General features: G+C 38.0%; 1 protein-coding gene across 1 annotated transcript; it reads right to left on the bottom strand.

Annotated features, from left to right (window-relative positions):
• Nucleotides 1-2,589: 2,589 nt before the first annotated feature.
• LOC149075138 (neurexin 1-like) lies at nucleotides 2,590-184,496 on the bottom strand. The gene is made up of 18 exons (XM_089245718.1): nucleotides 184,293-184,496; nucleotides 125,038-126,516; nucleotides 103,267-103,577; nucleotides 77,545-77,571; nucleotides 70,746-70,904; nucleotides 63,167-63,319; nucleotides 49,270-49,567; nucleotides 46,915-47,250; nucleotides 45,687-45,925; nucleotides 41,691-41,799; nucleotides 41,395-41,591; nucleotides 40,718-41,291; nucleotides 40,502-40,621; nucleotides 31,905-32,083; nucleotides 31,618-31,789; nucleotides 21,645-21,889; nucleotides 20,390-20,501; nucleotides 2,590-3,410 (listed from the first exon to the last, which is right to left on the bottom strand). Exons 2-18 carry the CDS (start codon nucleotides 125,786-125,788, stop codon nucleotides 2,719-2,721), a joined length of 4,674 nt encoding a protein of 1,557 aa, XP_089101844.1. The 5' UTR covers nucleotides 125,789-126,516; nucleotides 184,293-184,496; the 3' UTR covers nucleotides 2,590-2,718.
• Between the last annotated feature and the right edge of the window lie 47,383 nt (nucleotides 184,497-231,879).

Below are 231,879 nucleotides of genomic sequence, written 5' to 3'. Positions count from 1 at the left end.
TGATTTCATAAACAAAACATTATGGCTTTAGACCACTTTCCGTATTCACTATCCGTAGAATCGATGATTTTTCTTCTTTTCCATTGAAACGAAACCAAATGTACATTAGATGTATCACATATTTATCTAACAATATAATTATTATTCAACAGTTTTCTTCAAAGTGATATCCAGTTTGTCTCAGATCTTTTAACATCTGAAGGTATAATAATGAGAAAAAATAACAAACTCGCGCACAATATCGATAACGGGAATGAGTTTTTTTGGGGGAACCTCATGCAAATGCATGCAGGGTACATACGTGTCTACAGTATCTATCGCATGTCCGTCTCATGGATTTGAACTTTCTGTTTGGAAGATTCATCACTTAAAAATCGATGACTAATCTCCAACTACCCGTAGTAGGGGGAAATAAAAGGGGTGAGTGGACTCGAATTGGCAGCGGACCTTATGCGAATAGCCTATAGCAAACATCACTGTACTGCTCGTATTCGAGGATGACGACTAGTTTTCGGGGGTTCTGTTCATAATCAGTCGAAATCCAGAAAATTCCGAAATGCCGACTGTACCGAGATTTCAAGCCAAAACCCCTAAAAGCCGAATGTTAGGAATCAGACTGGGCCCACACCGGTTGTACACGATAAGGGTGCGCGCACAGCGCACGCCCATTTCCGATCCAGGTAGTGGGTGTGGTTCACTCGCGCCGGGAGGGTTCACGTAGTGCATACCGGTTTTCAGCTGCTGTACTTTATATTGTATATAGTTTTCACTCGTTAGCCGGCGTCAAAAAGCGAAAAAAAAATGTTGACGCAAAGAAAAAAAAACATTTTCGATTCCAGCGTTGCTGCACCATCATGTATGATAGCTGCACCAGTGAGTGCGAGTGCAATGTGTGCTAGAGACTCGCACATTTGTACACGTCATAAGTACGTACTTATAATATATAATATAGCAAAACACACGGGCAATTCAGTCGCTAAATTTTTACACTGTGGGCATTGCATTTCCTTTCATCTCCAAAAGCATATTCATTGTTTATTCGGTTGCATTCTCAGCCACATGTAATGCATCAACTGTTAGTTTCTTCTGCACATTATTTCATCAAATCTATACATAATTTGAATTTCTCTCACAAAAAACATTCTTTCCAATTTTTTTGCAATTATTATCTGATGAGGTAGTCAGTTTTCCAAAACATGTGGCAGAAAATATAGGAAAACAAATTGCCCATGCGTCAAGTTTTATTAGCAATTTGTGTGTTTGAAAAGGAAAGGAGTATGATGATAACCAATACCCGGATGTTGACGGCATTTGCATTTGCAAAAAAAGTGTGGTGGATATTGTCATCTTTTCTTCTAACTACTTACTGATCGTGGACGATTCTCTCAATATTTTAAAATTTACTAGAGTACCAAATTTGAGTTTTCAAAGGAAAATTCACAAATATCAATTTATGTTAATCAAAAAATCAATATCTTCTATCGCTCCCACAATCTAGTTCAAACACTGATTCTCGACACGCGAGGAAAAAAAATCTGTAACTTCCGGAGAATTTTCTGCTTCTCACAGCTGGTTTGCGAAAAGCAGCGACACATTATGCAAATGAATGGAGCGTTTCTTCATTCCCATTGTTCCGATCGCTACCGATTACCAGAATCGGAAATACCAAGAATTTTCCCGTAAGTCGTTCGAAACCTGAAAACTAAAAAAGTTGAAATTCAGGTTTTTGACCAATCAGAGACGACGCGGGTTTCCAGAATCGGAAACACGCACGCAATATGTGTGTAACCTAAGAGACAAGACAGCTTTATACATGCTTAGTCATTTTCTTGTTCTCATTGATTTGATATATTATTTTATATTAATTATATCAAATAATTTTTCCTCAGGCCATCACATTGGCTGTTTAATAAGTGCGGCAAAACGGCTAACGTGCCGCGGTACCGCCAAAAAATATTTTATTCAGTTTAGGTCAAGTCTCATTGATTTGTATGACGTCGCGTTTCAATTTATCTGACTAACCGCTGTGCATTGCGCCATAGAAATCAACGTGAACAACAATGTCTAAAGCTGTCTTGTATAACCGGTGTGCGCCCATCTTTAGACTGTTGGGGTAACGGCTGCCCGAACTTTGGCTTGTTCTAATTTTAGGCTTGTTGGGGATCGTTTAAATTTCGGGTTGTTGGGATTTTGGCTGTTGGGAGGACGAGGGGGATGGGATTCTAACCCATCTCGTTGTTACTGGGCTATCGAGAGTGTCCTGGAAGTTATCGTGATGTAACAGCTTGGGCTTATACCATCTGGTGAATATCTCTAGTTCTCATTGCCTTTGAACTGAAATGATGAGCACGTGATGTTCCTGTCACAGCAACCCCAATTTTTTTTTCAGTAATACGACGACGTGGCCGGCTTTGACTCGGCACGATGTTCATTATCAACGGCGTCTATGTCATTAAAATCACTTCTGTTCCACTTATACACTGTCTTCATATGACTTACGAATCCGATAATTATCTCCGACCACGAAAATTGGTGATGAAGGACTTTTTGGGGAGGAGTTAACTTCCTTTTTGGTCTGGGAATGTTGCTCGAGAAGTCCCATAATGGTCACCATAGAGAGTCCCATAAAGTCACCATATATACTTCAACATTCCGTTCAGTAAAAAGGAAAAGGAAAGGAGGGAGGAGGCAATCAATAATTTTGCAATTTATTTTCTCTTAGACGTACCATTCTTTCAGGTTCTTGCTATCTTTTTTCTTGGGTTTTGGCAACTTCTCTGGACAGCCTCCGCCGCCACCCATCTTATTACTCATCATTAGTCCGTTCAGATGATGAGCCTGTTGTCCATTGAGCAGCAAGGGATTGGCAGTCAAAGCACCGAACTGATAGTTTTTGCTCTCGTCTACTTTGTAAGAGCCTTCGGTCCTGTTCCTGAGCTTGTACACGATCAGCGCTATCAAAACGATAGCTATCAGGACGCCTGCAATAACGCCTATGACAAGGGCTGTGTTGTCCGCGGAACTGCGTGACCTCTGGGTTGGTTTCTGATGTCCAACACCGCGTCCCGTGTCCGGTATAGGTACTTCGTACACCACTGCCGGTATACGGGTCGTTTTTGGGAAAGTGTGCTCGGGTGACCCGACTATCACTGGGAATGACGTCGTCGTTGTCGTCGACGGCAGCGGTTTTTGAGGGAAAACTCTTCCTGCATCGGACGAGGTCTCAATATTGTCCAGATGAGTGTCCTCGGATGGCAGAACGATTATTTCGGACGCTGCACCCTCTGAGCCACCGGAGCCGATGTCGATGCAATCGTCATCATCGCAGTTGTCGACTCTGTCTTCTGTCTCTGACACGTCCGGGATGCGAGGTGTCGGGGACACGAACTCTGGCGTAATCAGTTCCTCTCCTGAAAAACACAGACGTGACTTGAAAGTCGGAAATTCAAATCATTTCTCATATTCAAAATAAAAAAAATGAGTCATGGCTTGAGGGAGGAGGAAACACCCCTAATGGTAGATTTGTGGCATCCGACTCATTAATGTGCAAAGCAGGTTTCAGTCGCGTCAGCCGATTTGCCTGTACAATTGAGCGAGTAGGGTTTTTTTTTCGAGCAATGTGGCTGAAACAACAGTGGCAGGTCGCTCCATATTTTTTAACTCGGCATTTGTTTTTTGTTTGTGTCATAAGGTAAACACTCAAATCATAGGCACCGGGACCTGGGGGCTGAGGCCACTTGAGCTCCCCCCCCAATAAATTTTGTGAATGGAGCTGAGTCCCCTCCACCCCCTCACTCAGGAAGTGCGTGAATATACTTGTACAATGGAGCGCATCATTTCGCCTCCTGTGTACGGGCTTCAGCAACACCCTCATAAGTAAGATCTTTTTCTTTTTTTTTCAAACCGAGCACAACTCAGGTCTATTGCCATAGGCAATTTACTACCTAGTGAGCTGTGCCGGAATTGTAAGTGTGTGTACCTAACAGTCTGAGTGCGTATCTAGTGTTGTGTATGATTTTTCGGTGCTGCCATCTATATCTCAGAAGTGAAGTGAGTGATGTGTAGTGACTGAATATTTGTACTGTTTGTAGGCCTGTTGCTCTCTGTGGCGAGACTTTTTAACGGGGAGATCAGCTCGCATTTGCGCCTCGAAGTTGGGAACCACAGAAAACCAACTTCAGCCGACCACCACTGTGGCGACGGTGGGACTCGAACCCGGGTCCCCGCGATGCGAGTCCGTCACTATGACCACTCGACCACCACAGCGGCCATAAGTAAGATCTATCTATAGGGCGGGGTTTTGGCTTGAGTCTAGTATATACTGACGAATGGCGATTTTCAGCCCTCTCAATGTTTCCTTTATGTCGGCGTCTCTGGTCCAAGTAAATATTTTATTATGTTCGCGAATGTCTCAATCTATTTATCTTAAATTGTGTTCCTCTCTTCCGCGACATTCTCTGACTCCCTAAAGTTGCGAATTCAGATCACGTCCAGGTCACCAATGTCGCGGAAGGGGGAGCCAATATTATTGTAGATTGAAGCATTCGCAAATATAATGAAATATTTATTTGAACGATTGCTTTATGACACAAGCAAAAAACATAGGTGATACATATGGAGCAAGCAAGCTGTCGTTTTCTATTCGGATCTTGTTGCTCCGTGTGTCAAAATTAAATACGTGTCGCTCGGCTTTTATAAAACATGGTTGAGGGACAATCCGGATCTAAATAACGTTTTGAGTGTTTTTTCAATCTGTTCCAGGATTCTCATTTCGCAAACAACTACATAGCTCAGGGGTTCTCAAACTTTTTCCACCCGCGGCGCCCGTTCCCTATTCAATGCTTATCCTCGAGCTCTACCGGCTCCCCAGAGCTATTTAACAAAGAATATTTTCGAACTTTGTCAGAGGCACCGCGGAGCGGTCACCCTGACAAAGGTTGGAGGCACACAGTTTGAGAACCCCCGACATAGCTTATAAAGTTCTTTGTTTTGAGGGCTGATGAAGGGAAAGAATGATATCCAGTCGAAGAAGTAATAATCATCCTGATGTATTTTGCTACATACGGGGTGAGTACGCACTAAAAGAGAACGCGCACGGAGAAGCCATTTCTGATTTTTTTAAAAGAGCTTACCTTGGGTACTTCGGCGTTAGGCTTATTAACCAAGATAAAGTTTGGACTCCATCAACAGTGTGTAAAACTTGTACAGAACATCTACGACAGTGGACTAATGGGAAGAGAAGGGGTCTAAAGGGGTGAATACCCATTGCTCAATCAACCAAAATGGAAGAGGAATACGATACTATCGGCTTTGATCATGGAGTAGATTATTTCACGAACATCAATCAGTAATTTGTGTGGACTTGAAAATGGTTAACTTTCTCCTTGGTCAGCAAGGGGCTACACGAAATATCCTTGCTTTTTGTGCTCATGGGATATCAAAGCCAAACCATACCACTGGACAGAAAAAAAGTTTCTTACGAGAGAGCACGTATTTGCTCAAAAACGTTGAACTTGACAAATAGGCGAGATGAACATTTATAGTGATAATTTGAAATAAGTATTGTTGAACAAACGAGACAACTGTAGAAAAAAAGTCGGAACAACCAAAAATCCAGGAATGTTCCCTAATACGGGACACCAATGGTCCTTCGAATTGTTTCAGACATTTTGCTGATCCCAGAGTTTAGAAAGGTTGAGAAACGCTGCTGTATACCCAAAAATGTGATGAAAACAACAGCTAGACGCGTTTCAGAACAATATGAAATTCCTTTCTTCAATAGCTTAGAAAAAGGCGAAAATACAACAAAGGGCAGAAAGAAAAAGACAAAATGAGTCCGTTTTTTGTCTTTTTCCTAATGAGACTGAAAAAAGGAACTTCACATAGTTCCGAAACGCGTCAAGTTGTTGTTTTCATCACATTTCAGGTATACTTACGTTGTTGTTGTTGTTCTTGTATCTATTGTTTAGGATGACGAGGTAATTTTCGTAAATGTTGATAATTCGGTAACGTTGATTATGTGTTTTCACAGGATAATAAATATGAAGAAAGCCAACATTAACAGATAAAAAAATTTTCTTAATGAAAATTATACTTTCTAATTTTACCTTCTTCACATTATTATTATGATTTAATTAAATTTTTATGACAAAATAGTTGCAGTGCACGCATCACATACGGGAGAAACGTACCATATTTATCAAATTTCCCTAATTCATTGGAGAATTTCACTTCAGCACTGGTAAAACTGATAAATGCAATAAAATCTATCAAACTTACCGAGACGATTAGTGAATATGTATAATTACCGATTTATCACATTCACCGCAAAATATGAGGCGGGGGGGGGGGGGGTTAAAGTGAGGGTACTGGAAGTCACATTTCAACACTTCTGAATGAAGTCCAAAAATGCAATCTAGAAGTGCTGAAGTATTGAAGGAAAAAATGAACATAAGTCTCAGCTTCAATAGCTCGCCATTAGATTGTGAAATCACATCTATTAGCTCTATGAAAACAATGCTAGTAAAACATTTTTTTTTCTCAAAATATGAATCAATCGACGTACACCAATCCGTGACGTCAACCCCTCCTCATATATACAGTATACTGTATTGTATGAATAAATAGATCTGAAGGGTTTTTTTAACCTTTCATGCTGGAAACATGAGAAAAACTCGATAAAGAAATTACTCAAAATTCTAAAAAAACCATTTATAGAAATAGCATAGTGATCGATGGAAACGGGGGCCACGTGTTTATGTTGCGTCTTCTTTAGATGGATTCCACACCAATGATATCAAGCCGAAATCCACTCGATCCTCGGCAGACCTATCTTTTCTGTTTAGAGTGCTGATCGACATATTTGACCAAGCAAGCCTTTTTCGGAATTTCGACTTAAGCTTACAAAGAAAGGTTCTCAAGGTGACGTCTTCAAAAAGTTTTGAGGAAATTACAACTGCTTCTACTCATTTTAAATGTGCACAAAAATATAAAAAAAATCTGGTGGAATTATTACGGATCACTCAAAATAAATTTTATACAATAATATTTTGAACGCCAATAAAGGCCGAGAGTGAGTTTTTAAATCCCGCAACCCAGACTGACATATAGTAGTTTCCTAGCACACAGCGAAAGCTGAAAGAAAAAAAAGAAAAGAAAGTGAAAATAAGTTTTTTTACAGATATCGCCAAGAAGCGTAAGAGGCGATGAGTAGCGAACTGTTAGAATTTTCAATCCTTTTTTGCGATATCAATAATTCCGCCGCTAGTTGTTCTTTTGTTTTTATGTGTTTCTGGGTGAGATGAATGTACATAAATTTTCTCATAATTTTTTGAGGAAGACACCTTCGGTCCCTTTCCTTGTCAGACAAAATAACTCATCTCCTCATTAGCGGGGAAAACTCACAAACTGCCCAAGAATCATTAATCGAAGAAACTCAACCAAGTTTTAGATGGAAAAAAGAAATAAACACCGACTTTATATTCTTTTGTCGCTCAATATTAGACTATAATTCTTTTGCCGGATAAGAAGTTGCTTTTCAGAATAATTCCAAATTCTGTAGAGCAAATCGTCATCCTCGAAGATCGAGTTCGACCTCAACCACGTGGGTGCTCGAAAAAAAAAACCACTCCATAGCAATGTGAAGCGTAAGTAAAAACCTGCTGCTCGCCACTAGAAGATTATCATTGTCATTATTATATTATAAAGATTCTCGCGTATTTTGTCATACTTTTCATTCGGCAGCACAGACGTATTTCGGGAGATGTGTCGAAAGTTGGTGGAGCAAGAGGGAGAGATGGTGTATAACAACTGGAATTTTTTCGTATCACGATCCGTGTTGTTTGGAGACGAAATCCGAACATGTAATGATGTTATTTTACGTGACTGAAATCTGTTTAAAAAAAAGAGAGAAGCAAACTCTACGTTTTGAATCGGAATTTTCAAAATCAGTTGAGGGTTGGACTTTTTTGCACCTGCGGAAGGCGTGGTTGAAGCATTTGTCATGAGAGTACTTATACTACACGGCCTCAATTTTCATGTTCGGTATTCGCTTTTCGTGGGGTATAGCGAAGTGAAGAAGCAAAAACAAAAATTATTCGGTGAGAGGCACTCGAATGAAATCGCACCGGAAAATTGCGTTAAGGGATGAATTTCTTCACTGCCGTCGATAAAGTTTTGGAACATGGAGGCAGAGAGAAGATTGCGGAGAGAATGCGTAAAAGGTGGAAATCGTTCGAGAAGATATTCGTGCCATATTATACAGCAGCTTGGTTGCGTGAGTTTCAGCTTCTCTTCGCTTCTTTTTTCAACTCATTCTCTGCAAGACTCGTACGTGTCGATTTTTAAGGAGGTACGTTCATAAAAAAAGTTGTAAGCGGATAAACGCTTTAAACGGGAAATCTCGATGAGTATTGGTAAGAATATATGTAGTGAATATAAGACCGTGAATATATGTAGTACTACGCGGGAACGTTATAAGCGGGATCCACTGTACTGCAAATACTATTGATGCTGGGAAAATACCGAAACAAATGGATTTTTGCATGTAACAGTCGAAAGATATTGTTGAGCATCAACAGCATAAGATATCGGAATATCGAATCTTGCAACAAATGCGTATCAATAGTCATTTCTCCCTCATATGGCGAGGACTGCGGAAGCCATGGGACGTTGCGCTTTTTCGGCAAGTACTGAATACTTCTTCAACTTAGAGATTTAACGCCAGAAGCTTCCGCAGAGGTCCCATCAGCTCCTCAACCAAACACCGTTGGCGGTTTTGAGTAGTAGACCCACTCGACACGTTTAATCTCAGTGAAGCTTCCATCCGCCAAGGCATAATTCCATCTTGTGAAATGGATGGTAGAGGGGTGAGGTGGTGAAATGGAACTATTCGATTGGCCCCGATTCGGATCTGGCACGTTCCAGGTACTTCCGAGGATAGAGCGGCACATCCGCCGGTATCCTGCGCGTTATTCACGAATCAAGCTTAACACATTCACTGTGGGGCTTAATTTGCTTTCCGAGTTTATCCGGTTGATTTTTCTAGTTCCATAGCAAAACGCATTGACCGTAACGCCACGTTGGCGTCAACCGCAGGCGGGAACAAGACAATGGTGACGCAACCGTGGCGTCACCAGCAGTAAATGTGTTAAACGTTACTTCTAGATAGAGATTATTAGAAGAGTGGTAACCGAGAGTACATCCTCCAAACTTTGAATAAAACCTTCGATCTCCGTAGACTGGTCTGAAAACGTCACTAGGAGGCCGAGGGGTGGTGAAGGTGCCATGGATAATCGACTGTCATTTTGCGGGTCTCGAACTCTTGAAAGAATATAAGTAGCTTCGTGCATGTGAAAATATTCGGTATCATGTTTAATATTAATTACCTAATAATATTAGTCCTATAATCCAATAAAAATATTATTAATATTTGACATTAATGGCGTTTTATAGCCATTTTCACATTTACGAAAATTGTAATGAGTAGGGCTGGGTTTCTTATTACCTAAAAGCCGGTTGAATATGCTTCATAACAAATGCATTTATGCCCTAAAAGAACTTAGAATATACAGCAAAAATCTAAAAATATGCCTTTGTATACAAACTGATCCTAGCGCAAATTATAGGAAACCGCCAATCATTGCGTAAAATGATGCCAAAGGTACACAATTACATTGCCAATTGTTGCTAATATCGTCGAAAAATCGCAATCACTGCCAAAAAACGATGCCAAGGGTTCGGAAAATTGCCAATTGTGGGAAAAGAAGTTCCTCTTTATTGTGCAAAATAATGCTTTAAAATATGAAAATATACCTTAATTTCTGAAATTCATGAAAAGACGCTCTATCACATAGAAATTGTGAAACATGCAGAATCATTAAAAAAGATATGCAAGGACATAGAAATCTGAGCCCTAGTGGTGAGTCACCAAGTGAGGAAACGTACGGCCAGTCATACCCAAAAACATGTTTTTCTCGAATGCCGCGGTTGGAGTCTGGCACGTGAGGCTCGGAAACGGATGTGAATCTCCGGCTGATGCCCTCTCAAATATCATTTTATAGTTTCATGTCATTAGATGATTAGTATGAGCGCGTGTACTCACACACAAAACGTCACCTTCTACATTAAATAGAACGCCAAAATGCCTACTTGCCCCGACTGACAAAGTACGGGGCGTCCATAATTAAAAGACCGTATTTTAAAGTAGCCTACAGGCGAAAGAGGTCATCAGAAAAGTGTGAAATTTTGTAACTTCAAACGTCTGGTAATTTTGTACTTCATAAAGTAATGGGAATTTGTTTCAGGGGAAAAATTAGTTGCACATTTCTCCACCAGAGGGCGTTTCACGTTGAATACCTGTAGTAAACATGTAAATTTATGTGATGTCACGCAGCAGCTGTTATAAAACCTAGAAACATTCGCGGAGATATTGTTTCTCAATGTGCTTGCTGCTCACAATGACGATAAGTTTAGAGATCGCGCTTTCTTGGTGAAATTGTTTTACCAAAACAGCAATTCCGCAGTAACTGTTCTACGGAAATATCGAACTTGGAAGAGGACTCGAAACGGTCCAATGAATGTTAAAAACCTTCGGAGTATGAGATAACAAAATTAGAAACTGCAGGATCGTTGGCTGTTCGTCCTGGAAGAGAATGAAAACCCGTTTCTACAGACGCCGTACAGGAGGTTTCGCTTCTGGTGGAAGAGGACAGATCTTCAAATTCTCGTGGTGTCAGGCGTGTAACACCGGCGTTGGATAGGCCACGTTCAACTGTTCATAAGATCATGCGGAATATCCTCCGGTATTATCCGTATAAACTTTCACTTGTGCAGCACAGAGCGGGGGCCATGGTCGGTTTCGGGTTTCTGGGTTGCTTCCACATGCTCGACTCCGGTTCTCACTGCAGTTTCTAGCTCACGTTGAGGTCGATTCAGAATGGCCTCGGAATATCCTCTGGACAGACGAAGCGCATTTTCACTTGAGTTTTGCAGTTAATACTCACAACTGCCGAATTCGGGAACCGAAAATCCGCTCGCTATCTTAGAGGTTCCGTTGCATTCACCAAAAGTGACGGACGGTATGGTGTGGATTTACTGCATCATTTATTCTCGGTCCCTTCTTCTACGAGAAGTTACGTTATACATGTCCAGTGACATGTTCGATCACCGGGAAGAGATATGCATTGCTGTTACAAAACGAAATTGTTCTGGCTTTGCAAGCACGTTTCTGCCTTGTAGAAACAATTTTTATGCAAGATGGAGCTCCTCTACACATTGCAGTGTGTATTATTTATTTATTTATTTATTTATACAATATTGTTGGCCCTTGGGCCTATACAAGAGGATGCGATTGAGAATGGCAAAGATATTGTTTGATGTTGGATAAAAAAACTAGCGATAGAGGGAGATTCAACAATAAAGCTTGGGAGTTTGTTCCATTCACCAATGGTATGAGGAAAGAAGCTGTATTTAAAGCAGTCAGTGGAAGCAAAAATAGGTTTTATTTTAAGGGAATGGTCGAGTCTTCTAGAGATGTAGGATGGTTTGGCTAAGATACCAGAAATATCCATGAACTGACCATGGAAAATTTTATAAAGCAATGTTAATCGAGAGATGAGACGAAGAGTAGAGAGAGGGAGGAGATGAAGTTCATTTTTAAGTTCGGACACAGAAATGAAAGATGACCAGCAGTCGTGAACAAATCGGGCGGATTTATTTTGAATAGATTCAAGTTTGTCTATATTACTGGAGGTGTAAGGGTCTCAGATTTCAGCGGCGTAGGAGAGGACGGGGGATATATAAGTTTGGTAACAGAGAAGTCTGATATCCCGAGTAGAGTGTTTAAGATTGCGGCGGAGGAAGAAAAGTTTGTTAAGACACTTCTGGTAAATGTAGTCGATGTGTTTGTTCCAACGTAGGTCGGCTGAAATAATGACACCAAGGTATTTGATATGAGAAACTTGGGATAACGGTAAATGATTGATGGAGTAGGAGTATTCAAGAGGAAGAAGTTTACGGGTAACTTTCATGTGAACCGTTTTTGAGATATTCATTGGCATTTGCCATAGGGAACACCAGTCGGCGATGGAAGCCAGGTTATGTTGGAGAAGTTCTTGATCAGATTGATGGTGAATGATACGGTAAATTACACAGTCATCAGCAAAAAGTCTAGTGGTGCAGTTGAGGGATTGAGGAAGGTCATTGATATAAATTAGGAAAAGTAACGGGGAGAGGACCGATCCTTGAGGGGTCCCAGACTTTACGGAGGCAGATGACGAGTTATGATCATTAAAATGAACAAACTGTTTACGGTGTTTTAGGAAAGCCTCCACCCAATTAAGTAATTGAACGTTAAGGCCAAGGCGGGAGAGTTTGAGAAGAAGTTTATCGTGGGGAACTTTATCAAAGGCTTTAGAGAAATCTAGGAATACGATATCAGTTTGTAGGTTTTTATCAATGGCTTCAGAGAGGTCGTGGATGAAGAGGGCCAGTTGAGAGGTAGTAGAGAGAGATTGTCTAAAGCCGTGTTGGTTGGGGAAAAAGAAGCTGATGGAGTCTAAGTGGATACGGATTTCTTTTGCTACAATATGCTCGAAGATTTTACAGCAGGAGGAAGTGATTGCTATTGGCCTGAAGTTAAGGGGATTGGAAAGTGAACCCGTTTTGTGGATAGGAATAATTTTATTGATTTTCCAGTCGTTCGGGAGGGTAGCAGAATTTAGTGAAACATTGAACAGGATTAAAAGATAGTCGGCGACTTCATCAGCACAGAATTTAAGAATAGAATTTGGGATGTCATCAGGGCCGACGGAATGGGGTTTCAGTTTTTTCAAAAGTTTTAGGATACCTTGTTTGGAGAAGGATATAGGGGGTGAGTTGTGGATAGAATCAAAAAAAGAGTATTGGGGAGGAGAGGGGTCTATTGAGAAAACCGAGCAGAAAGCTAAATTGAATTCGGTAGCCATCTCTGAAGGAGAAAATGTATATTTATTTGAACTTCTTAGGGAAGTGGGACCAACAGATTTAGGTCTAAGGTAACTCCAGAATTTTGTTGGATTGGTTTTTAAGTAATGGGGTAGAGAATGAGAGAGGTATCTGGACTTTTGGACGGAAATGAGGTTTCTGAGGTCTCGGGTGGAGGCTGAAATTATGGATTTGAGTGAATTGGATTTGTTAGTTTTATATTTGAAGGCGATTCGGCGGATTTTCCTCTTTAAATGAATAATATCTCTGGTGATCCATGGATTAAAAAAAGACTTAGGAGAAACATTTTTAATTGGAACTGTAGTTAAGCATTTGTCTATAATACATTTAAAAGAGGTCCAGAGGGTGTGGATATTGTTAGAAGAGGATATGGATAAGAAATCATTGAAGTGAGAGCGAAAAATATTTTGCATAAGTGGATAATTTGCCTTGTTGAAATTACGTTTAGGGGCGAGTTTGTAGGATGGGATAGAGTGGCGGAGGGAAAAGTTAATGACTGGGATATTATGGTCGGAGCAACCCTCAAAGATGGAGGTGGAAAGGACTGAAATTCGATTGGAGGTAGCAATGAGATCTAAGGTAGAGCTGGAGTAGAGGGTGGTTCTTGTGGGTTCAAAAATGGATTGGACCAAGTTAAATTTAAGGAAGATATCTAGGACTTTGTTATTAATTCCGTGATTGCCGGACAGGGATTCCATATTTTTCCAGTCAATGCCGGGAAGATTCCAGTCTCCGGAGATAAGAATAGAATGTGTGTTATAAAATTTTTCAAGAATAATTTCCAGTTGTTCAAAAAGGTGGAAATCAGGAGAGGGAGGGAAATAGACAGAAAAGATGGCAAGTGGGGGACAGTTGGGTTGAAGCCATTCGGCTCCAACAATTTCGAGTTCGGAATCTAATAGAATTTCAGTTAAAGGGATAGATTTTTTGAAAATAAGTAAGACCCCGCCCCCCCGAGAGTTTCTATCCTTTCGAAAAGCATTGTAATCGGGTGGCAAAATTTCGGAATTAGAGATTGTATTATTTAGCCATGACTCTGTAACACCAAGAAAATGGGGATTATGGATGAGTAAGAATGATTCTAGAAAATCAGTTTTGTTTTTCAGGCTGCGAGTGTTAATAGTTCCCAACTGGAAGGTATTTTTTAATTTGGAGGTTGTGTAGACGGAAGGGTTGCTCGGGGGGAGTAGCCTAAAGGGGGTACCGAGGAAATATGGGAGGAGAGGGAGGGCATAGAAAGGTTCGAAGCAGCATGAGCGGGGAAGATGGGGCGGATATCATTAATATCGGGATCCCAGACATATTTGGTATTATTTATGAGTGCAGTGTTAAGAATGTTCTTAAAACACGTTTTACAGAAGAACGTGTCATCAGCCGGCACTTCCCTAATCTATGGCCTCCCCGATCCCCGGACCTTAATCCATGCGTTTTTTGGCTTTGGGGGCATTTGAAACGTCTGTTAAGTCGTGACAATCCTTTACCTGACCCTAAACGCAGCATTTCACGCCAAATGCTAAACATTTCCCCGCACACACTTCGGTCAGTTGTGGAACACGCCATATTGCGATTTCACATGGTACGTGAAAATGATGGCCATCATGTGGAACATGTTTTGTTGCAGTAACAATTGTAAAAGTGTTTAACAATTGTTAAAATTGTAAACGTTTGCCTAAATGTGCCATTTCTTAATAAAATTCCCTCTGGTGGCGACATGTGAAACATTTTTTTTCCGACTGAAACAAATTCCCATCACTTCATGAAGCCCTCCACAAAATTTCAAAATTTTCTGATGACTGGTTTCACCTGCAGACTACTTTAAAATAGGGTCTTTTAATTATGGACGCCCTGTATCTAGGTGCGGCCCTGTGTATATACAATATAATGATTATGTGATTAATTAACCCTCTGTGACGATGCTGGAAGGCAGAAGTGGATGGAAAGTCATTGGTTTCATCGCCGGAGGGCTTGATAAATGTTTCTTTTCCTCTTCCAGCGGGGAGACATGAAAAAAATCGCTTTGAAAAAACCAACAATGTGACGATTGGTGAGGTGTATACGAAGCGACGAACATGAAGCATTCCTTTATTTTGCATTAACCTGCGAAACATACAACCCTTCGTGATGAAGGTTAAAATCGAACTCTCGAGAATGTCTTCGTCTCTCGATACAACTTAAATCTCACGTGTCTCGTGAATAAAAGTATTGCTGTACATCCTTGTTAACAGCTTGCCTGTTACAACAACTAATTATTAGCGATGACGCGAATGTGAAGCAACTTTCAAAGATAGTCTGATAGACCAGTGGTTCTCAACCTTTAGAAGTCCGCGGCCTGGTTGATTTTTTTTTTGCGAGTGGAAGGCCCGGTCAAAGGGCCGCATCTAGGCTGAAGCAGGTGGGTCCGGTGTCCTCGGCGCGAGACCAGAGGAGACGCTGAGTTCAGGCCCTTTAACTCAGGTGTTCTTAACGTTTTTCAGCCGTGACCCAAAATCAGCAACAAGATCAGCTTCACGACCCACGAAACTGTTTTTCAAAATTAGTGAGACCAGTAACGCAATAAGTGAATTTATAACAGGACGGTAAGAGGATTTTAGGACCCATTTCGAAGAACCATGCGAATCAAGTTTTCGTCGAGACCCATTACTTAAGAATTACTGGCTGTAATTGGTTTTGTACTGCCCATCTAGGAAGCAACTGTTAATCAAGTTCGGGTCGTGACCCATAACTTCAAGAATCCCGGCTGCAAGTAAATTCGTACGACCCATCTCGGAGATCCATGTGAATATAGTTTTTGTCGTGACCCATAGCTCGAGAATCCTTGGCTGCAAGTGGATTTATACGAGACATCTCGGAAGCCCCAGTGAATCATGTTTGACAAATGACCAATAGCTCAAGATTCCCTGGCTATAGGTCGATTCGTACGACCCATTGCTTGCTTTAATTGCTCGTTCTACATTACACGGGATGCCTAAATGCGTGCTTGCCCCGGCTTACAACGTATCGAGTTGCGACCCTGGCCGGTCATACACTCGACTCTATACTCATACATAATGACTAAGAAAATGAAACGGAGGGAATCACACATGGCCCAGTTTGACTAATGTCAGATCCCGGCGGTTGAGGAAAAACTGCGATAGACAACAGAGAGCCGATGAAAAGATGATATTTCCACTGGATCAAGGGGTACAAAACAACAATATAACCATTTCAGCTCCGAACAAGCCTCTGATGAGATCTGCACATGAATCCATAAACAAATAATAATTGTACCAATAACAATCAGACACTATAAACGTTAAGAAATATCACAGATGTATATGTTGCGGTGAATGTGATAAATCCGGTTATTATGCATAATCGCCGAGCATTTTGGTAAGTTTGATAAATTTCTCTATATTTATCATTTTTACCGGCGAGTATGCATGGTACCCAGCGTCGCACAGTGGTGCATTTTGCGAAAATCGTGGCCAAAACCCCAAAAAAAGGTTTTGCCGTTCGACCCTGATTTTTTCACAGATGAAGAGTGAATAGCCCCCGGCTTCTCGACGTACGTTTTTTTACGTTCATCACCTCTTAGTTTTCGTCCAGAAGGAGCTCCAATGTGGTTATTCAAGTAGCAATGTACCGCACATCAATCTTAACCTTTTACAAAGCTACTCTCGTTCAGAAATTTCGTAGCAACCCAGGGAATTTTAGGAAGTTATTTCTTTTCTTTCAAGTGTGTTAGCAATTTAGAAATACATTTTGAATTTCGTTTTTGATATTTTTATTAAAAAATAAATTATTCTTAATACTAAGTCATTTTTTAAAAAAGTTCATTTTTGTGAGTGGCGGAAGAAAAAAGTGACCTGATGTGACCTCCTGAAATTCATTTCTCAACATACTTTATCATGTTTAGTTTATGAAAAAGGTGAAATTAGCTGCTAATATCTGCTACTCCGCTGACCCCAGCGACTTTTCTTCAACATGCCATAGCTGAGGCTTGCCTATACAAAGGCGGAATAGATTTGAATTTGAGAAAATTTCTTTAAAAATGGCAGATTATTACTCTGATAACTGCAGATTATTTGAGCTTTAACACTGAAAAATGAAAAACATGCCTCAGAGTTTTTTTTTGTCTTTTTTAGTTTCCAACTCAGGGTGCTCCACTATGAAAAAAATTTAGATTTTTAACGAAATACTTATAACGGATCATAGCTCAAATTTTAGGCAGCAATGCACCGATTTAGAAAATCGCGTAAAGAAATGAACACAGAATGACGTTTTAAATGCTTAAATTAAGTAAAATTTAGAAGGTGTACAGAAATCGTAAAAAAATGAATTGCAAATCTTGACTGATCTTAACAAACGTTCTCATTTTCTGCGAAGTACTGTACACACAAAGAATCGGTGGTGAACACATATCAGAATTTGCTGAGACTAATAAGAAAACAAAAAGGAAAATAACTGATTCATTAAGGAAACAGCGCATATACATCAGGAACTTGAATAATTTCGAAAAAGTTTCTTGCAAAAACTCTCAAGATGTGATGCGCGAATTAATAACTTTTTCTCATCCATTCATATCTAACATGGGGGACACAATGAAAAAAAATTTAAGATTGCCGCAAAACGTCTTCAAAATAACCCAAAACTAGTTTTGACTATTTGAGCGATATCTATATATGTAAAATTGATTTTCTGTGTGTCTGTCTGTGTGTTGTATATGTTCTCTCTACTAATCCACAATTTTAGATCGATCGTTACCAAATTTTACGAAACAGGACCCGACTTGAACGATAAGCTACTGTAAAAGTTTGACAAAACAGGTCAAATGCCCAAAATTGTCAGGTAAGAATGGTTCTTGGGTTTTTCGGAATGTTTACTTTATTCACCGTGGCTCCCTAACAATGGGCCTCAGACATGTTTATTCCTTTACAATGGTTTGTCACTTCTTAAATGCTCGCAGTATATTGAGAAAACCTGGTCAACGCCAGCTGTTATAGCTAGTTGTTAATAAATCATAACTATGATTATAATATTATGATACTCAATTAATATAACGTTATAATAGTGACCATAAGAATTTACACCCAGACCACGACCAGAAACATTTTTCCGTCCATTACAAACTTTTATCTTAAATTTCTGTGTTTAAATTATTATAGGTTAAGTATTATACAAATACAAATACAACGCCACAACAGGCAAACTGCCCAACGAGGTGGCTGACCCAAGAACCGTTTTATGCTTATTTTAATTTCCTGTTTTTACTTCTTTTTGAATACTTAATTTTTTTATGCAGCATTTTTATGTTATTATAAGTTTTTTAATGCATCTCAGCAATATTCTTACATGTTACTGCAATTGAAATATCATATATATGATGATGAGATATCCTGAACAAATCCATGCTATGTTTTTTATCGCAATTCTATCAATAGCCATAATGCAAGCATATCATATTTTATCCATTTCATATCCTTAAAATCCCTTTAACCATATAATCTGCGCCCTGCCGTTAAAAAAGCATAATATTTATTGTTCCAAACAGTTTTCAAGAACATGCGACGAATTTCAAGGTGAGTAAATAGTTTTGACCGAATTTTTCGCAAAACGCTCCACTGTGCGTCGTTGGTAAATTTTATGAATTTCCCTAAATTTATCATTTTACCGGTGATTATGCATAGTACCCAAGCGTCTCGTCATTGGTGAACATGATAAATCGTACTATATGATATACTATACATGATAATTAATGTAAACATGTACTGTATCATTATATCGGGGTAAGATCGTGAAATTTGTTATCATTATATCGGGATCCGACTACATTCATCACACATGCTAGACTCATTTGGAATTTTTTCATACTTATCAAATTCACCGACAACCACAAGGGTTTTATGAATAATCACAAATAACGGCGAGGAATTTCAAGTACTAAATTTACCTACGTCACGTAGGTATTATGCATAATCACCGGTAAAAGTGATAATGCTTTCAGTATTTAGCAAATTTATGCATAGGTATTATGCGTATGCGTATTCACCGATAACCGTGACAATTTTTTTAGCATTTATCAAATTTATCGACGATTTTTGGGTATTACGCATATTCGCCAGTAAAAGTGATAAATTTATCAAACACACCAAGACGATTAGTAAGTATGCATGATGGCCGGTTATTATGTAAAATAACCGGATTTATCACATTTACCGTAAAATATACAAGATATACTGAAAAGCTGGGCTATTTTCATGACATTTTCGAATGCACAGTGGGGAGGGGGTTGCTGCAGCTTCACAATTATGCAGAATAAGAGCAAACACATCATTCAATAATTATTTTGTCTTTTCTAAGTAAACAGAGCGATTCAAAAATAATCATCCGATGCCAAAGCAATATGTTTCAAAAAGAAAATGAATAATACCTCGTAAGCAGCGGAGACATTCCAAGTTTTTTTTCCCCCCACTACTTGAATGGGGAAAAAAACTTGGAAGTGCCCTGCTTATGCGGCCCATATCTATACGGTAGTCCAATTCATCCCTGATACAGCATGTCAGTATTGTTGTTCGGGGTAACAATAGCGTAGCTTTTACAAAAAACAAATATGTAATAGCAAAAAGCAAATTATATGTAGCTCATACAAAGTAGCTGGCTATGGAGGCTCGTACACAGCGTCTTTAATGAAATTCCACAGGAAAAAGTCACAAACAGTAAAACATCAGTAGACCTTAATAGCCCGTCTGACGGGACGGCGACCGAATGAATGAACGCCAGAACTTTGACACTGAACTTATCCCGTTGCCGAGATCTCCTGCAAGTCAGCTTCGTGGAGGAGTACGGAACATTTTATTTTGGAGTAAAAAAAAGAAAGAAAATTAACAAACATATACAAAATTTTTACAATATATTTACCCCGGGCCGCTGGATACTGTCGCGATTCATAGATTCTGTGGTGATAACAGACGGGGGGGTTGAGAGTTAATGGTGAAAAGTTCCGGTGGTTTCGTTAAGAGAAATGAATGTACATTAATGAAGGTATACTTTATATAGAAGAAATTGTTGGCGGGGGAAGGGGGGGCATACCATCTCATCAGTTATCTTACACTTATTATGTTATATAAAAGGATACAACAAACAAACAATGATGGAACTGCGACTGTGCGCCACATTTTCTTCGGAACGCTCGTTGCAATGTGAACAAGCGATGAAGAGATGTCGCATATTCCAAAACAAAAACTACGTTTTGGAATATTGAATGTGTAGGTATAAGAATTTAATCTTTGCTTCTTTATAACCCCATTTACTGTTAAAAAGTACAATTTATATGTTTCAAGTTATATTTTTTAAAAACGCAATGATTATTTTTGAATCACCCTGTATTATGAAGGGAGTAGATTTGAAAGAGAACCAAGCAGTTTACTTTTATCGTTGTTGGATGAATCGCAGTCGTCTTCGTCGTCCCAGCATCCGGATCCTGCTCCGGAGAAAACCGTCTCTTCGGTAGGTTCGACTGTACTCGATGCGTCGACCTTCTGCAATAATATAAGCGTATGGAACATCAGAAAGAGCATATACGACTTTTCTATCTGAAAATAGCTTGTTAACGTAGAGATTATCTAACAAGGAAAGGGTTTCCAAAGGTGACGTCTTCAAAAAGTTTTGGCAAAAATTGCTGCCGATTCTATTCATTTAAGTATGCACAAAAATATATAAAAACATCCGGTCAAATGATATTATGGGTCACGATAAAAGAAAGTAAATATTAATGTTTTGAACGCCCATAGAAGACAAGAATTAATATAAAAATCCCGCCACCCCCCTAGAGTCTTGGCGTGACGTCATTCAAACAACACATTATTAGATACGGCACAGACAAAGAAAAAAAAAGAAGAACGAGAGAGGGTTAGAGAGTGTGTGTGTGGGGGGGGGGGGGAGAGTGAAAAGAAGTTTTTAATTGATAATTCTAATAAGGAGAGGGTCCCAAGGCGACGTCATCAAAATGTTTCGAAAAAATTGCCACTGGTTCTACTCATTTAAATATGCGCAAGAGTATAAAATATCCGGTGGAATTACTCAGTTACCTGAAAAACATTGTCAGTATTAATATTTTCAACACCAATAGAGATTATATAAGAATGACTTTAAAAATCCCTTAACCCTAGTGTTAGAGTGACGTCATCCAAACAACATACGATCAGATACAGTACAGACAAAGAAAGAGAGAAGAAAAAAAGAAATCGACAAAATCGGCTAGTTTTTTTTCCAGAACAGAGAAGCTAGAGGAAAGAAAGTGAAAAGAAGTTTCTTACAGATATCGTCAAGAAGCGCAAGAGGCGATGAGTAGCCAACTGTTACAATTTTTAATAATTTCAGTCCACCGCTAATTTTTTTTTGGTTTTATGTGTTTCTGAGTGAGATGAATGTACTTAAATTTTCTTATAATTTTTTGAGAAAAACATCTTGGAACCCTTTCCTTGCAAGTGAAATAATAGTATTGGGTACTAAAGAGGCCACGTATGATCAGATGCAGTTGATAACAGCGCCTTCTAGGGTCGACATCCGGAACAAAATGATTAAAAAGTGATTTTTCAAGAGATTTTTGAACTTTTACGAAAACTGAATAACCAATTCGAGATAAAAGCTGAATAGAGTTGACGACTGTGTGATATTCTCACCTGGCTATGCGTGGTTGACCCCTCACCGTGTGCGACTGTCGAAGGAATCGTCATCAACAGTTCGACGTCACCTTCGACTCTGACTCTGGGATCATCCTCCGCCGCCATGTCCAGGATTCGCAAACCGTTGAACACGAGGCCCGATATGACGCCTAGAAAAGGGCGATCGACTCTGTTCTTGACCGGGTTCGACTTGCCACCGACTTGTATCTTTGAGTGGCTGTTGAATATCGTGTGCTGACGACCTGCCATCAAAGAAAGATTAAAGAAAAAAACCTATTAAACCAGTATAACAAGATTCCGTTACGGTTTAAAGACGTTTAAATTTCGATGACATCTCCCTCGAGAGTGTTTTTCGTTTATAATCTCAGTCCAAGGTTTCCACGAACATGGAAGTTTTTGGGACTTTTTATTTGAGAGTGTATTGGGGGAAATGATCTGAAAAAATTTCGCCTTCGACATTTCACCCATATACAGTTCGTCCCCGGCACATTTCGCTCCTGCTACGGTTCGTCCCCGGTACATTTCGCCCCTGCTTTGGTTCGTCCCCTGTACATTTCACCCGGGTTCTGTTCACAATCCCGACAGACGAAATCCCGACAGGTCAAAATCCCGACAAGTCAAAATCCCAACACGGTCAGAATCCCGACAAGTCGAAATCCCGACATGGTCAAAATCCCGACACGGTCGAATTTAAAAATTCAGTTTTGGCGTATAAGCCGCTTCGCGATTTCTGTCGGGATTTGAATTTCTCTCGGCGAGGGGCGTTGGGATGCCGATGAGAATGATAAATTGCGATCAAATAAATTTTCAAGTTTTAATTTCAAATGTATTATGCAGGGGAGTGCGCGAGAGGTGCCGTTATGTCCTGTATACAAAGCAGAGAAACAAAGTTCATTTCGAACAAGAACTTTCGTTACTGCTCAGTTTTTGGATTGAAAAATTTTGTGCTCTATTTCCATAAAGTAAGCCCAGAGCTATCTCAACAGCATCATCCCCCCAGGTGAAACAAATTTTTCTGAGTCCCCTATCTAGCTACACAGGGTGTCCTGTACGTGCTAGTGCTGCCTTTTCTTATCAACCGTCCGTCGGAGAGGTTAGTTTCAATTTAAAAAATGCTCAAAATACTTTCAAAGATTACCCTTTACCAGTTTTGAGAGTGGAAATGGTGTTTTTTTTCAACTGTTAGCTGATGCGAAGATGAATTTAGGAAAGGAAGAACATTCAAAACTGTCTTTGCGGGGAATCGAATCCACGTTCTCTCACTTGCCGGGTGAGCGCCTTAGACTGCATTGGCAACGAATATCTCAATCTTTCGTTAGAGCTTGTGTGCGCTGAACGGGACCGTACATGGACCACCAGAGGCCTGAGTTAGGTCCGACCGTTCATCGCATACAAGTTTCAAGGAAAAATTGATATTCTTTGCCTTTGTAGTATAGTGTGCTCACCCAGAAAGCTCGAGAACGTGGGTTCAATTCCTAGCAAGAGCACAGTTGAATTTTTCTTTCCTAACTTCATCTCGCATCAGCCAACCGTTGAAACCTTCGTATGGATAGCGGAAAGTGATATCATCCTCGGAAAATACAGTGTGTGTCTCAAAATAAAAAATTTAAATTTTTCTTTGATTTCCCGTCCTTTAACTTCCAATTAGAAAGTTGTTGCATTGTCTCACATAAACTATCTGCTTATCAAAATTTTCATACTTATAGTAGAAAATTGTAAACAAATCTAATTATCACGGGGGAGGAGCATGCGTAGAAGTCAAAAATGGGGGGCACCAAAATCCCTTTAGTGCTTAGGGCCTTCATATGGGTTAATCCGACCATGCTAAGCTGCCTTTTACACATTTAACTTACTTATTTACATTTTTCTCCATAATTGCAAAAAGGAAATGCAGTAAAACCTGTCTTCTCAACGGAAAAATTTCGTACTTCCATGATTTCTTCACTGCCAAAATACACATTAAAAAACCTGCATACCCATTTGCATCATAAGCGCATATATGCGCGGAATTTTCCTGGCCATTATCACCAAAGCGCAGATGTGCGCTCCAGTTTTTTATGCATAAGAACAAAACACTAGAATACTATCGTATACTGTATCAAACTATTAAATTTAATTTTTCAAATTATTTTCAATGTATATCTTCATTGAACTAAGTAAAATTATAAATTCTTTGTGTACGCCATTTTGTTTTTCGGTTTTTATCATTTTTAAATATTTCTAACTTTATACAATAAAAAAATTTTGGTGATATGGACCAATTTTCCACTTTTTCGAATGATGCAAATGGGTTTAAACGGAACCTGTCTAAAGTGGAAACAGAAAGGAAAATTGTATCCTTTAACGGAAAATTTCACACACGGCGATCAATTGACGATAATCATCAGAATGATATAAAAATGGTATCGGAGGACAATTTACGAAGTAATAGTAAACATTTTTGGTAGGTAAAATTTTTCATCTCAATCTATGCTCGCAAATGAGAGTTATACATTATCAACACCTTAGATTAGCATAAATCTTTTCTGTACTTAATGCAGTGGTTTTGATAAGCCATAACCATAGTAAAACAGTTGCTTTCTGAAATTGTAACATAATTTTTTGGAAGCGCAGGCTTTTCAACAGCAAAAATCAGTGTAAGGATTGAATTTTCAAATGTTATGCAAGACTTACAAAATTTTATGCAAGCTGTGTGCATTCCATGGTCGCAAGGCTTAGCAGGGCCGGAATTACACTTATTGACAGTGTATTTAGAGAGAGGAAAGTGGGGGGGGGGGCTACTACACTGGAGGCAAGTTCAGGGGGTGATAAATTTTACGTGGGAACAAAAAGACCGCTCCAAAATCTTCGAATTTTACAGTGGTAGGGGCAGCAAGACCATGTTGCTCTTTCCCTAACAAAATTTCCTATTTAAGGTTCTGATGCTGAGGATTACATAAACATTGACGATAATAAACAACCTGAACCTGACACGACAGACAATGACACCCTGATCGAAAATTTTTGAGAAAGTTAAAAAGAACGTAAATGTGTCGTTATTTTAGAACACAGTGTAGGTCGGAACTTTATAGAGGTGTTGCCAGAACTCAAATACATTATTTAGTAATTATAGATACAAATACAAATACAAATACAAATACAACGCCACAACAGGCAAAATGCCCAACGAGGTGGCTGATAAAAAGATGCCCATAAAAATATGGTTGTCATATGTTTCAAAAATACAGCAACCCAATTAAAAATGCAATTAACACAAATTACAAACAATATATACACATGATAAAATATTATACAATGCCCATAAAGAATACTTATGGTTGTCTTATTCTAAGAATGGATAGCTTCTCGATTTACCCCAACATGTTTATCGTATTTCTTTTTAAACGTGTCAATTGTGTTACAATTTACTACCTCCGGGGGTAAGCTATTCCATTTATTAACAACCCTATTGGAGAAAAATTCCCTGCGACACCATAACCTTGCATTGTCCCTCACCAATCGATACTGGTGTCCCCTTGTAAAAGCAGTCGATTGGCGGTGTACTAAAAGTTCATGGTCCATCCTATCCATCCCATTGAAAATTTTGAACACTTCGATCATATCTCCTCGACACCTGCGTTCATCCAATGTAAACATATTCAAAAAATGAAGTCTTTCTTCATAACTCAAGCCCTGTGTGCCAATAAGGACACGCGTAGCTCTTCTCTGCACCCCTTCAACCAAGTCTATGTCCCTCTGTAGGTATGGTCTCCAAAACCTTACAGCATACTCCATTCCAGGACGAACTAAACCTCGAAAAAGCGGAAGAATGGCTTTAGGAGAACGCGAAGAGACCTTTTTGAAAATGAGACCAAGCATTCCATTCGCTTTTTTGACAACCGCTGAACAATGTTCAGAAAACTTAAGTCGCTCGTCAATGAGAATTCCCAAATCGGTGACTCTAGTTGCATCCGGGATAGTGACACCATTCAACTCGTAAGAGAACCGTGGGTTGTTCGAACCAAAATGAGCGACCATGCACTTATCTACGCTAAACGTCATGCTCCATTCATTTGCCCATGCTGCAATCTTGTTTAAGTTGGTCTGGAGCAACTCCCTATCGCTTTCATTTCCGATTACCCCCATTAGCTTCACATCATCTGCGAATTTGCTAGTAATTCCATCGATACCCTGATCGAGTTTGTCGATAAAAAGTGAAAAAAGTATGGGGCCAAGGACACTTCCCTGAGGAACTCCACTTGTGACGTCTGTCCAACCAGAGAATTCCCCGTTCACCATAACTCGTTGCGACCTATCTCTTAACCACGATTCTATCCAATTCAGCAAGTTGCCCCCTATTCCAATCTCGTGTAAACGCTTCAAGAGTTTGCCATGTTGGACCCGATCGAATGCCTTCTGGAAATCAAGGTAAACAACGTCGACATTTTTGCTCTTACCCAAAGCCTTAGTCACGTAATCATAGAAGCAAAGGAGGTTAGTTACACATGACTTCCCCTTCCTGAACCCATGCTGATTATCCGACAATACATTATTCTCGTCTATCCACTTCACAAACTGCCTTTTGATGATAATTTCCAAAATTTTCGAGAGGGAGCTCGTCAAACTCACTGGACGATAATTAGATACCACTTCTCTACTACCCTTCTTAAATATCGGAACAACGTTAGACAGTTTCCAATCTCTCGGGACGATACCCTCAGCAACACTACTCCTGTATATCTGTGCGACTGGCCCCAACAATTCATTAGCACCTTCCCTGAGAACCCTGGGATAGATATCATCTGGTCCTGGTGCTTTGCTTGCACATACATTTCTTAGAAGATTTAGGACCTCCACGTCTTCCACTTGAATATCGTTGAGCGTTTTATTACCCCATGCAACACCCGTATATCGAATATCATTATCTCCATTAAAAACCGACGCGAAAAAGTCATTGAAAGCACTACACATGCCTACATTGCTCTCTACTTTTGAGCCTCTGATAGGCAGCATAGACTGATTATTCATTTACATTCAATTATTTTAAATATAATTAATTTTATCATCTATTTTTTAAATTATTTATTTTCAATTAATTTATTTTTATATGTTATTTCAATTACCTAAGAGATCGTTACATAATTTCACACGTTATATCAATTGAACCTTTATTAAGCGGAAACCTGTGCGGAAAGGGATCCGGTCCCTTCGAAATGTGAGAAAATGATTTAAATAAGGTAAAATATGGCCAAATATCTTATTTGACCACTTTGTCCCCCCCCCCCCTCCGAATGAAATTTCTGGATACGGGCCTGACCTTCAGTGGTTGCGACTCGGCGATGAATCAGTGAATTAAGCTGTCAAGACATGTAATTTTATACATATGAATGAAAATATTTCTCTACTATTACATTGCTTTCGAAAAACCTTGAAGATTTTAAATTAAGATCTTCATGATACGGTCTAACTTTGTGCCTTATCATTTGACATTTTAAGTCTATTTGAAACTTGAGCGAGAAAGAATTTCGAAAAATTCTCAAAGAAAATAATAAGGAATCGCAGTATTCGTGGCGGATAGAAAAAGCGATAAATGCCAGAAAAAGACAACCCTGAATCCTTTGCTTTTCGCCAAGCTGGAAAATTAAATGAATTTCCAAATTATTGATCTCCATTCATCTTGGTATGCACCACAAACCACTTGCGGCGACAAACGGAAATCCGACAGAAATCGCGAAGTGTGGTTTATACGCGAAATTAAAATTTGAAAATTTATTTGATCGCAATTTATCATTCTCATCGTCACCCCAACGCCCCTCGCCTCGAGAAATTCAAATCCCGACAGAAATCGCGAAGTGCGGCTTATACGGCGAAATTAAAATTTGAAAATTCATTTGATGGCAATTTATCATTCTCATCGGCGCCCCAACGCCCCTCGCCGCGAGAAATTCAAATCCCGAGAGAAAGCGCGAAGTGCGGCTTATACGGCGAAAATGAATTTTTAAATTCGAGTGTCGGGATTTTGACTTGTCGGGATTTTGATCAGTCGGGATTTTGACCGTGTCGGGATTTTGATCAGTAGGGATTTTGACCGTGTCGGGATTTCGACGCTGTCGGGATTTTGACCTGTCGGTATTTCGTGTGTCACGCTCCTGCTACGGTTCGTCCCCGGTGCATTTCGCTCCTGCTTTGGTTCGTCCTCTGTACATTTCACCCATGTACGGTTCGTCCTCTGTACATTTCACCCATATACGGTTCGTCCTCTGTACATTTCACCCATATACGGTTCGTCCCCGGTGTATTTCACCCCTGCTTTGGTTAGTCCCCTGTACATTTCGCTCCTGCTACGGTTCGTCCCCGGTACATTTCGCCCCTGCTTTGGTTCGTGTTCTGTACATTTCGTCAATATACGGTTCGTCCCCGGTACATTTCGTCCATATACGGTTCGTCCCCGGTACATTTCGTCCATATACGGTTCGTGTTCTGTACATTTCGTCCATATACGGTTCGTGTTCTGTACATTTCGTCCATATACGGTTCGTCCCCGGTACATTTCGCTCCTGCTACGGTTCGTCCCCGGTACATTTCGCCCCTGCTACGGTTCATCTCTGGCACATTTTGCTCCTGCTACGGTTCGTCCCCTGTACATTTCGCTCCTGCTACGGTTCGTCCCCGGCACATTTTGCTCCTGCTACGGTTCGTCCCCTGTACATTTCGCCCCTGCTACGGTTCGTCCACGGTACATTTCGCCCTTGACGTTTCACTTGCTCTGAAAGATTGAGGGACCGAGTGAGTGACTGACTGTGTGAGTGTCAAAGTGGTTGGGTGAGTGACCGCATGAGTGACTATATAAGTGGTTGAGAAACCGTACGAGTGAATGACCATGTATGCGTGTGATTGACTGTATGAGTCTATGAGTGACCAAGTGAGTTAATATATGACTGACCATATAAGTGACAGTGGGTTGCCGAATGAGTGCCTATATGAGTAAATGAGTGAGAGTGACAGAGTGGTTGATTGAGTAAATGACCATATGAATGATGAAGTGAGTGAGTAATCGTCACGAACATGGTCACTCACTTGGTTATTCATACGGTCAGCGCAGGCGGACTGTCGGGGCGAAATATACCTCCTTCTCCTAGCCAGAACATGGCCCGCCGCTCTGTCTCAAGGAAGAGATATAAGTAAGTGGTCAAGGGAGCGAAATATCGGGGGAAAAAGTTTACGTAAAGCACGACGGGTGACCGTTTCGCCAATTTCAAAGGGGATGCGTGGTAAGAAGTAGGCGCGTCCTACACTCATGTCCATAAATTAAGGATAATTCAGAATCACACGGAAATCGAAATCTAAAGTAAAAAATTTCACCTGTAGAGTTATCACACACATCTGCAAGAATGATATGCAAATTTCAGGAAGCCACCAGATGATGCCGATAGTACGTCACAATGACGAGAGTGTAAGAGGGGGGTATATAAGGAATGGTGGCAAAGAAGTGAAATTGTTCACAAGAGTTCTGTAAGGCGCTCAGTGCCATAAGCGAATAGTTATGACACAGAGGATGCATGTGGATGATTTTTTACGTGGTAGAGTTATCGGCCGCCTGGAATGTGGGCGTACTTAGATGGAAGTATCCGAGGAACTTGGAATTGCCCAAAGTGTCACCTCTAGGCTTTGGCAACGATTCCAAGATAACGGAAATGTCAGTAGACGTTACAGTAGCAGACGGAGCACAGCATCCGACCTGTCTCGTCAGCTATCTGCAGCCACGGGTACCACAGTTTCAAGGCAAACCGTGTACAGACGTTTGGGAGATATTGGTGTATATGCTCGCAGGCCTGTCAGATGTATTCAGCTCACGGCAACTCACTGTCGGCAGCGATTAGCCTGGAGTAGAGAACATGCAATGTGGACATCGTCACAGTGGGCTTGTGTGATGTTTTCCGACGAGTCCAGGTTTAGCTTGCAGTCTGATTCACGTCGGACTTTCATATGGAGAACACCAGGTACCCGTTACCACCAAGACAACATCATTGAACGGCACCGTTACGGTGGTGCAGCATTGCTCGTTTGGGGTGGAATTATACTGGGTTCCACAACAGATCTGCATGTTCAAACCGGAACCATTAAAGCCCAGATTTATCGGGCCATCATTGTGGAACAACATGTACGTTTGTTTAGGGGTGCCATGGGCGCAGAATTTGTGTTTATGGATGACAACGCCCGTCCTCACCGAGCAAACATCGTAAACGAATGCCTTGAATCTGAGGATATAACCCATATGGAATGGCCGCCATTCTCACCTGACTTGAATCCGATAGAGCATGTGTGCGACATGCTTGGCCGACGAGTTGCAGCCCGTCAACCACCTCCTACATGTGTACCGGAACTTCGGAGAGCATTGGTTGCTGAGTGGAGTGATCTTCCCCAAGATCATATCGATAATTTGATACTCAGCATGCCTAGGCGTTGTACGGACTGCATTTCATCGCATGGGAGACATACAATGTATTGACCATCATACCAACCATGTAATAGTAAGTTTTTGTAAAGGAGATATTTTTTACAATTGCTCCAGGGAGCAAAAATCGTAGTTTTTATGAATGGTATCATACATACACCATCGTTTTTGTTCTTTATCTTTTGTTTAATAAATGGGCTTTATGAATAAGTAACGTTTGTTTTGTTTCTGAACTTTTATTTGCCGGAGCTGGCATTATCCTTAATTTATGGACATGAGTGTATATCTCACACAAGGACCTGGTGAGAAATGTTCATTTTATTGACAAAAAAAGATCTAAAAACCAATAAAATTGAAAAACCTTTCCACATTTTAAAGGAAGGGCACAATCCCATTCCATTTACGCAATATATTCAATTGCTGGCTTCCTCTTCATCCAACCCCCCCCCCCCCCCACGCCATCCCCACAAAGTCTAAATTATTTCACTCCTGATTAGAAAATGGTTCCATGCTAAAGATTAGAGCCAACGCGTCTCCCTCTCTCTCACACTACATGTGATGAATCCGGTTATTATACATAATCAACAGTTATCATGCATAATTACTTGGTTTGATAAATTAATCACGTTTATCGGCGAATATGCAAAACATCCAAGCGTCTTTGTTAAGTTTCACAATTACTAAAAAATTATCACTTTCACAGGAGATTATACATAATCTCCAAGCGCCGTTAGTGAAAAATGTATGCATAATAATCAAATGTCGTTGGTAAATTTGATAGATACTTGAAACTTATCGTATTTATCTGTGATTACGCATAATAGTCACGTGTGAGGTTATGCCTATTATGTATATTATAATTCATGCAGTATTATATCGTGCTATAGTATTATATCACTACAGTATTATATCAGCGTTTGTATGAATCATACGTATATTATATAGTATTATACGATTTTATCATTTTTACCAACGACGCGACGCTTGGGTGTTATGCATAATCACTGGTAAAAATAAATAATTTGGGGAAATTTATAAAATTTGCAACGAGACGCTTGGGCACCATGCTTAATCGCCAGTAAAGGTGATAAACTTGGAAAAATTTATCAAACTTACCAAAGTGTTTGGTGCATAATAACCGGTTATTACGTTAATGACCTCATTTATCACATTTACCGTAATGTGTTCACTGCGGAGGATATCTTGTGGTGGCATAAGTTGAGTAACTGTTACATTTTTGGCTGTTCAGAGTCTTTCTGTTTTATGTTTCTTTTCAACAAAAAACAGCTGCACCCCTCGGACTATCGTGTCCGGAGAACCAGCGACTGAGTTCTAGATGTGGACAAAAAGTCTGGTGGTTCAAGTTCCAACGTGCTTTTCAGCCCGAAGACATCTTCTCACTATGACAATGGGTGAAAAAGAATTCATTCTTCTCTCTCTGTCTCTCCTCTCTGTACATCCCTACAAAGTACAGCATACAGTGGTGTATATCAAAAGGACGCGAATAGGAAAGAAAGAATCGATTCGAGATCTCACCTGGAGGTTGCTTCGTCCTCACGTTGTGGTCGTCTATCTGTATCGTTGAGTTCGGCCCCGAGCGCGTGAACCGAACCACGTGATACTGATTGTCGTTGACGTTGACGCTGAGTTCACTGATTGGGTGGTCTTCGGTCCCCATGTTGTACACCATGAAGATGTTACCGTCGACCTTCGTTTGCAAGGGGGAAAAAAAGACGTGTTATTGTTGAGAAGAGTAAAGTGGATGTCATCTAATGATTATACGTTACGTCATAGAAGTAACATGACCGATGGCAAAAACTCACGATCTCTAGCTCCATGTAGTCGTTGCTGCTGCCGCTGTCGATGCGTATGAGGACGGCATTGTCGGTGGTCGCGATGAAGCCGAGAGCCAACAGGTCACTCTTCGTGTCCGGTCTCTTGTCCGAAGTGTACGTGAACTCTATTAGACCGGTCTTCGACCCGAATCTGTACGATATGCTTTCTGTAAGAACGATTATTATTTGATTATTAGGGCCGGTCAAATAAATTTGTTAAGATAGATAGAAATATGTATCCAGTATTTAACTTCTCTACTATCACGAGCGTAATATTGTGTCTAAACACCAGTGGAATAAATTCAAACAAGTTCTCTGTGTTTTCTTTCCTCTCGCTCTTCACCATCATGAAGCTTTATAGCAACCCTATTACCTAAGAAAGTTAATTTTTCTCTCTCGCTTTCCTTCCTTGTTTTATAATGTATCTTTTCCTGTATACGTAGAAGAGAACACGTAGGGTAAGGATAAAAGCGAGTTTTTTTTAATCTATATTATCATTTTTCCTTTTATATTTTTTTCACTCTCCCTCATTCCTTCTTCTAACGTGAGGTTAGGTTAGGACAAGATTACCAGATCTACCTCGGATTCGTTATGCAGAGACAATACAAATTTCTTGCCGAAACCTTATTCGTGAGGTGGTCAACAACGTCACCTATGAGGAAGTATGCAGAAGTATGAGGAAGATCAAAATGCACTTGCGATCGCCGTAAGAGGTCACTATGGTCATTCGGACATCTGTCGAAATTCGTGAGCAGAAAGAGGATACTGTTTGTGCGGAAGCACTTTGATTGGCCTGCTTTTATGACATACAGGGTGGGCAAATAGTCCGTAGAAACTTTAAAAATGAATAAAAACCGGGAAAATAACCGAAATAAAAAACGGTTTGCAGTGTTAGGAAAAAATTTTCTTTGCATCGGTAGGTCACGGGAATTTTTTTTAAGACAGGAAAAAAACAGCCGATAGGTAGCGCTGACGTACACAAGTCAAAGAAAAGATACGCAAATAACGAACAGAATGACTACAAATCGTTTATTACAGCAGTATGTGTTCCACATGACCACCACCACCACAGGGGGTAACACATTGCAAGCGAGTCACAAATCCAGCAACGACAGAGGCAGCAAGTTCACATATACACGGTGGTTTACAACGGGGGGGGGGGGTGAACTGGTTGTGGATTAGGGGAGCAAGTTCTTATAACCGTCTCATTTGCATTCCACCGAAGTCGCTCACACTAGTGACACCTATTAGCTGTTTTTGAGTTATTTTTTTCCTGTCTTAAAAAAATTCCCGTGACCTAGCGATGCTAATCCTGCAAACCGCTTTTATTTCGGTTTTTATTCATTTTTAAAGTTTATACGGACTTTTTGCCCACCCTGCATAAGGCCATCAAGAATAACCCAGTATGTATCTCGTTATCTCGTAATGGGCTTTTGTTGCTCGAAAGTTCCTTGGTCAGGGCCATATAACAAGGGCTGTCTCATAAGGCGCTGGAGTCGGTACCAGATGACGTCACGCGTAACGTCATTATTTCCCTGCAGGACCGAGTGCGGCCCCCTTTGATGCCTTGTTAATTGCGGTAGTTCACACAAACTCGCTGTACACTACCCGTTTTACTCTAAATTATTTCCAAAATTATCTTTCGATTATTGTCGATGGTATTAGTAGATTTATTAGCTTGCTCCGTTAAACCATTTAAAATAAGTAATTCTGCATTTGCTTATGAGGTAACTTCCAATAAGAAAATTTTCCTCAGATCTATTTCAGTTAAATCACGTACTTTTTTTTGGTTGAATTTTATTGAGCCAACTCAAGGCAGATATAACTTCAATTACCTTTTGAACACTTTCTAGAATTTTTTATTACCTTTTTGTTTTCATTTCAATTAGGTATAGCTTTTAGAAGCGTTGACTTCGGTATTACCAACACAACTGCAACATAAAAACATGGGTAGCCAGTGGCATCGGAGTCGGGCATGCCGTGGGGTGCTCGAGTAATTTATAACATGGGCCTGAGCACCCAACTAAATTGTTTCAGAAATCTAAATTTCCCATTTTTAGATCAAGACGAGCACCAACGAGTTCCAAACACTTCCTACGCCCTGTGGGAAGCAGATATAAAAAAAATTCCTAATATATAATGTTTATAGTTGATCATTATTATTTTGAATGTGCTAATATTAAAAGAAATTAAACCTCACCGGCTATTGCTTGGATTTATATAATCCATTTCTCAGCTTATACATTATAAATATGAACTACATACGCATAACCTGGGGCACTGAAACAACACCATAAACGAGAAATCTTTCTCAATCGTATGCTGATGTTATCTGCTATAAAAAAGTAGCATGATCGTGACGTCACAACAGCACAGGGGCGTAGCCAGAAATTTCGTTCGGGGGGGGGGGGGGCAAAGTGACAGAACAATGGATTTGGCCATTTTTTTCCCTTTTTTCGGTCATTTTCTCACATTTCGGGGGGGGGACCAGACCCCCAAGTCCCCCCCCCGCTACGCTTTTGCAACAGCACCTCCGAGACCACGCCCACTGAACCAAAGTGGCAAGTGCAACATCAGAGAGATGAAACAGTGTATAGCCCTTGCTTGAAATGCTCATCATAACCCTCACTCGAGTCACTTTAGAGCACAAGTTATCTTCAATCTCTTTGCTTGTGAACACCGATTCTCCATGAAGTGATCGAGAGGTAAAAAAACAAATTTTTAATGACCCCCCAAACTCTTAATCATTTCATTGAAATTGTGGTTGGAAAGTTGCATTGGTTTCAATTAATGAATATGACAGAGTCATCATATGGATGCCGACTGTGGGGTACACAAATTTTGCCGCCCTTCTTCCATTATTTTTTAGACTACATTTTTTCAATCAAATTTTACCGTCCTCACCCGTTGTTATTCTTTTAGTCATTCACTTGTTTGCATACTTTCTCAGTAATGTTGTAGGTAACTCTTGGTTTCTCACTGAACTGATCCATTGATCCACTGTCTAGGTCAGTGTTTGCCAAACTTTTTGATATCGCGGGCCCTTTGTAGCGTACGAAATTCTATTTCGATTCCCCTCATAAAACCCGAAATGTTTTGTTTTTTTTAAATTTGCATATAAAAAAATTTAAATAGTACAATTTCACAGCCCATAGCTACTCACGAACGCCCGGGATGGGGGAGGGGGGGGGTCCCCTGACCACAGGTTAGGAAACTGGTCTACATAATTCTTTTGCTCCCATGTTCTATAAATCTCTAGGTGCTCTTTTGGTTGCTCACTGACATGGTCCATCGCTCTCTTGGTCACTTTTTTGATCATACTCGTGCTTGCACATGCTCTAGATTCCTCTTTAGGTCACTCACCGACCTAGTCTCTCGCTCTCTGGGTAGCTGTATTGGTGGCTCACGTCAGAGCCGTATCTAGGATTTCTACAGCCTCCCTAACTTTAAAAGAGCAATTATGCCTTCCCCCCAGTTTCGGTCCTCACTCACGTGCTTGAACACTGTCTTAACCTTTCAGGAACTTGCACACCGTTTTAGTCACTCACTGACCTGGTCCCTTGCTCTTTGGGTCACTATTTTTCTTCATTCGCATGTTTATTAATTCTCTAGGTCACTCGTTTGGTCATTCACAGACCTAGGCAAAGGTGAATTAATGGTATTACCGATTGTGGCTACAAATCTCACCAAATTTCTCCCATTCTTTCTTAATTAATCATTCTTAAAATTTAATGCCCCTCCGAACTTCCCGCCCTGAAAATTTAGTTACAAATGCATTTAAGGGACTGACGAAAAACTGAATTAAAAAAAAAACAGTTTTTAATCAACCCTGTATCTTTCTCAGAAAAAGCTTCAAATGACTTGCAACTTTAAAAAATATTGTGCAATATGTCTGTGCATTTTCATAAAAATAGCGCGTATATTCACGAAAGTATAGATGTTTTTTATGAAAATTCCAATTTTTATTGTATATTTTTTTATTTTAACATGATGAGTTTTGAATAAATTTTTACGAAATTTACAGAAAATATGACACTATACATGAGACAATGTACAGAAATTTAATTTGTAGTAAATGATTATTAGTTATTATTATAGACCTATTTCTATTTTACCCTCCACATCTAAAGTTTTTGAGATGATCCTCAAAACTAGGATTTACTCTTTCTTAAACCACAGTGAATTCTTTTCCTCCAATCAGAATGGATTTCTACCAAAAAGAAACACTGAATCTGCACTTTTAAACTTTACTGAATATGTGTATAAAAATATCGATTTATCTCGAAAAACTATAGGAATTTTCTTAGATATTAGAAAAGCATTTGATAGAGTTGATCACAGAGTTCTGCTCTCTAAATTGCATTCTTGTGGTGTCAGAGGCAACGGTTTTAACATTCTCCACTCATATCTTACTAACAGAACTCAAAGAGTAAAATGTAATGCTCATTTCAGTAATTTTATGAATATTATCAGCGGAGTCCCACAAGGATCTGTATTAGGCCCGTTATTATTCATTATCTTTATTAATGACTTATGTAATCTGAAAATAAATGGTAAAATCATTACATTTGCTGACGATACTGTCATTCTCTACTCTGGAACAGATTATCAACCACTTATCACAACAATTAACAGTGATCTAATTACAATTCGAAACTGGTTGATTAATAATAATCTTAAGTTAAACATTTCTAAAAGTAAATTTATTAATTTCTCTTTACGTAATATTCCATCTCTTGAACATAACATAATACTCCATGAACCAAATTGTATCAATTATAATTCCTGTAATTGCCAACGTCTTGAACAAACCACTACGATAAAATACCTTGGTATTCATGTTGACCAGAATCTAAAATGGCTTTCTCATATTAACCATCTAAAAGATAGATTGCGTTTCATGCTATGCAAGTTTTATCATCTCAAACCTATCGTGAGTAAAACCTTTCTACTAACCTACTATTACTCAATGTTTCATTCTCATTTACTGTATGGTCTCTCAGTCTGGGGAAGCGATTATGCATCTAATGTTACTCCTATTTTGTCTCTACAAACAAAAATTATGAGGCTATTGACATCTGATTATAACACTCCATCTAACGAACTCTTCCATCAACTCCAGATCTTACCTCTACGTTACTTATATTTTTATAGATCAGTAATGATAATTAAGAAGAATCAATTTACTTTAACCTCAAATTCAGCCCGCACATCCGCTCGCCTCAATTCCACTTATTCACCACCTCTGGTTCACAAAACTATACTCAAAAAACATTTCAGTTTTCTCGTTCCAAAATTTTATAATACCCTCCCCATTGAGATTAAAGAGGCAACTACATTCTCGAGTTTCAAAACAAATCTTAAGATCCATCTTTTCCAAATTCCAGACATTGAGATCCACTTTTAATGTCATCCTCGGACTTTTTCGCTTAAACATAACTAATTTTCTCCCCTTTGCTTTATCAACTCGATGTACGAACAAATTTAAAAAAGTGAAAAAAAAAAAAAATTCTGTCAACATATCCAACCTTTTGCTCACAAAAACTTAAACACTTGCTAATGCATCGCATTGGCACAGATGTACAGTGCTGTATTCCGTATATGTTTAATTCATGTTCTCACATTGCATAAGTGTTTCAGCACCTTCAACCCCGTTACATATATATTATTCACACCAATTATATATATCTTGCCACGACCTATTGTTATGGTAAATTTAATTACATTTCTCTCTTTCCTTTCTCATATTTTATTTTGTTTCTGTTGTTTATTTTTCACGTATCATTATATTACATGTATCTAATTTTGTTTCATTAATTATAATTTTTTTATTTGTCAAGAATTTTAATTTATTGTACTAATCTTAACATACACAAACATTTTGACTGTAACAACCAGTATGGGACTAGTGTCTCCTTGGTTGTTTTGTGCTTCTATATGAATATTTATATTTCTTGTAAGGATTTGAAATAAATAAATAAATAAAAAAATAAATAAATAAAATAAAAAAATAAATAATTAAAATAAAAAGATAAATAAAAAAATAAATAAATAAAACAAAAAAATAAATAAATAAAATAAAAAAATAAATAAATAAAATAAAAAAATAAATAAATACTCATGCGCAAGAAGTATAAATTTTAGTTTTTATAATTTGACTGCCAGATATAAAGTGCAAATCATAAAAATTCCAGCTGAATGTCGTGAAAATTCAGAAAGATACACGTGATATATGGTGAGCTGTAATTTCGAAACTTGCTAAAAGTAGCTGAATAATAAGGGATTTTCCACAAATATATTATACGATTATTTACTGTTATTTAATTTTTGCCTTCAGTTTTTTATTATGACATCATGCACACGTCTTCGATTATGCTCATAATGCTGTGGGCTTATTCTCGAAATAATAAAATAACAGAAAATAATCGTTTACCAATTTGTGAAAAATCCCTTATTATTCAGCTACTTTCAACAAGTTTCGAAATTACAGCTCACCATATATCACGTGTATCTTTCTGAATTTTCACGACATTCAGCTGGAATTTTTATATAATTTGCATTTTATATCTGACAATCAAATTATAAAAACTAAAATTTATACTTCTTGCGCATGAGTAATTAATAATCATTTATTAAAAATTAAATTTCTGTACAGTATGACTCATGTATATTTATGTATGTTATTTTCTGTAAATTTCGTGAAAATTGGTTGAAAAATCGGCATGTTATAAGCAAAAATCATGTGATGGAATTTGGAAATGTTTATAGAAAATATTTATATTCTCGTGAATATACGCGCTATTTCCACGAAACTGCACAGACATATTGAGCAATATTTTTCAAAGTTGCAAGTCATTTGCAGATTTTTCTGATACAGGGTTGATCAAAAACTTTTTCTCATTCAATTTTTTGTCGGTCCCCTAAATGCACTCGTGACTAAATTTTCACTGGAAATGGTTCGTATCAATATAGGATATATATGACCGAAACATCAGAACGATTCTTCCAGTATTTTCCAGAAATTCGAGAATATGTCTAAAGTCCAAAAAAAAACCAGACTTTTGGAAACATAGTGTATAACTGATGAGGGAGAGGGATCGAGCGGCAATTCACTGGGAAAACAACACAAAGGGGGAATATGTATTTGATGCTGTTTTTATTCCGAAAACTGAGATGAAACGTGTAGCGTCAGCAGCAGCAGCAACGAAAAGGATCGATCGAAGCAAAAAAGATTAACGACCGGATTAGAACCGAGAAGCGTATCCACAGCAGCATCGGAATCTTCGATGATCGATTCTTGGGAAACGCTAAACCGCTGATTCTGAAAAGCCGGAAAATTGATAGATAAAAACGCTCGTAGGATGGATGGTGAGAGCTCCGATGGGGGAAGATGAGTTGAACCAACACTTCGAAATCGTTGATACGAACAAAGTGATGACGAACTGGATTTTTTGTTTTGATGTTTTTTCTAAAAGAAGAATGGACGACACGTCGCGTCAAGAATAGTAAAACGTTCCAAAACAACAACAGAAGCGATAACGTAAAAAATATTAGGGCCCGAGACAGATTAATGGGACAAGACAGGATAAACAGGAACTGAGCGGTCTTCGCCTCGTTTGGTCTGTTCAAACGAATTCTCATCTTGTGATAACATCGAGGTCTTGGTCACGGGGACCCGACTTCCTTTAAGCGCAAATCAGTCCGTGTCCGGAAAATGAATCAACAACAGTTCGACATAAGTGAATGAATCGATCGGGTGAGCAAGAGTGAACGAGTAAGTGAGCAAATGCGTGAACGAGGGTCACGAACGTACTTACTCATAAAGTCACCCATTCTCTCACTCGCTCACTCACACGCTAGATCACTCAGTATACCGCTGCGTCACTCACTATGAAACTCACTCACTAGGTCATTTACTCTACCTTTAGGCCGCTCACTGTCACTTGCCTCACTAGTTCGTTCACTTCCCAACACTAACCACTCTGTCCTCACACTCACTAACTACTGTTTCATTTACTGACACGGTCATTCCTCACTCACTTACTGGCTCACTGACTCATGTCGTCGGTGAATTTTTCGTAAACCAAATCAGTGAGGATGTGTGGAGATCTTCGGTAACTTGAGCCAGAGAGTTCGTGAATGACGATGTAAGGATCCTCTCGTGAAAGATACGAAGGCACTCAAGGCTAGCATTAGCTAGCACCCTCAGTTTATTCAAGTGGCCTGGACTCTGTACGCAGCTGCGTGACTTCAGAGGAAAATATACACAGAGGCGCCCCATCTCTTGGACCACCGTTCCACCAACTATCGAGTTCAACATCATAAGACGATACACGGCCCATTAGTTAAGTACTGTCGGGATTACGGCATTGGATCGTCAAAATAGTAAACACCTCACCAGTTTGGGTGGATGCACCGATTAAATTATGTCTCTTTTGTTTGAGCCACTAAAATTTCACTACTCATCGACACAGCTATTTAAACGGTTAATTTATAAGTATCGGGGTTTTTTTTATAGAAGTGTCGGAGGTGATTACGGCACATTACGCTGAAAATTGATAGCAAAGAGGTGGATTTGCATGTACCGTCGGAACAAGTCGGTCCGGTGTATGAGGTCATATCGCAGTCGCAAGTGTAGCTGTTCCACATCTGGACGCAAATTCCCCGGTTGCTGCAGGCCGACGTACTGCACTTGGTAACTGGACCTGCAAAGAAATAAAAGAATATAGCGTGAAGGAAAGAATTCACGTTAGGTCACACACACCAAAATCAGGTGTAAAGTAACATGGAGATGTTGTTACCTGAGCAACCGGGAGAGACGAGTGTGCTTGGAATGATGGCGTCTTTAATGGGATCGATCGTTTCCCCGTTAAGGTCCAGGGAAGCCAGGCATCCTTCGAAGCCATGTTTCGACTGGACCAGCTTCGGCAACGACAGGTAGGAAGATCGCCTAATGCCGCCTAGGTACAGAAGGCCGTCGAGATCGAGATGAACGTTGGAGCCGGTGCTGGCCACAGTCGCTATCATGTCGTCCACCATGAGTGTGTGCTGCCTGACCGACGGTCTCCCGATGGTCACGGCATGCCACTGGTTGTCGTTGAGAGTGGTCCTCGTATTCGACCGAACTTTTCGCGTGCCATCGCCGAGGTTGAAAATGTAATGCAGGTGCCCGTCGACGAGTTCAATGGCTATAAAGTCTTGACCTTTTCCTCCGTTGTAGAGCATCAAACCGTTCGGCTCCAGGCTCTTGAACTGGAAGTACAAGTTCATGGATGAGTAAGCCTTCAGCTGCGTTAGGCCGATAAAGGTGAACTTGGACTTGAACGTGACGGGGTGATGTACGATTTGGTCTTTCTTGCCAAACTTGGCCGTAACCTACGTTGAAGACAGTCGTAATTAAAGCCAATATTTTCCCTCCTCACAGAACAGCTTGTCAAAGAAGGGGTGGAGAGAGATTAAACTCATTGTGGTGACTCACCTTGAAATTGGTCATCTGGCCGCTCCTTGCCATGTCGAAGAAATGGTTCCCGTTAAAAATCAGGTGCTGCATATGGCCGACGAAGTTTGGCAAGTCTTTATTCGTACTAACAGATGTGAAAGAGACAGACCTATCTGGACTCATCGCTCCGACGTGCAGTGACTGAAACTCCAAGTTTATGTTCTGTCCGCTGAGTTCTGCGAAGAATACAGGGGTATAATGAGTGAAACACTCCAAAAATGACTGCGCGATTGAATTTTTGTCTTAACAGCAAATAGAAAAAGGGATCGACCAACCTCTCGAAGTCGATTCGGAGTCGACTTTGACTTCGATGCTTTGTCCTCGTCTCGTCACCTGCAACGTGTGCCACTGATCATCGTTGAGTCCTTGGCCGATGTAGAACACCTGCGAGACACGATGATCAGAACAGACATGCCAAAAGAATATGCACTATACAGGGTGAACGTGACATGTTCTGCCAAACGAAAGGGGGGTAATAGACGAGCCGAAGGGGGAAAAAAGAAACAACCTACACCCTGTCCTATGACGAACCATTGAAAATTCGGTAAACACTCTTATACTAGATACAATCGATCAAATTCACGAAAAACTTGTCCATGCCACTATTTTTTTAAAGAGCCTACAATAATTCATATCGGTGATCTGGTGCAGGAGAATCGGAATTGGTGGTTACAAATTTTGGCGACAATTTGATTTTGCATAAAAAATCCCATAAGGTGACATTACCTCTATCTACAGGATACTACGTATCTGTGTTTAATGGCGAGCTTCAAGCGCTGAGAGATCGGTGAAGTGAAAAATCGAATTGTCGCCAAGACCTACTAAAATTACTTCAACGAACGCAGATTTCAGTCATGTATTGTAAAAAAAAAAATCTTGTTAAAAAAAAAAATTATCTTGAACCGGAACACCGATATGGTTTATTGTAAGTTCTTTCCGAAGCTGGTGCAATGGATAAGTTTTTGGTAAATTTGACCTATTGGCAATAAGGGTCTTTGCGTAATTGATCAAAAAGTTTGGCAATAATTCGATTATGTACCCGCCAATCTTTCAGCGCTTGTGTGGTGTGTGTAGCTTGCCAGTATATCCAGATATTTCAATAAAATTGGTGTCTCCTTAGGATTTTTCTGTTCTTTCTAAATGTGTGATTAGCTAGCGTGTAGGGCTCTCAAAAAATTCACAAATTCGGGTTTTTTTCAGGCTTGACGCATTTTCCTCCCATAATTGATTATCCACCATAACCAGAAAACGGTTCGAGATAGGGCAGCGTTGGTGTTTCGTGTTCCTCTTGGCTCATCTATCACCCCCCCCCCACCCATTTCCGTTTGGCAAAACATATCATGTTTACCCTGTATATTGTTTTTCGGTAATTTTTGTCAACGCGTGGATGTCAGACCGAGGTGTCAAACGGCGGCTCTTTGAGCACACGGGTCTTTGCCATCCTGCCTTTGCAGATTCAGTAGATCGTCACATGATAAATGTACCTGTGGTACATTTGTCTTCACTAAGTGACAGATTGCCCGAAGACCCATCAATTCCATTTTGGCAAGGTGCAGCCGCAACAAGCTTATCCATGGAAAAGCAGAATATTGCGAAGCCACATGAATGCCCAGCGCTTAGCTTATTTGAATAAATATTTAGAAAGAAACCTGCCAGTTTTTCTGCGTAACAAATCACTACGAACGTAAAGAGACAAAAAGATGGAGATTCTGCATATTCACCACCAAAAACGCGTCGACGAACAGCGAGAGGCACGCATAGAGGAAGGACGCAAGTCACCGCCTGGGTCCAAGTCCGGAGCAAATGCAAATACCAATTCAAGGGCCACAACAGGCGAATTGCCCAACGACGTGGCTGAAAAAAGCTGAGGCGAGAGCGGCACGGGAATGAATATTATTATTTATTAAAACATATTTATATATATACACAGAAAGAGAAATGCGACGGCTTCGATGGCACATGGCAAACTCAACGGTTGAAGACAAACAACTATCAACGTTCGTAGATTACAAGTGGCGACAGATATATTGTGTCCTCACAGAAAGACTTTCTCATTCTGCCAGTATCCGTGCTGCCATCTGTCGGGTTTTTACTTGACGGCAAACCCCACAAAGCGATGCCCATAACAAATATGGATGTAGTGATGACGACAACGACCGATTTCTGAATATTAATTTCAGACTTCAACCATTTTACTAGGAGCGATAAAGAAATTTTATACACAGATGACATCATCTCAATTATATAGCACCAAGGAACACAGGATCATATGCGGCTGCACCAGAAGACCTACTCGATGCCAACGATGTGATCTAAGCATGCACTATGTGGATACCTGCGCATTATGATCCCTCGTGCGTAATGGACGTCATCTAATTTATTGTATACTGACTCGGCTTTTTATCATTATAGTAGTGATTGTAGAAAGAATCACAATAATAAAAATAATAATAATCACAGAATAAAAATGTCTATTTAAGTGCCATAATCTTGTATCATGCAAGTACATAAAGATTGAGCTAGGTGCACTTAACGATCGCAGACCTCTGGGAATGATCTGAAATCAGCATAAGATGGGGAGCACACACACACACACACACAATGTGTGTCTGGCCTTTCCCTCTCTCTCTCTCTAGTCTGATCATTTTTGCTGTTGTCTTTCTCAAAGGTTTTGCTAAAGAACCATTATGTTTTCGATGCAAATGGCATTGTGTGATTAATCGATTCTCAGAAAAAACCGATGCTTAGCGTGAAATCTATTGTTGAGCATCAGGAAAAACACTACGCCTTCAGGGCCACCTTGTAGCCAAGTGGGCTTGGCCAACAAGAGGTGTGTAATGTAAAAAAACCACTTATTGGTTGGATCCAATAGCCCATTAAGAAATCTTGAGGCATGAATAACGAGGTACCACGAGGCAAAAAGTAGTGTTGCTTTGGACTCAAGTGTCTCATAACGTCTTAGAAGGAGTCGTTCGGTTGTTTCAATGAGCTCTACAAGTACACGAGAACAGACTATGGTCACCTGACTGTATTTTCATAATCTCCGATTGTGGGTTGTGTATGAAGGGAAGAGGAGCTGACTCGCCATGACACTACTTCTCTTTTATCAGATGCAAATGCGATACCTGTTTTCTCTCGCAGCCTTGAGTGCTGCGTATCTCGTCACCTAAAATCAATGTATTAGTCACGTTCTAACCATTAATAATGCCAATTGAACCTCTGTTATTAGTTACCGTTATATCATTAGTTCTTCCGTAAATGTTTTGAGTCCGTATGTAAAATGGAGACACTTATTTCTGCCAAATATCGTGTCGAGGCACTGCCATCTCAACACATGGGGCCCATCCGCGCAAGGTCCTTGGGCCTCAAGTGTAGAGGCGCCTCATGATGATAGAATCTCGTGAAGATTTGCGCATGCAAATAGCTAAGCAATCACTTCTAATCTGATAGGGGGTGGGGCAGGACCGTCTTAAGAGTATCATGGGCCCCCGAGCCAATTGATTATTCTGAGGCCCTACCAAACAAATTCTCGAAAATTTCAACCAGATCTCATTTTTGTGAGGCCCCCTCTTCGTGTGAGGTCCCTGGACAGTGCTCGGGTGGGCCCATGCCTTAAGACGGCACTCAGAAAAACCCATTTTTGATTCTCGTGATGTTATGGGAGGGATGGCACTGTCTCGAGGAGGAGATTTAGTCATCACCTGTCTCCAACGAGATATCTGGCTCCATTGAGATGATACAAAAAAACGTTATACTCTCATTTGCTATGTGTCTCATTGGCGCTCAGCTATGACTAAAATAGCATTTGCCCTGCTCGTGGGCAGCTTATGGGTTCTTGTATTCTGGCAATTTCGACGGAGACTCACCAAAGCGTGTAAAAATGGGTGAAAAAAAGATGAAAGAACTAGAAACAAAAACTCTATGTATTTCAGAGTGAAAAAAACAAACAAACGCGCAAAAAAAAAAAACGAATTCCGGAAACCTGGAAAAAAAACCAAAAGGGCGAATTTTTTAAAACGTAAGGAGGACGCTTGAGATGACATAAAAAAAGGAGGACGTGTGGTAACCCAAAACTTAAATCAATGAAATGAGTGGAAGACAACCATCGAACTGCTGCTGCCATCTGCTGGCAAAGTTACAAATTGTAGATTCAAGCAACATCATTTCCTCAACTGTGCTATTCATATCGGAGTCTTATGAACTTTATCAAACCTATCACCATGTTCGGGTGGTTTATAAATCAATTAAATAATGATGATGATGAGTCTTACCTTGTTTCCATCTCCAAGATTGAGAACGAGTTTCACGCGGCCGGACTCGAGGGCCACGGCCAGGTGGGTCGAGCTCTTATCGTTCGGAGAGGACAAAGAGCCCGCCGTCATTAGGAGCAGGCCGCTTGGCCTCGTGCTTCGAAATCTCAACCGAATGTCTTCGGCTTGCGTCACGGAACTGCTATCGGCCATGCTTATCTTCATGTACTGAGCACCGTCAAAACTCAGGGTGGTGGCATCTGTACTCGAAAAAAAGAAGAAAAAAAGGATAAGTAAGAAAAGAGAGGTGTGTTAAGCGTTCACACACCTACAAATATCTTTCCTATCAATTTAGTATCGGTTCGAATTAAGTGAGGAACTACAGTATGATATTGAGTAAAAAGAAAGATGCCTCCTCACTGGCAGCAGTTGCCTATCCCGTTATATTATGTGCGTACCTTTGCGCTTCCGGCATCACACGTCAAAGTCATCCTTTGGAAGGATTTACGCGTACTGAATAAACAGCGGCAGACGTGGGGATGACAACACAGATCCCAGTTGATCAATCCATATCATCCTGCAACTGTAGCACCTCGGAACCATAAGTAGTCACGTGACATGACAACGGGTCACAGTCCGTTTCTGGCCAAATTTCATAGATTTAAATCAATCCCATTGATAAATTCGCATGCTCGGTCATTGGCACGCCTCTTCGCTACGCAACACTTTGCCCCAAGACAACAGCCTTCCACTTTAGAGAGCAAGCAGAACATCTGCGAATGCCTTGGTTTGAGTACATCTTGAAGCGGAAGGACTCAAAATGTAAAATACGTAGACTGGTTTGCTTCCTGGAGCAGCCCCCTGAGGATATTAGAGCCACAGTCTCGGAACCAGAACCAGATAGAAAGCCACCCATGCCTGTTAGGAGATCTATTAGAATAAGACGTCAAGTATACACCCAGACGGTGACCTCATACATCTGTTTAGAGAGGAGGGCCTCCTGAGGGCTTACCGAGAATCCATGAGGGCTTACCGAGAAGCTGATACCAGAAAGCTATCGTTGTCTTACGAGTGACTTCATGGACTGAATCAAACGATGCGGTGCATCGATTAAAGCAGTGCAGATTGATTAGATCCAACGAGTGTGAACCGATCTCCCCGTTGAAAAGTCTCGCCAACAGGGCTACAACGATACAATCATTCAATCATTTCATTACACTCCACTTCGTTTCCCATCACTATCGCTTACCTTTGGCGCATACCGTTCCTGAAAAACTGGTGTGAGAGCAGTCGCACGAGAAATGATTCCATCCTTCGACGCATGCGCCACCGTTCATGCAGGGTTGGCTCTCGCACTGAGGAGGAGACGTGTGGCAAGCGGGCCTGATGCTGCCCGAATCCTGTTTCTGGGACACGCCGGCGATATCCACAGCCCTTCCGTTGATGACCAGGTCCCTCATGCAGCCGACGTAACCGTAGCGGAGGGTACCTGACCACAGTTCTGGAGGGATCAGGGTTCCCTGGGCGCTGGTGCCGACGCCCCCGACGTATAGAGGACCCTCGAGGTCCAGTTGATTGGAGTTCCCTGTCGGAAAAGAGAATGGAGGTATCAATTAGATAATTACAGCAGCAAACGTCCTTTTTATTTTCAAATTAAACCACAGGAAAGAGACAAAAACCAATTCTAATTGGAATCTAGTCTTACAGAAAAGAAAACCAAGTTTATTTTTAGTTACTACAGTGAAGCCTCGATACAACGATACTCTGTGCACCAAGAAAAAAATATCGTTGCAGAGGGATTATCGTTATATCGAGAAGTAGCATTATCTCATCAGGTGCCGCCAAATTTATTCTGATGTTGGCATCTATCTCTTCTGATGGCCGCTGTGGTGGTCGAGTGGTCATAATGACGGACTCGCATCGCGGGGACCCGAAACCGACCATGGCCCCCGCTCTGTCCCCATAGGGGATATAAGCTGGTCACCCAGAGAGTTTGGGCCATGGTGGAAGAGCGATGCAATATCTGGCGCCCTAAGCACCCAAAGACCACCAGTGGATAAGAAGACAAAAAGTTGAGGTTACATGGGCAGGTGCATACGCACGTCGCCAGCAGGCCACGAAGGGGGCCCACAAATAACTATAGACACACATATATAAGATACATAAACATATATATACAAGCATATAAACACTCATATATATATATATAATATATACAAGACAGGCGACATTGTCCATTGACAGCAACGGGAATCAAGGAACTTCATTGTCTATCAGAAGTCGCGCACAAAGACACCTTGAGACAATCCCAAAATATCGCATTTCATGCCAGAGGATCATAGTCTGAGTCTGATGAAGGGTTGTTATCAGCTTGTGACGGAGCTGAAACATTCGTACTTTGGCACTGTTTCGTGACTGTTAATTTGTCTTCGTTTGAAATGACGTATCTAATAAGGCCCCGGGTTCGAGCCCCACCGTCATCACAGTGGTGGTCGGCTGAAGTTGATTTTCTGTGGTTCCCAACTTCGAGGCGCAAAATGCGAGCCGATCTCCCCGTTAAAAAGTCTCGCCACAGAGAGCAACAGTCCTACAAACAGTACAAATATTTAGTCACTACACATCACTCACTTCACTTCTGAGATATAGATGGCAGCACTGAAAAATCATACACAACACTAGATACGCACTCAGACTGTTAGGTACACGCACTTACACTTCCGGCACAACTCACTAGGTAGTAAATTGCCTATGGCAATAGACCTGAGTTGTGCTCGGTTTGAAAAAAAAAAAATCTCTTCTGATGTTGGGATCTATCTCTTCTAAATTGGCGTTGTTAAAATGCATTTATAGCATTTATTCGGCAGTAAAAAATTCTCACATTGGTGGTCGGATGAAGTTTGTTTTCTGTGGTTCCCAAAGTCGAGGCACGAATGCGAATCGATCGCCCCGTTCAAAAGTCTCGAAACAAAGAGCAACCTCCCTACAACGATTAAATTATTCAATCATTACACTTCGCTCATAGTTAGACAAATTTAAGGCATATGATGGCACTACATATAACAAGCACTACAAACAGACTTCACGTTAAGTTCGCAAACATACATGCGAAGCTTCCAGCATGGACCGGGTTGTCTTTGACCAACTGATAAAATCTTTTCATTGAGACAGAGCAGCGGACTATTAGTTGATGAATAAAATTGAGTTGGTTGTTTCCCCCTGTAAAAAAGCTTCTCTGGCAACACTTTGGTGTACTATATATACAGAAAGAACTTCAGTATAACTTTTCGGAGGGTAGAATTGTGCAAAATACTCATGTCATCATGTCATTTGTTTTTTATCACCGTCGAAACAACAAAAACTGGCGAGGAATTTAAAAATATATTGAAAGTGATTTTGAGTGAAATTTAAAAATTACCGTTGTGTAACTCCTCAAAAAACATCGTTATAGAGGGAAGTTATCGTAGTAAAGTACATCGTTGTATGGAGAAGAATTTAACATTAGACTATATGCAATTCCAAACAAGATTCGAAAAATTTTTGTGAGGGATTTATCATTATATCGAGTATCGTGGTATCGAGGTTTCGTTGTATTCTTTTTTTTTACCGGGCGTGATGAAGTCGACCGCAGACTCATCCACCGTGACTCTACCAGTCTTTCCCGTCCTCCTGAGCGACACGGGATGCCATTGTCCATCTTCGACTCTCCTCGTCGTGGCCTTCACCTTCACCGCACCCGAACCCAAATTGAGCAAGAGGAAAACATGTCCGTCCAGTAGCTCGAAGGCAAAAAAGTCGCCCTGGGCCGTACCACCCGTGTTGTACATGAGCACGCCGTTCGGTTCGTTTGTGCGAATCTTGAAAGATATGCTGCCACTTCTAGCTGCTTCCCAACTTGGAAGAGCCTGCAAAAAAAAAACAAGAGAAGATTCTTGTGTTACGTACGACGCCAACCAAGCGAAAATAAGCACACACTATAATTGGACTTGACTCTTTCGTCGAAAGTAGCCTCGAAGCAAAATTAATGTTCACAGAAATAAATATTTTTAAAGTGAAACTTCTTTGGCCACAGATCAGTGAATTTTCAAATCCGTCAGAGAAAGTTTAATGGAAATGACGTAAGCTGAAGTGAACCCTTAAGATACGACTATTTGAAAAGAGTTTTCTTTGTTCACCTCTATTTCACCTTTATACAGTGGTTCTCAAAGTTTTGGTGACGACCCTCTTACGGAGGGGGACGGGGGGGGGGAGTTGGGCTGTAGTAACATTGATGATTTAAGATGTCGCGAGAGAATTTCCTAAATAAATATGTATTGATGAGAACATATACATGATGTTCTGTAAGTGGTAGCATGGCGTTTCTCTCATCATCCGTCCGCCGTAGAGATGATTGCAAACTAAAAAACAGGCATTCAAAAATTACCCTGTACCAGTTTTGAGAGTGAAAATACAGTGTGAAACAACATTAAAAATCTAAATTTTTATAGCCCCCCCCCCCGGCTCTAACTTACAAAGTTGTTGCACTGTCTCTCCTGATGCCAACAAAAAGATTCCATGTTTCCAAGTGCAATATTCACAGAGATATTGTGGAATTCGTAAAAACGGTGGAAATTTGAAAAAGAACAGCGTTAAATGTGTGTAAAACGGTTTTTCTCTGCATTTAGAACTGTTTTTTCCCCCAAATTTCCTCAGTTTTTCGAATTCGAATATCTCAGTGAATATTGCACTTAGGAACGTGGAATTTTTTTGTTGGCACCAGGAGAGATGGAGCAATAACTTCGTAATTGGAAGTTAGAGCACAAAAGGACCATATATAAAAAATTTAACTTTTTTTTGTTACACACTATTTTCACTCTCAAAACTGATACAGAATGCGAAGTACGAAAGCCTGAATAACTAAGCGGAGATCGAGATGTAGTTCAGAAAGAAAAATTCACATTCCTGTGCAGGGAATCGAACCACCAATCACTCACTGTCCGGGCGAGTGTTCTAACCATTGAACTGCAGAGGACAGACATTTCCAATCCTTAGAGCATATGTATAAATGCTAAACGGGACTGCGCATGGACAGCCTCAGCTCAGCTAATAGCTCTCACGAAGTTATCCCCAGATGGCGACATGTAGAGAGTACAATGTCACTCTCCGCTTTTCATACGAAGTACGAAAGCCTGGATAACCAAGCGGAGATCGAGATGCAGTTCGGAAAGAAGGATTGAAAATGCCTGTCCTCTGTAATTCAATGGTTAGAACACTCGCCCGGACAGTGAGAGATTGAAGGTTCGATTCCCCACAGAGGAATGTTAATTCTTCTTTCCGAACTACATCTCGATCTCCGCTTGGTTATCCAGGCTTTCCTACTTCGTATGAAAAGCGCAGAGTAACATCGTACTCTCTATATGATACAGAATGGTTTCTGAACATATGTTGAGCGTTTTTTTAAATTGCAAGTCATACTTCTGCGACGGACAGCTGATGAGAAAAACGCCGTGCTAGCACTTTCAAGACCCCCTGTATATCAAATCAATGTAATCAATATAATAACTCTTCTTTCAAAGAGAAGGATGGTCCTATAACGGGTGCACCTGTTTACATTTTTTCCTATGAACTTTGGAAATATGTCTGCCCTTCAAAGGATCAATAGAGCTATTTAGTACATATGCAGGGTGTATGGAATTTACTGGTGAACCGTTGATCCTAGAGGTGCACTTCCGATTAGAAAAAAGTATCCAAATAACGCGTAGTACTCAGATATGCCATTCACGTTGCCAAGGAGTTTTACAATTATTAAAATAAAAATATTAACTTTTTATACTGACATCCTGTGCTCAACAACCCTATTACAACGTTTTGTTTTGTCTCCTGATGCCAACAAAAAAAAATTCCACGTTTTCAAGTTTAATATTCCTATTATAAAAACGGAGGAAAATTGGGGAAAAAACATCGTTAAACGCGAAAAAGTTGTTTAACTCGCATTTAATGCTGTTCTTTCCAACTTTCCTCCGTTTTTCGAATTCGAATATCTCAGTGAATGTTGCACTTGGAAATGCGGATTTTTTTGCTCGCATCAGGAGAGACAGGGCAACAACTTCTAATTGGGTTGTCGAACACAGGGTGTCAATATAAAAAATTATTATTCGCTTCATTATGCAGTACTTAATTAATGTCGATTGGTATCGGTCTTTTGAATGTATTCCGTGTACCTTTATTGAACTTCTCTTTTCCCGGCATGCTCTGAATGGACCAGACAACAACGTTCAAGAAGCTGGTGTCCTCGGTTTTCATGGCATGCTGGCTAATGCGGAGGAGGGGGAATATACGGTGGGCACATAAGATATACAGTATCAGTATAACATACATTTTTTTTTTCAAGGGCATAGAATAAACTAAGAACGGAAAATTCTGAAACTTCTACATCCCGTATTTTTTCTTCTGTTATCGTCCCAGTTTTTCTTTCTCCCGAATTTCATTCGTTTGGCCTTTTTCCGTGCGTACGCAATGTGCGTGTGCACCCGAACCATAAAAAGAAAAAGAAAAAATTAATGGAATTCTTTCCTGTAAAACTATTGCACACGTTTTCCACCTTCTTTAGGCGTTCCTTCTCCTAAAGGTGCAGCTTCCTCTTCTGTAAGTGTTTATTCCTCGAGGAGAAAATCGGAATTATTTACAACCACCGAAAAAAAGCAGAAAAGCTCCAGAGAAACTGTTTTTCCTTCTGATATATTTATTCTTCTTATTTCTTGTTGAAAAATAGAATAAGAAGGACAAAGAGAGAGAGAAAATGGTTCTCATCCCGATTCTTAGACGAGGAAGAAAAATGGAGGCCATTTCTCAGGTCCTTATTTCATTTCGTATTTTCATTCGGTGAGGAAAGAGCAAATATATGTTTCTCCATACACATATTTATATGCATATGCAGTGAACATTTGTTTTTGTTGCAGCCTTTGAGGTGTCATTTCCTGTTGAAATACCGAATCCTTAACTCAGCACGGAAGTATCCACGAGAGGCGACTTTCCGCGACCTTCCATTTCAACGGGCTTCATTCAGTACGTCCCAAAAAGAAAAGAACATTTTTTTTTTTTTCGAAACATAATTTAATGTAAAGGGCAAAATATCTCGTACGAAATAGAGGAACAAATGAGGCGTTTTGAAACGATTCCCGACGCGACGATTCAAATAGTTCTATTTTTCTTGGGATTTTCAAAAATTTGTTTTTCACGAGGTTCCTGTTTCTGTGGAACATTTAAGAAATGAATTGAATTTCGACGCTCTTTCTTCTTCGATTCATTTCTAGCTCATTTCGATAATACATTTTCTTTGTATTGAGGTGAAAAAAGAGACGCTTATGTTTTCGCATATTGATCTAGAAAAACTCTTTCCCTGCGATGATCTTTCTTTGTATACACTTTGCTTTCGGTTTACAGGTTTGCGATAAAATCGTAAAATGTTTCAACGCATCCTGAGAATATTTAATATCACTTCAAATGAAATTCTTCGGCGTTACCTAGTCCTAGAACGCGGTTCGACGACTTATATATCTATATATATAAAATCGATTTTCTGTGTGTGTGTATGTTCTCTATACAAATCTACAATTTTAGATTGATCGACACCAAATTTTGCATTTATAACAAATGGTACCCAACTTAAACGATAGGCTACTTTAAAATTTCGTGAGAGCAGGGCAAATGCCCCAAAAAACTGTCAGGCAAGAATGGTTTTTGGGCCTCAACAATCGCCTTCGGAACGTTGAATTTGGTTACCGTGGTTCCCTAGCAATGCGTTTCAGACATGTATATGCTTTTACAATGGTTTGTCACTTCTTTAATCCTGTTAGTATATGTATAATAGTTTATGCCTTTATAATAGTTTGCCACATTTTCAATACTCTCAGTAATAAGGCTGTTTGAATAGACGTCATAATCAACATCAGCATCGCTTTGAGGGTTAGGAAAAGGGTGATCCTCATAGAAATCAGTGTTAAATTTGCTGATTTTACTATAGAAATGCTGAAATTTAGTGGGGTTTTCCGCCACATCAATAATTTTAAACATTGTATTGAATTCTCGATTTCTGAAACATTGAGTTTGCTTAGAGATAGATATACGAAACCCAGGAGAATAAATATGAAGTAATTAGTCAGACCTATACTTTTGAGTTGGATATCTATGTAATAACATTGATTTAAACGTTTTATTTATATCTTCTCAAGCATGAAAATTAATGTCTCCGTATTGTCTTTTAATATTCAACTGCATGAATGCATGTGGGTTAGGTTGTTTTAAAATTAATTATGGGTCCGTAAAAAGTGCATCGAAAAAATTTCACAGCTTTAATTAAGCATTTTTGGAAGCTGAAACAGGCAGAGATGGATAACTTGAAGTTCGGGGGAGGGATAATCGAAATACCTAGCGTCCCCTTAAAAAAAGAAAAATATATATATTCATTTCACGTTTCTTTAAATCTGGATTTTTTTATTTCCTGAGTCGTGCAGGAAGTCGCCATATTGGTTAACTTAGACACGGTTTGCATGTCCCTCAAAAAAAGAGATATAACGTGATCCAAAAAGCCTCATTGAAGAAAACCCGGGCAGCACCGGGTATTATAGCTAGTCTATATACATAAATTGGTTTTCTGTGTGTGTGTGTGTGTATGTTCTCTATACAAATCTACAATTTTAGATCGATCGTCGACAAATTTTGCATACATACCAAAATGTAACCCGACTTGAACGATAGGCTACTTTAAAATTTTCTCAGAGCAGGGCAAATGCCCCAAATGGGCAAAAAACTATCGGGCAAGAATGGTTTTTGGGCCTCAACAATCACTTTCGATACGTTTACTTTGGTTATCGTGGTTTCCTAGAAATTCAGACGTGTATAAATACCTTTACAATGGTTTGTTACTTCTTTAATGCTGCCAGTATATATTTACAATAATTTATGCCTTTATAATGGTTTGCCACTTTTTCAATAGTCGTCAGAATCATCATCAGCATCACTTTGAGGTTCAGTCAAAGGAGGATCCTCATAGAAATCCGTGTTAAAATTGCTGATTTAACTTTGACCTTTGAAAACCAAACACACCCTGCTTCCCATCTCATTGAGATAGCGAAGCATTCCCGGAGGATGGGTGTGTCTGGAAATTTTATTAAATATCTTCAGAATAATAAATAAAAATATTACGTATAGATTGCACGTATAAATTCACATATAATCAATGTTCGTCAATGGACGTATCATAATATACGGAGGGAGAAATTAAAAATCAACTGTAAAATCTACATCATAATCTTCCGAAAGTTCTTGATTCCATCCGAAGATGAACATTCTAGCATCCATGCGCTCTAAACAGTGTCCCTTGACACTGTGGCCATAGCTTTGTTGAGGTACATTCTTGATCTTGAAGAGTCCGTTGGTTCGTAAAATCTCAACGAGATAGTGGGTGATCCTGGAGTACACAGGACAGAAGCCCTGTAATACTTGTTGTATACAAGACGAGTATAAATCGTCTCTCTGCAACGCCGGCCCGTCTTGTTGTTATGCGTTGCTTAATAGTCCTATACAGGAAGATATAATGACTCCTGATGTTTCTCCAAATAAGGTGTATTAATAAGTCTTAGACAAGTAGCACAGATATCCATGAAAACCGGTAACCGACGGGCCATATAATTGAAGTGTACGCATTACATAGTTCATCTACGGATGGTAAATAAAATTGTGGAATCGCGACTTTGACGTGATGAATTATCGCTAATATAATTCATCTGTCGGTGGTTTATACGTTCTTACGTACTGATCTTTGATTCGGATCTGAAAGGCATAATTGTTAGATCACGCTCATCTTATAGTAAAGAGTTGATTTGAATAATCGTAATATCGCCAAGACTAATTAAGATTGATTGTCTCTGGAATAAACTCTCAATTTACAAGTTGATTAGACAATCGACATTATCCATGCAATAACACACATTGATTTAAACTTTTTATTTATATCTTCTCAAGCATGAAAATTAATGTCTCCGTATTGTCTTTTAATATTCAACTGCATAAAGTCATATATTTAGAATGTTTTATAATTAATTATGGACCCGTAAAGTACATCAAAGAAATTTCACAGCTTTAACTAAGCATTTTTGGAAGCAGAAACAGACAAATGGATAACTTGAGCCTCATTGATAAAAACCCGGGCATCGCCAGGTATTATAGCTAGTGTATATATAAAAAGGCAATGGTATCAAAAATTATGCTAATATTCGTAATCGTTGAACGTTATACAGAGCTCAAAAGAACCCTATTCTCCTTTATCATGGAGTAATACAATATTACATTGGTATAAAATATGGCCTAAAATGATAATATTTGCAGGGGAAAAGAAAAAAAAGAAAATAACATTTTGTTGCGGAAAATCGTCTTATCCATCAGTTTGTCACACATTTGACGTCTTCGTTCATGAGACTGTCTTAAACATCGCCTTAAAAGATGAACTATTCGATGTTTGAATATTTACAAAATATATAATAAAATGCGCACAATGCATTTTTCAAAATTCGGATACATATTTTGCATGGAGGATGTTTTTAGGCCTTAGATGTTTCAAAAGACTCGCGAGCATCATAATTGCAGATCTTAATTCGGATCCATTATGCCACTATTTGGTGAAGAAAGTTTACTATATATATGTAAATCCTGTAAAAATACAAATAACGGAATAAAATGACGCATTTCAAAAAAGCTACAAAAAATAAATTAATTTTTATATAAAAAATGTTTTCTCTTAGAAATATTTATCATAGCCGAAAATTTTCTCTCGAAAAAATAAATATAATATAGTTCAAAATTTCACACATAGGTGACGCTTTACCACACGCAAACAAAACAACAAAAATTTAAAATAGAATTCAAAACAAACACAGTAACAACAGAACGAGCACGACCGGGCTCTGTCGCTTTCGCGATAAAAGCTTGCCTCGGAAAGCGTGATCGTGCAGGAGAAAATTCTGCGTTACCAGGAGAAAAATAAGATAATTGGGGTTCCTATCACATGGGATCTAAATGACCCCTAGAAATGTATGTGCATTCATATACAGTACAAAAAAACCATGCGAGGTCAGACATATAACGAAAAAGAATTTCGGGGAGGGGGTCCTTATTTTAGTGTACCTAGAGGACCGTTCAAGTATTACGTCATCGTCGATGGGGGGGGGAGGGTTTCCGATTTGCTGACTTTTGATGACAGGGGGGAGGGGTGGGTTTGGATAATGCTTACGTCATCAACCACCCTTTATGAAAATATGAGTTAGGATTCAGAGGGGCAGAGCTGATGACGACATTTTGCTGACAAAGGGGAGGGGGTCAAAAATGACTAAAAATTTGCTTACGTAATACTTAAACGGTCCCTTAGGCAATATGCATTCAAATGCGAGATTCAAAGTAACGTGTACTAGTATATAATATGCACTAAAAATGCGATACCGTACAAAAACAAATGAGTAAAAATAAAAAAAGTAGATCGTGGTCCCCCTGGTGTGAGACATATATAGGACTCCGAGTCATGTACCGGGGAAAAATATAGATAACAAGATATTTTTTTTCTTAACGAGCTTGATTCGACCACCAATATATGACACTTTCATTTTCAACTCAATTCGTTAATGGCAGTAAATTGCAGTATAGCGATATGGCCGGAGTTGGTGTTTGGTGAAATAGTGACACGGCACAACAAAAGAATCCAGCTTAAACAGTCGGAATCTTCCAACCAGTTACTGTACATAATAGAGTTTTGACATCTCCTCTCCCTCCCTCTTTTACGCACCACTGGCACATTTCAATGTGCACATAGGTGTAGCTTCGATCCACAACTAAACAATACTTAGTTTCTATCCATGACTTTCGGTAGAGTCTTGTTTATTTGTGTCTTCAAATACTCAATAATAATAATAACCACTGATATAAAGCACTATTACGTGAGTGAAAATTTACTGCTATAGGGGTCAAGTGGTCATAGTGACGGACTCGCATCGTGAGGACCGAAGTTCAACGCCCCCGGTGTCACAGTGATGGTCAGCTGATTGGTTTTCTGTAGTTCCAAACTTCGAGACTATCTCTCCGTTGAAAAGTCTCGCCACAGAGAGCAACAGGCCTACAACGGTACAAATATTCAATGATTACACTTCACTCATAGATAGCAGCAAACGAAAATTTAAAATTAAGGAAAAAAACGTCACAAGATACTGTCAGATTGTGTATATAAAGTACCTATACATACTCACACTTCCGGCACAAGTGAATCAGTAATAAATTTCCCATGTCGATAGACCGGAGTTGTGCTCAGTTTGAATGAATGAAGAAAAAAATTGAGCTGCTTATTTCATTTTTTAACCCTTTAAGCGGTACAGCAGAAATCACTAAACCTCTTCAAAATGCCATGTATGTGCTCGTTTGCTAAAACTTTTTCGCTCTTCACGATTCATTTCTTACTCATTTCGATGATACATTTTCTTTGCACTGTATGAGACCCTTACGTTTTCGTATATTGATCCAGGGGAACTCTTCCCGTGCTGTGGTCATCTTTATACAGGGTGTCCTACAAAAGGACTCGATTTTTTTAAAATGAAATAACTCGGAAACGGTGATCGATAAAAGAATAAAACCAGTGGTATTTTTATTTTGAAAGCCGTACAAGTCCGATACAGAACTTTCAAAATTAGTTACAAATGTTGCTGACAAGTGGCGTTGCACACTGAAGTCACAGTACTGGGTACCAGAGATGGGGCTTATAAAATGTTCTTTGCAAGCAGTCGTCGTAAACACATAACAACGGATTCAAAATGTGCACCTTTCTGCAGCACAGAGAGGGCGCAAATGAAAAATGAAACTTTCAGTGACCATTTGTAGCAAGAGTTCTTAACCAATGAGTCGCGAACCAAACTTGAATCGCTGGAGCTTTTGATATGGATCTTTTTCAAATCCAATAGCAGTCAAGGATTCTTGAGTTACAGGTCACGACCCATACTTGATACGCAGGGGCTTTCGAGATTGATTGTACAACCCCACTTACAGCTAGGGATTCTTGAGAAAGAGGTCACAACATAAACTCGATTCACAGATAACTTACTAAATGAGTCGGACAAATCCACTTACGGTCCTGTTATAAATGAACTTATTGCATTCCTGGTTTCAGTAATTCCAAAAAACAAACAGTCCCGTGGGTCGTGAAGCTGATCTTGTTGTTGATTTCATATCACGGCTGAAAAGGAACCCTTGCTCTGTAGTGTCTCAACGGAAATAGACGCACGTGCTTCGCAGATAAAATCTGGATGATGGTCTATTCTGGAAAACAGTATCCTTCAATTCACTCCATAAAAAGTAATCGCAGAGAGTAAGATCGGGGGAGAGAGTATGTGAGGAGCCAATCTCCATGCCTGTTCCAATAAATGTGGAATAGTTCAACGCAATGACTCTATTCCCGAAGCGTTCCTTAAGAAAGGCAAAAACCGTCTTGGTACTGTGTGATTGGACCCAATTTCGCACAATCCACGGAGAGTCCCGTCGATCCTCCAACCTGGGCGAAAAATTGTTCCAAAACTGCAACACGTACCGTTCAGTAGTGATCGTTTGTGTCATCACTATGCTGCGTAAGGTGCACATTTTGAATCCATTGTCGATGCGATTGCAACGACGGTTTGCACACGAAGGGTAGTTTATTGCAAGGGGGCTCTCAACCTTTAAGGGAGTGCGGGCCACTTTATTGATATAAAAACGGGTCGTCATTTAAATAAATACTTCATGACGAATTTCAAAATGTTACAAAAATTAATTAATGTGCGTATAAAAAATGTTTTCACTGCGAAATGTTTATGATAGTTAAGAATTTTTCAGACATTTCATACATAGATGTACTGCAGTTAAACATTTCATACATAGATGACGCTGCATCATAAGCAACAATGACGGAAGATTAAAACAAAATTCAAAATAAATGGTGTTATTCACCAACTTGGTTTAAACCAGGGGCGTCGGAAGTGTTTCGAACCTGTGGGTGCCCGTCTTGAGATTCATGTAGGAAATTTCGATTTTTGAATCTTTTCTGTGGGTGCTCGAGCACCCACAGCACCCCCGGCTCCGACGCCAATGGTTTAAACTATAGTCACATAATTTTTAGACCGGAGATCGACACGGGGATTTGTTAAATTCAGGTTCTTGACCAATCCGTGTCGATCTTTTATCCAAAAATTGCAGCTATTTTTTAGCCAGGGGGTGTCAAATACGCGGCCGCCGAAGGATCTTTGACTGCCCTGACGTTCCAACAAGATCCAAAAGTTGTTTTTTTAATTAAAAAAAATTCAAACCATTATTATTTTCAAATAAAAAGTCGAAAACATTTACGTCAAAAAAATTTTATATCCGAATGAGTCGACAGCGAGAGCTGCTACATGCAGTATATGAAATCAATTAGATATTCGCGAAAAATTTCAAGCTACAGTTGATTGGTAAAGAAATGGATGCTAAATGCTGCAGAAAATGTCTGTCTTAAATATGTGCGAACATTTCTCGCGTGTTATTTCCGGCGTGTGACAAAAATGTATCAAATTATACACTTTTAGGAAAAATATCAACTTCCTATGAACAAACTCGCAGAGGTGAGAAATAGCAATGGCTGACAAAAATGGAAATTTTGCTTCAAGACTTATAGAAAAAGTGTATTTCAAAATGCATTCAGAAAATTCTCGAACTGCAATTTTTCCATTGCGTCGAATTGCTCAACATGTCCTTTCCTGCAAGGAGTTGGAAATAAGCAGCACAGCGTTGTCAAGCCTGCGACGAACACTTTGAACACTTCAGAGGCCTCAAGCTGCGCTTATTCTCGCGATTTCTTTAAAACTTGGAGAACAAATTTGATGCGCTACCTCATTGCAAAGAAATGCGTTGGTTGTCGGCCACAAAGTTCTAAAAAAAACATTTGCGTCTACTTTTAAACGAAGTAAAATGTTTCTAGAAATGAAACATTAAATACAAATACAAGGTCACAACAGGCAAAATGTCCAACGAGGTGGCTGAGAAAAAGATGCCCGTACAAATATGGATGTCAAAGTTTATAAAATACAGCAACCCCCTAGTCAAAATGTAATCATAAAAACTAAAGAGTATATATGCATGATGAAATATTATACAATGCCCATAAAGAATACTTGTGGTTGTCTTATTCTAAGTATGGATAGAGCTCCTCGATTTACTCCAACGTGCTTATCGTATTTCTTTTTAAACGTGTCAATTGCGTTACAATTTACTACCCCCGGGGATAAGCTATTCCATTTACTAAAAACCCTATTAGAAAAAAATTAAAATGCTACACATCATTCGTCGGCTGAAAGTGCTTTTCTGCGGTTCCAACATCAATGCGTGAATGAGAGCTGATCTCTCCGTTGCGAAGTCTCGCCACAGAGAAGGAGCAATAGGCCAACACCCTCTGTAGCAGAAGGCCTCCACGTGAAGCTCCTGACGTCAGAGAAGTTATTTCACCTATAGCCATTGGATATACTGCAAAAAAAGGTAAAGATATCGTTGCCTGCTGTATTCACTTTCTTTCTTTCTTTCGAACCGAGGACAACTCAGGTCTATCGCCATCTATGGGCGATTTACTACCTAGTGAGTTGTGCCGGAAGTGTAACTGTGTGTGTGTACCTAACAGTCTTTTGAGTGCGTATGTAGTGTTGTGTTTGATTTTTCAGTGCTGCCAGCTATATTTCACAAATGGAGTGAGTGATGCGTTATGAATGAATTACATTTGTACCATTGTAGGCCTGTTGCTCTCAGTGGCGAAACTTTTTAAAGGGGAGATCGGTTCACATTCGCGCCTTGAAGTTGGGAACCACAGAAAACCAACTTCAGCCGACCACCACTGTGGCGACGGTTGCTATATTCACTGGCTACATTTGAAATGAATTCTTCAGTGAAGTCACGAGCTTCGCGCTGAAGCCTTCTATTATAGATGGTGTTCAACAGGCCGAAAACGGTGCAATTATTCAATCATTACACTTCACCACAGTTAGAAAAATCGATGGCAGAACTACACATAACCAGAATTACACAGAAACAAACTTCACGTTTGTATACATCAATTGGTATCATCATCATGCCCCTCAGCCTTCACAATCGTGTCGTCGTCCCCACCCCCAGTCTTTAATGTCTATCTCCGCTTCTGAATTGTCGGTGATGCATTTTGCGAACATGGGAAAAGGAGTATCAGTGTGTTTAAATGGGGAAACATCCCAACACCGGTATTTCATCACGAGACCATTTGTTGTCATTTTAGCCCTACAGAAGTCGTTCCCAAACTTTTTGAAGCGTGACCCCTTATTGTCACGAATTTTATTGGAGACACCCCTTACACATTATGACCATACGTCCCGTTTTCCAGGATATGCTTATATTTTTGGCTAATGAATGCTTCAATTTCCATAATCAATAATGAATGAAAACTCAAAAATCATTGTTCAATATTTACAGTAGCTGGCAGAATTGTTTTATTATGAGATTTCGAACTACTGTACTCACATGTTTTGTAGCTTTGAATCCTGCGGAGCGTGCCGTCAAGAGACGCACATTACGACGAAATGCCTATCTTGCACGTCGTAAGGGTGCATGCAGAGTTTGTAACCATACTCAGGACCCAGTGCAAGAATATTTTCGGATTCCATTTTGTAGGAAGAATAATTTCAATTGATTTGTTATACTACTATTTGAATATTCATAACATTTTGTTGGTAGTGGCACAGCCATCCTTTCTTTATTATACAAAATTATTTTTCAACAACAGGCGTATTTTATATTATAACGAGTAAACCAAAGAAAACCACTTAGCCGACTAGTACTTTGTGATCAAATAGGGTCGAACACTGGTCCTACGGCATGCGAAGGCATTATGATACCAACGCAGGCACACGGGCAAGCCTGTGTATATGCAAGGAGGAGAGATAGGAACGAAAGCACGCACGCACAAACGTCGTTAAACTTTATTAACGCAGAGAAATACGGTACAGACAGTAATTACTTTCAGGACCACGATCGATCGGCAGTGTTTTCTGTGAAGCGACGATTTTTTGCTTAAATGGGCCTAAAAGAGCCAAACGGATCAAATGTTGGACGTCCTCGAAGGGAATATGCTTGCTATTCGTCTCGTGTTAATCACGTCGCGTTAAATTTCGTATCATGTCACAGACTTTTTTTCTTACAAGCGCAAATAAAATTACATATCACACTATACACAAGGCTGTCCTTATCGGATGCGGTGAGAGAATAATTTCGAGTCTCCTTAGCCCCGATAGTATATATTTTATTAGGAAAGGGGAATCCAAAGATTTGTGCATTATCACAGAAGAATATATGGGAGAATGCTGAAAAATATCTACTCACCGATGCATGAGAGTTACTGGATACTTTCCAGAAATACGATATATCATAATGTAGTCAAGAGAGGAGTTAAGAGATAAGAAAAAAATTCTCACCAGGAAAGATTCGCGGTTGGTGAAAGTGATGGGATCGGCTGCCTCGACTTCTTGGCACAAGTACTGGACGTTGCCTTTCTGTTGAATGAGCTTATTTCCCGTCCTCGCCAATTCGATCACCTCCAGGGTCAAACTGTCCGCGACGAACTCCACCTGAACAAACGCAATTCAATATCATGCAAATCGTCAGCAATATCATACATTATGTATACAGCACACTGTGGCACCAAAGGTTTCGTTGGAATTCAGTTTTGAAAATAAGGTAAAGTTGTATGAACGGGATTTTTTTTACCGGTAGCTTCTCGAATATTCCATCTTTATTTTGTTGTATTTCTTTTTCCGCTTCAAAGTGAAGAAAAAGCGTAACTAAAGCACCAACGAAAGTGTTTCTCAGTGAAATTATAAGAATTTATGTGTGTGATGCGTCTCGTAATTTTTTTTCTTCCAATTTCCAATTTATTCCTTTTCAATATATATTATAAATTACAATATGCAATATATTATTAGTCGACAAGAGGCCAGGGCCTGTACAGTCGACCGTAGACAATTTTTTTCTGATCAACTAAGTAAAAGGAAAGAGTAAATGCAAAAGGGTTAAACAATCCACATACATCAAACACTATAAATCATAATTATAAATATACACACATTGGAATTTATATACAATTATAAATACATTTATTTTATTGAGATACAATTCTCATATAATACATTTAAATTCCATATCTGATGCTAAGTTATATAGAATTATGGCACACGCAAGCATAACAGTAATAAGAATTTCGCAATTGGATATGAAAATATATGTTAATATCGTCTATAGATAAGATTAATTTGAAAATGGTCCCCTTTTTTGAATCTTATGTAAGTAGGTAAATATTGAATTTCTAAAGGTAATGCATTGTAAAATTTAGGAGCTAAGTAGTAAAAATTTTTCTGGAAAATTTCTTTTCGACAGCGTGGTCTAGTAAAAATTTCAGTTGGTCGTCGCGATGGTATATTATTATTTACTACACATATTGTAATGTTTTATCATTGTGTAGAGTGAGGAGAATTCGGTATATAGCATTGTATTTCTAAAAGGTAATAAGTTTAAGGTTCTGTGTATTGGAGTATCAAGAGGACTAACACTATTCATGGTTCTAAAACATCTGTTTTGAATTGACACTATTGATTGCAAATTTGTTTTATAGTCCCCACCCCCATATTATTATACCATAGTTTTAGCAGAATAAAACAGTGCATAATATAAATAATTCGAGAACTTGGTTGCAACTTTGTGATTTAGATAAAAAAGTTTATATACAATGAAATGGAGTTTCTTTGAAATTTCATCAGTATGTGTTTTCCATTTTAAATTCTGACTGATATGAAGACCCGGGTATGTAATTACTCCGACTTTAAGAATTTTCCTACAAGAACAATCAGTTTTTATAGAACAGGATGGACTGTAGAATTTTAAGTTTAGATTAATTTTAGTGTTAACTAAATTAAAATGAGTATATTTAGTTTTAGCAAGATTTAGGGTTAGATCATTCGCAACAAACCATTTTCTAATTAAACGAAAGTCTTGGTTGATCCCACCTGTTGATGTATTAATGTCGTTTGAAGAATACAATAGTACCGAATCATCTGCATACGCTATCATGGTTCCGAAAATGTTTAATTTGCAGAAATCATTTATAAAAATTATGAAAAGTAATGGGACCAAATTTGATCCCCGAGGGACTCCTGTGTTTATTGTAGTATAATTACTTATTTGATTCTGTACTTTAATTCTATGCTGACGATTGTAAAGGTAGAAGATGAACCAATTCAGTGTATTTCGTCTAATTCCACTGGAATCAAGTTTATTAATTAATATGGAATGGTTCACATTATCAAATGCTTTGGAATTACCTAAAAAAAAGCAACAGTGTATCTATTCTTATCAATACTACTGTATATAAATTTTTGTTGTCTGCGAAAAAGTTTGTATATTGTAGAAATTTATAGGTTCGGAATGATAAGATTTTTTCAATGATTGTGGAAAAAATCGGTAAAATTGAAATTGGACAGTAATTTGAGAGAGTAATTTTCACGCCAGATTTATAAATAGACGTGATTGCTGCTCGTTTTAGAGGTTCGGGAAAATTTGCTGTCTGATATGATGTCTTTATAAATTTAATCAGGAAATTCCTATTATTTTTGGCGAATTCTTTGAGTAGAAAAATAGAGTTTCCATCGTAATCAGATTTAAATTTATTAGGAAATGACATCAAGGTATTTATGACTTCATTACTATCCACATCATACAAAGCAAAAGAATTACAAATAATTTTTATATTCGTTATCGCTAGAGTGCTCGGAATTACACTCATGTCCATAAATTAAGGATAATGCCAGCTCCGGCAAATAAAAGTTCAGAAACAAAACAAACGTTACTTATTCATAAAGCCCATTTATTAAACAAAAGATAAAGAACAAAAACGATGGTGTATGTATGATACCATTCATAAAAACTACGATTTTTGCTCCCTGGAGCAATTGTAAAAAATATCTCCTTTACAAAAACTTACTATTACATGGTTGGTATGATGGTCAATACATTGTATGTCTCCCATGCGATGAAATGCAGTCCGTACAACGCCTAGGCATGCTGAGTATCAAATTATCGATATGATCTTGGGGAAGATCACTCCACTCAGCAACCAATGCTCTCCGAAGTTCCGGTACACATGTAGGAGGTGGTTGACGGGCTGCAACTCGTCGGCCAAGCATGTCCCACACATGCTCTATCGGATTCAAGTCAGGTGAGAATGGCGGCCATTCCATATGGGTTATATCCTCAGATTCAAGGCATTCGTTTACGATGTTTGCGTTGTCATCCATAAACACAAATTCTGCGCCCATGGCACCCCTAAACAAACGTACATGTTGTTCCACAATGATGGCCCGATAAATTTTGGCTTTCATGGTTCCGGTTTGAACATGCAGATCTGTTCTGGTATAATTCCACCCCAAACGAGCAATACTGCACCGCCGTAACGGTGCCGTTCAATGATGTTGTCTTGGTGGTAACGGGTACCTGGTGTTCTTCATATGAAAGTCCGACGTGAATCAGACTGCAAGCTAAACCTGGACTCGTCGGAAAACATCACACAAGCCCACTGTGACGATGTCCACATTGCATGTTCTCTACTCCAGGCTAATCGCTGCCGACAGTGAGTTGCCGTGAGCGGAATACATCTGACAGGCCTGCGAGCATATACACCAATATCTCCCAAACGTCTGTACACGGTTTGCCTTCAAACTGTGGTACCCGTGGCTGCAGATAGCTGACGAGACAGGTCAGATGCTGTGCCCCGTCTTCTCCTTTTGGCAGTTACTGCCAAATACCGGTCTTCATTCGGCGTTGTAACTCGGGAGCGACCTGTACTGTAACGTCTACTGACATTTCCGTTATCTTGGAATCGTTGCCAAAGCCTAGAGATGACACTTTTGGCAATTCCAAGTTCCTCGGATACTTCTATCTGAGTACGCCCACATTCTAGGCAGCCGATAATTCTACCACGTAAAAAATCATCCACATGCGTCCTCTGTGTCATAACTATTCGCTTATGGCACTGAGCGCCTTACAGAACTCTTGTGAACAATTTTACTTCTTTGCCACCATTCCTTACATACCCACCTCTTACACTCTCGTCATTGTGACGTACTATCGGCATCATCTGGTGGCTTCCTGAAATTTGTATATCATTCTTGCTGATGTGTGTGATAATTCTACGGGTGACATTTTTATTTTAGATTTCGATTTCCGTGTGATTCTGAATTATCATAAATTTATGGACATGAGTGTATTACAGTTAACTTATTAAATGTAAATTGAATGGATTTGCCAAGATCTGAGCATCGGAGAAAGTTGGCAATACTTGAACTTGATTTTTTGATTAATAATTTTATTCACAAACGACCATTTTTTCCGGTTTGTATTACATTCCAAAAATCTATTTTTGTAGTATTCATTTTTGGTATTTCTGATTTTCCATTTCAAAGTACTAGCTTAGCAGTGGTAGGTTGTTTTATATACTCGGTCATGTGGATATATCTTTTCAATCTCTTATATATTTTTTCTTTTCTCTTGATCAATATGAAAATTTCTCATTTGTCATCCAATTTATTTTTAGATTTTTTATTCTGTGTGTAACGTACGTGAAGCTATTTTGAATTGAGTTTTGAGCTAATGTAAGACATTTATATTGTACATCTAAATCGGTGTTATTCAGCCATTTATATTTGTAATTAGATAAATAGGATGACAATTTATTTCTGTTTAGTCGTATTATAGACGGGAATTCTGGGGGTTTACAGATAGAACCGTGATCAAAATTTAATTTCAAAAGGGTAGGATAGTGATCAGTTATATCATTAAAAAATATTCCTTAAACAAATGATAATCTGTAATTTTGATTTTTAGTAAAAATGTAGTCGATATACATGTAGGGGTGTTTCTAATTCCAGTGGGTTCATTGATCAAACATTGGAATTGAGCATTGATTTTTTTTTTTTATACAGTAGGGAAGACCGTGGCTAGTTGGCATAAGGGGCTAGTTAACATACAGCTTCTCTTTTCAACTGCAGTGAGCACTGAGTGCTGCCACTGTCAAACTACCTTGAAGTGTTGCATCATCCATTGTAGTTTCAGTGTGATGCGAACTCCCAGAGTGGAAGAACAGCAAGTTTGCTGAATTTCTGCCAGGTAAGAAATTTCTTTTTCACTCAAAGTTTTTATTCTGCGAAGCACATGAATATGTTGAAACGTTTCTCTAACAGTTGTGATGGGTAGAGTGGTCAATAACATTTTGCAGTCAAGTGCTGAAATGCTTCACAAATCTTTTGTGGAACAGTGAAACAACCCTCTTGTATAAAAAATACATATTGGGGCAAGTTGACATCCCAGCTGATGGGCATGTTGGTATAGAGCAGAGGTCTTCAACCTTTTTTCCAGTCGTGAGCACTGCGTGCACCCATTATCAAAACAGCACCCTTGCGGCAAGTTTGACATACGAATGCATGAAACAAGAATGATTTCAATCCTTGAATGTAATTTGTACAAGTGTTTAATTGGAACGTTTATCAAGCGCTCGTGAGCAGGAAATCGGACACGAGCATCGGGCACTTTAGGGTACTACGGGATCACCATGGCGCTTGCGAGCAACGGGGTGAAGATGCCTATCATAGAGCATGTGTCATATACCAATTTACCGATTTGCTATAACCACAGCAAAATTGCGCGGAAATTACAACCACCAGTTCAAGTGAACAATAAAAAAAAACCACCTTTTGTTTCCAATGACTGTTTTAAATACAGCTTCTTTCCTTATACCACTGGTTAATGGAACAAGCTCCCTAGTTCTATGTTGTCAACTCCCCCACTATCACTAGTTTTTTTGGCACAATATCTATGTCTCATTCAACCGCATTTTCTTGTATAGGCCTAGGGCCAACAATATTGTATAAATAAATAAATAACGATCGACCAACTTTCTTGGTGGACATGAAGCGGTGAATGATGACTTCTTTTGTTTTCTGCAACTTTTCTTTTTACATCCGTTTTCTTCTTCAAAATATTGAGCGCTTAACATGCACATAATTTTTTTTCTGCATTTTTGTATTGAAATAAAATTTTGTAGTCATCAACTTGTGTTACTCCTTGCCCCATATCTGGGGTGATAGTGATAGGAACTGAGAGACACCCAGGCTCTGTCACACTCGGTGATATAAGCACATTGTCCCTGAGGAGTCGGGTGCCTCCGGGGAACCTAACCAAAAAGCTTGAGAAAGACGTATTACATACATGGGCAGGTGCCATTACGCACATCGCCAATAAACAAGTTATTACTTATGACCGAAAAATGGTGATTCATGTAAATAAATCACAATTACATATGAATCACAGGTTATAAATCACGAAATTGTCAGAATAATCGTCATAATCGAGAAAAGTTCTTTGATAAAATTTGTTCCGCTTCTCTTCAGGAATTTTCATTGAATCAATTACTATCACATCAATGAAAACTGTCAATCTGCTGGTGGTTTGATCTAATCGCTGCACCGTGTGGTTTGATTTGGTCCAAAGACATTCGTCAGCAACTGCTGCCTGTATCCAGCTTTTCAATAAGCCCGCGTAGATCATACTATGCTCGGCTATATTCTGGCTACTCTTATTCTTCCTCTTTTCAAACAAATGTATGAGATCGCTGTTTGGGTGTAGTTGGCGTCTTATTCTAGTAGATCTCCTAACAGGCATAAGTGGCTCTCTATCTGGTTCTGGTTCCATATTTGGGGTAAGTTGGCATAATTTTTAACTATTTTTTTTAAAATAGATTTGAAATGAGCATACAACTTTTAAGTGATATTTTCATTATTAATTTGTAGCCAAACACTACCGCTATATGCAACATCGCTCACATTTGCTGTAAGTATTACAGAATTAAAATAGGAAAATCACAAAAAGTAAAAACTATGCCAACCAGGCCCGGTCTCTCCCATATAATAGTTCGGCTTACGAATTGTTTTGGCTAACGAAGATTTTTGTCGTGAATTTTCTGCCTCAGCTAACAAATACGGATTCGACCAACGAAGATTTCCGTTGATATGGATGCACACGCTAATATAAAATAGCCTGAATTTTTGAGCCAATCATCAGCAGAATTAGCCTACTATCAATCGATCCTGATTAACTCGTGTCCCCTTCGAAATAATTTTCCATGTGTACTTCCACTTCTCCTTCTGAAACTTTTTTAACCATTTCATGTAAAATGAAAAATTCATCTAAAGTGCATTTTCATACAAAATGCATTCAAAAAAGAAAAAGAAAAAGGAGTGGTGTGTGTTTTCAGAGCACTCGTTTTTTCAGTGCAACACTCTTAGCATTAAATTCGACATTCTAGGAGATTGTCTCTTCCATCTGCATGTATCAGACACATAAATGAGCTGACAAAATCACAAATGGATGGAGACACCTACGAACTCGACACTAGGTTGTTCTATCCAGCTACAACTACAACCTTTAGTAGAATAAAGACAGTGACGTCTTAACGCACGGGCACGGCTCGGGGGTCTCAAGAGAAGGGGGGGGGGCTCACAAAAATGAGATTTGGTTGAAATTTTGGAAAGTAAGCATGCAAGTTTGCCAAGTAGGGCCTCAGAAAAATCACTTGGCCGGGGGTGCCCCCATGATGCTCTTAAGACGACCATGACTAATGCTGGTGTTGGTTATGTACACGATGGTGTAAAATAAGTGATCTTCGGTTTCTCATCTTCCTGTATATTCTCATTTATCCAATTTTGAAGCTGTTCATTTTAATTTTTGTCATGTTTTATAGTGCCCTTTGGTGTTTCAAAAAATCTTATCTTTAAATTTTGGGCAGCATTGGAACGAATTTGACGAGTTCTATATCGTCTAATTCGAAATATAGAAACACATGAGAAATCACTTTTCGACTGACAAAGATATCGGCTTACGAACGTGATTTCGGAACGAATTATTTTCGTTAGCCGAGGTATCACTGTATAATACGTATAAATCTTCAGGTACCTTTTTGATGCATCCCATGAAGTTGGGCTGCGTCCTGGCGCCCGGGTGTCCAGCTGTGTGGTCAGTCCCTCCCACAAAAAGCACGCTACTCGTGAGTAGCGAGAACATTCCGTTCGTCGAACCTCTCTCCGTGTACACGCCATCAACCGTTATCGAGAACTGAAAGAAAAACACAACAAGAACCAAAATTACTTGTGAATTCTCTTCATTCCACACAATAATCACGTAAATCCGCGATACGGAAGGTGCATTCTAACAACACGAGCGGAAATGGAAACCTACGCGAAAGCATTTTTAGTATACATTAGCTCCTTCTCTATTTTTATGACGTAAATCTGCTCATTTGATTCGCATACTGTTCGCATTTCGTCTTATTTTCAGCACGTTATGGCAGAGAAAAAAAAACCCGTGAAAGCCCTTTTCCGCCTTTTGGTCAAAAAATACGAATAGAATATTCTTCTGTTTAATACTTGAAAAACGTCTCTTCATTTCCTCCTAAATTTTTCCTTCCACTTTTCCTAGGCTTAGTTTGTCCTGGCCTAGAGCAATGATGGGAAAACCTTTTTTCAGGTGCGGGCCAAGAAACAAAAAGGTAACATTTTTGGACCTGTTATGGAAAAAATGGAAGGTGTAATGTTATTATTTTTGTGATTATTATTTATTATACTCATTCGTCATATACACACACACGTAAATACTCCCTGTTCATATGTGGCCCCACACGTAAAAACAAACACTACACAGTCACTAATTACTCTTATTAATTATTATATGTTTCAGCGAGGCTGAAAATTGTATTATTTTTTTATATATTTTAAAATTGTTAAATCCCTCATTTGTGGACATTTTCTCTGTTGCCCATGCTCATGAGATACCATTCGGCGGCAAATAAAATCAAGAAATCAAATTCCAGATTTCTATCATGATCGTGTTTCGACATGAAACTTTGCTTGCTCTCCCTTCCCTAGTCCCTCCTCCTCTTCTCCCCCCCCTCCAGGGGTGAGTCACCATTTTCGCGCGCTTTCATCGAGAGGAGCATGACGTGGTCATCCCGTGACCCCTCCGCGTCCAATCGGAAGTGAGACAAAATTCAATATCTGGAGAAAAATAGAGAAAAACGGGGCTTTTTGCTGGATGAGGGGATGCAGTTCGAATAGACTCTCCTCTGTCTCTGTGGGTCTCTCGCCCCGACTCCCCCCTTGAATTCTCGTTGTCTATCAAGGCAATGGGGATCCCGTTTCCTGAGCTTTCCTAAATAAAAGATCCTCAGGACTTTCCATGGTGCTACGACTTCTTCGTATGACGCTGGTCAACCGCTACCCGAGTACCATCGCGATGTCAGCCGCCTCCAGAATGCTACGTCTCCGATATCATAAACACCACGCTGGTCAACTTCCATAATGAATACCTCACTGTCTTCCTCGGTTACGCAGCTTCCACCTCATCGCGACTAGAACTGTCTTCCTCCGATATGCCGTGTCCATGATGATGAACCCCGATCAACCCGAGTACCATCGCGATGTCAGCCGCCTCCAGAATGCTACGTCTCCGATATCATAAACACCACGCTGGTCAGCTTCCGTAATGAATACCTCACTGTCTTCCTCGGTTACGCAGCTTCCACCTCATCGCGACTAGAACTGTCTTCCTCCGATATGCCGTGTCCATTATGATGAACCCCGATGAACCCGAGTATCATCGCGATGTCAGCCGCCTCCAGAATGCTACGTCTCCGATATCATAAACACCACGCTGGTCAGCTTCCGTAATGAGTGTTTTCACTGTCTTCCTCGGTTACGCAGCTTCCACCTCATCGCGACTAGAACTGTCTTCCTCCGATATGCCGTGTCCATTATGATGAACCCCGATGAACCCGAGTATCATCGCGATGTCAGCCGCCTCCAGAATGCTACGTCTCCGATATCATAAACACCACGCTGGTCAGCTTCCGTAATGAATACCTCACTGTCTTCCTCGGTTACGCAGCTTCCACCTCATCGCGACTAGAACTGTCTTCCTCCGATATGCCGTGTCCATGATGATGAACCCCGATCAACCCGAGTACCATCGCGATGTCAGCCGCCTCCAGAATGCTACGTCTCCGATATCATAAACACCACGCTGGTCAGCTTCCGTAATGAGTGTTTTCACTGTCTTCCTCGGTTACGCAGCTTCCACCTCATCGCGACTAGAACTGTCTTCCTCCGATATACCGCGTCCATGATGATGAGCCCCGATGAATTCTGACGGTCAACCAGATCTTCCGTCGTCGATCATGTTCTTATCCTGGACCGTAAGTAAATTAACTCTAATCCTCTGACAAAACATATGTTCCGCCCAAGTAATGTCATTACCCTCCCCCATCCCGACTGCTACATTATCATGCGAGTGGTAAAGAATCTGTAAAAGGTGTTAAATTTTTTTGTCTGTATAATTCCATAGGGGCCCATAAGTTTCATACTAAGTGTTATTGTTTTTGCTCATTGTACATTAAAATTTTCAATATTTAAATATCACATTACTTGGACTCCTGGTGTCAATGGTGAGTTGAGATTGTGGTTTTTTTTTTTTTGAAGAAGCTATATAACAGACCTATTCGTACATAGATTCATAATAGGAGTTTTTAAGCTTAGAAATGATGGGGGGGGGGGATGTGTTGTATGCTCTGACGACTGCCACGGTTTCATTGCAAATGAGAGACAATGGTTTATCCTTTACAACATTGAAAGAAAAAATAAATAAATACATTTTGAGATAACTTCATGCATATCTATTGCACGTGTTCCCCTTTTGGTATATGCAAAAGTTTCTATAAAAATTCAATTTCTATTTAAATTCTCACAACAAAATTTTCCATGTGCAAAAAAATTAACATCGCCGTCAATGAATTTTTTTTTAATTCATTGAAGGCGATGTTAATTTTTTGAATCAACTGAAATTGAAAATTGCTATACTATTATTTTGAGATCTGCGGCGGACCGAATAGAACCGCTAAGTGTGCCGTAGTTTCCCCACCGCTGGCCTAGGGTATACAGTTAGGTTTTGAAGACCATAAATCTTCAAGAAGGTGTAGACTTGGTATCGTGGGTGAAAGAAGAGAGTCTACGGGTTTTTACTGTCACATATGGTTCAGCTACGGATAAAGACTTAATTAAATTTAAGATCACTTAACTGGCCCACAACATCCTTTTTTAAATGACATTTTCGTGGCTGCATTTCCTTGGGCATCCCTGCCTCGCATGTTTTTCGGGCAATAAATTTGTTCAGCCCTGGGACAATCTTGATAATCCCTTTTAAAAGCGGGGCATAAAAAGGACCTTTGGTGCTGGGGGCGGAAGAATAATATATTATTACACAGTTGGTAGGAACCGACCGATCGAGGTCAAACATTCGTGCCCGTAATGAGAGGTGAGCACGAGACCAAGATGGTCACGCACACATCCACTAACAACAAAAAATATGGGTGAGAGTGGAATGTACTCGCGGCAAAATAACGGGCATTACATCGGGAAGAGAAAATATTATTCCTCCAGAAAAAAACTTTTTTTAATAACATCCTTCGCATTGTAGAATCGCTCAAAATTTGGCGCAGCAATTTCCCCTTCCGAGATGCTTTGCTGCGGATGCATACTGTACTCACACGAACGCCGAGTGATCATCTTTTGACCTTATCTCTCACCACAGCTTGGATTATATGCAAATGCATAAGTGCATATGCAATTGTATATTTTAGCGCATTTTATGGTTAGTGCAATATAAATGCATAAAATCCCCGAAATTTTAGGAATTTGTGCTTATGTTCAGCATTTCTTTTCCTATTGATGACATTGTACTGATATGTTTACAAGATTATTTTAAACTTTTCATCCTTCAAATTTAATGGAATCTCTTTAATGTTTTGAAGAAAATATTCTACTCCATTGAGTATTATTCATTTTGGGGCATATTTTAGGCATTTTTAAGTGCATGTTTTTGCACTTCTAAATATATGTATGTGTTCGTCATTTTTTGCGCATATTTTATAGTTTCACAGCGTATTTTCTTTTTCTCTTAGGTTAGGCCATATTTTCGTGCTTTTAATATGCATATTTTTTTTTCATTTCACGTATATTTTTAGTATACATATAATGTAGAAGAATTTTTAATGCATATTTCGGTATTTTTTTAATGCATATTTCGGTATTTTTTAATGCATATTTCGGTATTTTTTTAATGCATATTTCGGTATATTTTTAATGCATATTTCGGTATTTTTTTAATGCATATTTCAACATTTTCAAATGCCCCTTTCAGCATTTTTCTTAGCCTATTTACAGTTTTTGATTTCTTTTTTTGGCATTTTTAAATGCATATATATATATATATATATTTTTTTTTTTTTGCATATATTTTTCATTTTTTGTGCCATATTTTGGCAATATTAGATAGATTTGTTTTCACCTTTTCCAAATATTTTTGATTTCATGGCATACCTCAGCATATTTAAAAATGAAAATTTTTCTATATATTTCAAGTTTTTTAATGCATATTTCAATGTTTTATTTAGTGCATGTAATCCAGTATCTAATAATCTCTGAATTAGAAGCAAACCTCAAGAGCGCTGCTTTTTTCTCTTGACTAATTCATAATCGAGTTTACGAAAAATTTTTCCTAGAGGTTGTATTCGTTTTGTCGGATATTAATGAAGGGCCGAGTGTTTGCGCTCTATTCTCGTATATGATATGTGTATGAATAATACATAGTCCGTGGAAGGTTACTTTAAAAAAAAAAGTTGAGGAAGGCCGTAAGGTTTGACGTGAATACGTTTTTGTGCCTTGAATCGCGTGGTAGATACTGACATAATGAAATTATGATGATGACATTATCATCGGCTTTGTCTTTGGAATAGCTAACAAACGATACCAATGTCGTCTATTTTCATTGTGAACTTCTCGAGATATAGTGGAAAACAGTTTGTTACGAATCAGGTCAGCGGACCTGGTGTTCAGATTGGAAAAGATATTCAAACCGGAGTGATATCATTGAATACATCTTTGCAATGGGCATCTGACGATACCATTGTTTTCGACTATAGTCCGTTTCAGGTTAACTTTGCAGTGAAGAGGAAGCTACGAGGGAACCTCATCACTCGTTGCTATGGCAACAAAAGCCTCTTAACCAATGTATCGATGCGCGGCCTCGGTAAGGTATGGACGATTTCTAGGATACCGCGAAAATGTCGTTGTGGTTGCTATAGATTTTTGGATAATGGTAACCAATATTTTTTTCTAATTTAAAAATTTCAAACGAAGAAACATTGGTTCAAAACGATATTTTTCCTTTTTTTTCACAAAATCATTAAAAAAAATTGAAATATTCTGTATAAATGATCATCGTAAAGCTCCGATTTATGGGAACTTAATTTTGCAGCGGAGGAGTACACTCTCTACCTTTCTCTCCACTGCAAAGTTAACCTGAAACGAACTATAGCTTTGCGTACTTCCGGGGATATGAGCGTTTAAAAAATTTTGCCACGAAACTTTTTGTGAATACTCCCAGTATCGTCAAGTGATTTAACAGACGTATTCAGGTCAAAATGATGAAGCTTTTCAAGCAATATCTTGCCTTTTGCAATTTCAGCTCTTGCCCAAATAAGACCAATTTTTTTAAATCCAGAATTGTTTCCGTAATCATTTCTAGCCGGGGCTGGACAAATCTAAAAAAAATCAGCATACCAACTTAATATAATACACACATGCCCGAAACAATACTTTATAAGGCGGCTGCACAATCTTTTCAATTCACGGGTCAGACATGCCGTATTTCTGCCACTCGTGGGCTAGTAGGCATAGGGGTGACCATAAGATCTGCATTTTATGGGACGTTTCCTTAGTTTTAGTCACCCAAAGATTTTTATGAAATGTCCCGTTTTTCTTGTGTTGACACTCAGTTGAATTTTTATTCCTTACTGAAATCAAGGGTTAAGATAATTTTCATGACTTATAGATTATATTATAGTAATTATGATTCTATCATAGTTAACTATATTCATGGAAATATTTATTCGTATCACATATTTATTGAACATGTATGTTTCTTTGGGGAATTGCATTCTGTTGCACTACATCCCAATGCAACTTGCAGTTAGTCTCTCTATTTCACGTCACTGGTTATTTTTTTCATCAATTATAGAGATATTTACCATCTTTACAACTTAACAACTATAATTGACAACTATACTTGCCTTCGACAATATTTCGTCTATAATAGATTCTCATTTTCGGCTACTTCACTTGCCTTTGACAATTTTCCGACTATAATTGGCAATTTTACTTGCCTTTGGCAATGTTAATTTGTGGTGTCTCGTACGGATCCCATTTCCCGTAATTTAAGAATGGAATACGGTCAGCCTAAGTATTAATCGTGGTATGCGTCGATACGTTGGAATGTATTGATACTTTTCTATAGGAACAACTTTCGCGAGCCGGATGGAACATTTTTTCTGACATCATTTGGTCCGCGAGCCGAAGGTTATGCACCCCGCTATCATCGAGCACGTGGTCGAAAGAAAGAAATACATGCCCGTTCAAAATTTTTACATGTGCCGGGATGTCGTTCAATTGATTTGTCCAGCCTTGTTACTAGCCCTCTGTTAAGGGACCACCTGCTGCTTTCCGATAGTGATCTTCTCAGAGAGGTTTCATTGTGATTTTTCTCGACCGTGGATTGGATCATGTGTTGTTTGAAATGCGTTAACCTTAATGTCTTTCCTCGTAAGCATAAGAAGAAAAGAAGTTGAGAGAAATATGAAGTTACTTACGTGACAGAAGCTTGTGGCTCTCGTGATCTGTAAACAAACAAAAAATACAATTTAATTTAACCATTTAACCACAGACACACGGAAAACTTACATATCATGTGCAGAGCGATTATAAAAAGTCCCTATACTCTGTGAATAGTTTTTCTCAAAAACTATTCATCCGAACACAGGCGAGTTTTCAGGATAACTCAATGAGACGATGGGAGAAAGATTTATGTAATAAGAAATAATTCCATTTTTGACCATCAGATGGAAACGTGGCACTTGTTTTATTACATTTTGCTTTTTCCCACGGTTCATATTGCTTATATACCAAGTTTCAATGGAATAAGTCCACCAGAACGGGCGCTACATAGATCCAAGTAGTGTCAGTATACCGACGGGCGATACATTCACCTGAGCAGCGTCAATATACTAAAAATACTCAGACCTGTTGTAGCGCCCGTTCTGGTGGACGTGTTCCATTGAAACTTGATATATACGCTCTATTCGTTCGGATGAGTAGTTTTTCAGAAAAACTATTCACAGAGTACGGGAACTTTAATTAAAATCACCCTGTACACACTAAACATATACTACATTACCAAAAGTAATCGAACACTGTCAAATACGGTAATGGCTCTTCGACAGTGCATTCCTGTTTCTGCAATGAAGAACTGCATTTAAACATTTCGTCTTTAGTTCTACAATGCTCTACGTTTTCTAATGTTTTGGCCACATGGTGTAAGTGAATCTTAACCTTAAAAATTATTACGAGTTTACACGACAAGATTGCGTTACTTTTCCTTTTCAACTAGTAGATGGGACTTCGTGATTTTATTCCTGTTGACTGTATGTTGTTCACTGCGTAACAAAAAAAAAAAGACGGAAAATATACACCATGTTATATGCAAGGATTAGAACACTCGGTTTTACTGCTTTGTCCCTAGATTTCTCGCATTCTATTTAGCGAGAATATTGCCAGCCTCCTTCAAGAATCGCTGAAGACTCGCTCTCTTATCTTTTTTGGAGCTGTGCTGGGCAATATCTTGCATGCAAGCCTTTGCGAACTCGAACATGTCGTGAGTTGTAGTTAGGCTAGCCGCGGATTCTGAGTAGTCCGAGTCTGAGCAAGTCGACGATGCTGACGACGACGACGTTCCTTCTTGCGTCGTAAAACTGGACTCGTGTAAGTCGCTGCTTCCCTCGCACTCAACGGCAGTGGCATTTGCGACGCCAGCACCTCCTTCGCAAGGCTTCGGGGAACAACTCAGCCCAGGTCTTTCGTTACCGGGTCGGGGCTGGGTCGGCTTCTTCTTGCTTTGACGTACCAAGTTATCTGGTTGCTTGGTTTGTTTGCCGAAGTCCGTAGATTTGGACTTGTCTTTTTTTGCCTGGCGTTGCTCCTTCACCAAGACCGTAGGCGGGCCTGCTTTAGCTATACCTGCCGCGTTGTCACTGCTCGAGTTCTGGCTGACCGCAGTTTCTTGGGTTTTCTGTCTCTGGTGGTCTTGGAATTGTTTCCAGAAATTTTTTGGGATATGTTTCGCATAATTGAAGTTTTTCCCGGATTTTCTGAAGGTTGCGGGTGATATGGTCACCGCTGATTCTTGGGGAAGTTCTTTCAGTTCAAGATTTTTCCGAAGTTTCACGAGTTCGGTCTTATACACCATACAGCCGCGGAAGACACTCGGGTGCCCTTCCCCACAGTTACTGCACACAGGGGAATCGATTCTGCGTTTTTTGATGCACAGTTTTACGTCGTGAAAGTCCGCACAAAACCTACATTTTTGAGGTAGCACACATTTGTCACCGCGATGACCCCATTTCTGGCAGCGGAAGCAGATGCTAATGTTTTGCGATTTGGGTTCCGGCGATGTCTCTCAACCGATATGGCAACGAGTAGCAGTTGCCTAAGTCCGAATATCTCTCGGGACTTGTCGCCGCTTGGTAGGTCCACTTTCCATAGCGGAAGAATTTTAGACCGTAGCCGCCGCCTTCGGGATCGCATGTGGGTTACTCGGATCGGTTCAAATCCATTCTCAACAAGTTCGTGTTGGATGTCCTCAGCGGGCATTGCTGAGTCGAGTCCGCTTATGATAACGCTGAACATCTCGGCGTCAGGTGCAGACTGCCTTAAGATTTGAATTTTTTCATCGTTGAGAAACTCGATGATCTTGTCTCGATCCCAGGTGTTGGAGAATGTGATTCTATAATCACCGCGCGTAAATTTTACTTCACACGCGGCGTGACATATTTCTTGTAATTTCTTGGCCGCCGATCGCCATCGTCGATCACACCGGATCACCAGCGAGTATTTTCCTCGTTCTGGACCTTCGTGTGTCGGATGTTCGTGGCCGTCTGGCTCGCCGTTCGGAGCTACATCGCTGCTGGTGACGCGCGATTGGTCCGTTGGGACCGGTGCGTCCGACGAATCAGGGATCGGCGTGGCTGGTCGTTTGTCCAAGTTCTGTGCTGGGGCCTTTTCGCCTTTCTCCGGAGTGGGTTTATCCTGTTTTTTCTGCTGTTTCTCCGGTTGCTTTTCAGGAGCTGCAGTTTTCCGGGTCTGATCCACCGTCTGGGCCCATGTTCGTGGTTCGGGTTGTTTATCCTGCCTTTGCAGCTGGCTTGCTTGTGGTGGAAATGTTTTCCTTTCGCTCAGGAAATCCGGAATTTTTATCCAGTTGGTGCTTATTTCCTTCAGTTGCTCGGTGATCCTCTGGGAGAAGGCTTCACCTTTCTCTGCATTGACCTGCAGACTGAAGTAGCAGATTTCAGCGTTTGTCAGAACTTTCTTGACATTTTGCCGTAGTGCCAGCTTCAACTGTAGGACATTCGCACCATCCGGTTGTTTCTGGATTTCTCTGAAGATTTCAAAGATTTTTTGAAGCGTCTTGTCTCCCTCGCACGAGAACTGCTCGGTTTTGTCGAAGTGACCGGCCAGGTAGCCTTGGCACCACAGGTTGTAGTGGCGGCTGGTTCGGCTAAGGTAGCTGAGTGTTGCGCTGGTTTGTGCGGCAGCGTTAGTCTTCTTGTCGCCGAAGACTTCAGACAGCTTGGCCCAGTCGTCATTTCCCTCAACAAGCACCTCTCCGTGTAGGAAGCAAGCAGGTTGTGCTTTAATGCTAGACATTTCAAAATTCTTAAGTATTTTTAGATTTAGTTACATTATAATCCGACTGAGTACGGATATGTAGCTTAAGCTTTTAACTGACTATTGCAGCATTTTGGTTTGCTAGAGTACAGCAATCTCAGGAACTCAAAAAGTACGTGCTCTCTCTCTCGCTGTCACATCTGGAGTCAAAAAAATTCTCGCGCCAATATTTTGAAAAAATTGAAAAAAAAATTGTGGAGTTTATAAAGCTGATAATTCAGTACTGGAGAGTCGCGCATTCTCCGGACTCCAGATATTGTAAGATTTCTTAATTGCTATTTTTTTAGCCACTCATCTTTTTAGCGAGAAAATAACTTCAACCCTGCTTCAGATATCAAACATCTTTTGAAAAATCTGGCATTGCGTTCGTTTAGTTTTTACAAGATCATAAAATACCTTCAAAATATCTGCCCGAAATCTTGCAAGTTTATTTTCAAAAAAATTATTCAAAGTGAAAATAATGATTTTGACAAAGCGTTCGACTCTTTCTGTCTTCACATCTGCTGTTGTTAAAGCTTTAGATGTAATTGGGATAGAGGAACCATACATCACTATCATCAAGAAAATATATGGCAAAGAAACTGCAACCATTCGTTTGGATAAAGGAAAATCAAAGATTAAACTTGGAAAAAGAGTCCAACAGGGTGATACTATTTCACCAAAGCTCTTTACCGTGGTTTTAGAAGAAGTATTAAGTAACGACTATGGACAGAGGATAACTAGGCTCGCGAATCGATGAAGAACGCAGCCATTTGCGAGAAGAAGCATTCAGGGAACTGGATTGGGACGAGAAAGGAATTGAAAAAAAATGGAGAATTTCTCAACCATTTGCGTTTTGCCGACGACATTGTCATTATCAGCAGTAATCCAGACGAAATAGAAGAAATGATACAACATTTGGCGAAAGCAAGTACTCAGGTGGGTTTGAAAATGAATCTGCAAAAAACAAAAGTTATGTTCAACTCTTTTGCTTTGAAGACGAAGATCTTGCTGAACAACACAAAGATAGAAGTAGAAAGCTACCTGGATCAAGAAATAACCATGGACAACCGAATTATTAATGAAGTAAACAGAAGAATCAGGATCCGATGGAGCACTTTTGGCAAAAAACTGTGGAATTCTGAAGAGTCGCATGCCATTTTGCCTGAAAAAAAAAGTTTTTAACCAGTGTGTGCTGCCAGCACTGACTGGAGCTGAAACATGGACACTCACAAGCAAGACGATACAAAGGCTACAGACAACACAAAGGAGCATGGAAAGATGTATGGTAGGCATCACAAGGAGAGACAGAAAACGAATCACTTGGATAAGGAACCACACAAAGGTATATGATATCATGGTAAGAATTAAACGTTTGAAATGGAAATGGGCTGGACATATTGCAAGAAGACAGGACAACAGATGGACCGCACGTATTACGGATTGGTAACCCTGTGGTGGTAAACTTTAGAGGAGGTGTCTTCAAACAAGATGGATCGACGAAATCCAAAAAGTGGGTGGAGTCAACTGGATGGCAAAAGCATCAGACAGAGTAAAATGGAAAAATTTAGGGCCGACCTTTATCCATCAGTGGATCGAAAATGGTTGATGATGACGATGAAATTTAATAAATACGGTTATTGTACATAATAGCTGGTTATTATGCATAATCACCGAGCATTTTGGTAATTTTGATAAATTTCCCTAATTTTATCAATTTTACCGACAATTACTTGTATTACCAAGCGTCGTTGGTAAATTTGATAAATTTCCCGGAATTAGCCCGTCCAGTGTTACTCACGTAATATTACGACCGAAGTTCTACGGAAGAAATACAAACACCATTTTTTTGCTTGGGAAGTATTTGCGCCAATTTGAGATAAGAATGTTGTAACCTTGAGAAATTTTTGTGTAAGTAGTGTAGGAAGCTGTTGAGCAGCCGCTGAAAAGGAAGAAATGTAACGTGACTTTGTGCTCGAGCGAACGAGCGATTTGTAAGAACGTCAAGCTTAAAAAAGAAAGTATGAGAAGTAGTATGGCAGAGATTGAATTAAGGGATGGTAGAGGACAGTAGTCGTATTTAGGCTACGCTTGTTAATGTTCTGAATTCGAATAAAGTCTGGTTCTTTGAAAACGTTAGTAAAATCCCGGAATACTTGAATTGAAGCCGCGGCCATTTTCCTTAGGAGCCAACAGATTTATCAGAAGCGGGATATAAAACCGGACTGCGATAGAAGAAAATGTCATTTCTCGTGAGAGGACGAAAGAAAGACTTGGAGAGTCTAGCGTTGGAGTTGGGAGAGAAGCCGTCTTCAGATGACAGAGTCGCCGATCTGAGGAATCTCATCGTCATGTCCAAGAACTATGAAGAGGACTTTGTTAGAGGACTCCTCGAGCAGATCATCGAAACCCGTCAAGAAGAAGCCGAAGCTCTGCGACGGAAAGAAGAAGCCGAAGCTCTGCGACGGAAAGAAGAAGCCGAAGTTCTGCGACAGAAGAAAGAAGATGAAGCTCAGCGATAGGAACGAGAGGCCGAGCGGCAGTTCGAACTGGAGCGTCTTCGGATAACATGTGCGGCGTCGCGAAATATCGATGATGACACCGAAAGTCATCGCATCGTACCGTGCGATTTGACCAAGAAGATACAGAAGTTCGACGCGGATAACGGGGATTTAAGTCTGTATTTACAGTACTTCGAGTGCCAAGCCGAATTTGCGAGAGTACCAGAGGAACAATGGGTCACTAGCTTATTAGTGTTACTGCCTTACGAAGTCTCCGAAATCGTGATCCGTGAACCCAAAGAGAGGATTAACGACTATGGTTTCGTCAAGGGACTGTTGCTGAATCGATTCAAGCTGACGACAGAGAAGATACGGCAAAAGTTTATCCAGCACTCCCGACGTCTGAAGTCGACTTGGAAGGACTTTGGATATGAATTGAATGTCTTCTTTTCCGAGTGGCTATCTCTTCTGAATGTTACCGAGTTTGAATCATTGAAGAAACTGATCGTCACAGAACAGATGAAATCGCGGGTACCGACGAAAATTCGTGAACATTTCATCGATCAATGGTCTAGTTTTGTGAACCCTGATGAATTAGCGAAGAAGCTCGATGAATACGAAGTCGTGAGATCCGAGATCGAGGATGTAAAAAGTCACAAGTTCACCGGGACTGATGAACGGAGATCCGGATTTTGGGATGACCAAAGGGTAGATGCTCACCGAAGAACCGTTGCTCAGGATCGAATTGTGCACGTGGATCCAAGGAGAGACATGATGATGGGAACGACTTTGAACCGGAACAATCGACCTCGTATAAGTGAAGTTCGTGACGGCGAGGGACAACGTGTCAGGCCAACGGTTCCGAGAGACAATAAGCGGCAAGACTGGGAGCCCAGATGTTTTTCGTGTGGATACCTAGGTCATGTGTCGCGTGATTGTCCAAGAAAGAAGAATTTAACATGCCGCCTGTGTGGTGTGGCCGGTCATATTCAAAAGCACTGTGATCAGACTACAACGAAGAAAGTCAACTTGGCAGCAAATGGTTGTGCTGATTGTTACGAAGGGAACTGCATCAAAAATGCTAGGATCAATGATGGGCGTCTCATCTCATGTTTGATCGACACTGGAAGTAGTGTGACATTGTTGAAGAAGTCCGTAGCGGAGGATATAAAGCTCAAGTATGTGCCGAAATCAGAAGAATTATTCGGTTATGGAGATCTGGTGAAGCCATCTGCAGTTGCACTTGGGAAACTTAACGTGGATTTGGAAGTGGATGGTGCAAAGTCAGCTGTGGATGTGTTGGTCGTCGATGATAATGCACAGTCGTATGATTTGATAGTTGGACGGAACTATCTGATGTCGCCGGAAATTGAGTTTGCCGGGAGTGGAGGAAGACTGCGCGTGTGGCACGCAAGTGAGTTGCCATGTGTTCGAGATGTCGGAGTCGAGGAGAAAAGGATAGAGCTGATGACCATGAATCCAGAAGAAGTTGACGGTGCAACGATGGAGGTCATCGATGCCAGAATAGAAGATGTGGAGGACGGACTGGTGCTGATGAAAGGAAGCCAAGGAAATACTGATGTCTTGCTAGAAGTCGTGAAGGGGAAAACGAAGGTTCCTATTTTGAATTTAGGAGAACATGTTGTGAAATTTGGTGAAGGACAGTGTATCGGTCGTGCGTCAATCGTTGTTGATAAACTGAGCATGAGGGAATTAGAAGAATCTGATGAAGCTGTAGGAAACCCCGAAGTCAAAAACTCTTTTGTGTGTGATGAGCTACGTGAAAACTTGGATGTTCTGGTGGATGAAGAAGTGAGTCCTTCGACTGATTGCTGCGTGAGTGAGGCCATCATAGGATCAAGGGACATTGAAGTAATCTGTGAGGATGATATCATTTCAAGTGTGGCCTTGAAGGATGAACTGTGCGATGAATTACAGTCTCGCGGTAAGAAATTTGCTAATGTGGGTACTACATGTGAGGGACGAGGACGTAAGAAAAGAGGAATTCGTTTAGATGAGATAAAGTTCGACGATTCAACTGAGAAAGAAGAAAAGCGTGAAGTTTGGTCATTGGTGAATGAGTATAGAGATGTTTTTGCATTGTCCATTGAGGAACTTGGGTGTACATCGTTGACTAAGATGGACATTAAGGAAGTGGAAGGCAGCAAACCTATTTGTGCACCGCCGTATAGAACAAGTTTGTCTGAGAGGACGGCAATCAGCGATATCGTGAAAGAATGGAAAGATAATGGTATAGTTACAGAAACTAGGTCACCGTATGCTAGTCCAGTATTATTGGTGAAGAAAAAGACAGGTGAAAATCGATTAGTTGTGGACTACCGTCGATTGAATAATCAGACAGTGAAAGACAAATTCCCATTGCCACGAATCGATGATTTACTGGAAAATTTGGCTGGGTGTAAAGTGTTTACGACGTTGGATCTAGCTCATGGATACTTGCAGATACCGCTAACGGAGGAAGCGAAGTTGAAAACAGCATTCATCACTCCAGATGAAACAGGACAGTTTGAACGTATGATATTCGGGTTAGCAAATGCACCAGCAGAGTTTCAAAGACTGATGTGTCAAATGTTGGGTCCACTCATGAACACTAAGGTCTTATGCTATCTCGATGATATCTTGATACCAGCGAAGGATTGGACAGATATGATGGAGCGAATTAGAGAAGTGTTTGAAAGACTGAGAACAGCCGGATTGACGCTGAAGTTGACAAAATGTGAATTCGGGAAAAGAGAACTGGAGTTCTTAGGATTCGTTGTCAATGCAGAAGGCATTCAGTCAGGTTCGAGGAAGTTGAAAGCTGTCAAAGACTTTCCGATTCCCGGTAACGTTCATGAACTACGTAGATTTCTAGGATTGACTAGTTATTTTAGAAGATTCATAAAAAAACTATGCACAGAAAGCTGATCCATTGACACGATTGACTCGAAAGAACGAAGAGTTTACTTGGAAAGAGGAACAGACAAGAGCTTTTGAAGAACTGAAGTATGCGTTGATGTGCCAACCCATACTATCACACTATGATACGAGAGCGGAAACCGAAGCCCATTGTGACGCGAGCTCAATTGGGTTAGCGGGAATGTTGTTGCAGAAAGGGACGAACGACAAGTGGCATCTAGTATATTGTGTGAGCAAGAAGACCACTGAAACTGAGAGTAAATATCACTCGAGTAAATTGGAATTGATGGCGATTGTTTGGACGTTGGACAGATTGCGACAATTCTTAATTGGGATCAAGTTCACTATCCTCACTGATTGTCAAGCTTTGGTCTACATGAATACAAAGAAATGCATGAATCCACAGATAACCAGATGGTTTGATCTAATTCAGGAATATGACTTCGAGGTGAAACATCGATCAGGATCAAAAATGGCACATATAGACGCACTTAGTAGAGCACCTGTTGCAGAGTCAAAAGATACTCTAGACTCATTTATCGATCAGAAATTAGAGATATGCTTAACTCTCACTGAGGAAGATCAAATCCTAATGATCCAGCATACAGATGACGAACTGAAGAAAAAGATAGAAATATTACAGAAAAACGATACGGACCGGACCAAGGAGGAAAAACAATTAGTTCTTGGGTACGAGCTGAAGAATAACCGACTCTTCAGGAAGGTGGACGATAAAGAAAAATTGAAACTACTGTATGTAATTCCGAAGTGCATGCGGAAAGGTACTGTAATCAAATTTCATGATCTTATGGGGCATTTCGCCACAGACAGAACAGTTGGGAAGATCAAGGAAATGTACTGGTTCCCATACATGAAACGCTATGTAAAACGTCATATAGCTATGTGTCTGGAATGTTTGGTCAATAAGTTACCGGCAGGTAAGCAACAGGGATTGCTGCACGCAATCGAACCCGGAAAAAGACCGTTTGCAGTGATACATATGGATCATCTGGGACCTTTTGTCAAAAGTTCGAAGGGAAATCAGGAGCTACTAGTGATCATTGACAACCTTACCAGATTCGTACGATTATTTCCAGTTAGAAATACTTCAACTACTTGTGTAATGAAATCGGTCGACATCTTTGTGAATGACTTTGGACTACCGGACCGAATTATAAGCGATCGTGGTTCTTGTTTTACGTCACAGCAGTTTGAAAAGTACTGCAAGGATAACGGAATTCACCATACGCTCAATTCAACGAAACACCCTAGAGCAAATGGGATGGTCGAAAGAGCAAATAGGACTATATTGTCGTCGATAACTACAGGTATGGAGAACAGAGACCATAAGGACTGGGACGTGAAAATCAAGTTGGTAGAACGAAATCTGAACAACTTTGTGAACAAGTCATCTGGTAAGACACCATTTGAGATGTTGCATGGATATTCTCCAAGATTCAATGATGGAATGTTGAGACGGTTAGCAGATGAGGAGAATAACTCGTGGATGGATCCAGAGGAAGTAAGAAAAGAAGCTCGAGATATAATCGTGGAGAATCAAAGAAAAATGAAGAGCACCTTCGATAAGCGCAGATGTGCTACAATAGTGTTCGAACCAGGCGAGGTTGTTGTTATGAAGAAAAGTCCGAGAGCCATGGGGCAACCGACGAAGACTCAACTGAAGTATCGAGGACCGATGACTGTCACGGCTGTATTACCAAATGACACGTATCGGGTGGCTGAATTGGAATCAACAGTGAAAGGTCATCTATACACGACAACAGCGCACGTGAGCCAACTAAAAGCTTGGAGGTGTGAGTCTGAGTCCGATGATGAAGACATTTCAGTGCAAGAAAAAGATGAGCCAGTGTTACCAAGACGTAATCCGAAGAGGTCGACATGTAAAGACCAGTACTGTGGGGCAATCGGGACGATTGCAGGTCAGGATGACCGAGTGTAGGAAGCTGTTGAGCAGCCGCTGAAAAGGAAGAAATGTAACGTGACTTTGTGCTCGAGCGAACGAGCGATTTGTAAGAACGTCAAGCTTAAAAAAGAAAGTATGAGAAGTAGTATGGCAGAGATTGAATTAAGGGATGGTAGAGGACAGTAGTCGTATTTAGGCTACGCTTGTTAATGTTCTGAATTCGAATAAAGTCTGGTTCTTTGAAAACGTTAGTAAAATCCCGGAATACTTGAATTGAAGCCGCGGCCATTTTCCTTAGGAGCCAACAGTAGATATAAAAACACGTTTTTCACGCGAAATCTTTTCCCTTTTTTTCTATGTTTGTCTTTAGTTGAGGGACCGTACATTAGAAAAATTCCGCAGAGAGAGGATTTAAAACTGACTGTGTGCTTTATCAAATAAGAAATTATATCATGCAAATGCATGAAGTTATTGGAAATATTGTAGGGCGGGGGCTAAACCCAATATTTTTATATGTATTATCGAGATCGTGGCAAATATTGAGTGGGCTCGGGCTCATGGACCGGGTGCAAGCAGAACCTCCTAAAGATAGAGGATCTATCCTAAAGATAGAGGATCTATCCTAAAGATAGAGAAGATCTCTAGGAGGTGCTGGTGCAAGTCCACGCTTACGATATAATTCGGCATTATATATGTTAGCGCCAGCGAAAAACTGAGTCGCCGCCAGAGATCGTTGTTGATTGAGTACCGGGAGAGAGAGAGAGAAACTAGAGAATAGTGATAGCGAAGCGGTAGGGCGGTCCAAGAGAGTCCGCAGAGAAAGTAATTAAGAATAGAACATAAGGTTTTGAATATTTAGTAGTTTAAGGAAAAGAAAGTACATATGTATGTAGAATATGGTAAATAGAAGTGTAAATAGATTATCAAGTAAAGTCAACTCTCGTGCTGTGCTTTCTGAGGAAAATTGTTTAGCGTGTACTTTGGTGTTTATGTGTGTGATGTGATCGCGCCTGCATAACATTGTGAATAGTTAACATAGAGTTCTCTAGCAATTTATTTGGCATCATACATTATGGTGATAGAATGTAAAAAATTGTGTTTAATTATTTGCAACCAGTTATTATCAAAAATTAATGATAACTGGCGATTACAACTAATTACCGGATTATCACTTTCACCATGACATTATTTGCATATGATATTTTGTATTTATATATAATAGCATATATGTATATGATGTATATATAGCATAAATGATTGAATTATTTTTCGTATCTGTGCCCATATCTCATGCTGTGTGACTTAACTGTAGAAGGCTAATGATGTTTATATAGTTAACAACATATGCATTTGATACATACGCGGCACAGTACAGCAAAACCAATTTAAATTTTTATTTAAATATACACTCGTGTATATTCACTTTTTTTTATAAATTACTTTGTACAGTTACATGTTCATCACTCCTATTGAATTATTTCATTTCAAATCGAGTCTGAGTGCCGGGGGTTGTGGGGGGGGGGGTACCACCTCGGGGTAATCTCCGGATTTCTGGATTCCAAAAGTTGGCACGTCTGGGCGTTGGCCAGGTTTTTTTCAATTACTAAGAGGATTAAAAAAGGGGCAAACCATTATAAAGGGATAAACTAATATACATAATACTGGTAGCAAGCATTAAAGGTGTGACAAACCATTGTAAAGGCATATACATGTCTGAAACAAATTGCTAGGGAACCACGGTAACTAAAATAAACATTCCGAAAGTGATTGTTGAGTCCGAGAAACCATTGTTGCCCCACAGTTTTTTTGCCTATTTAGACCATTTCTCCTGCTCTGACGAAATCCTATCGTCCACCTTGAAACTGAGCAATTTCATCTCAGCAGAAAACATCTAGATATTCGGGAAAACTCCCAAAAAAGAGGAAAATTCACGTGTCGATCTGAATTATAAATGAATGCTTTTTGGTTTTCTTAATGATTTTTTTCTGATTTGAAATTTATTTTAACTTGTGTCTCTCTAACGAATAATGCTTTGCTTCTGTTGACCCATATTCTTTTTCTCATGCGTATTTTCCATCTTTTTTTAGCACTTCAATTTTATTGTGTAAAAACTAATTGTTCCCCATACGCGGGTATTTGTCCCTAAGTAATGAAGATTGATTGATTGAATAAAAAAAACAGACGCATAAGAATTAATAAATTGATTTTCTGTTATTTTGTTCACTTCCACATTCGTTTTCAATACTTTTATTCGTGCGTGTGGTTTGACATATAACTGTATTTGGCTCATGTTCAGGTTGTCACATCATGTCAAAAAGTGCACGAATCATAGACATACAAGTGTGCTCGTATGTCTCTTGGAGGTCTTAGGCAAATGGGATGAGGTTTTGGTTGTTGTTTGTCAAAAACTTGCAAGAGAACACGACAAGAGTAACGCATGCATCATATTAAAGCGAATTAAAGTCTCATGACATGCCAGACATGCTCGATGCAGAGTGAAATCTGTCCGATTTCGAACAGCCCAGAGAAATTATATGTTTCGACAGCAACCCGATTACTTCAGTGTCAACTGAGTACCGATGCTTTTCACGTAAGAACCACGTTTCTATTACGTGTTCCCAAAAGTATTTAACAATTCGTGAAACGTCCAGGCTAGACAAGGCACTAGATTTTAGATAATGCATGAGAATATTTCACTCGATTCGAATCGTTGTCTGCTTTTCAGAATATTCGCATGCAATGAAATTTTCTATTTAAAACTGTCACACACGAATAAATTTCGTAACGCTTCATCGTGAGCAAAACCAAAATAACTCATTAACCATCTTCGATTCGAATTGGGAAACTTCACTTTTCCCCCCTTGAAAAAACATTATGAAACTGTTGCATTGAAATTGATGGATGAATTTTTATATTTCTTTATATTTATTTTTTGATTTTCTGCCATGTTGTACATATTCATTTTTGGAGACGTTCGAACCAGGCACAGGTGGCCACGCAGCTATTCTTTGCTCTAATAGCTTCAACGTATATAACAAAATATTCTCTTCCCATTTCTTTTCTCCCTCGCAAACGTTCCCTGATAGGCTTTGGCTTGCATTTTGTAACGCTCCTGGAATTCTTCTCTCAGCGTACGTGACTCGACCCTGACCTTTGTGACGTAGAAAGTCACCTTTGGCTAGAACTCCTTAATACACATAATATATGAAGGCGTCTTACCTTTGGCTTCTTTTCCTCTCTCGAAGGGCGAGCGTCCCCTTTCTGTCGAAGACTTGGTGAGGTGGCTTGAAAGGAAGAGGTTCAAAAAAGATGTAGCGCGCGGAGATGTGAGCCCCCCTTGGGGGTGCAGGCTGGTAGCCGAGCCCCAAAGATCCGTGAATATATTTAAGGGTTTTTTGTTATAAGCAAATTTCAGTCGAAGGTTGTACATGAGATCCAGGATGATTTTTCATAGTGGTTGAGCGGAACGACTTCTAAAATCGGGGTCTGTGAAAGGAGAATGTCGTGCAAGAGGTTGGAGGTACGACTCGGCATCTCCGGACAGAAGATAACTGTGTGTAAGGACTCTCCTATAACAAGTATTCCCCCGATATCCTTAACAGAGTTAGTCGTCACCCAGCTGGTGCTTTAAATATCCTTCGAGAACCTGAAAATGTCCTGAGGGCCCGCAACCAGGGTCCTTGACCGTCCATTCTGAGCTGTGACAGTCGAGAACCTGAGGAAGTCCAGAGGGCCCGTAAGCAGGGTCCTTGGTCGTCGGCACTGAACAGTGACATTCGAGAACCTGGGGATATCCCGAGGGCCCGTAACCAGGGTCCTTGGTCTTCTAAGCTGGACAGCGGCATTCTAAAAACTGAAGATATTTTGAGGGCCCGTAACCCCCGAAACTCGTCATCAGGGGCCTCAACGACCTCCTCTTCTTGGTTCCATCGTCGTTCCGGACTCGGAGAAGACACTTGAGACCCTCAGTAAATGACTTGGTATCGTATTTCTATATAAATAATATATTCCTGATTAAATATTCAGACATTTTTCTAATTGAATTTAGTGAAATAATGATAACAATAGACTTCAAAAATTATTTCTATATCAGTATAAATATATATGATCATTCTTCGTGATATCGCTAGAAGGGATAGAAAAAGACGGTTAAATAAACAAGTCATTTACTGAGGATCTCAAGTGTCTTCTCCGAGTCAGAAACGACGATGGAACCAAGAAGAGGAGGTCGTTGAGGCCCCTGATGACGAGTTTCGGGGGTTACGGGCCCTCAAAATATCTTCAGTTTTTAGAATGCCGCTGTCCAGCTTAGAAGACCAAGGACCCTGGTTACGGGCCCTCGGGATATCCCCAGGTTCTCGAATGTCACTGTTCAGTGCCGACGACCAAGGACCCTGCTTACGGGCCCTCTGGACTTCCTCAGGTTCTCGACTGTCACAGCTCAGAATGGACGGTCAAGGACCCTGGTTGCGGGCCCTCAGGACATTTTCAGGTTCTCGAAGGATATTTAAAGCACCAGCTGGGTGACGACTAACTCTGTTAAGGATATCGGGGGAATACTTGTTATAGGAGAGTCCTTACACACAGTTATCTTCTGTCCGGAGATGCCGAGTCGTACCTCCAACCTCTTGCACGACATTCTCCTTTCACAGACCCCGATTTTAGAAGTCGTTCCGCTCAACCACTATGAAAAATCATCCTGGATCTCATGTACAACCTTCGACTGAAATTTGCTTATAACAAAAAACCCTTAAATATATTCACGGATCTTTGGGGCTCGGCTACCAGCCTGCACCCCCAAGGGGGGCTCACATCTCCGCGCGCTACATCTTTTTTGAACCTCTTCCTTTCAAGCCACCTCACCAAGTCTTCGACAAAAAGGGGACGCTCGCCCTTCGAGAGAGGAAAAGAAGCCAAAGGTAAGACGCCTTCATATATTATGTGTATTAAGGAGTTCTAGCCAAAGGTGACTTTCTACGTCACAAAGGTCAGGGTCGAGTCACGTACGCTGAGAGAAGAATTCCAGGAGCGTTGCAAAATGCAAGCCAAAGCCTATCAGGGAACGTTTGCGAGGGAGAAAAGAAATGGGAAGAGAATATTTTGTTATATACGTTGAAGCTATTAGAGCAAAGAATAGCTGCGTGGCCACCTGTGCCTGGTTCGAACGTCTCCAAAAATGAATATGTACAACATGGCAGAAAATCAAAAAATAAATATAAAGAAATGTAAAAAAATCATCCCTCAATTTCAATGCAACAAAACGATTTTCCAGGATATTTTTATCGGAAACGGTTGTTTTGAGTATTGTTATCTTCAGTGGCTGTCGGAATAGTACTGTTATATGAAATGATTGTCTGAAGAGTATTGTTGTCTGAAAGGATTGTTGGAAGAGTATTGTTATCTGAAATGATTGTTGAGAGTATTGTTATCTGAAATGATTGTTGAGAGTATTGTTATCTGAAATGATTGTTAGTACTGTTATCTGAAATGAGTGTTGGAAGAGTATTGTTAACTTAAATGGTTGTCGGAAGAGTATTGTTAACTTAAATGGTTGTCGGAATAGTAGTGTCATATGGAGTGATTGTTAGAACAGTATAGTTGTCTAAAAATAATTTTGATCTGGACTGATTGTTGAAAGAGTATTGGTATTTGAAATGAGTGTTGGAAGAAATTGTTGTCTGAAAATGATTGTCGAAAGAGTATTATTAAATGAAAATGTTGATGTGGAGAATTATGATCTGCAATGATTGTTGAAAGAGAATCATTCATTGTGTTAAAAAATTATTTGTTGAGTAGGGGGGCAGTGATCGTATAGGAAATCTCAAATAAAAACAATCATTCAACTCAATTATAACCCTAACACAGGTTCAGAGTGAGAAATACTTTTTAATACATATTATTAGAAGAAAAATTAACAATTTCTAATCTACATAAATTTAATTTCTACATAATTTCGCTTGTATGAGGGTGGGAAAGACAGTCCACTCCCCCTCCGGAGGTCAGATTAAGTTAAAGTTCATAGTTAGGTGGGCACTTCAATCTCCATGAGTTGAGAGAAAAAATCCTCATAGTAAAAAAAAATGATTGCAGGTGGCAGCAATATACACATAACAAGAATTATACAGAAACAAACTTCACGGAAGGTTCACCATACATACACACACATTCCAACATGTACCAATTCCTTAGAAGTTCCGTAGAGGAATATGGACGAGGTGCATGTCTGGTTTAGTAGCAGTAGTAGTTAGGTGGACAACGGAGAGGCGGAGGGATTGAACGATACGCATGTGAGCTTCTACTCACGTAAAAAGGACAGGCTTTGACGGATATCTCAAATCGATGATTCCTTCTTTCTCGTGGCAGCGAAAGTCGATGTTTTCTATTGATGTCGGGTTGTTTCTTTGGGTGTTACCATCATCTGGATACAGGACTTGTTACAGAAAACCGCGGCGCGTCTCCCTATTCCGATGCATCGGAAAAGGAGAAGGACCCCTCGTTGGAGTGACCAACAACATTCATAGAATGTACTGATTCCTCTCTATTAGACTCTTACATTTTTTTTTCTTTTTGAAAAATGTTTCTTTTTTTTTTCTTAAACCGGGTTTTCCTAGGAGTAGAATTTCTGCGCCGTTTGTAGCGTGAAAATGCCGATTCGTTAAAAACCTGAAATTCAGGTTTTTTTTTTTTTTTTTTGTACCAATCAGCGTTTCCACGCTGCAAATGCTGTAGAAACCTGCTCCTACGAAAACCGGGCTTCAGAGTAACTTCGTAGCCGGTCAATTTGTCGCAATCAACTTGTCGCGCTCAACTCGTCGCGCATCAATTTGTCGCAGTGCCAATTCGTCGCAGAGCCAATTCGTCGCGATACAAATTCGTCGCGGTACAAATTCGTCGCGATACAAATTCGTCGCGGTACAAATTCGTCGCAGAGCCAATTCGTCGCGGTACAAATTCGTCGCAGAGCCAATTCGTCGCGGTACAAATTCGTCGCAGTGACAATTTGTCGTGTAACCAATTCGTCGGGACGTCAATTTATCGCAGAGTCAACTCGTCACGCGATCTGTATGTAGGTTTTTTTGTCTCATACGTGAAAAAATAAACATGAAGAAAAGTTTTTTTCCATCAAGAAATGCACACAGTTTACTAAATTTTTTTTTTTGTCATTTCGAAAAAAATCATCGAAATTACATCGAAATTAAAATTACAATTGATATTAATGTTTTATTATTTAATTATTGTAAATGTTAAAAAAATCATTTTTTCTATGATAAAATTTTAAAATTCTGTAAAAAAATGTCGGTGTTTATGATATTCCCCAAATTACAGTACAGCGGAGGCTGTCTTTAAGTGTAAACTTGTATCTGTCCCATGTGGAATCGAGACTCCCACCAACATTAACCACTACAGTATCTCCACAAGAACCTGAAATAATTAATAATTTAATTTAATTAATATTTCATTTTCACCGGATAAGCCACACTTGTCGCTTTCTCTCGAGATTTGCATTACTCGTAGCGAGGGGAGTTGGGGCGCACACCGAGATGATAAATTGCGATCACATACATTTTCAAAATTTAATTTGCACCGGATAAGTTGCTCAAGTTAAAAACTCAAAAAATCCAACCAATAAAGTTCATAGGTTACATTCGAGCAAATGCAACCGATAATCTTATTGGTTGAATTTTTCAAGTTTTATAAAAGGACTTTTAGAACACTTTCATAGTGTAATGCTAGCCTTAGATATATTGTCGGTAAAAAATTCCTCAAAGATGTATTCCCTACATGGCAGATACATATTCAATAGTGAATTAGGGCCATTCAAGTATTACGTGAGCAGATTTTCAGCCATTTTTGACCCCCTCCCCCTTGTCAGCAAAAATCAGCAAAACACTGACCCCCATCCCCTCCCCCGTCAGCAAAATTTCACCAGAAGCTTAGAATATTTCATATCTTCAAAAAGGGGTGGTTGATGACGTAAGCGACCTTCAACCCCCCCCCCCCCCGCCATCAAAAGTCAACAAATCCGAAACTCCCTCCCCGATCCTGACGTAATACTTGAATGACCCCTTAGGCAAATTGTGCTTTGGGATGGGCATTGATCCTAATTTATCATCTTGGTGTGTTCCCGCAACACCCCTCGCTGCGAGAAATGGAGATCCCGCCAGAAAGCGGGAGTGCGGCTTATACGGTGAAAATTTAATTTTGAAAATTTATTTTATCGTAATTTATCATCTTGGTGTGTTCGCCCAACGCCACTCGCTGTGAGAAATGGAGTTCCCGCCAGAAAGCGGGAGTGCGGCTTATACGGTGAAAATTTAATTTTGAAAATTTATTTTATCGTAATTTATCATCTTGGTGTGTTCGCCCAACGCCCCTCGCTGCGAGAAATGGAGATCCCGCCAGAAAGCGGGAGTGCGGCTTATACGGTGAAAATTTAATTTTGAAAATTTATTTGATCGGCGTACTGACTCTGCGACAAATTTGTACCGCGACGAACTGATTCTGCGACAAATTCGTACCGCGACGAACTGATTCTGCGACAAATTTGTACCGCGACGAACTGACTCTGCGACAAATTTGTACCGCGACGAAATGAGTCTGCGACAAATTTTCACCGCGACGAACTGACTCTGCGACAAATTTGTACCGCGACGAACTGACTCTGCGACAAATTTGTACCGCGACGAGTTTGTAGCACGACGAATTGACGCTGCGACAAATTGATTGCGACGAATTGTCGTGCGACAAGTTGATCGCGACGAATTGACCTAGACCCGAGTAACTTCACGATTCGATATTGTGGTAGAGTGCCGCGGACACAGGCTCAAAGACGACCGCTCTCTACAACGCCGGCGGCAAGAAGCTGGTTTGACGAAAAAAGAAAACCTGTTCTCTCTCAAGGAACGAGCAAGAGGAGTGAAAGAGAGAAAGACGAGTTTTCGGTCTTCGGTTTTTCGACGTTGTAGAGAGCGGTCGTCTCTGAGCCTGTGTCCGCGGACAAAAAATCGAATAGAATGCTCGGTTTTACTTTCAAAAAAGGTGTCTTCGCGTTCTTCTAAAGTCATTCTTCCGCTTGGAGAAGAGCTGCGCGTGTCCTCGTTGGCACATGCGGCTTCATTTCTTTTGAATATGTTTACATTAAATGAACGCAGGTGTCAGAGGGAGAGGCATGATGTCCCCCACATCCTGAAGCAGGGCCCCTAGGCTGGGATCTTTTACGGGCCGCCCGACCAGACTTTCACGGGGCCCCCTTTATGATGAATTTATATCGTGAAAAAAACAAAAAAATGATTAAAATACTCCCGGGACCCAGGGCTGCAGCCTTGTCAGCCCATCCCTTGTGGGGGCCATGGGGAGAGGACACCAGTATTGTTTGGTAACGGGAAATTCTAAGTTATGGTGTCACAGGGAATTTTTCTCTAATAGGGTTGTTAATAGATGAAATAGCTTACCCCCGGAGATAGTAAATTGTAACACAATTGACAAGTTTAGAAAGAAATACGATAAACATGTTGGGGTAAATCGAGAAGCTCTATCCATACGTAGAATAAGACAACCACAAATATATATATATATATAGTTTATAATTTTTGTGATTGCATTTTTAATTGGGGAGTTGCTGTATTTTAGTAATATATGACATCCATACTTGCTATGGGCATCTCAGCCACCTCGTTGGGCATTTTGCCTGTTGTGGCCTTGTATTTTTATTTGAATATAATAATAACAGATCTTACGATCATACTCCGATGTAATGATATACAAATACAAATACAAGGTCACAACAGGCAAAATGCCCAACGAGGTGGCTGAGATGCCCATAGCAAGTATGGATGTCATATATTACTAAAATACAGCAACTCCCTAATTAAAAATGCAATTAAAAACAATAAATATACATGATGAAATATTATACAATGCCCATGAGAATACTTATGGTTGTCTTATTCTAAGTGTGGATAGAGCTTCTTGATTTACCACAACATGTTTATCGTATTTCTTTTTAAACGTGTCAATTGTGTTGCAATTTACTAACTCCGGGGGTAAGCTATTCCATTTAATAACAACCCTATTAGAGAAAAATTCCCTGCGACACCATAAACCTCGCATTGTCCCTTACCAATCGACACTGGTGTCCCCTTGTAAAAGCAGTCGATTGGCGGTGTACTAAAAGTTCATGGTCCATCCTATCCATCCCATTGAAAATTTTGAACATTTCGATCATATCTCCCCGACATCTGCATTCATCCAGTATAAACATATTCAAAAAATGAAGTCTGTTCACTCAAGCCCCGTGTGCCAATAAGGACACGCGTAGCTCTTCTCTGCACCCCTTTAACCAAGTCTATGTCGCTCTGTAAGTATGGTCTCCAAAACCTCACAGCATACTCCTGTCCCGGACGAACTAAGCCTCGAAAAAGCAGAAGAATGACTTTAGGAGAACGCGAAGAGACCTTTTGAAAATGAAACCGATCATTCTATTCGCTTGTTTTTACCACAGCTGAACAATGTTCAGAAAACCTAAGCCACTATTCAAGGAGAATTCCCAAATCGGTGACCCTAGTTTCATATTCACATATGATAAAATACATATGTGAATTATCATGTATAGTATACCATATAATACGACGATTGGGTATTATACATAATCACCAGCAAAAAGTGATAATTTTTTTAGTACTTATTAAATTTATCAATGATTCTTGGGTACTGTGCATAATCACCAGTAAGTGATTTATTTAGGGAAATTTATCAAATTTACCATCGATGCTTGGGTAATACCTGTAAAACTGAATTTTTTAGTACTTATTAAATTTGCCAACGACGCTTGTGATTATTATGCACAATCGCTAGTGAAAGTGATAAATTTATTGAAATTTCTCAAACTCTCCAAAATGCTCGGCGATTATATGTAATAACCGGATTTATCCCATTTAACGTAACATATATATCAAATGGGACACGACTTGAACGATAGGCTACTTTAAAAGTTTGCCAGAGCGGCTGGGCAAATGCCCGAAACGGACAAAAACCGTTGGGCTAGAGTGATTGCTTGGCCTCAACAATGACTTTTGGAATGTTTACTTTGACTACCGTGGTTCCCAAACAATGCGTTTCAGACACGTTTACTCCTATGAAATGGTTTGTCACTTCTTGAATGCTTCTAATATATTGACAAAACCCGGGCAGCGGAGGGTATTACAGTTTGTTCAAATATACACGGGATATCAAACCATAAGTTTTAATTCAAGCTCATTTAAATTTTCTTTAATTGGATTCGAGTAAAAGGGAAATATAGAGGGGATGCTGAACACTATAACATAATATTCCTATTCCGTGTAACATATTTATTTATTGCTTATCAGGGAAAAATAAATCCGGTTTCTCTCACACTGGATGAGATCGAATCTAAAATGTTAGCTTCTCCTTACAAAGTTTATCATCACAAAAAAAAACAAAAAAAAAAACAACACAGATAATACATATCCAAGGCGCCAGCAATGATGGCTCTTTGTAGATGTTAGTGAAAAGTAACGTGATTAATTAGTTAATATTAGAATGAACAAGCATATCAAAGAAAAAGATTAATAAATTATTTAAAAATTTTAAGGCAAACAGTAGCAGTGGAACAGTTAAGACAATTCAATGATGATGCAAATGAAGTAGGGAGTCGAAGATACATTAAAGTCAAATGAATAAGGTGAATAGCTAGTATATACCAATATCTATATATATAATTGATTTTCTGTGTGTGTATGTTCTCTATACAAATCTACAATTTTAGATCAACCGTCGCCAAATTTTGCATATATACCAAATGGGACCCGACTTGAACGATAGGCTACTTTAAAAGTTTGTCAGAGCCGGGCAAATGCCCGAAATGGGCAAAAAACTGTCGAGCAACAATGGTTCCTGGACTTCAACAATCACTCTCGGAATGTTTACTTTGGTTACTGTGATTCCCTAGCAATGCGTTTCAGACATGTATATGACTTTACAATGGTTTGTCATTTCTTTAATCCCGTCAGTATATGTATAATATGTTATGTATGCCTTTATAATGGTTTCTCTCTTTTTCAATCCACCCGCAAATCGAAAAAAACCCGGGCAGCGCCCGGTATTATAGCTAGTACTATATAATGGAAATTTCATTATACGTAAGTTGTAATGAGGAAATTTAAGTTGAATAGGGGGGTAAATATGGACAAACGAGAAAAATGCAGACTACGAAAGAGGGTGTTAGTAGGGAGGGGGGAAGGAAAGAAAGAAATGGTGACCTCATCTCAGAGAGAATCAGAAACATTGTCCAATGTCAGTAATTGAAGGAAGGTAAGATTTAAATGGTTTTATGTATATATATACACACGAATGAAGACTGACAGTCGAATTCATATCAGATGGCAGAGCGTTATAAAATTTAGGAATTATGTAACTAAATTTTTTTCTTTTCGAAGTTTTACGAACACAAGGTAATGCATAGATTGAATTAATTCTGCTGAAAGAACGAAGACATCTTAATATTTAAAGAAAAGGGATTTTTGAAAATGAGAAGGAATGATTTAAAAAAACCATTTAAAAACGATTAAAAATTACAAAAAAAGCAGAGTGATAATTATTAGTAAGAAGTCGAATCATTCTTTTTTGAAGTGAAATAACTAGTTGAATATCACTAATATAGTCACTGCCCCGGAATCATCCCACAGAACACGAAGAAAGACCAATTGTATAGGTTTTCCAGAAAATAATTGCACATGTTTGAAGGGGAATAACTGAAGAACAATTAGTGATAGAAATTCACTGTTTTCAGCCATCTTATAACGAAGCCATCCGTAAGCAAAATTTACAATGCACGAAGTTTAATGACATCATCTTTATGGATCGGCACAACTTGAGATAAATTTTTAAAAGAAAATTCAACAGACATCCAGTCCTCGAAAGAAGAAAACATTTGATTCGTCATGTTGAATTTTCGGTGAAGGTTGGGGTTTTTCCGGAAATTTTTGTCCGTTTTTTGCAATAAAAACAACAACAACAGAAGAATCTCGTAATCGAAACTGAGACCGAACTCCCAGCAATTAAAAGTTTTTCTTGAGAAACTTGTTGTTTTCTTCCCGTTCGGTCATAAGTATCCGATCCATATATTCTCACGTCTTTCCTTATTGTTATATATACAATGGATTCTTTCGGCAAGAAGTTAAGGTGTTAAAAACCTTTAGTTTCGAAAATTGTTGCTTCGTGTTTTAGAAACAACCGTTTCCTAAAAAAAAAGTAACGTTTATGGAAGAAAAAGGCTAACGTTTAATTAGAATCTTCCGATCGATTTTTCGCCGTAATGATGAATTTGTGAAAGAACCTTCTCAAAGGTTGATTACAAGAAACACCGACATCGACGCTCGCTCGCAATGGAATTCAATTACCGGATGATTAATTAATTCCGTGATTAAAAATGACGAACCAATCAAGAAGCATGTGTAGTGGGAACGAGGGTAAATGCGCACATGCAATTTTTTTCACAGCCAGCAACAGGACAAGTAAAAATGGCTGTAAGCAGGTTAAGGGAGTCTCATACCTTTTAATATGATGCAAAAACTATGCTCTAATAGAAATATCGTTAAAAATACTATATTCAACCACTGATTTATATCTATTTTTACACGTGTTCTTGATTGTATGTGCTATCCTATGCTGCTATAAAGTTTTACATATCTTGGATACTTAATGTTTTGAAAATTCTAGAAAAAAAAATGCATTAAAAACAGCTTGCTCGCATGTTAAAACACGATCACATCAATGTAATTGAATAAAAATTGATTTAAAATATATATAAAGGAAACTGTTCAGTTCGTGAAATGAAGCAAAAGTTTGAAATTTCACTCACACAGTCTCATTTAAATTTTAAATTTAAATAAGATTGAGTCAATGGAACCTTTGGAATTCTGCTGACTCATTCATTTGCTCATCCACTCACTCACCATGCCTCTTTGTCGATAAATGATTGTCGGTGAGTTTTTGCCAGTGAATTTTCCGCCGGTTAATTGTTGGCGATGAATTTTCTGGACACGGTAAACTGTTGGCCTCCCGCCCAGCGTATGGTAAAGAGCCATTTTTTTGCTTAAAAATTGTTTGCTTATAAATTTATTGCTTTCATATTTCTCGTAGCTTTGTTTCTCTATTTAGATCAAGGGTACTCAACCTTTAAGAAAGTGCAAGCCACTTCATTGGATTGAAAGCATGTCACGGGCCACTCGAGTTATCTGTAAATGTGCAGTAGACAGCTAAAGAACTCTGGAAATATGCCGCGGGCCACTTGAGTGATGTGGAACTACACTACGGACTACTTGAGTGATGTGGAGCTGCACTACGGGCCACTTAAATACATTTGAACTGTGTCGCCGGTCACTTGGGTGATCTGCAATTGTGCCGAAGGTCATTTAAGTGGTCTGGAAATGAGATGCGGGCAACTTAAGTAGTCTGGAAGTGTCCCAAGGTTCGGTCAACTGATCTGTAAATATGTCGAGGTGGTCACGTGAGTGATTTGTAAATATGTCGCGGGTTACTTGAGTGATGTGGAAATTTGCTCCGTTGTTTATTTTTACAAAACTACGTTTGAGTGTCCTGGGCCACATCAGATAATTCCGACGGCTACGGTTGACCCGCTGGCCATGGGTTGAGCATGATAAGATTTAGAGTACATATATATATATATATATATTTTAAACTCTTTTTGCCACTTTACATCTTTAGAGGTTTAATTATTCTAATCAAAAATTAACTTGGCTCATTCTCTTACCCACATTTTATCTATATTTCGCTCATGGACTGCAAGAGCGGCACAACTAAGAAAAAGCAAGTTTTGAGATAAATGAGTTCAAAGTTTTCCTGATAAAGTGACAAACCAGAGAATGCAACTGTGACACTTCTGCCATCTGACGGTAAACTATTGGACTATACTATTCGGCGTTACACTTTAGCTGTCGGAACAAAGCTACTTAGAGCCGTATTCACCGACATGGTTTAAAGTTAAACTGTAGTCACAATTTTTGGATGAGAGATCAACATAGATTGGTTAAAGACCTGAATTTAACCAATCCATGTGGATCTCTTATCAAAAAATTGTGAGTATAGTTTAAACCATGTCGGTGAATACCGCCTTAAAAATGCTAAAATGTGCAGTGGCTCAAAAATAGCATTTTTTTTAGTCGTGCCGTTATTGCATGCAGCCCGCGAGTGATTTAACGAGACAAAAATTTATTATTTTTTTTTACCTCTCTGACTTTGCGATGGACGAGCACCTTGTGCCACTGGTTGTCGTCGAAACGGACCTTTGACGGTCTGACAGTCTTTTCGACGGTGCTCGAACCCAAGTTGATGTCTAGGACTACTCCACCATCTTTCAGAGACAACATTAAGTAGTCATCACTGCGGCCTGTGTAGAAAAGCATGCCGCTCGGTTGCCTAGATTTGAAAACTAGGGACACCTGGTCGCTGGAGCTGAGGATCGGTTCCGAGCCCAGGCGTTGCAAATCGTACCACAGGTAGTCCGAACCACGGAAAGTCGCCTCCGATGAAGTCTTCTCTGTTGGAAATGACGAGAGAAAAAAAATTTAATCATTACGTTTGGCGCACGAAAATTTTACAAAAACACGAATTTGCCAATTTTTGCATTTTTGAATGAAAATAGGGGGGTTGAATTTTTAAAGAATTTTTTAATGCATTGGACCCGCTTATAATGATGAGCTCATTTCAGCGAAAATGCTTGTTGAATGCTCGCTAAATCTATTTTCAAGTAAAACAAATTAAATTTTGGATATTGCAGAAAGTATAGTGTGTCCACGCTTATCGTTGTCCTATGAATATTCCCTCAATCGTTGGTTTCAGAGACAATTTTCAATTAGAAAAAAGTTTCAAAGCTGTTTGAATTTTCTTCCTTGTAATCTTCATCTCCACAAATAACCAGTCTTTCGATGAATCTTGTATTGACAAGTGGAGAGGACGTTTCTATATGATGGTCTATGTTTTTTAATGCATCGTCAATCAACTGCTTTGAAGAGGGGAACATCAGTAGAGTTTAGTGAGGGTCAATTCCAGGTTGTGGTATCGCAGAGAGTTTCCCTCGAATAGGGTTGTTAATAAGTGGAATAGCTTACCTCCGAGGGTCGTGAATTCTAAAAAAATACGATCGATATAGTGGGATAAATAATAAAACCTTAAAAATTCATAAAAACCGGAAAAATAAACGAAATAAAAAACGGTTTGCAGGGTTAGCATCTCTAGATCACGGGAATTTTTTTAAGACAAGAAAAAAAAATCTAAAAGAACAGCCGATAGGTGGCGCTGACGTACACAAGTCAAAGAAAAGATACGCAAAACGAACAAAATGCCTCCAAATCGTTTATTACAGCAGTACGTGTTCCATATGACCAACCACCACAGGAGTAACACACTGCAAGCAAGTCACAAATCCAGCAACGGCAGAGTGCAGCAGGTCCACATACACGGTTTACAACGGTAAACTGGTTGTGGATTAGGGGAGCAAGTTCTTATAACCGTCTCATTTGCATATTTCCACCGAAGTCACTCGCACCAGCGCCACCTATGGGCTGTTTTTGATTTTTTTTCCCCCTGCCTTAAAAAAATTCCCGTCACCCAGCGATGCTAACCCTGCAAACCGTTTTTTATTTCGGTTATTTTTCCGGTTTTTATTCCTTTTTAAAGTAGTTTCTACGAACTTTTTGCCCACCCTGTATATCTCGGAACACTTCAGTGATCTGGAACAGAACCGTAGGTCACTTACGTGATCCGCAAATTTGCAGATCACTTGGGGCGTCTAAAACCATAATGCAGGTCACTTAAGTGGCTTGTAAATGTGCCGCGGTTCACTGAAGTGATCCATAAATATTTCGTGGGTAACTTGGGTGATATGGAACAGCGTGGGAGGGCACTGAAGTTATTACTTGTGTTTATTTTTCCGGTTTTTATTCATTTTTAAAGTTTCTACGGACTTTTTGCCCACCCTGTATAACAGTAATCATTAGTTTTTCTTTCACGACATATGCTTTTATATTGGATTGCTGTACTTTGGTTGTATGTGACATCCATATTTTTTATGGGCATCTTCTATCAGCCACCTCATTGGACAATTTGCTCGTTGTGGCCTGTGTTTGTATTTGCACTAGGTGATTAAAATATTGTATTGATTAACATTTGACTCATCTTAATACCTAAAGCTGCACCGATATCAGCATCGATGATGGCGGCAGCTTGCTACTGGGTTTCATTTCAAAGGCAAAAGCATTGCATACAAGCTTTTAAGATCACTGAAAAAAAGCCTCAACTGTCACCTGGATTTATCGCGAACAGCGCCACCTATCATTTTCTGGTGGTGTTTCCGATTTTGCTTTTTTTGTGAAAATATATTACATTCCTCTAATCTTCCCCGAAAGTTTTCAACCACTCTGTATATGCCAGTTTCTTCTCAAAAAATATTCACAGTTTAGTCGAATCTCAAGATGGAAAAGCTTCTGTCGAGGAAGCGATAAAAGACAAAAAGAAGAAGAGGCTGACATTAGAGAGGCTATCGATGGGTCCACCGCCATCATCACTGCTTCGGCCTCGAAAAGGGAGAAACATTAGTCTTATGATATTCCGACTTTTTCCCATTTTTTTCTATAAACAAGGTTTTAGCCCGAAAAATATTTCTTTATATTTTTCTTATTCGAAGAAAATGAAGAAAGTCGAAGAAGCGAAAAATGGCTATTTCCACGTAAAAGAAGAAGAAGCCTTTTCTTTGGCGCCGAACATCAATCATCGAACGAATGAACTTTCACGGCATTATATTTATGTATTTATTTTTTATTTATTCATGCATTTATTTTTGCGTTGAATTTTCCCGCGAGTGAGTACAAATAGTATTTTCCTTCGAAGAAGAAGAAAAGATAAATCTCGAAAACACGCTATTAATCAAAAATATCGCCTAGAAAATTGGAAGACTTTCGTTCGCGCGTCAAATACGTTATGTGTACTGTGTGCCATATTATAAATCCCTTCGAGGATTTCGCGCAAAAACGAAATGCAAGAAAGCTCCTACTTCGAAAATTCAACGAGAAAGATACACGCCAACGACACTTCTTCTATATTGGTACACGATGTAATGCACTGTACAATGTTTTCTGTTTTTGCGCGTCTCAGCTATCCTACTTTATTTTGACCATTAATTTTTCTCGCATCTGATATTCATGGGAAAAAGTGATTTGGACTTATTTTTTGCGGATCTCGTGCTCTCTCTCCATACTTTCGTCTACATAACCATCACGAAAACGAACGTCTGTTTCCATGCTTATTCATTTCATAGCGATCGTCGTGTTACCGATCAATTGTAATACTCAACCATATACTGTCGACACACGTTCCCTTTCCATTCATATTTGCTAACATGTACTCCAATGCTAAAAGCAATGTTTTTCCTGCTTATATATCAATCTTCTACGGGGTGTTTTAAATTGTTTGTCCATTCGACTATTTCTGCAACCTTTGACTTAAGAAGTACACTTTCAGGTATACAAAGTTTTCAAATAATGGTGCTGTTATAGGTAATACAATATACAAATACAAACATATGTTACACGACACAAAACACACACACACCCAAGGGACTATGAAGTCCTTCCAGCAGGCCTATATGATTTTAATTACATGATTTTCTCCCTCGGCAATTCTCTCTTTTCTTCATTAGATGTATTTTAGTATATAATTAATATGCATTGGTGCAATAATTTATTTCAAAGTACTGCATTAATATCTGTGTTTTTGATCATAATAAAGACATTCTAATCTGTATTTTTATTACTATTTGTGTAATTGTTAGAGTAGATGAAGTTCATTATTTTCGGTGCGGTGTAACAAAAACTTTTAGGCACTTGATAGATATTTTTATATCTATTCGAGGTTCTATTTCCATTTTTTACTAACCATTCTTCGTTTTTGATGATAAATTTATAAATTCTGTACATGTAGTTCTGTCTCAGTGTCAATATGTGGCACTGTATGTTTTTGTTTTCTATTGGAACATATATTAATTCTCTTAATTTATTGTAAAGATTGTCTAGATTGCGTATGTTTTCATAATAATTCTTAAAATGATTTAATTTTTTCAGGAGATGTATTCATAAAAAAATAAGAAATTTATCAATTTTTTTATCAAGTCCCCGTGTGGTAAAAATTCAAATTAGTGAAATGTACGATCGGCTTGGAAAAAAAATCTGCAAAAAAATTCCATATTTTTAAATCGAGATATTGAAGATGAAAAACAAGGTTTTATCGACTCATTGCTGTGTTGGCGTAGTTGTATCAGCTCAAGAACCAGCAACGTTTCATGCAATTTGATTCCATCTGTCAAAGACACATTTATAATAGGTACGTTCCGGTTTTTGATTTTTAATTTCATTTCTTGGTCCTCACAAAGGCCGAATTATTATTTCATTATAATTTTGTCCGAGAGGAATGAGAAGTACCCGAAGTAGAAAGCGATGGAAATCATGTATCTTTTAGATGCGAAATAAAATAATATTATTAAGGTAACCACAATAGTTGAGGTCATTTCATTTGTGCACACTCCCTAAAAATGAACTTTTTTGGATTCCAACGTACCTACAAGTATTATAAATGTCTCTTCGCGGCCGACAGAATCAAGTTGCATGAAACGTTACTGGTTTCAGCTTCAAGCCACTGCCAAGCCAATTTAAAAATATGGAGCTTTTTTTGCAATTGATTTTTCGGAGCGTGATCTATATTTCACTAATAGGAAGTTTTGAAACTGTTCACACAAAATGTCAATTTTCTTTTACGCTGCGACCATTCAGAAAAATTACATTTTAAGAAACTGCATGTCATTTGAAAACTTTTTGCAACTGAAATTGCACTTCTAAAGTCAACCTGTGTCCAAGATTCCAGGTGGAAGCACACACATATATACAGGGTGTGAAGTTAAGTTCTTTGACACCCTTTATTATTTGAACCGTTGGTTATAGAAGCACACTTTTTCAATTAGAAAAAATAGCATAGCATGTCCATCTCAGATATGCCATTTATTTCACTAGGGGCCGTATATGTATCGAGATACAAAATTTCAATTTTTATACGGTCCCCCTCCTCTACTTTCCAATTAGAAAGTTGTTGCCCTGTCCCACCCAGTACTTCCGTCCTTTGAATTCAAATATATCAATGAATATTGCACCTAGAAACATGGACTTTTTTGTTGGTATCATGAGAAACAGGGCAATAACTGTGTAATTGGATTTTTGAGCACACGGGGATTGTATAAAAAATTAAATTTTGTATCTCGATACATATACGGCCCCCAGTGAAATAAATGACATATCTGAGATAGAAATGTTATTTGGATACTTTTTCTAATTGAAAGTATGCTTCTATAACCAACGGTTCAAATGATAAAGGGTGTCCAAGAACTCCACACCTTGTGTAGGGAAAGATGTACTCTCTACACTTGTTAATACAAAATTACCTTAAAAACTGGCTGTATTTTTTTAAAAGTAGAGATACTGATTTTTGGAAAAATTTAATTTCTGCCGCTATGGGAAGGTTCCCTGTTTTTTAATTGGTAATTTTTTTTTAAATCGATTATTTGCTTTACCGCACACCAACTCCGGTCAAATTACTATACGGCAATTTCCAACCAGTGGAGTTGGGTGGGCAATGAAGGCGCCATCTAAAGGTGGTCATCCCGAGCTCGGTAGGTAAAGGACTTATTTTCGATGTTTTTCCCAAGTATTCGAAACCGTGAACCTTGACAGTAACCTTCGTTGTGGAAGACGAACATACGAGTCGTTAGCTGATTGCCGCCACCGTCAAAATCGTCTGTATCATTCAGCATATATATGCGCTCCAAAGGAGAAACATTCTATACGTCACTATAGCTTAGTTGGTAAAGCACTCGACCGACCGGCATTCGAGTCCCAGTAGGGGCACAGATTAAATTTTCCCAAAAAAATCAGTATCTTTACATAAATAGTCAATTTTTCAGCATATCTCACAGCACAGATATGTTTAGTAAACGCTATCCAAAATGATAGGTGCATAAGTGAATACATGAGTTGAAGAATGAAATTTTCGTGAGAATAGCCACCAGGAAAACGTCGAATCTTTTTCCAGGATTGGTGCAATGTATTACGGTATGTTACGAACAATCCATTTCAGGTTCAACTATTATGCGCGAAATATTGTGGCAACGAAATTAATTTGAAAAAACATTATTATGTGGTTCTAAAAATTCGACCAGAAGCAAGGGCAAGACATTCGACGTGACCTACGGCATACATGCTCAAATTATGACCAACGGGTGAAATGTGGCCCTCGAAATTACCTAACGTGGCCCGCGACCTTAAATTCAATTTTATACGTGCAGCACACATTTACAGATTGCTTAAATGCATCGGAGTGGCGTGGTGAATGCTCGTGTACCAACTTGAAGTTTACCGTTAGGTCGCACGCTCGAACCGGGGGAAGAACATAAATAACGAGGTGTTGTTCCTAACGAGCTTGAGGCGACCACCGATAGATAGCGCTTTCATTTCCAATCCAATTCGTTAACGGTAGTAAATAGCAGCACAGCGACGTGGCCGGAGTCGGTGTGTACATTGAAGCAGCAGATCACTTAAATGGGAGAGGGAGACACACAGTGCAGTGTGCACATCAAAGTGGCCCACACCATAGTTTCGCGGCATTTTTACAGATCAATTGAGTAACCCGCGGAATTATTCCAAATCGTATCCGCTGTCAGCGGCACATTTACAGATCACTTGAATGACTCGCGGTTTAGTTTCACATCATTTTAGTGTCTGCGGCACATTTCTAGATCACTAAAGTGACCCGCGGATTATATACAGTTCCCTTGAGTGACAACGACGTAGTTCCACATCACTCAAGTGGCCCACTGCACATTTTCAGATCAATTTAGTGGCTCGCGACACGTTTTCAATGAAGTCACCACTGAAATGGCTCGCTGTCTCCTGAAGGTTAAGAACTCTTGACCTACAGCTATAGCTCGAGTATATTTAGTAATTTACTTCTCGTTAGTGCGCCTATTTCCCGGGTGTAATTGTAATTTTCTGGGAGGTCGAGTCTGAAGTTTCGGTTCGCGGATAGAAATTCGATTCGCGCAGGATTGAGAAACAGCTCTTCTCTCTGTCTCTCTCCAGAGAGCTTCGACCAAGTTGCAGCTGATGTTTCAGGTCCGCAATTCCAAGCAAATACATCACGTTGCCTCGGGCACATTTCCAGTCTGCCTGATACGCCATTCGCTACGAGAAAACTCATTTCAAGAGGGATCCGTCTCTCAAATAACCTGGTGAACGTCGCATTGATGGAAATTTATGCGATTGCGTGTCTATTAGCACGTGTGCGAGCGATTATTTTTACCTAAGATACGATTAAATGATAAGTATTTACTCAGTTTTCTCCTATCCCATAGCAAAAGGTAACAAAATAGGAACTTTTTTCGAATTTGGTTTTCAATTTTATGAGTTTTCATTTCGAAGAGAGGCGTTGTATCGAAACCCTCTAGGGACGATCACGGGTCACTGATCGCATTTCTGAATGACATTAATTAGCTTTTTCCTCAGAAAATACAATAGCGATATTTCGGTCTATTAGAAGAGAACAAGCGGTGTCGTGATAAAAATGAGGTCTGGAAATTTCACCACCGAAAGTTTCACCCTTGACATATCGCCTCTGACATCTCCCTCCCGGAAATTATGCCCGACATTTCCCCTTCCGATCTGGGCACCAGGTTTGTGGCCCGCTTTCGTAGCGAAATCGTTTCACGCTATATCTCGAGAGGTTCGCAACGCTAATTAAAGCCAATGAATCTGATAGGCATTTTTAAGACAAATCCAATGATACTACTCCAGTTTTAAGGCGTCTTCTGGTCTAGGTATCATGCTCGCGGCCCGCTTTGTCAAAGAAATTTTTCTGCTATATATCTTGAGAAGCTCGTAACGCAAACAGGCGACATTGATATCGTGAGTGAGGTATTCCAAAAACAGATCCAATAATACCAATTGGATTTTGTCAGTACCCACCACACTGTTGTAGACACAAAGAACGTATTCACGTAGAAATTCGCGGCCGTGTCTATGATACAGACAACCACAATTTTTTTCGAAACTACAGCAAAACTAACTGTTTGTGCACCTCGTAAACATTATTCTGGAGAATTTATAAGAAAGTGGTGAATGCTGGAAAGTTTTGTGTGTACCATAAACTTCGTCCGAATATACAATGATGTCAGTCTAGGGTGACAAAATGAGGTGTCTGCAAAAGCAGGACAAATCCCGGAAATTGTTGTTGAAAACCGGGACATCCATTAATAATAACTGTTACATTTTCAAAACTCTCATTTGGTGAGAATTACAGTGTAAAATTGCAAACTAGTAATTTATTACGAAAACAGTATCACACCACTTCAACGCAGAGGCGCAAAAACGAGTAAAACATCCTGATGTCAGACGTACCGTATATACGTAATTGAAGGGCATATGCGATTAAGGGTGAGATGCGTTACATTATATACTCAAAAATTACTAGAGATTGAGGGGAGGGGGGGACTTAAGTTTTCTTAGCATCATATTATATTGTTGCCTATGTTTCTAAGATCAGTTTAGCCTCGGTTTTCGAACTTACTACACATAGTCCGTTCGTAAACCGAAATGTTTTTTTTCTCTCTCATAGGAATCAATGTAAAATTGAATAATTCGTTCCAAGGACTCGAGTTTGAATTTTCATAGAAGTGTTTTGTGCTCAAGTGCATAACGCAAAGCCGATTGAAATCATAGGATTAACACTGCAAACGCTTTTCCCTAGAATAGACAAACCCAACATTACGAAATAACGGGCTTATATCACACATCGGAACAAAAGCGGGGCTATGTCTGGTTTTTTTAACACAGTAAACCTCTTTTGTGGACACCGGCGGGACAAAAAAAATTCGTCCGTAAAAGATGGTTGTCCTTTTGGAGGGGTTTTACCGTATCATCTATGATCTCAGTGTCAAAATTTTCAAAATTTCTGCCTGCAAAGCAATCTCGTCGCAACTCCTTCGAAACTGAATTTATATTTCTATTAGCCATTTGCTGCCAATCAGTATAATCAACATTTTCAAAACATACTGCCATATCAATAAGAGCTATCAGCAACGTAGTACACAATCAACATGACAAAAATACAGTGTAATATCTAACGTATCTAAGAACTTAAATTGGAAAAGTATTGAAAATAAATTGGCTTGTTCCACATGGGGCATTACGACAAGTATTAGAAATACGCGTTATAAAGTTGTCGCCATCTGCATTATAGCATATGTTGCTATCGCATGGTTCAATGATCCCAAACAACCAAGAACAAAAGTCTACTCTCTTCAAAGAAAATTCCTGCTATCATGCTATTCATCATTGGAGCCTATTCCATGACACCAAATAGTGCGTTACACGTATTAACTAACAGTCCTCCACTACATATACTTTTGGACAACGACGTACAGAAAGCAAATTTAAGGCAAAAGCGCGAGATTAAAACAAACAATGTAACATATCTTCCTACAGATGTGGAGCATAAACATCCACAATGGACGTAGCACACGGTGAAAGATATTTTGCCAACACAGGTCTTGACCACACATACAGAAGAATCAACCCATCGAATTATTTTTACTCATGGCTCCAAGACTGTCGATAGCGTAGGAGCAGCCTACATCAGTGTCTACTTATGCTCCAACTCAGCATTTAATGTTCGATTTGCATGTTTTTTGGACACATGATACATTACAATATGCGGGTACCAAAAATTTCCTTCCAGTTTCCCTGTAGAATACATACAATACAGAAGCTGAATAACAGAGGTATAACACATTTACCCTCGCCAATTGCTCTTTTGGGAAAGCAAATATGATACGCATGCTTGTTTTGTTTTTTGAAAAAGTACGCAATCTTAAAAAATACTGCACGCGTTCTTACTTCTCTCCTAAAGCTGAATCTAACACTGTTTTCTGTTGTTTTGTATGATTACTAGTTGAGGAGGAACATGCAAACGTTTGGTTTTTTTTGTATCATATTTGCCCTACCTGACCCTATGTGATAATTCATACATGTATTGTATATATCGGGGTACGATTGTAAAATTTGTTACCATTACCACGGGATTTAACTATATTCATCACACATACCAGACTCATTTGTAATTTTTTTTTATATTTATCAAACCACCAATTACATTTGTGTATTATGCATAATCACAGATAAAAGCAATAAACTTCATGCAGGCCTACCTATCCAATTTGCCAACGACACTTGGTTATTTGCATAATGTCCGGCAAAAGTGATAATTTTTTTCGTATTTATTAAATTTACCAACGACGCTTGGGTGTATTATTCATATTCGACCGTAAAAGTGATGCGTTTATCAAACTCACTAAGACGATTGGTAAATATCCATAAAAACTGGTTATTATGTATAATAACCAATTTATCACATTTTCACCGTAACATATATGTGAATATAATTACTAACAATTCATGTACCTGTGTAATATGTGTAGATGTGTGAAATAAATTTGAAATTCGAATTTCAAAACAATTGAAAATAATATTAAAACAAAAAAACCTCTCAAATTCTGGAGATGATTTTCGAATAAGCGAAAAAACTTGCCGTTGTTGCTTGCAGCGTATTTATGTTTAGGAAAAAATAAAATTATATAAAACAGCATGCTCTCTCCTATACCCCATCCTGTTTGAGCCATGACGTAAACTGTGGACTATTGAAGTGTTTCTCACCCTATAGTTCGCGAACCAGAGGCGATCCGCAGGCAGACTTGTCAGTTTCAATTCTAATCAAATGAGAAATGTTTTCATAAATATTAGTGATATTCTTATGGGTTCAAATTGAATTTCATACATAGGGTAACCATATCTATAATCGGGGAAAACATGTAAATCGCAATATTAAAGTTGTTGAGTTACAAATTCAATAAAAATATTAAATAAATCATAATTAATTAATATAATTCAAAAAAAGGTTCCTCATGTTCTCCTAAAGTCCGCTTTCCCGCGGTTTAGTTCGTCTTGGACTTGAGTATGCTGTAAGGTTTTGGAGAACATACGTTATGAAGAGAGACTTCATTTTTTGAATATGTTTACATTGGAAGAACGCAGGTGTCAGGGGATATGATCGAAGTGTTCAAAATTTTGAACGGGATGGACCATTCATACGTCGTTAATCGACTGCTGTGACAAGGGGACACCAATATCAATTGGTAAGGGACAATTCCAGGTTGTGGTGTCGCAGGGAATTTTTCTCTAATAGGGTTGTTAATGAATGGAGTAGCTTACCCTCGGGGTAGTAAATGCTAACACAATCGACGTGTTTATATAGAAATACGATAAACATGTTCGGGTAAATCGAAAGGCTATCCATACTTAAATGAGACAACCATAAATATGTTTTATTGGCAGTGTAATACATTTTATCATGTATATATATGGTCTTTAGTTTTTATAATTGCATTTTTAATTGGGAGTTGCTGTATTTTAAAAATATATGGCATCCATATTTGTTACGGGCAACTTTTTCTCAGCCACCTCGTTGGGCATTTTGCCTGTTGTGTCTTTGTATTTGTATATTCATAATTGATATTTTTAATTTAATAAAACTTTATTTTCCCAAAAAATTTGTCCTTTTATATTTCATTCATGTCATCACAAAATGTTTTTCTGAAAAAATTAAATAATAGAGTTTTGTCATATGGGTTAAAAAAAGTTCTCTATGCTAAAAATATCTAAGTTCTATAGAATATAACATATAAAATTTACAAATAAACATAAAATAATTTCGAAATAAGTATTAACGGCAGGAAAAATTTGAAAAAGGCATTTCTACAAACAAAAAATGTCAAAATAGGCAAGAAAATGTATTTATGGCATTTCGCCTGAACTTCCAGGCCCTAATTATTAATAATGCGACTGGAGTCATCTACAACAGGTTATAAAATTCCCTAGGATAGATTCCAGACAAAAGACCGTCTTCCTGGATCCATAAAAGTGCCTGAATTGAGGAGGAAATGCATTTGGAACTATTTGATCGAGAACGAATCGAAGAGAGAGATCATAAAAATATTCCAATTCATTTTTAAAAATAAAAATTCATTTTTCCATCCTTTTTATAACGCTTATAAGGTTGAAAGGCATAAGAAAAGAAATAAAAAAACAAGCAAATGTTATTTTCCGGCCATAAACAAAAGAGAGGTTTTTATTTTCGATTCCGGAGCCGTTGAAACGTTGAATAACATTAACCGGTTGCTGCTTCTAGTCAGAGGCTAACAACAAGATTCATCCACGGTCTCAATGGACCAGTTCAGTGAAATGGGCCACCGCCGCCCATATCAAGAGATTTTTTTTTACGTTTTCTTTTCTTATTTCATCCTGGCTCTCATCCAATTTTTCTTTTGTTTTAAATCTTTGAAATATTCCGGAGTCGAGACACAAGATTTCATTTCGTTCTTCTTCTTCTCATTAAACAGAATGGAGAAGGAAGCCTTGAATAATAAACGCCGTCCCGTTTTTTTCATTTCATCATTATTATATTTTATTTTATCTTTTTTTTTGTATTCGAAGGAACAGAGAAGAGCTATTTAACTAAACACACATTCTAATGGCATTTTTCTTTCTCTCGTGCTCCGAAATCATTGCTTTGAGCGGCGCAAAGACAAAGAGTTTCACCATCGATCAACCATAACTCATTGGCCGATCGCTTTTCTCTTTTTTACGCGACGTTACTTTCAATATGTATGTTACAGTAAATGTGATAAATCGGTTATTATACATAATAACATGTTATTATGCATACCTATGAATCGTCTCGGTAATTTTTACAACTTTATCACTTTTACCGGCGAATAAGCATAACACCCCATGCGTCGTTGGTGAATTTTATAAATTTATACAAAAATTGCATGTTTTTGTGATAATTTTATAAATACTGAAGAAATTATCACTTTTACCGGAGAATATGCATAATAACGATGTGTCGTTGGTAAATTTGATAAATGCTTAATATTTATTGCCTTTATCTATGATTATGCATAACACCCTAGTGTAATTGATGAATTTGACAAATATGAAAAAAAAATTTCGGAATGAGTCTAGTATGTTTGATGATTATAGTCGAACCTTGATGTAATGAAAACAAAGTTTATGGTCGTACCACGATATGTACAAGACATGAATGAATTATCATGTATAGTACGTCATATAGTACGATTTATAATGTTTACTAGCGACGAGACTTATGTATCATGCGTAATCGCCGGTAAAAGTGATAATTCTTTTAGTACTTATTAAATTTACCAACGATGCTTGGGTACTATTCATAATCGACGGTAAAAGTGATAAATTTAGGTAAATAAGTTTGATAAATTTTGGTAATTTTATCAATCTTAATAAAACGCTTGGTAAGTATGCATGATAACCGATTTATCACATTTACCTTAACATATATACCACAACTGCCAGTACAGTGTTGAATGGGAGGCGGATGGGGGGTGGGGGTGCCGGTCCCAAAACATTAAATTACACTCACGGGGAAAGGGTCCCAAGGTGTCGTCCTCAAAAAATTATGAAAACATTTAAGTACATTAATATCACCCAGAAACATAAAAGCAAAAAAGTTAGCGGTGGAATGCTATTATTGAAGCCGCAAAAAATTACTAGAATGGTAACAGTTGGCTACTCATCATCTCTCACGCTTCTCGGCGATATCTATAAAACTGCTTATCACTTTCTTCTCTTCTCTTTTCCTCCAGCTTCTCTGTTCTAGAAACAAGTTATTTCTCTTGTTTGGCTTCTTCGTTGTCCGTGCTGTACTTGACCTAGAACTCCTTAATACATGTATATGAAGGCGTCTTAACTTGACCATTTGCTGTTTGAATGACGTCACTCTAACACTCCAGGTTTGAGGGATTTTTAAATTCATTCTTGGCCTCTATTGGCGTTCAAAATATTCTTGTATAAAATTTATTTTGAGTGACCCATAATAATTCCGATGGATATTTTTATATTTTTGGACATATTTAAATGAATAGAATAGAATCAGTGGTAATTTTTTCAAAACTTTCTGAAGACTTCACCTTCGGACTCTTTCCTTGTCAGCATAATATTCGCTTGATATACCAGTTTCTAACTTCTGATTTCGAAGCTGGAAGGCAGCAACTGTTGGTAGAACCGTAACTAGGACTTTTGTCGTCCGGGACAAACATGATTTTGTCACCCCCCCACAACTTTAAAATGCAATAATTTTATAACGGTGTTCTTTGTTCCCCCCCAAAACTGCCGCCCCTTAAATTTTGCTGGCCAGAGCAGTTACGCCCCCCCCCCCGTATAGTTCGAGCCCTGCTTGTTGGACATAACAGGCTGTCCCAAATTGTTTGTGCAACAGATCTTTCTCCAATGGCGAAACATACTGTTACAAAAATAATGTAAATAGTCATTATTTATCATTTATTATGCATTCTCATCTGTAAATAGTCATTATCTTATGTAAACATGAGAATTAGGCATCTCTCTGTAAATATCGTCTAGTTGGCAGCAAACTGGTGACAGTTCCTATGATTTGGCAATACCATAGCGCCGAGAGAAGAGTAAAGATATCACGAGAATATGGTAGAATTCTCTCGAATCTTTTCTCTGTTATGTATAGTGGCGCCGCCAGGAGAGAACTATAAGCAGTTTGTTGAATTTTATTTGGTAGACGATATTTTATTTGTTGGTCACTCTATGTTTTTTGCATGTTTCTTAAAAATCGCTGCTTGTGAATACGTATAATAGCTGTTCTGTAAAATAAACCTATGTTGTCCGTAAAATTGCTTCACGCTTTGCCATTTCGAGTGATTGTGAGAGACATTATCCGGAACAATACTTTTACAAAAAGTTTCAAATGATGTGCAATTGCATAAAATCACAAAATTTGTTTTTGAGGAGTCATTTCCAGAAAAATTAAACAATTTACTTTTTATAGTCCCCCGTGTTCTAAAACTTTCAATTATTTAAATGTTGATCCTGCAATGAAAATATATAAAAATAATTTCAATTTTTTTAAATGCAATATTTATTGAGATATTAAATATATAAAATTGCTATGTTTTAGCAACTTAGCACTGTGTTGACAAGTTTTCTTGACTCAAAAGTAGTATTTTTAGGGACTGTGCGCAAATGTAGTGAATGAAACCATTTCAATTTTTGTAATATTTAGTATTGATCTTTCGAGGGGCACACTCTGATTCAGAAGGGTACAATGAATTTCTTCCAGTGAATTTTCGGACTAACCTTTTTTCAAAAAGCATTTTGAATCAACAGAAACTGATCAAGATAGCATGCAAATGTGCTTTATTTCGATAGTTTAATCATTTTACAAAGATACTTAGAAATATTTTTAATAATTTTTTATTGTGTTGGGGGCGGAAGGGTCCCGTGCCACCTCTCCCCCTCCTTGGTACGCCTCTGAAAATAAATAACAATTACATTTTTGACAGTTATTTGGATAATTACAGAATTTTTACAACTTTGCATTTACGTTTCGAAATTTTTAAACCTTAATCTCAATCATTGGCGATAAATGCTGAAAACTTGAAAATTGAATATCTCCGTTAATATTGCATTAAAAAATACGCAATTTTTTGTAAAAATGACCTCTCAGAGTTATATTTCACTAATCGGAAGTTTAAGCACACAGGATCAACATAAAAGTCCATTTTGCTATTTTTTCATGTCACGACTCCTTGCAAAATGTAAGACCTCTTGAGTTATTGCACGTTTATTTGAAAAAATTTGCAATCGAAAGTATGTTTCTAACGTCAACGGTTGCAGAAATATCTGCTGTGCAAACAATTTTGGACAGTCTATAAATTATATCATGCACAATGCAAACACACACACATACAGATGCAAGTTTTAGGCACGACAGACAATTTTCCAACAAGGCAAGTCACTGGAGACAAACAAATGTGTCGAATCATAGCAGAAATGGCATCGTTGACTTGCTAAAAGCATGATATGGGATGAAATTTAGTATCGCATGCACTGTACGGGGATCGGATATCATGTATATTTCTCTCACTCATTTCATTCCATAGTATCACATTCACAACAGAAAAGTGCATATACGGGAGAGGAGGGGTGTTCCAAATTTGACAGGTCCATTTGAAAAATGAATAGAAAAAGAATCGTCTATCACTCCCTACGATAAAACTGGTGATTAAACTTGATCCTACGGAAAATTTTGTGATTTTGAGTAAAAAAATTATCACAAAATTATCGTGTCTTGGAACAAATGGATCCTTGGATCCTTGTTGTTGACACAGGCCTATCTGTCTATTAGAATTATTTTTACAAAACTAATCAAAATGCTCCTCTTGTTTGTGAGAAACTCGACTCCGAGTTCTTTTATTCTTGCTAAAAACAGATCAGAATCGAGACTTCATCTCTTTTTCGAAAAATTAACTCCTTATTTATTTATGCGTTCGTTTTTTCCCGATATTGAATGGCTTCTGTTATTTTTCCTAACAAAGAGGGAAAAAAAACCTATCGAACATAGAAAACAACGCATAAGAAAAAGCTCGAGAAACTTCATGTCATACATAAAAAGCAGAGAAAAAGAAAAACATGGAAGGGCCGTTTGTTTACGTTTGACCCGCGGCTGCAACCCGAGCTACACACACTACTGTTCGTATATTTCTCGCTTCTTATTTTGCTCCTTCACTATAACAATAGCCGAATAGCATGAGAGCAGTGACGGTTCCCTGCATAACACCGTGGAGGTGGAAGAAGTAGCTTGGCCAGTAGCCAAAGCAGCAATTTCTTCCCACGTGAGGGACAAAAAACTGGAGTGGGTGTGGATTCAGCCGCCGTTGCCATGGATACCCTGGTTTCTCACTCACCCATTCGCTCTTCTCTTCCAACAACCATCCAACCATTTGTGTGTGTTAGAGAGAGAGAGAGAGAGAGAGATATCGCATGTCGTGCGATGGATGCACTCACTCCAGCCTCAAACCACGAGCATCTTCGGGATCCGCCGCATCAGCGTTGTCATATATTTATAACCATTCATATATAGTAGTAGTAGTAGTAGTATATTCCTTTGCTCTTTCTGTTTCTATTCCTTAAAACGGCTCAACCAAAAAGAAATGGCGCAAGAAAACAAAAAGAAAAATAAACGTGGACGTGATCCGAGTGCTCCGGGGAAATATTTTTAAAATACTTGCATCCAAAAAATAGTATTTTCTTTTTTCCGATTTCACTCCCGGTGGAATCCCAAGTATCCGGAGTGTATCGTTTTTATATATATATATATATATATATATAAAGTATCTGGGAATTCATGAGGCTCGGGATTTAATAATTTAGGATTCGAATGGAGTTGTAAAATAAGTGGAAAAAAATAAGTTGGAACAAGAACGTATCGAGTTTCTGCAATGAGTACAAGTGATCCTTTGGTTGAAGGGGGAAAAAGACATTCCGGAGTTTCGAATTTCAGAAATTTTATGAAATCAATTTGGAATTTTATATTATTATAATTTTGTAACTCTCGTTAAGAAGACTTGCTTTCATTTTTGTAATCGATTTCTACTTCATTTTTCTTTTTTTTTTCCCCTTCAAAAGAAGAAATGGATATGGTGAGTGGGAAATTATTATTTTCCATTAAATGATGCATTTCGGTTTGGAAAAAATTGGATTGTGTGATTTACACTGCTTGGCCAAAAAAGAAGTCGTAACCTATTTTATTACACCTATACTGTGCGAGCGAGCTTCGGGAGGAAAGTGCTCTGAGGTTCTTTCTGTTGTTCTGGACTAGGGTCAGCAATAAAATGAAGTCTGCTGAGTATTTTAGCATGTTTAACACTTTAGGTGCACGAATATTCAGAGAAATGTTCCCGTCTCTGCGGAAGTGAATTTTTTTTTTTCAGTTTTCCTTTGTGAAAGATAGATGGCAATCAAACTCAGACGTTGCAAATTGAGTACAATAAAAAAAAAAAAAGGGATGATACAAACACAAAATCTGGGTCGGACCCATTGTTACCAGCACACTAACAATTGAAGGGGGGGGGGCAGACACTCTACCACTACACCAGCCCATGTGCACTCATCCCATACAGTACAAACATATCTGTCAAAGAATACAGAAATAATAAATAAAAACCATAACTTGTATGCATACGCCATCTATACGGTATTTTAAGGATTTCATCTTTGAAAAAAAAATCAATTGAAATCATCACAAGGTGATTGAGCAGGCTACTAGGCTCATCATCTATAGATGATGGGAGGGGCTTAAGCGTTAAGGACCACCACTTTTATCTGTATCGATGGATATTTTCTTCTCTGAAGACTATGGGATGTTTCAGAATGATGATTCCATAATACAGGATTAGCGAGAAATATTTTTCCCACTGCAGAGAGCTCTGTAGTGTATTCTACTGCTCCAAATGAGACAAAATTGATTAGGGAAGTTAATAAGTGGTAAATCATTTATCATCCAGATAATTTCATAAAGTAATTTAAATTACAGTTGCATTATATTTATATCTGGCAACCATACTATGAAAAATAAATAAAATTTACATTTCCTGCGCATGCGTGATTGGAAATCCATTTACTTCAAATTCTCATTTATAATCGAACACTGAATTTTCACGTAGTAAATTTCTTTATAGTGTGTTTCATATATAGTGTCAAATTTTCTGTAAGTTTCGTAAGAATTGGTTGAAAACCCCGCATTGTTATAAGAAAAATGCATGCAGTAAAAAATTGGAATTTTTATGAGAAACACTAATATCTTCCTGGATATAAGTGTTATTTTCACGAAATGCATACAAGTATTGTGCAAAGAAAGGAAAATATTATATGAAGCTTACAAATCATTTACAGCTTTTTATGATACAGAGTTGATCAAAAACATATTTTTCACGTTTAATTTTTTGTTGGTCTCTAATAATAAAAGGGTCCGAAGGTGATTTCTGGGTGAGATGAATGTACTTTCTTAATTTTTTCATAATTTTTTGAGTACGACACCTTGGGAGTCTTTAAAAACATTCCTGATCGAATCTGCACTGGTAAGTGTGAGTTCAAATATCATGTTTACATGCTCGAAATTACAGAACAGCATAACATCGCAGCTCATTTGCTTAAAACTCTCAAAGGTGTTCATAATAAAGTGGACACTCAATATATATTTGAGGCAAATATCTTGGATGAAAAACTCAACTTAGAGATCAATAAATGGTGCGATTCTTTAGTCATTACGCGTCGATTTCACGTTATTGCCATATCGAGTGTTTCTCTCGAAAACTCAGTTATTATTTCTGCTACAAATAAGCGAGTCAAACAACTTTCGAGTCGATTATGTTCCGTGTTATTTTCAGTGTCTTATAAAACGTGTATTAATGGGAGTGGACACTGACAGTCCCCTCCCTCGTGCCACGTGTTCGCACGAAGATTCGATCTAAACAATGTCTCCGAAGAGTTAGTCGTAATAATTTTCCCAAAGATACGACACATACAATAGGAATAAAATAGAAGAAAATATCGATGACAATCCATTTATGTATTTAAGTGCTCGTTACGCTTTCCGATAAGTATAATACATATCGCTCATTTTTCCTAACCGATGAGAAAATATCCATATTCTTTTTTGCTGTTAATAGTAGTATAATAATATATATCGAATGTTTTTCCGATAGCATTTAGTATTTCATGATGGGCGCCCAATGTTTCGAGCGGGAGGGGAGAAAAAAATCGGAAATCCATTTCAATTAATGTTTTTCCTCGTAAACGACCAAAAGAGGGAGTTGACCCTACTTTTCTTTTTTCCAAAAATACAGAGAAGCCTATCTTTTAATGGCACATGTCGATTTGTATGATGAACCGATTTGGCTTCGTCAGGTGTCCCCGATGCTCCTCGCCATAACGTTTATGAAATGAATTCAATATCATAGAATATTTACGAAAAACAGGTTCTCGAACTCATTCATGTTCATAATCATGTAAAATAAAAAAAACGAGGTGGATGGACATTTGATTAGAACAGTGATTCTTTTAGGATAACGGATGAACGCGGCGCCGAATGTGGGAGAAGCTGGCCAGTCACTTCATGAATTGGTCAAAATTGGCCAACGGAACTGAATGATACGGTAAAGAAAGACTATCAAGCAGTGCCGTCTTAACGCATGGGCCTACCCGGGCACCTCAAGAGAAAAGGACCTCACAAAAATGAAATCCGGTTGAAATTTTCTAGAATTTACTAGGTAGGGCCACAGAAAAGCCACTTGGCCCGGGGGCCTATGATGCTCTTAAGACGGCCCTGCTATCAAGCCAGTTCTAACCAACGTTGTTACCAATAAATAACTACTTAACCTCATATGCACCTTATGAACATCATTCTGGGGAATTTCTAACGAATTGGTGCATGCAGGAACGCGCGTGTGTGTGTGAGGTGCCCCACAAATTCGTAAATAGTTTAGCACTGGAATAATAACTAAAATAAAAACTCATAAAACTGGACGTTAACTGCTTATACCTCTACGTCTCTAAGACGTACAAATAGTATTCTGTGTGAAACACTCATAAAAATTGAAGAAATTGGTATATTGGTTGAATATGGTTTACGAAAAAGTTATTCTGACGAAGAGGGATTTTTTTTGTACAGAAAAAGAATTAGTTCGAATTTTCCTTGATCGAGGGCGCTGACCGAAAAAGCAAATCACTGGAAATATGCAAATTAGATTTCTATAAATGCGGGCTGTGCAACTAACAGTTCGTTTTTGAATTTTTCTTACATCAGGTTTCCATTGTGATATTGACATTGGTGGATAAAGCAATATTGATGAATTAGTTATTTTACCTCAGCCACGAATCTACGGCTGAAGCTTTACGAACGTTTCGGACACAAAAGACACTGTAGAAAGTTTCGGGTTCAATAACACAGGACTGGTTTACAGTGTTCTCTACTAACAAACATTTCTAATAAGTTTTTTTTCTGTTCCAAAAAATTCGCCCTTTGTGAGAATAACTTTTTTGCGAACCGCATTCAAATGTGCAAATTCCTTCAATGCTTATGAATTTTTACACTATTTAAAAATGTATGGCACACCTGTATATACGTGGTCCTAGTATTTTTATGCTGTCAGAGTCGTGCTTGTTCACCCACATTACTCTAAACATTAACTACAAATATTTATTTGGAATAAATCTATTCAGAGAAATGTATAAGTTCTGAATCAGAACCAATGGAATATTCACACATTTTATTTTTCACTTCTATCACCACATTAAATGATACGCAAATAATTATACAATAAAATTTAAAAATATTGACAATTCAATGTTTTCCATTCATAATATTCCCCCACACACATAGACGGTTTTTTTTTGTTTGCTTTTAGCGTAATATCCAGAAACTATCCGTTTCTTTGATATCTTGGGCTGAAGAAAAAAACATTTTAATCTCTCTCTCTACCATCCCACCTGGGGGCCATTTCCTGAAGTTAATAGAGGCTACTGTGCCTCTACTTCAGCACCACAGTGCGTGAAATAATGAAAGCAAGGTCGTGTCTCCAGTGGTGTAGATGGTAGAGTGCTTGCCGGTGTGCAAGACGTTCTGGGTTCGAGTTCCGGCGGAGACAATATGACTTTTCTTTTCAAGTGCAACTCAGCATATTACCCAGAAAATATCTGTGTCCTTTTTGTTAATTTTTTTTTTTTCATTTGAACGGCATTTAAGATGATTGGTGACATCATTTGAAACATCTTTTTGTAACTAAAAATTGTCTCTAAAACCAACCGTTCGGAAAATAGCCCTTGGACAACGGTAAAAGTGGACACCCTGTATAGTGTATATTCACGCTGCCCATCAATTAACGTCATTTAACTAAGCAAAAATGATTACAAACATTGAATGTTTACATGCATATGCGAACGCATGCTCACCTTTCTCACAGAAGTTTCCTCCATATTCTCCGGCGCGACAGTCGCATATCGCGCCACTGTCAGTGCTGATGCAGATGCCGCCGTGCTGGCAAGGATCGTGGTGCTGGCAGGCGTCCAGCTGGTTAGATCTAATTCCCTTGAATTCGATGACGTCCTGGTGCCTCGGCGGCCCTTCCTCGCTAGCGTAAACAAGGTTCCTGAGACTACCCTTTAGATGTGGCTCGAAGAAAACTTGCGGCAGGGACAGCTGCATCAGCTTAGCGCTGTACCAGCTGGGGATGCCGCCGATGTAGACGTGGCTGTTGACGCTGTTGTTGCCGAACACGTATTCGGGACCCCTGGACACTCGACTCTGAAGATCGTCGTCGACCCTGAGCTGCGTGTCCTCGGCATTCCTGACGATGTCCACCTTGTGCCACTGGTCATCGTGGAGATTCCTCCCGGCAGTTATCATCTGCGCTCCACCACCGAGGTTGAACCTCAGCCTCAGGGCACCGTCGACGAGTTTTAACTCGACGAAATCCGTCGATCCACCGTCGTCGGCGTAGAGGAGCAACCCGTTCGGCTCCGTCGTTTGGAATTCGAAAGATATGCTGTCTGTGATGCCACCGTGCCATTTTTTGAACTGGGCGTAAGACGTCGGAGATCCCTCTAGAAGGAAAGCAACGCAGTCTCTGGGACAGAAAGACAGGAAGAGGATGAGGAGTAGGGCGAAAAACGCTAATGACCATGTTGTCCATCCCCGGTACATGGCTGGTGTGACTTCACCACCGCCAACACGCCACGGACATCTCAAAGTTGCACCAAAGCAAATAAATGTCTTATTTCAGGGACGAGCATCGGATGGTTCAGCACCGTCTTCGTCACAAACAGTACCTAAGGATTCATTTCATTCTCAAATTGACAGATAAGATATGCGAAACTGACGTAAGGGGCATGCGCGCTCGACCTTAAATATCCTCATATTCCACCTCCGCAATCTTAAATTATCCGATGTTGTTTAAGGCTTTCTCGTAGCAAATCTAAGCCTTAAAAATATAGACGATTCATCGATATTCATGATCCAGTGTTTGTTTCGACAACCACCCTTTCCTTCAATGAGCCACCCGCAGTCAATCACAATAGTTTCTAGACTGACTGCCGAGTATCGAAGGACGCTTACATAGAATATTAATGTTTCAGCCGAAAAAAGCAGGCAACAAGTTCGTAAATGACGTATTTCATGAATTTCGACGATCAATAGAAATGAGCAACTTTAGCTGAGACATCATATTCAAATATATTTCATGACTTTCCTTGTCGTATAGATAACCATCGGTTCATCGTTGTGTTTGAAGGAACTTCAAAATAGGTCATTTTACGTGTCATCACTTTCGTTGAAGTAACTGCACATGATGGTCCATGATATTCTCTAATGATTTCTGAGATTCCGATGAAATAGTGTTTGGTTTTGGACAGGAGACACTTCTTTAAAAACACCTGGAAAAAAAGAAGAGAAAAACACGAAATGAACAAAAATACGTTACAGTTTTAACGCTTATGCTTCACAATGTATAAGATAAACTGAGGTAAGTGGATATTTGGGGGTAAGTGGAATCAAACATGGTTTGTAAATTTCAGTTAGCTTCTGGAAACGGTCTCTTGCTGAATATTTTTTTTCGTGCTTTATTTTTCAGTGAAAATGTGCCTGGTGCTCCAGCTGCTCTTGTAACGTTACGAAAAAAAACTTTATATGGAGAAGTTTTTATGGTTTGTGATCATGTTGCTACCACTTGTGTCCTGTTACATTTCAACCATTTCTGAAAGCTCGAATCGATGTAATATCAATATTTGGGTGCCAAGTTCTTTCTTTCTTATTATTCAACCTGGCATTTTAATACATTGTAATTATGATATTTCTTCGGGAAGAGTAGGAATTAAGGTTACACTTTCTACCCTTTTTTCCTGTTTTGGGGTAAATAGAATCAATGGATGTATACGCTCAGCGGCGTCGGAGCCGGGGGTGCTGTGGGTGCTCCAGCACCCACGGTAATTTGTGACATGAATCCGAGCACCCCCAGAATTGATACAGAAATTAAAAATTTCCGATATAAAACTAAAGACGAGCACCCACAGTTTCGAAACACTTCCGACGCCCCTGTATACGCTAACCTCGTACCTATTTGCATTGGATTTATCAAACGTATAAGTAGTATGAAATTAAAAAAAAGGGATGAAGCTCCTGAGTCAACACAGGCTCCTTCAATCGGTTTAAAAAATGAGTGTCGAGAAATAGAGGAAGATTGGGACTTCATAGATGTAGTGTTAAAATTATTAGTTTAAAATTATTATTAGTGCTTCATTCCAGAAGCAAAGGTGATGATTGGGTGCATGCTCCTTAAGAGGAAGTCACCGTAGACATTGCGATGATCGACCTTCATATTTTGATTTGGAAGTTACCTAAATTGATTTTGCGCGAGTTTTAATGGCGGGAAAAATTGTATATTTTATCTGAAGAAACCTGCGTATACGACAGTAAAATCACTCACTTCGCTTTAAATAAATTACGTCGCTATCAGATAAGTTCGATGCGCTGGATAAGGGGGAACATAATCGAAGGAATGAGTTTGGAAAATCGGCGCATTTCATGATGAATCCATTCATCACTTCTCTCTCCCGCTAAAACTTTTTAGCGGAAACGATAACTTTGGTTATAAGTATGTACTTTCTCTCCTCAAAGGAAAAAGAAAACGGCGTAACTAACGATACCACGATGGAATTAATTGGCAATGAGTTCAAATTTTAAGGCTGCCTCATCTCTGGATACACGAATAGCTTTTGCTGATAAAAGAAAGCTAAAGGAAGCGCGTTAAATCCGCGAGTAAAAATTGCTCTAGAAAATTTCTTCCGCTCAGAAAAATCACCGAAATCGCTCTCGGAGGCTTCGTTATGCTTTAATAGGATTATTATAAGCAGTGCTTCGTGGAGGGGGGGGGGGAAGGTGTCCAAAAGGAATAAAAATTCCCAGTTTACGTGAAATTAAATGAAAATACCATAAAATATCAGCAGAAAGAAAGAAAGGAAATTGCGACAGAAGCACTTCCATAAAATAATGATTTCGAACTTCAAAATAGATTCTAAAACAAATGAAAATTTTCATACGGGCCCAATCCAAAAAAATGATAAAAATATCCAGTTCCAGTGACACCTCGGCTTACAAATTTATCCGCTAACGAAGAGTTTTTTCGTGATGTTTCTACCTCGGCCAAAGATTACGGATTCGGCTGACAAAGGTCTTTGTTGACATTGATGCAAATGTTAACATGACACAGCCATATCGTGAGCTAAATCACGAGATCAGAACTACCATCACTGGAGCCCAATTAAGGCCACTGGCTACTACTAAGAAACCGCACATGCACCTCGTCCACATTCCTCTGCGGAACATTTAACGAATTATTACATATTGGAATGTGCGTGTTCGTGTTGTAAACCTAACGTGAAGTTTGTTTCCGTGTAATACTTGTTATAGGTACTGCTGTCATCTGCCATGAATTTTTAAGCTATAAACGAAGTGTTACCATTGAGTAACTGTATCGTTCTAGGCATGTTGCTCTCTGTGGCGAGACTTTTTAACGGGGATATCGACTTGCATTCACGCCCTGAAATTGGAAACCACGGAAAACCAACTTTAGCCGACCACCACTGTGGTGACGGTGAGGTTCTAGGCCATCGTGATGTGAGTCCGTCACTATGACGACTCGACCACCACGGCGTCTGAGCCAACTGACTAGGTGCGACCCACTTTTTTTATAACAATGTGGTTTTAATCATAATACCGTATAAAACGAGGAAAACCAATGAAATTTCTGAAATATTTCTACAAGTTTTTGAAATATTTCATAAAATGTTCTCAAAAAATTAGTTTTTTTTTTCAGCACTTGCGCCAGAGACATTGGACGCCACTGAAACCTACAGCATATATTTGAAAGAGTACTGAGTGTTGCTATAACTACTATGTTGTAATGAGCGAAAAGTTTTCTTCTCCAAAAAGAAATTTATTCACTTATGCAAGATGAGGTGTAAAAAAGGAGAAAAAATATACGCACAATATATTACAGACTGAAGTAATTTTTGATACACTGAGTTACATACGATTTGACAAGGTGTAACTTGGTTACCCGTACTGACGACATACAATGAAGCTAAAACTAAAAACCACTTGTGAAATTAAGCTAAAAGTTTTAAGGTTCACAAAATACTATTCTTTGATAAATGGCAGCTTTTGTGAATTTTGACAAAAAATTCAATATTTTTGCAAACCGCTGTAAAATATTGACATCCATATTTGTTATGGGCATCTTTTTTTCAGCCACCTCGTTGGGCATTTTGCTCGTTGTGGCGTTGTATTTGTATTATAGAACTCTAATTTGCATAATTCTAGTGATTTGCTTTCATGCAGCTCCTTCTATTGACGAAAATTCCAACTGAGTTTTTTTTTTTTCCTGTACCAAAAAAAAAAATCCCTGTTTTCGTGTGAGAATAAGTTTTTTCAAAAAGTCCCAAATATACAAATTCCTCTTATTTTTATGAATTTTTAAACTAATTACGAATTTATGGGACGACCTGCATGTCCCGGTGGGAATGAAAGGGTTAAATACTTCCGGGATTATGGTGATGATAAGTAATGAACAAACAAGACTTATCTTTCTCCCTCAGGAGATAATCTTCCCAAAAGTAATAGGGTTAGGCCCGAAAAAAAACCGCTTTACCATTGGCAACAGTTCGATCGACTTCTTCAAACTAGGAAAAAACTGTTCATATGTGCAGGAGAATGAAAAGAAGCATTCGGTTCAGAAGGGTACTGCCGTTGCTGTGTGGTCGTGTGGGCATCTTGATGGACTCGCATCTAGGGAACCCGGGTTCGATCCTCACAGGCTGCACAATGATAGTCGGTTGGAGTTGGTTTTCCACCGAATTCGGAAAACAGATGGTGGCACACACATAGCGAGAATTCCTCATAACGTTACCCGAATAAGTTGGTAAATAAACTATTGATCAACTGGGTGAGTGAGTAGGAGATTTACTAAGGAGTGAGCGGTTGACTGACCGTATAAATGAGTGGTCGAGTGACAGTGTGAGTGACCGTGTGAATGAGTGGTCTAGTGTATGAGTTATTACCTATTGAGTAAGTGACCGAGTGAGTGGTTGAGTGACACTATGAATGAGTGGTTGAACGAGTGAGTGAGCAACCGTATGAGCAAGTGAGGGAGCGATTGATGGAGTGACCGCTTGAAAGTAACTCGCTCACTCACCTGCTCATTTGCGCAACTACTTACTCACTACTTAACCCCAGATGCACCTCGTCCATATTCCTCGGCGAAGTTAGCTGCTAACGCATTATGTCACTTTGTCGATGAATTCTTTGTTGGTGAATTTTCCTTTCTTCGAATTGTGTGGAAGGGAATTGTTTGTGATGAATTTCCCGCACACGAAGATGAACGTGCACCGATTTTAATAGATGGACCTGGCATGGATCTTAATAAATGAACCCAACTAACTCGTATATAATAAAATATTCACCATTACGTATACAATATAAAAATACGCGATGGAGCCATCTTTTATGGCGGTAAAAGTACTTCATCATCCACGAGGGATGGACATTTTGAATCTTGTCCATATTTTATACACGTATAAGATACGTATTCGCAATAAATCAAGATGGCTTTTGTGCACGTAAACACGTCCACCATCAATCATCGGAGCGTCTTTTAAAGGCAAGACGTATCATTATAATGGTATAACCTTTATCCAAAGAGAAGTTCATCTCTTCAGTTCCGTCGTCATCATCCGAATTATTTATTCAACGTGTTTACGTTGAAAATTGTCCAATCATGTTCCCTCTCTCTCGTCCGAAAGGATGACAGTGTGTGTTTACGAGATGAACGAATGATGCCAATCATAACTCATTTAATAGAGAATCTTTCATAAAGCAAGACAGAAGTAATGCCTTTTTGATAAGTATCGGGCTTTTTAAGGCTGAACCAGTCTATTTTAATTTGGTCCATATCAGACCCCATCGGGGTGCGTGAGCTCCAGTCAATGAGATGAGATACCCGCCTGATGAGCAAAAAAATATCAGCCAAAATGACTGAACAATACGAATCAAGTTAAAGATAGAAAGGGTTCAAGTGAGTGAAGGTGTCTGTGGAGACAAGAGGCTGCTGACCACACAAACACATCTATTTGACACAATGTATTTTCGAACTGTATGGACCCTTGGGGGCTTTATATTGTACTGTTCTGAACTTTCTATTCGTCCTCTTCACGTACGCATCTCGTTCATTCTGATAGCATACATGATTTCAAAAATTAGAAGCGATGTAAATTTGTAAAATTACGTTACACCCACTGTCCGACTTCGACTTGATGGAGCCTTGGGAAAAAGAGGTATTGTAGGGGTCCACTCGACTGTGGTCGAAGAGGTTTGATACGTCAGCAAATGTCGTTTGTGAACACATCATATAAAGTGCATGTTGTTTGTGAACATATAAAAAAGGATATAAAAAAAAATATTTTAAATGAGAATATTTTTTCTATGAACATATATCTTACAATAAATGTTTTTTTCGCACTTGATAATATCATCAAAAAAATTAAATCATTCATAATGTCATCAAAATCTAATTTTTGAGTTCTCTCAGATTCAGTACATAATAAAGCTAAAGAGATGGCAGTTTTTCTATAAAAGACATGGGCGAGCTGATGATTTTATTCTTTTTAATAAGAAGAATGATCTTTCTCTAGAACAGCATGATATTGGTGATGTTGTCAATGATGATTCGACGCTGTCTCAACATTTGGAAACGTCTCTTCTAACCCTCTAGCGTTATTTAACATTTGTGCCACCAACCTGTACCCAAGATGAAGACTGTTACAGTTCATCGTGTTTGCAAGATCAGATGCATAAAGTTTCGCATTGCAAATGTACGGAATCGCTATGAAGATTTCAGGATTTCATGTTGATACAAACATGCAAACTTTGTTGTCATCGTTTGATAAATCATTTTACGGACGGCCTAAAAGATGTGGAATTGAGGAATCGAGCAAAAGACAATGACACAAATTTTTGTCGTGTTGCAGTAGAATATTTATGCTGTGATCGGTATTAAGACTAAAATTGATATTTAAGAGGGTTTGCTAATAATGGACACTTTGGAAATAATATGATGTGATTTAGGGGAAATTCTTTGATTTTCCAAAATTTTACTATATAATTTATAAAAATTTGAGTAAAATATATTATATTATAAATTACGGGGGGCCCCTCAAAGCATGGGGCCCCGAGTCCATATTTTTTATGTTTCCCATGAAGGAAATCGGGTCTTGGTTATTCCCGACTTTTTGAATGTAGCCCAAATGGAGGAGGATGAATTCTTCAGCCGAAAAAAACAATTTAGAGAAGAAAAATGGAAAAAGATGAAAAGCAAAATCTCTTTTTCACTGAGGGAGATTCTCTCGGAAATAAGATCACTCCCTCTCGATCGTTTTCCTTTTTGCGGGAACGAATTGAAGTACCTTTACGATGGGACCTCGAATTGTCATTGAATTCGAGGCTCAACTGATTGATCATATCGATCTTCTGCGAAAAGAAAAACTCTTTCGTCTTTCTTATAAGAATCTTCTCGAGAGAACAGCCATTTTCCTCCTTCAACAGGCGATTTACACACAAAAAATATCGACTGATTCTACAATCACAGCAAGGAGAAGTAAAAAACTCGGCGATTGCAACAACTGGAAAAGGCACCGCTCCCCATTGCGATGGTCACCAAACTTCAAGGCACCACGGCCCGGCATCAGCAGATCTACACCATACCATAAAAAAAGATACCTACTTTTATTCATCGTAAATATTTCAGTTCGGAACACAAATCGCAGCATTTGCTGAACGAATTCGTCTTCTGCAGCGTTTCTCAACCTATGGTCCGTGACGATGGTATAGATCAGGAGTCTTCAATGCATGGCCCGCGAGCCACATTTGGCCCTCGGAGCTTTTTGTTGTGGCCCGCTGATCATTTTTAGAAAATGGTTGAAAATATTGAAAAACTATTAATTCCAGAATATGTGAAAGAAATAATTCCAGAATAAATGAAAATTCAGGATTACTGAAAGGAATAATTTTAGAATTTTCGATTTGATTTAAACTTGTGAATCAATGAGAAAAATTATTTCGTTATTTCTGATAGATATTATCTATAACAAAATAATAATTATATAATTATTGAAAGATATGATTTCAAGATATATTGAGAATGGAAATAATTTCAGAATTACCGAAATAAATAATTAATGAATCATTTAAAGTGATTTCAGATTAAAATTAAACTCAGAATTAATTAATTTAATCAGTAACTAATTATAAACTTTTCATAATTAGTGAAAGAATTATTTCAGAACTAATCAAAATTAGTAGTTAATAAAAGAAATAATTTCGGGAATAAATAAGTCTTCAATTATTTTTGTCCCTGTTCAGCTCAGGGACGCCATTTGTACTAGTTTGTGGACACTTCTCCCGGTTTTCGCATCATTCCATCGGGTTTGCCATACATCGATTATTTCTTTTCTTGCCTTTTGCTTTGCTATTGATGGTGGCAATAATATTTTGATTAATTGTGTGCCATTGATTGTCGCTGCTTTTGCTGTTGCGTCGGCTTCTTCGTTCGTTCCCCACGTGCGCTAGCGTGTGGCGAAATCTAGCAACTTTTTCTTTTCCGAAGTTCACCTGGACATAATTATCTTTCCTCGATGTGTCGAGGGCTGAGAAAAACGCCTATATTTCCGAATAGCATTGGCATGGTAGAGATATATTGAAGCTGAACCGAAATAAATGCCACCATGAACTCTACAATATTCCTTGTGGGACTACATTAAATACGTTACAGCCGTCTGTATGTCGCCAATGTGTCCATTAATTGTTAATGTCATTGCAACCGATTTTGTTGCGCGTTTACATTCAGTACATTCACTCGTATACGATATGTTTATTCGGCAAAGAGAAGGCGCTTATTAATGTGGTTCGTGTTGCATTTTGTTGCATGGTATATATCTCTCGAGCACGATCGGTCGAATATGACAAAGTCCTGAGAGGGAGTCCCATCAATTTTACACGAAACGACGTCCCTACAATTACAGATACCCCGAGAGTGAGAGAATAATACATAAGTTTTCGAATGGTATTCATGTTGATGCCGTGCGTGACATTACGTTGCCTTTCTATTCTTTGCCGTCTCATCAACTCTCTGCATCTACTCGTGATGCATCATTTATTGACGAACAAGGAACAGTTTGCGATTCCGCAGAGACGCGACTCGTGATATCGAAAGATATCGCTTAAAAATGGCGGACGGCAAACTTCTGAAGTCGAAGACGCCCAGAATATTTCCATTGAACTCGGTAAGTAATAAGTATTTGTTAGTGTGTACAGGATATCAAATTACAGCTACTGCATGATGCGATCACATCAAAAGACCGGGTTTATCATAACAATAAAATCCATTGAAAATTTCTCCATAATAAACCCAGATGCAAAATGAGATGGCCGTATTTACTCATAAGATAACATCATGAACCCCAACAGTTAGGGTTACCAGATTCGAAAACTAAGAAAAGGGGGGTTGCTTGCGCGCGCACACCCTTTGGTAACGTTATTTTTCCCAATTTCTGCAACAAATAGCATTACTTATGCTAACAAAAAATACATCCGTCACCACAATTATCACTCCCAACTAAAACAGAGAGAGAACCACTATAAAATAAAACAACAATCCATCTCCCTCATCACAAATGAATTAATTGTTCACAGTCTGGTCAGTTTCATTACTTTGCCTAGAGCAGGGCGAAAATTTTTCTTTCTCCACCCTCAGAATTTTTTTTTGTCGAGATCGTTTCTTTTTTGACACGATTTCATCATAGGTCATTGGAATTAGTATTGAGTGTCGTCTGCGTGCTATTTTGTTATTTCTAAATGGAAGAGTTAGCATCCCTCCCTACCTTGCCAGTTCAGTATATGGCATTAGCTGCTGGTGAGTAAACTGGTGATCACTGGTGATCTGAAAAGGTATGTTACGGTTATGAAAAACATCTGCCCCCTGCTTGGAGGCAGATTGGGCAAAACATTTTTCCTGCTTTGAGACAAATTGGGCGAAACATCAATTGCTTTGAGGCAAATTGAGTTCTTGTATTCTGTGCATTTCGATGGCGATTGGTCAAAGCATGTAAAAATGTGTGGGGGGAAAAAACAAGAGATATATGTTTCAGGTGAAAAAAAAATTCCCCAGGAAAAAACAAAAATAATTCCGGAAATCTCAAAAATAGAACAAAAGGACGAATTTCCTAAAACGTAGGAGGACGATTGAAATGATATCAAAAAGGAGGACCCGAGTAGTCTTGGGGTCGCTTGAGGTACTTTAATGCCAATTTTCGCTGCTAGATGGCGCCACCGGAAATGTTTTCGCGTGTTTTTGACCGACTTCCTTTTTTTTCCGGATTTCGCACCTTTCGAGCCAGACTTCCCGTCGCCTGGAAAATGTCCGATATATTTTCAAAATGGCGGTATTTTTTCCGGATTTCGCACCTCTCGAACCAGACTACTTGTTGTCTGGGAAATGTCCGATATATTTTCAAAATCGCGGTTGGTCCTATTTATTTGGAAAAAAAAACTATTTTAGTGCCCTATCAGGATTCGAACCCATGACAACTGAAGAAGTCTTTCATTCTCCAGGATAGTGTGCTAACCACTGAACCGAACAGAATTGCGAAAGTGTCTTATAAAATAAATATATAAAAATGATAGTACGTATATTAAAATATAAAAAAAATGCGTCGCTCTTAATTTTCATGTGCCTGTGATCGACGATCGTCCACGGAGTTATTGGTGAAAAGGGCGAATATTGTGAACCATATCTACTGTTTTTCAATTATTTTCACACTAATTTTCCACAAACCTTTTTTTTAAATAAATTTTTAAAAATTTTCTCAAGATGGTCGATCACGTGACCCACGTTGATGACGATACTAGATGGCAGCACTAGCGATATTTAACTTCCGTGAAAATTATTCACTATGTCGTTATATAAAAAATTGTATCAAATGTCATCCCGATTTTCTCTTTGGACATGAAGTTGTATTAGAAATGAATTTAAAATAGAAAAAATTAAGTCGCCAAATTACGGCGAAAATGTCAATTTTGGCACCAAACTAACCAAGATTTTTCTCTAGCTGTTTTCAATCCTCAAGTTTGAAAAGATATAGTTCGTTTGTGGTTAATGATGATGCCACTAGTGTTCAAATTATGCTGCTTCGAGAAGAGCCTTTTTATAAAAAAAATATTAAAAATTAATCAAACATGATCCAAAAAAAACGCTCACTTTCCAAGCGTTATTATTTTTATCCATCGTCTTTGGATCTTTAAGAGATTAGATACCAAAAATATGCACAAAAACACACACACACAAGTTTTCATTGTCAATATTTCTATATTTCCTTCCATAACGAAACGAGATTTGTAACTACACCCTTAAAAAGCTCATTCTTTAGACATCACTTCTTATACCACATAAATAAGAAAGATATTGTGTCTTTCCGCACTTTATTATTTTATTTCTATTTTAGTTTTTTCATTATGTCACTTTATTCATGGCTTTTATTTTATTTTTTTATTCACTTCAAACACTTAAAAATTTATTTATTTCACTTTATTTTATTTTATCCAACTTATTCTACATGTTTGACTTTATTAATTACTCAAACTTTTATTCAAAAATTTTAATTTTTCTTTATTTTATCTATTTGATTTTTATTATCTTTGTGTCAACATTTTATTTTCTTTATGTTTTTATCGTTACTATTCATCTACAGTATATATCGTTTTTTTTATTATCTTCGTTATTTGATTTTTATTTACTTAAAATTGTTTATTTTGTCGTTTGAAGATCTTACATTTCTTAAATGATTTTATATATATATTAATTAAAATGTTATGTGAATAACCTTCACGCGTAGTTCAAAAAATGAGACAGACCACAAATTTATTCAGTTCGATTATTTATTCATATCAAGATATCGATTGCATGCTCGATAAGTTTATACATTTGTCTGGAATTTACATTAATTCCTTTTATCGTCGGTGTGTTATTGACAAAAACACGAATGTCATAAATTGTATTACATTTCGTGAAAAAAAACACTATCACCAAGAGGTCGGGAACGGGAACAGTTTCCTCTAAATTTGAAGCTGGGGCCGTCGTACACATTCAATGCAAGGCTAGATAAAGTGATAATTATAATCACGGCCACAACGATGATCCCGATCAAGGCTTTCCCGGTCTCTTCACGGCTAAAAAATTTCTTTGGGCCGTCACAGCGCTATCCTTTGACACGTCTTGCATAACTCCGTACTTATCACGATCTCCACTGGAAGTGACAAATACTAGCGGGATTTCAGCAATTAATATGCTTCGTTATGAAAAATCGACGTGATCTTTCTAGTGTTAAATTGTATTTACGTTGAATTGGGTATGAAAACCGTGTCTCTGACATGTCTCAATGAATAAAATTTTCAAAACTTAAGAAAATATTCATTTCCTGCCGTTTTATGAAAAATCAATGTTTCTAACATTTCTGCTGAAAAGATTTTTAATGTTTATCAATCCGGGAAGTTACTCCGGCTTACGTAGTATAAAATATTATATCTGTATGTTTATTCGAGTTTTTTTCATGAATTTTACGTTCCTTAGCAGACATTGTTACCACTAGAGGCATGTTTTTTCGAATAGCGATGAGAATAAGAAAAGGCTAAAAATAAACTACTGTATCCGATATGTCTGGTGTCAACTAAGGAGTGGACATGACATTTTAACTTTTATTCTTTCTCGCACCAATTTTCTCAGAAGCATGTGTGTATTCAATAAAATAATACTTTTATAAAAAAAGGGATAAATAACATGGAAAAATGATAAAAATGTTAATCACTGGAAGTATCACCCTGTATGTTCTCTTAATTTTGAACATCATGTATAATAAACGCCTTCAACGGCTGAATCGAAGATCATTTCTGCCGGTAATTGAAACATAAAACAAATCGAAACACACACATTTTGCTTTTCGGCCGCTTTTTTATTCGAGAAATGTTATTTTATCTCACTTGCTCTATTTTATCTTATGCGAGACGTTCGTTAGGCTCATTGATGCCTCGAAGGTAAATTGATTAGGCGGCCGATCAATTTTTTCCCCCACGTTGTGTACAGTGTGTAATGAGCCGCAAAATTCCAAAGAAAAACACGACGGACGGCCTAATGATTTCTTTTCGACCTTCATATAAATCATGAAACAAAAAAATGGAGAGAGAAGCTTCTTTAATATACTGCATGGAAAATACTGTTCGTAACAAGACGGAGATATCTCGGTTCTTGTTCCTCATTATGTGTACGGTATAGGCCAACACGTGAACCGCCATTTTGACGCTACAATCAGTTTTCCGCAAAAAAGGGATTGCTCCAACTTCTTTTCTTTTTTTCAATATTTTATCATCTACATTAGACTAATTTGTTTTCATTTTCAGAACTTTTTCAGTTGAGAGAGCCAAGTTAAACAGTAGTCAAAGAGGCCAGAAATGAGATACTGCTACTGTTCAAAGGCCACAGACTGATGTACATTAGGTGATCATATTATCCTATGCTATGGTATATTATACGAATACTACGACCACAACAGGCAAAATGCCTAACGAAGTGGCTGAAAAGAGATGCCAAAAAACAATGTTACGAAAATTATTTATTTAGTCCTTATTTATCATTTACTAGCTGATACCCGGCGACGTTGCCCGCCCCGTAAAAAATTTATATACGTATAGCTTATTAATTATTTCTTAATCAAAAAAAATGTCTGCATCAAGTAAGAGAAAATTACTTTTATTTTTAAATATTTTAATTAAAATCTTCAGGCAATCGCTGGTGGATACACAATATTTTTTCTTTTTCCATCTGGTGTGTAGATGTACAAATTTTTGGGATTACGAACAGGCGACGAAAAGCTGTCCGTGAGAAATACAGGGCTCAAGTAGGTTGATACCTGCCACTGCTAACGACTGGCCTTGCGCTTTGTTGATTGTCATGGCAAAAGCTAAACGAATCGGGAACTGTAATCGCTTGAAAGTGAATGGCATTTCTTCGGTGATAATTGGGATACGCGGAATGAAGACATTTTTCTTTGTCACATCCAGTTAGAATCGTTGCTTCAATGATGCAATTGTGCAATTTCTTCACGCAGAGTCTGGTGCCATTGCAGAGTTTCGGTGTGTCCAAATTTCTTAAAAGCATTATAGGTGCTCCGACTTTGAGGGTCAAATTGTGTGGTGGTACACCCGGAATATCCAAAGGAGTTCAGAAATTCTGGAGGATACAGAACTAAATGTCTGCGCTGTGTCTGTGACAGTGTCAACCGATTTGTAAGATGTGGAGTCTCCTGGAATAATTTTTAGGATTTTTTCGTTGATCTTGTTCACACTGTCATTTTTCGGTGCCAGAATCGCTCTGAGAAAGCCACTCATGGTTTTGGTCATTTTGTTAAATTTTTGGGAAGACTTTGTCTGCAAGTTCTTGAACTGAGTTTAACAACTGGCAAAATCCATTTGGGAACGTAATCGGTCCAGTGCTTGGGTCTACTGGTTGGTCAGCTGATGTGAAAATGATAGCAGTGCCGAGTCATTTTGCAGTTGAACTCGCATGTTGGTGGATAATGATAATTTTTTAACTTCGTGCCAGAGTGTTGATGATTTGAGGCAAGCATTGAGTTCATCAGTTGGCGTTGAACATTTTTATTCCCAGTTTTGTCAGCGTAGTTGTGGTTCTCTGTTGTTAGCGACGTCATACGTCCAGCTTATGCAGCGAATATTATTCAAACGCCTTTTACGCATTTTTTAAATTGAAACTATACCTATACGATGGGCGGTTGATGAGATAAAGGCCGCACTATCACTTACAGGACACCCTGTATATAGGCTAGCAGAAATACCCGGCGCTTCCCGGGTTTTCTGCAATTAATTAATGCAATAAATTGGAAAAGTGACAAACTGTTATAATAACAGAATTAAAGGTGTGACAAACCATTGTAAAGGCATATATTCCCGTCTGAAACGCATTGTTGGAAACCACGGTAGCCAAAGTAAACGTTCCGAGAAAGTAATTGTTGAGGTCCCAAAACCATTGTTGCCCGACAGTTTTTTGCCCATTTCGGGCATTTGCCCAGCTCTGACGAACTTTTAAAGTAGCCTACGGTTCAATCCCGGACCTGTTTGGTATATATGCAAAATCTGGCGACGATCGGTCTAAAACTGTAGATTTGTATAAAGAGCATACATACATACATACATACATACATACATACATACATACATACATACATACTTTCACATTTATATATAAGATTATGTAATTTTTCGCCTGTAATTAGTGCAAATACTCATTATCTCATGAAAAATGAAAATAACGTATTTCTTCTCTGTAAATCTAATTGGCGACAAACTGCGATAATTTGGCGACGTCATGAAGCCAGAGAACTTTGTAGAAAGAGAATTATCGTTCCACAGAAGCTTCCCGACTCTTCTTGGCCTGCATAAAAGCGCCGCCAAAGCAGAAGTTATGGGTAGTTGAGTTAAGAAAAGACAAACTCTTGTGTGCGTCAGTGAGAAGCCGTGTGTTTCTCTCTGTTTTAGCGTCAAATCTCTGCTTGTGAATACTTGTACACAGCAGTTCTGTAAAATAAATCTGTGTTGTCTTTAAAATTACTTCGTGCTTTGCTATCTCGAGTGCTTTTGAGACACATTATCCGGAACAATATGAATGTCAAATACATCTAAATAGCAACCCAATGAAAGTGCAATTATCTCGAAAAATAATTATGATAAAATATAATACACTGCCTCAATATACACTGTCATATTTCGTAATTTTATCTTTGTCCCGAATATATATTTCACATAAAAAGATAACCCGTTATCTCCCGTATTTTCACCGAAGCTCACTAAAATTTCTACTATTTACTCACATTAAGGATTAAGACTATTCTAACAATTTATAAATTATGTTACGATCATGACTATAACTATAGTTAGAGTTTCTGTCATATAAATACTCTCAACTCACATATTTGTCAAACTTAACACTTTTTTGAACGTGAATTACATTTTATTCCAATACGATTTGCAGAAGCTTCATTTCCAGTCATTAGCGATCTTTCAGTGATTGATGAATGGCAGCTTTGCTTACCTTTGGCATTTTTTTTAGGTGACAATCGGTGATGTGCCATACTTCACCGTGTGTCTTTGAGAAAATATGGGTGAGCTTAGGTACTGTGTATAATATCGTGTTTTTGTGTATTGCTAATTTTCTTCCGGAACACTTTTCGTGGGTCGGAGAGAATGCACATTTGCCTTAGCCAAACTAATTACTATACTATTGAACACCATACAAATGCTTCTTAACAACTCTCTGAGGAATTTCTCGCAAATTTTCTTTCCGTCATGCAGGAAAATATTGTGTATATACACCTCGAAGTGGTTCCCAACTTCGAGGAGCAAATGCAAGCCAATCACCCTGTTGAAGAAGTCTCGCCACAGAGAGCAACAGCCCAACAACGGTGCAATTATTCAATCATTGCACTTCACTCATAGTTAGAAAAATTGGTGGCAGGTGAGTTGGCAGCACTACACATAAGAAGCATTACACAGAAACAAACTTCACATTAGTTTCACAACACGTACACGCGAATTCCAACTAATTCATTAGAAATTCCGCAAAGGCATGTGAACGAGGTGCATGTTGTGTATGTATATGCATGACTCTAACGTAATTATTGTGTCAGAGATATGCGTATTTCTTGTACGCGAAGAGCTGCCACCATGTTAAAAATTTAAGGCGCAATTGCAAAATGAATTTTCGTTCCTTTGCGAATATCCTGTCGAAGGTCTGCCTACGGGACAGACAAATTTTTGTCGTAATATTCGGCTCTTGGTCAGGGCAGTCGTTCTCATCGCTTCCCCTTCGTCTGGATCCACGCCAGGCATCTTCAGCTGCGAATAGAGTGGAGGCAGGCCATCAGCCTCTGTGAACAGAACAAAGCCAAACATCATCGGCTGTGGATGGAGTGAAGGCAAATTTATACAACTGCGAATGAAGCCGAAATAGACATCTTCAACTGCAAATGAAGTCGAGGCAGGCATCTTCAGCTGCGAATGGAGCCGAGGTATACATCTTCAGCTTTGAATGCAGTGAAGGCAGACATCTATAGCTGCGAAAAGAGCAGAACCAAAAACGTTTCGGATGTGAATGGGGGGGGGGGGCAGACTCCTTCAACAGTGAAGCAAGCCGAGGCAGGCATCTCCAGCAGTCCATGGATCGGAGGCAAGCATTTTCAGCTGTGAGTGAAACGGAAGCAGGCTAATCTATGGCGATGCGTCAGAGAAGTGATTGATTGTGTGGATGCACCGGATCATCCCATATTTTTAGGGACAGACAAATTTTCCCCATATTATTTGGCTGTTGGGAGGGACGGTCAACCCATCGCCCCTCTCTGGATCCGCGCTTGAATCCCACGATATAATGAAATGAGAGATGTACGGTAAGCACACGCTATTTTTTCTCACTCTCATGAAACACGAAAAGCATTTTTTCATTATCGTTCTCGACGCGAAATTAATGTTTCAATTCCACGTGATGCTTAATTTCATTTTCATTTACAAGAGTGAGAATTAATTAAGTGGAAAAAATAGCGAAGGCCGTCGCCCCCCCCCCCCCCATCCCAAAACGAAAACCAAATTAAATAACAAATAATAACGATGATGATTATAACATTAACAATGATAATAACAATTTTTGTCTGTGTTAAATTATTTACGGGGAGCCCGAATGAAATTCCATTAAATCGTAATAATCTCCGGGAGGGATCGGCCGCCATTTTAATTTTCGTTATTTCGCTCCTAAAAAAAACATGCCCCGAAAACAATTTTAATTGCGTGAAGATTGTTTCGATCGTTGCGTATATTTAAGATTTCTCCTGTTCGAGGAAGCAAATATTTATCATCTTTATCCGCACTGATCATTATTATTTGCATCATTGTTCTTACCCCCCCCCCTGAAATCTCCATCAATTGATCCGTAATGAAGTCATCATACATAAACTGACACTAAGACAAATGCAGCGCCAATTCTGATAGACGTAGTTCAATAATACTTGGTATATACAGGATACTGAGACGAACCAGCTTATATTCATTTGGCTGAGGCGCCGAGCCGGGGAGGGGGGGGGGTTTGCAATCACAGGCCTTCCGGCCCGGCGCACTCAGCTCTCTCCAGCGTGGTCCAACCCTTCGGGGTAAAGGGCTTTTATCCCTCATGGGACAGACCCTGGGCCACGACTGGTCTTACAGTTACAGCTTATATTCCCTAGGGGGATAGAGCGGGGGCCATGGTTGATCTGACGGTATGTAGCATATATAAACCATAGGGAAAAGAAATATTCAATAAAAAATAATTCAATTTTTCCCTACCAGGTGAAAAAGTAGCGCGTTTTTATCGCAGTCATCTTTTTCGTATATGCCAAGTTTCTATGAAATGCGTCTACCACAACGGGCACTACATAGATCGGAATAGTGTCAGTTTAACCACTTCATGTACACAGTTTTGGCAAGAAATTTTGACTACCTCTATTTAACGAATCAGCGATGAATCTGGTAGCTTTGTCTTAACCTCCCTCCATACGTCAGAAAAAGGACGGGGGGAAAGAAAAAATATAGAAAAAAAGTAATAGATAAGGTAGATAAGAGTTTTTTTAGGGTCCTCTTTCAATACTAGAAAGATACATCATAAAGAAAGAGAAGGGGAAGAAAAAATCAACTTCCTTAGAGATAACTGTAAAGCTTCGCGATGGTGAAGAGAGAGAGGAAAGAAAACACGGAGAACTTGTTTGAATTTATTCCACTGGTGTTTGGACGTAATGTTATGCCCGTGATCATAAAGAAGTTAAATTGAAACTACTCGCAAGTAAAGGGTCAAAAATGACGTCTTCAAAAAATTTCATGAAATTACCACCGGTTCTTTCCTCGTCAGCTTAATTATACTGACACTACTCCGACATTATGAGGCACGTTATGGTGGACGTATTTTATTGAAACTTGGTGTATATATACGTTATTTGAATCAGAAAAAAAAGGTAAAACTGTGATAAGGGGCAATTGTATGTGAAGATGAATACACCCTGCATCATGAATGAATGAATGAATGAATGCCTGAATTTTGCCACTGGACTTATCCCGTTGCCGAGATCTCTTCCAGCCCAGCTTCGTGCCAGAGTCTGGAACACTTTATTTTGAATCAAAAAAGAAATTGACAACATAATTACCCCGGACAATTGGGTAGTGATTACAGACAGTGTTTACAAATTTTGTGGTGATTACAAACGAGATGGGGTTGGGAGTTGGAGAAAAGTTTCGGGGGTTTCGTTAAGACGGTTGAATGTACGCGGATGATGACGGGGATGAATGTATACACCCTGCATCCGCTTGGCTAAAAAAATTGGCACGAAATGAATTATTTCTTCACAAATTAAAATGAAAATTAAAAAAAAAAGTTTGGAAAAAATAAAGATTTGATGGTATTTATGTTTTTAATGCATTTTTGAGTATCAGAAATGCAAAAATATCTTGGAAACTCCAAAAAATAATGCTCGGGTTTGAAAGGTCTAAACAAAGAACTCTGTGACCACGTCTCACTGCAATTACTCTCCCCCTTTCCCTTTACTTAATGTTCACCAGTGGAACCCAAAACATATACCATGGCTATAATAGGGCAATAGAACACCCCCTAGTTGCAAATCACTGGCATATATACATCTTTTTTACACCGTTATTTTACGCGGCGGCGTATATCTCTTCACCAATTAATGCTTTAATAGAGCTGACGCCACTTATTACAATCACGGACAATGTTATCATTTGGTTATTGTTATCACTTTCGCTATATAAGGAACGGACCAATATCATAACATGAGAAAAAATTCGTTGGTATCGGAACTTTGGTTTACCTTATCAATTTATTTTCGTAGAGAGCTTTTTTTCTCCATATTTTGAAGCTAAGACTTAGACTCATTTTTCCCGGTAGGTTATCGTTATCAACCTGCAAGACTATGTAGGAGGTCAGAAGGTTCCTTATTGACAAAAATTCCGTACTCAGTTCACAATGTCCTAATCGGACCGTAATAGCAGCTATGATCCACCATGTACGTGTAGCGCTTATTTTGAGAGTACTTTCTTATATTGAAGACATGTGTAAGGCAAAAGAAAAGTCAATTTCTTCAGTTCATGGTAAGTTTCTTTCAACTGAGCACATTCACTATTCTTCGGCTAGAAAAGACTTTCACAAGGGGATCTATGGAACGTACTTGTAATTCGTAATACACACACGTTATAGACAATTCCATTCAAACTTTTCACAATTTCTAGACACGTAATTTTACGTATCCTGTGGAAAAAAAGCAGTTTTTTTATAGGATAAGAAAACAGAAAGGAAAAAGAGGACAACAAGGCTTACTTGAATCTGGGAAATCAAGAAAGTTAAGCTTATATTTTCATGACATAAATTATTATCTTAGACAATTATTTTGTTTGTAAATGAGACTTTACTCGCCTTTGAAATTTTCTTGACTTCGCAATTTTCTTGTAATTGGCAACTTTATTTGCCTTTGACAAATTTTTGACCTTTGTTTTGTGACTGGAAATTTTAATTACCCTTGCAAATGTTTTTCCCGTAATTAGCAACTACACTTGCCTTTGGGCTGTACACTTTTTTTGGGCTGTAATTTGCAACTTTTTTTGCGATAATTGGTGATAACCCGTACGGATCGCAATTTCCCGTATTTTTATAAAAGAAATATGCGCAGCCTAGGCATTTATCGTGTTGAATGTATTTATACTTTTCTACTGGAACACCTTTTACGGGCCGATGGAACATTTTGGAGGGCAGAAGGTTGTGCACCCTGCTTTAAAAGGTAAGAGACCCGTTTAGAAATTCAGCCGTGACTTGGAACTAACTTCTCAAATCATAAGTTAATGTATATGTTACTTTTTTTTTCAAGGAGGCGCCATACTTGTATGGACCCTGGAATGCCTTTGCAGCTTCTGCTTCAGTCGATACAATAAAATTCCCCGAAGAAAACGATCCGTGGCAAAATTCCCCGAAGAAAACGATCCGTGGCAAAATCCCACGAAGAAACTGAAACGAACGAATATGGCATTTTCTCATCCCATCACGTTTCAAGTACGGACTTACACGCACGGGGCACTCCTGCTCTTCAAATTTAATCCCACGCTTTTCGTTCGTATATAATCCACATACATCTTCATCCTCCATAAAACTCTCTCATATACTCTTCCCTCTCCCAATTTTTCGTAGAGGGCGCCTCGAGAGGCGTCAAGAGAGTTTTGAGAAGGAAAAATCTTTTGGAAAAAATTCGTGTTTCGCATTTATTCCTACCCAAAAAAGACCAGAATTCATGTACAGCGGAACCTCGTTTGTACGACGTTCAAGAGGCCAGATCACTTAGATCAACTCCTAGGTACTACTATTTAGTTTATCTGGGAGGCTTTTGATCAAAACGTCGTATAAATGTGTGAGTCACACAACCGAGACTTCTTTAAAAAAATTTACTTCTCTCCCTCAACAGACATGCAAAATACTACAAAACTCAATGTGTTTAATTGCATTTTCAATTCTGTTAAAAAATCATTTTTCGATCATAATTGGGGGGAAAGTATTTTAAAATCAAATTTCAAATTGCTCAGAGCAGCGTTTCTCGAACCTTTCTGAACCCAAGGATCAGCAGAATGTCTGAAAAAATTTGACGGACCAATTGTGTCCCGTATTACGGGACATTCCTTTAATTTTTGTTATTCCGATTTTTTTTATACAGTCAAATCCCGTTATAATGAACTCCAAGAGACCGGAGAAATCACTTTGTTATAACGAAATTTCGTTGTAAAGGAATTCCTTGTTTTCAGCATTGTTTCAATGTAAACTTACCTGGGGATAAGAAAAGTTCGTTAAAACGAGATTTTCGCTATAACGGTATTCGTTAAAATGGAATTCGACTGCACAATAAATATTGAATTTGCAATATTTACTAAGGTCATGAATACACAGCGTTTTCTTAATGCATAAATTATGTTATGATAAATAAATATTCATCTCGCATATTTTTCAGGTTCAACGTTTTTTTGTTTTTTTTTGCAGTTTTTCAATAGTTTTAATCACAATTGGCGATTGCGCCTACTTCTGGCAACGTTTTTGATGACAGTTGGCGATTTCCCGTATTTCATTCTATTTATGACCCCAGTTTAAAGCATTTTTTTAAAATGAAATAAGATCAACTGATCATTTGAGTATTTTTCCCCGTAAAATGCATTCTTGTTCACTACAATTTGTAGCAATCATTCATTTCAAATTTACCTTGGGGATAAGAAAACTGTTCGTTAAAACGAGATTTTCGCTATAACGGTATTCCTTAAAATGGGATTCGACTGTACAATAAATATTGTTATATACTGTACAATATTATATACAATATTATCTTATATACTGTACAATATAATTATACAGAAAATTTCAGCAGTAATTAGCAAACTGCATTCAAAGCAATAACTTTCATTTTTTGACTAAATTACACCCCGTACGTATTGCACCCAGTAGGATCGCAATTCCCGACATTTTCGACGATGGTGTATGTTGAACCCATGGATGAAGGTATAATGAACCCATATAGGGGAAAACGTGAATCAATATTACAAAGGTTGAATAATTTTTCATTGAGTTAGAATTAAGTTTCATTACAATTAATTTTATTAAAATTTGCTTGCGGATGACCTTTACCATCGTCGTGGACCATGAGTTGAGAAACACTGGCTTAGAGGAATAAAATTAGCAAAACATTACCTATGCTTAGGAAAATTTCCGATCTTGCACTCCCATCTTTTTGGCAGCGAGTAATCTACAACCAGCAACTTCGTCTTGGATTTGATTTCTCTGCTTTATAATCGTTTTCAGAGTTGACACTGGGATTCTCAATTATTTTGCAAAGATCGACTTTCGTCATTAATTTCAAATTCTTGTCGAATTCTCCCAAAATTTCCAGTTTATCTTCTAGAGCAAACGTCTTTTGTTTTCTCGACATCACGAACGGCGGATTTGACACATCCGGAAAGCAAATCACCGCAACGAAAGGAAATTTCACTGGGAATTTATCGAAAGAACTGATGCTGTGTATGTGTCTTATTGGCACGCGTGTACCATCCAAATAAATGCCTAGAATGGACTTTCCCACTCTCTGCGGGATAACGCTGAAAATATTGGGAGAAAAGATTCTGAAAGGACATATGACCGTCTTTCAAACAATTAAACCCCGTTTCATTCGAGCTCGCCGCGTCTATGTATTTCCCAAAAGCAAGCAAGGAACAAAATACTCAAGTGTCCACCACTCTAAATGGTCATCCGCCAGCTCAATGGCTATTTTCGTATATGTCAACAATCACCGTGAAATTTATGGCCTTTGCGGTGACAATATGCAAGAAGAGCCATTTCAGCAACACGTTTTTACTGTCTACGGGAGAGACTGGGCAACAACCTCCATATTGAGTCTTGAGGCACTCGGTGACTGTATAACATTATGATCATAATCATGATTTATATTAATCATATCGCTCAAATACTCAAAACCAGTTTTATGTTATTGAAAACGTTTTGAGGTAATCTTTAATTTTTGTTTCTTAGCTGTTTCCTCATGATAGATATGAATGGATGAGGAAAAATTATTAATTGATACGGCACATCTTCAGAATTTTTGCAAGAAACTTTTTCAAATTTATTTAAGTTTTGAGGTATTTGCTGTTTTCCTAAATTAATCAGTTATTTTCCTTGTGTGTATTCTCTCATTATCCTCAGCAAAATTGTGATATTGTTTCACCACCGATTCTTTGTGTGAAAACTTCGTTGGAAATAAAAAATTTTGTTTAGACCAGTAGAGATTTGCAATTTATTAATATTTTGCGTTTTCGGCGAGTTCCTCACATTTTGCTTAATTATAGCATTTATAACTTAATTTTACGTTAATTTCTTTAAACAGTTTTCTAAAAATCGGTGCATTGCTGCTTAGAATCTTTTATATGTATTTCGGTCAATGTTTTTTTAGAGTGATTCACCTTGAGTTTAAAACAAAAACAAAACAAATCTGAAACATGTTCTGCAGTTTTCAATTTGAAAAAGCTCTGATCTGTCGTTTTTAAAGAAATGTTCTTACATTAAAATCTATTCTGCATTTTTTTGGGTAAGCTTCAGCTGCGAAATATTGAAGAAAAATCGCTGGGAGTAGGTCTTGGAGTAGCAGATATTAGCAGCTAATTCCACATTTTTCATAAAGTGAATATGCTAAAGTATGTTAAAAAAATATATTTCAAGGTTACGCATTGCCGCTGTGGTGGTCGAGTGGTTATAGTGCCGGACTCGTGATGCGAGGATCCGGGTTCGAACCCCACAGTGGTGGTCGGCTGAAGTTGGTTTTCTGTGGTTCCCAACTTCAAGGCGCAAATGCGAGCCGATCTCCCCGTTAAAAAGTCTCGCCACAGAGAGCAACATTCCTACAACAGTAAATCATTCAACCATAACACTTCACTCATAGTTAGTAAAACTGGGGGCAGATGACAGCACTACACATAACAAGCATTACACAGAAACAAACTTTACGTTAGGTTGCACTACACGTACACGCACATTCCCGCATGTACCGATTCGTTGGGGGGGGTTCCGCGGGGGGGTGCATGTGTGGTGTAGCAGTAGTAGGTAGGGGCTCGGGGATCCATGATGTTCTTAAGTCAGCCACCTCGTTGGGCAATTTGCCTGTTGTGGCGTTGTATTTGTATGAGGAAATTTTTGCTATTCCCCCCCCCCCCCAACTCACAAAAATGAACTTTAAAGAACATTACCTGGTTGAAACAATGATTTAATTTTTAATAAACACACCAAAAACGAAATTCAAAATGTACTTCTAAACTGATAACACACCTGAAGGAAAAGGATTAACTGTCTAAAATTCCCTGGAGAGCTACGAAATTTCTGAATGAGAGCGGTTTTGTAAGAGGTTATGTGCGGTATACTGCTACCCGATTCACGCAACATTGGAGCTTCTTCTGGGCAAAAAAAACGTGGTGATGAGCGGAAAAAACAAACATGCGTTGAGAAGCTGGGTTTTATTCACTCTTCATCTGTGAAAAAAAATCAGGAATGAATGGCAAAACTTTTTTTTTTTGGCCGTGATTTTTGCAAAACGCACCGCACTGTGGGTCGTATTAATGTTAAAGTCGTATAACTGAGCGACGTATAAACGAGGTTCCACTACGTAGGAAAAAATAAATAAGTTCCAGTTTCCAAAATATTTTTTCCCCCATTCGTGCTTCGGGAAGCCAATTACGTGGATGATACACGAAATTCCATCGACGTGTATTGTACGGAAGAAGACCTTCGGGGAATCTTAGAAAATTTTCGTATCCATCCATGTATAAGTCCCAATCGGACGCCCTTGGCGTGAATCCAGTCTCACTTCCAATATATATAAAATGGTGTTCTTCCATTTTCTGGTAATATTATTTACGTCGCTGCAAAATAAGGAGGGACTCTTTTGAATGAGTTTCACCGCAAATACTACGAGAAAATATTCCTAAAAATAAATGAAATTCTTCTTTTACATGGTTTGGGTTGGAATAAAAAAACGTTGGTGAAAAAATGTGGAAAAATTTTAATTTCGGGTTCGTTCTCGAAATTGAAGGCGACGTTTTTTTTTCCTCTCTCATCTCGCGTGATATTCATCGCCATTCCGTCAGATGGTGACGAGAACAACAATAAAAAATAATAGTAAAGAAAGGTGTTATTTTTCGGGAGATTCGTTATGCGCAAAACAACACGAGGAACAAAAACAAAATATGATTTTCTCACGGTGGCTGTCATTAAAGTTTTTTTTTCTCTCGTCTGTTAAGAAAACGAGAAATATTTTTTTCATTCCGAATGTATTATATTCGTCAAAAACTTTCGAGATAATTCAACGCAAACAAATAAACAAGCTTTTGTTTTATTCGAAAGAAAAATATATATTTTTTCCATACAATTGTATAAAATATTGAATGTATAAAATTTTAGTCTTTTTTTTTTCTATTTATTCTTATAATATGCTGAGGTTTTTATTCCATTGTTGATAAATAGAGCCCGGAAGTTTAGGCACTAAAAATAGTCAATAAAAGCCGGCAAAAAGAAGCTTCTAATAACTGCATTTCAAAATTAAATTGACTTCACCCCAAAAAATAGTATTTGTGGACCCTCAAGATCAGGTCGATTCCAGAGCCAGAATTACCAGACGCGAAGCCCGTAGAGAAAATGATTTTGTGGGGCTCCTTCGAGTTATGAATGATTCTTATTTATACGTCGCATTCTTTGAAAAATTCATTATCATTCCTGTAGTTAAAACACAGCTACCATGTTTTATTGTTATAAACATGGTACAAACTTTTTTTTATAAATAATACCACATATGCGGACAAAAACTTTAAATGCAAGGGGGCCTGGTGTGGCCGCACCTGTGTCACCATGAGCGTATGCAGGATCGACTTTGGAAGGGGCAAAAAACGCTTGCGGGGAGCACAACAATTTTCTTCCCAAGAAATTTCGAGTTGATACCCTTCAAGAAGAATTTAAATTAACAGAAATTTGTCAATATAGAATAAAAAGAGTATTTTCTTTCGATATTTGAAATTTCTCCCATCGAAATATTTGTTTTTTTTTAATTTCGGAAGCCCAAGCTCCCGAAGAGCCCCTGCGTACTCCTCTGCCTGCCACACATCCTTGAGTGCGTCTATAGTCAATTCAATCGAATACTAAATACCTAAAATAACTTGTCATGTTTGTTTGCAGTTCATTTGTGTTGTAAAAAATAAAATGCCACCTAATACAATTTGGGCCCCGGGGCCAGAGCCCTCTCAACTCCTGCATAGCTTGGGTGAGGCAAGACGTCAACTGTACATTTTTGCTCATTAGCAAGAAGAAACGAACTTTTCTTAACTTCTCTCATACATAGCTGTGTTCGTTAAAAACACACAAAAATTGTCGAAAATCATCTGGCCAAAGCAAAGTTAATGCTGGGGTAACTCGAGTTTTCTATCTCTCAGACACTTGCACTTACTCTCATTTAAATGGGGCTGGAAGTGGGGAAGCTCTCTGATAGTAATTACTACTAAGAGTTAGGGGAATTTTAAATAAGTCAAGTGTTATGAAGTTCTACACGCTCAAAATATCCAAGTTCTACAGAATATTGCCTCTGAAATTCACGAGCAAACTTAAAGCAATGTTGAAATAGGCATTTATGGCGGGAAAAATTCAAAAAAGACGTCTTTACAAAAATGTTCGAAAATAGGCAAAAATAGGCATTTATGGCATTTTGCCTCAACTTCCGGGCTCTACTAATAAAAAAGCAAAACTCTATCGAAAGGCCACATTGAATTTATGTAAGTGATGATGTCTTCATATCTGGCTTGAGATTTTTGAAATATTTGCTGCATTCTTACAAGAATAGGGTGGACAAAACGTCAACGTTTCAAGAATTATCATAAAAGCAACGAATTGATGTATGATGCTTGCCATGGTTAAGAATTTTATTTTTTAAAAAATACATGCACGGAGGTCGTTTGATAAGTAAGGCAAATCTATGAGATGGCAGCACAATTGCCTTTAAATTAATAAAAAATATTTATTTAAATATCACTCTTCAAACCTTTGACAACAAATTTGAGCACAAAGAGCTGTTTCATTTTTGGCGACGTTTTAAGTTTGGGTCAGTCACCTCGTTGGGCATTTTGCCTGTTGGTCCTTGTATTTGTAGCAGTTACTCTGGAAATAGGTAATTAGTTCCTTCTGCAGTGAAAAAAACATTTTTATCTGAAATAGTTACAAGCGGCCCAAATCAAAGCTGAATTGCTATAAGTTGGAACTATGCACCATAATTAAAGACTATTTATTTATGGATCAACCAATTTACAGGACCGCACATCCACTGTAGAAGAGGAACGTCGTGGGCACCCGGTTTAAGCCATCAACCTGGAAGGGGATATATCAAGTCTGAAAGACGTTTGCAGAAACACCTGGATATCAACTAAGCAGTTCAGCCAGTTAGTTCTTTCTACAGCTCATATGCCTCGGACTTGGTGAAAGCTGCTCAAATTCACGTATGTTTGCGCCTCGCAAAACGTCTACGTTGAGTGTGGATTCGAGCCATGAAATGCCTCGGAAATGGATAATATGGATAATGGATGCCATGAAATGCCTCGAATCTGGGACACAATTTTTAAATACTGTATAGAAAATGGCTCTATTTTCTGTTGGCTTCGATTCCGAGGTTTTGTGAAAATGATTTCTGCATTTGGAAGCAGCCTCCGTGAGATGGTTAGATCGTTATATGCAATTTCATTTGAAGTTGGCTAAAATGCGAGCATCATCGATTGTGAAACCTCTTTGCTGATCACATTCAGATAATGAAGCTCCACTTCAAGCGCGACCTTCGACAAAGCGTCATGCAAACATTGCGGATTTGGCATTGACGTCATGCAAAACGTTGTTCAATGATGCTTTTTACCTCTTTATCTTTATTTATGCTGAAATTAATTATTGGTTCGAACACACACAGCACATCGTTTAATTTTTTCACAATTCTGGTGGTTGGATACAAGGCCGCCATCACAAAATCTTACCATAACCACTTGTTATGATCTCCGAAAATTTGTAATTTCTCCCATCCGCATGGGTAACATGGGCATTTGTCCAGGACCTCATGTTTATGTTTTAAGAGGCCCCCAAATTTATATAATATCGTAAATTTTTTACTCAAATTTTCATAAATATTATTTGATAAAGTTTTGGAAAATCAAAGGATTTTCACTAAATCACATCATACCATTTTCAAAGTGTCCATTATTGGCCAAACCTATTAAATATCAATTTTAATATTATGCCAGTCAGTGATAGACTTTACACAGCATGTACAATGCGCCTATTCAAATATTAACTCCACGACAAAAACATATTTCAATGTGTCAGTCTTTTGTTCGGTTCCACAGCTTCACATCCTTTTACCTTAAAATGGATTTATGAAACGATGACAAGAAAGTCTGCATGTTTGTATCAATATGAAAATCTTGGTGAAGATTCTGTATACTTGCAATGCGAAACTTTATGAAATCTGATCTAGCAAACACTATTTAAGACGAACTGTAACAATCTCTTTCATCTTTGGTTCAGGTTGGCGACACAATGCCATAAATGTTAGATAACGCTAGAGGGTTAGAAGAGACGTTCCCAAATGTTGAGACAGCACTGAATCATTATTGGCAATATCACCAATATCATACTATTATAGAGAAAGATCGTTCTTCTTATTAAAAACGATAAAATCATCAGTTCGCTTAAGTCTTTTACTGGAAAAACTGTTATCTGAAGCTGAGATAACTCAAAAATTAGATTTTGATGACATTATCAATGATTTTGCTCATATGAGAGTACAAAAAAACATTTATTGTAACAAATTTCACATGGAGAATTTTACATTACATTTAAAATAGCGCATATCTTTTGTGGATATATTTACAAACTACATGCATTGTATTTGCCTGACATACAAAACCTCTTCTACCACAGTCATAGAGGGGCCAATACCTCTTTTGCCTAGGGCCCCATCAAGTCAAAGTCGGACCCTGCTCCCGCTCCAGCAGTCAAACATCTCTTCGATACACATTAAGAAATCACCTCACCTGATGCTGACACCGCTTCTTGGGACTCCTCTGCAGCAAAGTGGCACCGAATGTATAGATGAATGATTAGAAAATATTATGCGTGCAACACACAGATCGGTAGTTGCTAGTTTTTCGTGTCTCTGTGGAGGTAGGAAAACAAATCTGAGACGCTTAGGATTGTATAGAGACATTTGGAAAGAGATCGATTGACGTGTTGTGATAGCGTTGGCAAATATGTCTTGATGCAACGACGAGAAGATCCCGAGAGGAATATCTACAGATAAATCACCTTCTCCAGAACAAATGATGTTTAATGAGTCGCTCCCTGGCTCCAAATGATAGCACCAAGTCCCAGGCCCATCATTCTGACGTCGAAACGGTGAATCTCAATTAATCTCATCGTTCCTGAAAACTCTTGGACTAAAGAAAAGCACGAATCAATTCATCAGCCATTGATCTTGTGTATCAATTAGCTTTCTCTAAACTTTAAACTCTGTGTAATATCCACGTTTTGGTTGTTTCCTTACGCTTGTAGCAGTGAGTGATTCCGAAACTGTTATGCTCTTTCTAAGACAGGGGTCTTTAACCCATGACCTGCTGTGAAAATGTGGCCTGCCGAAAATCATCAAAAAATAGCTACTTTACACAGGAAAACGATTAAATTACAAAAAAAAACTAATCGTTAAAGAGCCCTCTGGGTCACTGTAATCTGTACTGCTGTATGTGAGATACCTTCCAGATTCAATAGTAATGCTACGCATTTAATACATTAATACAAATACAACGCCACAACAGGCAAAATGCCCAACGAGGTGGCTGAGAAAAAGATGCCCATAAAAATATGGATGTCATATATTTCAAAAATATAGCAACCCAATTAAAAATGCAATTAACAAAAATTATAATCAATATATACACATGATAAAATATTATACAATGCCCATAAAGAATACTTATGGTTGTCTTATTCTAAGTATGGATAGCTTCCCGAGTCTATGTCCCTCTGTAGGTATGGTCTCCAAAACCTTACGGCATACTCTAGTCCAGGACGAACTAAGTAAAAAGGACCGTCGTAACAAATGCTGGGGGATCTTGCGCCAAAACTGTTTTTGAAGCGTATGATTTCATATAGGCTACAACGTTGAGACCAAATTCGGCATTCAAAAGGTAATTATAATTACAGAAATTACAGAAGCGCTAAGAAACATCTCAACGAAAGAAATAATTTTAGATTTATTGAAAAAAAATAATTTCATAATTGATGAAAATTTATAATTAATGAAAAAATAATTTCAAAACTACTGATAGAAATAATATCAATTCAGAATTATTGAGAAGAATTTCAGAACTGTCAAGAGTGATAGAGTAATTACAGAACCGTCGAAAGTGATTCCAGAACTGTCAGGAGTGTTTCCAGAGCTATTAACAGTAATTAAAGAACTGCCAAGAGTAATTTCAGAATTGTTAAAACCTTATGAAAAAACCGAGAATTTTTTGAAAGAAATGATTTCATAATTAATGAAAATTTAAAATTAATTAAAAATAGTTTCAGAATTAATAAAAGAAATAATTGATTAAACTGAATGAATGAATTAATTAATTGAGAGTGTTATTTGAAAATGAACAAAAATTCAAATTCAATGAAAGAATAAAATAAGATTGTGTTAAAAGAAAAGAAAATAAGACAGAGAAGAGGAATATATAAAACTGTTTATTAAAATTGGAGAACCATGTTTAATAACCGGGTATGACTTGGTGGCCAGCAAGCTTCGTGGAAAGTTTAATTTTGCCCGCAATGTCTGAAACATCGAAATCCCCCCACCGCTCTGTGAGACAAGTCTTCAAACACATTTGATGCACATGGTACTTTTGTCGGAAAGTTTATGCTCAGCTGTGCTATCGGCAAGGGGATGAGCGTGGACTTGAATACGTGTAGGGTGTCCCATAAATTCATAAATGATTTAAAAATTCACGAAAAGTGAAAAATTGACACATATGAATGCGATCTGTGAAAAAAGTTATTCTAACGAAGGGGATATTTTTTTTCACACAGAAGGAAAAATCAAGTTAAATTTTTTGTCAGTAGATGGCGCTGCACGAAGTAAATCACAGCTACTGAAGCTTACTTAAGGTTTTCATTGTAATGTTGAGGCATTGGTAGATAAAGCACTGTTGGTGAAGTTTTTTTCAAGCTCACCCACAAATTGGCGGCTGTTGTTTCATTTTTAATTTGCTGTTTTGCAACGCCATCTATTGACAAAAAATTTAACTTAATTTTTTCTCCTGCACCAGAAAAAATTCAAACCCCTTCGTGAGAATAACTTTTTTTGTGAAGGAAATTATGTGATTTTCCTTAGTGTAGCGCTCGCTATCAACATAAATTTGAAGTAACTCTTTTTCCTATACAAAAAAAAAAAATTCATGGGAATATTGTTCTCACAAATCACATTCAAATGTACCAATTTCTTTCATTTTTACGAGTTTTTGAATTTATGGAAGAAAGAGACACTCTGTATATTTCTTTCTTTTTTCTCGCCAGTATTGATTGTTTTTTACGTATCACGCGCCACAGGTTGAGAATATCACTGTCGTATAATAATTCTGAACTATTGTCTTCCTACTTTGCCTCAAGGAAAATAATGCGATCAGCCAGACTCCATGATAAATGTTTTAGAATCACAACCTACTGATACTGACGATTCGCATTCATCGATCGATTTCTGAATAAGTTGAAAACATCTCTCGTCATAACGATTGAATCGAAATTAGATGGTAAGAAAATCATTGATGTTGTGCGTTGAGCAAAGCTTCGCAACTGTTCATTCATACGAGTACCGTACGCCTAAAAAGAGAAATCATTGTGACGAGAAGATAATCACTATCATCACGTGCTGATGGAATCTAGACAAATGCGAACCGAAATTCAAAACGCGATAATTACTGTCGTTAATTACTTGCGAGAGTCGGTTCATCGAATCGAAGCTCGTTTCGCTGGTACAAGTTTGCCTTTCTTCGAATAACGAGAACTTGAAGTTCCAAAGAGTGGGAAACAAAAAATCGCAAATTACGTTTTCCACATTAATACAGGGCAGATAGAAACAAAGAATATATTCGTGTTTGATGAACAGGGGAGTTGCCATTGATAATGAACTGGTCACGACCGGAATGAAATCAATTTATTGCCGCGTTTCTCAACATATGGCCCGCGAGACTAGACGGAGTTCTCGATGATAAAGAAGGTGATTTACGGGCAGACTTGATACTTTACCGTATTTTATAAGAACTATAAATATTTAATATTTATATATAAATATTTTATAAGAACTATTATAAGAACTATAAATCTTATAATATACCGTAAATTATAAGAACCCCGCGTTCATAATTTTTGAGCTTGAAATTTGGGAAAAGTTGAAAAAAATATATCTTTATAATATTACCCATATGTAACGATAATATTACGTATCAACTAGACAACCAGCATAGGGCGATAGTCATCCACGATTGTAACTGAATGCTATGAATGTATATATATTTATGTGTATCTGTGCATCGCTTAACTAGAGTCGAGACTTCGAGTTGTTAAGATGTGTTCACGCTCGACTGCATGGTAAATAGTTAATAGTAATTTTAATAGTAGTAAATAGTAATAAAGTACTTTAATTCAATCATGTAATATGGTGAATTCTTTCACTATACATGTATAAGACCCCCTCCTACTTTTTGAAACCCAATTTAAAGGTTTCCTAACACACGTTGAAATACGGTATTTTCAAATATTGTAAAATTATTCAATTGATGTACATGATACAAGTTATATCTTTATGGGTTCTAATGAAATTAAATTTCGTACTTGTCATCATCATATCTCATCAAGGAAAATGCGACCCTAAATAGGGGATATCACTAATTGTAAAAAAAAAATTAAATTTGCGACAAAATTTTCTGCAATAAACGGCTGCTGTAAATTGTACAATAAGCAAAGATGTATTTCCCTAAAACAAACTCGTCATGACTTGGTGACTATATTTCATTAAGTAAAATACGGAAACTTTTATCTTAAATATGACAAAATACGAGAGATCGTGAATTGTCACCGAAAACGTAGTTATAAATAGGCAAAATCAACAATTGCTAAAATTTCTCACAAAGTTATAAATGCTTAGGGAATATGGACAACTAGAAATTTCTGTGAATTGCAATGTAGCATAGTTATCATAGTATAATTTATAAGCTATTCAAGTTACCATCTTATTCACGAGTTTAGTATAAACGCGTTACACATTCAAATAAGATTCGTTTGAAAAAAGGAACAACTTGTTCAAAATAGTCGGAACAGCTAGAAATCTTGCCATTCCGACAGTCCCGTAGAATACGGGACGCTATCACGTTGTAAGTTTGTGGTCCGTTGAATTGTTTCAGACATTTTACTGGTCTTTGGATTCAGAAAGGTTGAGGAAACGTTAATTTAATGTATTACCGTTCATCCGACACTGTTTATTCAAAATAAATCCAGCGAGTATACCAGGGCCGGACAAATCTCTAAAAATAATCTCCCGTAGTTACGAGATAGGGCGATAGGCAGAACCGACTACAACCGCGTAAGTCGAGGCACAGTTTTATATAGAAATACGTATAAATATTAGGTAATTGGGGACAAAATTTTTGGAAGAACACCTGTATGTCACTGTACCAGCGTTATTAATTGTCAGTAATTTTAAATGAGATTAATATTTCCCCTCTACATTAACATTACTCATGATTTCGTGTTTTTAATTTTTTAAAATATAAAAAAAATTTTAAATCGGTTGATTTTTCTGAATCCCCCTCCCCGTATAAATATGAACTTGATCTATTGATTATTGTGCACGTATAATTTGATAAAATCACATTACGATACATGCACACGCGTGTATGGTTATCTCTAGCTATTCAGCTGAGAGTTGAGGCATCTTTTAGTTTTGACAAAATTTTACTTACGTTGAGAAAAATAAAAATAACTTTCTTATTCGGATTGTTTTCATTTTTTAGAACACCCGTGACTCGTCCCCCAGTTCATTAACGTGATCCCTTCCTCGGGAACTATTGGCCTACACTATACGTGTTATCGCTATTTTCTTCTCGCGAGATCTCGAAAGCGTCGCGACAACACAGAGAGTGTTTCAATTTATATTATATTATATTTTTTGAGCGAGGTTTCCGCGAGGGAAATCATCAAGTGTTTTCTTCCGAGTCGAGATTTTCGAAAGAAAATAAGACATTTTAAAATGATATGCAAAGAAATGGAAAAAAACGAATGTAACATTTTTGTGGCGAGCGTCATTAATCGTGGTTGTCGAGTGGAATGGCTCCAAGTGCGTACAATATAATTCCTGCGAGATCATTAAATTTAATATATTCGTCTTCCCTCTTGTGACGAAAATAAGAATCTATTTTTCTTGAATATAACACCGATGATGAGAACTCTCGCCTCTAATAAACGAGAAGCAGCGAGAGAAGCAAAACAAAAATTAGCATTCTTTTTTCTGACAAAACTTCTAATAACGCCCAAACTCTTATATGAAGTCCAGATCGTACCTGTCATTGATCAGACTTTTTTTAAAACCTTGATACCACGTTGATAATTAAAAGACATTAAATTAAGCAGCACAAATAGTTAATTCGAGTATCGGTAACGGAAATGTACGCCATTTGCATGAGCACCATTGCACCCTCCCCACCCTTTACAGCAGCGGCTTCAACATTTTTCATCCCGAGGCACACTTGAACCTACAGTTGAACTTCCACGGCACACTTAAATTGAGGTTCTAAAAAATACACGTTTAATTATTTAATTATTAACAATATTCGTGAATTAACTATCATTATTTAGTTGTTATTATCATTAATCACAAAGCAGTTCATTGCTATTTATGATTTAAAAAATCAAGTTCTTGAAACAAAACTTAATTAGATATCCAATCTTGACAATGAAAAATACACCAAAACCTCGCTACAACGATATTCATTCAGATCTTGTATGAAATTGCCTGTAGAGTAATTTTAAACTCCTGTCGATACAACGATACCCTTTATTACGATAAATCCGTTTATAATGATATCTTTGAAGAGATTTCGAAACTCCCACATCGATATTTTTTGTATTTCGCCCAAAATCACCTTCAATATATTTTTGAGTTCCTCACCAGTTTTTTTTTCTTTTGGGGGTGTTTAGAAACAAAATAAGGAGTTCAGAAAGTAGAGAGAGAGAGAGAGGTGCCCGAAATTATACTTGAGGAATACACCCTGCTTACAGAATTTGCGGATCTCGTGATTCACATTCGATCGAAGCAGAGTAATCGGTTATAGAAGCATAAGTCATTCAGTTATTCGATATTTTTCGATTCATCACTCCTCTAGAACTGGGCTTTTCGTGTGCAACAAATGTAGGTGGATTTGGTCGAAATGAATAGGAAAACCACAAACGAAAATAAATTAGCCTCTAATGATCGCTATCGGAGACAGCTCAGCCGTATCGTACGTTGTCATTCACGTCAGATATGTACAATGAAACCTCGCTATAACGATACTCGATATAACGATAAACCCCTTCACAAGGATATTTTTTCAAATCTTGTTTGGAATCGTCTATAGTCTGGAATTATAGTTTGGAATATAGTTTGGAATCGCCTATGTAGCACTTGGATGCAACAAAATTCTCTTCTACGATAAATCCCTCTATAACGATATTTTTAAGAGATTTTTCGATCGCTACAACGATATTTTTTTTATTTCGTTCAAAATCGTCTCGAATTTAATTTTAACTTCGTCATTTGTTTTCAGTCTTCCAATTAACGTCAATAACATCGGTGTTTTGCACCACGCGATCACCGAAAATGTTGATATTGCCTGTACATAACTGTTGGAGTATTGCCACTTTCTTTGTAAAACACAAAAGTGCAATACAGTAAGCTTCTTTACAGGGCAATGCATCTGAATGAATTTCATTAATCAACCGATTAACTAGAGTTTTTAGCGACGGATAAATACTTTGAGGCGCGTTTCTGATTTACTAAAAACGCAGATTTCGAAAAGATGCCAACAATAGCATATATCTGATCTCACGTGATGACAATGTTGCCTCTCGATATAACGGTAATCCCTCTACAATATGTTTTCTTGGTCCGCAGAATATACCACCCCCAGCTGGGTGAGGAGTACACAGTGGGACAGAAGCATATTTCCTGATGATACTGTATTCACAACGCAGTGTGTGTGTGCGCGCGCGCGCGTGCCTGCGTGCGAGAAAGAAAGAGAGCATCAACGCACTGATAATTTTACTGAACCAGAGTGATGCACTCATCATGGGCATTTCTGGGAGTTCTAGGCCAGAAAAAACAGTGAATGTGCCATTCACTAGCCCAATTTCTAACTATACTACGCTTGGGCGAGACTGAAAATATAGTGGAGCCCGATCCATCATGCCAGATTGAAACAGTATACAAGTTCATCGTGATTCACTGATGCATATGGTGCAGAGCCGTCTTAACGCATGGGCCCAACTCGGGAAGAAATACCTTCGAAAATTTTGCACCCACTGCTGGATAAATGCTTGCTCCTGGGTGATATATTTTATCATATTAAAAATAACATTTGTTTGATTGATTTGATCATTCGTCTATTCAAAAAGAAGATGGCTCTTGGCTTTGACATGGAATGAATGTAAATTTTGGAAATACATACTTGAAAAAAATGATTTATTTATTTATTTTCCAATCTCTTCGAGGAGCACCGAGAAATCACAGTTTGGGAATCCTAGCTCTAATGCGAAGACTTTTAGATAATTTATTTTCTCATTGTCTCGTGACGAGAAATCCCGAAACTTCTAGAGTTAAAGCTGGATTTTGCTAGAAGCAGGTTTCCTGTACCGAGTGCAACGTGGATCGCCGAGTGCGACACGTCGTCCACTCACCAATAGGAAAAGCGGTATGATTTTTCCTACAGCAGAGTGCAACACGCCAGCACTTTGCGTCGGGCGTGATTGGCTCACTGGTTCTGGAAGAGTTAAATGCGTCGTGCGCTACGCATTCGCTGATCTGCTCTTCACTTTTGGTGTTTTCTTAATCTTCCTTTTCTGCCTCCTTTTTTTATTGTGAAAAATAGCAAAAATGCGTGGATATGCAGACGAAAGAAGAGATGATGCGCCACGCTAGGAAAACATAAATGCGTACAGTGGCAAAGTTACGCGTTTCTGCCAACGTGACGTGAAATGGTCCCATTCGGTTCATCCGGTACAGGAAAACCCCTGTTCCTAGGAAGACCCTTCTTCAGTGAATGTTTTGACGGATCTCGAGATGAACTCGGTAAGAAAACTCAGCGGTCACATCATTTTGACAAAAACCAGACCGCTCTTTACTATCACAACCTGGGGGGAGTATCGCTGATTTAATTCGCTGAGTTTACTATATCCCTACTATGCACGTCACGCTCAATTTGCACGTAAGGAAAGGGAAAGTTCGTGTTTCAGGAATACAGTCGACGCTCGTTATAACGACAGCACGTCATAGCAATCATTACATTGAAACAACCGGTGAGAGAAAAGTGGAAAAAGTTTTCTTAAAACAGCTATCCTATACATTTTCATTTCAATATAACAACAGCACCCAATTTAACGTCTGTTTTCGATGGAACGGGGGGGGGGGGGTCGTTATAACGAGTGTTGACGGTAGTTCGTTATATCCAGGTTCGATTGTGTAATTTGGCAAATTGCAGTGGATACTTGTTATAACGATCCTACGTTATAGCGACCTTTCCATTACAACGACCGGTAGGATAAGTCCCAAATATTTTCATATAACAACTTCCCTATATGTTTTCCTTTCGATATTACGACCATCCAATATAGAGACCACTTTCGATGGAATGATGGGGTTCATTATGTCGAGCGTCGACTGTATATCGGGGTCCCATTTTAGAATTCGTCAAATATGTATTTTTTTATACTGCTGTGTGATTGTATGCGCGCAAAAACTTGTAAAAATCCGTTAAATCAAAGAATGTTATTTCGTTAATGAATTAGTTATACAATCGATATTGGGTGCGATCGTAAAATTTGTTAAATACGATATGTATCGAGTTTATCGAGGTCTGATTGCAGAACTCATCAAATTGGAGTTAATCATAGGATTTATTTCGGGGATGTTCGGGAAAATTCGTTAACTAAGAGTCTATTTTATCCGGTTCAGACTACTTCACCAAACACCAACTCTGGCCATATCGCTATATTGCAATTTACTGCCATTAGTGAGATGGGTTTAAAGTGAAGGCGCTGTCTATCGGTGGTCGCCTCGAGTTCTTTAGGGAAAATATCTTATCTATATCCTCCGTTGGATTCGAACCCGGCACCCTGACAACAACCTTCACGGTGGCAGACGAGCATCTTACCACCATGCCACTCGGGCATATCCGGTTCAGACTGCGGCTCACAAGTACGGTCTTCTAAATAATAAATGTTATCACGACAATGGAGCCAATCCATCATATTTACCAATGCGAAATGGTGATCATGCATAATTAGAAATTTAGTACGATTATTCTCCATTTTTATCAAAGACGCTTCGGTGTTACGTATAATAGCCAGTAAAATTGTGTGTTGAGATAATTTTTTAGTTCGTATTTATAAAAACTACCAATGACGCTTGGATATTATGCATAATTCCTGGTAAAAGTGATAAATTTAGGAAAACTTACCAAAATGTGTTCGGTTTGTTATGTATAATAACCGGATTTATAACATTTACCGTAACATATATGTATACTGCATCAGAGGTGGTTGAGACCAACCAACCATCGATCCCGGAGAATGCGTGTTTTCTTTACATTTCCATTCTTCTTCTAGTTTGAAAGGTTGGATAGAGCTTGACCGAATTGTTGCCAGTGAAAAAGAAGGGGCTTTGGCCCTAATCCGATTACATGGGAGGCTCTTTAAGGATCATCTCCCGAGGGGAAAAGACTGTTTGTTCGTTACTTATCACCATAACCGGGCTCTAAAGCCCAAATAAACTCCCTACAGCCAAAGCTTAATAGAAAAGGGAATTGTTTTTTCTCAACGTATATATTTCATGATGTACGAGGAATCGCATTCCGAGAAGAAATTGTGTTTTTTAACCGGACAAACAAACTCGGTTATACCCACCTCGATTGTAACGTCAGTACTTCCGATCCGGACTGATTCCAATAAAGCAGGGGGTCAAACTCATATCCCGCAGGCCACATTTGGCCCTCGGAGCTTTTTGTCGTGGCCCGTCTATCGTTTTCAGAAAAAAAATTATTGAAAACACATCAATACTAGAAGTAATCGTTTCTTAAATGAAAGAAAAATTTCAAAATTTTGGAAACAATGAATTTTTTTAAATTAGAGAAATTGATAAAATTGAAATCAAAATTGATAATTAATTAAAGAAATAATTTTAGAATAAATAAGTCTTCAATTAATTTTTTGTCACTGTTTAACTTGAGGACCCTTTGGTCCCTTTCTATTAAGATGTCTCCGTAGGAAGTTTCAATTTGGCTCACGTTGTCTGAAAGGTTGAAAATCTCCTGCCATAGAAAGGATATCGTTAATAAACCTTGCTTATTTAGTGTCGACGAAAAGCAACCACTTAGAACAAACGTAACGACAAACTTTTCGTCATTTTCTTCTGTTGTTCCATTTATACTTAACATTGCAAAAAAATATTTATTGCGTGTATGACACCCCGACTTGACCGGTACACGAAACATTTTCGTATTTTTATTATAAAAATTTCCAGTTTTTCCAAAAAAACCCCCTTGCTTTTCAATTTCTTAATCTTCACTAAAATCAGGAATGAAATTAATTCGCAGAATTTATAAATTGTGTTAAAGTGAATGACTATAAATATTTATTTCACATATTTGTCAAATTAGTTTTGGAAATGCATTTCAGCAGACTTGCTGTAGCATCGCATTACAGCAAGTCTGCTGAATGCATTATTTATGGGTCATTTATGAGCAATATTTGGCAATTTCGCAACATGTTTGGTGAGAAAATCTGTGATTTTCTGCGTAAATTATCTTAATTTTGCGTGTCTTTCTTGCCTAGTCATCGTTTAACCGTGGCTCCCTAGAACGGTCTAGGGAGGAGACCTCTTTCAAGCACTCAGCAGGAGCACATTTTCTTCTTCTTCACCGCACACCAACTCCGGTCATATATCGCCATGCAGCAATTTCCAACCAGTGGAGTTGGGTGAGAAATGAAGGCTCTTCGGAGCACCGATGTTCATCGGTTACATAGGTAGAGAGCTTGCTTCTGACGTTATGTGCCCGGATTCGAACCCATGGACCTTTATGGTAACCTTCATAGTGGAAGACGATCATCTTACCACTACGCCACTTAGGCGCAGGACGCACATTACTGTCGCTAGTTCTTCGCAACGCCCCAAGAAGCCACGACGCACACTTTGGGGATGAACTACTGCCCTAATAATAAAGAAACAAAAACTTCATGTAAAGTATTTGATTTCCTCTGATTATATTTTTCGTTAAAAAGGGTCGGTCTTAAAAATGTCAACCTCGGTTGTAACAAAATTTCGTGAAATATTCGATGTCGTTATGACCGAGTTTGACTGTATATTGTCCTCCGAAGCTTCTCATCCGAACCACGGTAGATTGCAGTTCAACTTATAGTTTTTAAACTTTTTTTTTAGCTTTAAATATAAAAAAATATAATTATTTCTAGATTGGAATTACGTTTAAAACTGTCTGCGTACATAATCGAAAATGAGTATGCTTTCATTAGCGACGTTTCTCTTGACTATAAACAGAGCTTAACCTGGGACAAATCCCAGGTGCCAAGTCACTATGGCGACTAAATAATTAGTGTTGACACCTAAAATTTTCTTTTTGTAGTTAATAAATTGCATGACTGACAGCAGCACGAAATGCTGGAATTTATAGCAGCATGTCTGCCAACATGAAAGGGGGTCACTATGACATGAAAATTTCAAAAGAAGCATGATTTTGGACCTTTCTTTTCGGGTAAAAGTTTTTGGAATTACGTTTTTTATATATGGGCTGGACCATTTAGCGCGTTAAAAATTATTCACAACCTAAATTTTTTTGTGATTTGTCCAGCCCTGCTATAAGTCCGAAGTTCTTAACCAAGGGTCCTTGATCATGTGATAAGTGATCGTGATAAGAAAACAAAAATTCATAGTATGGAAATATATATCTTATAGTAAACTCAGAATTTTTATAACCTGTTAAGCTAAGATTCAATGAACATCGGAGATACACTGATTACTAGGAAGAGTGGATCCATCCAACATTGCTTCTCGTTGTTGGAACGGGAATCATATTTTTAATTTCTGGGGGGGGGGGGGGGCAAAGTTTTACAGAGAGATTAAGATACAAATATCTTCTGAATTTCTTATAAAGGTGTGTACATTAATATTTTCAAGGACACGTTAGTAAACGATATGAAATCGACGCCAACAGTTCGATCGCCATAGCTGGCTCTATTTTCCAGGAAATGTTTGCGCCAGCTAGATGGTCGCCAAGTACACGCATGTCCATAAATTAAGGATAATTCAGAATCACGCGGAAATCGAAATCTAAAGTAAAAATTTCATATGTAGAATTATCACACACATCTACAAGAATGATATGCAAATTGCAGGAAGCCACCAGATGATGCCGATAGTACGTCACAATGACGAGAGTGTAAGAGGTGGGTATGTAAGGAATGGTGGCAAAGAAGTAAAATTGTTCACAAGAGTTCTGTAAGGCGCTCAGTGCCATAAGCGAATAGTTATGACACAGAGGACGCATGCGGATGATTTTTTACGTGGTAGAATTATCGGCCGCCTGCAATGTGGGCGTACTCAGATAGAAGTATCCGAGGAACTTGGAATTGCCCAAAGTGTCATCTCTAGGCTTTGGCAACGATTCCAAGATAACGGAAATGTCAGTAGACGTTACAGTACAGGTCGCCCCCGAGTTACAACGCCGAATGAAGACCAGTATTTGGCAGTAACTGCCAAAAGAAGCAGACGGGGCACAGCATCCGACCTGTCTCGTCAGCTATCTGCAGCCACGGGTACCACAGTTTCAAGGCAAACCGTGTACAGACGTTTGGGAGATATTGGTCTATATGCTCGCAGGCCTGTCAGATGTATTCCGCTCACGGCAACTCACTGTCGGCAGCGATTAGCCTGGAGTAGAGAACATGCAATGTGGACATCGTCACAGTGGGCTTGTGTGATGTTTTCCGACGAGTCCAGGTTTAGCTTGCAGTCTGATTCACGTCGGACTTTCATATGGAGAACGCCAGGTACCCGTTACCACCAAGACAACATCATTGAACGACACCGTTACGGTGGTGCAGCATTGCTCGTTTGGGGTGGAATTATACTGGGTTCCAGAACAGATCTGCATGTTCAAACCGGAACCATGAAAGCCAAAATTTATCGGGACATCATTGTGGAACAACATGTACGTTTGTTTAGGGTTGCCATGGGCGCAGAATTTGTGTTTATGGATGACAACGCCCGTCCTCACCGAGCAAACATCGTAAACGAATGCCTTGAATCTGAGGATATAACCCGAATGGAATGGCCAGCATTCTCATCTGACTTGAATCCGATAGAGCATGCGTGGAACATGCTTGGCCGACGAGTTGCAGCCCGTCAACCACCTCCTACATGTGTACCGGAACTTCAGAGAGCATTGCTTGCTGAGTGGAGTGATCTTCCCCAAGATCAGATCGATAATTTGATACTCAGCATGCCTAGGCGATGTCCGGACTGTATTTCATCGCATGGGAGACATACAATGTATTAACCATCATACCAACCATGTAATAGTAAGTTTTTGTAAAGGAGATATTTTTTACAATTGCTCCAGGGAGCAAAAATCGTATTTTTTATGAATGGCATCATACATACACCATCGTTTTTGTTCTTTATCTTTTGTTTAATAAATGGGCTTTATGAATAAGTAACGTTTGTTTTGTTTCTGAACTTTTATTTGCCGGAGCTGGCATTATCCTTAATTTATGGACATGAGTGTAGATAGCCAAATTGAAACTGACGTTTGAAATTGAACTGACGAAACAACACACTAGCGTGACGAAATACGGTGAAAGTAACGAACGTTTCATTGTTGCAGATTGACTGTTAGGCCGCTGTGTTGGTCAAATGGTCATAGTGAAGGACTCGCATCGCGAGGAACCGAGTTCGAACCCCACCATCACTATGTGGTCGGCTGAAGTTGGTTTTCTGCGGTTCCCAATTTCGAATGCGAGCCGATCTCCCCGTTAAAAAGTCTCGCCACAGAGAGCAACAGACCTGCAAACGGTACATATATTCAATCATTGCACTTCACTTCTGAAATATAGATGGCAGCCCGAAAAACTAGACACAACACTATATACGCACTCGGACTGTTAGGTGCACACACTCACACTTCCGGCACAATTCACTCGAAAGTAAATTGCCCATAGACCAGAGTTGTGCTCGGTTGACCTTTACGTCATATAGTGATGCATTTGAAAATTGTATCCAGGAGTACCAAAAAACGCTTCAAATTATTTAAATCCTTTTATTATTTGTCTTAAAAACGCTGTTCGAATTGTGAATTTATTAGGACTGTATAAATGTATATCGTGTTTGCGAATAAACAAAAAAAATTAAGAGGAAAATCTATTTCTCACCAGAAAATATCGCGTCTCTAGAAAAAATGAGAAAATCACAGCAATTTTACAAACTAAATGTATCAAATGCCAATGAATTAAACACAACAAATGACTTTTACCATCAGGCTTGAATCCACGACGAATATCACTCTTCTCCCCCCCCCCCCTACAGTTAAAACCCTCATCGATAAAACAACTTAATTTGCATATTTGGATCACGGAGGTTATTTTAAGCTCCTTTCTTATCTTTATGTGGAAGTATTAATAAATCGAAAAGTTTCTCTTCTATCTCTCACACATATACGAGTACAAAAGAAAATCCCGCAGAATCACGTCAATCTCGCGATACTCCGAGAAAATTCCTGAAAGAGAGGTATTAAAAGCCTTCTTTTCTTTTCTATAAAAACAAAAAAAATCAAATTTAAAAATAAAATCCGAATTTTCTCCCTATTTGATCCTTTTCAAATGGATGACGTCATTTTTTCCCCTTTAAAAAAAAGAAAATCTGGGTATTAACGTTGAGTTTTTCTGTTTGCTTCAAAGAAAAAACTTTCTCCACTTTTAACTCGAAGGGCGAACGCAATTATCGGCATCACTTTGCATTATTATTATTGTTGTTGTTGTTGTTGTTATTATCATTATACGGGGACGTGATGAAAGTAATGGCCATCGTCATTTTCTTTTCTTATTCTTTTAATGTATGTTATTACGTAAAAATTTCCTTTTTTAAAGAAATTTTCGTTCTTCGAAATGAAATATTTCTATCGTAAAAAGGTATTAAAAAAAATTGAAATACATTTTTTTTATGATATTGATAAGGAATATTTATGTATTTTTGAAAATATTTCGTGGTTCTTGAATGTTTTTTTTTTATGAAGTTTCTTCTTCTTTTACGAAGACAATGGGTAAAAAATATCTTGGAAGAATAAATGCATTTTATTTTATTTATGGGTATTTTTTGCAGTATTTTTGTGGATTTAATTACAGGTGATTCACAATATTTAAGGGTTTAATAAGAATTTTTACACGGGATGAGACCATAACCAATAATTTTTTCTAAAACTAAATGTTTGTAAAAAAACCATTGTTTTTGAAATGAGTTGATATGAAACATATCTTATAATTTCAAAAAAAAAATGTTTTAATGTTTCTTAATGATAGTCATGTTTCAGGAAAAGTATCGTAATTGGAATCATAGAATAATAAACATTATCGAAAAACAGCAGTAGTTTCTCGTATAATGACGTAATATATTTCGTTGATTTATTTAATTAATGAGCAAGGGTATAAATCATATATGCTTAACCCATTGCCCACGGACCAAAGGGGCCCTCGGAGTGAGTCCCCCTATGTGTCCCGTGACCCCAAAGCTAATTTAAAAAATGAAAATGTAAAAATGAACTAAGCGGCACATTCCCAGATCACTCAAGTGGCCCACGGTGCGGTTCCATATCAATTGAATGGGGATAGGGGAGAGTCTTCAATTCAGAGCCATCATTGAAGAAAGTGACATACAGGGCATCCATAATTAAAAGATCCTATTTAAAAGTATCATCCTGCAGGCGGAACCAGTCGTCAGAAAATTGTAAAATTTTGTGGAGGACTTCATGAAGTGATGGGAATTTGTTTCAGTGGGGGAGGGGGGATAGTTGCCGTGTCGCCACCAGATGGCGTTTTATTAATAAATATCACATTTAGGCACACGTTTACAATTTTAACAATTGTTACTGCAACAAAACATGTTCCACGGGATGGCCATCATTTTCAAGTACCATGTGAAATCGCAACATAGCATGTTCTACAACTGACCGAAGTGTGTGCGGGGAAATGTTCAGCAAGTGGTGTGGCATGCTGCCTTTAAGGTCAAGTAAAGTTCCTGGATTGTCACAACTTACGTTTCAAATGCCCCTAAAGCCAAAAATCGCATGAATTTAGGTCCAGGGATCGGGGAGGCCATAGATTCGGGAAGTGCCGGCTGATGACACGTTCTTCTGTAAAACGTGTTTTAAGAACATTCTTAACACACACTGTGCAATGTGTGGAGGAGCTCCGTCTTGCATAAAGATTATGTCTACAAGACAGTGACGTGCTTGCAAAGCCGGAACAATTTCGTTGTGTAACAGCAATGCCTATCTCTTCCCGGTGATCGAACATGTCACTGGACCTGTAGAACGTAACTTCTCGTAAAAGGGACCGAGAATAAATGATGCAGTAAATCCACTCCATACCGTCACTTGTGGTAAATGCAACGGAACCTCTAAGATAGCGTGCGGATTTTCCTGTTCCCGAATTCGGCAGTTGAGAGTATTGACTGCACCATCCAAGTGAAAATGCTTTGTCTGTCCAGAGGATATTCCGAGGCTATTCTAAATCGAACTCAACGTGAACTAGAAATTGCAGTGAGAACCGAAGTCGAATGTCATAATCATGTGGAAGCAACCGCTGCACAAGTGAAAGTTTGTACGGATAATATCGGAGGATAGTCCGCACGATCTTATGGACAGTTGAACGCGGCCTATCCAACGCCTGTGCTACACGCCTGAAACTACTACGAGAATTTGAAGCTCTGTCTGTCCTCTTGCACCTGAAGCGAAACCTCCTGTCCCGCGTCTGTACAAACGGGTTTTCATCCTCTTCCAGGACGAACAGCCCACGATCCTATAGTTTCAAATTTCGTTATCGTACTCCCAAGGTTTTTAACATTCATTGTGGACCTTTTCGAATCCTCTTCCAAGTCGTGGGACAGTTCAAGACCACCGTGGCACATTCCCAGATGCCACAAGGGACCAGTGGCACTGTTCCAGCTCATTGAATTAAGTGGCCCACGACATATATTCAAATCAGTGAAGAGTGACACACTCTCTAAAACGTAGAACATCCTTGATATAGAACAATATCGTATCTATATGGTTTTTTTTTTATTTGTTTTTCGCCCTCAAAACTTTGTCACTTGATTTTTTTACTTCACTAATCGCACACAACCCCGTTCTGTCACCACGAAAGAATTGGTGTCACTTGCAACATTTTATCTACCAACTTTCATTTTTTATTTCTTGTTTATTAGCTGAGAATGTTACTTATCCCTGCATCAGATTTTATACCAAAGGCTCTGTAACAAGGGGTGCACCGGCCCTCAAAGGTTCTACGTGGCCCGTGAAAAGAATTCCGAAATAAAAAATCAATTCATGCAACACGATATGTATAAGCTCAGGTTGACTATATTTGCTTTTGCAAAATATGGGTAATTGTAATCCCTACGTAAAAATACTGGACGTCAACAATTATCATAAAGAAAACGTCGAAAAGTGAGGAAAAAGTTGTAATTTATCTCACTAATATCATTAAAACTATATTTTTCTGGGGAGCAAGTTTTTTGCACAGCGTACAACGTGAACCGCTCAGCGTGCCAACCGTCCACTTACAAATAGGAAAAGTAGCATGACTTTTCCTACAGAGCACAACGCGCCTCACTCCAGCGCTTTAGGCTGGGCTGATTAGCAGACTGATTTTGGAGAAGTGAAATGCGTTCTATGCCACGTTTTTCACCGATCTACTCTGAATTTCTGTTGCATTTAGTGTGTTTTTATTGCACAAAATGACAAAAAATACGAGGATATCCAGATGAGAGGACAGCTGATGCGCCACGCTAGGGAAAACACAAACACGTCGTAGCTTTGATAAAGTTACACGTTTCTGCCGACGCGAAACGGTCCTATTCAGTTCACGCAACTTGCTCATGAGAAAACATGGCTTTAAAAATCATCAAAAGCTGAAAATAAAGCGCTACTGCTTATCACAGTGGATTAACATGTAATTCACAAAGTTGACGTTTAGGTTGATAAATCAACTTGAGATGATTATGCATCTGACTTATAATTATTTAGAGTCATAATTATCGCAATGTAATTGATAAGCAATTGAAATAATCTTGGTCCTTTATTTAAAAAAATTAAAAAAATTCAAGTTTGATTCGTAGAAAATACAAGAAATACATTTTTATAAGAAAATTTGGAGCAACCAAAATTGTAGGGAAATACGGCAATACCAATAAAATACGCGTCATTTGGTCATACTATATATAGATCAGTTTGTGACCCGTGAGTAGTGGAAATGTCGCATACCCCCCTAGGAATAAAAAAGATTATACAGTGCTCTATGATCACTGAACCAAACTGGAAGTTTGTTTCTTTTCAATAAGGATTTTGATACAGTGAAACTGATACAAGGCTCACCGCCAAAGGGAAGTTTGCAACCAGACATTTTTTCGAATCACAAAGGAAATAGTTATATATTTCGAAAGTAATATAGTAAAACCCTGTCTTCTGTGGACACTGTAGGACAAAAAAAATCCGTCCGTAAAAGTGGGTTGACCGTTAATTAGGAATTTCAAATGAATACTTTTATTATACAAGGGGAAATTATTATTTGTCCGTAAAACGGAAATGACCACATCTGAGGGGTGTCCGTTAAGAGGGGGTTTTACTGTATTACTTCGATACATTTAATCTATGTGTGATTTTCGAGGCTTTGCACGTCTTCGGTAAGGCTCTGTATAAGCAGTTCAATTCGAAATAGAATTTCTCGAATGATGTTTTTCCGGTTTTCAGTACGTGTCGTTAACTATGAAAAAATTGCCTGCTGGAAGAAAAAAATTGAGCATTTAAGAGTTGAACTGAGCAAAAACATTTGCTCATTTTTACGTGTACCACAAGTCATCAAAAAATTTTCATTAGCGTACGTACAGCGCTCATCTGAACGTGATGGGAGTGGTTCAAGCTTTATATCGCAAAAGCGGAAACCGATTTCGTGCATCCCTTGGTTAATACCATGGCTGGGAATCGATTGAAATTTTTAACTGGTTAATCAAAAATTTGTAACTGGTTAATTAAAAATTTCTAACTGGTTAATTAAAAAAATTTTAATCGATTAATTGACTTTTAATCGAATATTTCAAATGCTATTCATTCATATCGAACGGAGTATAGGTGACTATATAACATTAATTGAAGCTATAAAAATACATTCTATTCATTTTTCACGTATTTATTCACTAAATGGATGTAAAAAAATAGATAAATTAAGGCCACCCTCTTTTGAAGGTATTTAATATCGTCCCCCCCCTTACGCTAGAAACATGAATGTGTTAATTTCAAGAGCTTGAAAAACGACGTTAGAATGTTCTCCTAAAATGATTTGTAAAATATGTTTCAATAGTGGTATAATTTGCTTTCCTGGCGAAACTTAGATAGCAAAGTAAGTGATCCAACCAGTTGATAATAAAGTGAAAATTTACGCATTCATGTTTCTGGCATAAGCGGGACGATATACTTGTCATATCCTGGAATTTCTAAACTTGGATATTGTCGTTTTTCTTGATGAATCATTTTAAAAATCATCACTAGTTTTCGTTGAATCGACTTGAGTTTGTGCCAAGTCGAAAAATTTGATCAAAATATTGATTCAAATATTTTTAAATATGGTCATTTATCAGGAATGTTATGACATCCATATTTGTTATGGGCATCTTTTCTCAGCCACTTCGTTGGGCATTTTGCCTGTTGTGGCATTGTATTTGTATAGGAACATAATTTAAGACATCTTATCGGTTCAGTCAAATAAATCAAGTTTTGATTGACTGGATACGATTGATCTAGTCGATTAACTCAACTAAGATTTTTAACTGCGATTAACAATTAATCGATTGATCGGATTAGCCTTAGTCAATATAATTTAATAGCTGGGATTTCAGAATAACTTCGAGTACCACCTCATCGTCCTTAGCAAGAAGTTAGTCCTTGAGCTATATTTTTACATCTTAACTGTTGACAAGAAAAAAATTTGCTTGCCTTATGAATCAGCACTCTCTAACTTCGAACTAAAAAATCTCTGAGGATTAGCAGGTGGTACATGCCTTATAAATATTTAATATATAGTTTCCAGTATATATACATATATATATATATGGAATTCAAATGGAGGTAATGATCGACGAATAGTGCAGTTTGAATTCTAGTAAGCTCATCATGGTCTAAGCATGGTGAAGAATATATATCAGCCAGAAATTGCATTGCGCACCAGATAGACGACGAGATTCTACGTGAAACGAGCTGATACGGTTCGACGTGACTGGATGCTAGTGAACACGTGAATGGCATATATCTTTACTGGTGGCTTCTAGACCTATTAGCACTAATGAATGTTTATTCGTGAGCAAAATTTAGGGTTGCCAGACGTTCTCATTTTCAGTCTCATTTCAAAGGTTCTCATAGTTTTTAAGGATTTCACTTTTCCCCTCATTTTCAGGTTTTCAGAACTATTTCACTGTAGAGCCAATATCTATCTATCTGTGTTCGTTCTTTTATTAATATAAGCACGAAGGAGGCCAGTTTGTGAATTGGACGGCCATTTCACGTAAATTTCGCTGCAAATTGACTAGCCAATGTCTGATCTTTTCTTTATTTCGGAGTTTCGCAAGACAGTTCGCAAAAGGGCTTGGAGTGATCAGCCAAAGTCGGAAGAAAAAAGACATGATACCAAATTTATTTATTTTTTATTTATTATCATCACTTGTTGCTACAAGGTTTTTTTTTGGTTCCACGGGCATGCCACAGACAAACCAAACGCTATAGATATGACGCCTACCGGACCATCTTAAATCACTTCGCGAAATGACCGGATAAAGTAGAAAAACAATAATCGCTTCAATAACCGGATTTTGGCCACACCTCACGGCCAATTAACAAGCTGGCCGGACTTCGGACTTGGGTCGTAGCATGTATATTTCCTCGCTTTTTGATCAATCACCATCGAAACACAATTGTTTCCAAACAGAGCAGATGCTATAATAGTTACGATCTCACCTGCACCAGGCTAGCATGAAAAGTATACTGTTCGAAAAACGGCTCCGATAGAAGAAAACCCGTCTTGATATTACCATTGTCCGGCTCAACATCAGCTAATACCAGTCACGGGAGAGGCTAACCTCTTTCCTTCGGAAATAAACAAAATTAGGTATGGAATGTTATAAAAAACACTTGATATCCTGTTTCTTATTAAACTCTCTCGATGAGAAGCTCCCTTCAAAAGAAACATAGAGCAAATCGTAAGGCTGTAAGATCTCTCAGAAACATCAATAAATGTAACAATAGACGAGGTCCTCCATGGCCAAACAAAAACCATGCTCCAGGCACACAATAATAAATGGCTGTTAAAAGTGACCAGGTGCTCTGACTCATTCATTTTACGACCCGATTTTCTTTTCTCCTTTTTTTCTGTTCTTACTCATAAATGACTGCCACATATGCTAGAAAAGTAACGTCTCGATGTGTTTCAATTTCAAAACCATTGTAACAATCTTCTCTATAATAATATATATTTCTGTCATGTAAAGCGAGGTCCATTCTGACTAAATCAATTGTTGTAAACATAAAATGGTTGATAGCAACCATCGATTTGAAGTCCGAATGTAAAACTGGGTCATTTTTACGAAACTGGACAAAAAATAAATAAATATCAACCAAAAACTCAAAAAAATTCTCAGGGGCAAGTCTGATAAACGAAATGTAGTCAGCAGCTAAGTTTGTTTAAAATTTATGGTGAAAAATGTTGATTCAAGTTCATAATAATGTTAAGAGATAGACAAAATGCGATGTCAGATTTGCCTATTTTAGCACTGATTTGATAATTGCTTAATACTCGCTACATGTTTCATATATTTTGGTAGTTTATTCCCAACTTGGACAAAAGCGCTGATACTCTGAATATTTTTTTTTCTAATGTATTTTTATTCCTCTTCTTTTATTTGTTTCTTTCGCTCCTTTTTCGGTCAATTTCATGGGGACAACAGATTTCTAATTTGCATTTGTTTCGCTAGAGCACAAGAGACACTCTCAAAGCAAAAATCTTCGGATTAAACATCACTGCCGCTTGATGTTTCAGTCAAGAAATCTGTATTTGTTTTTATTTTATAATCTCTAAACTTTCTTTCTGATTACCTAATGCCAAGAGAAACACATTTTTATATATTTCTCAAAACTGATGTAAAAAAACTATGCATATTGTGTGTGAAAACTAGTTTTTCAGAAATAATATAATTCTCTGAAACATGAAGAGTAAATTGAAAGTAATTTTCGATTACGTATTTCTCACAAAGAAAACGTAGCCAGGGGAATGACATTTAGTAGAAACACTCGCCTCTTTTTTCACTGAATAAATATTACTTGTGAATTAATTTACTTAATTCTAATTGATTCAAAAGGAAGTTCTAGTGATAGCTACATTCTTCTTAACCATTTCACTGATATATATATCGAATATATATATATACACATAAAATTTGGAAAATGAACAGCTAGGAGGAAAGACGCTTCATTCTCTTGGCAGTGGTGCTCTCAAGCACACAACGTGGTTTCCTTATACTTTTTCAAATAAAGGAATTTACTTTTTAGCTCGTTTAGCTCGTTCATGCCTCTGAGCAACTTCAAAACATTCGATGTTTACTAGTGAACTGTTCATGAACTTTCTCTAATTACCAGCTGAATTGCTCAAATGTCACCCATTTCTTGAAAAGCCAAGCAAGAACGACTTTTGAACATTGCAGTTTGGAGAGAAATGTCATGTGGGGGGGGGGGGAACATACTGCTCTGTATTCTTTAATAACAATAGAAAAATAAGTTCGAAAACAATAAATGATATTTTTGAACTATTAAAATCTTGCAAATCATATAAAAACAATGTGTTTCCTGAATTTCATTATCCCATATTTCTTTTAAATATTGACAATATTTTTTTGTCATATCAGAGGTACCCCGCATTTGCTTAATTTGACGTCTCAAAAATTTTCTTGTCGAGATATTTCAATGCTTGTTGATTAAAGGGTTAAGAAATGAAAATTTATTCAAAAAACTTTTAAAAATCTATTGACGAAAAAATTATGGTTACAAAAATGATGTAAATAGTCATTACCTATCATTTATTATGAGATATTTTTCCTGTAAACAACAGCCGTATTCACATCTTCCTTTAAATCTCCCTGTAAAACGACAAACTCGGCACGTTGGCTCGGCAACAGTGCCAAGAGAAGTGTAAAGATCCCGCGAGAATCGTCGAGATTTTTGTGGTAGGTTTATTTTGCTTATATAGGGCACCTTCAGAAGAAAAACATAAGCAGTTTGTCGAATTTTATTTGGAAGACCAGATATCTCTCTTATTTTTGTCGTTTGCTCTCTGTTTTTAGCGTGTTCCGTCAAAATCGCTGCTTGTGAATACGTGTAACTAGCTGTACTGTAAAATAAAACTGTGTTGTTTGTGAAATTGCTTCGTGCTTTGCCATCTCGAATGCTCATGAAAGACATTATCCGGAACGTTATAAATGGAATGGCAACTTGTCAGAAAAACGGGTATATGAACAGAAAGTGACGGGACAGGGAAAAAGGTTCTGCGCCAAATATATTTAATGTAAACTACTGAGGACAAAAGTTAGGCCAAACTCGAAAGTATAAAATCACAAAAATTCAGAGCTGGTATAACCCTACTATAAAACCTCTTGATGAATCAAATTTTCATTTGCCACAAACTGTAAGTTTATACGGAGGAAAAATTCATTTAATCATTGCATACCTCCTACCAGATGCTGTTTTCACAGACTGGAAGACGGAGGATGGTACTTGAGGGGAAAATGTCCCAAGATGGCGTTTTCAAAAATTTTTGAAAAAATTGCCACTGATTCTACTCATTCAAATATGATCAGAAATATAAAGAAATCGGGTGGAATTATTACGGGTCACTCAGAAACCATTGTATATACACTATATTAATATTTTGAACGCCAATATACAATATAGGCCAAGAACGAATTTAAAAATCCCGCAACCCTAGAATGTTAGTGACGTCATTCAATCAATACAGGATTAGGTACAGCACAGGCAAAGAAAGAGGGGGGAAAGAATTAACTAGTTTCTAATACAGAGAAGCTGATGGAAAGAAAGTGAAAAGAAGTTTTCATAGATATATCGACACGAAGCGCTGGAGGTGATGAGTAGCCGACTGTTATCATTTTTAACAATTTTTTGGTGGCTTCAATAATTGCAATCCGCCGCTAATTGTTTGCTTTTTATGTGTTTCTGGGTGAGATGAATGCACTTTAATTTTTTCATAATTTTTTGAGGATGGTAACTTGGGACCCTTTCCTTGTTAAATGCAACTAAAAACAATGCAAACAACTTTAAGGGTGACAGCTGTGTTGGAAAATTCGATTTGCTGCCTTCCTCCACCTGTCAAAATTTGTTGCGATTGGTGAGGATGAACCTCTTTTTTAGTTCTAAGAACATACACATAATTGCCAGGAACAACCAGAAGAAATGGCAACAGAAAGAGATTATCTCTCTCTCTCGTCTCGTCGAACATTTGGTTCCTGTCCAGCTGCCGTTATGTTAATTTCTTACCGAATCGTCGCTTTTGCAATCGATTGGTTCTTTCTTTCTGCAGCTGGCTTTGGAATGAGTACATGCGTATAATATATTCATGAGTCGAGTTCATTGAAAATCGAGAGGAAAGAGATATACACACCGTCCATTTAATGGGAGGTTGGGAGGATAGGTACCTGGATCTTTACGCTTACGTCGGCTTTGTGCAACCTTAGCGTTGTTCACATCATTAGGAAGAACAGGAGGACATTATATCAAAGGGTAGCTTTTAAATCGATTCGATTCGTGTCTGATTTCACGCACGAACCTTGGTGAAGTTATTACGCTTCGATACGAGTCGGAATCAGATTCTGTGATCGGACAAAATCGTATTCGCGCTTTGTCTCAGAGCTGAGCTGAATTAGTTAATGATTCAAGTCAGAAGACATCATCTTGAGGAAATAATCCATTAGAAGGAAATCTGGAAGAGCGACCCTAGCCATCTTATGGAATGAAAACTTTAGTTGAGAATAAAAGAATCAGTTGAAAAGATTATTAAATGATTTCTTGAAGACGAAACCACACCAAAGATGCTTGTCACTGACCATGAATCGTACTTCACTGTTCTGAATTCTTTTTCATCTCTAATAAGAAATGAAAATTGAATATTATCATCCAGGAAACTGCTAGAATTTTCTTCACTTTCTGCCAGTAAGAAAGATTCAAAACTGACATCCCATTGTTTAATCAAATAAGCATATTTTAAAATTGTTGAAAAATGCGTTGTTTTAATTGGATGAACAAGATGTAATTTTCGAAACTTGTTTTGACCGGATGTGCGTGTTGTGTGTGTGTGTCTATACATTGTCGAAAATTATCTTTCCCGGATGTGTCTCCACATTGTCGAAAGTGGTTTTGACCGGACGAGTCTCCACATTGTTTCAAATTTGTTTTAAATTGTATTGATCAAAAAATACTTGTTTCGACGTGATTAAAAATGTATTGTTTTAGTAGGATACGTGTCTTCATATTGTTGGAAAATATATTGTTCTAAAGATACACACGTTTTCCACGAGGTTGAAGTTTTCATTTATTGTAGCATACGTGTCTCCACATATTGAAAAAAAATGTATTATTTGCAGGATGCTGGTTTTATAAAAGTTTTTTTTTTTACCCATTTTTACCACGATACGTTTTTTAAAAGTTTTGAAAAAAAAACTATTTTATCTCTGATACATGTTTTAACAATTCGTAAAAAAAAATTCATAATTGGCAGGATAAGTGTTTCAACTTCCGGAAAATGTAAGATTTCTAGTAAGATGCATGTTTGGAGAATTGTTGAGAGAGGATACTTGGCACAAGGGCACCTTGTTGTTGAATAAATCAGGCATTTATTCAAGCAAATACAAATACAAAGGCGTTGCCAAGGTTTTAAAATGGCCGAATTGAATATTTTTTTACATTCCAATGCCAGTGCAATAGGATAGGACAGCGTTTCTCAATCTTTCCAGACTCCAGTGCCAATAAGGTGTGTCACACAATTCGACGGATCACTTGTGTCTCGTATTAGAAAACATTACCTTATTTTTAGTTGTTTTGAATGTTTTTTATACATTTCTCCCATTTTTTCAACGATGTTTATATGAATTTGTAATGTTTACTAAAATCATATATAAACAGCGTTTTCATAACTTATTATGGTAGTCATTGCTATGTATACAAATATTCATCTCACATATTTGTCGGGTTCAACGTTTTTTTCCCTCAATTTTTCAGCGATTTTAACAATAATTGGAAATTTCGCCGACTTATGGCAACGTTTTCGATGACAATTGGTGACGTCCCGTATTTAAGCTCCCAGTACCCCTTATTTTTTCAATCAAGCATGGTCATTCTCTCATTTGAATAGTTTTTCGTCGAATATATTTTTCTTTATTGCTATTTGTATCGGCCATTTACCCCCTCTGCAGTTTAGCAGTAATTAGCAAATTTATCGTAAATGCATTTTTGTCACCAATTAGTTATATCCCGTTTGTTTAGGATCACAACTTCATTAATGAGGTATGGTGAACTTAAGTATGAATATAGAATTTTTATTTGAACCCATATGTATATATTGCTAATGTCATATAAACAACAGTTGAATAATTTTTCATTCAGTTAGTTATCAAGTCTTCCTGCGAAGCACCTATGCCATCATCGCGGACCATAGGTTGAGAAACGCTGGGATAGGAGACTGGTTAAAGATTTAGATCACAATCAAGGTGGAGGAAAATAAGAAAAAGTAGCCAACAAGAGATCATCTTTCATATTCCCGCAATTATAGCTGATCGTGTGTTATTTTCTCAACATCTGCCGTTTTCAAAAAGTTCGAGAGTACAGTTTTCGAAGAACCAAATGGTCACAACAACAACAGAAAAAGAACGGCTTAGCCATTAACTGGGAAAATAATGGCATCATCTTGAAATTTGTCTCTTTCACTCCCGGCAAAAGTTGAAAATTATCTATTAATCATCATTTTACGAAAAGAAATTTAGAATATGTCAGACCCGCTGTGTGTGTGTGTGTGTGTGTGTGTGTGTGTATGTGTATGTGTATGTATATATATATATATATATATATATATATATATATATATATATATATATATATATAATGATTCACCCCCATAAAAACGTATTTAAAACATTTTTTTAGAAAATACCGATGTAAATGGGCACTATTAGCATTTTTTTTTTAATTGAAACAATCATCAAAACCGCAATTTAATTAAATAAAGTGGATTTTTAATCAGCTAAAAGGATTCATTAGGGGGTCAAAATATATACAGTTTTTCTTTATTTTAATGTTATTTATAAATAGATAGTCTTGCCTGAAAAGTTGAGTAGTTTTTTTTTTGTTTTTTTTTATTTTATTTCCCATTCCCTAGATTTGAATACGGTTTTATTATTCTCTGAACATGTAAAAGCTTCAGTAGCCTTGAATTTCAGTTTACTTTGAATTTTATTCCCCCATCCCCTCAGCTTCATGTGATTTTATAAATCTCTGAACCCCGTAAAATTTCAGCAGCTCTCAAAAAATGACACCGACAACAAATCAACTGTTTCTAGATAAAATAATACTGTACTTATATAGCTAATATAGTCGTAGTTAGTATTTGAATGACATTAAAGATATAATTTTTAAAATGCCAAAAAATTGAGAAAAGAAATTATTATTATTATTTTTACCGTATATTTGCCTTGTATTCCCAAATATACAGTTAATTATATTACTATACATACAGTGAAACCCCGCTACAGCAATATCGATACAACGATAAATCCGTCTACAACGATATATATATATTTTTCAAATATTTTTTTTTTTTGGAATTGCCTGCAGTCTAATGTTAAACTCTTCCCGATACAACGATATTGTTTTCCATGATAAATCCCTCTATAACGATGTTTTTAAGATTGTTTTTAAATCGCTACAACGCCATTTTTTAATGATTTGCTCTAAATCATTTTGAATTTGATTTTACTTTCGTCACTTGTTTTCGTTCTTCTGAGTTCGTCTTATTACATTGGTGTTTTGCACCTCACAAGATCACCTAAAGCGCTAAGTAATCGGTGTTGCTACTTTGTGTGTATCACAAGAAAGTGCAACGTGGTAAGCAACTTTACGAGGCAATGTATCTAACCGAATTTCATTAATCAAATAGTCAATTACAATTTTTTTGCGGTGAATAAATACATAAAAGCGCATGTTCTGATGGTACTAACAATGTCGATTTAGAAAAGTTGACAACAACAGCATAAATTTGATGAAATGTGATAATGTTGCCTCTTGATATAAAGATAATCCCTCTACAACGGTATTTTTCTTTGTCCGCAGTATAGCGTTATATCGAGGTTTTTCACTGTTTTATAACAATACGATGGGGGGGGGGGGAAAAACAAAGCCTGTCACACAGATAACATTATTCGACAATCTCAAACCGTTTCTTGAATGTCTGGATGAATGATGTCAAGTATCCTAAGAGATCGAAAGAGTAAAATTAAAATCGTAGAAAAATAATTTTTTTTAGAATTTTGAATGGCATCCATTGATAGTATATTTTTCCAACTGAAAGGAAAGCTATTTGTACGTATCGACCTCTCTGATATAAAGCAACGTAAAATATCCTTCAGCAAAAACACCGCTGTTTTTATTATTAATAAAAATTATTATTAGTATTATAGTAGTAAAAAGCTGGCAGTGGCCATTCACTCACCGTTAGCTCGATGCCATCGATTCCATGTGATGCCGTTTCCGATTGTTATCCGAAATAAAGTAAAAAAAAAATCTTTTTTTGAGATTTAAGACCAAATCGCTGATATTTTAACACTCGCTTTCTCTTAATTAGTCATTTCCACCAAAGGCACAGCATACCATAAAAGCACACACACACCAACAAAAACACAAGATCACGACGACTGGGGAACGTCTATGGTTGCGGCGGCTGCTGCAAAGCCGAGTCCATCAGGCCTTTCTTTCTAATATGAACAGGGTTGCAGCGGCGACGTGCGACCCCTTCGGTTTTATTAGTGCCAGAGAAAATACTCTTCCTTATACTTCTCCAATCGACGACGAAACACACAAGAGGCCAAAATATCTCGCCAAGTGACCTGAGTTGGCTTTTTTTTCCACTCGAACTTATCATTTTCCTACGTCTAGTTTTTGTGAATATAAAAAAATTCGTATAAAATACAATGAGTGTTACTGTCTGATTTCGTAGACACTTATAAAAACGAAAAAAAAAATTTTTTTTGACAGGCAACTACAAATCAAAATTTCAATCAAATCATTCCGTGATGGGAGTGATAAGGGGTGTCACGACCTCTGAAGCTTCGAAATGTTGATTTTTCAAAAATGGCTTTATAAAAAATTCCATTTAATTGCAAATCAAAATCTAAAAATTGCATGTCAATCGTTTAATTGTGGCCCTTCCGCAATAAAAAATAAAAGTAATCACTGTATGACAAGTTTTCAAGAAACAAATTCTGAACATGTTTTTCTCAGATCAAATTTCTGACGTTTCTGCAACCTATCCGTGAAAACTTTAAAGGAAAACTACTATGCACCAAACATTCTGAAATTTTGTAGAAATTTTCATTCAATATGAATTAGTAAAATAAATTTCCGATCTAGCAATTGACCAATAGAAATTATTTTGAAAAAAAATTGAATATTTTGAATTTTTGAATTTTACCTTTTTTTAAAAATCATAAAATTCTAACGATTGGTCAGATACCAACGTTTGAGATTTATCTTACTAACATATAGTTATCTAACATACGTATAAATGTTGCTAAAAAATTTCAGAAATTTTATTGCAGTGTGGTTTTGTCTATCTCACGAACAAGCTCAAAACTGCAATCTTATAAAATCGCGTTTAAAGTCATTTTTATTGAATAAATACATAAAAGTACTATACATTCACACAGAAGTATAATGCATTCACACTATAATTCTTTTATTTTCAATTTAAAAAAAATTATGTAATTTTATGCATTTTTGATTAGCGTCAAAACGGAATATTTTTAAAAGTCATTTTTGAAAAATTGATTTTAGGGGTCGTGACACCTCTTAATTAGAAACATTAAATTTGTGACAAGCACAGAGTAACAGGTGTATTTTGATTTCTAAGCTTTCGCAAGTCAATAAAATATTGTATTTATAGTATTTTGCATAGTTTTCTCAATGAATTGATCTGGGTAATGGTTCCTTCAATCGATTTACGTAAAATTGTATTATAAAAATCACGTGTACAAACTTCTAGTAAGGTTAGGACGTACAAAAAAAAAATTTTAATCACTTTGTGGGGCATACAGGATTACAAAATGACATCTTTGTGTGCAGAGTGGTAGAGAAATGAGACTGTACCACTGCATAACAGAGAATAAGAGATAAAAGATTTTCATTTTTCACATGAATTGCTTTTTTATCAAATGTGTTGAAGCCACAGTAGATGCTCAAAAATTGGATGGTAAACAGTAACAGACCCTTGACAACGGTGGTGCATATTAAACCACTTACATTTTAAAATATCCTCTGAACCATTCTAGCAGCCACAAAGCAAATCTCTCGTCACTTTTGATCAGATTATCATACAAAAGTCAAAAAATTTACGGGGGGGGGGTCTCATACCTTCTAACATGGTGAAAAACTATGCTCTAATAGAAATATCATTTAAAATACTATATATATATATAACAACTAATTTATTTCATCTTTTTTACACATGTTCTTGGTTGTATGTGTTATACTAAACTGGTATGAATTTTTACATATGTCTGATACTTAATATTTTGTTGAGATGATTGAGATTTCATTGACTCAATCTTATTCAAAAATAAATTTTAAAATTTCAATTTTGAAAATTTTATTTTTAAAATTCAATTCCAAGCCATCTTGGGGCAAATCGAATAACTAAACTGAATATGTCCTGAAGAATTCGTGAGCATTGGCGCAACTGAAAGACGCCATATACTGCACTGAAGATAGCTTGAACGACCCTTCATTGCAGAATAATTATGATTTGTTTTTGGGCATCATAACTCTCGTAGAGATTTGTACATGCATTTGCTACGCACCCTGTACACACATAATTTTTTATAGAAATCGAATCATTTGCTCGAGCTCTAGAAAAACTACGTAGCACTTCCAAGGGGGGAAGAAACTACTAAAATTCGCAGTTATTGGTAATACTCTACAGGCTGTCCCAAATTGTTTGCACAGCAGATATCTCAGCAACCACTGACATTAGAAATAAAGCGTCAACTGCCCAGTTTCAAAATTGAAGTTTAAAAATTTCATTCAACCCGTTGATTAAGAGTAGGAATGAAAATTTTTGTGTTTGGTACAGGGTTTGTAGGTATGATTCAAGTAGTTATTAATGGTTCACGTATCCTTTTTACGAAAACATTAAAAAAGGATGGGCAGTCACCCCATCATGCAGATGACTTTGCCCACCGCCTTTTGTGTATATAAAAAAGATGTGAGTGGATTTGGGATAATGTGACCAACACGGGGTGTCAAGAGAACCTCAATGACAACAAAAATAACGCAAAGCAATTTAATTTAATTTTAAAAAATATGACTCAATTATGACTCTTCCTTGAAGCAGATCAGTGAAACTACAATGAATTAAAAAGTACACGTTAAAGTTGAAAGTAGGTAAATTATATACATTAAAAATTTATTTTTATTATAAGGATGTAAGCTTTTTATAAAAAAAAATGAAATGCAAATTCGAATTTCGAAGAGAATGAAGAAATAAGAAATGTTCATCGGAAACTATGATTTCCCTGCACTATAAATTAACATACACAAAAAACAACTTGGCATAATTAGAAGCACGTATTATCTTTAGAAAATAAGTTGAATCTACAACACATTGAAAGAGTTGAAAAAAATCCGGAATCTCGAAAAGTAAAACATACGGGTTAAAGCAGTGAAAGTTAAAGGTCGAATGATTCTCAAATGAATTTCATGTTAAGCTATTTTCTGTGTACATTGGCTCTTTTATAAGAGTGAATCTCATATTTGAAATAAACTTTTATTTTCAAGCTGTTGAAAAGTTTTAATTCATATTTACGTTTTAAGATTTCGGCCATTTATACCTTTTAAGTTGATACTCTGAGAAACATAAAATAACAATCAGAAAGTGGTCAAGTGACCCCGAAATGAAATCTGGGTGTCATTGCCCAATAAAACAAAAATGTTCCAGTAAGGCAATGGTATTCAACCCGTGGCCCGGCAACTATTTTTAGGAAATAGCGACTTTACAAAGAAGAGCGATTAATTTTCAAAAAAATCGTTAAGGACTATTGGAATCTGTGCCGCTGTTTTTAGATTCGTGATAAAATTTCCAGATTCAATAGTAGTTCTGTGCATTTGATGCGCATTAAAAGGGTCGTCGTAACAAATTCGGAGGACCCGGAGCCAAAATATTTTTTGAGGTGATTATTTGTTATAAGGATTTAAGTTTTCTGAAAAATGAATTTCATAACCAAAATTCGAAGTGAACGAGGGAAAATTGACAAAACCCGATGGTTTCATTGCAATATAAGTTATTATACAAAGAAAACAACATAACATGGTTCAAAGCTACAAGCACTTATTATCTTTAGAAAATATGTTAAATCTAATGTTCAGAAAGTTTGAAAAAAATCCAGAATAGAAAGGAAAACATACGCTTTAAGGCAGTAAAAGATACAGATTAAATGGTTCCCACAGAAATTTCATGAGTCCTGCCCTGGAACAAATCATGAATAAAGTCGGCTATTTCTGTTTATATTTGTTCTTTATAAGAGTGAATCCTGTGTATAAAATAAGCTTCTGCTTCTTTTCAAGCTGTTGAATATTTTCAATTAATATTAACGTTAGAAGATTTCATACACTTATAACTTTCAAGTTGGTATTCTGAGACAAAATGTCAATTATATAGGAATTGGGCAAAGTGACCCCAAATTTCCTATAGGGTGACATTACCAGCTGAGATAAAAAATCTTCCGGTAAGGTGCAAAACCAAAACTTCAATTTCTCTACAATCTTCATTACATCTACTAATAATAAAGATAACTGATGAGACTCACCTGGTTATATATATCAAAACGACTGCACAAATGCAAGTTTGAGGTCTTCAAATTTTTCTTGATATTGAATCTCTTTGAAAAACCAGCTTATTGGCAATATCCCTTATAAGGAAATGTCCCCAAACCTCAGGTCGTCTCATTTACATGCAAAGCAAATGCTTGACCACTGCAACGCCCCAAACTACCAAGTAAGTAAGTTTTACACCACCAGAAAATATTTTTGTTTTTCAAAATTGGGCAAAGTCACCCCCAGTTGATAGTACTTCCGATTACCATAAGTTTTCAAAGTGACTTGCAGTTACTTAAAATCTCAAAATGTGTGTTAGGGGAATCGTATACATAAAAAGAGTAAATTAAGTTTTTATACAGTTCCCGTCTGCTAAAACTTCCGATTATTGAAATGTAGATCTCGTACAAAAAATTCATTTACAATCTATGAAGAGATATTAAATACATAAAATCACTATCTTTTGGTAACATATCACTGTTTTGCCAAGTTTTCATTGTCCCAAAAGGTGATATTTCGAGGACTGTGCACAAATAGAATGAACTCAACCGTTTTATTTTTCCATTCACAATGAATAAAAATTACATCTTTGACAATGTGACACTTACAGAATTTTTGCAATTTTGAATTTAGTTTACGTTTCTCAACTTGTGAACCTTATCCTAAATCATTGGTGATAAATGCTGAAAACTTCAAAGTCTAACATCTCCGTTAATATTGCATTTAAATTTTTTTTTTTTTTTTTGTGAATGAATTCTCAGAACCGCATTCACATTTCATTACAGTACAAAAGGTCTGCGTAAAAACTAATTTTTACTATTTTTATGTATACAACCCCTTGAAAAATTTATGACATTTTGAGTAAATGCATGTTATTTGGAAACTTTTGTGATTAAAAGTATTTATGTTTCTGAAGTCAACAGTTGCAGAAATATCCACTGTGCAAGCAATTTGGAACAGCCGGTTTATATATATTACAGTGATGAGATACATTTCAATTCAAATTTATTTCATTTCACACACACATTACATGGGTACATGAAATGATAATAGTTACATCAGAGGTTTTTGACCCTTGTCAGCCGTGATCCAAAATTTACTATATGATCAACATAGCGACCCTTCTATCTATTTTTAATTTAAAAATTCTTATCAAATATTTCTGATTAATAAAACCTTTATTTTGTAAAATTGGTGAAACTAGTTGAGAGTATTTCAACAGGTAGACCAACGGGGCTTGAACCTAGGGCCGTGAATCTAACAGAGGGTTCCAAATTATCGGAAGTTGCTACTTAATTCTGCAATTATTTATTTCACGAATTCTGAATTTTCATTAATTTTAGAATTATTTCTCTCATGAATGTTAGAATAACATTTCATTAATTTCAGGATATTTTTCATTAATTTTAATTGAAATTAAAATTAATGAAAAAATAAGTAATTTTAATTTAATTTCAATTTCTTTAATTTTAGACGAATTTTTCATGAATTCTGGAGAATCATGTTGTTCTTTCACAACTTCAAATTCTGATGAGGTCCCCAAAAATGTCTGGATCCCAGCCCAGGCCGCCAAGACACAAAGAGTCAAGATACTCCTGAAACCAGTGGTGTACCAAATGGATTTGTAACCGAATCGTAAGTGGATTATTACGACCCATCTCTGAGGAGACCCTCCGACCCATAGGTTCCTAGTTGCATGGATAATGTACATAGATGTAGATGGGATGAGGGAGAAAAGATCATAATAAGATCTATGAATTGAAACTAGGAGAGAGAGAGAGAAATTTGTTTTGCATCGACTAAGCAATTAAATTAAAAGAAATTAAAGAATTTTTTAATAAATTTCATTTCTTTTGTGGACAATAAACTCGTTTCCACTGCTCTTATATGATTGAACATCATTCTCACTCATAACTAGAGCCCAGACGTTAAGATTAAATACCATAAATTCTACTTTTGCCTATTTTCGATGTATGTGTATAAAAAAAACGCCTTCTTTGACTTTTCCTGCTATAAATGTCTATTTTAAGATTGTTTTAAGTTTTATTGTGAATTCGTGAGGCGATATTCCGTGGAACTTGGATATTTTGAGCATGGAGAACTTCAAAATACTTGATATTTTTGAAATATCTACAACTCTCGGCATTAATTATTATCAGGAAGCCTTCCCCCTTCCATTTTAAATTGACTAATAGGTACAAGGGCCTGAAATGCCTTGCTCACGCATTGAACTGCATTGTAAATACAGCTACATCACCAAACACCAACTCTGGCCATATCGCTATATTGCAATTTACTGCCATAAATGAGATGGGTTGGAAATGAAGGCGCTGTCTGTCAGTGGTAGCCTCAAACTCGTTAGGAATAAAATGTCTCACCTATATATCCCCATCAGGTTTGAACCTGGGACCGTGAAAACAATCTTCACGGTGATAGACGAGCATCTTACCACCACCTTACTCGGGTGAAAACTTTATTGATTTTATACATACAGCTGGACCCCGATATAACAAACTCCGATCGAACGAATTCCCCAATTTAACGATTTTTTTTCAGAGGAAATTAAAGGTCAAACCCCTATTTAACTAATAAATACCCTCGATATAGTGAATGTTTTCGAACTATACTTAATTTTTTTTTTTTCTTATATTTCTCGTCACCCGAAAACCCATCCGAAGATTCGACTTTCAGCTCTTCTTTAGAGACAAACGATAAAAGGAGAAGCAGTAATATGTTTCTTTTTGAATGAAGTAGGCAATAAAGCCATTTAGAGTGTTCGTAAAAAGGTTTTAGTAGCTAACTGGTGTACACAATACCATAAAACATTTTGCTGTGCTGCTAGATTTCAGTAAAGAAATGAAGTTTATGCTCTGTCTTGACAAGCAAAGAATGGTGAGTCATCTGAAGGGGAAGCATTCTTCGATTAGCCAAAATATGACAATTTCGACAGAATTCAATGAAAGTGTTCAACGTACCAAATAAACTTGTATCAAGAATTTTTTTCGTGCATCCTGATTTCATTCTAAAGTTGACACGTGTTTTTTTTTTTTTGTTTTTTTTTTTTGTCGAAAATAAGTTGTAGCAGAGCAATCCCTAAAGTAAGTCACTTTTGAAATTTGAAGTTTTGAGTGTGTTCACGCTTCTGATAAATGTGACCCAGATTTAACAATTTCCTCGATTTAACGAATGAAATTGTCAGTTTCTTCCAATTTGTTAAATCGGGGTTCGACTGTATTGAGTAAATACAAATACAAATACAACGCCACAACAGGCAAAATGCCCAACGAGGTGGCTGAGAAAAAGATGCCCATAAAAATATGGTTGTCATATATTATGGATGTCATATATGCAGACAGTACAGCACAATGTTTTATGGTATTTTGTACACCAGTACCAGTATCAGAAAACTAGCTACAAATCAGCTGCACTTACTCCGTTCATTGTTTCAATTATAATTCATGAAGAATTACTGCATTATTTTCTAAATTAAATTGAGTTTATGTCAAAAATAATGTCCTTGGGGTCCATTAGAATAAGTCCGATTTCAGGGCAAGCGTTACCAGATGTAGAGCCCGTACAGAAAATGATTGGTTGTGATTTCTTCATTATCATTTTTATAGTTGAAACACGGCTACCATGTTTTGATAATACGATAATTCCCACTGCCGTAATGTTATTAACGTAGTGGGTATTATCGTAAAACAAGATGGGACGGCATTACCTGAATAGGGTTCTTCCTTGAGAAAAATTGTACGATCGCGGAATAGTGGTGCACTCGTGAAATGTGCGGCCCGGCTTGTCCTCACCTGTCATATACACCCTTGAAAGAGTCTCTGAACAATTCGATTGAATACTAAATACCTAAAATAACTTGTCATGGTTGTTTGCAGTGCATTTGCGGTGTAAGAAAATTAAATGGGCACCCCCCCCCCGACCCCGCCAGGTTCCTCTCAACTCTTGCCTGGCTTGGGTGAGCCATGACGTCAACTGATGACCTCTTGGGACAGTGATCGGTCAGATATACATATACAGTCAAACCCTGATTTAACGAATCAGAAGAAACCTACAATTTAATTCATTAAATCGAGGTAATCATTAAATTGGGGTCACATTTATCAGAACATTTATGCATGAACACACTCGAAACGGCAAATTCCGAAACTACTTACTTTAGTGGTTTCTGTTACAACTTATTTCTGACAAAAATTGAAGAGAAAAAAAAAAGTATCGACTCTTAAGAAAGAAATCAGAATGCATGAAAAAATTGCCTGATGCAAGTTTATTTTGTACGTTGAACATTTTCATCAAATTCTGTTGAAATTAATATATTTTTGCTAAATCGAAAAATGCCTTCTCTTCAGATTACCCACAATTCTTTGCTTGTCAAGACAGAGCATAAACACTTCAAGTAACTTCACTTCATTACTGAAATATAAATATGCAGACAGTACAGCACAATGTTTTATGGTATTTTGTACACCAGTACCATTGGCTACTGAAACCTTCCCCCGAACAATCTTTAAATAGCTTTATTAGCTCCTTCATTCAAAAAGAAAAATACTACTCCTCCTTTCTTCGTTTGTCTCTAAAGTGAAGGGGCCTTAAAGTTTGTGGAAGGGGCAGGCATTAAAAGAGTTGAAAGTCAAATTCTCTGGGAACTTAAATCTTCGGATTGTGTTTTTGGGTAACGAGGAATATAAAAAAACAAATTAAAAACAGTTCGAAATAAAAGTCGTTATATCGAGGTTTAAACAGAGGTTTGACTCCGTTATTTTCGTCAGAATTTTAGAAAAAATTCGTTAATATGTCAAGGAATTCGTTGAATCGAAGTTTTTACTTGATTGTTTATTTTTGTTTTTTCGAAAATTTTTGCATTAGAAGAGAGAGAGAGAGAGAGAGAGAGAGAGCGCAAATGTCTGAGGAATATGATTGAAGTGTGTTTAAAATTTTCATCGGGATTGATAAAATGAACCATGAATTAATCCATCGTCAATCAAATTCTAACACAATTTGCACGTTTAAAAAGAAATACGATAAACATGTTGGGAATTCATCCATACTTAGATGAGACAACTATAATTCTTATGGGCAGAAGTATATTTATATTTTACTATAATTATTGGGTTTTTTTATTGCTCTTATCGGGTTCCTGTATTTTTGATATATTTTAGATATGTATTCGACATCCATACTCTTTTATGAGCATCTTTCAGTCATTTCGTTGGGCATTTTGTCTGTTGGGGCCTTTGTATTTGTATTTATATCGGGGTCCGACTGTATAATTAGGCTTTTAGTTATTTCTTTCTTTCCGCCACTAATTATAAATGCTTTTTTTAGTGTCTATTTCGGGCATTACCAGCACCTTTTTGCCTACCTATTTTGACTATTTTTAGTGCCTAAACTTCCAAGCTCTACTCATAACTGACGATTCATCAACAAATAGAGGATCGTCGAAAGGATTTCTTACGAGGCTCCTCTGAGCACACAGTGAGCAACTAATTCTAAAACTTATTATGCAAGCGTCGGATCCGTAATGGCCGAGTCTACAACCGATAAACACCTTTAATGAAACGAGTTTGCATTATACTTTACGGAGAGAAAAGCAATGGCCAACGAACAACTGCTCTCTGAATTTAGGCACGTTCGTAATTAGCGCTTGATCTCAACGGCCGATCTTTTATCGTCTTGTTCTTTTAAGTCATGGAAAAAAAAAAACTTTCATTGCGCCATCTACCATTAACAAGTTGCTCTTGTCTCTTGGGGACGAAGCTTAAGCTTCAGAACCTGATTTAAAGAAAAAAGAACTTGGTTTTTTTTTTACCATTTTTCTCGTAATTTGTAGCAAACTTTTCACCTTGTTTCGATAGATTAGGTCGACACCCTTTTTCAAAAAGATCGCCCTCTTCTTGTTCTTTTCTTTTAAGAAGAAAAGACAAGATTAAGAACAGTAAGAGAAGTAGCAGCTGGTTCCACCCTTTTTTTTGCTGCTTTGGCAAATTTGAAATTCTGGTCTGGTCGTGGTAGTGTTTGAGCGGGAGATTGCTCTTTGTCGCTCGAATTGCCAACCAACCAACCAGGCTGAAGAAGAACCAAAAACAAATAAATATTTTTTACTCTTCTCGCGGTCTATTTATTCTCTTTGTTGTTTTGTTCGTGGTCGCTTTCAGTTGTAGATATCGTGGATTCAATGATCCCTTGCGTAAAGGAGATATCACTGTCCCCTAATCCAAAGGGAACATTCTTCTTGGTTGAATCACTCTCCTAGGAAGAGGCTCGTGATAACGGTTCCGAGCGACAATTGCAGATACCCTCAGCTCTACCTTCTTTCCGGATATATTTGAATTTAATTTGTAAAACAATTTATAAAAACACGAGTACAGCCAACACCACCTGTAGAAAAGGGGCTCCGCATGAAGTTTGTGACGTCACAGAAGAAGGACATCTCACCTATAGTCATTGAGTATAGCAGGCCGACGCATGCACAATATTTACCCCTTTTTGTACAGTAAAAACCCCTTTTAACGGTCACCCCTCCTTTAAGAACAAATTTTTTTTGTCCCACCGGTGTCCGCAAAAAGAGATGTTTTACTGTACATCCGATACACAGAAGTGTTGTTTCAGATTTTTCAAACTACCGTGCAGCAGGAAAATGAACAATATACTTTAAGAAACTATAGATTTTTATTTTTATATTGAATACTCATGTAAATTTCACTTACCAAAAAATACCGGTCAATATATTTTTTAATTTTTTTAGAAAACCATTTTGTAAACACCCCAATAAAAAGTAACTGGTATTTTGGCACATAAAACTTATTCCGGTATCCAGCATAAAAATAAAAAATGTAGTCTTATATCATATATTTTGTATTTTCATACTGCACATCGGTTTGAAACCGACAATCTTTAAGAACTCTGACAGATAGTTTTACTTTTGGGCAATAGGTGACAGCAGAAGTCCTCAACGCCATTTCTCGTATTTGCAGTAGCAAAGTATAAACATGAGATACAAGGCAGAAGGTTAGGAAATTTTCCTCCTAATATATATATATATATATTGCCTGTTCGTAAATTATTTTTTCCGGTTCGCGAAAATGTTCACACAGTTTCAGCGGTCTTGATGGTGGTTTTTTAAGACTCCAGCAGCGCGGAAAATTATAATTAGTGGTTTGACTAATTTTAGATTTTTAATTGGTGATCATATTCTTATTTCTTTCAAAATTTCTTTCTTAGACTCTGTGGCTTACGTGATTTTTGCTCATTGCCCCGAAGGCCGTGGTTGTGCCGGAGAAAGTTCTGAAAGACGAGGACGGAGATTGCGGGGGCGGGGGGCGGCCCTTCCGTAGGGTACAATAATCGTTATACATCGTATAATTCGTTATATATACAATCGCTATGGCAATATACAAGACATTACTGTGCAGGATGATTATAATTAAAGTTCCCGTACTCTCAGTAGTTTCTCCCAAAAATTCATCCGAATTCAGCCAAATTTTTAGAACATCTTAATGAGAACATGGGAGAGAGATTTATTCATTAAAAAACATAGTTCTATTTTCGACCACCGGGGAAAAAGTGGCACTTTCTTATTTTATCTTACATTTTCCCATGTTTTATATAGCTCATATACCGAGTTTCAATGGCATAGGTCTACCAGAACAGACGCAGCGTAGGTCTGAGTAGTTTCAGCATACTGACACTCAGTGGCGTAACTAGCCATTCCTATGCCCTGTGCAGGTGCACCTGTTGCACCTGCCTAGTTAGGGCACTGCCGATACTACTCCGACCAATGTAGCGCCCGTTCTGGAGGACTTATTCCATTGTAACTTGGTATATACGTTATATGGTCCAAGGGAAAAAGGAAAATTCAGTAAAAAAAAAGTGCCACTTTTTCACTTGGTGTTCGAAAACTGATCTTTTTATTTCTTTTCATAAATCGCTGTCCCATGTTCTAATTAATATGTCCTAAAAATTTGGCTGAATTCGAATGAAGAGTTTTTGAGGAAAACTACTCAGAGTATGGGAACTTTAATTACAATCATCCTGTCTGTACATTACATACATACGGTGGTTTTTAACAGCTGGCTGATGTAAAGATGTATTTAAGGGGTCTCATACTTTTTAACATGGTGAAAAACTATGCTCTAATAGAAATATAAAAAATACTATTTGACCATCGATTTATTCCAAATTTTTTACACATGTTTTTGATTGTATGCGCTATCTTATGATGTGGTATCAAGTTTTACATGTCTTAGATACTTAATTTTTTGTAAATTTTCAAAAAAAATCATTAAAAATAGCTTGCGCGCATGATATCATGACATCAATGTGATTGAATAAAAATTGATTAAAAATAAAGGAAATTGTTCAATTCATGAAATGAAGCGAAATATTGAGATTTCATTAACTCAATTTTATTTAAAATTAAATTTTAGTTTTAAAAAATATTCGAATTTAAAATTTAAATTTTAAAATTAAATTTTAAAATTAAATTTCAAATAAGATTGAGTTAATGAAATCTCAACCTTTTGCTTCATTTCATGAATTGAACAGTTTTTCCTTTATTTTTAATCAATTTTCATTCATTTATGATATGGTATTTTATCATTTGCATCGCTTTTTAATGCATTTTTTTGAAAATTTACAAAAAATTAAGTATCTAACATATGTACACAATGAAGAACACGTGTAAAATAGTTGGAATAAATCGATGGTTATATCGATTTGTATCAGATAGAGAATATTTTATATATATATATACTCATAACTCGAAATTATGAATTAGATATTATGAAAAGAGGCGGAAAAATGAAAAGTAATTGAAAAATTCAAAAAATTAGGAAAAATATGGATCAATGAGGAGGTCGTTCTCAAGGGGAAACCCCCCACATTGCTCTAAACTGCAAAAATGTTTCTAATAATGGTAAGCCTAATAGGCATAAAATTACCATCAGTTCCCCCGACATTTTTGCGATAAACAAGCTTTGGAAGTCAAAAGGCAAAAATGAGAATACACAATTGTAATAAAAAAGAATGAAAAACAAATGAGTAGCACAATATAAAAATATATGTACACAAAGTGCGTAAAAATTGAAAAATGAGAATAATTGAGGATTGAAGAAAACATACCAAGAGTTCGACATTTTAAAATATGCCGCCTGAATTAACTATTAGGAAAACGTGGGTGAAATTTTGAAACAAAAAAAGAAGATGGATAACCGTTGCCACTCAAGATATTTAAAAATTCAGAATATGCTTCTAAAAAATCCTTAGCATTATTACAGGTTTTTTTCATTCTTGAAAGTTGTCCAAAAAATAGAAAAGAAACATTTAGAAACATTTTTGCAGTTTGGAGCAGGGGGGGGGCGGAGGTTCCCCTTGAGCCCCTTGACCTCCTCATTGATCCATATATTTCCTAATTTTTTCAATTTTTCAATTACTTCTCTTTTTTTTCGCCTTTTCATAATATCTAATTTATATACACTGAAGAGCCAAAAAAACTGGTCACCTGCCTAACATCGTGTAGGGCCCCCGCGAGCCCGCAGAAGTGCCGCAACACGACGTGGCATGGACTCGACTAATGTCTGAAGTAGTGCTGGAGGTAATTGACACCATGAATCCTGCAGGGCTGTCCATAAATCCGTAGGAGTAAGAGGGGGTGGAGATCTCTTCTGAACAGCACGTTGCAAGGCATCCCAGATATGTTCAATAATGTTCATGTCTGGGGATTTTGGTGGCCAGCGGAAGTGTCTAAAGTCAGAAGAGTGTTCCTGAAGCCACTTTGTAGCAATTCTGGACGTGTGGGGTGTCGCATTGTCCTGCTGAAATTGTTCAAGTCCGTCAGAATGCACAATGGACATGAATGGGTGCAGGTGATCAGACAGGATGCTTACGTACCTGTCAGAGTCGTATCTAGACGTATCAGGGGTCCCATATCACGCCAACTGCACACGCCCCATACCATCACAGAGCCTCCACCAGCTTGAACAGTCCCCTGTTGACATGTAAGGTCCATGGATTCATGAGGTTGTCTCCATACCCGTACACGTCCATCAGCTCGAAGCAATTGGAACCGGGACTCGTCAGACCAAGCAACGTGTTTCCAGTCCTCAACAGTCCAATGTCGGTGTTGTCGGGCCCAGGCGAGGCGTAAAGCTTTGTATCGTGCGGTCATTAAGGGTACAGGAGTGGGCCTTCGGCTCTGAAAGCCCATATCGATGATGTTTCGTTGAATGGTTCGCACGCTGACACTTGTTGATGGCCCAGCATTGAAATCTGCAGCAATTTGCGGAAGGGTTGCACGTCTGTCACGTTTAATGATTCTCGTCAGTTGTCGTTGGTCCCGTTCTTGCATGATCTTCTTCCGGTCGCAGCGATGTCCTAGATTTAATTTTTTACCGGATTCCCGATATTCACGGTACACTCGTGAAATGGTCGTACGTGAAAATCCAAATTTCATCGCTACCTCGGAGATGCTATGTCCCATCTCTCGTGCGCCGACTATAACACCACGTTCAAACTCACTTAAATCTCGATAACCTGCCATTGTAGCAGCAGTAACCGATCTAACAACTATGCCAGACACTTGTTGTGTTATATAGGCGTTGCCGATTGCAGCGCCGTACTCTGATTGGTTCCATATCTCTTTATTTGCATACGCATGCCTGTACCAGCTTTTTTGGCTCTTCAGTTTATATATATTACCCAAGCTGCTGGTATTTATTAACACATATTTTAATTTAATATGGCCAGTAATTTAGTGCCATTCGGGAAGCCATCCAAGTCAGAGGGGAGTAATTCCCGGTCAGTACTGTTGTGATTATCATTAACTAACTCGCATTCCTGACTACGTAGTCTGGGAGTAAAATACCTCACCTAAGCCTATCATAACCCTCTCAGACCCCCTCCTATTCAGATGACTCCTATTCCAACGAAGCCACCTATCGGTAAATGCGGGAAACTCCAAGAACGTGATCCCAAGTGAAAAGCAAATGTCCTTCAGGCCTAAATTGAATTGGTGGATCCTACCCCCTATACCCCCTACTATCCCTTGGCAGTACTGGAATCACTGCCACATTTGAACCCCTACTCCCTAGCAGATAATAGTAAATCCCGGTACTCTGACAGAGACTTACTAATATCCGCTCCGATATCGTTCCCACCCACAGGATTACCCGCAAGGGCAACTTTCGGCGATGAAAAAAAGTTTCGGCGGTCAAACTTCGCCCCTGACATTCCATTCCGGCAGTTTCGCTTCCGACATTTAACCCCCGATGTTTCATCCCGGACATTTCGCCCTTCACATTTCACACGTGGCATTTCGCCTCGGACATTTCGCTTCTGACATTCCGTCCCTGACATTTCACTCCTGACATTCCCCCTCAAATGGGGATAAGTGAGCGGGTGAGTGACTGTATAAGTTACTAAGTGAGTGGATGAGTCACTGTATGATTGACCAATTGAGTGATCGTTTGAGTGAGAGATTGAGGGTGTTTGTATATATGAAAGACTCACTCATACGGTCACTCACTTAGTCTGAGAGATTGAGGGTGTGTATATATATGAGTGAGTCTTTCATTTAAGTATATATAATTATTTTCACTTAGTAACTTCCCCATTCACTTGGCCCCGTGTAGGGCGAAATGTCAGGGCCAAAAAGTTCCACGGGCGAAACGTACCGGGAGGAGGGAGGAGCGAAATGTCGGAGGTGAATTTTCCTGATCCTATTTTAACGCACCACGTATAAGTCGATATTAAAAATATTTTTTTTTCAAACAGATAACATCAAACAAAAACCGAATTTTAACCGCGATGATTGGAAGATTATAGAATCGACATGGATATCAGATTTGGAGGATTTTGACAAATTTCGAGCGAATACATAACTTCAAAATGACATTTTTAGCTCAATCTCTTTGTCGAATGAGATAAAAATATTTGATGCACGTGTTTGGATGAAGATGATGGATGGTATATCCAGAAATATAGAGAGAGAGAGAGAGAGAGAGCACATCTGGTGATTTCGCCAAGCGAGCGAGGCAATTCACGGCCTGACAACCACGGACTGATTGTCGGACCGACCCGATCGATGTCCCGAAAAGGGCACTAATCGACTGTTGCGCCCTCTAGGGACACATCCTTCGTTTCCCGCGTTACAAATTGAACTTTGCTACACTATTTTTTTTTTTCTTTTCCCTTACACTAAGAAAAAAAAATTTCATTCAGTAATGATTTTTTTCTTTTGGCCATGAGTGACTCCAGTGCACTTTCAGACAAGATGGGAGAAAAAGAGTCACTCACTCTCTAAAGCTTTGAAATTTTTTTTTCGAAAGTGCCTACTGGAGCGAGTCATTGAGACAGAAAAATATAGAGAGCATCTTGAGGAAGAGGATAACTCTGGTCACTCCCGCTCCCTTTCGATAAGATACAGTCACTTATAACGACATCGAAGCTACAGCGAAAACTCTCCATTAAAACCGAATTGTCGTTACAACCGAGGTTAACGTTTTGAAGGTTGACATTCGACTAGCATGTATTAGATTATTTTTTTCAGACCTACTGGAAGGACACCTTAGTCCAAGGGTTTTAACCTTTCATACACGGAGGGCCAAATTGAAACTTCCTACGAAGCCCGCGGGCCACCAACTCATGTAACTTAGAGACGTCTTAATAGGAGGGGAAAAATGACATTCCTGAATTAAACAGGGTCAAAATACTTGAAGATTTTTATTTATTCTAAAATTATTTCTTTTATTAATCAATTCCGTTTGGTTCTGAAATAATTTATACAAATACAAATACAACGCCACAACAGGCAAAATGCCCAACGAGGTGGCTGATAAAAAGATGCCCATAAAAATATGGATGTCATATATTTCAAAAATATATGACAAGAAGAAAGATATGCGAAGAGACCTTTTTGAAAATGAGACCAAGCATTCTATTCGCTTTTTTGACCACCGCTGAACAATGTTCAGAAAACTTAAGTCGCTCGTCAATGAGAATTCCCAAATCGGTGACCCTAGTTGAATCCGGGATAATGACACCATTCAACTCGTAAGAGAACCGTGGGTTGTTGAAACCAAAATGAGCGACCATGCACTTATATACGCTAAACGCTATGCTCCATTCATTTGCCCATGCTGCAATCCTGTTTAAGTTGGTCTGGAGCAACTCCCTATCGCTTTCATTCCCGATTACCCCCATTAGCTTCACGTCATCTGCGCATTTGCTAGTAATCCCATCGATACCCTGATCGAGTTTGTCGATAAAAAGTGAAAAAAGTATGGGGCCAAGGACACTTCCCTGAGGAACTCCACTTGTGACGTCTGTCCAACCAGAGAATTCCCCGTTCACCATAACTCGTTGCGACCTATCTCTTAACCACGATTCTATCCAATTCAGCAAGTTGCCCCCAATTCCAATCTCGTGTAAACGCTTCAATAGTTTGCCATGTTGGACCCGATCGAATGCCTTCTGGAAATCAAGGTAAACAACGTCGACATTTTTGCTCTTACCCAAAGCCTTAGTCACGTGATCATAGAAGCAAAGGAGGTTAGTTACACATGACTTTCCCTTCCTGGACCCATGCTGATTATCCGACAATACATTATTCTCGTCTATCCACTTCACAAACTGCCTTTTGATGATAATTTCCAAAATTTTCGAGAGGGAGCTCGTCAAACTCACTGGACGATAATTTGACACCACTTCTCTACTACCCTTCTTAAATATCGGAACAACGTTAGCCAGTTTCCAATCTCTCGGGACGATACCCTCAGCAACACTACTCCTGTATATCTGTGCGACTGGCCCCAACAATTCATTAGCACATTCCCTGAGGACCCTGGGATGGATATCATCTGGTCCTGGTGCTTTGCTTGCACATACATTTCTTAGAAGATTTAGGACCTCCACGTCTTCTACTTGAATATCGTTGAGGGTTTCATTACCCCATGCAACACCCGTATATCGAATATCATTATATCCATTAAATATCCACTAATTCTGGAATTTTTTTTCATTAATTACTGATTAAATTAATTAACTCTGACCGAATCTGATCTGGAATCACTTCAAATTATTCTGTAATTATTTATTTCGGTTATTCGGAAGTTTTATTTTTCTTTGCAATTATGACTTGAAATCGTTTCTTTCAATAATTATGCAATTATTCTTTTATTGATTGTGAAATAATTCTCATCAGAAATTACGAATTTATTTATCTTATTGATTTATGTTATTTTTTCACTAATTCTGAAATTATTTGTTTCAAAAATTCAAAACATTTTTCTTTTAGAAATTCTGAATTTTCCTCAGTTCTGGAATTATTTCTTTCATTTTCTGGAATTATTTCTTTCATTTTTTCTGGAATTGTTTCTTTTATTTCCTAGAATTATTTCTTTCATTTTCTAGAAGCATTTCCTTTCATGAGAATTCTAGAATTTCAATGCTTTCAACTATTTTCTGAAAATGATCGGAGGGCCACGTCAAAAAGCTCCGAGGACGAAATGTGGCCCTTGAGCCATACGGTGATGAGACCCCTGCCCTAGTTCCTTGGGATCACAGGGTTAATGTTCCTAATTCAACTATATTTTGGTGCTTCTGTTTTTCGTGTTTTTGTATAAGTTTGTACCAGGTTTCATGTTTTTGTTGTTGTCGTTACAACCGGGATCGTTATGTAAGGTCGTTATGTAGGAATGTGTAGGATGTTGAAAAGGTTAAAAAGAACAATTTTTTTTGACTTACGGATTTGAATAGGCTCGTTTCGTCTGAATACAGGACCCATTTGGACGTTAAGGAAAGGGGAAGTGTGCATAAAGCATGCTCTAGAACAGTGGTTCTCAACCTTTGTAAGCCCGTGGCCCGGTAAATCTCTTTTGTGTAAGTGAAAGGCCCGGTACACACAACTAACGAGAAATTAATGGTGAAAATTAAACTGCGAATCACACTCACGGCCCGGTAGTTGAGAAACACTGCTCTAGAGAGCTCCAAAAATGAGCCTGAAGATGTTCAAGAAGATTCGTCGGTGAATATACGCACGTTTTTAGATTCGAGACTCTTAAAAATTATCAGGTCTCACTTGCCCGAGGAAAAATCATTTTAAGTTTAAATAAAAAAATGTTAAAACAAATTATTCAGTCTATCCGCATTGGTGTGTACCGGGCAAAGCGACTGAAGAATCTTTATTCAGCTTTGGTGCGGGATGTTTCATAAAAATCCCATGAAATCTTCATAGCAGGCATCTTCGCTCGTGATGCATAAAACACGTCAGTAAAGCCACATTTACCATCGAAAATTTGAAGACAATTCAAAGGATAAGCACAAAAACATTCAGCGCCCCGCCCCTGAGTGCATACGTTCGGTTCAGAAGATAAGATAATTTATGACTTTACATATGTGCATGGATTATGTACAATCAAACTAAGTTATAACACCATTAAAAACCCCGTGAAACCATGTCGTTGTAACCGAGGGCGACGTTTTTCAGACCTTTCAAATGTGAAAAATGTTCGCAAATGCAATCAATACAAAACATGAAGCTAAAATTTCATTATCACTCTGGTGATCATATTATATCGAGAAAAATACGAGCGGCGGGCCATGTTCTGGCTAGGAGAAGAAGGATATGCACACAGTAACTGCAAACGAGAAACCGCTAAAGTGAAATGTTGCAGAATTTGTTTATACCACAAGTAAGACAGATAATGGATGTCATTTGAATTTAACAGGACGGCTCCGACAGACTTTTCTTGATTGTCTTTTCTTCTCATTTTGGCTGCGTGTATCACTTGGCGGTTCTGCTTCTCAGGTTTAACCAACAGAAATCCTCTGAATTTACCTGAAGAAGAGAGTCTCTGCACATGATCTTGAGAATGACCGTGAAATACGCGCTATTCTATAGAACTCATTCCGACATGCTTTATAGAAGTCTTCCCGCATCGCCTCAAAGGCGAGCTCAAAGAGAGCAATATTTGAAACTTGCATTGATGTTTTCATTTGCTCTTATTATTCAGGGTGTCCCATAAATTTGTAATTCAGTTTAAAAACTCATAAAAATTGAAAAAATTGGTGTATTTGAATGCGATTAGAGAAAAATTAATTCTCACGAAGAACTTTTATTGCTGTTGTTTTTTAAATACTGAGAAAATTAGTTAAAATTTTTGTCGGTAGAGGGTACTGCGTGACAGCAAACACCTGGAAATATGCAAATCAGAGTCCTATAAAATGCAAGATGTTTGATTAACAACTCATTTCTGAATTTTTCTGTTACTGGTGCTTACATAAGATTTTCATTGTAATTTGGACATTGGTGGACAAAGCACTGTTGGTGAAGTTGTTTTACTTCAACCACAAATCACCAACTGAAACTCTACGACCGTTTCGGACGCAGAAGGGATCGAAAAAAGTTCAGGTCCAATCGTCCCTACCGGAGTGGTTTTCCTGGCCTTCCATCGACAATAATTTTTTCCCCTATTTTGTATTTTTGTAAGAAATGAAATTAATAAATTGAAATTAAAATTGAAAAATTTGAACTGAATTTTTTCCTATACCAAAAAAACTCCTTTCGTAAGGAGAGCTTTTTTTTCCTAAGCCTTGAAATGAAGTTTTATTGTTCAGGAGTTGATTAGGTAAACAAGATATGAAGAGTGTTTCTTACCAAGTCCTAATAGATTGTTTTATAATATATTATATTATATTATATTATATTATATTATATTATATTATATTATATTATATTATATTATATTATATTATATTATATTATATTATATTATATTATATTATATTATATTATATTATATTATATTATATTATATTATATTATATTATATTATATTATATTATATTATATTATATTATATTATATTATATTATATTATATTATATTATATTATATTATATTATATTATATTATATTATATTATATTATATTATATTATATTATATTATATTATATTATATTATATTATATTATATTATATTATATTATATTATATTATATTATATTATATTATATTATATTTTCTTATTACTTTATATATCTTTTTGTTTTATGTATTCTAGGAAGTAAATGGTGGAGTTAATTCTTGAAGAGGATGGCCATCTTTGGCGATTATACTTGACCGTTCTGCCTTGTCAGATTTAATAGTTCCGGACTGTACAAGTCCTTTGAGATCACCTGAAGAAGCGAGTCTCTGCAGATGTTTTTGAGATCATTTACTTATTGAAGACTGTTATCAACCGTGAAATACGCGCCCTTTTACAGAACACATTAAGACACGCTTTGAAAATCTTCCAACATTCCCCCAACGAAGAACATTCGCAATAAATTATTTTCAAGGTACACTGATCTTTCCATTCCCCATTTTATATATTATATTTATTGCCTATGCACGTAGTTTCTTATCATACAGCTATATAATGTTGCAACAAAGCAAACATTTCCGTTTGGAATTTAGACTTGGTAGATGCAATACACGCCACATTCTGTATCAAAAAGGGCTCTTTTATACGAGAAGAAATCCTCAAATAAGAATTGTATTCGTCCTTATTAACTGCGCGTCACGTTTTATTATATGCGTAAATTTCAACTCGGAGATAAATTCGCCCAAACATGTATATACGAGGAGCATTCTTTGCCTCCTTTCCTTTTCTACTTCTCGGTGTGTGTGGTAATTCTTATTTAAAAAAATAAAACACAGGGAAGCGTACAAAAGTTAAATAATAGAATAAGAAGAGACGTTACGTCACGCACGACCATAAAGTCCAAGAGTCACGTCCTTCCTCTTGGCTTTTAATGGCTAAAATCATCATCATCGTTGTTGTTGTTAGGACGTAAGTAGAGAAGAGTCCAGTCCGAAGCAAAATGCGGTCGTAACGCTTGATGACACGTTTACGGAGTCTCTTAAAAGGTAAGCGAGTGCTTACCTTGCTTTTATTTATTTTTTACGGCAAATTAGCTGCGTGTGAACAGTACAATAAGAAAAATTTCTTTTTTTAGTTTGAAGAGGACCTATTATTTGCGCTGTTCTCTTTGGAAATAATTGAAAATGGACAACAATGGTAGGGAAGAGTCCTCCACGAAAGGAGAAAAGATTCTCAGAATCGCTCTCAAAAACTGCATCGAGAGCAAGGTAAATAAACAAAAAAGCGATTTTTTTCTAGAAGCTTCTAAAGAGCGTGTTCGGAGTTCGCGTTTTTCGGGGCCAAACTTACAGAGAAATTAATAAATAAATACCTTTTTCTTCATTGGTTCACTTGCAGAGTGAGTCAGGGGAGTCACGTTCATAAAACAGAATTTCTCCGGCCGTAGGCTATCAGATCGTATTAATGAAGGTTTTGAAATTAGAGCCAACACAAGTAATAGAAATTTCAAAGGGTATGCAATTTTTATTCGCTTTTTGAGTTTTATATTTGAATACACAATTCGTATTCTAATTTAAGATAAGGTCAAAGGTTTCATCTGTATTTTTGATTATTTTGATCCTTTTTCTTTTTTCCCCGTTTCAAAGCAGAGCCACACAGGACCATATAACAAAGGCTGCCTCATGAAGCGCTGGAGTTTGTACCGGCTGACGCCACGCGTGACGTCATTCCCCTGCAGAACCGAGTTCCCTCGCTTTGCTACCTTGTTAATACGGTAGCTTGCACAATCACTGTACTGCCCATTTTACTGAATTATTTCCAAAATTATTTTTTCGATTATTGCCATTAGTATTTGTATATTTATTTTCTTGTTCCGTTCAACCATTTAAACATTACGCTATTAGGTGGTGTCACGAGTCATCATTCACGACTAGTGTCCGGATTATATGCACTAAAAAAGGGCAAAATATACTCTAAAAATGCTGAAATATGCACTAAATATAAGGATAAATCTTACTTAAATATGCCAAGATATACCACGAAATCAAAAATATGTACAAAAAATAAAAGCAAATTAATCTGATAATGCCAAAATATGGCACAAAAAATGAAAAAAATGTACGCAAAACTAATAACAAATTAATTTGAAAGTGCCGGAAAAAAATTCATTTTTTTCCGTTCATTCAAAGCTGTTAAAATATGAATTTAGAATACCGAAATATTCATAAAATGAAAAATATGCCTAAAAAGTTCTCCAATATGCCCTAAGGTAATTTTACATTATACGTATATCGGAAAATATACGCGAAATGAAAAAATATGTATTTAAAAATGCCGTTTTTCCTAAAAATGATAAACATGCATAAAAAAATATGCAAAAAAATGAAAAAAATGTACATATTAAAATCGCTGAAGTGTGGTTTAACCTAAGAAAAAAGAAAAATATATGCAGGAAACTAAAGCACATGCGCAAAAAATGAAGAACGAGTGTATTTAGAAGTGCAAAAAAAAAAATTTGCGTTTGAAAGCGCCTAAAAAATGTCCTAAAATGAATGGGAAAACATTGGAGTTTAAATTTATACTCAATAGAAAAATATTTTCTGGAAAAAGTTAAAGGAATTCGATGGAGTTTGAAAAATGGAAAGACAAGTTCTTGCAAACATTAGTACAATGCCTTCAACAGAAAAAACGCTAAAAAAATGCAGTTATTCTAAAATTTCAGTGGTTTTATGCGTTTATATGTATGCATATTACTAACTATTACTACTAAACCAAACATGCACCTCATCCTCTGCGGAATTTCTGGTACATGTTGGAATGTACGTGTTGTGAATCTAGCGTGAAATTTGTTATTATGTAATGCTTGCTATGTGTAGTGCTGACATCTACATGTGCTGAAATTTGTTGAAATATGAAATTGCATATTCATTTATACATTTGCATATAATTCGTACGCTATATTCAGGACTTTCGAGCATATTTTTCACCCGTTCGACGATATAAAACCGGGGTGGTCAACATTTAGGACAGTTCGGGCCACTTCATTAGTTCGAAAACTCATCGCGAGCCACTTAATTAAATGCTCTGGAACATCGCCGCAGTGATCTGGAACTGTGCCGTAGGCCACTTAAGTGATCCAGAACTGTACCACGGGTCACTTAAATGATCTATAAATGCTTCACGGGTTGCTTAATTGCTGGAACTGAGCCGCAGTTATCTGTAAATATGCTGCAAGCCCCATTAAGTGATCTGAAACTGTGCCATGGGCCACTCAAATGCTCTCTAAATATACCGTAGGTCACTCAGTGATCTGAAAATATACAGCGGGCCACTTTAGTGATCTGGAGACAGACCGAGAGTCACTTAAATGATCTGTAAATGTGCTATGAATCGCTTAAATGCTGTGGAACTGTGCCATGGTGATGTGTAAATATGCTGCGGTCATTAAGTGCTCTGGAACCGTGCCACGGTGAATAAATATGGTACGGGTCACTTGAGTGATCTGGAAATGTGTTGCGGGCAACGTGAGTGATTTGTAATTATGCAGCGAGCCACTTAAACGATCTGGGAATATGCCATAAGCAACTCAAGTGATGTTGAACTGTACCGTGGGTCACATAATTGAACTGGATGTACGTCACTTAGTTAACTTTTACAAAATTAGGTTTGAGGTTACGGCCACATCAGATGTCTCTGAGGGCCACTTTTTGCCCGTAGGTCAATGCTTCAGCATGTATGCTATAAAACAAAACCTCAGAAGATCCGAAACACAAAATTGTATGCAATTCAGGATAAATTGAAATAATAATAATTAAAATAATTAAATTCAAGCCATTGCTGTGGTACAGCCGAGGTATAGCCAAAGTACCGAGGCCAGGGGTTTTCAAGGGCCCCGTTTCCAGTAAATTAATAAAAAACGAAAAAATTATAAGACACCCTCAGACAATTCAGAACTAAGGCCTTGTCAGCTTCACTTCTTGGGAGGCAATGAATATGTTATGGTAAATGTGATAAATCTGGTTATTATGAATAATCACCGAGCATTTTAGAGTAAGTTTGATAAATATCCCTATATTTATCATTTTTACCAGCGATTATGCATCGTACCCAAGCGTTGTTGGAAAATTTAATAAGTACTAAAAAAAATTATCCCTTTTACAGGCGATTATGCATAGTACCAAAGCCTCCTAGTGAGACATCTAGTTAGTATCTACGAGGCTTTGATAGTACCCAAGCGTGTCGCGTCGTTGGTAAACGTGACAAATCGTACTATATGATATACTATACATGATAATTAATGTATATATTGTATCATTATATCGGGGTACGATCATAAAATTTGCTATCATTACATCGGGGTCTGACTATATTCATCACACATACTAGACTCATTTGGATTTTTTTTTTCATGTTTATCAAATTCACCAATTACACAATTACACTAGGATATTATGCTTAATCACAGATAAAGGTGATAAATTTCCAGTATTTATCAAATTTACCAACGAACCTTGGGTATTATGCATAATGTCCGGTGTAAAAGGGATAATTTTTTTTGTATTTATAAAATTTACCAACGACGCTTGAGTATTATGTGTATTCGTCGATAAATGTGATAAATTTATCAGACTTACTAAGACAATTGGTAAGTATGCATAACAAGAGATTATTATGCATAATAACTGATTTATCACATTCACCGTAACAGATATAACATTATAATGTGGATTACATTATTGATTCCACGCGAGATAAAAAAAATGCAAAAATTTTAGAAGAGGAAAAAGAAATCGAAATTTCCGAAATTGAGATAATTTCTTTAAGAAAAAACGAGAGAAAAGGGTAGGAAAAAGCAATTAAAAGGTTCTGCTTTAAAGGCCAAAGGGTTACTATTATAATACTCCCCCACCATTTATATTCCTTTTACGTTGGCTTTTACGACGTGAAACAAAACGCATTTTCCTATGAAACTGTTATTAATTATTATAAAAGCAAGATTTTTTTTTAAAGAAAAATGCTCAAAACTCCGTAAGTTTAATTGTTTTTCACGAGAAAAACAACAACAAAAAATCTCATTATATTATCGAGGATAAATACGATTTCTCTCGTTATTTTAGGAAAATTTCTCAGTTTCACGAAGGAGAGAGAGAGAGTTAATTAACTAGATGCAAATTAGAATGAAATTCAAACAAAGTATTATAAATATCATGATGATGATGAACGAAGAACATCTCGTACTTCCACGGAAAATAAATCTCGTGGTAAATACACGGTAAAAATGTCGTTTCCTTCCTCTCGGGAATGACCATGATGGAAACTTACGTGCATTTTATGTTAAAAGAAACGTTTTTATTCTAAAAATTAAATAGCACTTATATATATACATTTCTATTAAAACGGGAAAAAATTGAATAAATGCACTTACGAAAAATAAACTCATAAGAACAGAATGCAATATTTGAAACAGAACAATATCCGGAAAATAATAGACAATTATTAGTGAAGAACCATTTTAAATCCTCTTTGAAGCACAGGGTGCTGCTTGCATGATCCTTAACGATCAAGGATTAAGTTTCTGCATAATAACCAGGGACATGGTAAGCAATGTATGCGTTTCGTCGTTTCACTCGAGTCCGTAATTGGACAATCGAGGTAGAAAGCTTTTAATCTGCGAATGGAAGTACCCCATCGGGCCTTAAAAGGAAGCATAAAAACTATTTAAACTCAAATGTTAGTGCAGTTGAACCGCGTTTATACGTCCCTCAGTTATACGACTTGAACATTTATACGACGCGCGTTTTGACGCGGCCTCTTGAACGTCGTATAAACGAGGTTCAACTGTAGAATCATGACTGAAATAACGCGACGGCCATTTTACGGATCCACTTAAAGCCATTTAAAAGATGTTTTTGGTTTTTTTTTTTCCTTTAAATTACTCTCAAAACTTGGACTTTGAACAATTTTGTCTTTGTTTCGAGTCCCTCCATTTGACCCGATGTTGGTTTGTTACGCCGTTGATTGTAGTATCGCGTGTTTTTTCGGCGTTTTTAAGCTTGGGAAATGGTAGGACATTACCTTTTCAAAAGATAGCGTCCGGTGGCGATCAACAGAAATATATTTGTTAGCTATTTTCTTTTTAACATTTTCCCCAGGCTTATTTTTTTTTTCCTTCTAAGAAACAGAAGAAAGAATTTTTTTTTTTTCCTTGTCGATAAACCATTAGACGGAATTGAAGAATTTTTTTTTTTTTGTATGTTTTTCTTGTTCTAATTCTGTCGTTTCTCAAGAGAGAAAATGGAATAAATACTCTTGTTATATGGTGGGATTCTCTCCCTGTTTCTGTGTTTGTGTATTTTTTTATTATGTTTCCACGTAAGTGCTTTCTTCTGTACAAGAATCTCTCGATTCTTTTCTCTCTCTGTGAATTCCGTGAGAGGGGGTAAAGGTATCCGCATCGGACTCTTTTGAAGAGTACAACAACACGGCCGGCATTATTAGTTTGGATAATAGCATATATCCGAATAGCTAGGGAAAAAAAAGTAGAAGCGCGTACTACCATCGATTGCAGTTTGGAAAGGACCATCTAGCGTTTTTCTTATTCTCGTGCATACGATTCCGTTACTGGATTCTGGTCCTGACAATAGAGGAAATACATCGACTATGTCGACGTTATCTATTGCTATAGTCGATGTGTGTGTATATTCGGTGGATACTTGACTGATCAATTTCTACCGGCATTCCAGTAGTCGTATCTGGAATTGAAGGTACGATGATGATAGTCTCTCGAAGACAATGCTGGTATCATTCTCCGGAAAACAAAGGAGAAGATCGATTTTCTTTCGTGTGGTAATGATCCCCATTGGATCGCTCAACGCATCGACATGGTGCATTGTACGTCATTTTCTGTAATCATTATGAGAAAAATGCATAACAAAGCACAAGGACGTACGCGCATCGCATTGAAACTTGTCTCTCTCAGTACCTCATAAAATATGCTCTACAATGAGCATTTTCAATCTGATACCATGTGAGCCAACGCCAGTTACAAAGACTATCTACTATATTAATATCTACTATAGCTGGTGTTGGGTGAGCACCACGGTAATCCTGTTCGATTTTGTGCTCGTGAAGTCTACAAGCCATGACTATGTATATGTTCTTGCCAAAGCCCGAAATTCCCAGTTCACGAAATAACCAATTTCGTTGTAAATCGGCCAATGTCCGAATTTTTGGCTTTGGCCAGCCAGTTCGTGAAGTTGCCGGGGATTCCTGGCCAATACCCGATAACAAAAGACATGATTCGGAGGTCATCGTTAAGTTTCGGGGCCAATTAGTTACGTACACCCTAATGGGCAGTTCATGTAACTACTTGCTCATCGTTAAGTTTGCGCACATTTTTCGTTATAATTATGGCAACGTTAGCTATAGCAACCCTTCGAACTCGAACAAATTCCAAGTCAACGGAGGAGGCACTAAAGTGCGCTGTATTGTGCCCGTACCGGCTTGCGAGACCAGATGCGCTAAAATGACCCCGGTCTGCAACATGCCGTCCGAGGGAATGACACCCGAGTCAGTGTCGCAGTTTATATCAGAACACGGAGAAGTCGTCGACGTGGCAGTCGTCAATCGAGGATCCAAGATACCATATGTCTGTACGAGGCGCTGTCCCTACGTCAACGGGAACATGGTGAAGAAGACGCTCGCCCTCGTCAAGTGCAAGACCAATCGGGACGCGTCCGCATCCGAGGGCAAGGCCTCGCAGCTCAAGGAGATGAACTCGAAACGATACGACGATGGTCATGCTGTCAACAGGAGGAGATCGGCAACGAACCAGTTCCCGGCTAGGCAGGAAACGTCCAAGCAATCGGACTGGCGATTGTTTTCGTGTCCATTTGCCAAAGGAATCAACAGAGCTACGAACCGGCAGTCGAAGACCGAGAAAACCAGAAGCCAACCGGCTAAATCTTCAATCGTCAACAACGGCGTACCCAGGAATCAGGGCAGGGAAAGGTCATCCTTCTCTTGTGCCGGTGGTGACCACCACCCCATAAACTCTTGGATGAACAACCGTTATTTGCCATTCAAGGGTGGTATGGCCGCCGCCAAAGTAGCTGCTACTGCACGGTACAACACTCGCCTACCGGATAGCGTCATGCGTTGGCCTGGGGGACCCGAAAGGGTGATACGCAAGATAATGCCGACGCCCTGTCACAGTAGCAGTGAGGAACCGAGTTACGCTCTTGAAGCATCATCATCATTTAAAAATGATGGATGTGCTTTTCGATGATGGGACGTGTAAGGTTCAGGAGAAAAGAGGTTGGAAAAAAAGGCCGAGGAGAAACAGGAGTCGCGAGAGAGAGAAACGAGAACGAGTTGAGACATTCGAAAAAGAGAAGTAGTGTAAAAGTTTGTACCGAAGAGACAGGACGGTTTCGTGGAGGTGTTGGATAATAAATTAAATAAAGTGTTATTTTCTTCCTTTTGGGAGTCTAGAATCCAGTTATTTCGCCCTGGAATCGTAGTGGAGGTACAGCCGAGGACCTACGACCGATAAGAAGAAGAGGGGAACTTTACTATACCCAAGTTGCACAAAGATATAGATCTATATCGTAAAATTTCAGCTTCCAATATTGATCTATATCGGGCCACGATATCGTTCTGGCTAAAACAGGCATAGATCTATATATCGTGAATGTGATATATGCAAATACTTCTCATTTTTACGAGAGATGGCGCCTTTTCAGAAGAAATTAAAAAAAAAATAGCATGCAGTATTTCTGTAGGTGGGTTCGAACCCGTGAACCCTGCCCACCTCTCACTCCGTATCTTACCAATCCACCACCACAGCACAGGCTGAGCGATGCTAAAGATAACATTAATTCACACGTAATGGTTTTTTTAATTGTATTTCCAATCAAATTTATTCATTTTCATGTATACACAAAAATAACAAAAGAAAAATTGTGAGACATATTTATCATCTAGAGGCAGATAGTTGAAAAAATTATATTATAATTAAGGAAATTTTATATACACAAAAAAAACACAAGAAAGACAAATTAATGTGTTATGTAATATATTAATTTATTTAAAATTATTAATTTTTATACTAATAGAACAAAAAATACGCAACACAAAAAGTTAAAATCCTCAAAGCAAATTATAAAGTGGCAATTACAGTTACGGTGAGTAAGTTCTTGCTCCTCCTAAAATACCAACATCTACATACACAGTAAAACATACACAGTAAGGATTCAATTATAACTGATGAAATGATTTTGATGAATCAAACATAATTAATCCTATTAAAATCAAAATTTCATATGAACAATTGTTCATTCAAACTTTAATTTCCATTCAACAAAAAACTTTATACTTGATATATTATCGTATTGTGGGTTTGATATAACAGTATATCTTTGTCAGGTTCATGATATTGAGCTATGTCTCCTAAGATAGATCTATATCAGGTCGATGAACCTGACAAAGATGAGATTCACGATACAGATCTGTGTATTTCAAACTATATTAAAATAATTTATTGTTCCAAGTTGTTGTCCTTCAAAGTAAAGACCATTCGCATGGAATCAAATACATATTCAACTGAACAATTAAAGACTTGATCAATTAATATCATAAATAATTTGCATCATATAGGACGAGATTGTTCTATATCGCAGTTATATTCCTCTGACGTTTCGATATATAACGATATGGTCCAGATATTGTACTATATCGTTGTGCTACTGGGGTAGCCATGCATTTGCAATGTATCCATTGGCGATAAAAAAAAATGGATTTGGTGCCTACCGGACCGTCTTACATTGAACTTTGGCCAGGAACTTCCGGCCACTTCGCAAATTGGTCAGTTAAAACTCCAGCCATACATAAAAATCTGACATTGACCAAAGCTCTCGGCCATTTCGCGAAGTGGCCACACGAATCACGAAATTGTCGAAATTGGTTGCATGGGATGCTCTTTTTCTGATGTAGCAACCTTGAATTTTTTCCTTCTCAGATAATGCATTCTTCCTCAGAGTAAATGTCGCTCGCTATTTCAAAAATATCTAACCTCTTTGTTGCATAACATTGTGATTGAAATTTTTGTCCTATTTTATTATTTTTCGGAGAAATTTATAACTGCTTTAATACAACACTAGGGAACGCTGGTCAATGTCTCAATCTTGTAGTGTGTTAGTATCAATATTTGTGATATATTCACATTATATCTTCATGAGATTTAACATTTTTAGTTGCATCGAGACTAAACCACATGCGCATTCTTACTAGCATTGATATGCATTGTTTTGATCCACAGCATCGTTGATAGATCATTGTTGCAAGCGTGGGAAAACTCGTCGATCCAGAAAAAAAAATTGCATAAGAAAAACGATTAAAGAATTCAAAAAATTTGTTTCATTTTGAAACTTTCTTGCAAAAACAGGTTCCACGTGGTCTGAAATGCGTACCAACCAAGTAGGACGTCCAAGAATTCTCTCCAAAGGGCTCTAAATACATCAATCGATACTCCACGATACACCTTTAAATGGAGAGAAAAAAAGTACATTGGATATACGGTATATTTGAGATTAAAATATTCGAGTTAATTAATTAAAGAGTAAACTAATGTAAATATAATACGCGTGGATGAACGACGACCATGCACATGCATAAAAGACTCATTTAAGTCTTCCTCTGAAGAAATAATTAAAAATAAGTTTCTTTTAAATAACTAAATAATAACCCTAAAGCATGATACATACAATGCATACATGATGAAAATACTTTACATTATTTTCAACGAGCGATACTTTTCCTCTTTTTTTTTTAGATTTTAGTTCAAATTGAAAAATATATATAAAAAAAAGAGCAAATTATAATTTCAAAAAAATCCGTCGAAAAAAAATGATTAGGGGACAAAAATTTCTGCCATTTTTTGATTTTTTTTAGGGAAGGAAAAAATATCATCATTTTATTTTTTTTTGGGGGGAATTATAAAGTACAGTATAAAAAAAATATTTTAAACATGTAAATTAGTGCTGAAAAAAAATCTGTTGAATTAAATAATTTTTCTTTAAAAATGAGTTCAAAAAAGTAATTAAACGTCATTAATGAGAGAAAAATAACGGTTTTTTTCTTTAATGAAACAACAAATGGCATTTAAAACCGAAGCGGGGAATTCAGTTTTGATTATCTGTTAAAATAACACATTTTATCGTTTTATCGCCATTTTTTTTTCATTTTTGGTGTCTTTTTAATCGTTTAGAAAAAAATATATTGTTCTTTGTTTTTTTTTTGCTTCTTTCCCGTGGTCACTGAAAATTGATTTCTTGTGGTTTTTCTCCAACTGCGAGGTTTGAATATAAGGTGGCTTATATACACCTCTTTTTGGTTAGGGTATGGACCGAGCCATCACACGGTTAGTTAGTTAGTTAGTTATATACACCAATAAAAGTCCCCACCATAGTTGTCGGTAAACAAACAAAATGGCAAAAATACATTCATTACATATATTTCCTCAGTGTTAGTTTCTAACTGAGAAACAGAAAATTAGATGCGCGCCAGAGAACACCCTGCGCGTAAAAAATAGTGCACTTACGCGGCTGACTACTTTACATTGAAAATGTTTAAGTCATTTTCAGGGTACCCGGTAAGTATTCCATATGTAGAGAAAGATGTCCTCTCCATTTGATCATTTTTGTCGCACCACGGTCATTTTCTACACACGAGGGCTAATTAGACCGGGACCTACAATTTATTGCCGATTCCGAACGGCAGGCTTGTTTTTCATACTCATCGAGAGGTTGGTGCGCTAACCCCTCGATGGGGGACTCCCTGCGGTAGCAATTTTTGCTGCGATCAAGTCGCCGTTTTTTTTTTTTTGTTGTACCCCTGTGTCAGGAAAGTTTTCTGGCAAGGACGAACTGGGTATCGAACTCGCGACACCTCTAAACATCCTTTGGTACTTTAGGCGAGCATCTTATCGACCGGGCTACCGCGTCCATGTTCTCTCCACTTGTTAATACAAGATTTAACAACAAAGCTGGCTGTTATGAAGAGATGCTTATTTTGAAAGAAAACGTTCCAAGGAGGAAATATTCTATATGCTTCTGTGGCGTATTAGTAGCGCACTCGTTCGGAATGTGAGAGTGAGTGGATTCGGATCCCTGTAGAGGCAGATGTAAATTTTTCTTTCTTTAAATCAACATGTGTACATAACACAGCCAGTTTTCTGTATGTCTCTTATACATTCTACGTGTTTACGAAGGAAGTCCACTCACGAGGTGATAGAACTACTGCTTAATTGGAGTAAACATTTCAGACTTTCGTGAATGAAGGTGAATTTCCTAAAGTTACGCCACTGTCCGTTCATTCATTAATTTATACAGTATGAGAGTAAGAAAGGGCTTCCACACACATAAGATATTATTATCGTTTAAGCCGTAACAAGTTTCGCAGAATTAAAACGAAAACATCCAGAGACACACAAAGTCGTAAATGAACGCGAGTCTCTCGACTTCGGGTAATAAACGATCCGACGCGCGACCCTCTTCTCTCTCTCACTCTATTTACTTTGCTCCTTTTTTCCTTGCTTTTGGCAAGCCTCGGAAAGGATTTATGGGAGTCGTGTTTAAAGCCGGATTAGACCGAGGAAAAGACACGTAGAGTGTGAGATGAACCAATATTTGGTTCGTTTGTTGAAGGGGGTCTCGTCTGTCCGCCATTTTCATTCACCATCATTATTCTTTTCTCTCTCTCTCTCTTACCGACGCACACACACACACAAGATTTCAATTAAGACACGGACGGATGTAAGGAAATTTATGGTGCCGGGTAATGCCTTCGAAAGAGCCGAAAGCTGTTGCTTTAATAATAATAATAATAACAATAATAACCTTTTGTTCTTCGGCTTTGTTTGATATTATTATTAGCCCTCTTTGGAAGGAGCTGAGGTTTGTGCAGACAAAATAAACAACGAGCGCGGGCTTTCCTCGAGAAAATTGAACCGAATTAATTGCGCTCGATGCATTTCAAGTTGGATCTGCCCTCTGGTGGTTTCATTCTCCGGTGGAGTGATGATGGTTGAAAAGTTGCACTCGTTACAAATGTCACTCATTAATGACAATTCACAGTGTAACTTTACACCATACATGCTCAACAAATGCCCCGTGGGCAAAATATGGCCCTCGGGGTCATCTGATGTGGCCCGCGACCTCAAAATTGGTTTTGCAAAAATGAACTAAGCAGCACAAAAGCAGTTTCCTTGAGTGACCTCTCAATATATCTAGACCACTCATGTAACCCGCGGCACATTCCCAGTCACTTAAGTGACCCGTGGCACATTTACAGATCACTTAGGTGACCCGTGGCACATTTACAGATCACTTAGGTGACCCGTGACACCTTACAGATAGCATGAGTGGCCCGTGACACGTTTTGAAAACAATGAAATGATGTACATGCTTCAAAAGTTTGATCATCCTTGGTTTACACCAAAGGGCACTCGACGTTTTGGAAAGCGCGGGCTACTTCTTTTGTTTGAAAATGGGTCAGAAGTGATCTGTAAATGTAGCATGGGAAGCCTAAATGATCTGTAAAAGTGCCTGGGTCCCTTAAGAGATCCGTGAATATGTTGCGGGTTGTTTAAATGATTTCTAAATGTGCTTCGGGACACTTGAGTGAAAAGTAAAGGTGCCGCGAACTACTTAATCGAAGCGAGAACATGCCCTGGGGTGGTCAAGTGATCGCCCTACGTCACTTAAGTGATCTGCGAATGTAGCCCAAGTCACTTGATTGATCTATAAATGTGGCCTCAAGTCACTTGATTGATCTGTGAATGTGCCCCAGGTCACTTAAATGATCATTAAATGTGCCGTGAGTCATTTAAATGATCTTTAAATGTATCCCGGGTTATTTGAATGGTCTATAAATGTGTTGCGGGTTACGTAAGTGATCTGCGAATGTGCCGCTTTGTTAATTTTTACAAATTTAGGCGTGAGGTCACATCAGAAAATTCCAAGGGCCACCTTTATCCCGAAGGCCCATGGGTTTTAGCATGTATGGTCTTCAATTTCGGAACCTTCCGATCGGGACGGTGACGATTGCAGTTCGTTTCGTGAATTCAATAAACAAAGAAAAAAGTTTCCGTTCTTTTTTTTCCATTAAATAAAAGGCGCGAAACTTAATTACGGAATTTTACGAAGCGATGCAACGAAAGTGATGCCAAACGTAGAAAAAGTATTTTTACGTAATTAATTTTCTCTCGATCGGAACAAAATAATGATTAGAGAAGATACTCACACGCGCGTACGTTGTGTTTACGGCGTCTTTTCTGATGATCTTCACTAATGATCGAAATGGATTTCCATTAAGACGGGGATCTCTGTGGAGGCGGAAAATAAGCTTAATCTCGGTCCCGGAGTTCAACGAAACGAAATGACGAGATTGTAGTTTGGTGCAGGTTCAAATCTGTTTCTCTATTTATTTCATTTATTTATTTTTGTATTCATTCGGTGATCATTTTTCTCCATTTAATTCATTAATTGGACATTTTGTGAGTATTCCAAGAAATTAGGTTCTTTTTTTTTTCTTTCGAAACATTGTTTCGGAGATTCGATCACATCACATAATTAATATCGAAGAGTTTTGAGTGGGAAAAAAACTATATTTTGGACGTTAGACCATTTGTGCTCGTTGAATTGTAGTATCGGTGAGTGTGAGATCATGTTTTGTCTTCTGATGATAAATTCAAATTTATTAATCTCTAGCAATGATGTCCGTCTTGTTGGTTTAGGGAAAATTCACCGACTAACAATTCACCGCCAACAGTTCGACACGAGCCAGTGAGCCAAAATTGAGCGCGGAATGACCGAGTGAGTGAGTCAGTAATTGATATAGTAGTTAGTGAATGACAGAATGGTTAGTGTGTTGGTGAGTGAGCGAATGACAGAATTCGCGACCAGGTGATTGAGTGTATAACAGAGTGAGCAACCTAGGGAGTTGAGGATACAATGAGTGACCTGGTGAGTGAATGACGAAGTGAGTGACCTAGTGAGTTATTCAGTAACCTAAGAAGTTAGTGAGCGACCTACTTATTAAGTGAGTGGCCTAGGGATCAAATGAGTGACGTAGTGAGTTAGTGAGTGACAGAGAGATCGACCCAGTGAGTGAGTGATAGAATGAGCTACCTAATGTTTGACTGAGTGACCTGGTGAGGGAGCGAAAGTAAGCTAGCTTTTGTGACAGGCCGGTTTCGCTCATCCATTCACTTACTCCCCTCTCATTCATAGACTCGCTCGTTCACTTGCTCGCTTGATCATTCATTCACTCACTTGCTCGGCTCGCTTGATCATTCATTCACTCGTTCATTCATTCATTCGATCGTTCATTTGCTCACTCGATCATTCATTCACTCATGTCGAACTGAGTTGTTTGTCGGTGAATTTTCCCAGCGATGAGTTTTCCATTCGGTGAATTTTCCGGCAGTGAATTGCTGGCGGTGAATTTTCCGTTCACGGTCTTATTCGAGTTTTATCTAGGACCGCTAACATTAAGGTACCTCCCTACGTTGAAAACGTCATTTCGGAAGGAAATAGCGATTTTAATTTTTGTATTCCTTGTGATTCCAAAACAGGCCTTGTTTTGTTTACATGAGGCTTAGAATCGAAGTCGCGGTTCACTTTAGTGTTGTGTATTTACATTCAAGTAAACAATGAATAAAAACTTGAAACGTATTTTACGAACAATGCTATTTTTGACATTTTACCTGAGTTTGAAACATAATTTTTAAGAACTTATTTTTTCTCTGTATCATTTCGAAATTTCAATATGATGTTCTGCAATATATTTTTAAGGTTATGAACCAAAATTTAAGATCTGTCACATGTATTCGTCTAATTAGTGTTTTATTCAGGATATGTAGAATGGAATTTCAGAAAATCCACATGAACATCAACAGATTTGAGTGTAACCTATACAAATAAATGCAACTACAAAACCACAACAGCAAAATGCCGAAAGAGGTGACTGAGAAAAAGATGTCCATAACAAATGATGAGCCTACCATACTATCCTTTAATTTTTGGTTCATAACCTACTCCATTATTAGCTGAATGTATTAGGAAAATAATAAAGCATTCCTTTCATGGAACCTTTTGCAATCGTATGCTAAATATCACATGAATTTCGCTTAAAATTTGGCAAAAAAAAATACTTTTCTCATAGAAAATTACATAGGAAATCCAAAATTTATGATTGTTTTTATCATTTCGGGACACTTTCTATCAGAAAATACCATCAAAGTTCACTCCAGTGCCATTTTATAGAAAAGCGACAAGATAGATAGTCGGATAGCTTGTAAATGGATAGAGATAACATTGAAAATCTCTTATAGAAATCTCATAGATAGGTTTCTTTATTGTTTGCGGTTGACCAATTTATATAAAATTAATTTTTTTTTTATCAGTATATAGGGTACGTTGTACTTTGACCATAATAATCCTTGAGACACGTGAAGTAGTTTTAATAGTAATGTATTCTAGCTGATGTTTTTAGAGTCCAATATATAAAGTAGAAATGCATAACCTCATAATGGAATTTTGTTTCAGCTCTTTGTGACCTTGACAGAGATTTTGCAAGTAAGTACGTTTCAGTAACAAAATTGTGCGCTGATTTTCGCCGTGTTTCTTCTTAATATTGCAAGTTCAGTGAACTATATATTTAGCAGTTATGCAGTCACCCGTCGAACTATACCAAGCACTGTGAAGAAAGTTATTAACTTATTTTTTGGACAAATGATGGAACATCGTGTGCCTTGGAACAAACAAGATCGCGTGCCTTGGTGAAGTATGAAGCTGAAACAGTATGGAGCTTAAAATTTTCCTACTTTAACTTAGAATACTCAACTTATATATGTGCTTCGACTTATTAACTTTTAATACATCTTCTCTCTTTTGCGTTTAAATACAATTCACCACAGAAATCGGTGAGCATTACTAGAATCGGTGAAAAAATCAATTACAGATTCACTGTTTAGAAAATATTTCAGACCTGCTAAGAGAAAGCATTTCAGAATTAATGAGAAGTAATTTTATAATTAATGAGAAGTAATTTTATAATTAAAGGAAAATAATTTTAGAATTAAAGGAAAATAATTTTAGAATTAAAGGAAAATAATTTTAGAATTAAAGGAAAATAATTTTAGAATTAAAGGAAAATAATTTTAGAATTAAAGGAAAATAATTTTAGAATTAAAGGAAAATAATTTTAGAATTAAAGGAAAATAATTTTAGAATTAATGAGCAGAGATTTTATAATTGGAGAGGAAGAAATTCAAAATTAATGAGAAGTAATTCAAAATTAATGAGAAGTAATTCAAAATTAATGAGAAGTAATTCAAAATTAATGAGAAGTAATTCAAAATTAATGAGAAGTAATTTCATAATTAAAGAGAAAGAACTTTAGAATTAATGAGACGTAACTTTAGAGAGAGTTAAAGAGAAATAATTTTAGAATTGAAGAGAAATAATTTTAGAATTGGAGAGACTCAATTTTAGAATTGAAGAGACTCAATTTTAGAATTAATGAGACTCAATTTTAGAATTGAAGAGACTCAATTTTAGAATTAATGAGACTCAATTTTAGAATTAATGAGACTCAATTTTAGAATTGGAGAGGAAGAACTTCAAAATTAATGAGAAGCAATTTTATAATTAAGGAGAAGTAATTTTATAGAATTGAAAAGAAAGAATTTTAGAATCAATGAGACGTAATTTTAGAATGAAAAAGAAAACATTCTAGAATTAATGAAAAGTAATTTTAAAATTGAAGAGGAAGAATTTTAGAATTGATGAGACTCAGTTTTAGAATTAACGAGACGTAATTTTAGAAACATAGTAAATAGAAATAATTTCATAATTATTCAGAAATAATTTCATAATATGCAGGTGTCCCGTAAGTCCTAATGCGGCCTTTGTCTCATCAACCGTCCGTCTTAGAATCATGGTTTCAATTTAAAAAATGCTCGAAAGGCATTTAAAAATTAGCCGGCACCATGAGTTTTGGGAGTGAAAATACATTGTGTAGCAAATTAAAATATTTAAATTTTTATACGGTCCTCTTGCCCTCTGCAACATTCGCTGAGATATTAGATCTGATAGGAAAGAGGGTGGAGTGTTGACATACGTGAAATCCTGTTTGAAGGCTAGAGAGTGTAACGTGCAGAGAAGTGATATTGAAACCATATGGGTTGAACTTGAGAACAAAAGACGTCATAAACTTATTGTTGGGGTTTGTTACAATCCACCGAATAGGGATCCAAACTACATCGCCAAATTGCATGATGAAATTTCCAGCATATGTAAGCGTAAGAGGGTTCTCATACTAGGGGATTTCAATTACCGAGGTATTGATTGGGAGAACCTTTCATCTGGAAATCAGTATGAAAGAGACTTTTTTAAGTTGGTGCTCGAAATTTTTTTGTATCAGACTGTATCAGAAGCCACTAGGGGTACTGCTATTTTGGATTTAGTTCTTACTAGTTCTGAGGATCTAGTTGAACATGTTTCAGTGGGGGAATAGTTTTCTTCCAGTGATCATCGTATCGTCAGATTTCACTGTAACTTTTCCTCGGGTAAGATTGATAACAAAAGATTGGTTCCTTGTTTTCGGAGAACTAACTTTGATTTTTTGAGAGGAAGGTTAGCGGAAGTTTTCAAAGACCGGTTGGAATCAGTAGGGGTGGTAAGTCAATGGGAAGAATTTAGTACGAAGCTGTCCTCTGTTTTGCACGACGTCATACCCTTTGTTCGAAAAAAGCGTGTTTGTACATCGCACCCTCTATGGTTCACGGATAGCGTGCGGAACCTTTATCTTGAAAAGAAAATGGCATTCAGAGAGTATAAAAGTGGACTAGGTGAATGTGCTAATGAATTGTTGGGGACAGTCGCACAGATACACAGGAGTAGTGTTGCTGAGGGTATCGTCCCAAGAGATTGGAAACTTGCTAACGTTGTTCCGATATTTAAGAAGGGTAGTAGAGAAGCGTTGTCCAATTATCGTCCAGTGAGTTTGACGAGCTCCCTCTCGAAAATTTTGGAAATTATCATCAAAAGGCAGTTTGTGAAGTGGATAGACGAGAATAATGTATTGTCGGATAATCAGCATGGGTTCAGGAAGGGGAAATCATGTATAACTAACCTCCTTTGCTTCTATGATCACGTGACTAAGGCCTTGGGTAAGACCAAAAGTGTCGACGTTGTTTACCTTTATTTCCAGAAGGCATTCGATCGGGTCCAACATGGCAAACTCTTGAAGCGTTTACACGGGATTGGAATTGGGGGCAACTTTCTGAATTGGATAGAATTGTGGTTAAGAGATAGGTCACAACGAGTTATGGTGAACGGGGAATTCTCTGGTTGGACAGACGTCACAAGTGGAGTTCAAGGAAGTGTCCTTGGCCGCATACTTTTTTCACTTTTTATCGATAAACTCGATCGGGGTATCGATGGGATTACTAGCAAATTCGCAGATGATGTGAAGCTAATGGGCGTAAATCGGGAATGAAAGCGATAGAGAGTTGCTCTAGACCAACTTAAACAGGATTGCAGCATGGGCAAATGAATGGAGCATGACGTTTAGCGTTGATAAGTGCATGGCAGCTCATTTTGGTTCGAACAACCCACGGTTCTCTTACGAGTTGAATGGTGTCACTATCCCGGATGCAACTAGGGTCACCGATTTGGGAATTCTCATTGACGAGCGACTTAGCTTTTCTGAACATTGTTCAGCGGTGGTCAAAAAAAGCGAATAGAATGCTTGGTCTGATTTTCAAAAAGGTCTCTTCACGTTCTCCTAAAGTCATTCTTCCGCTTTTTCGAGGCTTAGTTCGTCCTGGAGTGGAGTATGCTGTAAGGTTGTGGAGACCATACCTACAGAGGGACATAGACTTGGTTGAAGGGGTGCAGAGAAAAGCTACGCGTGTCCTTATTGGCACACGGGGCTTGAGTTATGAAGAGAGACTTCATTTTTTGAATATGTTTACATTGGATGAACGTAGGTGTCGAGGAGATATGATCGAAGTGTTCAAAATTTTCAATGAGATGGATAGGATGGACCATGAACTTTTAGTACACCGCCAATCGACTGCTGTTACAAGGGGACACCAGTATCGATTGGTGAGGGACAATGCAAGGTTATGGTGTCGCAGGGAATTAATAAATGGAATAGCTTACCCCCGTAGGTAGTAAATTGTAGCACAATTGACACGTTTAAAAAGAAATACGATAAACATGTTGGAGTAAATCGAGAAGCTCTATCCATACGTAGAATAAGACAACCATAAGTATTCTTTATGGGCATTGTATATTATTTTATCATGTGTATATATTGTTTATAATTGGTGTTAATAGCATTTTTAATTTGGTTGCTGTATTTTTGAAATATATGACATCTATATGTTTATGGGCATCTTTTTCTCAGCCACCTCGTTGGGCATTTTGCCTGTTGTGGCGTTGTATTTGTATTTGAATTCAAAAATTGAAGAAAAGTTATGAAAGAACAGCAAAAACTAACGGACAACGCTCCTTTCTCTCATTTATGCTGTCCTTTGCTCTGATTTTTGCATTCAAATATCTTAGCGAATATTGCACTTGGAATGGAAAATTGGATTTTTTTTTTGTCTCAAGTGATACATGGTGACGACTCCCTAATTGGAAGTTAGGGCACAGGGGGACCGTATAAAAATGTAGATTTTTTTTTTTTGTTTCGTCACACACACTGTATTTTCACTCTCAAAACAGGCACAGAGTAATTTTTGAACACCTTTTGACCATTTTTTAAACTGAAATCATACCTGTGCAAAAGACGGTTGGTGAGATAAAGGCCGCATTAGCACTTACAGGATACCCTGTATATATTCTAGTTTTTTACTGTTACTGTTTCCTTATTTTCTGACAGGTTTTGCTTTTGCTGTGTTAGAAGCGTGTGCATTGACGAGTGGTGATAGGATGCTTGCCCACCCCAATAGCTATTTTGTTGGTGATTGCGGATTCGAGAGAATCCAGAGGGATTTTCCATTTCTAAACCACGCCTTCTTTTTCGATTACAGTTAAACCTCGTTAATAAGTCGCTCTTGGGAGTCCAAAAATATGGCCTCGTAAGCGGAGTGGCTGGTTAAACGGAGTAAGCCATGGCAACGTAGATTCCTGTTGTGTTTTTTACTGAAAAAACACTGGCGAGTTTTGTTCGTGTGGAATTGGAAGTAGGAGAGACGATCCTTTCCTCCAAAGAAGATAGAAATTCGAAGTGTCTCTGTTGTGCTTTCCAGTGCCAATACAAATTTTCTGAATTGGTCGATTTTTCATGTTACTCTGCTTGAAATGTCAGGTAGTTCTTTGACGTGATAAGAGTGAACGTTGAACCTGTGCATATTGTACGAAGAATTTCCGATTTCAATGGTAATTTTCGGAAGAGCGCTTTCACAAAAAATGACCCATTGAGCGGAGTGGGATGACGCGTGATCAGAAGTTTAATAAAATTAGAACCCCCCTCCCCCATAGGGAACAATTGGGATTTCCGAAAAGTGGCCCGGTAAACGGAGCGACGTATTAACGAGGTTTGACTGTATATTCAATTTACAAGTCTGAGTGTGATTGTCATCAATCTTTCACAAAAGTCAACTGGAAACAAGGATTTTTTTTTATTCAGCCGCACTGAGAGCATCTTCATCTTTTCTCCGGCTATTTCCTCAGCCTTAGGGCTAATTACGATCAGTGTAATATTTCTTCCGCATCATAAGTAATCCTAGTTCAGACTATTGAATTCAGCTTTATACTAGGTTCATCTTAACCGCATCATGGTTTCCACACCCCGGCCATGCATCTTGAACCCGTTGCTCGCGAGCATCGCGGTGCTCCCTGAAACACCCAGAATGCTCGATGCTCGTGTCCGATTTCGTGCTCACGAGCACTTGATCAACTTTACAATTAAACACTTTGTAGAAATTGCGTTCAAGGACTGAAATCACCCTGATTTCATGCATTCATATGCCAAACTTGCCATCCAGTTTCTCTTCTTTTAATGATGGGTATAATCAATGCTCGCGAGTAGGGGACAGTACACTTGGACAGTAAAAGTGCCTAACTACCAATTTCATTCTTACTCTCGAACATCATAGTACTATATCATGTAACTACGAGGGCTCCCCCTATGCACTAGAGGCCTCCGGATCGTTCTTGGGTGAGCCCGTGATGCACAGGCACGGATCCAGTACGATGCGTTGGAAGGGGTGAGTTGTGACAGTTCATTTGAATCGTCCGAAAAATTTTCTCATATTACTCGTCTATTGAGAGGGGCTATCGTTCCTATCGCCCCTTCCCCCGTGGCTCCGTGCGTAAGCGAATCCTGGCATCTTCAGCAGCGAATGGAGTCAAGGCAAGCATCTCGATCTGCGAATGGTGCGAAGGCAGTTGGATCCAGGGCGATGTGTTGGAGAAGTGACAGGCTGGCTGGGCGCACTCCGGTTAAACACGACTAGGCAAGCTTAGTCATTGTTGTTCACGTTGGTTTGTATTGCGCAATGCACACCGGTTAGTTAGGCAAATTGAAACGTTGCGTCATACAAATCAACGTAAAAAATGATTAAGCTTGTCTAAAGCTGCCTTGTCTTGTGCCTAGTCGGTGTGCATAGGAGCACACCGACTTATGATGTGCAGGCGCATTGGATCACCTCCGTATTTTACGGGACAAACAAATTTCTTTCATATTATTCTGCTCTTGGAAGGGACGATCGCCCCCCCCCCCTCTAGATCCATGCTTGCCCTGTCCGTTAAGACCGCTCTGCTTTTTATCCTAGTGCCATGTACAACAAACGTGTTGACAGCTATAACATTGGGAACCAGAAAGTTCTCTCATGTTTTTATGCACCGTTGCACTAGTGTTGCAACTTCTATCTTTCTTTCGGCCAATCCTCGTATAAGAACAACGTCGATTCTTTTGTCGAGGCAGAGAAACGTGCAAAACGTTGTTAAACTTAAAAGACAACATTTCGCCAGAGAGAAGCTTAATATCGGAGGCTCGCTACCTCGGAGGCACCAAACATAGCGTCATGTGTTCAAAAAAGAAAGCGTATTGTACTGCAGCTAAGTGTATAAAAGGAGTTCTTGTTGAGCGTCGAAGCGCTCTTTTCCGTTCCACTTCATCCACTGTTTGTCACTTTATTATATTTTCCGAGGCTCGAGGACGAGTAAAGGACGACAAACACAAAAAAAGGAGTATGTGAATGTGAAAGTCCTTGGAAAGGAAGAAATATATACATATACACAGGTCCTTTTTTTCTGCCTCTCATCCTTTAATGCTCTCTCTCGCCAATTCGATTTGTTGTTCGCTGTGACTTTTGTCTTTTCTTTAGAAGCTTCGTGTTTGAGGCTCACAAACAAACGCCGAGAAAAAGAGCCCAAGACGTCAGAAGCCTCTTCTTTATTTTTTTGCAAATATATTTGCCTATCCGGTTGGCTTTTCCTCTCCGGCACCAGAGAAGTGACGTTTGTGGGTGGGTGGGTGTTTATACAAGTGCTCCTTTTTTTGCTGCCCGAAGCCAATTCTGCGACGGAAGCAAAAATGATTTTTAGGATTGAAAGTGATCCGAAGGAAAAAACGAAGTATTTGTATCTCTTCTTCGTTTGTTTGTGCCTTTTTCAGTGGGAATCTCCTCGAGGGAAAATGCCTACAGGATTCTTCTTTATTTTGACTCCTGTCTTGTCACACTTCTGTGGACAACCACGTGATGAATATTCTGCAGAGAACATTCTACTGACTGAATATTTTTCATTGTAAAATTATACAAAGTGCCTAACTAAGAACACATGAACTTTAAGAAGAATCCTTATTTTTAGTCAGTAGAAAACATGCAGAGAACCATACTGCAGTGATCCATAGTTTTAGTTACACGCGAGTTTAATGATCCATGGCATGCGCTAAGGTTTCTCATGTCTTTGAAGGAGTTTCTTTTCCGTTCATTGGATGTGACGTCATAAATTGTGTTTCGCGTTCTGCTTGAAAACTCTTAGGCCGAACACATACTGGGGATGCGTTCTAGTCGGAGAGAGGTATCATTTCTTAAACATTCTTACACCTACTCGAAACGACACTTCTTGTTTATCCCTTTCAGATCCGAGCTTTTATTTTTTTTGGAATTTCAAAATATTTTCGCATTTTTGACGCTCAAAAAATGCATTAAAAACTTGTGAATGTCAGCAAATCTTATTTTTTCAAATTTTCAATTTCATTTCGTTCAAATTTTTTTCAGCCAAGATGATGAAGGTTATATTAATCTTCACATACAATATTTTCAAAATTTTATGTAATAAATCACACTTTTCCCTCGGCGGCACTTTCGCCTGGAAGCCATCTTGGAAACACCATCTTGAAAGTTCAGCTTTTATGGGGTGAAAGTTCTGTCCTCTGATAAAAGCTCCCAAAGTTCATATTCGTTATATTTCTAAGTCAAAACTCACACAATCCTTTTAGTCAGAGCTTAACTCCCTGAAAAAACCGAAAGATAAAATTCTATCGTGAGAAAAAGCAACTTACACATTTGTAGCACCAAGAGGTGGCACCATGAAAGGGTTATAGAGTATTTGATGAGATGTATAATTATTATGAAATGGTGATCCAATTTATGAATAAAGTCACCATCGCTTGGAACTACCATTAACCTTACTTCTATGGTGAACTTACTTCCACCACCAACCAACTCCGGCCATATTGTTAAATGCGCAATTTTCTGCCGTTAACGAGTTGGGTTGGAAATGAAGGTGCCATCTATCGGTGGTCGCCTCAAACTTGTAGGAGAAAATATCTCGTTATCTATATTCTTCTCCCCTCTCGAACCTAGGACCTGACGGTAACCTTCACTACATATGTGCCTCAAAGGGAACACAGCAATTAGGTGAAGGAGTACGAGTTGTGGCCAAGACCGAGAGAGGTCACTGACATCACGTATGCACTCTCGTGGGAGTGCAGCAGTCAGGTGAGGATGAACAACTTGCGGCCTAGACGACGGCGATTTGCAATAAAAGATCGGTCACACATCACGGTAGTGACATTTGGACATTTGGACAGATAAAGACCTATGACTTCTGAAGACCAGATGATGAAAATCGAACCGATGTGTAGAAGCAGGACAATATAACAACATGGATGACTGTGATTAGTTGATTCACCGTGATTCGAAATTTTATATCCCAAGATTATCGACAATCATTCGATTAATTGGCGATTGGGATTCTTTATGGGATGGATGAATTTACGCCATCATCTTGTAACCGTGTTTATAATTTTGATTGCCCATTGGCATACATTGTTTTTATTTCATTATGTTATGTGATTGCAAATTGGCGATTGCTGATGTTCCAAAATGATTACACCAATTTATTCTTTGTTGCCTTCGTCTGAGGTGACTACGTTTCTTTGCTTTCAATATAACTTTACGGATACACCCATCGTTCGGGAACGCTTCCATATCTCTCGAAGATGGGAAGCAGGGTGTGTCTGGTCTTCGAAGGTCAAAGGCAACCTTTACTGTGGGAGACAAGCATCTTACCACCACGCCACTCGAGATGGCGAACTTATAAGGACTCTCAATTTTTTTTAATTTCTTTTTTGTCTTCCTGAATCATTAATCGCCATGTCAATCTATCGGTTACCCGGGACAGGAGTGAGAAATTTCTCGCCCTTTCCTAAATCAACCGATTCCGGGAGCTCAGAGTCTAATCATTCATTAAGATGTGCAAAGTGCTTTCCCGGTGGTAAACAAATAAGCAGGTGCTCGCGATGAAAACGTAATTTCGGATCCCGCGGCCACGGATTGTACCTGGAGACTCCAATCGAAAACGACTCGTGATGACTCGCGGGGAGGTGGAAACGGGACGGATTCGTTCTCAATTCGGTCCATCTTATTCTAGGCCCGAGGCCTCGTCGTCCCCGAACTAATTGCTAATTTACAACGAAACTGCTCTCTCTATCTCTCTCTCCCTGTCTCTTTGCACTGTCATGATAAGGAAGGTGGAGGGATTTCTATTGAACACTGAGAGTGAATCATCAGGGAAATGTTGAATCGATTCGCTAATTAAAATTCTCTGGAATCGACGCGTTAATCGATTTGTTCTTTCTTTCTAAAATCGTTTCCGGATTCCGATTTTATGAGCGTCTTCCTCTTTTTTCCAGTTAATGTTTCGCGAGTGATTCCTCGTTGACCATCTGGACGAGGGAGGCCTCGAGGCTCAAATGAAGCCTCTCGAAAATTCGTTAGGAAAGTTTTATTCTTGAAACAAAAACTGCGTTAG

This window comes from Pholcus phalangioides, unplaced genomic scaffold (genome assembly GCF_987345545.1).
Source record: "Pholcus phalangioides strain wild (caught in Gottingen) unplaced genomic scaffold, Ppha-v1.0 ptg000016l_1, whole genome shotgun sequence".
Taxonomy (NCBI): domain Eukaryota; kingdom Metazoa; phylum Arthropoda; class Arachnida; order Araneae; family Pholcidae; genus Pholcus; species Pholcus phalangioides.
Note: the sequence above shows the minus strand (reverse complement) of the source record. Positions and strands in the feature narration are given on the sequence as shown.

Bases quoted from the DNA above. Each gene is read 5' to 3' on its own strand.
- LOC149075138 (XM_089245718.1), bottom strand. From the start codon at position 125,788: ATGTACCGGGGATGGACAACATGGTCATTAGCGTTTTTCGCCCTACTC. The intron at 41,592-41,690 runs GTTGGTCGATCC...TATTCTTCGCAG, and splicing joins CTCCGAATCGACTTCGAGAG to AACTCAGCGGACAGAACATA. The intron at 20,502-21,644 runs GTGAGAATATCA...ATATTATTGCAG, and splicing joins GGTCAACCACGCATAGCCAG to AAGGTCGACGCATCGAGTAC.